General features: G+C 41.5%; 2 protein-coding genes and 1 pseudogene across 3 annotated transcripts; 1 reads left to right on the top strand and 2 right to left on the bottom strand.

Moving 5' to 3' along the window:
- Window positions 1-14,822: 14,822 nt before the first annotated feature.
- On the bottom strand, window positions 14,823-122,459 carry LATS2 (large tumor suppressor kinase 2). 2 transcript variants are annotated; one of them, XM_004435250.3, is made up of 8 exons: window positions 122,260-122,458; window positions 107,996-108,536; window positions 28,604-28,736; window positions 25,935-27,355; window positions 24,154-24,736; window positions 22,764-22,946; window positions 20,424-20,530; window positions 14,823-17,192 (listed from the first exon to the last, which is right to left on the bottom strand). In XM_004435250.3, the coding sequence occupies exons 2-8, from the start codon at window positions 108,335-108,337 to the stop codon at window positions 16,698-16,700; spliced, it is 3,264 nt and encodes a 1,087-aa protein (XP_004435307.1). In that variant the 5' UTR covers window positions 108,338-108,536; window positions 122,260-122,458; the 3' UTR covers window positions 14,823-16,697. The 2 variants fall into 2 exon arrangements, with proteins under 2 accessions (XP_004435307.1, XP_087292445.1); XM_087436319.1 differs by lacking the exon at window positions 20,424-20,530 and having other exon boundaries at window positions 17,049-17,192; window positions 122,260-122,459.
- An 88,813-nt stretch (window positions 122,460-211,272) lies between these two features.
- Window positions 211,273-211,701, bottom strand: LOC101405091 (protein cornichon homolog 1 pseudogene; annotated as a pseudogene).
- A 20,060-nt stretch (window positions 211,702-231,761) lies between these two features.
- On the top strand, window positions 231,762-238,569 carry SAP18 (Sin3A associated protein 18). Its single transcript, XM_004435251.3, has 4 exons — window positions 231,762-231,931; window positions 232,103-232,212; window positions 237,778-237,900; window positions 238,158-238,569. Exons 1-4 carry the CDS (start codon window positions 231,803-231,805, stop codon window positions 238,312-238,314), a joined length of 519 nt encoding a protein of 172 aa, XP_004435308.1. The 5' UTR covers window positions 231,762-231,802; the 3' UTR covers window positions 238,315-238,569.
- The last annotated feature ends 5,224 nt before the right edge of the window (window positions 238,570-243,793 follow it).

The following is a 243,793-nucleotide window of genomic DNA, read 5'->3' as shown; positions in this document are numbered from 1 at the left end:
TGCTGGTAGTTGTGCTGGTCGGGCCACTCTGTGTTCAAATGGGCTGGCCACAGCCACTCAGCAGGTTGTGCTTATGCAGGTGGGGCTGCTGTGCTTGGTGGGCAGGCTGTGGACGGGCCTGCTGCGTTAGGTGGGCGAGTTGTGCTCACGTGGGCAAGGCTGCTGTGCTCCGCAGGCAGGTCTGGCTGAGCTGCTGCACTTGGTGGCCAGGGCACCTTTGCACAGGCTGAGCTGCCACCACTTGGTGGGGAGTGTTCACATGGGTGGGGCCACTGTGGTAGATGGGTGCTCTTGCAGGCTGGGTTACTACACCAAAAGCATTCATGTGTGGGCTGGGCTGCCCCCGCCTCTAGTCACAGTTGCACTGGCCACTGTATGAGGACCCGTGACCTGGATCGCTGCCACCAGGAAAGGGGAGGGGTCTGTTCCCCTAGTTCCACTGCTTCCCAGGAATCCAGTCCACCCACCTTCAGATGTATTAAGTGTGTGTATCTCTCAGGCATCCTGTTGTGTTGTGTAGGGAATCCTCTGTTGGTTAATGGATGTCCAGTTAGTTGTAATTTAGATGGGAGACACAAAGGGAACAACTTACTCCACCACAATGCTGACATCCAAGTAAAACTTTATTATCATCTCCTTGCATTACTATCTTGATGTTCAGTCTTTTGGCAGCATTGACACACTTCATAAAAGATCACAATCTTGCACTTAAGTCCTCCACAGACAACATTGAAGTCTTGTCCAAGATTTAGAAATCTCAGGCAATGACATGCCAAAACAACATTGCTATTAGCAAACTTGTAATATATTCTGCTATTATCAGTGGAATGTCAAGAAAACCCTAGTGATAAGAATGTACTGTGAAGTATATAGAATTTTAGAGAAAAAAGTGGCCTTAGAGATCCTAGAGCCCAATACCCATTTTTACCTCCTTATAATCATCATATAAAGAATCATACTTTCATTGTAGAAAATTTAGAAATATATAGAAAATATAAAGAAGGAGGAAGAAAAGACTACCCATAATCATACCACCCAGAAGAGGCAACCATTATTTTTAACACTTTGTCATATTTCTTTTCAGACATTTAAAATTTTTATATATTTCTTTCTTTTTTTTCTTCTCTACATTCCATAATTGAGCTCACACTATACATACAGTTTGTATCCTGCATTTTTACTTAACATTATATAGCGATCATTTAGGTTGTCATTAAAAACTTTTGAGAATAGGATTTCTAAAGATTCGTGAAATTTCAATATGGCATAGAGTTATACCATAATATTTTTAATTGTCCTCTTATTATTGGACATGTAATTGCCTTTTAAAAATACTACTATAAATGTATTGGAATAAATACTGCTGTGCATAAATGTTTGTCCCATTTTTTATTGGTTCCTTACAAGTTATCATCAAATCATTTTCCAGAAAAGTTGTAACTATTTTTACTTTTATCAGTAGCACATGAGTGTCTATTTCAATGTAACCATTCTAGAATGAGAATGCTATCATTTTTAATCTTTGCCACCTTGGTAAGTGAAAAATGATATCTCAGTGTTTTGATTTGCATTTGTTCAATTACTAGCGAAGATTAGGTGAATATTTGTGATGTATGTATTAGTGCCTTGTATTTCCTCTGTGCATTTCTGGTTCATAGTCTTCACCCATTTTTTATATCAAGATGCTACTATTTTTCTTGTTGCTTTGTAGGTGTTGATTGTACACTAAATACATGAACTCTTTTGAAAAAAAATTGTCAGAGTCTTCTCACATCATACATGAAAACATGTTTTGGATGGATTAATGAGTTAAATGTACACATGAAAATATAAGAACACTAGAATAAACAGAGATCAATGTTTAATTTCTGAATAGACAAGAATACATATTTAAAAATTTCAAAGAAAATAACATCAAATTCGACGTCATAAAAATTTTTCAATTTCTATACCTTAAAACAATTATTCATTTATTCTTCCAATAAAAATAAAAGGCAGATCAAAAAATATTAAAAATGTTTTTCATTATTTCCATAATAGCCTGCTTATTTTAGATTTTATTTATTTATTTTTTTCCCCTTAAAACCCCAGTAGATAGTTGTACGTCATAGCTGCACATCCTTCTAGTTGCTGTATGTGGGACGTGGCCTCAGCATAGCCAGAGAAGTGGTGTGTCGGTGCGCGCCCAGGATCCAAACCTGGGCCGCCAGCAGCGGAGCGCGCGCACTTAACCGCTAAGCCATGGGGCCGGCCCAAGCCTGCTTATTTTAATCCCAGAATTTATCATATTAAAAAAACAAATCTGCCGGGGCTGGCCCAGTGGCACAGTGGTTAAGCTTGCATGCTCCTCTTCGGTAGCCTGGAGTTTGCAAGTTCAGACCCCGAGCATGGACCTAGGCACCGCTTATCAAGATATGTTGTGGCAGGCATCCCACATACAAAGCAGAGGAAGATGGACACAGATGTTAGCCCAGGGCCAATCTCCCTCAGCAAAAAGAGGAGGATTGGCAGCAGATGTTAGCTCAGGGCTAATCTTCCTCACCGAAAAACAAAACAAAACAAAACAAAAAAGTCTATGTGTTTGTCTTCCCAACGGTGTGAGCTCCCCGATGGCAGGACTGGGTCTCAGTTATTTTGTTTTCTTGTTTCCTTGCACAATGTCTGGCACTAGTAGGTGCTCAATGCAGGTTTGTTGAAGGAAGGAAAGAAGGGAGGAGGGAGGGGGAGGGGGAGTGGAGAGAGAAGGAGGAGGGAGAAGGGGGATAGGGATGGGAGAATGAATCTTTTTTTTTTTTTGGTGAGGAAGATTAGCCCTGAGCTAACACGTGTTGCCAATCCTCTTCTTTTTGCTGAGGAAGATTGGTCCTGGGCTAACATCCATGCCCATCTTCCTCTACTTTATATGGGATGCTGCCACAGCATGGCTTGACAAGTGGTGTGTAGGTCCACGCCTGGGATCCGAACCTGCAAACCCTGGGCCGCCAAAGCAGACCATGTGAACTTAACCACTACGGTACCAGGCCAGCCCCAAGAATGAATCTTTTTCCAAGGAAAAGGAGAAGATCAGCTGAGGGTTGAACAAGGGCTGTCAGCAAACAGTCTTCCTATGACCAAGCGTACCAGGACATCCTCTCTTTATTGAGAGAGGTGGCTGTGCAAAGAGCACTTTGACCAGGAGAGGTTGACCTAAGTCAAACAAGGAGCACGTACTCCTCTGGCGATCAGAAAGAGGACACAGGCTCTTCAACCAGAAAGGAGAGTGGGCTGAGTTGATCTTGAGGGGAGTGTCTGAGACGCAGACCTGGAAGTGACCTTGAGTGTCATATAGAGACTGCAGTGGCCACTGCCCTCAGCGATGCTTGATGTTCATGTGACTGACCCTTCACTGGACTGCAGTGGTCCTGGAGGGGAAAGGGCAACAGCTGGGGAAGAAAAAGTGAACAACGTGGACCCAAGGGTGCAGTTCTTCTGGATAAAGCTTCCCTACCCCCAGAGCCCCTCATGCAAGCATAACTGTGACTGCCCCATTGTCAGGCAAGCCAGGTACAACTATTTCAATTCACATCTATTTGCATGACAAGACTATAATTTACATTGAAAATTGGCCACTGTGGTTGTTAATGAATACAGTATTCTGATTTGTAAAGTTGGGGGTGCTGTGAAGATTGCAGTAAGACCACTAATGCAGTTAAAAATGAGAGAAACAGCCACTTTGGAAAACAGTTGGGCGGTTTCTTTGAAGGCTAAACATAAATTTGCCATATGACACAGCAATTTCACTCTTACGCATCTACCTAAGAGAGATGAAAACATAACTCTACACACTTGCACACAAATGTTCGTAGCAGCCTTATGCATAATAGCCAAAAAGCAGGAAAAAACCCAAATATCCATCAGCTTGTGAATGGACAAAATGTGTTACATCCATACAATGGGATACCATTCAGCAGAAAAACGAATGAAATACTGAGACGTGCTAAAACATGAATGAAGCCCAAAAACCTTAAGTCAAAGAAGACAGTCACAAAAGGCCACATAGTGTATAATTCTATTTAAATGTCTTGAAAGGGTGAATCTATAGAGACAGAAAGCAGATTAGTGGTTTCCTGGGGTTGGGGTTGGGGGATGGTATATGGGCATGAAGGATCTTATTAGGAGAATGAAAATATCCTAAAGTTGGATTATTGTGATGGTTGCTCAACTAGAAACACTTACTTAAAAGCATTGAATGGTATATTTTTTAATTAATTATTTAATTTTTTTGGCAGGAGAAGATTCACTTTAAGCTAACATCTGTTGCCAATCTTCCTCCTTTTTTTTCTTTCTTTTTCCCCACCCAAAGCCCCAGCACATAGCTGTGTACAGGTGTGAGTTCTGGTTCTTCACATGAGCCGCCACCACATGGCTACTGACAGACGACTGGCGCGCTTCCACGCACGGGGAACCGAACCTGGGTCACCTAAGCGGAGCGTGCAGAACTTGAACCACTAGGCCATCAGGGCTGGCTCGGAATGGTATATTTTTGTGTGAATTTTATGACATGAATTATATAAATTATACCTCAAAGTTTTTCAAGAGTGAATGGGATAAAGAAAAACTAACAAAAAGAGAATTCCTGATTTCACCTTTAATATATAAAATGTTCACTAGATAAGCTTGACCCATGCACAATTTTAAACAAATTTCGTTAAGGATAGACACTTCATGTTCTGAGAGCTTTGAGAGAGCCTGAATACACTGCTCAGTGAATAATAGCATTTTTGTTATTTTGGATAATAGAAAAGAAGGTCACTTTAGGAAACTCGAAAGCTTAGTTCTTAGAAGACTGTAGTTTTAGAAGCTGCTGCTTTAATACTTGTGACAGAGTCAAATTAAACGCCAGACAACTATAACAGACATGCTGCTCGCTCTGAAGGTCGCTCAGAGTCTGCGGATGCTGAGAACACGGTCGACGGTAAGCTCTGCCTAGCCCTAACTGACAGAATTACACTTTTGAGTGGGAGCTTGACAGCAGGGGCGCAGGAGCTGGTCACCACCCACACCTGGCACAGCCAAGTGCTCCAGCTCCTGAACCGTCTTCAGAGAGGCCTGTCTCTGAGCACGGTGCATGGCAGGCAGGAAGGAGAACAACGTACCTGCTTTCTCCTCAATCTCGGTGGTCAGAGGTCCGCCCCACAGGCTGCACTGTCCCTGCACTTGTGGCTTCTCAAATGTGGGGCCAGCGGTCCTGGGGTGCGAGCGCGAGGCAACTGCCATTGGTGGTGCCACACGGCGCTGGCGGAGTCCACGCACAGCCGGTGTCCGGCGGCGCCCAAGGGTGCGCCCAAGGGTGCCAGAGCCAGTGAGGAGCAAGGATGTGCTGCGGCAGATGAGGTGTCTCATACGGGCACCAATACGAGTGGGAGAAGTCGAGCCTTCCAAGCGGAGGTTGATGGAAAGACCAGTGCACGTCACCCGATTCTCCGTCGTTACGCGGGCCCGAGCCAGGGCCTCGAAAGGCGCAGGACCGCTCGCGCGGACCGTCCGTGATCTGCGGCGTTGCCCGCGCGCGTCAGGTTACGTTGCTCTAGTCCAGCGGTCTCAAACTTTTTGAGCTCGGGATTCCTTTACACTGTTAAAAATTATTGAAGACTCGGAAGAGCTTTGTGTGTGTGGAGTGAAGGTGTAGAAAAGGTTATATCTATCAAATTTTTCATACTAGAAATTAAAACTAAGAAATTTTAAATATATTTATTAATTGAAAAAAAAAACATTACATGTTAACATAACATGTTTTATGCAAAATAACTCTCTTTTCCAAAGCAAAACAAAAGTTATGGTGATAGCATGAATGGCATTGTTTTATATTTTGCAAATCTCTCGAATATCTGGTTTAATAGAAGACACCTGGATTCTTATTTCTGCCTCCACATTCAATCTGTTGTGATATATTGTTGAAGTTGATGGAGAAAGTCCAGCCTCCCCCAGATATGCAGTTGGAAAAGGGGACCTCGTGGAGCCTCTGAAGTCCACAGACCACAGTGCTGCTCTGGTCTAACGTCGCAATTTTCTGTAATCTTATGAACCATACCCTAGCAGAAACCGGTACTGTGTGCACTCAACAGAGACTAGAGATAAATTCTATTTGGAAAAAGGTTTCCTAGGAGGTGTAATAAAACACAGGACTCATTTAAACATTTTTATTACTTTGAAAAATACTTCAGCTATACAAGTCTGTTCCAAAGCGTTGGCCTCTTGAAACAGCCAGGTCTGCACAGCCTTGTCCACAAGGTGGCTCCTAGCCCGGCCTTTTTAGATGGATCCTTTCCAGGGCCCTTGCATTCTTGAACAGGGTCTGAGCTGCTGAAGTCACTAGGGATAACTTTCTTTGTTTTGTTCGACACAAGAAAAGAGTCAGTTGGGTAAGGGGAGGATTAATTCCAGGAAAAGGCAAGTTAAGGAAGATTAGAACTGTGTTTCAACATGGGGGATTGTTAAAAAAAATCCAAAAGGGTGGTTCTAAATCTTGGAAGCAGCACTATTTGGCACTTTCACTCTTTTACCAGCTAATGTGGCTTTCTCCTCTTATTGTTTTCAACTGACATGCTTAAATTCTGCATTACTATCTCTACAAAAATGATTCCCTCACAAAGCAAGGCATTATACTAGAAACCACGTGTGATAAAAACATGTGATGGCAGTGGGTGAACCACTCCATCCTGAGAGACAAGAGGCCTGAGTTCTTGTTTTCACTCACTGTGACACTGGATGGGTTATTTACGTTCCCTCAGTCTGACTTATCCACCTCATCTATAAAATAATTTAATAATACCTTATCTGCCCAAAGACTTGGTTCCAAACCAGATTATCTCTGGAGCTCCTTGCTAGCTTTGAGATGTATGAATCTATGATTCTATTTGAATCTGGTAGATTCTTTGGTTGCAAGCAACAAAAACCATCTTTGGCAAACCTTGCCCAGTTTCCTCAACAAGACTCATCAGGCCCTTTGTGGTCCAGCCCCTGCCTGTATCTCCAGCCTGAATCTCCTTCAGCACTATAAAGCTCCAGCCACACTGCAACTCCCCCCACTCACCACCATTGCACTCCCCTTATCTGGCCATCTCCTATTTGTCATAGGTCTCAGGGCAGGCATCATGTCCTCTGGGCCGCCTTCTGTGTCCTTTCCAGGCTGGCTCAGGTACTCTCACACGTACTGCCACAGCACTTGCACTTCCTGATCATACCTTTTAGGCTATTGCATTATAACTTTTAAATGTTTTACTCCACTGGGAGTCCTAGGAGGCAAAAAGCATGTCTGTCTTCTACACGGGTATCCTCAATATATAGTGCAGTTTCTGGTACATAGAAGGTAAACACAAAAAAAGGTCTTGAGTGAATGAAGGAAGACAGGAAGGAAGGAAGGAAGGAAGGAAGGAAGGAAGGAAGGAAGGGAGGATGTCTCCCCTTGGATAGTGCCAGTCACATAATAGGTGTTCATTAAATACTTGTTGAATTGAACTGAAAACACTGAGATCTTAACAGTATATTCAAAACCTAATAAAATAAAGACACTAACAGAATTTTGATTGTGGGGTGACTTGCCTAGTATCACAGTGCTAATAAGTGGCAGATTTGAGATTTGAACCAAAAATTCTTGGTGCCAACATCTTTTATAATTTTGTTTGGAAAGAGAAGTACTTTCTTCTTCACACAGGCACAGCCTTAATAACTTGTGTATCTCAGGATACACAGTTAAGCACAGACTGCTCACTTGAGATCAACCCCCAGGAGAAGAAAAGACACAAGGAGAGCCCGAGGAAGGATGGCCAAATAATTGGATTCTAACAAGATCGCAGTGAGGAGGGAGGGAGACTTTTGTGAGAGTACAGTCAGAATAGGGACTGCTGGATTTGACGACCTGAGAAGAGCAATAGACCAAAGTCCCCTCACATGGATGGAAAGCACCCTCCGGTGGAGCGTGTACTCCACCTTAGCTCACTCCCACCCTCCTCTGTCCCCTGAGACTAGAGAGTCACAGCAGTTGGGTCCCCACTCGCACGCCCTGGTGTGAGACCCTTCCCTCACATTGCTCCTGCACACACGTGGTGTGCAGCTTCTGAAGGGGCCTGGGAGTGGAACAGGGCAACTCGGAAAGACAAACCCCTTCAGTGTTAGACAGCAGAAACTAGCAATGCTGACACGGGATTCTGGGTGGCTGAGCCAACCCCACTGAAGGCTTCTGATGATAGTGGCCACGAGCAGGTGACCATGACTCCTCCTCCACAGACCGGAGTCCCCCAGAGGGTTATTCATGTATTTTATTTCTAATTGTGGTAAAACACACATAACATAAAATTCACCATCTTAGCCATTTTTAAGTGTACGGCTCAGTTGTGTTAAGTACAAACACATTGTTGTGCAACCATCATCACCATCCATCTCCAGAACTTTTTGTCTTCCCAAACTGAAACTGTGTACCCATTAAAAGACAACTCCCCATTTCCCCCCACCTCCCCCAGACTTGGCAACCACCATTCTACTTTCTGTCTCTATGATTTAGTCTACCTTATATCAGTGGAACCATATAGTATTTGTCTTTTTGTGACTGGCTTCTTTCGTTTAGAATAATGTCTTCAAGGTTTATCCTGTTGTAGCATGTATCAGAATTTCCTTCCTTTTTAAGGCTGAGCAATATTCCATTGTATGTGTATACCACAATTTGTTTATCTATTTATCATTGATGGACAATTGAGTTGCTTCCACTCTTTGGCTATTGCGAATAATGCTGCTATGAGCAGAGGATTTATATCAGTCAGGGTTCTCCAGAGAAATGGAACCAATAAGAGACCTATATCTATATCATCTATATTTATATCTATCTATATATATAGAGAGATTTGTTACAAGGATTGGCTTACATGATTATGGAGGCTTAGAAGTCCCATAAGTCTGCAAGCTGAAGACCTAGGAAAGCTGGTGGTATAAATCAGTCCGAGTCTGAAGGCCTGGAAATCAGAGGCGCCCATGGTGTAAATCCAAGGCCAGGAGAAGATGAGGAGAGATCCTACAGCTCAAGCAGTGGGGCAGGAAAAAAGGGGCACATTCCTCCTTCTTGCACTTTTTGTTCTATTCAGGCCCTCAATGGACTGGATGATGGCCAGCCACATTGGGGAGGGTGATCTACTTTACTGAGTCCACCGATTCACATGCTAATCTCGTCCCCAAACACCTTGACAGATATACCCAGAAATAATGTTTAATCTGAGCACCTTGTGGCCAGTCAAGTTGGCACATAAAATTAACCATCATAGGGTTATTTATTTTGAAGAAGAATGCATTTCCCTTTCCTGAACAAAATTTTTGACAAAGACATGGAAATCTCAAGATTTGGCTCAGAGCACAGAAGGGCCACATGCTAGTTTTGTGAGGCAAGTCTCCCAGTCCTCAGTTTTCTCAACTGTAAAATGAATTCCCAATATTTGCCATCTTTCAGGTTTGTGGCAAATATTGAATGACATCACGGGCATGAAAATATTTGTAAGCTGAGAAACATTATCCAGTGTAAATATTACTTCTTTTGTGACCAACTATTGTGACCAATGGAAAGTATGATCTTGCGATGGTTAATTCATGGTAAAGGCAGATTTGGAGAAGGTTCCTGCAATAAAAACCGAGCGATAGTTATATTGGGTTAATAGCTAAAAAGTAGTTTCTCTATTTTCTGTAGACATTTAAGTAACTTTAAAAAAAGATTTCATAAAAATCACTTCTCAGGTGTATACATTTCTACCAAAGCTGGTTTAGACCCTATCCCATGTTCCCATGACCCTGAGTTGTAGATTGCTTACTCTAAAAAACGGCTTATTACATATAAGCCCTTTCAGAATCATATGAGCATGTTAAAACACCGACTTTAAATAGGGGTTGTTGTAGCATCTCATTAAAACGACTCTTGAAAGCTATAACAGCTTTAGAAATAACTCAGTCCTACTCTGTCCTTTTACAGATGGGCACACTGACGTGGGAGCAGTTATGTGACTTACCCAAGGTAACAGGAATCACTAATACTTTAAAAGGATAGCAATGAGCTGGACACATGGCTGAGTACTTTACCTGCAGTGTATCAGTTAATCTTTACCAATAAAATCTCTGAAATAGGCACTAGTATTATCTCCCTTTTACAGATAACATAACAGACTCAGAGAGATCAAGATCACATTTAATAAGGGCCGACCCCTCCCTGACTCCAGGGTGGAAGAGTGATTAACAAGCAGTGATTTTCACTCCTTTATTCAGCAAACACTTATCGAGTGCCTGCGACACTTGTGCTACTGTCACTACACTGCACTTGGGCCCAGAGCTACAAGAGAAATGGAACTGGATCTCTGCCTCCAAGGAGCCTAGGAGCAGCCACAGGCTTGTAAACAAATCGTTACAGCACAGCGTGATGCGTGCTGGGCGAGAGGTTTGTACAAAGTGCTGCAGAGCCTGGAGGAGGGAACACACATCTAAGAGGTGGACGGGGGAGGCTGCATCTTGGAGAGAGCACTTGGGCTGGGTGTCCAAGTGCATGCAGTAGTTTCCAGGGTGAAAACTTGGAGGGAACTGCCCAGTGGTAGTGAGGCCACTCCCATGATGTCACTGGACACAACATGGAGAGCAGGTACTTCCACCCCTGCTCAGCACTAACAAGGAGACTTCCCTGACCCTGAGTGTCACAAGAGGCTGAGTGGGGACTTCTACCTTCACCAAACAGTAAGGAGGCAGCATGGCCCTCTTTCCTTGCCAGAGCAATGTCAATGAAAGCCAGCTAAAACAAAACACCCAGTCTCAGAACATTAAACAAAAAAGTCTAGGTTTCAACTAAGTATCATTTATCACACCAAGAACCAGGAAGATCTAAATATATATATATCAATAGATAACAACAGTGAGATGACAGAGATATTGGTCTTATCTAAGATTTTTAAATCAGCCATAATAAATGCTTCAAAGAGCAATTACAAACACTCAATGAAAAGATGGAGAGTCTCAGCAAGGAAATAGAGGATATAAAGAATCAAATGGAAATTTTTGAACTAAAAAATACAATAACTGAAATAAAAATCTCAGTGGATGGACTCAAGAGCAGAGTGGAGGGGACAGAGGAAAGAATTTGTGAACCAAAGATAGAATACTGGGGCGGAGGGGTTGGGAAGTGAGCAGAGCCTCAGGGATTGTAACAAAATATATAATATTTGTATCATTGGAATCCTGGAAGGAGAGGAGAAAGAGGGCAGGGATGAAAAAGTACTCAATGAAATAGTGGCTGGAAACTTCTGAAATTTGGCAAGAGTAATAAACCTACATATTAAAGAAGCTGAGTGAACCACAAACAGGGTAAACCCAAAGAAATCCAAGCCAAAACATCATAATTAAACTTCTGAAAAGCAAGCAAAGAAAAAACGTTGAAAGCAGCCAGAGCAAAACATCTTATCTATAGAGCGAAAATAATTAGAATAACAACAGATTCTCATCAGAGACCATGGAGGCTGGAAGAAAGTAGCGCAATATTTCTCAAGTGCTAAAATTAAAGAACTATCAACCCAGAATCCTATACCCAAACAGGATTATATCCCAAATAGATAGACCTAAAATATTCTTCAGGGAAAAGGAGGAAATGAAGACATTCTCAGATGAAGGAAACCTAAGAGAATTTGTCACCAGTTGACCTACCCTAAAAGAATGGCAAAAGGCTGTTTTCTGAAAAGAATGGAAAAGATAGAAGAAAAAACTAAGAACATCAGGAAGAAAGAACGTAGTAAGCAAAACGATCAGTAAATACAACAGGCTTTCCTTCTCCTCTTGAGTTTTCTAAAGTATGTTTGATGGTTGAAACAAAAATTATAACACTATCTGATGTGAGCTGCAAAAGAAAAACAATGTTGCCATTCAAGCTAGTTTTCTCTTTTTAACAGTAGGCCATATGTATTTCATCCCAGTGTCCAATAACAATAAAATTTTTCTTCGTTTCTACAGTGAATAAGCACATTTTGTCCACTAAGTTTAAGCTGCCACTTTTGGAAATAGAAAATTCTCTTGCTAAGAAATATGTTCTTTACTAATGGAAAAGGATGTAATGGTTAATAATGCCAGCATGGTACTACTTACAGATATGCACTTAATAGCAAAGATCTTTTTTATTATGTTGAATTTTGCCAGTGGAAATAAAATATTAGTTAAATACTGGGGCTTTAAGCTTGGTTTATAAGTCAAATCTGGAGAAAGTAGGATGAATTTGATAAACTCCATTTCAAAAATTTGCAACTGAAAAATGGTTCAGAGCACAGGAGGTTCAGGGAAAGCCCACCATGCTAGCTGTATTTTCTCTTCATGATGTGCCTTTAGAATCATCGAGGGACACATAACATGCAAGTGCAAAGAAGGAAATTTGGAAGGAACATAATATTTGTTTCCTCAACAGACTCCAATCACACCCGAAAATGCCCACAGATATGTCGAAGTCAGGTGTGGCTGCACCCTCACAACGCTCTGAGCAGAGTATTCGCCTTGGACGGAATCCATCAGAAACACTGGAAAATTCTCAGTAATCTGTTATCTGGCCACTAGCCCAGTTAAACAATTCACTTTAGCTGAGCAGGAAGAGAAGATGAAGAGTGAGAAGGGAATGGAAATGTTTAGGGATACTCTGAGGAAGGCCTTAGGCACCAACACTCAAATAATGCATATATATTAGGATCATTACTTTTTAAGGATATTCAAATGGATATTAAGTATACACAAAGATGCTCAACTTCTTTCAAAATAAGAGAAACGTTAAGTAAAAGCAAACCAAGATATCTTTTTTTTTTTCCTAGTCAATGGGCAAAGATCAAAAAGGTTGATAATACATTGTGTGGTTGGCAAAGCTCTCAGTAAACACTCCCATATATTTCTTTTGAGAGTATATATTGGCACAATACCTGTTGTCAGAGCTAAGATTTGATTTTACACTACTTACACGCTAATGAGGTAGCCTGTTATTCCTTCATGGATCCTGGAATAAGACAAGAGACTCCTGGATCAGAGACAAAGGACTTTATTACTCACAGCACATTCAGCAGCATGAGTGTCAGCATGTTTGCACAATTCTCCTCACCCCCAAGTCTCACAGGGGAAGCAGAGGAGACCCAGGTGGATTCTGCTCAGGTACAGTGAGCTTGAGGAGTCTACCCCTTTTATAGCAAGCAGTAAGCAAGCTTACGTTTTTGTCCTCAAGGGAGACATTACCTCATCCCTCAAGGTTGCTCACTGCAAACCCAATCCTGAGAAATGGTCCATGTAGAGTGGTCAGGGTCTTGCTTTCTTGGCATACTCAGCAAGATGTATAGAAGAGAGCCATGGAGGAGTTTCTCCCAAGATTTCTGCAGGGTAATTTGGCAACAAAAATTGCAAATACATTTAACTTTTGACCTAGTAATTCCACCTCTAGGAATCTACCCTACATATTTACTTGCACCCGCACAAAATGATGGCTATAAGAGATGATTTATTCCAACATTATTTGTAATATAAAAAGATCAGAAACAACTGATATGTCCATCAGTATGGTGCTGGTTTGATTATAATATACCCTAAAGATGGAATACCATGCAGTAATTATAAAGGATGAAAAATTTCTTATGCACTGGTATAGACTGCCAAGTGAAGAAAACAGACGCAGAAAAATATGCATAATTCTCCCGTTTGTGTAAAAGAGGCAGAGAAGCATACAAACATATTTTCTTGTGCTGTGTATGCATAAAGTTTCATTTCCCTAAGGATACACAAAAAACTAATATTATTTATTGTCTGTGGGGAGGTGAATTGAATGACAGAAGACATTTTGTTATTCATCCTTTTATACATTTTAATTTCTTTAATTTTATTTTTTGGTGAGGAAAATTGTTTCTGAGCTAATATCTGTGCCCATCTTCCCCTATTTTATATGTGGGATGCTGCCACAGCATGGCTTGATGAATGGTGTGTAGGTCTCCGCCTGGGATCTGAACCCACGAACCCCAGGCCGCCAAAGTGGAATGCGCAAACTTAATCACTATGCCCCTATACATTTGAATTTTAAACCACGTGATTGTACCCATTCAAAGACTAACCCAAAGTAAAACAAGCTATTATATTTTCTAAATTTCCTAATACCACCAACCATTTTATTTTTTTAAATTTTATTTATTTATTTATTCCCCCCAAAGCCCCAGTAGATAGTTGTATGCCATAGCTGCACATCCTTCTAGTTGCTGCATGTGGGAGGCCGCCTCAGCATGGCCGGAGAAGCAGTGCGTCGGTGCGTGCCCGGGATCCAAACCTGGGCCGCCAGCAGCCGAGCGCACCCACTCAACCGCTAAGCCACGGGGCCGGCCCCCACCAACTATTTTAAACCAAAGTTCAGGATGCTACACTTGTCCTTTCAGTTTAACTCTCTCACGTGGGGAAATTAGCTCCTATTCATGATTTATTCTATCACCCACTATACACATTTGATATCTCAGTTAATCCACTCAACAATCCTAATGAGGTATATTTTGTCACCGTCTTATAGAAGAGAAGCTGGGTCACAGAACCACACTCTGATATGGACTTTGTGTGTGTGACCTGAAAGCCTATTCTTTCCCCCACACCCCAGACCCTTCCTGAGACAGAACCCTGTCTGGGGAAGCTCTTCTCCTTCCCCTCTTGTAACAGTGGCTCCATCAGCTGTTGGCAACCCTGGCTGCATGTGAATCACTGGGAAGGTGCGGGAGGGTTACAATACGCTGATAAAAGCAAGAATCTACAAGTTCCCATAAAACATGACACCAACTAAGGGATCTGGATTAAAAATTTTAATAATAAATTGTGCCAGTAGAAGCTTTTCGAAGGCAATGATATATCAATAAATAATAGTTAAACGGTTCCTGAGAAAGAAACTACCACATGAAAGTATGTCAGAGCGCTGTAAATAACGACACGGCATCACTATAAAGTAGCGACAATACTGACAGTCACGAGACAAGCACAGCAGACTCCAGAAGTTGCCATTCATACAAATGTAAACCAGTACACAGGAATCGTGTGTTTTTAGTTTAGACACTGATAAACTTATAAGTGTTGCTGCCTAGATATATACTAAATAATGGATACATTATGCTAAAAACTTGAAGGAAAAATATGTGGAATAATACAATGAAAAATATGATGCATTGGATTTTTCAAAAAGCAAAAAAAAATTCAACTTTTTATTCAAATATAAATCACTTTAAATAGGAATCATACTAATTTGAAATAAGGAATATTTTGTGTGTTTATCTATGTAGTTATATATACATCTACACTTCTAAGAAAATATGTATGGCTTAATTATTTTTTATTCCAATGTCACTTTGAATAATCCTTGCTGTTTTACAAAGATTAGAAAAATGTATTTTTAAAACCAAGTTAAGATTGATACTTCAAAGCACAACAACAACAAAAATGTGAAGGAACCCTCAGATTACTAAATCTCCTCATGGTAACACCTCAGCTGTCTGTGACAGCAGGAGGAACAGCGTCACGCAGACCTTCCAGTGTGGGCAGTCTGCTGGCAGCAGGGTCACAGCCACTGATTCCACACATCAGGTACACCAAGAACGAAAAAGCATACTGACTATTGAAATGGACATAGTTCCATGATTAACTTAAAATTTTTGGAATAGCTAAATTAATCCCTTTTGATGTATACAAGTTTAGTATATGACAAATGTTTAAGCTCACCCCCAAAAGAATCCAATCACACCCAAGACACACACAAAAAAATCACTTCTCATTTACACATCTGCATTTGTTTAACAAAACAATAAGGGATACAATCATAGCGAAGAAGTCACCCACACGCTACGTTATCAGCACACTGTCTAGAACATCTCATTTAAAGATACTTGGTAAAAACATATTCACAGAACCCGCTGTGAATGGCAAGATATGGTAATTTTATAATAGAAAAACCCTGCTCATGCAGCACTTTCTACACACCAGACATCTGAAATCATACCCACATAATCACCTTGTTCACACTTTCTAATATACTATAATATGCAAAAAGCAGAAAAAAAAGCAGCTTTTAACATTATATCACAATTTTGAAATGTGGGAAAAAATATAAAACAAAAACCATTGTGTGAATAAAATGTATCAGTAACATCAGAACAGTGTTATCTTTTTTTTTTTTTTACATTATTGCACAGAGATTTCTTATCACATGTTCTTCAGTTTTTATGTCTTTTCCTCAATGTGGATAAGTGCTATGGATAAAATACAAATGTAGAAAATAACAGCAGCATGATTTCTCAAAGTTAATCCCTATAATTTAGTAAGAAAAATGGCTATAAACAAAATAAGTGCTCTTTCTAAACTGTATTAAATTTTTAAAAATATTGTTTTAATGCAGTGAAGGTCCTCAAAAGTCAATTCAAAGCAATGTTGACACCCCACCCCGCCTCCTGCCATCAACCAGAATCTAGAAATGAAGATCTGCTACACTTGAGTACTTTTTTAAAAAGATTTCTTGTTTGTTTTGGGATTTTTTGGTGAAGAACAGAATTTCAAGCGAAGTAATCAATGCACTAACTTAAGCAAAGCTGGCCTCAACGTCCATTGGCCTGTTAAGGAACCAGCTATGCGCCCCCCGGACTTCTGAAGAAGCAGAGTCGCGGATGCCGAGTCATTGTCTATACATACACCGGTTGGCAACCTTCAGCCTGATCCACTAGGTCAGAATTTTCCAAATCAGAGTTCTCAGTCTGTGAAGCTTCTGCTCCTGAAGGCTTTGGGCACCTAAAGGGGTAACCGTTGTCATCAAAGAACCTTCGAAAAGTGAATTCATAAAACGCGTGCTCAGGGTGTTTGTTATTTGGGGATGTGAGTGTGTCCCAGGCCTTGGTGCTGTCTTCACTAGCATCATTCCAAGGGCTTTCTTCATCGACGGGGTCAAAATTTGAGGTGTCCATGGGGTGGCTGATCTTGGGAACATAGGGGGCTGGCTGCTTCCGGATGTCACTAGAGAAGTCAATGGTGCCGAAGAATGGGTGAGCCTTCAGGTCGTCAGCCCCATTCCTCCCCAGCCGGTGGTCAGCGGCACAGCACAGCTTGGTGATAAGGTCCCGGGCCTCAGGGCTCAGCTTGACCTGGGTTGGAATGTGGAGCGTGTTCTCCCAGTTAATCACCTGAAGAGACAACAGAACCAAAGTTGTAGTTTCACCTCATATCTCAAAGCCAACTAGGGCAGTTCTGAGACAGTGCATGAGGACGTGACCTTGAAATAATTCTAGTGTCATGACAGAAGAACAATTAGAGCAGACACAGAAGCAGCAGTGTGGATCTGAGCAGCTTTAAAGGTCCGTGCGGTTTTAGTAGGGGTCTCACAGCCCAATGCACGGCATGAGAAGCCAAAAACAGACCAAAGGAGATTGATTTTCTTCTATGAGAAATACTGTTTAGCAAAAGAATTTTGTGCTTTCCACAAAAATGAAGAGGCTGATTCTCTACGAGTCATTTCTTTAGCTATGGCAACAGATTTCTGTTGAATCATTATGGTTCTCACTCAATACTTATTGTGGCTGAGAGATGGTCCACTGGGGTTCTGTTAAAAAAAAAACCAAACAACAAAAAAGGCAACCTCACAGAGAATAATAATAAAGCTGACTAACCCTATGGCCTTGGTCTCACGTTTGTGATGCTCAAACACACAGACCAGCCCTTTGGATGCTCAGTAAATACATTTGTCATAGAGATGTGTCTACCATGAAGAGAAAACCTAAGGGACTTCTTTATTATGTCTACTTAGAATCAGGATAAAACAAGGCCAATATAACTGGCTACTAGCTGGGATGACCAGGCATTGGGTAAGGCATGGAGGTAGGTGGCCGCATGGGTGGGAGGGTTGGTTTAAACCTGAGGAGTTATTTTCGTAGAGCTAAAACTATAAAACTCACATAGGGGAAAACCTTCATGACATTGGATTTGGTAATGATTTCTTAGATGATACCAAAAACACAGGCAACAAAAGAAAAAAATATATAAATTGGACTTCACCAAAATTTAAAACTTTTGTGCATCAATGGACACTATTAACAGAGTGCAAGCTATGGAATGGGAGACTATATTTGCGAAGCATATATCTGATAAGAGATTAATATCCAGAAAATATAAAGAACGCCTACAACTCAACAAGAAAAAACAACCTGATTAAAAAAGGGCAAAATACTTGAATAGACATTTTCCAAAGAAGACATACAAATGTCCAATAAGCACATGAAAAGATGCTCAACATCACTAATCATTAGGGAAATACAATCATTAGGGAAATACAAATCAAAACTACAATGAGATACCACCTCATACCCACTAGGATGGCTATTATGAAAAAAAAAGAAAAATAACTACTGGTGAGGATGCAGAGAAATGGGAACACTTGTGCACTGTTGGTGGGAATGTAAAATGGTGCAGCCACTGTGGCAAACAGTTTAGTGGTTCCTCGGAAAGTTCAACACAGAATGATCATATGATCCAGCAATTCCACTTCTGGGTATATATTCAAAAGAATTGAAAGCAGGGACTCAAATGGATACTTGTATACGTACTGATGTTCATAGCAGCATTATTCACAATAGCCAAAAGGTGAAACAACCTAAGTGTCCATCACTGGATGATGGATAAACAAAATGTGGTATATATATACATATACAATGGCATATTATTCGGCCTTAAAAACGAAGGAAATCTTGTCACATGCTACAACATGGATGAACCCTGAGGACATTATGCTAAGTGAAATAAGCCAGTCACAAAAGGACAAATATTATATGATTCCACTTACATGAGGTACCTAGAACAGGCAAATTCATAGAGACAGAATGTAGAAGAGAGGTCACAGGGGCTGGGGGAGGAAGAAATGGGGAATTGTTTAAGGGGACAGTTTCTGTTTGGGATGATGAAAATATCTGGAAACAGGTAATGGTGACAGTTGCATAATATTGTTAAGTGTACTTAATGCCACTGAATTGTACTTAATGCCACTGAATTGTACAATTAAAAATGGTAAATTTTGTCACAATAAAAAAAATTGGGTTATTTTCATGCAGGCAAATTAGTGAATGGTCCAACAGTTCAATTAAGGTACAGATAATGATAAATTGCAATTTTACTGTTCTTGGAGTAAAACTAAGCCTTAATTTAGGATTTTTCTAATTAATGGATTATTAATTTAGGGTCTACCATGGACTCTGGGGCATATGAATACTTCCTAGAATTGTTAGCAAATGTGTGTGTCTGTGGGTAAGCACACTGTTCTGAGAAGTTCCACAGAGTTCATCAGATTCTAATTCAATTCTACTTAAGTCATCAAATCATTTATTTCAGAGAGAGTAAATGGCCATCATTCTAAAACTAATTATTTAGTATTAAATGATTAATTGATAGAATAATTATCTAATTACTTCAAATGAATATTAGAAATATGCACAACTAGCCTGACCACATAGCTGATAATTTGCAAACAGTAATGATATAACATCCAAATAAACAAACTGATTTCTTTAGGAATAGTCATAGGTTTTCTGTTGGCTTTTTTTTTTTTTTTTGGTGAGAAAGATCAGCCCTGAGCTAACATCCATGTCAATCCTCCTCCCTCCCCCCCCAAAGCCCCAGTAGATAGTTGTATGTCATAGCTGCACATCCTTCTAGTTGCTGTATGTGGGACGCTGCCACAGCATGGCCAGACAAGTGGTGCGTCGGTGCGCGCCTGGGATCTGAACCCGGGCCGCCAGCAGCGGAGCGCGTGCACCCAACCGCTACACCACAGGGCTGGCCCCGAGGTTGGCTTTTTGCATGGTGGGCATGGGTGGTGGTAAAGAACAGATCTGAGCATGCCTTTACTGCTTCTCCCTGCTCATAGTTCTCACCTGGAAATACCAAGATGGCAGATGACCAATGGTTCAAATCAAATTTCAGATACACAAATATATCAAAACTCAAGTCTGGGCTGGCCCAGTGGCCTAGTGATTAAGTTTGGTGCACTCCACTTCGGCAGCCCAGGTTTGGTTCCTGGGTGCAGACCTACACCACTCGTCAGCGGCCATGCTGTGGCAGTGTCCCACATACAAAACGGAGGAAGACTGGCAACAGTTGTTAGCTCAGGGCGAATCTTCCTCAGCAAGCAAACAAACAAAAAAACCACACCAAAAAAACCTGAAGTCTAACTCCGTGGCTTTACTTATTAAAACAAAAATTTTTAAACAGGTAATAACAATAATACTGAAAAAAAAAATCCCATTATAAACAATTGACATTTCTACAGTATTCAGAACAAGAGGTCAAATGTTGACCCCAGATTCATGGGCCCATCAGAACACTGCATATCTCTGCAGCAGGCAGATGCGTGTTCTCCCCTCAGTTACCTTTAGCTGGGTTTCTGTGGGAGTAGGGGCCAAAAAGGGCGGCTGCCCCACCAGCATTTCGAAGAGAATCACTCCAACACTCCACCAGTCACAGAGCTGAGTGTATCCTGAAAGACAAAGTCTCACTCAGGCCCCAGCACAGGCACGCATTCTTCTCAGAGAGGAGTTTTATGAAATCCTGAACGACTGACTGTTAAGCAGGACAGCTTGCTCAAGTCACACGCTGGGTAAGAGAAAACAGACCCACACAAACTGTGACTCCCTGCACCTGCGGCTCAGAAGGCCGAGAAGGACCCGCTGGAGTGGCCGCCGTCTTCAGGGGGAGGATACAGTCACCTGTACTTTCTTATTTTCAGTCATTAGTCTGTGATAAACACAGGATGCTTTTCAAAATAAGAAAAGAGTTTTTAATTTAAAAAGATTACTGTTACTGTCAGCAACAATACTAACCAGAATTTTAAGTTCTTAAAGAGCATACAAACGGACACAAATTAAAACAGTATTAACTGAAAAACAGAGAGTGCTAAGACCTGTGAATAGTCAGGTGTGGTCAGTCAGGAGGGCTTCCTGGGGAGGCTTCCTTAGTCAGTTTTGGGAGAACTGAGGAATGTGGAGAAAAGGAGGGGGAAAGGGAGCACTCTGGCAAAGGAGACACCTGTCACCTGAGACGCTCTTGTGCGAGGCGCGAACGGAGCCAGGCCTCCTCACGGAGCTCCCAGCCCTGGCGGCTGAGGCAGGACGTCCTGCGGCTTGATCAGGGCCAGCCTCAAGCGGTCTGGAGAGCAGGTTCATTTCTCTTTGATTTTCTCCCACTTCTCCTCCAAAGCCCACAGCCCAAGCCAAGCCATGCTCCAGTCCTGACGTCACCTCATCCTTGCTAAGTGTGACTGGGCCGTAAGACCTGCCGGCCATATTTGCCAGGCTAGCTCCTTCAGACGCCCTCTGTTCTCCCCCCATCCCCTCTCCTCCTGCCCTAGCCTGGCACTGGAGGCTGCAGAGAAACTCCAACCACTGGTTCCTCTGGACTGCTGCACAGTCCAGAGGACTGGGCTGGAGACGGGCAGTGTGGGGAGACAGGGATGTCCTCCCCTACAGCCCAGCACCTCTCACCTCCCACTTGGAGAGGAGGGGGAGAATGAGACCTTTACTGGGTGGCAAGGTTGATTCAACAACCTCTCAAAGTAGTCACTGTTCTCTCTGTGCTCTGAGTGGTTAGGTAATTCACCTTGGATTACCACAACTAACAAAGAAAACTCAGATTGGAACCAAGTCTGGATGGCTCCAAAGACTGGAAACAACACATGTGAAAAGACAGGCTACTGATCTCTGGATTTATTACACAGGATCAGATCAACAACCACTGTTGCTACAGGCCATGCAACTGATCACTGAAAGATTCCTCCTGTACTCAGTCAGGTATCGTATTTGATGGAACAGAGCATCCACCCAGGAGACCGATTTTACTGAGCAATTGTAATTTTAGGCACATTAGTGTCCCCACATCTTACCTTCAAGATGCTTCTGGATTTGCAGGGAAGAATTGGAGGAAAACAATATTTGTATTCTGTCATACTTAATAACCAGTTGGAGATGGTACACCCAGCTAGGAGCCTGGGCAAGGAAGAGTTAAAGCTGGAGCCTGGAAATGTATGGCTTAGGCAGACTGAGTGGTATCCCTGTGACCCTCAGAGTTGTTTCTATCATATGACTCTGTCAAAACCAGTTCTGGAGTGATTCCCTTGGTTTTTTTTTTTTTTTTTCTTTTTGAGGAAGATCAGCCCTGAGCTAATATCCATGCCAATCCTCCTCTTTTTGCTGAGGAAGACTGGCCCTGAGCTAACATCTGTGCCGATCTTCCTCCACTTTATGTGGGACTCCGCCACAGCATGGCCTGACAAGCAGTGCGTCAGTGTGTGCCTGGGATCGGAACCCGGGCTGCCAGCAGCTGAGCACGCGCACTTAACTGCTACGCCATGGGGCCGGCCCCCTCCCTTGGGTGTAAGGTAGAAAGCCCACACCCTACACCCAATCTATCACTTCCCAGCCAAAGGAAGGGGCGAGCAGAGACCGGCCTAATGGTGCGTGTCTTTTCTCACCCTGGGAGCAAGGGCAGCTCAAAAACAGAAATGAGACATGCTGGAAGCCTGTTTGTTAAGGGAATAATTTCACTCTCAGGCTTCCATGAGTATAAAAATACACTAGAAACATCGAGAGTCTTGGAAAGCTGAAGCTGGAGAGACTCTCTGGAGGTCATCTGGCTCCACAGGTTTGACGTCAAGATGGCCTCCAGTTGGGCAGCTGGCTTGTGGAGCACTTGAGGCAAGGGGCCCAAGCACGTACCTTTTCGGAGGAGCACTTCTGGCGCGATGTAATTTGGAGTCCCAACCAGGGAGTGAGCCAGACACCTCTGATGCTGCTTCCTGGCTCTCTGCTCCAGGGTCTTCAGCCTGTCTCCACATCGACAATTAGACACATCGTCCCAGAGGTCGCTAGGCTCCATGCTGTCTTGTCTGATGTGGCTCCCTTTCACCCAGGATTCAGGGGTGGTAAAAGAAGAGAATAAAAAACAAAGTAACTTTTCACAATTCAACAATGCAACAAATCCATAGCTTCAAAGGGAAAAGTAATTCAATTTAGCTTCTGGTACATGAAGATAAAGAATCCACCCCAACAGCAACTGGCCTTTGGTTCCTGGGTCTGAGCTGTAAGCTGTGAGGTAAATGCACCAAGAAAGAAACAACAGAAGAAGTGATCACAGGAGCTGGACACTGTGCTGAGGGGACAGCATGACACTGAGTAAGAAAGGCTTAGATAACTGTGGTGACATTCTAAGCACTTCTCGGGCCAATCTCAAAAGGCCTACACCTGTTTGACAAAACGTGTTTTAAGATAAGCATGGAAAAGCATAAGAGGATTTAAAAGATATAAACAAAAATGACTTCAATGCCAGAAAATGGGAATGTATTAAATGATTTAAGATTAGTTCTGAGTTAAAAAAAAAGCCCGAGGGGTCGGCCCCATGGCCTAGGGTTAACTTTCAGTGGCCCGGGGTTCAGTTCCCAGGCGTGGACCTACACCACTCGTCAGCCATGCTGTGGCAGTGACCCACAGACAAAACAGAGGAAGACTGGCACAGATGTTAGCTTGGGGCAAATCTTCCTCAAGCAAAAAGAGGAAGACTGGCACCAGATGTTACCTCAGGGTGAATCTTCCTCACCGAAAAAAAAAAAAAAAAAAAAAAAGCCTGAGCTATGGCACTACAGTAACTCTTTCAAGAACCTGAGCCACAAGTGAGCTAAGGACCAGCAGAACCACAGGAGATGGAGTTAGACTATATCTATATCTATACCTATATCTACCTATACCTACACCCATAGATAGACTCAGGTTAGCATTAACACGGGACTTCTTGGGAAGCTGTGAGACTTATTTTTTGTGGCACATTTTAATAGGGCAGAGTGATGGTTCGTCACAAAGGCCCGATGACACCCCATAGCCCATTGTTCTAAAAATATTATAGTAAAACTTAAATCCACTAACTTAAAAAAAAAACCTCACACATATCACACTATTCCTTTAGGGAGAAAAGGACATCACACCAAATTATAATATAATGGAGTGACAGATAGTTTCCAAATGATTAGGTGCCACCAGGGTGGGACACAGTTACCTTAGGTGGTTTACTTATGTCTAGATGTAGAAAGTGGATGTGGCATGCCTAGGACAATACCTTTCTGGTAGTATTTGGAATTGTGAGTCCACCTGAATCCAGTGCAGAGGCCAAAATCTGTCAGTTTGATGTGGCCATCAAGATCTATCAAAATGTTGTCTGGCTTGATGTCTCGGTGGATAAAGCCCATCTTGTGGACACTCTCGATGGCCAGGGTCAACTCTGCGATGTAGAACCGGGCCAGGCGCTCAGGGAAGACCTCCATCCGGATCAGCAGGCTCATCATGTCCCCCCCAGGGATGTAGTCCATCACGAAGTAGAGGCTGTCCTTGTCTTGGAAGGAGTAGTAGAGTTTGACCACCCACTCATTGTCTGCCTCAGCCAGGATGTCCCTCTCAGCCTTGACGTGGGCCACCTGATTCCGGTTCAGGACATCCTTCTTCCTCAGGGTCTTCATGGCGTACAGGGCATGAGTGTCCACTTTACAAGCGAGGCACACTTCTCCAAAGGCACCAATCCCCAGGGTTTTGATTTTCACAAACATGGACTTGTCCATCTTGGCCCTCTTCAGCCTGTTGTAATTAGACTCCTTCTGGTAAAGAATCTTTCTCATCTGTTCCTGCTCAGCCTCACAGAGTCCAGCCTGTAGAAGGAAAATCAGGAAGAGTCATGTTAGAGGAACCCCATGACAGGAAATGGGTGGGGTGAGAGATGCCCTAGAAGTGAGTGGACCCTAACTTAATCTACAGAAATAAGAATATAGAACAGGTCCAATACACTGCAAGTAAGATAATAATCGGTATTGTTCTTTATATCCATATATAGACACAAATCTGGAATCCAAAGGGAAAACAAAATAGGTGAGTTTAGGCTCTAAAATCTAAAGGAAACCTCTATAAATAAAAATCTGTGGAAAAGGGAACCACAAAATTCCTGGAATTCTAGGAGCAATTTAATTTTTTTTTTTTTTTTTTTAGCAATTTAATATTTTAATAGTTGAAGGAAGGGCCGGCCCCGTGGCTTAGCAGTTGGGTGCACGCGCTCCGCTGCTGGCAGCCCGGGTTCAGATCCCGGGCACGTACCGATGCACCGCTTCTCTGGCCATGCTGAGGCCGTGTCCCACATACAGAGACTAGAAGGATGTGCAGCTATGACATACAACTATCTACTGGGGCTTTGGGGGAAAATAAATAAATAAAAATTATAAAAAAAAAAAAAATAGTTGAAGGAAAATAGAAAAGAAAAAAGCCAATGAAAATGGGACAGCAGAAAGTAAGAGCACAACTATGATTTTTAGAATTTGAAATTATTGGCTTTGTGTGATTTAAATTTACAGTAACACTTTAATTTAAACAATTTCATTAATTACCTTCTCTAGCAGTTTAGTGTCAACTAAGTACATTTAAAACATTATTTGCTAATTACAGACTTGAAAGATAAATGAATCACTACTAGATATATTTTTCTTTATAAATTCCACAATTTCAATTTATGAAACCTGAAACTTTGTTTACACTGTTTCAAAATGTTTTATTACTAGTTAGTAAAATTTGATGAACTTTGTTAATGAGTAAGGACACACCATAAAAATCGATTTGGTAATTTACCTGTTGGCTACATCAAGCATAGCTATCACCGACCCCCTGCAGAGTCGGGTGAAAAGGAAAGGGAGGTTGCAACATTTGTAATTTCTCCAGGTTGTTTGCCCCATAACCAGACTGTTGCCCCACGAGACAAACGGTTTGTAATAAGGCTGCATAAAGCAGAAACAACATAGGGATTTTGCTGAGATCCCCTAGGAAAGAGCCAGGGCCAAGGGTAAGAATGAAATGAGAAATTACTTTCGCCATTTCTTGTTCCAGCTGCAACCTCCGGTTGACCTTCTGTTGGTAGGTTTTTATGACATTTTCCACGTGCTGCTCCATGAAGAACTTAAACGCGTATGGCGAGTAACTCTTGATGCGAGATTCTCTCTTCTCTTCATCTCGGCTGTTTTTCCGAACAGGAACAGGAGAAGTCTGGATCTGCTTTTTATCCTTCCCCATTTTCTCCCCTTTGGCGTTTTTGTGGCTCTTGTTCCTCTCGGCGGGCTCCGCGGCCTGGCCCCCTCGGAGGCCCTGCTCCATCCCCACACACAGGCTGTCCATGTCGTACTGCTCGGACTTGCTCTGAAGCAACAGGTGCTTCGGGTACGGCGGGGGCGGGCACCTCATCTCCGGGCTGCCGTACTCAACATCCAGCGGGTACGCAGTGGCGCCCCCCAAGGGCAGAGGGTGCTCATCCTTGGAGTCCAGACTCTCCACCCCTGGGGGGGGTGCCGGCACCCAGGCTGGGTGGGAGGGCCCCACGGCCGTCTGGGGCTCAGGCCTCATCACCCTTACACTCTTCACTGGGTGCAGGATGTGGGCGGCCGTCACGGCCGTGATGGTGTTGGGGGAGGGCATGGTAGGCTCTGGTTTGCTGGGCACTCCTGCCCGGAGGGGCACGGCCCCTTGCTGCTGGTGGTTGTTGAAGGAGTTGGTTCTGCTGGGGACAGGGCCTTCGGGCAGGAACGCCACGTGCTGGCGGGGCGGCGCCTCCAGGCCCGGCTTCTGAAGAGAGTCGCGGCGGGACAAGGTAGACGACTGCCACTGCTGGGCGGGAGGGCTGCTCACGTCATACAGATCCACGTTGAGGCTGTTTCTAGAGGGAGCAAGCAGACTCGGGGGGGCGCTGTCGCTTGCAAACACCTGGCCCCGAGAGCCCATCATGTGCATCTGGTGGGCTTGCTTATGGTGTGGGTGTGGCACGTACAGACCAGTCGCTGCTCCCGCTGGCTGGAATGCATGGCCGGCCCCTGGCTGCGTCGCCGGGCCCTTGGCAGCCAGGTTTGAGAACACTCCTGCCTCCTGCGGCGTCTTGTTCTGGAAGGAGGGGCTGCGCTGGACGCCATAGCCCAGGGGCTCCCCCGGCACCAGCAGATGTGGCCTGTAGTGTGGCCCTTGCAGTGGCAGGGCCTGGACGCCGGGGCTGGTCCCAGGGAAATTCATGCCTGTGGCCTCCAGGTTCGCAGCATGGCCTTTGGGCTGGTGCTGATGGCCGCCAGGCACACCGTGAGGGCTCGCTCCAACAAAGAGAAAGTCCACGTACTGCCGAGGCACTTCCTCCAGTGCGCTGGTGCCCTCGTAGGCTGCCCCGCTCATCGCATGGTAGGGCGGGAAAGGGTCGCCTGTTCCCTCAAAGCTCGGCCTCCGTGGCACAGCACTTGGTGCGATTCCCTTTCCTGCAAAGGAGAGAAACGGAAGATGGTGTTAAAGGGGAAGACAGCAGAGAGGGCAGAGGGGTACACGGCAGGAGAGGGGATCTGCTCAGCTGGTCTGGCACTTCCAGTCTAATTCCTCACACCGGCAACGTCCTTCGGACTGACACTACTGCACAGGCTCTTCCATAACTAAAGGCCGTCTGACACAGGCCGAATTCTGCTGTGGGCAGATCCGGGGGACCTTCTGAGTCAAAAGGCCCTGCCCTGCCCATCGGACACCCCTCACGGGAACACCTGGCAGAGCCAAGGCCCTCTACAGCCATTGTATCAAGCAGAAGTCACAGCCAAACAGTGGCTTTGTTTTCCTGGGCCAAGAATAAGCATCAGTGAATCCACATCAAAGGCAAACGTAGAGGAAATTCATCACCTACGGCGGCCTGTGTCTCCCTTGCTGCTGTGCTCTGAGACAGCCCTGCAACGCTAAGAATCTTGACATGGAGGCTGGCCGGGCACCGTTTAAGGAAATTCCCTCTATCAAGAAGAAAACAGAAATTTTGTGTCCCCTTAACAAGGAAGATACAACCTACAAAGCCCGTGCAATTTTCTCACCCAACAGATGAAGTAGGTTTTATCCAAGGTCTTCCACAAAATAGGGAGAATGTCTTTTGCTAAATATCATGAATCCCTTACCACACCCGGGCCTCAGGTACTAAGAACATTTGCTGACAGCCAGCAAGGCAGAGCGTTTGATGCTGGTGACTCTGGCCCTTCCCAGGGGACACCGAGGTGGGCTTTCCCAGTACCACTGCCCAAGGCCTCCACTGGGCAGCCTGCTCTCAGAGGCTACAGTTAAACCTCCCTTTTCAAAGACCACTCCCCTGCCCCACAGGCCCCAGGGAAAGTAAAAACAATTTTACTCTCATTCTGCTGGGTTGCCTAATTTTAATATCCAGTGAATTTTTCAATCTTTCATAAAACAAAACACAACTAGTACACAAACATCCCCAGGTAGGAAGTATCCCAGGTTATTTCAGGTGGGGGAGGGACAGAGGCACTCGGGTAAGTCCCATGATCTACACCTGCTGCCTCTTGCGCCAGGGCCCGAATGTCAGAGCAGAGCAGGCTCAGTTCACCCATCACCAGAAGGAGGCAATGTGCCAAGAGACAATCTGCTGACCATGGCCACACTGGACCTCCCTTCCTGCAGACTGTTTTGTGTTTTTAAATCACAAATCACCTTCACTCACCATGCGGCGGGGCTGAGCTCACCTGGGGAAGTCTGCTTAATGACTCGCACAATCTGCTCATTCCTCGGGTCCAGGTAGCCCATCTTACTGATGTACTCCAGGGCGGCTTCAATACTTCTGCTGCCGGTCTGCTTGAGAGCTCTGCCCGCCATCTCCTGGAGGGAAGCACAAAGACACTTGGATGGGAGGAGTGTGTGCATGTCATCTTAAAACACATCACCAGAGACTTCCATTCTCACTCTGCACCTGACTGCTGTGACGTCCGCCTCTCTGTGACTGCCGGGGTCCTGCAACACGCTGCAGACAGTCTCAGAATGAGCACAGCTGGCTACATGTCCTCAGCTGCCTAATGACCAGAGGTTAACACACACTAAACCACACTCTTCAGTGTCACGACCATACAGGAATTCTGACAGTGGACCTGAAAGAATCTTAAGTCCTGCTTCTTCTTAGAAAACTGTTGTGACTGGACTGATAAACCCTGGTCCGCAGATACACCTAAAACTAGAAAAGTTGAACGTGAGGAAGGGTTGAAATCAGAGAACCTGACTTTAATGCCAGGCTAACACTGCTGCGGCTGGACCAGGGGACCGGCCCCAGGGGAGGGGAGGGGTGCCGGTCGTTTATGAAAAGCTTACCAAATGCCTGCTGTTTTTACAATGCCTGTGCTGCTTACATCTGTAGGGGACTTGCAGTTAGGGCCCTGATCTAGTGGGAGAAAGAGAAGACAGGCACTCCAGGAGCCCTTGGAGCAATGCCTGGCACAGGACAGACCCCTTAAAACCGTCTGTGGGATGAACACAGGACGGAAACTGGTGACCACCATGGGGAGATGCTGGTAAAGTGGACGAGGATCAGAGGAGACAGATCCCTTCTGCCGAGGGAGAGGGCACCAGCGACTGTTCATGGAAGAGATGGCAGCACAGCTGGCTCTTCAAGGACACACGGAATTCGGGCAGATGGAGAGCCCAGTAGGGAAAAGGCATTCTTGGCAGGTGGAACAGTCCAAGTAGCCCCTTGAGGGGGAGAATGGGCTGGATGGCAGGCAGCAGGCAGAAGCATGAGGAGACAGCGAAGATGGACCCAGACTGGGGTCTGGGGCCTGAGTATCCCGGGGTTTTGCCCCTATTTGAAGGCAGTCGTGGAAGCTTTCCAGCAGGGACATAGGTCAATAGAAGATCAATGTGGGGCAGAGAGACGATCAGCAGAGCTGGAGGCACTGTCAGGTGGGGAACACAAAGCAGGCAGGAGTGGACGGGGGACAAAAGAGGCAGACAGGGCTGTGAGGGCTGTGGCTCAGGCGCCTGAGCGCCAGCTCTGCAGAGCTGTGAGCAAACAGGCAGGATGAGGAGAGGGGAAGAAGACCACAGAGGCAGTCTCCTGCAGACGAGGATGGAACAGGTAGCAGCAGCAAAAGGGGATTCTACAGAAGGAGCACTGAGTGTTTGAAGGTCACAGGGCAGGCAAGCAGGGAGGAGGAAATTGAAGATGCAGAAGAAAGAGGGTGGAAACAAGAGATGAGAGGGGGTCTGAGGGCATAAGGGTGGGAGAACACTGAAAAGGAGACTCATATAACTCAAACAGGAGAGAAGCAAAGGGGTGAGGAGGCAGGAAGATCTCAGGATGATGAGAAGGCAGCTCAGGGCTGTTCTGCTGCAGGAAGACAGTGGCCGTGTCAGCAAAGAGCCACTCTGGAGAAACATGGCAGTTGTCCCAGTGCTGGGAATGGACCTACTCTCCCTGCCTTCCTACCTAGGAGTTTCTCAAGGCCAACCTGGAGCTGACCAGGCCACACTGGGTCCCCGTTGTCCCCAGGACAGGGCATCATGCACCTGTGCCCTTGATCAGACTCTGTGTCTGTCTCCTCCCTTAGGACTGGGAGAATCTGGCGGGGCCTGAAACTCCACGTCGCCCACAGCTACATCCATCCAACCAACACAGTAACTGGAACAACTTAAGTGCTTAATATTCACTGGATTATATAATATTAAAATCAAATTTTCCATTCTTGGCCATATTCCAGCTGAGTGGTAGGACAAGACGTGCTGGTTGTACTTGGCTGTAACCTGTGCCTACATTTGTAGTGCTGCAAGTGTGAGACACTGCAAGGCAGTGGAGGGGCAAGGAAAGGCAGCCTGAGATCCAACACTTGGGGAGGGGACACTGGAGCGCAGGCCAGGCAGGCAGAGGGTTCGCCCAGAGTGTGTGTGAGGAGACTGCATCCGGGGTGGAGGGACATGAAGTGACAGCTTCTCAGGCAGATTGGGAAATGGTAATAAGAACAGAGCTGTTTTTTTTTAAAGCAGCACTTGGATTGACAGAAAGGGCAAGTGTTTAAAATCTGGAAGAGCTGTTGAGAGAGACAGCAGAGGTTTAGAAGCGAACACTTCAATGCCTTACCTGTAGACGGGAGGTAATATTTCAACCTCCCTACTTCACAGCTATGTTATGCGATGAGATCATGTCTGCAAAGAACTCTCGACAGCTTGGAGAAAGACACGGTATAGGGCTGCATCTCATCGGGATCACTCTGGAGCTTTTGGCACCCATTAGAAAAATATGCCAGTAGGACTCGGCCCTAAACCACAAGCTCTTCCATCAGCACTAACTGTTCAGTTCAATCTGCATTGTCTGGAACGTGACCACCAGCTCCTGTCTCCCTCGGGGTGAAGTGCTAGACGTGTCCATTACTTCGGTACCTTCTAAATGTCAGGAAAGTGCCAACTCCAGGGTCGACCATGTCAAAACATGTACGGATTCAAACTCTCTCCCTGTTTACTGGGCACCTACAACGTCCAGATCTGTACGCTTACTGTGCTTCAAATCTAGGAACTCTACCCAGAAAATCAACATGCGGAGATCACAGATAATGACTCGTGTTCACAAGGATACTTCAGATCATAAACCTAACCACACTAACGAGCCAGCTTGTTTATCTAATAACACCTTCAAGTAATCCACAGCCCCCTCACTTAGCAAAGACGTTGTTTCTATACACTACCTCTCAGAAGATGCTGCTATACACAGACACAGAGCTATGTCTTCAAAGCTGAAGGAAATCCAGAATCATTTCCAAATCCATCAGGAATATACAACCCTGTCTCCTCCAGTCTCCCATCTGCCACGGGCTGTTAACAGGCCTGAACGGCCGGCGGCAGCACGTGACTCCTTGAGCAGCACAACCTGCCTCCTGCAGGGCTGCCATGCGACCCTGGGAGGCTCTGTGTGACTCCAGCCCCAGACGTCAGGCCAGTAGCTTGGAGTGTCACTGTGAGAAGTGACTCCAAACCTGCTCGGAGGAGAGGGGCAGAGAGAGGGGTGCAGCTGCCGCCTGGAGCATCCCCACACAGTGTCCAGGCGCTGGGCTTGGCCACCTGGACAATGGAGGCCTCTACCCAAAAGGTCAGCTGCCTTCCAGGCACAAGTCAGGGATTACGGTGGGACCGAGGGTGCTTTACACAGTACTTCTGGGGCACTCAAATTCTGCCCCACAGCTTAGGCACTCTTCCTGGGTGGTATGTGCTCGCATGTTGGCATAGTTACAACCCAGGTGTTTTAAACCTCTAAGCATTTTGCACGGGCTTCTGCATGTCAGCCCTCCTTGTCCCTTTCTCCTGCAGCAACCCGTGGGCTTCTAGACGGTCTCCTCTTCCTTCCCCCTCTCCCCTCCCTGCACTTACCTGTATCTTGTGCTCCCATTACCCCCTGTCCCAGGGCATTTAAAGTCTCCCTACTGGGCCAGGAGCCCAGTGAGCACAGGGGTAGGACCTTACTAATTTTGGTTTCCCTAGTACCTTGGGTAACAAATACCTTTTAAATCAAACTAGAAAGGTTAATAACATATCTGTAATAGAGAAAAGGAAACAAAGTAAAAACTGAGGGAGTAAGGGGGTAAACTAATGAGGCCAGCCTTAAAGTGATGTGGCATGCCTGGGACCCAGGCGGTGACAGAGCAAAAGCCCACACCCGCCCACACAAGGACCACCTCACTCACAGAAGCTGTGAAAACAAAGAACCTACCATCTTCCAACTAATCACAAGGACCTGACCGACTGTGTAGCTACTGCCCCACACCTTTCCTTCAGTGAATACCTTTCACTGAGCGCTCCGTGGGAAGCCTTGCCCTCCAAGGCAGATCTGAGAGGAAGCAGGCGCAGCGAGCCCCTTGGCCAGTGGGCCACCTGTCCCTCCCTGCCCTCCTTCACTGCGGAATGTGGCTTCCCCTGAGCTCAAGGGGAAACAGGTGAGATTTCCCCACCCAGAAGCCACTGCCATGGAAGCTGGAGCGAAGAGGGGCTCACGGTGCCCAGACAAGTCAGGGCTGCCACTCGGGCAGCCGGCAGCCATGAGGGGATTCCTGAGACATCCAGACCACAGCGTCTGCCTCTGGACCTCAAGGGTGTCTGGGCATCACGGCGCCCTCCCACTTCTGTCTGTCCGACTGCCCCTTCCCCTCCCCACTCCCTGTCTATTTGTTTCATCTCGACTGTCCATTTCACAAAATTGCTCATCAATTTCCAACGGACTAACTAAGAAACAAAAACCATTGATCAGTCTGTTATCAAATTCATAATGAAAATTACTGGAAGAAAAAAACAGAACACAAGATGTAACTAACAACAGCTGAAAGTGCATATCAGAGGGATTACTGGTGACTAAACTTGACAGAAGAGTGACTCTTCTACACAAAATTCAAACCTGGGGGCTCAGAGACTTGGACGTGGTAGAAATAGTGGCCACTCAAAATTCACAGCATGGAAGCTAAAATGGGTAGAAGCTGATATGGTCAAAAGCTGATCATGAATCCAATCTTCACTATAAAATCTAAATGGAAAAGAACTGATTTTGATGAAAATCAAAGTAAAAATGGAAACTACTGGAAATTATGTAATTTCTAACTAAACCTAGAGCTTGAGAACTGACAAATAATGAGATGACCTTAAGCAAGTCGTAGAAAGTCACTCTAGCTTCATTCCCCACGCTCTCCCCGACTGACAGAATAGTCCTGCCACCTCTACCCACGAGACTCCTCTGTCTGTGAGGCTCTGCCACAGAACCGCCCAGGATGGTCACATTTGTGAAGCTGGCTCAGCTGTGAGGTGCATTCTTTCCCCACTCTCCGCATATCAGGTGATAGAGACCAAATGGACTCTTACCCAAGGAAGAGACCCCAACAAAGGCCCTGGAAACACCTGGAGGTTCACCCACAGCCTCCCAGACAACCAGCAACGAGGAGCGAAAGCTCACAGGCACCTGGCAGCACCTCTCCTGGACAAGCTGCCAGGAGGATGAGACGGAGGTACCGGAAAGCAGCCACACCCCTGCACTTACTGTGACTGCCGTGGCCAGACACGTGTGCCAGGTGTGAGCAAGCCTGTGGCAGGGGTGCCCAAGGCCACACCAGGACCAGGAGGACTGGGAAGGCAGCTAGCGCCTTCTGGTTGAGTGAAAAGCGCGTGCATAGGCACAAAGACAAGTGCTCAGTCAGGGGCATGGACGAGGCTGGCATGGGGAGAGGTGAGGGGAGAGGAGGCTGGAGCCCAGCTTCGGGGCCTTGGAACTAAGCGGAGGAGCTCGGCCACTCACCTCCCTTTCTCAAGAATACATCGAGGTCGTCATTTGAAAGTGCTGATCTAAAATTGCACGCGGCCATTCCAAGCGTAGCACCTGATCCAGAAAAGGCAGCAGGACGGCAGAGTGGTACAGAGCCTGGACGTGGAGGCCAAACGCCTGGCACCACACCTCCCCTCTGCCACTCAGTAGCTGTGGAACCTTCAGCCATTATTCACCCACTTTGAGGGTTTGTTTCCTCACTGATAGGGCTGTTCCCTGGATTAAAGGAGATAATGGCGTGTTTCAAAACAGCACCATTTAAGGGTTAACTCTTAGAGTTCACAGACGTATCTTAAGTGTTTCTGGTAAAGAACATAAAGAATATATTTGTAGATTTTATACAGATTCAATATTTAATATTTCTTTTTTTAAACTATTTATTTATTTATTTATTTATTTATTTATTTTTTCCCCCAAAGCCCCAGTAGATAGTTGTATGTCATAGTTGCACATCTTTCCAGTAGCTGTATGTGGGACGCGGCCTCAGCATGGCCGGAGAAGCGGTGCGTCAGTGTGCGCCTGGGATCCGAACCCGGGTCGCCAGCAGTGGAGCGCGCGCACTTAACGGCTAAGCCACGGGGCCGGCCCTCGATATTTAATATTTCTAATGCTTTATATTTTATTCTTCTTACCATAATTATAAAAAGAAATGTAATGAGTTCTTTTCACCAAGCCTCAATGGACACCTCCAATCTCTTCCAGTTCACCTCAGGCTGCCACATAACTATTATTACCTTCTGTGGGTGCTAAGATGTGAAGAACAGGAGGCAGCCCTGCCCTACAGCAGGGGCGTAGCCACAGTTTAAGGGGAAGGACAGGCAGGTGTCTGTTCCAGTGTCTAACACTAGAGAGTGATGAACAGGTATCTATCTGTTCAACGAGGAAGTGACAGAATTGACTGGATGAAACTCTGACCTGGATCAATAACAGGAGGAAAGAGCTACAAGTAGAGAGTGAGACAGAAGATGCTGTGGGTTCTGCTGGGTGGGCTGCCTACCGGTGTGTGAGAGGATGGATATAGGCACAAATGAGGGATGCACCAAAACACAGCCTCAAGGGAATTTAAAACAAACAAACAGTCAAGACAAAAAATCAAACTATTTCCCCAAGTAAGTATTACTCTATTACCCAATTTGCACACCAGGGCCATTCTTCAGGTGAGCCTCTTCTACAGAGGTTTACAAAATCTGAAAGTTGTCCTGCTGTGTGTCTAATGTATTGATTAGCACTTACCCATTAATAACAGTCTAACACCGAGCAATACAGTGGGTTAATAAGACTGTGATAACTTTATGTCACCTATCAACATGCACCAAGAAAATCTTCCATACAATTGAATTCTCCTAAAGCTTTCTGTAGAATTGAATTTTCCTACAGTGCTCTAGAAAGCTTCATTTAGGATTGCTTAACGGCTCCTACAAAAGTTATGCTGATCCGTTAGGAACTTGGTCACCATGTCCATAAGCCAGCCTTCTCTTCTAGACAGTCACCTGTGCTGGAGTTGAAGCCATCATATGAGGTATACTACATTTGGAACAAGATACCTCCAGTGTTCAAACTAGCTTCATCAGTGACTACTTTATGCCACCTATTGCAATGGTAGTAAGACTCAACATGTGCAACCCAAACTCCTAACTTCACCCCACCCACTGCTTCCAGGCTTCCCATCTCAGTAAACGACAACTCCATTCTGCCAACCTTGGAAGCATCCTGACTTTGAGATTTCCTTCACATCCCACATCCAATCGAGAAGCATTTTTTGTCAGCTTTACCTAGACTAGAGTGGTGAAAGATTTTGGATGCTGTGAAGGCAAAAGCATTCACCTTAGTTAACTCTCCTGAGAGATTTCTCTTCTTACATTTTATCAACAAATTGTTGATAACTTAAAAGTGGTTCTAGCCACAATAAATTCTGGAAAATGGGGGATTTGCCCTTATCTTGTCTGATATGAAAAGGACTGCAATGAGGCAGTTTAACAAAATGGCCAAGTGGGTGAGGTGTGGGGCATGTAGCCGAACTGCCCTCCCACCGCCCTGGCAGAATCTCAGGTTGGTCTGCACCCCAGTTACAGAGCTTGCCGTGCGATCGGCCGAGACCTCTGTTGGAGCTGTATCACCGTCAAACATCCCCTTTGCCTGGTCCAGCTCCGGCCCCTCAGTGAGCCTCCTGCCCGGCAGCCTTGATGAGCGACCAGCTCTCCAGCTGTCGCAGGCCCCTGAAAGCCCTGCCGCCCGCACAGAGCAGGAAGCCCGCCAACCAGCACGAGGAAGGACCGGAGATCAGCTTTGCTGTTCCGTGGCTCCTAAAACATCCAGAAGCAGCGTCTGCCTTGGCCTGAGGTAAAGGCTGCAATCTAGCCAGGTGTGCACCCACCTCCCTTCATTCTCCTGACCTGGTCACCCTCGAATGGGTGCATTTTCTCCACCGCTCGAGGTCCTAGGGAGAAGAGCTGTGGCAAACCTAGTCACGCTCCTGCAATTAATGATTCATAACTCATAGGAAGGCAGAAGTTAGGTTCTCACATTCTATACAGCTAACTATTTTACAGACATCAACACAGGACTGAGAGTAATTTAAATTCAGCGAAAAGTTATTATGTACGAAGGAAGGAATTTCCTATGGAGATCCTCTCCCTATTCCCTTCCTTATGGTAAAGGAAGCATTTTTCAAACGTTAGCAAAGCCATATCTCAACATTTTAACATTCCAACAATGAGTTTTGGCAGAAAAACTAGAAATGTAGAAGTTTGGCCTCATTGGGTCTATGTGGGCCTGTTGTCTGTCTGCATCTGCCTGCCTCTCGGCCTTTCTCATAGACAGTATCAATTTAGGTTCAAAGTTAAAAAGGAGGAAAAGAGTCTCTGGCCATGGCTCGCTGAAGAGGCTGAGACCCCACGGCCCCTGGGCACTGCTGTCTGGGAGGAGCAACAGCTTCACAGCTTCTGAGGGCCTGCCACCCCCTCCTGAAATGAACGGGCACCTTCTCAGCTTGTCAAGGAAAAAGACGACAGCACAGCCAGCTTTAAATTGGGCGGTATTCCTCTTCTTCACCTTAAAAAGAAATCTAATCCAAAAGACTAGATTCCTTGAAGAGAACAGAGAAGGAAAACAAAGAACCAAGGAGCACAGTATTTCTGAAGGGTCTACACCGAGCTACAGTCCAGCGTGAGGGGGTGTCCAGGTGGAGAGGGAAGCTGAAAACCGCTCCCTGGGGCAGCAGGAGGTATCACTCAAGAGCCCACAGGCTTCCGCAGGGTTTGCTGCTGCACTGCGTGCCCTGAATGAAGCGCTTCCAGGAGTTCTTCTGGAGACACAGTGGAACACAGTGTTTCAGTGCATCCTGCCCCAGCTGTCGAGTCTTAATCAGAAACACAGGCCTTGGGCGGAATGTATGTGAATCATAAGCCAGCCCAGCCAACCCAGCCACCCACCATTCTTTGCATTCTATGTGTTTCCCAAAGAGAATGAAAACAGTTCTACATGGGCTCTTAAAAGCTTCTTTTTGTGTGTCTGCTCTAATGATGGCTGGAAAAATAAGGTGAAGAAAAAATGGAAGTAACCTTTGAATTTTAAATGTGTATGCATGAACAGGAAATGAATTATTACTTCACATTAGTGCAACTAATATTCTTCAACCCCTGGTGGAGGCCTCTTAAAGTCTTGCTGGATGAAGCCATGGCACCTATACCTTAAGCTATTTATACACTAAGTGACATTAGGTAGGGTAACTGCTTAGCATTTTTGAGGGCAAAAAAATATTTTTAAGTAACTTGTCGGTAGGGAATGAAGAAGAAATTTGGCCTGGGCCGGCCCCGTGGCTTAGCAGTTAAGTGTGCACGCTCCGCTGCTGGCAGCCCGGGTTCGGATCCCGGGTGCACACCGACGCACTGCTTCTCCGGCCATGCTGAGGCCACGTCCCACATACAGCAACTAGAAGGATGGGCAGCTATGACATACAACTATCTACTGGGGCTTTGGGGGGGAAATAAATAAATAAATAAAATTATTAAAAAAAGAAAAAAGAAATTTGGCCTAAAATTAAACATGAAAAATTTTCAACCTTGCCAATGATCAAGAAACATTAATAAATTTTGTAACTATTGTGCATTTTGTAAATACTGTTAGCACCAAAATAAAATAATTATAAGTCATATATTTTTGATCTTACATCATATTTCATATTTCATATTTCCAGTCATATATTTTTGGTGGCAATATAAACCATAAGACTCCTTTTAGGTGAATATTGGTTAATAAGTATCAAATATTTTCTATGGCCACAATTCCTTTATTTGACAAATATTTACTGAGCATCTACTACTGTTCTCGACACTGAGTATGCAGCAGTGAACAAAACATGCAACTTGCAATAGTGTAAACCATGTGAAAAAATGGTCATGTACAAAATGTCATGTCTCTTATTATCGTAACTATATACAAATGAATTACGTCTATGAACAAGGGCTTGATTAGAATATGAGAAAAAAACTTGTCAATTTTTTCTGTTGAAATTTACGATTTCCTTTTGTTAAAGAGGATAAGACAATAGGAACACTTATGCAATAATGGTGGTTCTCTGATGGGTTTGGAAGATGGTGGCGTAGGAGGATCCTGAACTCGCCTCCTCCCACAGACACAACAAACCTACACCTACCTTTGGAACAACTTCATCTGAGAAAGATCTGGAAACTGGATGAAAAGAACCTCCACCACAGGGGACAACACAGAGAGGAGTGCAAGAGGCAAAGACACAGCACCGCTGAGGAGAAAACCACGCCACAACTGTGGTGCCTCACAGTCAGGAACAGTCTCAAAGGTACAGAGCTTTTCCCGAAGGAGGAGGGGATTTAAGCTCCACATTAGGCATCCCAGCCCTTAGACACAGCACATGCGAGATGAGATCCCCAATACCTGGCTTTGAAAACCAATGGGGAATAGCCCAGGAAAACTACAGAACTTCAGGGAAAGGAAAACCTGCTCTTTAAGGGCCCAGTGACAGACTCACCTGACCCAGAAACCAGCACAAAAACACCAGATAGAGAAGGGCGTAGTCCATTGGTAAAAGAGACTCACTTACTAAGCTCAGAGCGCATCACAGAGAGGCAGGAGGTGGCTGGGTTCACCCCACAGGGACTGAGACAATGGCAGCCATTATTGTGACCTAGTTCAGTTGTGCTGACACAGATGCTGGAAGGCACCACTGGAATCCTTCCTCTAGCCTGTTGGTGCAGGGGCCTGCCCGCCCACTAGAGCACCCAAAGCAACTGAGCTCAGCCCAGGCAGGCAGCCTGCTCCGGGACTGGCCCTGCCACCAGCAAGCCTACAGCAGACTTGCACCACTCAGCCTCGCAAGCTGCCACACAGGGATCTGCCTGACCCACCAACACCTGTAACGGTTGTGCACTGTGGTGCCTGGGGCCTGCCCTGCCCATCACTGCTCCTCAGGCAGCTGCACACTGCAGGGCCGCACGTAGCCAATTCTCACCAGAGGCCTGCCCCACCCAAAAGCAAGCTGACAACAGCTGCATGCCACACAGCTGGTTTCATCTAAAGCCTGCCCTTCCCCCAACCAATGCATCTGAGGAAACCGAATGCTGCAGGGCTGTGCAGCCAGCCATACTGGAGGCCTGGCCTGCAGCAGTTGTGTGCCCCCAGGCCTAGCAACCAGCCACATTGGGGGCCTGACTTGCTTACCAGCAAAACTGCGGTAGCTGTGTGCTACCAGACCTTGCAGCCAGCCATGCTGGGGCTTGCCCCGCCCAGTAATATGCCCATTGCAGCTGCATGCAGCTGGGCCTAATAACCAGCTAGCCTGAGGGCCAGCCCAGCCTACCTGCACACTTGAAATAGCAACCCCACCACAACAGAAAGGCACACACAGCCCACACAGGGGACACCCCTGGAATATTTGGCACAGGTGATGAGAAGGGAGCATGCTCCTGAGCCCCATAAGACGTTTCCTAAGCAAAAGCCACATTTCCAAGATGGGGAGACATAGCTGATCTATCTAATACATAGAAATAAGCACAAGGAAGTAGGCAAAATGAGGAGACAAAGGAATATGTTCCAAATAAAAGAACAGGACAAATCCTCTGAAAAAGAACTAAATGAAACAGAGATAAACAATCTACCTGATAAAAAGTACAAACTAATAGTCATAAGGATGCTCACTGATCTGGGGAGAAAAATACAGAAAAAGTGAGAACTTCAACAAGAATTGGAATATATACAAAGAACCAGTCAGGGGCCAGCCCCGTGGCTTCGCAGTTGAGTGTGCATATTTCGCTACTGGCGGCCCAGGTTTGGATCCCAGGCATGCACAGATGCACTGCTTGTCAGGCCATGCTGAGGCAGCGTCCCAAATACAGCAACTAGCAGGACATGCAGCTATGACATACAGCTATCTACTGGGGCTTGGGGAGAAAAAGGGGAAAAAAAGAGGAGGACTGGCAATAGATGTTAGCTCAGGGCTGGTCTTCCTCAGCAAAAAGAGGAGGATCGGCATGGATGTTAGCTCAGGGCTGATCTTCCTCACACACACACAAAAAAACCAATCAGAGCTGAAGAATATCATAATGGAAATGAAAAATTCACTAGAGGGAATCAATGGCAGAGTAGATGACACAGAAGGACAGATCAATGTTCTGGAAGAGAGAGGTGAGGAAATCACCCAAGCTAAACAGAAAAAGGAAAAAAAGAATTAAAAAGAATGAGGACAGCCTAAGGGACCTCTGGGACAACGTCAAGCATACTAACATTTGCATTATAGGTGTCCCAGAAGGACAAGAGAAACACAAAGGGGCAGAAAACTTATTTGAGGAAATAATAGCTGAAAACTTCCATAACCTGGGGAAGGAAACAGACATCCAGGTACAGGAAGCACAAAGAGCACCAAACAAGATGAACCCAAAGAGGCCCACAGCAAGACACATTATAATTAAAATGTCAAAAATTAAAGATAGAGAATCCTAAAAGCTGTAAGAGAAAAGCAACAGGTTACATACAAAGGAAACCTCAGGTGGCTATCAGCTGACTTCTCAGCCAAAACTTCACATGGCAGAACAGAGTGGCACGATATATTCAAAGGTGCTGAAAGAAAAAACCTGCAACCGAGAATAATCTCCCCAGCCGGGTTATCATTCAGAATGGAAGGAGAGATAAAGAGTTTTCCAGACAATCAAAAACTAAAGGAGTTCATCACCACTAAACCGGCCTTACAAAAAATGTTAAAGAAACTTATTTAAGTGGAAAAGAAAAGGCCACAAATAGGAATAAGAAAATTATCAAAGAAAAAAAGATCACTGGTAAAGGCAAATACACAGTAAAGGTAGTGGATTGACCACCTATAAAGCTAGTATGAAGGTCAAAAGACAAAAGTACTAAAATAATCTATATCTATGATATGAGATTAAGGGATACACAAAAATAAAAGAGGTAAAATATGATGTCAAAAACATAAAATGTGTGTTGGGGTAGTAAAAGTGCAAGGCTTTTAGTAGGAGGTCATACTTAAGAGACCATCAACTTAATATAGATTGCTATTTACATAAGTTATTATTTATGAACCTCATGGTAATCACAAACCAAAAACCTATAACAAATACACAAAAAATAAAGAGAAAGGAACCCAAACATAACACTACAGAATGCCATCAAATCGCAATGCAAGAGAGCAAGCGAAGAAGGAAATAGAGAACTACAAAAACATCCAGAAAAAAAGTAACAAAATGGCAATAAGTACATACTTATCAATAGTTACTTTAAATGTCAATGGACTAAATGCTCCCATTGAAAGACACAGGGTGGCTAAATGGATTAAAAAACAAGACCCATATATATGCTGCATACAAGAGACACGCTTCAGACCTAAAGACACTCACAAACTGAAAGTGAAGGGATGGAAAAAGATATTCTATGCAAATGGAAGTGAAAAGAAAGCTGAGGTAGCAATACTTATATCAGACAAAATAGACTTTAAAACAAAAACTGTAACAACAGACAAAGAAAGGCACTACATAATGATAAAGAGAACAATCCAACAAGAGGATATAACACTTGTAAATATCTATGTGCACAACATACAAGCACCTAATTATATAAAGCAATTATTAACAGACATAAAAGGAGAAATTGACAGCAACACAATAATAGCAGGGGACTTTAACACTCCACTTACACCAATGGATAGATCATCCAAACAGAAAATCAATAAGGAAACATTGGCCTTAAATGACACATTAGACCAGACGGACTTACTAGATATAAACAGAACATACTATCCAAAACCAGCAGAATATACATTCTTTCCAAATGCACATGGGACATTCTCCAGGATAGATCACATATTAGGCTACAAAACAAGTATCAATAAATTTAAGAAGATTGAAATAATACCAAGCATCTGTTCTGACCACAACTATATGAAAATAGAAATCAACCACAAGAAGAAAACTGGAAAAGTCACAAATATGTGGATATTAAACAAAATGCTACTGAACAAATATTGGGTGAACAAAGAAATCCAAAAAATAAAAGAATACCTGGAGACAAATGAAAATGAAAGTATGACATACCAAAATCTATGGGATACAGCAAAAGCTGTAAGAGAAAATTAAGCTGTAAGCTTACTTAGCTGTAAGCCAAGAAGGAAGTTTATAGCAATACAGGCCTATCTCAAGAAACAAGAAAAATCTCAAATAAACAATCTAACTTTACAACTAAAGGAACTAGAAAAAGAACAAATGAAGCTCCAAATTAGTAGAAGGAAAGAAATAATAAAAATCAGAGAGAAAATAAATGAAATAGAGACTAAAAAGAAAATAGAAAAGATCAATGAAACTAAGAGCTGGTTCTTTGAAAAGATAAACAAAATTGACAAACCTTTAGCTAGACTTCCCAAGAAAAAAAGAGAGAAGGCTCATAAATAAAATCAGAAATAAAAGAGGAGAAATTACAACAAATAGCACATAAATACAAAGGATTATAAAAGAATACTATGAAAAGCTATATGCCAACAAATTAGATAATCTAGAAGAAATGGGTAAATTCTTAGAATCATACAATTTCCCAAACTGAGTTAAGAAAAAATAGAGAATCTGAATAGACCAATCACCAGTAAAGAGATTGAAATAGTAATCAAAAACCTCCCAAAAAACAAAAGTCCAGGACCAGGTGGCTTCCCCAGTGACTTCCACCAAGCACTCTAAGAAGATTTAATACTTATCCTTCTCAAACTCTTCTAAAAAACTGAAGAGGAGGGGACACCTCCTAACTCATTCCACAAGGCCAACATTACCCTGATACCAAAACCAGCCAAGCACCACACAAAGAAAGAACACTACAGGCCAATATCACTAATGAAAGTTAGCACTGATGCAAAAATTCTCAACAAAATATTAGCAAACAAAACAAAGCAATATATTAAAAGGATCATACACCATGACCAAGCAGGATTTATCCCAGGGATGCAAGGATGGTTCAACATTCACAAATCAATCAACATGATATACCACATTAACAAAATGAAGAATAAAAATCACATGATCATCTCAATAGATGCAGAGAAAGCATTTGACATGATACAGCATCCATTTATGATCAAAACTTAATAAATTGGGTATAGAAGGAAAGTATCTCAACATAATAAAGACTGTATATGACAAACCGACAGCTAACATCATACGCAATGGTGAAAAACTGAAAGCTATCCCTCTAAGAACAGAAACAAGACAAGGATGTCCATTTTGGCCACTCTTATTTAACATATTGAAAGTCCTAGCCAGAGCAATTAAGCAAGAAAAAGAAATAAAAGGGATCCAAATTGGAAAGGAAGAAGTAAAACTGTCACTATTTGCCAATATCATAATTTTATACATAGAAAACCCTAAAGAATCCACCAAAAACCTATTAGAAATAATAAATGAATACAGTATAGTTGCAGGGTACAAAATCAACATACAAAAATCAGTTGCATTTCTATACACTAACAATAAAACAGCAGAAAGAGAAACAAAGAATACAATCTCATCTACAATTGCAACAAAAAGAATAAAATATCTAGGAATAAATTTAACCAAGGAGGTGAAAGACCTATACACTGAAAACTATAAAACACTGTTGAAAGAAATCAAAGAAGACACAAAGAAATGGAAAGATACTCCATGCTCATGGATTGGACGAATTAACATAGTTAAAATGTCCATATTACCTAAAACAATCTACAGATTCAATGCAATCTCTATCAAAGTTCCAATGACATTCTTCAAGGAAATAGAACAAAGAACCTTAAAATTTATGTGGAACAACAAAAGACCCTGAATAGCTAAAGCAATCCTGAGAAAAAAGAACAATGCTGGAGGTATCACACTCCTTAATTTCAAAATATACTACAAAGCTATAGTAATCAAAACAGCATGGTACTGGTACAAAAACAGACACACAGATCAATGGAACAGAATCAAGAGCCCAGAAATAAACCCACACATCTATGGACAGCTAATTTTCGACAAAGGAGCCAAGAACATATAACGGACAAAGGGAAGTCTCTTCAATAAATGGTGTTAGGAAACCTGGACAGCCACATGCAAAAGAATAAAAATGGACCACTATCTTACACCACACACAAAAATTAATTCAAAAAGGATTAAGGACTTGAACGTAAGACCTGAAACCACGAAACTCCTAGAAGAAAACATAGGCAGAATGCTTTTGACATTGGTCATAAACATGGTATCTTTTTGAATATCATGTCTATTCAGGCAAGGGAAATAAAAGAAAAAATAGACCAATGGAACAACATCAAACTAAAAAGCTTCTGCACAGCAAAGGGAACCATCAACAAAACGAAAAGAGAACCTAACATTTGGGAGAAGACATTTGTAAATTACATATCTGATAAGCAGTTAATCTCCAAAACATATAAAGAACTCATACAACTCAACAACAAAAAAACAAACAACCTGATCAAAAAATGGGCCAAAGATCTGAACAGACATTTTTCCAAAGAAGACATACAGATAACCAACAGGCACATGAAAAGATGTTCAACATCATTAATTAATAGGGAAATGCAAATCAAAACCACAATGAGATATCACCTCACACCCGTCAGAATGGCTCTTATTAAAAAGACAAGAAATAACAAGTGTTGGAGAGGCTGTGGAGGATTCCCACTGCTGGTAGGAGTGTAAAATGGTGCAGCCACTATGAAAAACAGTATGGAGAGCTCTCAAAAAATTAAAAATAGAACCACCATATGTTCCAGCTGTTCTACTTTTGGGTATTTATCCAAAGAACACAAAAAAACACTATTTTGAGAAGATGTATGCACCCCTATGTTCATCGCAGCTTTAGTCACAACAGCCAAGATGTGGAATCAACCCAAGTGCCCACCAATAGATGAATGGATAAAGAAGATGTGGTATATAAGGACAATGGAATGCTACCCAGCCATAAAAAAGGATAAAATCTTGCCATTTGCGACAACATGGGTGGACTTTGAGGGTATTATGCTAAGTGAAATAAGTCAGATGGAGAAAGCCAAATACCGTACGATTTCACTCATAAGTGGAAATTAAAAACAACAACAGAGGCTGGCCCAGTGATGTAGCACTTGGGTTGGTGCACTCTGCTCCCCAGTTCAGATCTTGGGTGTGGACCTGCACACCGCTTGTCAAGCCATGCTGAGGCGGCATCCCACACAGAGCAACTAGAAGGATGTACAATTATGACAGACAACTATCTACTGGGGCTTTGGGGAGAAAAAGGAAAAAAGGAAGATTGGCAACAGATGTTAGCTCAGGGCCAATCTTCCTCAAACAACAACAACAACAAACACACACATAGAGACAGAGAACAGATTGGTGGTTACCAGAGCGGAAGGGGGGAGGGGCGAGTGGAAAAGGGGTAAAGGGGCACATTCGTACGGTGACAGATGGCAACTAGACTTTTGGTGGTGAACACGATGTAGTCTACACAGAAGTCAAAATATAATGATGGGGCCGGCCCTGTGGCTTGGTGGTTGAGTGCGCGCGCTGCGATGCTGGTGGCCCGGGTTCGGATCCCGGGTGCGCATCGAGGCACCGCTTCTCCGTTCATCCTGGGGCCGGGTCCCACGTACAGCAACTGGAAGGATGTGCAGCTACGACACACAACTATCCACTGGGGCTTTGGGGGGAAAAATAAAAATAAATAAAATCTTTAAAAAAAAAAAAAAAATATATAATGATGTACACCTGATATGTTATAAGCCAATGTGACCTCGACAAAAAATTAATTAAATAAAAAAAGGATACTTATGCATATGTCAAATTCTATTATAATAAAACTGCCTATATTATCTAGCTACATAATTGTGAGCAGATGACAAAAATTCTCCAGATCACAGTTGAGTCCAATGAGAGGGCAAGAATTCACAAGGTAATCCCAAAGTTCCTGTCAACTCTAAAATTCCATGATTCTGTGGGATGTTTGCTAAAATTTTAAAGATTTTACTTTTGCTACTATGGAGATAGGTGAACAAAGGTATAACAAATTCCATAGAAACTTAATATACCAAACTTCAGTTTACACACACCCACACAGTTTCAGGGGCCCTGAATCCTAGATTTCTATTCATGTGTCCAAAAACAAGCACACCAACTCCTCCATCCCTGTATCTGCAGCTCCACGGGGAGGTGGAGTCTGTCTCCTCTCCCCTCGCATCTTGGCGGCCTGAGATTTGCTCCCAAGGGACGAAGCGGAAGTGACGCCGTGCCGGTTCTGAGCCTAGCCCTCAAGAGGCCTGGCTGCTTCCATTTTCACTCCTTGGGTCCCTGGGCAGTGAGAGAGACCCGGCCAGCCTCAGCGGTCCCAGCCTGCCTGCTGCAGTTCTGCCATGTGAGTGATGCCATCCCGGATGTTCCCCCCAGCTGAGCTCGCAGCCAAACGAGCTAGCGGAACCCCAGCAGACCCCACATGGAGCAGAGCTGCCCAGCACAGTCCAGCCAACCCAGAGGATCATAATAAATAATAAATTATTGTTATTTTTCAGCCACTAAAAGCTCTGGGATGGTGTGTTACACAGTAGATAACCGATAATTGACTCTTCTTCTTCTGCAGTGTATAATCTGGAAAATATGTCCACCTATTTATTTTATCTTGAACTTTGAATGGCCTGATCTCCTAGACTTCTGCCCAAATAAACTCAATTTCTGTTAAGATGAGAAAGTTTTCTGAAAAGTTAAATTTACAGATGTGTAAGATTATTATTAATATTAACAGAGATTTAACAAAATGCCAAGAAACAATATTTCTTCAGAAAATGAGAACATTATCCCAGTATCGATTGCTCGTGTGATTGGTGAAGTTGAGAATCTAAATAAACATGTTTTCATTCCAGTATAATCCATTAGGTTATTCTAGTTTTCCTATTATGACCCCAACAATAAAATACTTACTTTGCATTTATTTATCATAATTTGGCTGCATATTCAAGAGCAAGTAGTGCCTTTTTACATAGTCTTGCAACTTTGCAGGCCCTCAAATAAATATTTGTTATGTTAATATTTGATTACAAAATTATTATTGTATCTTTAAGTGTTTCTGTTCTTAAAGGAGTACTAAACTCTTGGGTATGGCTATTATGATCACTTAGGTCCAATCTCTTTTCAGAAAATTATACTCCTATTTTTTCAATAATAAAAATCAATAGGAAAATAGAATATAACATACAAAACACGTTGAAGTGCTTCAGGAAAGGACGGGAGCATCAATCTTATAAGTACACATGCTGTTCAGTGTCAGCGTCTCATGAAGGACCGCTGGGCCCCGACCAGCATGTGTGCAGGCACCAAATGCACGTGCACACAGTCAGCCCGCTGTCTGGGCTCAGGACACCAGCACTGCAGTGGGCTGCCCAGCCCCAGCCTCCAACCTGCAGCCACCCCTGCGCTCTGGCTGGAAGCCCTTTGGCTCCAACGGCACCAGGGGACTATGCAGCAGCATCCTGATCCAAGGAGTGAGAGCCAGAGCCCAACACGAGATCGCACAAGAGCTTCACAAGGCAGAACTTGCTCCGGACCCTTCCACAGCACCCCCCACCAGACACTCTGGTTTTTAAGGACAACAGGTACTCTAAAATGTGGCTTGTACAATTCACCAAAAAAATAAGCAAACAAACAAAACGGGGGAGTTATCATGTGCCTCACTTTCACAAAGTCTCTAAAATAATCTCTATTGCCCGTGGAAACAATGAAGGAAATCTAGACCACTCCTTCTAGGGACAGAGACAAGCCCTAGTGTTCCGAGTGCCTGGGGAAGCGACAAGCCTTTGGCAGGCGGCACAGGAATGGTGCAATCCACAGGAAGCAACGATATTGGTCCCACAGAAGACAGAATTCTAGGGAAAATTCTGGTAACCATCAGCAAGAGGGTCAAGAGTAGGTAGAGGTCCGTGTTTTCCCAACACAAAAGAAAACATAACACTCGCACTTTCAAAGAATAAGCTGAAGGATGCCAGATGGAGGGTGGGGGTGGGGCCGGGCAGAATTCAGAAGACAGCTCAACAAACTTTCCAGTAGACAGGAAAAGACTGTGTACAGAGAAAACTTAGAAAGAACACAGCCTGACCCTGACAGAGTGTGGTCTAAACTGGATAGATGCTGAGACCCAATGCCAGCCTTCTTGGCTCCCTTTGCTAGGCCGAGCTCAGGCTGGCCAGGACTGCACGGACCCCAGGCTTAAGTGTGGCTTTCTCTCCCTTTCAAGGTAGGTTCAGAGGTCAGGACAAGGGTCCAGAAGGAACTTCCAATGCTGTGTCTGACAGGGTTGGAGACAGGACACTAAAGATAAGGTGAGACAAAAGGCCACCTGCCACTTGTCTTTTGGTGCCTACAGGGGTATTACTCAGTGGTAAGGAGCAGAATTAAGAAGGGAATTGATTTGGAATTTAGTTCACACTCTTGTAGGGAACTCAACCTTCAGAGAAAAAAGATGCTCATAAAGGAAAAGGATTCCGTTTCCGCCTCAGCCCAGATGCTTGAGGAAGAAAAATAAAGCAAGAAAAGTGAGAGGCCACGGTCTGCGAGCGAGGCAGGGAAATCTGTCATTAGAGAGCAGAAGAAAACCGTGCCCCAACTGTGCGTGTGCCGGCAGCGGCGCCCAGCCCTGTCTCCAGCGCCCACTGCGTACACGCTCGAAAAGGCGAGCGGACGGCAGGGTCACTCCGTGAAGAACTGTTGGCCACAGGAGTTACATACGACGTGAGACCGAATTTAGGAGGGCCTACCTGCGCCGTGACTGAGCATCAAGATGGCCACAAGATAAACCAGAGTCACGGAAGCCGAAGCACAAACAGCTTAAACGGGATTCTAGAAGAACAGACTTTTCTGGGCTACAAGCCAGTCCTGGCTCCTGAAATTAAGTTGGCTGAATATGTGCGAAGACTGGCTGCTCTCCCCTCCAGAAACGCGCCCGCAAAGTTCTGCGGTCCAGACCCACACACCCGGAAACAGCACGCGGGCCCCTCACCAGAACACGCCTCTGTCCCAGGCCTTGACGCCGCCTCTCGGCGCTTTTCCAGCGAGGGCCTGCTTTTGTTTTTCTGTGCGTCTTGCAGCCCTCCGCGTGCCTCTGCTGCACTTTGCTGGGGTCGGTCAGCCCACAGCATCAAGGGGGTGCAGATTACAGAGTTCTCTTCTCTGTGGGTATTTTTTTTTTAAATGTTATCAAGTAAATGGGAAGATCTAGAAAGTAACAGGCTCATCTAAGAAGGAAGACAATAATCTGCCGCTTTTACAAAGTACCCTTGAAAGATACTATATAATTTAATATTAAATACAGGGTAATTTATTAAAATGTATAAATATTTTAGTTATGAAATATGGTGGTGAAAACTGAAATTCCCTGGCTATGTAGTTAAGTTTTTACATATTTTTCACACAAAGTTACAGTATAATTTTGAAACCGATACATACTGGGGGTTTAACTTCTAATTCACATCTCAAAGGCTCAGAATCTAACAGTTTCCATTTTCCAACAATGCTTTAAAATCCAATCATTTTGGGGGCTGGCCCCGTGGCGCAAGCAGTTAAGTGCGGGCGCCCCAGGAGTTCCCTGGCCTGGATCCCGGGTGCACGCACTGACACACTGCTTGTCAGGCCATGCTGTGGCGGCGTCCCATATAAAGTGGAGCAAGATGGGCATGGATGTTAGCCCAGGGCCAGTCTTCCTCAGCAAAAAGAGGAGGATTGGCAGATGTTAGCTCAGGGCTGATCTTCCTCACAAAAAGAAAAAAAAATTCCAATCATTTTGTTTAAAACTTGGCTGTGGCTACCAATTAGAATTTTTTATTAATTCTATGTTACTGACAGTGAAATCTCAGGACACGCATTGCCGAATAGTGGTATAAATTTTTTTTTCTTTTTGTCAGGAAGACCAGCCCTGAGCTAACATCCGATGCCAATCTTCCTCTTTTTTTGCTGAGGAATACTGGCCCTGGGCTAATGTCCGTGCCCATCTTCCTCCACTTTATATGGGATGCCGCCACACCATGGCTTAACAAGTGGTGGGTCAGTCCCCAACTGGGATCCAAACCGGTGAACCCCAGGCCGCAGCAGCAGAGCCCGCCCACTTAACCGCTTGCACCACCAGGCCGGCCCCTAAACTTTCTTACGTTAAAAAAAAAAATCTGGGACTGGCCCTGTGGCATAGCAGTTAAGTGCACTCGCTCTGCTGCTGGCGGCCCTGGGTTCTGATCCCCACCGCACACCGATTCACCGCTAGTCAGGCCATGCTGTGGCAGTGTCCCATATAAAGTGGAGGAAGATGGGCACAGATGTTAGCCCAGGGCCAATCTTCCTCAGCAAAAAGAGGAGGATTGGCAGGGATGTTAGCTCAGGGCTGATCTTCCTCATCAAAAAAAAAAAAATCTGTTTGACGAGGATGTGGAGAAAAGGGAATCCTCATACACTGTTGGTAAGAATGTAAATTGGTGCCACTATGGAAAACAGTATGGAGTTTCCTCAAAAAATTAAAAACAGAGCTACCATATGATACAGCAATTCCACTTCTGGGTATTTATTAGAAGAAAATGAAAACATTAACTCACCCTCATGTTCACTGCAGCATGATTTGCAATAGCCAAGATATGGAAACAACTCCAGTGTCCATTGATGGATGAATGGATAAAGAAAATATGGTGTATATATATATACACACACAATGGAATATTATCAGCCATAAAAAAGAAAGAAATATTGCCATTTGCTACAACATGGATGGATCTTGAGGGCATTATGCTAAGTGAAATAAGTCAGAGAAAGGACAAATACCGTATGATCTCATTTACATGTGGAATCTAAAATAAACAAAAACAAACCCCCAAAAACAAGCTCATAGATACAGAAAATAGACTGTTAGTTGCCAGAGGCAGGGGGTAGGAGGTGGATAATTAGGTGAAGGGGGTCAAAAGGTACAAACTTACAGCTATGAAATAAATAAGTCCTGGGGATGTAATGTACAGCATGCTGACTATAGTTAATAATACTGTATTGTATATTTGAAAGTAGCTAAGAGAGTAGATCTTAAAAGTTCTCATAAAAAAAAAATTTCTATCTATGGTAACAGATGTTAACTAGACTTATTGTGGTGATCATTTCACAATATATACAATTATCGAATCATTATGTTGTATACCTAAAACTAATGTTATATGTCAATTATTCCTCAATTTGAAAAAAAAGAAAAAAAAATCTGTGTGCACGTTTTACTTTAATATAGTTAATATTAAATAGAATGCAGCATTTAAATTCTAGCTGTGCCCAACAGGGCAAGAATAGCTTTTACCAAGTTCAGATGGCAAACACATGTCTCTCTGCCCCCAATCTTTCCTAGGAAGGAGAACGTTATCAAAGACATTTCTTAGAGCACCGAGGAGTGGACCTGGGCATCTGAAGATCCTTCACAGCCCTCTACAGCGCCATGACGCTCTCTCTCGTGCAGGAGACAAGGCGCAGCCCAGCCCAGGAGCCCTGCCAGTGACGTCAGCCTGGACAGCTGTGGCCAGAGGAGACAGAAGCATGTGTGTGGGTGTGGGTGGGCGTGTAAGAGAGGCAGAGAGATGGAGAGAGACTGATTGGTTGGTTTAGAAATAAGGGGCCCAAAATCGATGTAATTCCATATTTAGGCGAAAGGCCAGAAAAGTGCCCTCCTCTGAAATTACAAAAAAGATCAAGAAAATGTAGCTCCATCTCCAGTATTCTCCATGCCAATAACTGTCACCAACAGCTCTCAGGGCTTTCAATCCTCCCAACCTAATCATCTCACAAAACTTTTCATAATTGGAAAAAATTACTGTTCTTTACGAGGATATACAATTAACATGCAGGGAAGAAACAATCTGAGATGTTAACACCACTGTCAGCTCTGTGTGGTAAGATTAGGTGTGAATTTTACATTCTTCACATTTTCCCAATCTTCTATAATGTGTCTGTATTACTTCTATATCTGGAAGATGAAGTCTGAATAAAAATGCATCAAGCCCACCCTCTCATCCATACACACAAAAACTCCACTTTGCTGAGGCCTGAGTTCAGGTGCTCCTCTCTTCCTGGCCTTTCTGATCTGGGCCGGAGTACCCTGCCCTGGGGCCCACTGACACATTGTTGCTGTCTATGGGCTCCGATCGCACCCCCAGCTTTAACCCAGCCCATGTGTGGGCCTCACTGAGTGGCTTACCACTCTGAAATGCATCATAGAAATCTGTCATATGGCTTAACACCCTAGGACCTTTGCTCACTGCTTCCTGTGCTGGAATGGCAGCCCACTCCTAGCTCCTGCTGGACAAATGCCTACACACTCTGTATTCAGCTCAAGTCTTACCTTCACCGTGAAGCCCTTCCTGGCGCCCCCTCCTGGCTCTCCAGCAACCAGCCCAGCAGAACTGATTCTCAGTCTTCTTGCACCAGAAGGCCTTGAACATACTATCATCAAACTGATGGCTCTGTGTTGTACTTACTGGTTGATATACTGTCTGTCCCTAGTGGACTGTGATAACATCTACCGAAAGCCTACGACTCAGTCATTCGCTCAAGAAACACATCTACTGAGGGGCCACCACGTGCCAGGCACCATTCCAGGCCCCAGGGAAACAAGGGTGAACAAAACTAAGGAACATACATTTTAATAGGACTAATAACAATCAAACAAGTAAGTAAATATACAGGATGTTAAGATGGTGACAAGTGCTATGGAGAAAAAAGTCAAATAGGCGTGACAGGAAACGTGTGTGTTGGGAGTAGTGGGTTACTATTTTATAAAGGATGTTTGGAGGCCTTTTTATTATGGGAACATGTGAGCAGAGACCTGAAGGAAGTGAAGGACTGAGCCCGAATGTTTCTGCAGGAAGTGGGAACAGCCATTGTAAAGGCCCTAAGGCAGGTATGAGTGTGTTTGAGAAAGAGCAAGGAGTTCAGTGGGGCTGGAACAGAGTAGGCCAGAGGGGGTAGGCACTGGATCATAGTGAGGCATGCAGGATTTGATGCTACTCTGACCACAGGAAACAAGATATTTTACCTGAAAACTCAGTACACATGCACATAAGTGATCCACCGGATTCAACACTAGCTGTGTGGTGCTCTCTTCCAGCCTATTCTCCTTCGTGGTTTTTAAATGCTGGTCGTAATCTTTTCAATTTATTTTGGGATTTTAAATGGGGAACAAACTATAGTGTGAAAACTCAGCACAGAGGCCATGCCAAGGACTGTGGCTTTTACCCCCAGTGAGACAGGAAGCCACTAGAGGGTTGTGAGCACAAGATCTGACTTACGTTTCCAAAGCCTCCCTCCACCTGCTCTGTGGAGAATAACAGGGAGGAGGGAGCCCAGTTAACGGTTCTCCACACTGCAAATGCACTGACTGCCCTGTGCCCCACAGCACAGCGACCCCGCGTGGGCACTCTCCCGGGGCTCTGCTGCGTGCTCAGGAGGGCCCACAGCTCCAGGGCGACCTCTGTTACTGGCTCCTCCTGCTCCAGACCACAGCCTTTGGGGGGGTCTCCTCAAGTGGGGGCAGCCAGCCTTCTGGGTATCGTTGGTACCGTGACTCGAGACTGAGAGAGAAATAGAGCCGGGAACTGTGCATGTGATCTCCAGTTCTCAGAAAAATTCTAAAATGTATGCATTCGTGTTTCATCAAAATCAGAAGACTGAGGCTCAGAATAAGTAATCATTTCCCGAGTTCATACAGTGAGTGGTAAAGTCAGAATTCAAAACCCAAATAGTCAAAAGAAGTCCAACGTCATTAGTAATCACAGAACTGCATTTTTTAAAACAAGGGACCATTTCACACTCATTAGACTGACAAATATTTAAAATATCTGACATCACCAAGTGTTGGCAGGGATAGAGACCGTCCTGATAAACTGAGGATAGCAGTGTACACTGGCATAACCGCATAGGAGAATACTTAGACAATATCTAGTAAAGTTAAAGATGCTCAATTCCTATAGCCCTGAAATCCCACTTCTAGGCACACACTAGAAATCCCCAAAAGAAGACGTAACGAAGAATGCTCTCTGCACTTCCATTTGTAATGAAAAACTGCAAACAATCTAAACGTCCACCAACAGGATGATGGATAGAGAAGTGGTGGTGTAATTACATAATGCAATACAGTTCAGTGACTAAGATGAATTAGAGCCTCATCTATCAACATGGATAAATCTCAAAAAAAAAAAAAGAATGAAAAAGCAAGTTGCAAAATCATATTGTATAGTTTTTTTAAAAAAAACTTGTAAAACAATACTGTAGAATGGTTACAGTATGCATCACAAAATATGAAGGGGAATGAGAAGATTACTTTGGGACAGTAGTGGCCTGTGGAGGGGAGGGAAGAGAGTGAGACTAGAAGAGCACAGAGAAGCTCAACTACATGTATGACAGTACTACTTCTAAAAGTCTCTGAAGCAAATGTGGAAAAATGTTCTGTATTCTCTCTACTTTTATAAATGCTTGAAATATTACATCATCATCAATCAGCACCCAACATATTTAACAGTAAAACTAAGGTCCAGGTTCTATCTGTCCCATTGCCTATGTTCTTTCTTCACAATCCTGCCTCCTTCTCCTTTGGGCCAGAAACTGAGTCCTATTCACGTTTGTATCCACTGTGCCTGGCACAGTGGTCTCCCCACCACCTGGTAAGCTCTGGGAAGGCAGGAACAAGCACCATTTCACATCTGACTCAGTGCCCTGGAGACCTTCGCAAAGTGCCGAATAACCCACTCTTCCTCTGCACCTGCTTCTGTCTCCCCACTCTCTCCTTCCATGAAACCATCCAGAAATCCCTCTCGCAAACTGGTTCAAATTCTCTGTTGGACAACTGGTCTCAATTTGGCGCAGCAATTCAAGTCTAGCAATGAAACAGTTAATTGAAAGTCTATCCCTTGGGCCCAGCCCCATGGCCGAGTGGTTTAAAGTTCCACATGCTCTGCTTCGTTGGCCCAGATTTGCAGGTTCAGATCCCGGGTGCAGACTTACTCCACTCACCAGCCATGCTGTGCCAGTGTCCCACATACAAAATAGAGGAAGACTGGCACAGATGTTAGCTCAGGGCTAATCTTTCTCAAGCCAAAAAAGAGAAGGATTGGCAATGGATGTTAGCTCAGGGCAAGTCTTCCTCAGCAAAGAAAAAAAAAAAAAGAAAAGTATATCCAACTGGGTGTTGCTTATGGGTGAAAAACTGCAAACAACCTGAGTGTCCCAAAATAAACTAAGGTCTATCATCCATTCAGTGGAATAAAACACTGTTTAAAAAAACATATGTTAGAGAATAAAATTTAATGACATGAGGAAATGTTTATAATACAGTCATGTGCTGCATAACAATGTTTTGGACCACGATGGACCGCATACATAACGGTGGTCCATAAGATTAGTACCATAGAGCCTAGATGTGGAGTAGGCTGTACCATCTAGGTTTATGTAAGTATACTTACACGAGTTCATACAACGTGGAAATTGCTGAACGATGCATTTCTCAGAACCTATCCCTGTCATTAAGTGACATATGATTGTATACTGTTAAGTAAAAACACAACAAAAAGTGGGTAACAAAACCATATATAGTACTCGTACTTATACACGGTGCACTGGTCACACCAAATCACTCTCTCATTACTCTGCCTAATTTTTCATCATAGCTCTTGTACAACAACCATAGTGGAGAAGAAGGGATTTCAGGACCTTTTAGAATATAGAAACCCGATGGAGGGGCAGCTACTGCCTCCACGTAACAGTATGATACACCCGTGTGTGTGCCGTGAGCCCACAGGGCTGGGGAGGATGAGGTGTGGGGTGGAAAAAAGGGCGTGTTGCTGGAGGTCTATATGCAGAGCTCCTGGGTCCTTAGGTCCCCACCCTGTCCAGCCCCCTCCCCTGGAGACACTGAAGCAGCAGCTCCAGAAGCAGACTGCAGCACAGCGAGGGGCAGACAGGAAGCACAGAATAAAGCAGAGGACGAAGTGGGCCAGGACACGCTGAACCAACTATGGTCCTTCGCCCTTCGGCTCTCCTCCCTGCCTTGCCAACAGAACTCTAAGAGCTGCCGCCCACTTCTCCACACCTCAGAGACTTGAGGATCTCCTCTGCAAAAACCAAAGGGCCCCTGAGACAAGCCTCCAGATATGGACATTTGTGGGTCTGGCTCTCTACCTGATCACCCTACAATGAAGCCCCAATGACTATGCCGCACCCACAGTCCTTCCAATCACCCCCAAAGATAAACAAACGGCCAAAATCACTGGATACTCAGGAAAGTTTTCCAACACAAAGCCTAAACAAATCAAACAGTGCATACAATGTGACCCCATTTTTGTAAACTTTAAAAATCACAGCATATACCAACATGTTAATGACGGCTACCTGAGAGTGGTGGTGGCACGATGTTTTTCCAGAAATACATGTCAATCAACCACTTACTTATCCTGTATCAGGACCCATGACTCTTCTTACTTCCTCTCAATTCTTCTTTGGCTGCTGTTTCACAATATGTGTTCTCCTTCATTCGGCCTTATCAAAGACTGAAACTGACTTCTTTTTTTTTTTTTTATAATTTTATTTATTTATTCATTTTTCCCCCAAAGCCCCAGTGGATAGTTGTATGTCATAGCTGCACATCCTTCTAGTTGCTGTATGTGGGACACGGCCTCAGCATGGCTGGAGAAGTGGTGCGTCAGTGCGCACCCGGGATCCGAACTCCGGGCCGCCAGTAGCGGCGTGCGCGCACTCAACCGCTAAGCCACGGGGCCGGCCCTGAAACTGACTTCTAAAGTCGATGAATATGTGTCAACTTCTGGTTGAATGTCAGAATCTATACATCCTCTCCACCCCTCCAAGGGTCTCAGACATTCGTGAAATATGTACTCTGACGCCTTGCTGCAAATGATCCAGCTGGAAGTAATGCTTCTGATTATATGGAGACTTGTGTTTTTAAACTGGTCACTGTACCCATAAGCAGCAGAGCGCCAGTAAACTAAAATTCAGAAAATATACTTTAAAACTCCTCAGGTCCATTAACATTTTCTCTGAGAAAACAGCTTTTTTGCATGGCTGAGCAACTCCATGGGATGGAGAACTAAAATAGCATTCTCGTTATGTGCTACTGCTAGGACACTTTGCCTTAGTCCAGAAATTTCAAAAATCTGTTTTGCTTCTTTCTCCACTCTGGAAAATTTGGGGGCAAAATACCAGCTGGCTATTGTAGAGTTAACAGGGTTTCAAAAATGACAGAATGTTTCATTTATTAATATTTGCCCAAAGCTTCAACTCTTCCACTAGGAAATTTTCTAGTCAAATTTTCTACCTAGTAGTGTTCCCATTTTAAGATCGTACTCTGAGGATACTTATGCTGCTGGTGGACAGACCACAAATACAAGCTGTTGGTAGACTTTTAAAGGAAATGGGCAGGATGAGAGGACAAGGGAACGAAGAGGGCGGAAGGGGCCAGGCGCTGGGCAAGGCCCTTTTCCTAAACCATCTCCTGGCAGCCCCACAATCACCCTGTGAAACACACATCACTAGCCATGTTTCAAAGACGAAAACTGAGACTAAACCAGATTAGCAATTTACTCAAAGTTACAAAGATAACATGGATGAGGGGTGGTAGTAAGGGGAGGAGAAGCTCAAAATACTTGTTTCTATTACAAAGCAACCAGTTAAGGAATAGAGACTTTTTTCAAGTCAGTGACTTCATGATCTCATATTTCACTCATTCAAAACAGTTACTGAATAACCAAACAGTGAGAGGCTCTGCTCTGGGCATGGGGGACGCAGCAGTGACAAGCAGACGAAAGTCCCTCTGCTCATGGGGTTACATTCCAGGGGTGGGGAATGTTCCTCTGTACTTACAAGTCCTCATTGCTTGCTCACTTGGGCCGGTTAAACCAACCAGCCAGAGTGACAGTGAAGCAGGGCTGCCTTCAGGGGCCACCAGTAACTGCTCACCAGAGCTATGGGATCATGATGTCAGTCCCAACTGGACCTGAACAGCTGTCCTGACTTGATTCTTAACAATATTCTCATTTCTTAGACTGCGAGCAACGTGCTTGAGGGAAAACTTATTATTACACCTTACAAAAGCAAAGATCAGTGTTTGCTATAATTCCAAAATCCGTGGAAAGAGTCCAATTTTCTGCAGACAAGATCTAAAACAGGCAGGAGAGGTAGCAGTAGGTTTGTCTGGAAGGCTGCACCAGGAAGGGGGTTGACACCAGTCCTCACTGTCTACAGGCCCCGACAGAGCTCAGCTTTACCAGTGCCTCTTCACGTTTATGTTGGACTCTTCTTGTTATTTACGCTCTGAAATGTCCTTTTCCTTGTCCTCCCATTAAATTTGTATAAATGACTTAAAAAATGAAGTAAGGAAGTGGGATTAAAATGCTACATAATTAAAAATAAAACAGACAAAAGAAAATTATTCTAAAAAACAAGAACGGGCAATACAAGGTCTGTGACCCTGGTCCCCACTCCCTAGACGGAAGGAGTGGTGCTCACGCACCCAGCAGCTTCCCTTCTTACTTGTTCCCTCACAGATGACAGAAAACCGCAGAGGACAATCAGCAATGCACCAACTATTCTCTCAAGTCAAATGATCCATCTGAAACAAATTCCAAACTGAAACACACCAGCCAAAGAAAGTAATAATGCAGTCAGGTTAAACAAACCCAAAAAGCCAGTCCTCACCTTTGTATGGTTTGGCTTAGCTAAATACTGAAGCATGAACAAAGCTTAACCTTTGCTAAAGAACTGCTAAGAAGGAAGTCTTTTTGAATGAAAAGTATATGCTTGATATTTTTTAGGAAATTACATGCCAGGAGGTTGACGAGAAGCCTTTCCAGGCGGTGTGGAAACGTCCAGGCAAGGCGCTGAAGCAGCTCTCCTCACTGGCTGCACGCCTGCCTGGGGTCAGAAGGTGTGACCGGACAACTCACACAGGTTTTGCTGATTTCACTGAACTGGAAAAGTCTTTCTGCAGCCAGCACTGCTGCTATCAGCCTTAAAGTCCAATTTGAGCAACAAAAATAAACATCACGGGGCCAAGGAAAGAAGGAATAGGATACTTAAAAAAAAAGTTTACTAAGTGGTTTAACTTTACAGATTCAACCAAATGAAAGCTCCTTTCTCAGATATTCACAACTAACACATAACAGTCTTTTTCCAGCTGGGCAATCTAAACTATTCTAAGACCTTGTCTGTTTTATGACAATTCAGTTTTGAAAATGTATTTGTTAGCTGGTTGTAAACTCAGGGTCCACCACGTCTATTATGTACATTACTGTGTCCCCGGGGACCTAACACAATGCCTGGCACCACAGTTGGCACTCCATAATATGTACGGAACCACTGACATTAAGAAATCTTTTTGGGGGGCGGGCCCAGTCACATAGTGGTTAAGTTCGTGGGCTGCGCTTCAGCGGCCTGGGGTTTGCAGGTTTGGATCCCGGGCGTGGACCTACGCACGGCTCATCAAGCCATGCTGTGGCAATGTGCCACATATAAAGTAGAGGAGGACGGGCACAGATGTTAGCTCAGCAACAATCTTCCTCAGCAAAAAGAGGAGGATTGGCAACAGATGTTAGTTCAGGGCTAATCTTCCTCATCAAAAATAAATAAACAAATAAAATTAAAAGAAATTCTTTTGAATAAAATTTCAAATTTCTGGTGTCCTAGGTACAACTGTCTAACTCTCTCCATGTAGTAACACTTAGATTACTACTGAAATGAGCTACACTGCCCTTTGGCAAGGATGGTTTAGTAACACACTTCTCTACTCTTCTTCCGTCATCAAATTCCTCACTTGGAGGCGCTCAGACATCAGCTGCTGGCAGTAAAAGTCCAGAATGGCCATAGAGATAAAAGGACAGCCAGCTCAGAACTGACCAAAGCAAGCAGAGCTGCTGCTTGTGTTGGATTAGGGTTTCGTTTTGTGCTATTTCCATGTTACTGTCAGGATCCTGCCCTGGGAGAAGCCCCATGTTTTAGACACAGCGAAGACCAGGACTCCAGCAGAGATTAAACATCTTATCCTCTTGTGTACAATTTCTGAGATGTGTTGAAAGAAACATCCACACATAATTAAGAACATCTAGGGACGGCCCCGTGGCGTAGCGGTTACGTGCTCGTGCTCCACTGCTGGTGGCCCGGGTTCGGATCCGGGGCGTGCACCGATGCACTGCTTGTCAGGCGATGTCGTGGCGGCCTCCCATATAAAGTGGAGGAAGATGGGCACAGATGTGAGCCCAGGGCCGGTCTTCCTCAGCAAAAAGAGGAGGATTGGCATGGATGTTAGCTCAGGGCCCATCTTCCTCACACACACACACAAAAAGAACATCTAACACAGCTAACAGTATAGTAATCCACACTACACACATTAACTCACCTAAAACCCAGATGAAACTTACTTATGAACTCCTGTAATAAGAAGACAAGCAAAATATCTTTGGCTTCACTAATGCCCAACTTTTAAAATTTTCCTAGGGTAGAATTCAGGGGACTGTCAAAAATTAATTTTTTTATAACCAGCAGTTTCCCTTTTTAAACCAGTTCGTTCCTTTAGAAATGCCCAGGGGAAAAAATATCCTTCTTCGAATTTCACCCTCGTCTTACACCCAGAAAATATCAGCACTCTGCCACAAATACTGACACTGAGTGCAGCCTCTTATATGACCTCAAGTTAAAACCAAGTGTTTCTCTACACCAACAGCAAGCAACTGGTTTGTTAATTTCACAGTGAGAAATTAGCCAGAAAACCTCTCATTTATAAAAGTCCACAGAACGCTTGAAGTAACTCTCTACCACAGGCAGAGTCTGTAACTGCCTACTTTGTTTCCTGTTGTGAAGTCCAGCTCCCTAAAATCAAGACAAAGGACAACTCCATGCACAACCCTCAGCCACGTGTTTGTGCTGAGAAATCAGACTAACCAGGGCACCCAATTACTTGTGAGAAAAAAACACATCCCCCAGCATATGGCAAAACCCGAAACAAATTCATCTTCATTCTAAGTGCTTCTCCCTCAGATTTCTAAGGAATTTAAAGCATCACAGTCGTTACAGGAGGCAACAAACCATCAGGAAAGCCCTTCGCGAAGTGCCTGCGCTGACAGGCAGCTGGCGCGATGAAGGGGATCCCAGAGCTGGTCTCCTGTCACTCTCCCGTGGAGGAAAAATCAGCGTCCTGTCTAGAGCTGTGTTTTTATTGTCGTTTTGTTGTTACTCTGACTCACAATTTCATAAAAATAACACTTACCTGTATTTACATGTGATGTGATTCTTTCTCTTGTTATTCAAACCCACAAAATTGATTACTGGATTCATTCAAAGATCTCACTCTGCAGTTACAAAAACACTTTACAGAAAAGGCTTGGGTGCTGTTAGCAACAAACACCTTTCCCTAAAAAGATACCTCATGTCTTCATACTGATAATGTGAGACTTTTGAAAATGCCATCCCTACAATTAGGTGCCACAATCCTCTTCATATTCTCTAAATTTAAGGCTACCATGTAGAAGTGGGAAATTTTAAGCTTATCCAGTTCCCTCTTCTGGATCGATTTCACTTACCGTGGGATGATCAGCTAGTTGGTTAATAGATATGTAGACTGAAAGGTCAAAAAGGTCTCTAAAATCTAAGACATTCCCTCAGGTACATGTAAAATATTTAGAATGCAACAAGAAAGTAAACATTTATTTTAAAAATACTCTTTATGGAAATAAATGAAGGCAAGTTTCCTCCTGATTTGGAATGGATCGTCCCATCCACAGCATTTGTTAAGTGTGGGGTGTTGGGCTGGGTCTGCAATGCTGCTAAAGGAATTTACTCCTATGAGGTGACAAGGCGTTGACACGGGAAAACAAAACCATGCCACAGGGCAGATGCAAGTATTGTACCAGGGAGCAAGGGTACAGAAGGGGGAGCGACGGTTCTAGCAGGATCATCTGGGCTTTGATGAAGGAAGGGCAGGAATCACCCAGGCAGACCACACCCTGCCTGGCCAGTGGGGGCGGGGGCGAGGGGGCAGGAAGACTGAGGTCACTTTTCTTTTTTTTTTTTTTTGTGAGGAAGATCAGCCCTGAGCTAACATCCACGCTAATCCTCCTCTTTTTGCTGAGGAAGACCAGCTCTGAGCTAACATCTATTGCCAATCCTCCTCCTTTTTTTCCCCAAAGCCCCAGTAGATAGTTGTATGTCATAGTTGCACATGCTTCTAGTTGCTGTATGTGGGACGCGGCCTCAGCATGGCCGGAGAAGCGTGCATCAGTGTGCGCCCGAGATCCGAACCCAGGCTGCCAGTAGCGGAGCGCGTGCACCTAACCGCTAAGCCACGGGGCGGGCCCTGAGGTCACTTTTCTAATATCTGTTACCCAGGTGCCCAAGAGTGATATGCTGTTTCACACCAATACTCTCAGAAAACTACTAAGTCGCTCTTTTTGACTAATTTTCCCTCCTAGTCTTCTTCAGCCACCCTCTTACGCACCCTGTCCTGTAAGTGGCCCAGGGTTAAGTACGCAGGAGCCAGACATCCTGAGTTTGAACCCAGGATCAGCCTTGGTCTACCTGTATGGTCTGAGGGACATTCCTTAACCACTGTGTCACTCTTCCTCCTCTGGCCAGTAGATTTAACAATCACACCCACCTGTATTTTTTTTCACACTTACCTCTTAATACATCTTAAGCACTTAGATGGTGTCAGTGAATGTGAATGTTACCTATTACAGTAACAACACACAGCTGAAAAGTTTAGATGACTTGTACACTTAGAAAAATGAAATGTATTTTTGCTTGAATTTTTTATGAAATATTTTTAATTTCTCAAAAAACACTAAGTTTATTTGGTTTTTCATTGGCACATTTTTCTAGAGAACAGGCAACATGGATTTTCTTGTTAATGGCTTCCCACTCAGCTGAAGCAGTGGAGGGAAGGTGTGTGTACATCCTTTCCCTTCCATATAGACCCTAAAGTCAATCAGTTTACAAATGATACACTTGAAGCACAACACAAATTACCACTGTGACACAGGTGAGCCTGGCAAAATTTTTCACCAAAGAAGCAAGGAATTTCTTGTATAAGCAAGTCCAGCTCCCCAACGCATCAGTGGAGTGAAGATCTGAAAGTGGCTGGCTCATTTCAGAGCTGTCACTGAAAATTCCATAAGCAAAATGAAAACCACAGTGCTCACTGCACTGCTTCTAGGCCCGGGGGAATTTACTGGAAGTACCTGGGAGAAGTTATGTGAGACAACCAATCTCCATAAACAAACAGTATTTTTAATTCACAAGACCTTGTTTCTACTTACTACAGAAATGTTAAGGGGATAAAAATCACCACTAATTTCTCTCAAACACAGCTGGACGGTCACACATATTGCGTGTAAAATGCAATACACCTGGACTTACACTGCACGGGGTAGTAAGAATTCTGCCAGTCAACACGGCCGGAAAGGCCGACCACCCGCCTCTCTCCATGAGAGGACCTGCCTCTACACGTGCTTTTTCTCCACTAGGAAAAGTATTTCCAAAGAAAAGTGTTTCCACTATGCCACTGGGACAGAAGCTAACCCCTGCCCCACATAGAGCAGGCAACCCTTTCCATACAAGCAAAGCTGAAGACACATCCACTCCCTGCTTTCATGTAACCAGAATGACACCACCAGCGACATCACACCACAGAAGCCACAATATATCGGACTGAGGAAGCGCTCTCTAGATGTGGTAGTCGACTTAAATCTTTCTTTCCTCTCTCAATTCATTTTATTATCTTTAAGACACACATCAGTGGTGGGGAAAGTGTCCTTGATTTTTCAAAACTTAAAAGGCATTTCTTGATATGATGTCTGGGATTTATTTTAAGCGAGTCTGGGAGGAGGGGAAGGGGGAGGGGCATGGATGAAACACGAGCACTGATCATGGCTGAAGCTGGGCAATGAGTACAGAAGAGTTCACTCTCATCCTGTCTACTTCTGTTCAAAGTTTTCCAAAATTAAAAGTGTTTTCAAAGGCATTTCTGATATGCACATTTAAGGTTCCAGGGAAAACAAAACTCTTCCAAGCTTTTACTCCAATGTGCTTCAATTTAACATTGTTCAGACGTTCACTTTTCTGCCAGCGGGGCCAGCAGGCAGGCTGCCCAGGGCCCGCTCCACGTGCACGCGCTGCGGCACCCCGCAGTCGGCCCTTGCCGCCGGCCCCACGGTGCCTTCCGCACCACACAAACCAGTAGTGTCCAAAGCAGCAAAATGGGAGAACTCCACAACCTTCTCAGTTCCACAAACTATTGTGACAGGAAATAAAAACATGTACTTGGACTCTCTTTTCCATACTTTCCTCCTCAAATCAGAAGGGCTGATTTCACTTGTGACACTAAAGTGACTGGGGTAAAGGTGAAATACAGAGATGACATAGCTGAGAGGCCTACTTCAGTGTGTTCTCAAAGTTGTTCAGGAGTTTTTAAAAATACCAACGCCCAGGGGGCCGGCCTGGTGGCGCAAGCGGTTAAGTGCCCCGCTCTGCTGTGGGGGCCCAGGTTCGGATGGGGGGGGGCACTGACGCACCGCTTGTCAGGCCATGCTGCCGCGGAGTCCCACATGAAGTAGAGGAGGATGGGCACGGATGTTAGCCCAGGGCCAGTCTTCCTCAGCAAAAAGAGGAGGATTGGCAGATAGCACAGGGCTGATCTTCCTCAAAAAAAACAAAAAGCAAAAAACAAAAAAACTGACGCCCAGAACCCATCCAAGACCAGCTAAATCAGAACCTCTGGGGCAGGCGCCCAGGCCTGTGTGCCAGCGGTGGGGCGAGCGTGTGTGTTGGCTTGCGCGTGTCCGGAGCTCCCCAGTCTCACCGTGCCAGGTGGAGGACGGCGGCTCCAGCTCCCGCCTTCACCGTGACGCTCTCGACTCCCCCAAGCGCCCCGGGCCCCTTCCTCCCACCGGCCGAGCCAGCTCCTCACATCTCAGCCCGCACTCCGAGAAAGCTGCTCCTCGGGGCCCCACAGCTGGGTCCACATGACCTACTCCTAGCTCTCACCACGCAGAGTCAATCTTGTCCCCTTCCCAGATGTCTGAAGAGACGAAGCGAGCTGCGCCACAGCCAGAAGAGAGCTTTTAGGAATCCTGTGTTTACTACCAGAGTCAGAGAAATCGAATACTCCAGCAAGCAGGGGAACGGAGATGACGGCTGTTACAAACACCAGGTCAATTTAGGTATGAAAGTGGGGGGTTTCGCTGATGTGTTTTTAAGAATTGAAGTTGATATAGAGAGTTATTCACCATGACTAAGAATAAAAGATCTTCGGTGTGCTCACAAAGGGGTTTTCCAGATACTCTTCGGTGGAGAAAAAAGCCACAATGCCCTGCTTTAAAGGAAACAATCACCTTTTCTGGGATCTATTATCTTGATCCTATAAAGAGTAAGTAATAAAAATTCCCCTTTTTATTCTTCAGCTGGATGCTTTGCCAATGGCTGGTGTTTTATATTCCCCTCACCTAGGCACTTTTTTTATTCTGTTTTTTTCCCCCTTGACATCTGTGGTGCATTGCCCTAGAAGTTCATATAATTCAAATGAAGCAAGATTTAACTTTTTTTTCTCCCTCTGGTCAACTTGCCCCAAAGTGGGAGTGATAATCTTTTGTCTGGGTGTGTTTTGTCATAGTATTAATAATAGTAACAATAGTAACTATTACTATTACTATTACTGTTACTATTTTTTAAATTTAAAAAAATTTTTCCCTTTTGACCCCCTTCACCCATTTCTCCCACTCCTCCACCCACCACCTCTGGCAACCACCAACCTGTTCTCTGTATCTATGAGCTTGGGATTTTTTCTGTTTCGTTTTCAGATTCCACATATAAGAGAGATAATATGCTATTTGTCTTTCTTTGACTTATTTTATTTAGCATAATGCCTCAGGGTCCATCCATGTTGCTGCAAATGGAAAGATTTCGTTCTTTATGGCTGAGTAATATTCCACTGTGTGTGTGTGTCTGTGTGTGTATATATACACAAATATATCATAATTTCTTTAACCATTTTGATCTTCTCTGCCTTTAGCAAACGTAGGAGGCAGTGGAGCACCAGGTTTTGTGCTCCCAACAACTTAGAGGAGAGAGTGGGGAGTTTCTGGAAGGAAGATGGTTCAGGTGCTCCTCCAGCCAGGGCTGCCATTCGTAGCACAGTGTCCAGAGGAGGACTGCATGAGGCAGGACAGCACACGGCCGCAGGGGCCACCCCATGACTGTGGAGCTCCCCTCCCTGCTGTCTCAGGTGAGCGGCTGCTCTGGGGCGTGCTGTTTAGACTCTATTAGACCATACTTTTCCCTGTGCCAACACTAAACCAGAGCTGTAATAGAGGGCTCAGAAGTCACCCAAAAGCCCTAGAACCAGCTTCCACATGAGAGGAACAAGTATTGGCTTCTACTTTTCAAGTGAAGCTAAAAACCCACATTTTAACGTGAAAGCTCCTGGTTTTTAAAAGTTAGAAACAAATGTTTTAAAAAAATTGTAAGACTCTGTGTGGGGTAGAATAAAACAAAACTGCAAAAGGAATAAACCCTTAGGCTTTTGGTCTGCTACCTCTGCTTTACACAGACTGGAGCCTGAGGTGCTAACTGCACGGCCTTTGACAGCCTGCAGCACGAACCTGGATTCATTCAAAAGCCATCTGCTCGGCATAACCAGGGCACGTGAGGTAGTAACCTGACATTCCTAATGAGAACACTTTGTTTCTAAGTCTTCTGAAACTGAGGACCGGAACAATTAAACAATTAAATCTTAGAATTCCAAAAGGATAGGAGGGAGGGCCAATTAATGACACATTTTGTGCTACTGGCTAAGAAAAAAATATCAGGGACTTTGGAAAAAACCAAAGCAGGCATCCTGGCATCCCCCAGCGAGTCTGTAGACCATCACAGAGTAGGGTAGACATTTAACTGAAAAATAAAACATCAATTTGAAAAATAACATGAATGGGCTTAAACACAAGAAGAAAAAGAAGTGGAATACGGAAAGAAGCAGAAACTCATGAAATGATAAACCTACAGCCTTTAGTAAAAATCAAAAAGATTTTACTGGCAAGATTACAAAACAATATGATTCTTGTTGTTTGTTTTTTTATAAAATGTATACATACAAAAAGACTGAAGGTATATATATATCAAAATATTACTGTTAAAGAATTTAATCCTACCAGCGGTTGTCCTTCGGTGGTAAGATGCTCAACTGCTTTGTTTTCTTCATTTACAGTGCCTCAAATTTTCTATAATGAACATATATTACCATTTTAAAAATAATAAAATGATAGTAAGTAATAACAAAATCATGAAAGTTACCCTTTCTAAATGGGTTGAAGTTTTCGTGAGGACAATTTCCGGACAAGTGGTCTGGGCAGAGACCATCTAAGGGACAGAGCTTCGGGAGTTCTGCCCTGAGCAGTGGGTGACTGACGGTGTTCTCACCGTTGCTGTGTCCACTGAGGAGCACAGCTCTGCCCAGGAGAAATCGAACACGAGCCACGTGGTCAGTGTCAATTATCTTGTAGCCATACTTACGAAGAAAAAAAATAAAGTGGAATGCATATTAATATATATTATTTAACCCAATATATCTTTTCAACATGTAATGAGTATTAAAAATACTGAGATATTTTACATTCTCTTTTTCACACGAAGTCTTCCAAATCAGGTGTGTATTATAGACTCAGTGCATATCTCAACTCAGACAAGCTTCATTTCCACAGCTCCACAGCCATGAATGGCCTGGGCCCCAGACCGGGCAGTGTGGGCCTGGAGAGCGTCAGCCACCTCCACTGAGCCACTCACATACACGCAGAACCCAGCAGACTACGGCTTCCCACATAACCTTCTGTCTTATTTTGTTTTTGATTCATGGATTTTTATTTAACACGTTATTATCAATTACATCTGTATTCCTTTATGTCTAACGTACTATTTACTACTCCCAGTGAGTTTCACACCTTTAATGAAGCATAATTTTTGTACAGTGATGGAGAAGAGTTTCTGATTGGTGTTTGGGGGGGATCAGGCATGGACACATTTGCAGGAACACCTGTGGAGGGTTTCTTGAAAGGAAAGGTTTACCAAGATTAGTGGAACCATCTTGTTAATAACTCAACCTTTCAGTGTCTTCCTCCATATAGGATTATTTAGGTGTTTATCTCTATTCATGACATGTGAGGTAGCATATCATGAAACTCTTCTGGTTTTCATTAGCTCTGGACTCAAATTTATTGACCCAGACAGGTTCAGGTATTGACATTGCTCATGTCATCATCTAGAATGGACTAAACTTGTTGCTGTAGCTGATTCATAGATGGTGGGGTCTCTCATCCTCAGTACAGAGGAAGGAGTGAATTATCACCATGACCCATCACATAATGCTCCAGGCTAAAGGGATGCAGAGCTCTGGAGCCATGCTACTGATGGCCACGCAGCCCTGTAGGTCTGGAGTGGTTTTCTCCATCAGTCCTGACTCTCTGGCAAGGACTGGATTAGGGCCCCTGTCATGAGGTTTTTAAAGTACAGCCTGCTTTTGGTCTTGATTTTGCCTGACATTTTTTTGTGTGTGTGAGGAAGATTAGCCCTGAGCTAACATCCGCTGCCAATCCTCCTCTTTTTTGCTGAGGAAGATTGGCCCTGGGCTAACATCCATGCCCAACTTCCTCTACTTTATATGGACACCACCACAGCATCGCTTGACAAGCAGTGCATTGGTCCGCACCCAGGATCTGAACCTGCGAACCCTGCGCCGCCAAAGCGGAGCGCACGAACTTAACCGCTACGCCACTGGGCCGGCCCCTTGCTTGACATTTTACAAGAGACCCTCTGTCTCTCCTCCTCTCTGTCTCCCAAGAATTGGCCTGATCATCCTTAAGTCACCTCTGAAAGTATGTACTGGACATAAAGAGCATTGCCCATGAGATCGGTAATAGTCTCTAGAACTTCAATATGATGCCCCTCTCTCCTCTAGGTTGTAGGAAGTGGGAGAAGGAAACAAACTGTTTGCGTCCATTTTTACTGGACAGCTCAATGAGTGTGACAGGTGTATACAACAGGAAAACCACCATCACAGCAAAGATACAGAATATTTTCATCAGTCCTGAAATTTTCTTAGTGCCCCTTTGTAACACTCCCTCCTTCCACCCTCACCCGAGTCACCCACTGATCAACTTTCTGTCACTATAGCTAGTTTACATGTTCTAAAATACTATATAAAGCAAATCCTATATAATCCTACTTTGTGTTTAGCATCTTTCATGCAGTATGATTTTGAAATTCATCCATGCTGTTGCGTGTATAAGTGGTCCCACAGATTTCTTTTAATTGGTGAGTAGTATTCCACCGTACGGATGTGCCTAGATTTATTTATCCATTCACTTGTTGATGGACATTTGAGTTCTGTATTGTTTTTGACTGTTACAAATATACCTGCTATGAACATCTATGCACGAGTCTTTTTGTAGACATATGGTTTCATTTCTCTTTGATAAATACATATGAGAGAAATGACTGAGATGTATGGTTGGTATATGTTTAAGAAAGTGTTTTACATTTCCACCAGAAGTGTAAGAAAATGCTAGTTGCTGCACATCCTCATTGACACTTGGTATTATCAGACTTTAAAATTTTAGCCTTTCTAATGAGTATGTAGTTGTATCTGACTGTGGTTTTAATTTGCATTTTCCTGATGACTTATAATGTTATTTTTTCATGTGATTATTAGCCATTCTTGTACATTGTTTCATAAAGTGTCTGCTGAAATCTTTTGCCCATTTTTAAAGGTTTGTCAATTTACTATTGAGTTGTAGGAATTCTTTATATATTCCATAAACAAGTCTGTTGTCCAATATATGTATTGGGAATATTTTGCTTATTCCATGGATTAACATTTTGTTGTTTTAGTGACGTCTTTTGAGGAACAAGGTTTTTTAATTTTGGAAATGTCATATTTATCAATTTTCCTTTTATGATTTATGCTTTTTATCTAAGAAATTTTTGCCTTTTTCAAGATTGCAAAGATTTTCTCCTATGCTTTCTTCTAAAAGTTTTCATAGTTTTGTAGTTAGGTTTATAATTCATTTTGACTTAATTATTGTGAATAATGTGAGAGTAAAATGTAATTTTTTGTCCATTAGGATAGCCAGATATCCTAACACCCTTTGCTGAAAAAACAAAAAACCCTTTCCTTCCCCATTGAATTTCCTTGGTACCCTCATTGAAAATCAATTGACTATTTAAGTGTGGGCCTATTTCTGGACTCTGTATTCTGTTCCACTGATCTGTATATCTATCCTATGCCAATACCACATTACCTTGATTACTGTAGCTTTAAAGTCTATTATAGTCTAATCTAAAGTTTTGGCTAGTATAAGTCTTGAAATTAGGTAGCTTAAGTATCATACCTATGTTCTTTCTAAATTTGTTTTTTCAGGGGCTGGCCCAGTGGCACAGCGGTTAAGTGTGCGTGCTCCGCTTCGGAGGCCCGGGGTTCGCAGGTTTGGATCCTGGGTACACACCGAGGCACCACTTCTCAAGCCATGCTGTGGCGGCGTCCCATATAAAGTAGAAGGAGATGGGCACGGATGTTAGCCCAGGGCCAGTCTTCCTCAGCAAAAAAGAGAAGGACTGGCAGTGGATGTTGACTTAGGGCTGATATTCCTCACACATGCACACACACAAAATTGCTTTTGCTCTTCTACCCCTTTGAAGTAACGTATAAATTTAGAATCAGCTTGTCAATTACCAAAAAAAAAACCCTGCTGTGGCTTTATTGGGATTGTGCTGAATCTTTAGATAAGTTTGGGTGGAACTGCCAGCTTAACAATATTAAGTCTTCTAATCCATGAACATGGTATAACTCTCCATTTATTTAGATCTTTAACTCATTCAGTAACATTTTGTAGTTTTAAGTATATGGGTCTTGTACATATTTTGTTAAACTTATCCCTAAGTATTTCATATTTATAAATGCTATTGTAAATGAAATCACATTTTAAATTTCAATTTCCTAGCGTTCATTGCTAGAATACAAAAGAAAAACTTTTGATTTTTGCATACTGACTTGGTATCCTGTGACCATGCTAAATTATTATATAGGATATTACTAGTTCTGGTAGCTTTTTAATAGATTCCTAGGGTTTTCTACAAAAGGATCACATCAAATGCAAATAAAAACAGTTTTACTTCTTTTCAAATCTGTGTACTTTTATTTCTTTTACTCTCCTTAATGCACTGGCCAGGACCTCCACAGAAGATGAAAGTCGACATCCACGCTTTATCACCAATGTTAGAGGCTAGGTGTTCAGTTTATCATCATTAAATGTGATGTTAACTGTAGATTCTACACAGATGCCCTTTAGCAAATAGAGGAAGTTCTCTTTTATGCCCAGTTTGGTGAGAGTTTTTGTTATGAATGGCTGTTGGATTTTGTGAAATGCTTTTTCTGCATCTATTGAGATAGCTTTACTCTCCTTTATGTAGAATTACTCTTCATTTTGTTGATATGGTGAATTACATTGATTTTCTAATGTTAAACCAACCCTGTATGTCTGGGATAGATCCCACTTGGTCCTGATATAGTATCTTTTTACTGAATACCATTTGCTAATATTTTGGTTAGGATGTTTGCATTTATACAGCATTTAGAAAAGATATTGGATTTTTTGTCTGTAGTTTTCTTACTGTGGCTTTGTCAAGTCTTTTTTTTCGTAAGGAAAATCAGCCCTGAGCTAACATCCGATGCCAATCTTCCTCTTTTTGCTGAGGAAGATTGGCCCTGGGCTAACATCCATGCCCATCTTCCTCTACTTTATATGGGATGCCGCAACAGCATGGCTTGACAAGTGGTGCATCGGTGCACGCCTGGGATCCAAACCTGCGAACACTGGGCCACCACAGCGGAACATGCACACTTAACCACTACGCCACCGGGGCTGCCCTGTCAAGTCTTGATATCAGAGTAATACTGGTTTCATAAAATTAGTTGGAAACTATTCCTTCCTTTAACTTTTGAAAGAGTTTGGCTAGGATTACTATTACTTCTTTCTTAATTGTTTAATGGAATTCACCAGTGAAGCATCTGAGCCTGTAGTTTTCTTTGTGGGAAAGATTTTAATTATTAATTTCTTTACTAGATATTGAGCTATTCAGATTTTTCTATTTCTTCTTGTGTCAACTTTGTTAGTTTTTTTCTTTCAAGAAATTTGTTTTTCTATTCCATCTAAGTCATATTTATTGGATAACAAATCTGTTGTTTATATGTTCCCTTATAATCTTTTTAATGTCTGTAGGATCCGTAGTGGTTTCCCTTCATTCACTCCTGAAATTGGTAATTTGTTTCCTCTGTGCTTTTTGTTGCTTTTTTTTCCTTATTGATTTATTTATGGGGGGGGGTGGATAAGTTTAGCTAGAGGTTTATCAATCTTATTGATCTTTTCAAAGAATCAGCTTTTGGCTTCACTGACTTTTCTCTATTGTTTGTTCTTATTTGTTCTTTATTGCTTCCTTTCTTTGATTTACTTTGGGTTTAAGTTAGTGGTCTTTTTGATTTTAGACTTTTCTTCTTTTCTAAGATAGACACTTAAAAAATTATATATTTCCCTCTAAGTACTGCTTTAGCAAAATCTCACAAAGTTTGATATATTGTATTTTTATTATTATTCAAATGAAATATTTTATAATTTCCTTTGTGATTTCTTGTGTCATGACTTGCTTAGTAGTGAGTTGTTTAATATCCAGATATTTGGGGCTTTTAAAGATTTTAATTTTTTTTATAATTTAATTTCATTGTGGTCAGAGAACATATTCTGTAAGATTTCAATCTTTGCAAAGCTATTGAGACTTTTAACAGATGGTTTGTCTTTGTGAATATTCTATGTGCACTAGAAAAGAATGTGTATTCTACAGTTATTGAGTGTGGTGTTTTATGGATGTCAATTAAGTTAAAGTGGTTGACAATGTCCTTCAAGTCTCCTCTATCCTTACTGATATTTTTGTCTACTTGTTCCATCATTTATTGAGAGAGGTGGGTTAAAATCTCCATGTATATTGTAGATTTGCCTATTTCTCCTTTTAGCTCTTGCTTCATATAATGCACTTCATATAGTTTGAAGCTTTGTTTTTAGGTCCTTACTCACTACTACATCATTCTGATGTATTGATCTTTTTATTATTAAGTGTCCCTCTTTGTCTCAAGTAATACTCATCCCGAAGGGTTCTGTCTGATATTAATATTGCTACTGCATCTATTTTGTGTTTACTGTTCACGTGGCATATTTTTTCCAGACTTTTACGTCCAGTCTATTTGTGTCCTTGTATTTAAGAAGTTTGTTTTGTAGACAGAATACAGTTGGATCTTGCTTTTTTAATTCAGTATGACAATCTCTGCCTTTTGATTGGAGTGCTTAATCCCTTTACAGCAAATATAATTATTAATATGGTTTTATTTAGGTCTGCCATTCCTATTTATCTCATCTGTTTTTTGTTCCTTTGTTCTTCCTTCCCTGCCTCCTTTCATGTTAATCAAATTTTTTTTTAGTATTCCATTTTAATTCCTCAACTGGCTCTCTAGCTCTAGCTCTCTGAATTATATTTTAGTGAATGCTCTAAAGTCTGCAATATACATTTTTAACATATCACAATCTACTTAAATGTTCATTTCTAATTATGTCAGAAAAAATATAGGAACCATGCAATAATATAATTCCACTTAACCCCCATCCATAGTGTTCTATGTTACATCTATATGCATGATAAACCCATCAATACAGTGGGTTTTTTGTTTTTTTGTTTTGCTGAGGAAGATTAGCCCTGAGCTAACTAACATCTGTTGCCAGTCATCCTCTTTCTTTTTTTGCTTGAGGAAGATTAGCCCTGAGCTAACATCTGTGCCAATATTCCTTTATTTCATATGTGGGTCTGCACTACAGCATGGCTGACGAGTGGTGTAGGCCCACACCCAGGATCTGAACCTGAGAACCTGGGCCACTGAAACTTAGCGCGCTGAACTTAACCACCACACTACAGGGCCAGCCCAATACTGCTCTTCATTCCTCCCTGTATATCCTTTAGCATTTCTTTTAGTACAGGTCACTCAGTGACAAATCTTCTCAAATTTCTAGTCTCTGGAAATGTCTTCACTTTCATTTCTAAAAGACAGTTTTGCTAGATATAGAATTCTCAGTGGATAGATTTTTTTCCTTCGGCACTTTGAAAATGTCATTCCGATATATTTAGTTTTTATACTTTCTGATGAGAAGTCAGCTGTTAATCTTGTGTGTGCTCCTCTGTATGTAACATATCGTTTTTCTCTGGCTGCTTTCAAGAGTTTGTCTTTATCTTTGGCTTTCATCAGTTTAAATGTGATAAGTCTAGGCATGATTTTTTTTGTGTTCATCCTGCTTTGGGTTTATTGAGCTTCTTGAGTCTGTACCTAAAAATTTTTCACCAAATTTGGGAAGTCTTCAGTCATTACTGCTTCAAATATTTTTCTACCCCTTTCTATTGCTCTTCTCCTTCAGGGATTTCCAATTTCACATATACTAGATCGCTTGATATTGTACCACAGGTCTTTGAGATTCTGTTTATTTCTCTTCAATCTTTTCTATGTGTTTTAGTTGGATAATTTCTGCTGATTTATATTTAAGTTCACTGATTCTTTCTATTGCCATAACTAATCTTATGTTGAGCCCATTCAGTCAATTTTTACATTTTAGTCATTGTATTCTGCAGCTTAGATTTTCATTTTTGTGGTTTCCATTTCTCTGCTGAAATTTTCTGTCTGTGCATTCATTAATACTATATTTTCTTTTAATTCTTCTGACATATTTTCCTTTCATTCTTTGAACATATTTTTAATAGCTGTTTAAAAAACTTTGGTTAAGAAAACATAAAACTTAACATCTTAATCATTTTAAAACAGCTCTTTTAATTTCTTCTGCTAAAGTCTGTATCTGGTTCCACCTGCAGACAGTTTCTATTGACAGCCTTATTTCCTGAGTAAGGTTCTCACTTTCCTTTTTTGCTGCATATGCAGTAATGACAGTTGAAAACTGAATACTGTGGATAATACATTGCAGTGACATTGCATTCTGCTGGGTTCTGAGGTTAGTGATTTTGCCGTAATAGGCAGTAACTTGGCTGGATTCAAACTGCAGCACGTTGAAACTGATATCTCTGTTCTGTTCTTGTGGCTTCCCACTTTTTAATATGGCAGGCTTGTGGTGGTCTCTGCTGTGCCTATGTAATCTGGTCATTACCCAAGGAGACAGGGAGTGCTGGGGCTCAAGCTTTCTGTGATTTCCTTGCTTCTAAGGATTCCTTCCCTTTTCACCACTAATTTCCAGCTGCTCTGTCCTCTGAAACTTAAAGCTCATACGGGCTCAACTTCATGCCATCTAAGCTGCACACGGTTAAGAAACACACTTGGCTTAAAAAGCAGCAAACTCACAAGTCTGGCCCCCCAGGGCTTTATCTTTCAAGGATATATTTATTTCTGGTCTTTGCCTGCTTTCTCACTGAGCTCCTGGAATATCTCCCACACGAGCGTAGTTTAACTGTTGCCAGGGATTTGGGAGAGTTTACACTCAGAATTTGAGCTTCATTACTTCTGTAATTTTCTCACTGCCCAGAATTTTCCTTTCAATTTCCAACTGCCTGAGCTCTGGTCTCTGGCATTTTTAGACAGTAAGGCTGAGGTTTTCTCCCTCCCCCCATCCAATTTTCGGCAGCTATGGGAGTTAGACAAGGCCCTTGGGCTAGAAAGCCAAGAGTTCCCAATTTTTACTATTTTCCATTAGTTTTTTGAAATTAAACTTCTCCTGTGGTGTGTCTGTTTTTGGATGCTTTCCAGAGCCTTTATTTAATTTTTTAAATCCAGCTTTTATAATTGTTATAGAATGAGGTTTCCTGCTACCACTTGGTAAATGAGAAAGAGTCCAGAATGAACCAGGCATTAAGAGGAGGAATCTCAAGTCTCAGACATCTCTGAATCCTCAATGCTTAGCATAGTGCATGACACCTAGTAGGTGTTCAATCAAGACATGCTGAGAGAATGACTGAAAGCATGACTTGGGTTTAGTTCTGGTTCTGCTGGTCATTTACTACTGTGTGATCTACTACTAAATGTTACTCAACCTCCAAGCAAAACTAACTTGCAGAAACAATTATAGAACAAGGTTCCTGGGTTAATTTCACTTTCAAAAATTTAACCTAAGGAAAGTTGGAGATGTCTTCCAAAATTTATGAATAAACATGTTCAGTGTAGCATTATTTATACTAGTAAAAAATCTGGAAACAATCTCTTTGTCCAAAAAGAGGGCAATTGTTAAATTCTGGCAGATGACAGAATACTATGATGGCATGTAAAACGTTTTAGAATACAGGCATATCTTGGAGATACTGTGAGTTTGGTTCCAGATCATTGCAATAAAACGAATATTGCAATAAAGTAAGTCACGTGAATTTTTTGGTTTCCCAGTGCATATACAAGTTTTAAGTGTGCAATAGCATTATGTCTAAAAAAATGTACATACCTTAACTAAAAAATGCTTTACTGCTAAAAAATGCTATCATCTGAGCCTTCAGCAATTTATAATCTTTCTGCTGGTGGGGCATCTTGCCTCAATGTTGATGGCTGCTGACTGATCAGGGTGGTGGTTGCTGAAGGTTGGGGTGGCTGTGGCAACTTCTTAAAATAAGACAACAATGAAGTTTGCCACATCGATTGACTCTTTCTTTCATGAACGACTTCTCTGTAGCATGTGATGCTGTTTGATAGCACCATATCCACAGTAGAACGTCTTTCAAAATTGGAGTCAATCCTCTCAAACCCTGCTGCTGCTTTATCAACTAAGTTTATGTAACATCCTTTATTGTCATTTCAACAACCTTCACAGCATCTTCAGCAGCAGTGGAGTCCATCTTAAGAAACTACTTTCTTTGCTCATCCATAAGAAGCAACTCCTCATCTGTTAAAGTTTTATCATGAGATTGCAGCAATTCAGTCACATCTTTAGGCTCCACTTCTAATTCTAATTCTAGTTCTTTTGCTATTTCTACCACATCTGCAGTTACTTCCTCCACTGAAGTCTTGGACTCCTCAAAGTCATCCATGAGGGTGGGAATCAACTTCTTCCAAACTCCTGTTAGTGTTGATATTTTAACCTCTTTCCATGAATCATGAATGTTCTTAAGGACATCTAGAATGATGAATCCTTTCCAGGTTTTCAATTTACTCTGCCCAGATCCATCAGAGGAATCACTATCAATGGCAGCTATAGCTTTACGAAATGTATTTCTTAAATAATAAGACTTGAAAGTCAAAATTACTCCTTGATCCATGGGTTGCAGAATAGATGTTGTGTTAGCAGGCATGAAAACAACATTAATCTCGTCGTACATCTCCATTAGATCTCTTGGGTGAACAGGTGCATTGTCAAGGGATCTTTTTTTCTGAGCAGTAGGTCCTAACAGTGGGCTTAAAATATTCAGTAAACCATGTTGTAAACAGATGTGCTGTCATCCAGGCTTTGTTGTTCCATTTATAGAGCACAGGCAGAGCTCTTGTTGTTTGTTCCATTGAGTCGATTCTGACTCCTAGTGACCCTGTGTACAGCAGAGCAGAACCCTGCCCAGTCTTTTTGCAGCACTATATCAGACCAAGCTCTGTTGCTATTCACAGGGTTTTCATGACCAATTTTTTCAGGTGGGTGGCCAAGTCCTTCTTCCTAGTCTGTCGAATCTGGAAGCTCTGCTGAAACCTGTCCACCATGGGTGACCCTGCTGGTATTTGAAATCCCGGTGGTATAGCTTTCCACATCACAGCAACACACAGCCACCACAGGATGACAATCGACAGATGGGTGGTGAGGTTCCCTGAACAGGAAATGAACCCAGGCCACAGTGGTTAAGAGTGCCCAGTCTTTCCCACTAGACCACCAGGGCTGGCTACAGGCAGAGTAGATTACCTAATTCTTAAAGGCCCTAGCAATTCTGGAATGGTAAATAAGCACTGGCTTCAACTTAAAAGTCACCAGCTCATTAGCCCCTAATAAGAGAGTAGCCTGTCCTTTGAAGCTTTGAAGGCAGGCTTTGACTTCTCTTCTCTAGCTATCAAAGTCCTAGATGGCATCTTCTTCCAATGTAATGCTGTTTCATCTACATTGAAAATCTGTTGTTTATGCACCCCCGTGTTCATTGCAGCGTTATTCACAATAGTCAAGACTTGGAAGCAACCTAAGCACCCATCAAGGGACGAATGGATAAAGAAGATGTGGTATATATACACGATGGAATACTACTCAGCCATAATAAATGATGAAATCCAGCCATCTGTGACAACATGGATGGACATTGAGGGTATTACACTAAGTGAAATAAGTCAGAGGGAGAAGGTCAAATACCATATGATCTCACTCATAAGTAGAAGATAAAAACAAAACAAACACATAGAAACAGAGACTGGATTGGTGGTTACCAGAGGAGAAGGGGGGAGGGAGGAGGGTGAAAGGGATGACTAGGCACATGTGTGTGATGATGGATTGTAATTAGTCTTTAGGTGGTGAACATGATGTAAGCTATGCAGAAAGAGAAGTATAAAGATGTACACCTGAAATTTATACAATGTTATAAACCAATGTTACTGCAAAAAAAAAAATCTTGTTTAGTGTAGCCACCTTCATCAATTATCTTAGCTAGATCTTCTGGATAACTTACTGTATCTTCTACCTCACTTGCTGCTTCACTTTGCACTTTTTTGTGTGTGTGTGAGGAGGACTAGCCCTGAGCTAATAATCTGATGCCAATACCTCCCCTTTTTGCTTGAGGAATACTGGCCCTGGGCTAACATCCGTGCCCATCTTCCTCTACTTTATGTGGGATGCCACCACAGAATGGCTTAACAAGCAGTGCATCAGTGTGTGCCCGGGATCCAAGCCTGCAAACCCCGGGCCACCGCAGCGGAGCGCATGCACTTAACCGCTGCGCCACCGGGTTCACTTTGCACTTTTATGTTATGGAGATGGCTTCTTTCCTTAAACCTCATGAACCAACCTCTGCTGGCTTCAAACTTGTCTTCTGCAGCTTCCTCACCTCTCCCAGACTTCACAGAATTGAAGAGAATTAGGGCCTTGCTCTGGATTAGGCTTTGGCTTAAAGGAAATGTTGTTGCCAGTTTGATCTTCTGCAAGATCTGCCCAGATCACTAAAACTTTTTCCGTATCAGCAATAAGGCTTTTTCACTTTCTTATCATTCATGAGTTCACTGGAGTAGCATTTTTAATTTCCTTCAAGAACTTTTGCTTTGCATTCACAATTTGGCTAACTGTTTGGTGCAAGAGTACTAGCTTTTGATCTAATTTGGCTTTCAACATGACTTCCTCACTAAGCTTAATCATTTCTAGCTTTTGATTTAAAGTGAGAAGCATGCGATTATTCCTTTCACTTGAACACACAGAGGCCATTGTAGGGTTATTAACTGACCTAATTTCAATACTGTCATGTCTCAGGGAATAGGGAGGTCCAAGGAGAGGGAGAGAGACAGGGAACAGCTGGTCGGTGGAAAAATCACAACATACAAAATATTTATTGATTAAGTTCACCATCTTATATGGGTGTGGTTCATGGTGCCCCAAAACAATTACAATAGTAACATCAAAGATCACTGATCACTGATCATCATAACAAATATATTAATAATGAAAAAGTTTGAAATATCGTGAGAATTACCAAAATGTGACACAGAGACATTAAGTGAGCAAATGCTGTTGGAAAAATGGTGCCAATAGACTTGCTCAATGCAGGGTTGCCACAAACCTTCAATTTGTGAGAAACACAGTATCTGCAAAGAGCAATAAAGCAAAGTGCAGTAAAACGAGATATGCCTGTAATGTGTTTTATTGATATGAAGAAATGCTCTGCATATAAATGTTGAGGGAAAAGAATTCAAGTTACAAACCAAGAAACAGCCAGATCTGGATTTGATTCTTAGTTCTACTACTTAGAAGCTAGATTATTTACCTTGTATAATTAAACCTTTGATCTGATTTTTTCATCTGTAAAATGCTGACAATGATAGAACCTTCTTCATGGGCTTGTTGGGAGGATTAAGAGATATTCACATAGTAATTGCTCAAAAAGTATTAATTTCACTTATACAGTAAGTAGCTGCAAAATGTTAACCAAGTAGTCACAGAAATTATGTTAAAATTAAATATATATGTTTATTTTGTTGAATGTGATAACAGTATTGTGATTATGTTTTTACTTTGTCTTTTGTGTTTATCTTTTTGTTTTGTCTTTTAGAGATATATTTAAGTATATATGGGTGATAAATGATATGATGCTTGGTATTTGTGTTTAAAATATCCTAGATATTACAATTTAATTAAATATTTATTTTTAAAAATGCTCTAGAGAGAGGTGAAACTAGAAAGGAAGAAGGCTGATCACTGTTGAAGCTAGCAGATGGGTACATGAGGTTTCACTATACTGTTCTAATTTAAAAATTTTTCCAAAATAAAAAAGCAAAACAAAAAAAATATACATATAGCAAATAACAGTGATTATCTGTAGATAGTGGGTCAATGGGTGAATTTTACTGTATGAAAATATCTTATTTTTATAAATGGGAAGGGCAGTTATTTCTCCTTCTTTCTCTCTCTTTCAAGTCTCATGGGCAAAACAAGAAGCTTCTAGCTTCAGTTCTGCCCCTACTTGCTGTACAGCCTTGAACTGACCACATCACCTCTCTGGGTCTCAGTTAATTCAACTGTGAAAAGAGCTGGGTGGGTTAGATAATTTCTAAGACCCTGTATAGACCTACCCCAGTTGCCTGGATGGGACTGATAAAAACAGGAATTCAGAAAAGGGAGAACTCAGCCTGTGCTGGAATGAACAGCCAGAGAAGGCCACAAAGATGAATCATGGAAGAAGTGGGACTTGAGTGGGTGGAATATGGTTGGGCTGGGGGGTGCACATTCCAGGTGGGGTAAACAGAAGGAGTAAAGTCAGTGTAGGATCAAGTTACATGGCTTGGTGGAAGTTGGTGTGTCAAGAGGCAGACACAGCTGGAGCAGGCGGGCTGGACTGGTAATGAGAGAAATAATGAAGTTTGATAAGTAAGTGGAGATCAGATGGGAGGAGGAGGAGGGCAGAGGTTACCAAGGGAGTGGCTGATTGTCGTGCTTTGGGAAAAGCTCACTGGGAGAAATACTGGGCCAGGGAGACTGCTTAGAAGAATCCAGGTATAAAGCAAGGTGTCAGCATTGAAAAGTCACAGATTTGAAAGCCACGCAGAAGAAAAAAACGGCAGGTACTGGGGAAAGTACTCATTAGTAGAATGACTGAAGTAGAGTACAGTCAGAGACAAGTCTAAGATAGACGTATCAACCACTTTTTAGGAATTTCTCCCAGTCTTTCCTGAGAGAGAGAGCGAGACAGAGAGGAAAAGGGAAAGACAGAGACAGAGAGAGAACACACCTTCCTGTTACAGGAGAAAGACTTCTGAAACTACCAATGAAATCTTGAAAGAAGGATAGGCTGAGTCTGCTGACTTGAGTCTCCTTTCTACTGGGGAGCTCAGAAACCTTGGCCTAAAAGAGGGAGATCTAAATGTGGCAGATGGGAAACAAGGCCATCAAAATTCACTGATAGATCCCCAGCTACAGCTTGGGGTCTCTTGCACTAACATTTCCAGTGGAAAACACCAGAAAAATAGTGAGAACACCAAAACAGCACAGTAAAATGAAGCCGTCTGGTGTGGAGGCAGAAAGGGGAGGTGACTGAGAGACAGGAGCCATCCGGAAGCCTCCTCCATCCCCTGAGGTGCTGGCCAGCACAGAGGCTGACGTGCTCTGGTGCACTCGGCCACACTCGTGGGCCTCCTAGATGCCCAATGCTGTTAGAGTGGCAATGGCTCTCTGCTGAATAAAAGCTTTTATAAATCAAATGAAGTTGCTTCAAACATACACTGAACATTTACTTGTTGGCTGGGGAAATTCTGTCACTGTTAATCATTTACTTTTGTACAAAACAACTTTTGTTTCTGCCACATGATTAATAATTCTTTTTATGTCATAACCAGTCAAATACATATCAAAACCACAAGGGCACACACAATTCCACAGGTTAGGGCACATCTCCATGTGACTGTTGGGAGAGCAAGGGAGTGCAGCATCGAGGCTGGAAAGAGGGCAACAATCTCATGAGGAAGCACCTGAAACTCAGCTCTCTAGCCACTTCACAAATTTTTGAGACTGATGACACAGAGCACTGTGGTTTAGCCACCATCCCTCATATGCCTACCATGTGCCAGGCACTTTACAAACATTTTTTCTGGTTTGCAGGACAGCCCATGAGGTAGGAGTAATTATTATCCCAAGCATACAGATAAAGAATCGTGAGGAGCCAGCCCTGACGGCCTAGTGGTTATTAAAGTTCAGCGTGCTCCACTTTGGTGGCCGGGTTCAGTTCCCAGGTGCGGAACCACAGCAATCATCTGTCAGTTGCCATGCTACAGTGGCGGCCCACACAGAAGAACCAGAAGGACTTACAACTAGGATATACAATCACACTCTGGGGCTTTGGGGGAAAAAGAGAGAGGAAGATTGGCAACAGACGTTAGCTCAGGGTGAATCTTTCCCAGCAAAACAAAAGAATTGTGAGGCTTGAAAGTAAGTTGTGAGTCCATGGTGACACAGCCGTACACCCGGTTGTACTGATTTTCCTAATCAAGATCCTCTTTCCCTTTCTACTTTACTAAGAGAAGCCCGACTGTGTTAGGGGCAGCCATATGCCCAGCTAATGTACACATTTCCAAGGCTGCTTTAACCTCTTGTGACCAAGTGACCAGGTTCTCACCAGTGAGGTGTGGGTGAAAGCTCCTTAAGAAAGAGCCAGAGTGAGAGCAGCCCATCTTTGCTGCCCCTCCCCTGCTTCTTACGTGGAATGTTGACTGGAGACGGGCCACCTGGTGCACGTGAAGATGGAAGCCTCTTATCAATGATAGCAGAGCAGAAAGAGAGGAGGAACCAGAGTCCTTGATGACTCTGTAGCTGGGGATCTGTTACCAGCAGCTTAATTAAATTCCCAAATCATACTCAGAGCGAGCTCACTCAGAATTTAAATAAAGGGGCCGGCCTTGTGGCCTAGTGGTAAAATTTGGCACACTCCAGTTTCATGGCCCGGGTTTGGTTCCTGGGCATGGACCTACACCACTCGGCTATGCTGTGGCAGCAACCCACACACAAAATAAAGGAAGACTGACACAGATGTTAGCTCAGGGCGAATCCTCCTCAAGCAAAAAGAGGAAGATTGGCAACAGATGTTAGCTCAGGGTGAATCTTCCTCAGCAAAAAAAAAAAAAGAGAGAGAAATTAAATACAGAGTCTGTATGACTCTAACACCTGGAGATACCTGTTGAGCATTCATTATTTATCCAGGGTTATGCTAGATGCTGGGGGGAATGGTGAGGACATGGGAGGATGGTACAAAGGGAAGGGAAATTTCCTATAGTTTCCCATAACTATAGGAAAGATATCAAGGGAAGTTAAAAAAATTTAAATTGTTGTGCTGAATAAATCAATTATATAAAATAACAAATTTGAAAAATATAATTATGAAAAATATTTCTCTTCCAAATATATTAACAAAGAAAATAAAGAAACCCCAGATGGATAAAACCTAGTATATAAAAATTGCATGGTAAATGCATTTTGCTTTAAACTTGAGAACTTTGAACTTCTGGTAACTGAATTTTAATAAAAAAATAAACAGAAGCTGGGTAGTGACTATGATAATGGATGTGGCTTTTTTTGTTGTTAAGTTTTAAATTCATAATAATTCTGTTAAAAATAGTTTTAGGGAGTGACATCAGCATCATGGCAGAGTGAGCTCTCCCTGTAGACTCTCCTCGCTAAGACAATGAAAAGGAGGGGCCGGCCCCGTGGCTTGGTGGTTAAGTGCGCGCGCTGCGATGCTGGTGGCCCGGGTTCGGATCCCAGGTGCGCATCGAGGCGCCGCTTCTCCGTTCATCCTGGGGCTGAGTCCCACATGCAGCAACTAGAAGGATGTGCAGCTACGACATACAACTATTCACTGGGGCTTTGGGGGGAAAAAATAAAATAAATAAAATCTTTAAAAAAAAAAGACAATGAAAAGGACATTCAGATACCAACAGAGGACATTCACACAACACAAAAGACGTCTGAGAGACCCATGCAGCCATACGTCTGAAGGTAGAGGAGCTGGACCCCCCAGAGGAAGTGGAATGAGATAAGGAGATGTCCTCTCTCTCCTGAACAGCAGTGACCCAGGGCGTGGGACTGTGAGTGGCTCTGAGAAAAGAGGGGGGAGGGGCAGCTCTCCACAGGAACACCTTCACTCTCCAAGTGCGCTCACAGCCCATGGGAAAGCACCACACAGAGGAGGCTAAGCTATTGCAGGGGTGTCTTCTTAAAGCCAGCACCCCAGGAGAGCAGATAGCGAGGGCAGAGCGAGAAGCCCCCAGGATTGCACAGGTGAAAGAAAGTGCCTCTCCCCCCGCCCAGAGCTCCAACTCAGCCAGTCGGCCAGAATGCCCACGCATAGGTTAAAAAAGCAGGAGCTGTGAGCAAGTGAACTGGAAATGGCAGGGCAGGACCTGTCAGCATAGATTCTAAGGACAGGCACAGATGCCAGGGGTTGCGGCAGGCTCAGAATACACAGACTTGAGCCCCACCCAGTGGCAGCAGGTGGAAGCTGTGACCAGATACTATCACTATGTGAAGGCAAAAATCCACGCCATCAAATAGTAAAAAGAAACATATTAATACTCCAAACCAGAAGGAAAAGGACAAGCACAGAAATCAATCTTGAAGGCACAAAAATTTATAATCTAAATGACAGAGAATTCAAAACAGCTATCATAAAATAATTCTATGAGTTACAAGAAAATATAGATGGACAGTTCAATGAAATCAGGAACAAAATTACTGAACAGAGTGAATTCACAAAAAAGACTGAAACTATAAAGAAAAACCAATCATCAGAAATGTTGGAGATGAAAAATACAATGGATGAGCTAAAGAAAAATCTGGACTCCCTGAGTAACAGAGCTGATATGGAGAAGAGAATTAGCATTCTGGAGGACAGAAACACAGAAATCCTTCAGATGGAGGAGGAGAGAGAACTAAGACTAAAAAGAAATGAAGAAATTCTCCGAGAAATATCTGACTCAATTAGGAAATGCAATATAAGGTTTATAAGTATTCCAGAGAGAAAAGAGAAGGAGAATGGAGCAGAGGGCTTTTTCAAAGAAATAATAGCTGAGAACGTCCCAAACCTGGGGAAGGAGCTGGAAATACAAGTAAAAGAAGCAAATAGGACTCCTAATTATATCAATGTAAAAAGACCTTCTCCAAGGCGTATAGTAGTAAAGCTGGCAAAAGTCAATGACAAAGAAAAAATATTAAGGGCAGCAAGGCAGAAGAAAATAACTTACAAAGGAACCCCTATCAGGCTTTCAGCAGATTTATCAGGAGAAACCTTACAGGCTAGGAGAGACAGGAATGATAAATTCAAAATTCTAAAAGACAAAAACTTTCAGCCAAGAATACTCTATCCAGTGGAAATATCCTTCAGATATGATAGAAGAATAAAAACTTTCCCAGATAAACAAAAGCTAAGGGAGTTCACTGCCACAAGACCCACTCCCCACTACAAGAAATGCTCAAGAAGGCCCTCATACCTGAAAAAAAAAAGGTTTACAAAGCCTTGAGCAAGGAAATAAATAGGTAGACAAAATCAGAAAATTGCAGCTCTCTATCGCAACAGGTTAGCAAACACTTCATTATAACATTAAAGATAAAGGGAAGGAAAACATCAAAAATAAATATAATGTCGTCATTTTAACTACACACTCACAACACAAGATGGAATAAGATGTGACAACAATAACTTAGAAGGGGAGGAGAAAAAGGATGGAATCAGCTTAGTCTAAGGAAATAAGAGGCTATCAGAAAACAGACTATCTCATCTATGAGATTTTTTATACAAACCTCATGGTAACCACTAAACAAATAATCAGAACAGAGACACAAATGGTAAATAAAGAGAAAACTGAGAAAACCATCATAGAGAACTACCAAACTGAATCAGTAGTCTGAAATACATGAGACGAGAAACAAAAGAAATGCAGAACAACTGAAAACAGGTAACAAAATGGCAGCATTAAGGCCCTCGTGTACCAATAATCACTCTAAATGAAAACAGATTGAATTCTCCAATAAAAAGACACAAAGTGGAAGGATGGATTAAAAAACAAGAACCAACAACATGCTGCCTCCAGGAAACACCTCAGCTCTAAAGACAAACACAGGCTCAGAGTGAAGGGATGGAAGATGATACTCCAAGCTAATGGCAAACAAAAGAAAGCAGGTGTTGCCATACTTATATCAGACAAAATAAACTTCAAGATAAAATGGGTAATGAGAGACAAAGAGGGGCCGTATATAATGATAAAAGGGACATTCCACTAAGAAGACATAACACTTATAAATACATATGCACCCAACATAGGAGCACCAAATTATATAAAGCAACTATTAACAAACGTAAAAGGAGATATTAACAACAACACAATAATAGTAGGGGACCTTAACACTCTACTTACATCAGTGGATAGATCATCCAGAAAGAAAGTCAACAAGGAAATAGTGAATTTAAATGAAAAACCAGACCAAATGGATTTAATAGATACATATAGAGCACTCCAGCCAAAAACAGCAGAATACACGTTCTTCTCAAGCGCACATGGAACATTCTCAAAGATAGACCATATATTGGGAAATAAGGCAAGCCTCAATAAATTTAGGAAGAGTGAAATCATCTCAAGCATCTTTTCTGACCATAATGCTATGAAACTAGAAATTAACTACAAGAAAAAAGCTGGGAAAGTGACAAATATGTGGAGACTAAACAGCATGCTACTGAACAACCAATGGATCACTGAAGAAATTAAAGGAGAAATCAAAACATATCTGGAGACAAATGAAAATGAAAATACACCATACCAATGGGATGCAGTAAAAGCGGTCCTGAGAGGGAAACTCATAGCAATACAGACCCACCTTAACAAACAAGAAAAATCCCAAATAAGCAACCTTAAACTATACCTAACAGAATTAGAAAAAGAAGAACAAATGAAGCCCAATGTCAGCAGAAGGAGGGAAATAATAAAAATTAGAGCAGAAATAAATGAAATCGAAACAAACAAACAAAAAAAAGCACAACAGTAGAAAGGGCCAATGAAACAAAGAGCTTGTTCTTTGAGAAGATAAACAAAATTGACAAACCCTTAGCCAGACTCACTAAGAAATGAAGAGAGAAGCCTCAAATAAATAAAATTAGAAGCGAAAGAGGAGAAATTACAATAGATACCACAGAAATACAAAGGATTATAAGAGAATACTATGAAAAACTATATGCCAACAAATTGGATAATCTAGAGGAAATGGATAAATTCTTAGAATCATACAACCTGCCAAAACAATCAAGAAGAAATAGAGAATCTGAATAGACCAATCACAAGCAAAGAGATTGAAACAGTAATCAAAAACCACCCAAAAAATAAAAGTCAGGATCAGATGGCTTCTCTGGAGAATTCTAGCAAACATTCCAAGATTTAATACCTATCCTTCTCAAACTATTCCAAAAAGTTGAAGAAGAGGGAACACTTCCTAACACATTTTACAATGCCAACATCACCCTGATACCAAAGCCAGACAAGGACAACACAAAAAAGGAAAATGACAGGCCAATATCGCTGATGAACTTAGATGCAAAAATCCTCAACAAAATATTGGCAAACCAGATACAGCAATATATTAAACAGATCATATACTATGATCAAGTGGGATTTATACCAGGGATGCACAGATGGTTCGACATCCGCAAAATCAATCAATGTGATATACCACATTAACAGAATGGGGAAATCACCCAGAAAATCATCTCAATACATGCACAAAAAGTATTTGACAAGATCCAACATCCATTTATGATAAAAAAATCTCAATAAAATGGGTATAGAAGGAAAGTATCTGAACATAATAAAGGCCATAAATGAAAAATCCATAGCCAACATCATACTCAATGGAGAAAAACAGAATGCCATCCCTCTAAGAACGGGAACAAGACAAGGGTGCCCACTCTCGCCACTCATGCAACACAGCAGTGGAGGTTTTGGACAGAGCAATTAGGCATTAAAGAAATAAAAGGAATATAAATAGGCAATGAAGAAGTGAAACTCTCACTATTTGCAGGCGACATGATTTTATATATAGAAAACCCTAAAGAATTCATTGGAAAACTATTAAAAATAACAACTAGAGCAAAGTTGCAGGGTACAAAATCAACTTACAAAAATAAGTTGCATTTCTATACTCTAATAACAAACCAACAGAAAGAGAACTCAAGAACACAATCCCATTTACAATCTCAACAAAAAGAATAAAATATCTAGGAATAAATTTAACGAAGGAGGTGAAAGACCTATACAATGAAAACTATAAGACTTTATTGAAATAAATCAATGATGACATAAAGGAATGGAAAGACATCCCATGCACATGGATTGGAAGAATAAATATAGTTAAAATGTCCACACTACCTAAAGCAATCTACAGATTCAATGCAATCCCCATCAGAATCCCAATGACATTCTTCACAGAAACAGAACAAAGAATCCTAAAATTCATATGGGGCAAAAAAAGACCCCAAATAGCTAAAGCAATCCTGAGAAAAAAGAACAAAGTTAGATGTATCACACTCCCTTATGTCAAAATACACCATAAAGCTACAGTAATCAAAACAGCTGGTACTGGTACAAAAACAGACACATAGGTCAATGGAACAGAACTGAAAGCCCAGAAATAAACCCACACATCTAAGGCCAGCTAATCTTCAACAAAGGAGCTAAGAACATACAATGGAGAAAGGAAAGTCTCTTTAATAAATGGTGTTGGGAAAACTGGACAGCCACACGCAAAAGAATGAAAGTAGACAATTATCTTTCGCCATACACAAAAATTAACTCAAAATGGATCAAAGACTTGAAGGTAAGACCTGAAACTATAAAACTCCTGGAAGAAAAGATTGGCAGTACACTCTTTGACACTGGTCTTAGACAGGATCTTTTTGAAGACCACATCTACTCAGAAAAGAGAAACAAACAAACAAAAAATAAACAAGTGGGACTTCATCAGACTAAAGAGCTTCTGCAAGGCAAAGGAAACCAGGAACAAAATGAAAAGACAACCCACCAACTGGTAGAAAATGTTTGCAAATCATATATCTGACAAGGGGTTAATCTCCAAAATATATAAAAAACTCACACAACTCAACAACAAAAAAACAAACAACCCAATCAAAAAATGGGCAGAGAATATGAACAGACATTTTTCCAAAGAAAATATACAGATGGCCTATAGGTACATTAACCATACATCTGATAAGGGCTTAATCTCCAAAATATATAAAGAACTCATGCATCTCAACAACAAAAAAACTACCAACCCAATTAAAAAATGGGCAAAAGACCTGAACAGACATTTCTCCAAAGAAGATATACAGATGGCCAACAGACACATGAAAAGATGTTCAAAATCACTAACTATCAGGGAAATGCAAATCAAAACTACAATGAGATATCACCTCACGCCCGTCAGAATGGCTATAATTAACAAGACAGGAAACAACATGTGTTGGAGAGGTTGTGGAGAGAAGGGAACTCTCATACACTGCTGGTGGGAGTGCAAACTGGTGCAGCCACTATGGAAAACAGTATGGAGATTCCTCAAAAATCAACGATAGAACTACCATATGATCCAGCTATTCCACTGTTGGGTATTTATCCAAAGAACTTGAAAACACCAATTTGCAAAGGTACATGCACCCCTGTGTTCATTGCAGCCTTATTCACGATAGCCAAGACTTGGAAGCAACCTAAGGGCCCATCAAGGGACGAAAGGATAAAAAGCTGTGGTATATATACACAATGGAATACTACTCAGCCATAAGAAACGATGAAATCCAGCCATTTGTGACATCATGGATGGACATTGAGGGCATGATGCAAAGTGAAATAAGTCAGAGGGAGAAGGTCAAATACCGTATGATTTCCTTCATTAAGTAGTAGATAATAACAACAATAAACAAACACATAGGGACAGAGATTGGATTGGTGGTTACCAGAGGGGAAGGCGGGAGGGAGGAGGGTGAAAGGGATAATTGGGTACATGTGTGTGGTGATGGGTTGTAATTAGTATTTTGGTGGTGAACATGATGTAATCTATGCAGAAATAGAAGTACAATGATGTACACCTGAAATTTTTACAATGTTATAAACCAATGTTACTGCAATAAACAAAAAATTAAAAAAAAAAAAAAAAAAAGAAAATATACAGATGGCCTATAGGTACATTAAAAGGATGTTCAACATCACTAATCATCAGGGAAATGCAAATCAAAACTACACTAAGATATCACCTTACACCCATTATAATGGCTATAATCACCAAGACAAAAAAAAACAAATGTTGGAGAGGATGTGGAGAAAAGGAAACCTTCCTATACTGCTGGTGGGATTGCAAACTGGTGCAGCCACTATGGAAAACAGTATGGAGATTTCTCAAAAAGTTAAAATAGAAATACCATATGACACAGCTATCCTACTACTATTTATCCAAAGAACTTGAAATCAACAATTCAAAGAGACTTATGCGCCCCTATGTTCATTGCAGCATTATTCACAATAGCCAAGAAGTGGAAGCAACCAAAGTTCCCATCGACTGATGAATGGATAAAGACGACGTGGTATATATATATACAATGGAATACTACTCAGCCATAAAAAAGACAAAATCGTCCCATTGCAACAACATGGATGGACCTTGAGGGTATTATGTTAAGCGAAATAACCCAGATGGAGAAAGACAAACACCATATGATTTCACTCATATGTGGAAGATTAACACACAGACAAAGAGAACAGTTTAGTGGTTACCAGAGGGGAAGTGGGGTGGGGAGTGGGCACAGGGGTAAAGGGGCGCATGTATATGGTGACTGACAAATAATAACACACAACTGAAATTTCACAAGGTTATAAACTCTTATGACCTCAATAAAATAATATTAAAAAAACAGTTCTAAAAGAAATTATTATTAAAAGACATTAGCAATTTCAATTTCCTTGTTGGGTTTTTTTCCCCTTCTCTTTACATCCATAAATGGGTTGGCAATGACAGAGACAGTTTAAGAAGGAGCCCTAAAACAGGCTGCGTGCAACCCCAAGACTCAGAACTCACAGCTGCTCTCCCATCAAATCAGACGCAGAGCTGACGTTCCAGGCAGTAATGACTCTAAACTCTGGCTGCCCATTAGTCACAACCTGGGGACCTTTAAGAAGGGCTCGTACTCAGGGCCCACTCTTCACCAAATGAATTCAATCTCTGGGGTTGGGGCTTGGGCGACAGCATTTTTTCAACACTCCCCAGGCTGGAAAACCACTGGGTGCAGGGAATAGGAGAACCAAATAATTACTCCAAGTCCTTCTATGCACCATTACAGTATCTGCCCGCAAGCTGCACTTGCTATAGAATATATTAAAATGATTTTTAATCACCTACTGGGATGGCATGAGCCATCAAATGGTCCACAACAGTGTCAAAGTAAACAATCTTCTAGTTAGGAAACCGCTCGGTGGGACCTAACTGGCGTTAAGTAAGCAATATTTGTGATCCCTAGCATTTTTCACATTATGGCACACATAGAAAATGCTAATATTTGTATTGCACACTGGAATAAAGGGAGAAGGTTGCTCAAAGTGGAGGCCAGGACCTAGCTCCCGAGGGCAGTGGGACCAACCCCTCAGCAAACCTGGAGCCCACTGTTCCTAAACACCAGCCAGGAAGCTCTGCTCTGCACACAAAACATTGTGCTACAGCAACCCAGCTGGATGTCCAGATGGCACTGCTCCTAGGGTTCTTATGACATGTCCTTCTCCTCAGAGAGCAGGTCTTGTCTACTTGTCTGCCAACTACCAGCTCTCTCTTGCAAGTCCACCAGGACTGCAGATTCCTGTGTCAAGCTAGGACTTACACCAGGCACAAATGTAAGTCACTCAGGGAGGAGGGAAAAGATGCATTCCTCAAAAGATGTACTTTGGTCTTAATGCACTAGACTCTGCATTCCATTTTAACAGGAAAATGTATCCAATCTCAGACACTTAGTAAGAGCCCTTCTCACAAGGTGATAGTTTTCTGCTACTTAAAACTGGAGAACTATTACTATTTTCTTTTTATTATCACATACCTATTACCACAATTAAGAATACAGAACAAACTTTAAATTGACAGTTTTTTATTGTTTGTTTTAGTAATAGTAGTATTGGTATTCATTGTTGGCAAGATTGGAAATATTAAGTGCAATTTAAGTATTTTTAAAAAGAAACCTGGTGATGCAAATAAAAACTGTAAAAATGCTCTTATCATTTGCCCTAGTAATTCCATTTCTAAAATTTATTCTAAGGAAATCAGTGATAGCCATACAGATTTATGTAAAAGGATGTTCATTACCAGTGTTAAATTAATTAGACAAGGAGGCCATTAGACTGAGGGGCTCCAATGCCTGAGCAGCCTCCATAAGTGATACTGGCTCAATACAGGGTTGACATAAGGGAAGCCATATTGTAGAGGGGAAACCATATTGTGACTTGGAATAACCTCTGACTAACTCTGGGCTTTATGGCCCCTCCCAGCTGCTATAAGTTGATAACTTTGTTCTTTTGAGTTCCTTAGGAATGTGATGACCCCCAGGGCAGAGAGTCTATGCTGACAGCCGTCATCAATGACAACTGAAAGATCAGGGTAGAGGGCGTTGCTCCAGTCTCTGATGCATATCAAGTAAAACAAAAGACTGCCAGGAACTAAGACCAGATGGATGCCCCCACCCAGTAATCAGATGGATACTCCCACCCTGGGACCAGACGACTCCACCCAGTAATCAGATAGATGCCCCCATCCTGAGACCAGATGCCTCCTCCACTCGGAGACCAGCGCTCTATATAACGGGCCTATAGTCTTTGTTCTGTAAGATGGTTTTTTGAGACATGAGTTGGCCGTCTTCCGTCTTGCTAGCAAGCTGTAATAAACTGCCCTTTCTCTGTCACCATCATGCCTCTTGACAATTGGCTTTTGTCTCACGGCAAGCAGATCGTGCCCTTTGTGCAGTAACAGAAATCTGGCGACTCTGGTGGGACTTTAAATGCTGCTCGTGGCCAGCTGACCTCAGATGGGCAACCTGTCGGGTAAGTCCCTAGTGGCTGCTGAGGCTTTGTCTCAGGGATCTGCCCTACCTGGTCTCCCGTGCCGACACTGGCTGCCCTCTAACGCTCCCTATGGTGGAAAGAGAAACAGCTACTTCTGGTGGGTCAACGGACTCACATCTGGAGTAGGGTAAGTCACCTGGGTGGTACACCACCAAGAACTTTCCTCCCCCTCCACCTGGGGGTCCCCTCTTTGAGAGGGGGGGACCATCTGGTAAATAGGGTGCCCTACCAGGAAGAGGTATAAGACTTCACCCAGAATCTAGGAACCGGTTTCAATGGTGTCTGTGTCTGTGTCTGCCAAGAGCTCCAGGATCAGACGTCTTTTGGGTTTGGGTGAGTAACCTCATGAAATGCCTGTGCCTAATTGTCTAATATCTCATCAGGATAGTGGGTTAGAGGCCCCACTGGTGAGATTTGGTTGCTGGGTTAAAGTCCCAAGGCCAGGATTGTGGGAGACAATATAAAGGTTACAGTCGCTGGGGCACTCAAAAGGATCAGGTTTGAGTCCCGAGCTCTGGGTTCGAGTCCCAGAATATTGGATTTTGGTGTCTGTTCATGTTTGTCTATGTCTGACTGTTATTTGTTAAAATTGGCTGCTTGGGGACTGAGTTTCTCAGTGACTGTAACAAACTGCCTTTTAGACTAACGTTATGAGAATCTTCTGACTCTGAAGAAAAGAGGCACTGTTCCCTCTGGTCCTTCGGGACGTTCCCAGGTGACTGGGGACTTTACAGAGGTGTCGGGGCGTCTGCCCATGACATGCAACGGCCTCATAGGGACCTCTCCGGAAGAACATATCTTATTGGGCCCTCACTGTTCGTGGTGAGGCAATCAGCAGCAGCAGCTCGTCCGGGGCTTAAATCACCTGAACTTTGTTGGGTGCCGGGACACATAAGGGAAAGAGATGACCCCTCGATTACTCTTGGGGGAGCTGCTCCCACTAGCTCACTATCAGACCTTGTTTGTTGCGGCCACCTTGGGAGAAGCCCCCTAAAATGGAGATAACTGTAAATAGCTGGCAAGATAACCTGGGATAATTTAAAGTTACAGTGGCCATTTGGGGCTCCTTTTGAGCTTTCAAACCAAAAAACGAAGAAATCTTTAAAGAGTCGAAGGCTCCACCCCTGGGAGCTCTCCTCTGGTTTCCAGGCCTGATCACCCCCACGACCCCGAGAGAGATGTCCTCTCTTGGTGGTTCTGGTTTCTGTTAATCTGTTTGGGCACCTGGAGTGATTTCAGGTTGGCTCATGGGTCAGTCCTTTGACTGACAAGGCTGCAGCTTCTGGTTTCGGAGAGTCCGTGCTCCACCCCTGGGAGCTCTCCACTGGCTTATTTCTGCGAGTCCAAGCTCTACCTCTGGGAGCTCTCTTCTGGTGTGGGGGCACCTGGAGTGATTCCAGGTTGGCCCTGGGTCATTTGAATGAAATCTGGAACCCTGTTTTGTGTCCTGTCAAAAACCTTTTGAGTATTTTAGGCGCCTACTGAGTCAGTTCTGGGGACAGAAAACCTGTAATTTATTCTGTACGCTGTCCTGCCAGGGTTGTGTGCCACAGCAGGGGCACTGCTGTTTGCGTGACCCTTATCTTGATATCCCTTGGGATGAGGCCATGAGGGCAAGGCCTGACCTCCTCTTTCCCTTCTTCGTCTGCTTCATTCGTCACCTCTTCTGTTGTCACCAAGTCAGGGTTAAGTTCCGGCTGGACCTGAGCAGAACCTGGACCTTCTGTAAACTTGAAAACCTTTTGCCAGGGACTTATCTCTCAAGCCCGGTGCTGGGAGCCCCGGCCCCCATCCCGCTCCAGGCTTTTGCCTCTGGCCTCCCTGGCTTGCCTTGTGCTGGCTCAGGGAGGAAGTGTCCAGGCTGAGCGGGACTTGACAATCTTCTAGCTATATTGACACCCGCAGTCGGGCTCTGCACCCTTCTCCTGCCGCTGTCAGTCACACACTGACAGTATTTTCCGGCCATGGGGAACAGCCCAAGCATCCCCGGAGACTCACTCCTCCAATGCATTTTAACTTAAAAACGGTTAATTGAAACCCTTTCTGTGGAATGGGTTATGCCACAGAAACTCCATCTTGGAGAAAACTTAAATGGCTTCTCTGTGCCTTTTTTGATGTAGTTGACAAGTAGATCAACCTATAATGTCATTTCAGTTACAACTCAATTTCTGGGAAATTAAGAGCAACTGTCCTTAAAAAAATCCTTGTAAGACTGGAAATGCAGCTGTAGAGGCAGTTCAAATTCCACCCAGTCTTTTATCTCAAAAAAGATTATCATCTCGCCCCTCTGGAAACTGTTATTTGGCCCATCACTAATTCCTAGGACTGAAGAAAAAAAAAAGTAAAAAGGCCAGAAAAACGGCCATAGGAGTGCGCCTGGCCAGAAATCGAGCATCTCGAGTGTCTTCTCCACAAATATTAGTAAAAAGGCTTAAAACAAAAATTTGGATTCATAATTGGGGAGCCTTGTACCTGATTCACAGCAGTAATAGCTGTGCAGTCTCTGTGTATGTGTGTCTGTTACAACCTCTGTGTGATATTTTACCTCTGGATGGTATGGTCAAAATTAAGAGCTCTGTTTAATCAGCTTAAAGTAAGTGCTTACATAAATTCTAAATGTAACAGAAATTAACCCAAATGTCTTTCAAGTTAACATGATATAAATTAATCTTTGGTAAATGAAAGCTGGTTTAAGTTTGTTGGTTTGATTGACAATTGCTGGAAACAAATGATTTAGATAGATGAAAATAAGTGAGAGTTTTTGGGTATAATAATTATGTTTTATGATCTGTATACTTGAATAAAACAGCTTCCAAATTCCTTTTGGTAACTTAAAACTTTAGAGTTTTGCTAAATTAAGTTAATGATAAAAGTTTGTTGAGTATCTGGGTCATTTTCAAATAGATAAAATACGGAAACATTATTGCTAAACATATCTAAGTTTATCTACTTTTGGTTTACTACAGAAAAACTAAAAGGTGTTTTGGGTCTATTAGTAAACACGTCTTTTTTTTTTTTTTTTTTAAAGATTTTATTTATTTTATTTTTTCCCCCCAAAGCCCCAGTGGATAGTTGTATGTCGTAGCTGCACATCCTTCTAGTTGCTGTATGCGGGACTCGGCCTCAGGATGAACGGAGAAGTGGTGCCTCGATGCGCACCCGGGATCCGAACCCGGGCCACCAGCATCGCAGCACGCGCACTTAACCACCAAGCCACAGGGCCGGCCCTAGTAAACACGTCTTATGTAAAAGATTGTACAATAAAATAACATGTTTCCAAAAATTCTGAAAACTGTTTATAAATTTGTCAAGCCACAGAATGCTAATGTAAAAAAAAGTTTATAACTGCTTAGTTTTTACTTAGAAGTCAAAGTCTATAAGGGTTAAAAATTCTAATTAATATATGTAACTAAAGTTACTAAAAATTAATAAGGAAAACAGCTCTGTATACAAGGAAAGTAAGATGTATATAGTTAAGAAGTTACAAAGAATGGAAATATTTTGTTTGGCTAATTAAGAAAGATAAATTTGTCCCAAAGTACTAGAAGGGAGAAAAGAAAGGCATAGGACAAATTCTGAATGTGAAAAGAAAGTTATAAAAGGTTTGTGGAAGAGGAATTCTGGAAAAAGAGTTTGATGCATGGGCAAGTTAGCTAAGATTAAAATGAATTTAATTAAGTAAATAAGTTTTAATATTGAAAGTAAGCTGGTGCAAAATTAAAATTTGGTCTTAACAGGATAATTTTTCTTGAACTTTTTGTCTGAGAGGTTATAAAAGGTTTTTCTTTACCTTTGAGTAAGTCTACCTAATAGACAGAAAATCTATGTTTCGTTAAATAATTTCCTATGTTCAAAAGACTGAGGTCTCTCTATTAAGGCTTTTTGGGACTGTGTGCTCTGTTTGTTCTTGACCGTTTCTGTTGTCACTTTGAATGGATAGGTAAGCACTGTTTCACAGCGACAAGATCAGCAACCCCTTGATCTTGTCTGAGCAAGTGTTTTAAAACCTTTTGATGAAATCCTCAAAATTCATATCTTAAATAAAGTCTTTCTTTTGACTTTTTGAGAATTTCCAAAGGGCCGTGGGACTTCTCAAAGAAATTTGCTCTCTTCCTGTAAGGAGGAAGATGCTAACTTATTAGGCTTATTTGGTGTGTTAAATTACATGGGAAGCATTGTCAAATAAGTGATATAACTCTTCTCAGGTGCTATTATGTGGGTGAATGTTATTGATATATGTGTTTTGAAATTGTATAACATTATTGAAATCCTGATCTGCCCTGGTTATCAGTCTGGTTCTGGTTATTATTTTAAAGTGTTGTATGTCACAAAATTAACCACATTTCTTTGTCAATTGCCATTTGGGGGTCTCGTTGTTTACAGACAGTTATTGTTTGATGCTTTTGAAAAATATGTTTCATCTTCAGAGAAGTTCATGGAAAAGACTCTGGTGCTTACTCTAGATTACAGGTTTCTGATAAACTTTCAGATCATAAAACAAAACTGGATAAGAAATTAGAGTTCTAACTGAGAAAACTGATGACTTTGTGAAACTGCTAATGAGATTAAGGTCAAGAATCGATTACACAGGACTGAATAAACTGGTGGCATGACTATAATTTTTATAACTTTTGTTTGAAATATTGCTGATTTTTTTCATGTTTTGTTTTTTTCAGATGTAAGGACAACTTTTTCTCTTTTCTCCCATAGCTATGACTTATGGCAATTTGGTAAATTATACCATTGTAAGCAAAACTGAAATATTTATTTTTCCTCCTTACCTGATCCCTCCAGAATTTGGAAACTCTTAGTGAGTACTGTTTTCAAGGCAATATAGTTATTTGCATAAGTTCAATAAGAATCTGTTCTTTTAACAGGACACAATTGGAAACATTGGTTATATTACAAAAGCTCTGATTGGAATGTTACAAGACAGCTTTTGAGAGACAAAAGATTGGACTTTATGGAATAAAGCCATGTGGAAATATTGGCCTGGTACCTTATGTACAGAGTTCCAAGCAACACTTACCAGGATGAGTAAGGAAACTCACTTATCTGGCAGGTACAAGGAACCTGGAAATATTTTGGGGAACCTTGAAAAGAGAGGAATTCACCCAAATCTGTAGGTATTGCAGGCGAAATCTGATGACAAAATCCTTGGCTTGGCTTTCCTGGCTTTGAGAGGCCTTTGAAGTTCAATCTGAGATTCCTTATAAAGAGTTCCAGCAAAGCAAATTTAAAAGAGCCTATATGATCAAAGGCTATTCTTACTGTACTTATGTAAATAATTGGGCCAAGTTTATTAAAACTAAACTTATTTTGCAAACCAGATAGTTCTAATTTGGCTATCTTTTATAAAGAATCAGGGTGATTTTAGAGAGAAAAATATATGTTTCAATAGAAACTATAGTACACATTCATGGATATTAAGTTTTAGTTCTGATAATTGTCTTTGAGGTTTCTGTTTTATACCTGTTAACTGGACTGAATCCTGAATTCTTCTAGTCTCCTGAAATATCTGGCTACAAATCTCCAAACTCATGTTTTCAACTTTTTTCCATCATTTTCATTTGAAATCATTGAGAACTGAACCTGCCCTTTTTTTTCCTGAAGCCTTGCAAACTGAAGCTGGTGGACTTGATATAAACTTAAGAGAGATTCATGTTTGTTGCTACGCAGCCACTCAGAAAGGTACCTGAATACCCAATGACATCATCAGAGACATTTCAAACTGCAAAAGATGCTTTGACTCTGAAATCTAGAAATCTTTTTGACTGGCTGCCCCCTGGACTCAGAAACTGGTTTATAATTTGCTCCCACCATTAACTTTGTTTTTCTTTTTGTCTTATTAATTACCCGGTTACTTGCTTCCACAATGTAAGCCTAACTTTGGGAGCCCACCAGCATCTCCATCTAACTAAGAGACTGGTTCAATAAGACGGAACAACAGGCTATCCCTCAAGATTGAGGGATTAAACACAAAAGGGGGGACCTGATACCCGCTCAATACAGGGTTGACATAAGGGAAGCCATATTGTACAGGGGAAACCATATTGTGACTTGGAATGAGACTAACTCTAGACTTTATGGCCCCTCCCAGCTGCTATAAGTTGACGCCTTTGCTCTTTTGAGTTCCTTAGGAATGTGATGACCCCTGGGCAAAGAGTCTATGATGATAGCCATCATCAATGACAACTGAAAGATCAGGGTAGAGGGCGTTGCTCTGGTCTCTGATGCATATCAAGCAGAACAAAAGACTGCCAGGAACTAAGACCAGAGGGATGCCCCACCCTGAGACCAGTAATCAGATGGACGCCCCCACCCTGGGACCAGATATCTCCCCCACTTGGAGACCAGTCCTCAATATAACTGGCCTGTAGTCTTCATTCTGTAAGATGGTTCTTTCAGACATTAGACGGCCATCTTCCCCCTCGCTAGCAAGCTGTAATAAACTGCTCTTTCTTTTCCACCATCTTGCCTCTTGACGACTGGCTTTTGTCTCAAGGCGAGCAGATCGTGCCCTTTGTGTGGTAACATAAGCAAACCAAAACCTAAGCCTGAGATGCCTCAAGGTAAAGAAATCAAAACCTAAGGAAAGCCCATCACAAACAGCCACCTGGGGTTTCCTAAATAAGGCAACTGCTTAAGCTACAGCCAGTCAAATAACTTCCTTGCTTTCCTCCTGCCTCTTCTCTATAAAAGTCTTTCCCTTGGCTCCTGTCGGTGGAGTGCTCCTAACCACTTCCAGTTTGATGCTGCCTGATTCACATAGATTTTTTTTCAAATAAACTCTTAAAATTTTTAATATGCCTCAGTTTTCCTGTTAACACATTATTTACAATAAATTATGGAACATCTATTTGAACAGTAGAATACAACACAGACATTAAAAATGAAATGTTTATAATGAAATGTTCATCCCTTCCCTTACTCATTTTTTGAGAGTTCTAGGTCCTAAAGAATGGTGACTAGAACAAAGCCACTGCCTCATGGGGCTTAAAATCTAAAGGAAGAGATGGATATTAAACAAAATACACAACTAAATATTAACAAATTCTGATAAATGCTCTGAAGGGAAATTACAGTATAAGGAGAAAGGACAAAACGGAGGGATCTGATTTAGACTGAGGGTCAGAAAAGGCTTTCTGAATCAACGACGTAAGACAAGCCTTCAACGAGGAGTGGGCATCATCCAGCCAAGGAGGGGCCAGCGTTGGAAAGTCTGACGATCAGCAGTAAAGCCGGCAGGGCCGGAGCACCTCCTGCAGGGCCTGCAGTGTGGGCCCTGAGGTGCAGGTGGGCCCTCACTGCTGCCAGGTCAAGAACTGCACCTGAGGTACAGTGGGAAAGGCTTCCAGAAGGGAAATACAGACTCCTTTCCTTTTTATTTATTTTTTTTATTTTTTGTGAGGAAGATCGGCCCTGAGCTAACATCTGCCAATCCTCCACTTTTTGCTGAGGAAGACTGGCCCTGGGCTAACATCCATGTCCATTTTCCTCCACTTTCTATGGGACGCCGCCACAGCATGGCTTGACAAGCGGTGAGTCGGTACGTGCCCGGGATCCAAACCGGCGAATCCCGGGCCACAGCAGCGGAGCGCGCGCACTTAACCACTTGTGCCACAGGGCCTGCCCCTCCTTTCCTTTTTAGAATGAACACTCGGAGGGTTCTGTGCAGGGGACAGATGGAGAGGAGGGGGAGGAGAGTCAGGAGACACTGCAATCCGGGTGAGCGAAGGTGGAGGCTTGGTGGTGGGGAAGTGAGAAGTGGATGGATGCAAGGTGCAGTCTGGAACAGGACTACTGGGCTTGGTGACAGACTAGATGAGGAAAGGGAGGAGGGATAGGTCATTTTTTTGTAACACATTTTTTGTAACAGAAGAATTGGGATCATACTGTACATACTGTTTTGTGATCAACCTTTTTCCATCTGTCACCCTTAGTACATGCCCCCTCACTTTCTTCAATTCCCTTTAATTAGAAAAAAATTTGGCCACTTTTATACCAAAATGATCAGAGTGGTCATATCTGGGCTGATAGAATTATAGACACTTTTTATTTTCTTTTTATACTTTTCTATTATTTTCTAAACGTATATAATGAACACATACTGCTTTATAACTAGGGGAGCCTGGATGTGGGTATGACACAAAGATATGATCTGCATGTATCTTGTCAAAGTAATTTTAAAGCCTACTTTTAAAAGGTATACCTTCGGACAGGGCCAAATTTAATTTGAAAGTCAAAAAAAAAGGAGGAGGAAGGCAAGGAAGTGCTACACCCAAAAGTCATTGTAATACAATTTCCTGTTACATTACTGACATTCCTAAACTTAAGTGTTTCTTTTTTCTTTCTCCTCTTATTAATTTTTCAGGGCGGTACTGGGTGTTCAGTAACACTAAAAGGTGGTTCCCTTTCAGAGGAAGGGAGAAGGAGGAAATGTACATGCTATCTAAATTCCTTTTATCCTTTTCATTATAAACTACCTACATTACAGTGAAATAATCTTGAGGCAGGATCCTGTCACCAAGACAAAGGAATAGCAGTTTAGTGTCTTTTCTCTAGGTCTTTCTCTAGAGCTTTCCTGGTAATGCATCCGGTTAGAGCTAAACAAAATGAACACCCTGAGGCAAAGCTGTGTTCCTGTCTTTGCCGATGCCTGGCAGCCTCCGTGAGGGCTCCTGCGTGGATTAGGACACAGGATCCTCTGCACAGCATTCATCTCGAATCCGTCACCACTTCAGCAAGTGCCAACTGAGCACACCCCTGGAGGAGCAGCCTTCTGCGCCCGCAGGGATGCGCGCACAGATCCGGGCCTCAAGAGGAGCTGCGCACAACAGAGGAAGTACGACTAGAGCACAGCAGTCTGCCAGCACGAGGCCTATGCATGCATCAAGTGCCCCACGGGTCAGAAATAAACGACTATGGAAGTTTGAATAGGAATAACTCAAATCCAGGTGGAAGAATCAGGAAGATCCTGCAGTAAAAAAGAATTTGAGTTGAACCATAACAGATGCCCGAATCCAGACAGGGGAAGATGGGAGACAATATCGCCAGCCCAAACAATGATATGTCAAAAGAGCTCCAAAATAAGCAAGTGGGAAGTAAGTGTGCCTGGCAGAGGGCCACACCATGGGTCTGAGGCGTAGGGTGCCATGAGAAGCAAGGGGGCTCCCCTGGAGAGGAGGATAGCCGGGCGAGCTGCAGAGGGCCTGGAGAGTCAGACTGGTGTGAGTGTGCGAGGGGGCAGGAGGCCTGGGAGGAGCTGAGCAAGTGCTGCTCATGGAAGGGAGAGGAGAGGGGATGGGTGCCTCGCCAGACAGGAGGGAAAGGATAGGAAGAAGTCACAGAGGAGAAACCCCCAGGAGGACAGCAGCAGCGGTCCACAATGAGGCGAGCGACCAATAAGCACTGGAAGACAGAACTCTGGACGGCCAGCCACACTAAGGGAGCACTCGAGTCTTTCCTCTCAAGTGTGTGTAACGAGCATGTCTACCTAACACTTGCTGGAGATACAAGGTCAATGGGTCGAGTCTCCTGCTTGACCCTCTGAAGCTGTAGTTTCCTCTAAAACACTGGGAGAACAACTGGAGGCCATCTCAAATGAGTGCCATATAGTTTCAATGAGATTATGTAAGGGCTAAGAACATACTGGGCACACAGGGCTGCAAACACCAGATGTCGCTCCCCTGTGAGGGCCACGTGCCCCAGCAGGCCTCACCCCTCGGCAAAAGGACCTGGGTCAAAGAATAACTTGTATGATGGGTTGAGAAACTTGAGTAGTCTGCACTTTTTGGCTTCAGAATGCAAAGAATTCACTCCCTTTGCCTATGAGCCAGATCACCCCTGATTTGTGTACTGCTGTGATCGTTATTCTCAGGAAGCCTGCCTCTGGCACATCCTGACCTAATGCACATCCTGACCATTGGCTTTTTTTCGTATGCCGAATTCGGCATAATAAATCAATTTGTTTGTTTACATTTCTTCCTACCCTCATTCTGTTAAAAATTTAAATCACTTAAACACATACAATAAAGTGAGAAAAAAGTTGGATTAAATCAGAATTAGGAAAATTATACTAAGACAGAAATTCAGGACCGGGGGATATAGCTTTGGCAGCCCAGGGCCCGAGAGAGCCTTCAAAGCCACCGAAGACTTGGCACCCCTCAAGCAGATCAATGAGGAGGCTCTACTGAGGTCAGGATATAGCTGTCCATAGAGAAAAAGCATATGCCAATTGCTCAAGGAAGCAAAAATTCCTAGTTTCACATCTGAAAGAAATTTCTCACATAAGTCATCCTTCAGGGCACACAAGTGACAAAGTGCTCTGCTATTCTAAGGGGTCCAGGAGGCAGAGGCACCCCCGGGAGCTACTGAAGCACATCCTCGCTCTCACAGGCCCCCAGGCCATCGTCTATCTGATGCCCTCTGAAGAGCCCTCATGTAGTGAGCCTGCACCAATAGCATCCTTACACCTGTGAACCCACCACAATTCAGTGAGAGAATGCAGTTCACACGCTTCTGAGAAGCGTTATACATATTAACACCAGTGCAAGATCAAATTAGTGTTTTTTAAAACTCTGTCAGGAAGAAAAAGAGGAAAACTTGGTAATATGGCCATTTGAAACTAGAAAGATTAAAAGTAAAAATGAAACAAAATTTTATAAGGAAGATAAATTATTTAAATAATTTTAGGCCAGCCCCATGGCTTAGCGGTTAAGTGTGTGTGTTCCACTGCTGGCGGCCCGGGTTCAGATCCCAGGCTCGCACCGACGCACCGCTTCTCCGGCTGTGCTGAGGCCACGTCCCACATACAGCAACTAAAAGGATGTGCAGCTGTGACATACAACTATCTACTGGGGCTTTGGGGGGAAAAAATAAATAAATAAAATTATTTAAAAAATAAATAAATAATTTTAAATAAATTTAAATTTATTTAATAAATAAATTTAAATTATTACTTATGCCAGTAATAAGAAGAGTATCCAATGATACAAAATATGACTCATAACTAAAAAACTTCTCTTTCCAATTCCTTAAACCTATATTTAAAGAACAGCTCCTTCCTTAAGGAATATTAATCTATTGGCCTAGTTTTTTTCCTATAGAAATTTCCATAAGTCTTTAGTAATTTATGTGCAAAAGATTTAAGAATACTGTATCATTTGACGTATACATGATATCATTACACAGAAAATACTTAAAGTCTTTTACTTTTTCTAAAAATTTCCATTTAAAAATAATTTTTAATTTAATTAAAAATATACCCATACATGCTAGTTACACGGGTGTAATTCACTGGATGAAATTCACTGAGTTGTACGCTTAGGAATCATGTATTTTTTTCATGCAAATTATATTTTTTTTTTTTTTTTAAAGATTTTATTTATTTTATTTTTTCCCCCCAAAGCCCCAGTGGATAGTTGTGTGTCGTAGCTGCACATCCTTCTAGTTGCTGCATGTGGGACTCGGCCCCAGGATGAACGGAGAAGTGGTGCCTCGATGCGCACCCGGGATCCGAACCCGGGCCGCCAGCATCGCAGTGCGCGCACTTAACCACCAAGCCACAGGGCCGGCCATGCAAATTATATTTTAATAAAAAGTTTAACTCATTTATAAACACTGAAATAAATATTTTCAATAAGTCTTAGTCCAAATAAAATGGAACAAAGTACATGTGTGTGTGCACGTGGAAGAGGTAAAACCTTGCATACGAAAGTACACATCACCACCACGCACCTGACAGATCTAGGGAACACATGGAGTTTACCGCCATTCTGACGAATATAGGGTTAAAAATGGCACTTAAACTCAAAACACAGGAGAACAAAGCTGAACCTAAATTAAAAGGTAATACAACAGGAAACAAAGAGAAAAAAGCTGCAACAATAGGAATTCTTTGTACCTATTATACTGGAAATCTAACAATTTGCTATATCCAAGACACACACGACTCTAGAGGTACTGTTGATCTTATTTCTCTCACATTATCCGGGTCCACATAATGCCTTTCCGACTAGAATTCTTTGAAAGCAAATGCACCCTCTAGCCAGACCAAAAAAAAAAAAGTCTGGGTTGGTGGGTAAGGGGGAAAGCAGAGCTGTTTTCAGTTACAAAGGAACACTATACACCAAACTGACTGAATCATCCCAGGAGCATTAAATATGGTAAATGGAATCCTCTCTGCTAGCAATTAACATAAATTAAATGTTGATGGGAATTTTACTGGTGTCATGATCCTTAATTTTACTGCATGTATATTTTACTGTATTGGAAACAGAACCAGCTTCATTATTTCTTGCATTGTCATTATCACTAATGGATTTTACCATAATGAGATCCCACCTGTATCTTGGATTATTTGCTTGACTTGTTTCTTTTTATCACAGCTGAAACACAACTGCAAAGAACACCATGGCTCTGATTTCCTCTTCTGTTCACAACTGATTTACAGGAGAAGACTTTAAGCTTTGCTGTTGGGCTGCAAGTCTCTGCAATCTTACTCCAATATTTCCCCAGCACTGCTCCTTTCTACTTTGAAAACCATCAAGTTCTGTCTGTCAGGGGACAGCACTCAGCAGCATATTAAGTTCATATGTTCACAATAAGAAAGGCCATGCCTTTGCTGTCAGCTTCCACTGCTAAAACACTCCGCACCACATTATTCATGATCCTGTGCTTTACAAAAGCAACTCACAACATAACAATGCTCGCTATATACAAGTTAAGCCCAGTATATCTCAAAGTGTCAAAGAAGTGCCCTACAAAATAGCACTATTTCACAAACATATCATCTGAGAAACGAAAATTCTCTAGTTAAGTTCTATGGTAATAAACTAAAACAAGAGGGTTGCGCTTGCTTTTGGAAATACAAGAGGGTATTGTTAACCTTTTCCTGTGACTGTGATGCCAGGAGTATGTAATTAGGTTATTTCTAAGAAACTAAAAGTGCTCAAGCCATCCTGATGTGCTCTGAGCATGAAATCTTACTAATTTTCCAAGACAGCAAAAATCTCTAGCTTATTTCCATTTTCATGCAACTGTGACTTTTAAGATGACAGACAGGAATAAAACACTGGCTTTCAGAAGTCATTTTATAAGGCAATTACATTTTTGCTAGTTACATTTTTACCTCGGTTAGACACTGGTTCCATTTCATATGGTCCTGCCCCTCAACTTGGATCTGATTCAGCTATGTGAATTGCTACTGGATCACAAATGTATAGCTCTAAGTTGTGTTTTTATATGTATAGTTATACATATAACTGATGCCATCTTCATTAATATGTCCTTTACTCTTAAGCAACTGCAATGTTAGACTGTGTTGCCAACATTTTGATGATTTCTCAAGCTTTATATTTTCTAGTGTTTCTCGTTTCCTGAAGATAGTTATGCTTCCTAAAACAGCATATATACTGTATTTTTAAATAGGAGAAAACAGAGTCAAAGAACAGCTAGTTGATGTTCATCAACTTTCCTTCCCCTTAACTAAGTAAAAAAAACCCACACAAACCGAAAACAAGCTAAGGGAAGCCCGTCTCCTGCCCATAACAGCTCAGAAGAAGCCCAAATGAATCCCGAAGAAAGGGATAAGTGTGCAAGTGCTTTTCATCTTCACAAGGACAACAGAAAATATACGTGGCACAATTTCAGGAGAGTTCAGAAACTTCTGGATCTTGCCTGAAAAGGAAAAGCAGCTAAAAAGACCCTTTTGGAAAGAAGGTGGAAAACCCTTCAATGATACATTTAAAGGGCCTTGGGTTTTTAACCTAGAAACACTCTCTGAGTGTTCAAAGCCTTCAAGCAGCAGCCAAAGGATCCTGGCTGCCTCAACTATACTCCAAGTGGACTACTCACTGTAGCTGCCACCGCAGGAAGCCTCAAGGGACGTCATACCCACCTGGTCACATCCTGCATTCACCAATTCCTGCAGCATTTGTCGGTTTACTTCTGCCGCTGTGGAAGTGCCCGATTCATTAGCAAAAGGCAACAAGGAATATCTGATTTCTCTCAAAGCTTTCTGGTAAGGTCCGAACTTTGGGGTGGTTCTCAGCTGCTGCTGCTGCCTGGTGGCATCCTTGCTCCCCAGGACCTTGGTGTCCAGAGAAGTGTCAGTATTTGGTCCCACAGGCAGCCCTTGAGAGGAAGACTTGGATGGCTGCTTTAACCCCTCGCGAATCTCCTGCAGTCGCTGCCGGCTATTTCCAGAATAAGTCGTGGCAGGAAAAGTCTTTGGCCTCATTGTTAGTCCAGTTTCCTTTTACCATACATACAATCTTCTTAAAGTGTTTTATTATTTAAAAAAAAGTCAACAGTATCAGTTAGTTGTAAACATACTTTCAAAACAATTTCCTTTCGAAAATTTTCTTTCCTTCAATTTTTGTAGTTCCTATAGAGAACCTGAAATTGTCCAGAGTCTTCATTTTGAAGATCTTCACTATCTGAAAAAGAAAACAGGAAGAAAATGTTCATTTGTGGTTTTCATATAATGTTAACAATACTTTTCAGAAACGGAAAATGATCTTGAAAATATTCCAGTTGGAAAGACGAAGAAAGATCTTTCTTAATCTTTCTTAATCTACCACCTCTCAAAAATGATAAAATACTGCTCAAGTCTGGCTGGAGCACAGACACCTAGGGCTGTCCCGAGAGGTTTCCTGGAGTATGTCACCTGCAATAAAGCAAATCTCCACAAGCTAATACTGACCTATAAATATTCAACTCAGGGCAAGTAGTAACAATTGATAGCTCATTTAAAATATTTTATTATATTGGGCCGGCCCCATGGCTTTGCGGTTAAGTGCATGCGCTCCACTGCTGGCGGCCCGGGTTCGGATCCCGGGCGCGCACCGTCGCACCGCTTCTCCGGCCATGCTGAGGCCGCGTCCCACATACGGCAACTAGAAGGCTGTGCAACTATGACATACAACTATCTACTGGGGCTTTGGGGGAAAAAATAAATTTAAAAAAAAAATTAAAATATTTTATTATAATATAATTTCATTTTGAAATCCACAGCTTGAGTATTTAGGGTTAAACTTTCTACATGGGGTTCTGGATTTCTGCCTTGTTCCTAATAACTAACCAACTCCGGGCCCACACCATTGTCCTTTATCTCCGTGGCTTTACTAACCTCTCCACCCACCTGAAGCTGTGGTCTTTCCACATCTTCAGAAATTTTGCCTTATAAAACCCTCCCAAATTTCCCGAAAGATACCACAAAACTTGTCACATTAAAGGTTGCAACTGTTGCAACTGAAAGTAGTTCCAACATAATGGATTATGAGATTTTGAAGGTAACTACTTCCCTGATTTTTTTACACAGCGGTCAATTTCTTATCAGCATTATGACCTAAATACCAAAATAAAAATGTCTTTCTTGTAGAAAATGATACTTATATGGAAGGGCACTGGTAAAAGCATGTGAGTGATTTCTTTCTCAAAGTACACTGTGACCACACTAACAACAAATGGCAATATCAAGAAGACTGGTTAGTACAGACCACCTACTACTACAGCATGGAAATGGGCTCTGTATACAGAACTAGATGTCACAAAGGCATTTTTCAATCATGAATTACACCTACCCCAGGCCTAATTCACTGAATACCCTGTTGTTCCTGCATTCAGAAAACGAAGTCAAGCCCAGCCCCTGACACTGCCTTTAGCAGCCAGCTCTACTGGAGGCAGCACCTAGCTCGTCACCTGTGGCTGGGTGACCTTGGACAAGTCATTTAACTTCCCTCCCCCTCACTCTGTGAAACAGATGACAACACTTGGCAAGAGGGTAGTGGTGAGCACTGAGTAAGATAATGCAGGTAACTGGCTGAGCAGTACTGGGACATCCTAAATGCTCGGGAAACGGTGCTTCCTGGCATGCGAATCACTATATTTATGGGATTAGCTGTCATAACCAGAGCACTGGTGCCCACATCGGCAAAGGCAAAGGCTGTGTGGTCCCTGGGCACGTCCCTGAAGCCCTTCTCCTCTGTAGCCCTTACCTCGTCCACTCACTCTAGCCCCACAGCACTCAATGAGCAGAGTTCAAAGGATAATCACTTTGAGTTTTAATGAACAAAGAAAAACTGATCCAAACAAGAGCATCCTTTAAAGGGAGAGGGGGGAAGGACTTTCAGTTTCAGCAAGAAGTTTTATTTATTTATTTTTTATTTTTTTTTATTTTATTTATTTTTTTTATTTTTAATTTTTTGTTTATTGCAGTAACATTGGTTTATAACATTGTAAAAATTTCAGGTGTACATCATTGTACTTCTATTTCTGCATGGACGACATCATGTTCACCACCAAAATACCAATTACAACCCATCACCACACACATGTACCGAATCATCCCCTTCACCCTCCTCCCTCCCCCCTTCCCCTCTGGTAACCACCAATCCAATCTCTGTCCCTATGTGTTTGTTTATTGTTGTTATTATCTACTACTTAATGAAGGAAATCATACGGTATTTGACCTTCTCCCTCTGACTTATTTCACTTTGCATTATACCCTCAATGTCCATCCATGTTGTCACAAATGGCTGGATTTCATCGTTTCTTATGGCTGAGTAGTATTCCATTGTGTATATATACCACAGCTTCTTTATCCATTCGTCCCTTGATGGGCACTTAGGTTGCTTCCAAGTCTTGGCTATTGTGAATAACGCTGCAATGAACACAGGGGTGCATGTACCTTTGCAAATTGGTGTTTTCAAGTTCTTTGGATAAATACCCAACAGTGGAATAGCTGGATCATATGGTAGTTCTATCCTTGCTTTTTTTGAGGAATCTCCATACTGTTTTCCATAGTGGCTACACCAGTTTGCACTCCCACCAGCAGTGTATGAGAGTTCCCTTCTCTCCACATCCTCTCCAACACATATTGTTTTCTGTCTTCAGCAAGAAGTTTTAGAACTGACTTTTTCATAAGGAAAAAAGATAAGGATAGCTAATATTTATCCAGAATTTACTATGTGCCAGGCTCTGTCCTAAGAGTTTTATGTGAATTAACTTATATAGATCTATTACATAACCATATACAACACTAAACCTGAAGAAATGACATTAAAATTACTATTCTTTTCTGAGAGGTGGGAAGATGCAAGGTCTTAAAAGGTTTTAACTATCTCCTTGCAGTGTAACTGAGAGAAGGTTCCATTTAGAAAGTAAGAACCAGACTAAATAAATTTTTCAACATGAATCCATATCTTAGTACACAACATCTAATACATTAAAGTCACTGAAATGGAGATAGTGAACTATTAGATCCAAGGACAGCTGAGATACCCCTGGGGCCTATGTTGGCCATGGACCAGATGCCTAGAGCTCTGATTAACTGGTGTAAAATGGGGCATATTGCAACCACACTCATTTTCAATGACTTCGTGGTCTAAGCATCTGTTTTGAAATATCTAACTTTCTAAAACCATAAGTTCACATTCTAACAAAGAAGGAGAGATTTTTAAGGAGCTGCCAAGCACATATGGAGAATCCTGAGTGACTTAATGTCTCTGGGAACAGGCAGAAGACTTCTACCTTTTCCTATGGGAATTCACACAAGTCACTTTGTTTCCAATCTTTAGTTTTCTTCCCTTTCTTTGAAAACTGTAATACAGAAGACATAAATCATACTATCTTCACAATAAATAATTAATGCAAGGGAGGGACCTGACAAAGTGCAGACAGAGTTTCTTCACTGTCAAAATGTATTCATCTATCCCCCCACCCACCCACCTACCTACCTTGCAAACATTTTTCAAATGCCTACTCAGTCTCAGGCACCGCTAGGAAACAGGAACAAATCCTGCCTTCAGCAATTTTACAGTCAGGTGGGAGGTGAGGTGAGGTAGGCAAATAAACAGCTTCAAGAGAAAGAGAGGCCCAAGAGAAGTAAAAAAATCTAACAGATGAAAGAATTAGGAGAAAGTCAGAAAAAGTTTTCAAGTAGAGATAACTAAACCTGAGTGTAGGGAGGAACGGAATTCCAGCTAGAGGGAACACACATGCAAAGGAGCAGAGGAACGTGAAGCCTGCAGGCTCCACTCACCACATTTAGATCTGCGTAGCAGAGGTTCTTCCTGGAGAGCTAGAGGGATGAGACTGTGGAGGTGTACAGGGGCTCGACTAAGAAGGCCATGTGAATTCTCTGGACTCAATGCACAAGATGGGAAGCCAAGGTCTGCGGTTAGGACAAGGAGTGACATGGCCAGAAGTGCCCTTTATTTTATTTATTTATGTTTTTTTGTGAGGGAGATCAGCCCTGAGCTAACATCTGCCAATCCTCCTCTTTTTGCTGAGGAAGACTGGCCCTGGGCTAACATCTGTGCCCATCTTCCTCCACTTTATATGGGACGCCGCCACAGCATGGCCTGACAAGCAGTGCGTTGGTGCGCGCCCGGGATCCGAACCGGCGAACCCCGGGCCGCCGCAGCGGAGCACATGCACTTAACTGCTTGCGCCACCGGGTCGGCCCCTAGAAGTGCCCTTTAGAGAGCTCAGCCTGGAAGCCAACTGGAAGGCGGACTGGAGGGACAAGTGCAACACTCCAGGTAGATGATGAAAGCCTGGGCGAGGAGCAGCAGCCCCCGGGGGGGTGGCGGGGAGCAGAGGGGGTTTCAGCAGCTAGTTACACCCTGGCCAGACGTCTGGGCTTAAAGACATAAACAGTGAGCCACCAGTATATGGGATATCCTCCCAGCTAGTGACTGTCTGCTCAGCCACAAAATGGAGCAGTTAGGCCAAGCAAGGGGAGAGCTCAGGTCCCTCCCCACTGGCACTCCTTAGAGGAGCAGCAGTCTGCGATAAGCCTCATTGTACCATCTAGCGACATTAGCAGACTAGAGAAGGAGCAAGCTGCTTTTCACTCAGCTAATAAAGGGCAAGGGCCACAAGAGATGGTCCATGCTGAAGAAAAAAGAGCTGTGAGAAAGTTACAGCCAGGACATGGGGACGTCCTCTCTGCTCAGCCACTCCAGCAGAGAAAAGGGGAGTCAGGGACAGCCAAAGGAGGCCCTCTTGATTCTGATGCTTGAAAACTGTCCCTGGAATTTACTCTAAAAAAACGGAAGCTGTGGAAAGCTGGGAGAGCAGTAAGGTTCTTTTTTTGGGGTGGGGTAATGTTTTTATTTAAGTTTAACATACTTTTTTTGTGTGTGAGGAAGATTAGCCCTGAGCTAACATCCGTGCCAATCCTCCTCTTTTTGCTGAGGAAGATTGGCCCTGGGCTAACATCCATGCCCATCTTCCTCTACTTTATATGGGACGCCGCCACAGCATGGCTTGACAAGTGGTGCGTCAGTCCATGACTGGGATCCGAATCTGCGAATCCTGGGCCACCGAAGTGGAGCGCACAAACTTAACCGCTGCGCCACCGGGCCAGCTCTAACATACATTTTTAAAGAGCACAAACCATAAGATTGAAGAATGTTCACAAAGAACACACTCTAGATGCTATTTAGCATCTACATCAAGGGGTGTATCATTGCAACCCCGCAAGCCTTTGCAACCCCGCAAGCCTCCAGCCCCTCATAGACCAATGCCTCAAGGGGAACCACCTTCGCAACTTCTAATCCCAAGGAATAGTTTGATCAGTTTCTGAACTTTATATCCATGCAATTACACAGCCTGTACTCTTTGTGTCTACCTTATTTTGTTCAACACTATGTTTGGTTATTCACACATGTGGTGTGCAGCAGCAGTTTGCCATTTTCATTGCTGTGTAATATTCCATTGTATGAATATACCATACTTGTTTATCCATTCTGCCACCAAACAACATCTGAGTTGTTCCTAGTCTGGGGCTATTGCAAACTGTGCCCCTGCCTTAAGGTAGCTGACGTCCACATGGCTCCAGACCCAGAAAGCTAGGAGGAGTTGGGGAGTGAGTGGTCTGCTCCATGACCTTGCTTCCACCACCATATCAAATACGTTCCATGTACTTATTGGCAGAGCCCCTGGTGGTTCATATGGTACCTTTGTGGGATTATACAAAGGCACCCCTTCCTCAAGTAAATGTTTTTGTTACCATATTATTGTACAACATGTACACCTCTTGCCCTAGAGAGCTTTCCAGAGCCCTGTAGGCAGTGGCCTGGCCCATTCTTTGACATATCACATGTCATAATCCATCACACACACACACACACACACACACACAGGCATACACACTCCAGGTGTGTGGGGGGGTAAAGTCTAAATAAAATGGAGGGTGGGAACTGGACCTCTGAGGCACAGGAGAAAAAGTAATGACCTTAGTGCAGGTCACAGAGGAGGAGCGTGATCACGTATGCTCTCCAGAATATGTACATGACACACGTGCTATGCGGCTTTATCAGAGGAGGTGACTCTCTACTGCTGCTCAGATATTCTGTGAATGGACTAGAGTCTCCAAGTAGGCTGAACACTCCCTCATATAAGTTAGTATCTGTGACGTTAGGCATGCCCTATGTGTAGGGCCCTTCTGCAGAGCACAATCTGAACACCCATACAAGGTGTCCCTGTTACCAGGTCTTAGGAATGCAGAAAATAATGACCAGCCTCTGACTTTAAGGAGCTCACAGTTCAAGATGGGGAGACAGACAAGAAAATCAATTATTTAAATATAGTATAATACATGTGACAATAAGTTTGCCCAAAGAATTATGGGGGTCTGAAACAGAGTAGCAGCTGGAGAATAGAGAGAAGTGGGTGGATTCAATAGCACTTAAGAGATAGAACCCACAGGAGTTGATGTTCAATAGAGAGGACTGGTTTGAAAGATGGAGCCCAAGTTTCTGGTTTAGAAACCAGAGGCAATGGTGGTACCACTCCCGAGCCAGGACAACCATCTGGACAAGGGGGACCATCAAGAGAGCAGCCTCAGTGTGGATCGAGGAGGGCAGTTATTGGGAGGTGAGGACATGGCTGTGGGAGGCTGATTCAGAAGATGGCCATTTTGGCGCCATTGGAAAAAGCAGCTGGAGGTGTGAAGCCTGGCTTCCACTCCCAGCTCTGGCACTTAGCTCCATGTGATTTGGGCAAGCACTTCACCTCTCTGAGCTTCAATTTCCTGCCTGGTAACAAGCCTTGCTCTGTCTATTCGACAGGGTTGCTCTGAGGATCACAGGTGACACTGCGTGAGATCACTCTCCTCTGTAATGCATAACGCATGGCCAGTTACTAGAATTACTAATAAGCTCAGGACTCAGAATCAGTTAGACAAAAAAGGCTTTAATCAAGTCAGGAGACAAGACCAGGGCAAAATTCAGATGGCCTTCATGAAAAAGGTACCAAACTGTATGTAGAAAAGTAGGTATTTCACGCTCACTCCAAGTGACTCCTCTTTAGATGAGTATTGATAACAATGCTTAAAAAGTTCAAGTATCTTTCTTTTCACTTTAAAGAGAGAAAAGCACATACAGGAAAAGCTTGTCACTGGACTTATGTTTGAAACATGTGCCTGCAGCCAGGCCCAGGATGCTCAGCTCTGAGAAGTCCCTGAGCTTCAAGAAGCTGACTGCATCCCAGTCAGCCAGAACCAGGTCCAATCTGTGTGACCCTGGGCAAGTTAAAGGCATCAAATTCTTCCATACCTCTGGAATTTGGCAAGACTGTTCTCTCTGCTAGGAACAAATACCCCTCGCAGCCTGGCTCACTTACACTCCTAGAGTTCTCAGCTTAAAAACCCCTTCCACAGAAGGGCCTTCCTGCCCACCCAATCTGAGCCCCAGTTGTTCACACACAGCCCCTCCCAGCGCACTACCACAGCGCGCAATGACTGACAAGCCCATTTTCCTCCTGAATCACCTGCACTGTGAGCACCCCTACTCACCTGCACTGTGAGCACCCCTACTCACTGCCTGTCGTACAGGCACACCGCCCCAGGCAGCACCTGTTGAATGAACACAGGAAGTCACCTATCACTCTGCATCTGTCCCCTCATCCCTAAACTGGTGACAAAACCTGCCACCACGGTGGCCATGCAGGAAAGCTGTGCACATGGAAGGCACTGAATCACAGCAGTGCTCCTTCTCTGAGGTTTAAGAAGCAGGCCCAAGTGAAATGTTCCAGAGTGAAGTTTACACAACTATCATAAAAAGCTGCATAACTATTGTATATTATTCAGCCAGAAAAAGGAACGAAACTCTGACACATGCTACAACATGGATGAACTTTGACGACATTATGCTAAATAAAATAAGCCAGATCCAAAAAGACAGCTAATGTATGAGTCCACTTACACGAGGCACCCAGAATAGGCAAATTCAGAGAGACAAAGTAGAACGGAGATTACCAGGGCTGGCGGAAGGGGGAGTGATTAGTTAATGGGTACAGAGTTTCTGTGTGGGATGATGAGAACGTTTTGAGTAGACAGTGGTGATGATTGCAGCAACAATGTGAATGCATTTAAGGCCATTGAATTGTACACTTATGAATGGTTAAAATGATAAATATTATGTATATTTTACCTCAATTAAAAAAATGGAGAAAAAAAAGTCATCTAACTACTCACATCTAGCTAACTAGTGTCCAAACAATGGTTCCCTTTGTAAACATAGATACACAATGAAAAGACTGGACCTCAGGACTGAGTGCGGATAGCTGAGCAAAGTCCCCTCGAAGAGTGAAGTCTAAACCGCTGGTCCCGCACACAGTCACCTCCACCACAGGACATCACCACAGGACGCTGAAACCGCGGTGAGGAGTGGCTTCCTTGAGCCCCACTCCTGGAGATAGTCGGAGGCGTAAGCACCACATGTCCCACAAACATTCCAATTATAAAGCCAACCAGGACAGAAGAGACCAGACATTTCTGTGCTGATGTCTGTATTTATGCATGAGACGAGAAATACCATGTAGATGCGCCCTTAAACAGAATCCGCATCACATGGCCTGGTTTCTTTTCTTTCTCTTTTTTCCCCTCAACATTTTATTATGAAAAACTTCAAACATACAGAAAAGTTGAAAGAATCATTCAGCAACACTCCATAACCCACCACCTGGGAAAGTTCCTCAGTGTGGACGGAGGAGGAGGTCACCATATACTGTTCTCATTTTCTTTCCATCTTCTACCACAGTCTTGTAGAAAGTGCTGGTCCTGCGAATGCCACAGGTATTGTCCCTGGTCTTTTTCAGTGGATATGTAAAAATAGCACCTGTGGGCAAACTGTGTTCTTGCCTGAATAATTTGGAAAGGAAGAAACTTTCCTTCAGTTTCATAAAGAATGAAAGGATTTTCTAAGCTTTAGTTTGAACACAGTTGATTTCACGGCCAAATTATGAATTTCTGAAAGAATTTTTCGTGAGAACACTCATCAGTCAAATTCGGATTGCAGGTGGAAATGAACTACTCTGACATACTACTATATCATTTTAACAAAAGTTAACATATGGGAAATTTTCTTTCATCAAGAATTTTATAAATACGACCCTAAGGCCTCATGGATGTGGACTTTAAAAAAATGGGGGTATCAAGCAAAGTAAATTTAATTTTGGAAATTTCTTTGGCCTTAGCAATTGACTTAAATATACTTTAAAAGAAATTACAAGACTGGAATTTTAAACTGCAACACAACTCAAAAAAAGAAAAACACCCCATTTTCAAATCTGGAGCTGAGACAACCACTAAATCCTATGTTTAGTATACATGGCTTGTGTAAAAACTTAACCTGAGAGCAATGTTCTAAGCATCCCCTAATTCGGCCCTACCAAACCCAGTTCCAATTCTCAATCCAATCCTGGAAAACGCTATCAGATGTTCAAGAATTTTTATTCTAATTTCTCCTAGTCCTTCATGAACCCACACTGGCTGCCAAATACACATCAAACACCAACCAAACCCGTGTCTCACAGGACCCACACTAATGACACACATTGGTATTTTATAAAATAGTATTTCTTGGACCTAAAATTCCAGTTTTTGTTTAAATCATACCCTTAGATGGGCCAGGTCTCCAACCATATGCTGAATGTCAGAGTCATAAACCACCATGCTGCTGTGCCCCTCCAGTACCGCCCAGGCCAGAAACCACAAGACAGGGAATACCCCTCCTAATGAGGGTCTTTGAGAAAATCAATGATTACATTCCCCTGGGGATCCAGGAAAACTTGCCAATAAACAGAGCCATCACAAGGTTTCAGCGGGTTTACAAGTGCCATGTGTGTGCCAGATATTGTGCTGGACATTATGAGGCTTCATCCAGGTAAAACAGGGTCTCACCTGTCAATAAACTTATAATCTAGGAGAAAAACAAACCACCTCATTCTCTATTAGCTTTGTACATGGTATTTGTATGATATATATGTAGGCATTATGAATAATGGCATAAAAAGTGGACCCAGAGAAGTCTGTACTCAAGATTACCCCATGGAAGGGGCCGGCCCCATGGTGTAGCAGTTAAGTGCTCGCTACCACTGCTGGCGGCCCAGGTTCGGATCCCGGGCACACACCGACGCACTGCTTGTCAGGCCATGCTGTGGCAGTGTCCCACAGAAAGTGGAGGAAGATGGGCATGGATGTTAGCTCAGGGCCAGTCTTCCTCAGCAAAAAGAGGAGGATTGGCATGGAAGTTAGCTCAGGGCTCATCTTCCTCAAAAAAAAAAAAAAAAAAAAGATTACCACATGGAGTTACCAGGTTGTAGATAAATTTATTATCCGTTCTTTGCAGCATTCCTAACAGCAGGCAGCTGAAGCGGATGGGTCTCCTATTCAATTTCACACCCCAGCAGAGGTTTTCAACTTTGAGAAAGCCCTGCTCCCTCCAAGTTTCGGATATACCCCAGCAAGGGAGCAGGCACACCCATCCCATTTGAGAGACCCTGCTACGGAAGAGGTAATATTGTGCCTGTCCAAAGAGTTCCAGTGCACGTGCCTGTTTGGAGAAAGCCTCGTAGAGAAAGGATCATTTCGCCAAAATTGGAAAGCCTTAAGGGCTATGATTTGATGGAGGAAGTATGAAGCTATTCTTGGAGTCTGGAACTTCCCATGAAAAGGCTCAAACATAGGAGAGAAAGACGAACAGGCAGATAATGTTAGGGAGGGGGCAGGTACTGTCTGGATACATTTAATGAAAATACAGGAGTAAGATTCATGAGGTAGGATGGAGTTAACTAGTAATGGAACATGCTAGTCCTTAGCATTCCTGCTCAAGACAACAGCCTGGAGACAGCAAGGTCAATACTCCAAACAGAGGCCCACTCCATTCAAAAGTCAACTTCCATTCTTAAGATCCTTACCATCCTAATTTAGAGGCTATAGGATCTGCGCTATGCCGCAATATCTTCACAATGAATTAACAATAAACACAAAGCACTGCTACAAAATATGAGATTTTCCATTTGTCCTCCAGAAAAATTCCTATGAACGTCAAATACTGGCACATGAACAAAAAGTATTTAACTTAAAAAAAAATCACTTGTTACAGGTAGGTTGACACAGTCTAGACGGTAAGCAACATAAAGTTTTCATATAGTGAATGAGAACATTAAGCAGTGTAAAATTTCCATTCTAATTTTAGCATCATAACCATTATCTCTATTTCCAACATTATTTTAATAATACTTTCAAAATGAAACTGTAAATCAAATAACATTAGCCTTAAAAGTACTGAAAGAACAGCTGACTAATACTTAGTGCACCTAGTGGCCCAAGCAGGCCACCGACAAACTTCGGGAGCAATTCACAGGTGCTCTGTGTGAGGAAGCTCCACCTCCCAGAGCTCATCCACTCAGCATACAATGGGAATGGTGACCCCCTGGACTCATGCAAGGCCCAGTTCTGTCCAGAGGAATTACTGAGCAACAGGCTTTTTAAAAAGGAAGATTATGAGAATTTTTTGAGCGGGAAGTCAGTCACTTCAGGGATTATCAAGACCAATCTCTTCATTCTGTTTATCAGGATATTTTGATCCTTTTTAGAGCAGAATTACATTTAAGACAAAATAAATGCACTAAATTTATCTTCTGTATGTCTTCAAGCCCACTATTTTTAAAAAGTCAGTAAGGAATATTATTTAGAAGTTTCACATTATTATAACCATGAAATAAAATATAAAAGCAGCTTTTCAAAAACTGTGTTGGTCTGGTTTTTCCAATACAAAGCAGAACAGCTCCAAAGCTTCCCTAAATCCTTCCTGCGTGTTCATGGTTAATTTATCAGCTTCAACACCTCCCCTACCGCTCCACCCCCCTACAATGGGATTTAGGAGCCTAGGACTGGCTATTCACAACACAGCATTTAAAATAACAAGGCTTCTTATTGTAAAAACATTCCCCTCCCACCAAAGGGAAGTCCCTCCCACCAACCCTGTGATTTGCTAAGGAAAGAAAGAAATATGTACAGCTCCAATTTACACTTCAGTCAAAACTTTCAAACCAGATGGAGAGGCTAAAAGAATCCCTTCAATTCTAAAATTCCGTGATTCTAGTAATTCATTCACCTCAATAATCTCGCGTGACATCTTCTGTTCGGATGCCACTTTAAATTGCTTGACATGGTGAGATCTATTAAATGTACAGCAATTTTAATTTCAAGGGAATGCTGTCGTATTCATTAAACAGTGCTCTATATACCTGGATAATGAGACCAAATTTTATGAGACGCTGAACAGCGTCTTGTTAATTATAATTCAAAACAGACCTTCTTAAATAGTCTCTGCATTCTTCTTTTGGAAGATTTTTCTGTTACCACCTTACTACAACAGTTGCTAAACAAAAAGCTTAGAAGATACCAAGCAACTTAGTATTTTGATTTAGCACTCAAAAATGGTAATCCATCACACAGGGATTTAAGCTGAGAATCAACGAAAAATATGGAGCAAGATCTATTTAGTACAAATTCCCTAATAATAAGCCACGAGTTACTTTCTCCATTACTAAGGGAAGGCCCCTCATCTACTAAGTCAAAATTTAAACGGAACACCTGTACGAAGATCACACACATTTTGTCTTTCCATTCAAATTTCAGTATATTCAAGTTTCTTAGTAAAATGTGGGCAATCTTTCCTTTAAAAATGTACATATTTGCTGAATACATTGGGAAGAGAGCTGATGGGCCACTGAATTTTTACTTGCCAAGTGTATACTCCCTGGTTTAATAGCCAAGGTTAAATAATTTTTAAAAGTCTAGATGACTATTACATTAAGAACACTCTCACTTATATTCTACATAGGTGTGAAAATGTAAAAGTTGTTGTTTAAAATTTTGTCAACATAAAATCTACAAATAAAGTGTACTTTCACGGTTATGCTTGCAAAGACTACTTCTCATTCGAGGGCCTCAGAACATGCTGCCGGCAGCCCAGGACACCCGTGACACCGCCGTCCGGTGCGTTTTACCTTCTTTGGGGGTATGCCTTCCCCTTCCCCCACCCCCAGGGCACCGGGGACTTGGAATCCACAAACGAAAGGTCTGCTCCGAGCTGGCACTCCTGCCCGACCCCAGGCCAGGCTTCACCCGGAGGCAGACGCTCGTCCTGAAGTTCCGAAGTAAGGCTGGAGCAGAAGTGATTGCCAAAATGCGAATTTTATCGGAATCTGCATCTCCCGAGTCCGGCCGCGGAACTAACTACAAGTAAAGTTGCATCAGAAAAGACAACCTCCAGAAAAGTCGGCTAGGCTGGGGCGCAGGACGGGCACGTTATGCAACGGCCGCCGCTCTCACGGCCACGAATGCGCCCCTGGAAGCCCGGGCTTCGACCCGCGAGGACCTGGAGGCCAACTCGGAGACGCCGGGGCGGGCCCGGCTTCCCCGCCGCCCGAGGGGACACAGCGGCGCGGCCTCCGTGGGGACACGACGCCGAGGCCAGTCGGGTACGACGGGGCGGCCTCCGTGGAAGGCGGGGCGGCCAGGCGCGGGACCCCGGCGCTGTCAGGGCCGCCCGCTGGCACCGCGGAGGCCGGGCACTCGGGTAGAAGCCCGGCTCCCGGGACGGTGGAGGCGCGGGCGCCCCCCGCTCGCCGCCCCCGGCCCCCAGCGCACAACAAAGCGGCGCACCCTGCCGCCCGGCGCTCGCCCCCAGCCTCCCGGCCCGCGCGAGCCGGCTCGGCGGACTCCGGACGGCCCGCGACGACGCGCCGCCGGCGGGGGCGGCTCTGGGCCCACGACGGGCGGGGGCCGTGGGGGCAGGGCGCAGAGCTCCGGTCCTGACAAACTTCCTTGGCCGCCCGCTCCCGCCCCTGCCCCTTCACCTCCTGGGGCGCGGTCTACACGCTCCGGGGCGTCCTCGGCTGTGGCTCCGGGGCCTCGCGCGCCGGGGGACCGGGCGCCGGTGGCTGGAGCTGCTGCTGGCCCCGCAGGGACAGGGGAGCCCCGGGCGGCGGCGGCGCGGGCGGCGGCTGCTCCATCTTCCCGGGGCGCTCACGCCGCTGTTCCAACGCGCAGACCCAAGTGGGACATTCGCTACATTGTTGGCATTCCACGGGCGTCACGTGACCCCGCCTCCCGCGTCACTCTCGGCCGCATACCAGCCCGGGCGGGGCGCCTGCGGCCCTTGCCGCTCGGCGGCCGGCTCGCTCCGCCCGGCCGCCGCTTCCTGCCTCCAGGTCGCGGCCGCCCGCGCCCGTCGCCACCTGCCCGCGGCCTCCCCGCCGCCTCCTACGGACCTTTTTGCCAGTTTGTCACCCAGCCCCAACTCCAGTATTGCCCCCTCGACTGGACTTGTATTAAAAGTTGGTAACTCTGTCTTACAGCCACTTTTTTCTTAAGCATCTCACACCAGCCTTGGTGAAGAAAGTAAGTTAACAGGCTTGAAGGAGCCACCAAGTTACCAAATAGGTGCCGAAAAGGGCAGACAGCTAGCCGTGAGTCATGGAAAGACATCAAATATACACCCAAATTCAATCGGTTTTAATTTAATCAACCCCCAGTGCTGTGTATATTTTGTTTATGAGAAGTGTTTTATGGTATACAGAACAGTATAATAATGTATACCAACAAGAGAGATTTTGGTTTTTGCATTTCAACCGCTGACTGTCTTTCCATTTGGGGGCTATGGATTTGGTACAAGGACGTATGCAGGGACTGTGCAGAGATGTGAGTAGAAATAACAGACTGGAAGCCAAATCTTTAATCTACTTCTGGCTGTCCGTCTAACGTCATACTTCCTACCGCCTACAGTCTGTGGTAGATGATGAGGAGGACTAACCGATTTAAAAGCCAACCTAATTTCCTTTTTAATTAATAAACTCCTGTGAAATTTTTAAATTTTAATCTGGAAAGAAACAGTAAATAAGGTCATTATCTCCGGACTGTTTTAACAACCTTACCGGTCCCTGGTCTGCCATCTTCTCCTCCTTCCTTTCTAAATCCCACCCAGGTTTTTAGCCCTGACTCTGCCTTAGCTCTTCCAGGGAATCTTCTCAGATCTCCCTCCTGTTTTCTCTCTTCTTTGAGCTCTGGTAATTAAACCATTATTGTGCAGTTTGGAATTCAATTTACTTTTTCAGTCGTATCCTGTGCTCAACCCAGACATGTTGCGCAGTATAAATCTCCAGCAGATATTCTGTAACTGAGTCCCCCTTGCACTCAGCTGTGTACCTTTTCCCTTATACACTGCCCATACTTTCTGCACCCAAGCCCCAAGCCGCAGGGCTGGCTACCAGTCTTCCTTTGTGTGTGTTTAAAGATCTTGCCCTTGCTCTGTCTTCAAAGATCTGAACATAATTAAATAAAACATTTTTGTCAAATGAAATATTGTAAATAAGAGGAATTTAATGGACTTTAAAATTTATGTGTAAACACCTAATAAAATTTTGTAATTACAACAACCATTACAGCATTGTTTGCAATAGTGAAAAATCAGGAAGAACTTAAATGTCCAGCAATAGGGAATAATAGGAAAATAGAAGGTAGATATTCAAATGATGAAATATATAAAATAGCTAAGTGAATGAACTAACTAGCTCTGTACTTTTCAAAGAAAAAATGAGTGTAGACAGAATTCGAAACCATTGTAGAGTAGAAAAAAGAAAGTTGCATAACTATATATACACTATGATGCCATATTTATATATAAACAAAACCCCGTAGAACCTATACTAATCATATACTTTATATAAGTAGAGACATGGACTACAAAAGTACACACCAAATTCATGACAGCTGTTGCCTGTGTAGAAGGAAGGAGAGAAATTAGACTGAGGAGAGAAAGAGTTCAGCTTTATCTCCAATGCTTTGTTTTTTTATTTAAAGAAGTGAAGCAAAACTGTCAAAATCTTAAAATTTGTTGATTCTGGGTGATTAGGTTCAATAATGTGTGTAGTGTTATTCTTTGTGCCTTTTTTTAAAACATCTTTTTAAATTTTTCAAATATATATGTATGAAACAAATTGGAAACAAGTAAATTTCCAATTAGAGGCTTGCCTGGGGAAAATGTGACACACATGTAGGAGAATATTATGATTAATGACTGTGTTTATTGTTATTGGGATATGTGTTTATTGACATGGAGTCATTCATTCCTTTGAGTTATGTTTTATTTTTTGAGTACCTGTTATGAGCCGTGGGCTAAACCAGGCACTAGGGACAAAACCACAAGACTTATCCCCTGGTGGAGCTTACAGACTTGTAGATGTGTTCAAGAAGAAAAGCAAATGACAAAATAGAGTATAGCATCTAATTTTGTGAAACAATGTCAGTATATATATATTTATATATTTTAAAAATATATTAATAATATATTATAAATTATATAATACTATATAATATAAAATATTATATATTTTAAAGTCCAGAAAAGTATGCAGCCAAATGTTAAAAGTGGTGGTCTCTAGGGGCTGGCCCGGTGGTGTAGTGGTTAAGTTTGCACCACTTCAGGCAGCCTGGGGTTCACAGGGTCAGATCCCAGGTGTGGAGCTACATACCACTCTCATTAAGCCATGCTGTGGCGGCATCTCACATATGAAGTAGAGGAAGATGGGCACGGATGTTAGCCCAGGACCCATCTTCCTCAGCTAAAAGAAGAGGATTGGCAACAGATGTTAGTTCAGGGCTAATCTTCCTCACCAAAACAAAAAATAGTGGTAGTCTCTGGATATAGTCATTCTGGGTGATTTTTGTCTTATAATTCCTGATATTCCTAAATAGGATAGTTAACAACAAAAACTATGTTTAAATTAAATAATCAGCTAAATGAGTACATTCACATAATGTATCCAGCTGAGAAGGGGAGAAAAGAGAGAAATAACACAAGGCCAGCTGAGCACAAAGCCTGTAGCAGTGGCAATGTTGCAGTGTATAAATTAATTGATTAACATAGTATGTTTATATATGCATATGTGTTTGTGTGTCCTTACAACCAAGTGTTGCCCTAAACTTGTGTATTATCTCATTTAATCCTCTAGACAACCATGTTATCAACCCCATTTTATAGAAAAGGACCCTATAACACAGAGAACCCAAGTAACTCACTCAAGATCAAAGAGCTGGGATTCGAACCTTGGTAGATCTGACTCCAGAGCTAGGCAACACTGAATTATAAGGCTCTCTTCAGGTAATCTCAAAGAGTCATGATTACAGTGTACTTATAAATAAGGAAACTGAAACAAAATTAACTCCCTTATAGTTTGAGGGAAGAGGAATGGTTTTTGTGGAGTGAGGAAGAGTGGAGCTCAAAGACATGTGTCTCCAGCACCAACCAGAGAAAAAAGAGGCTGTGGGCTGCAGGCACAGGGAGTCTACTCACCAATGAGGCCCCTGCAGTTGTGGGGCCCGGATGTTTTAGCAGTTCTCACTGAGGCCCCTAGGGAATATCACCCTAAGACTACCTACCACCCCCCACTTCCCCGCCAAGCTGTGAATGCAAGAACCCTGATTATGGCTCATACCTTAGTGCCTGGAAAGCAGGCTCTGGTCTCTAGACACAATTTTTGTCATTTTGGAAAGAAAAAGCCTCCTTTTTTATAATCTGTGGGGGAGACTTAGCAAATCTGCCTAACTACAGAAGAATGTTCTCTAAGGGGAGTAGTGAAAAAATAGACTAGAGGGGCCGGCCTGGTAGTGTAGTGGTTCAGCGTGCATGTTCCGCTGCTGGTGGCCCGGGTCCGATCCCGGGTGCGCACCGATGCCCCGCTTGTCAGGCCATGCTGTGGTGGCGTCCCATATAAAGTGGAGGAAGATGGGCACAGGTGTTAGCCCAGGGCCAGTCTTCCTCAGCAAAAAGAGGAGGATTGGCATAGATGTTAGCTCAGAGCTGATCTTCCTCACACACACAAAAAAGTAGAGTAGAGTCAGGTTATGAAAGGCCTAGAAAACCAGGAAGAAGATGTGCTGCACTGATTTTTTTGTTTTATACTCATATATTTTGTCTTTTTAATTAGATTATAAATTCCACAAGAATGGGGACTATATTCTCCCCCAAAACTATATATAAAGAGCTTTGTAGCGAGCTAGATGAAAGACTAGAAGAAATCACCCAAGCTGAACAGGTAAAAGAAAAAAGGATTAACAAGAGTGAGGACAGTCTAAGGGACCTCTGAGACAACATCAAGTGCACTAACATCCGTGTTATAGGTGTCCCAGAAGGAGAAGAGCGAGACAAAGGGGCAGAGAATCTATTTGAAGAAATAATAGATGAAAACTTCCCTAACCTAAGGAAGGACACAGACATCCAGGTACAGGAAGCACAGAGAGCACCAAACAAGATAAACCCAAAGAGGCCCCCAACAAGACACATCATAATTAAAATGTCCAGGATTAAAGATAAAGAGAGAATTCTAAAAGCCATAAGAGAAAGACAAGTTACATACAAAGGAAACCCCATAAAGTTATCAGCTGACTTCTCAGCAGAAACCTTACAGACTAGAAGATAGTGGCATGATATATTTAAAGTGCTGAAAGGAAAAAACTTACAGCCAAGAATACTTTACCTGGCAAGGTTATCATTCAAAATGGAAGGAGAAATAAAAAGTTTCCCAGACAAGCAAAAATTAAAGGAGTTTGTCACCAAGAAACCAGTGCTACAAGAAATGCTAAAGGGACTTATTTAAGGGGAAAAGAGAAGCCCACAAATAGGAAAAATTATCTATTTCCATGATAAGAATGTAATGGATACAAATGCACAAAAAAGAGGTTAGATATGATACCAAAAACATAAAATGTGGGAGGAAAGGAGTTAAAGAGTAGAGCTTTCAGACAGAGGTCAAACTAAAGAGACCATCAACTCTGTGTACGGACCCCATGGTAATCACAAACCAGAAACCTATAATAAATACACAAAAAACTAAGAGAAAGGAACCCAAACATAATACTAAAGAAAGCCATCAAACCACAAGGGAAGAGAGCAAGAGAAGAAGAAAGAAACAGAGGACTACTAAAACACTGAGAAAAAAAAAAGTTAAAAAATGGCAGTAAGTACATACTTATCAACAGCTACTTTAAATGTTAATGGACTAAATGCTCCAATTAAAAGGCATAGGGTGGCTGATTGGATAAAAAAACAAGACCCATATATATGCTGCATACAAGAGACACACTTCAGACCTAAAGACACTCACAAACTGACAGTGAAGGGATGGAAAAAGATACTCCATGCAAATGGCAATGAAAAGAAAGCTGGGGTAGCAGCACTCATATCAGACGAAATAGACTTTAAAACAAAAACTGTAAAAAGAGACAAAGAAGGGCATTACATAATGATCAAGGGAACAATCCAACAAGAGGATATAACACTTGTAAATATCTATGCACCCAACATGGGAGCACCTAAATATATAAAGCAATTATTAACAGACATAAAAAGAGAAATAGACAGTAACACAATAATAGTAGGGGACTTTAACTCTCCACTGACACCAACGGATAGATCATCCAAACAGAAGATCGATAAGGAAACATTGACCTTAAATGACACATAGAACAGATGGACCTAGTAGATATATACAGAACATTCCATCCAAAAACCGAAGAATACACGTTCTTTTCAAATGCACATGGAACATTCTCTTGGATTGATCACATATTAGGTCACAAAATAAGTCTCCATAAATTTAAGAAGATTGAAATAATACCAAGCATCTTTTCTGACTACAACAGTATGAAACTACAAATCAACTATAGGAAGAAATTCAGAAAAGCAACAAATATGTGAAGATTAAACAAAATGCCACTGAACAATGATTGGGTCAATTAAGAAATCAAAGGAGAAATAAAAAATACCTGCAGACAAATGAAAATGAAAATACGACATGCCAGAATTTATGGCATACAGCAAAAGCGGTTCTAAGAGGGAAGTTTATAGTAATACAGGCCTATCTCAACAAACAAGAAAAATCTCAAATAAACAATCTAACAATGCACCTACAGGAACTGGAAAAAGAAGAACAAACAGAGCCCAAAATCAGTAGAAGAAGGGAAATAATAAAAATCAGAGCAGAAATTAATGAAATAGAGACTAAAAAACCAATAGAAAAAATTAATAAAACCAAGAGCTGGTTCTTTGAAAAGATAAACAAAATTGACAAACCTTTAGCTAGACTCACCAAGCAAAAAAGAGAGAAGGCTCAAATAAGTAAAATCAGAAATGAAAGAGGAGAAATTACAACGGACACCTCAGAAATGCGAAAGATTATAAGAGAATACTATGAAAAGCTATATGCCAACAAATTCGACAATCTGGAAGACATGGATAAATTCTTAGAATCTTACAACCTTCCAAAACTGGATTAAGAAGAAATAGAAAATTTGAATAGACCAATCACCAGTGAGGAGATCAAAACAGTAATCAAAAACCTCCCCAAAAATAAAAGTCCAGGACCAGATGGCTTCGCTGGTGAAGTCTACCAAACATTCAAAGAAGACTTAATACCTATCCTTCTCAAACTCTTCCAAAAAATTGAGGACGGGGGGAAGCTCCCTGACTCATTCTATGAAGCTGACATTACCCTGATACAAAAACCAGACAAGGACAACACAAAAAAAGAAAATTACAGGCCAATATCACTGATGAACATTGATGCAAAAATCCTCAACAAAATATTAGCAAATCGCATACAACAATACACTAAAAAGATTATACACCATGATCAAGTGGGATTTATTCCAGGTACGCAGGGATGGTTCAACATTCGCAAATCAATCAACGTGATACACCACATTAATAAAATGAAGAATAAAAATCACACGATCATCTCAATAGATGCAGAGAAAGCATTTGACAAGATACAGCATCCATTTATGATAAAAACTCTGAATAAAACGGGTATAGAAGGAAAGTACCTCAACACAATAAAGGCCATATATGACAAACCCACAGCTAATATTATCCTCAATGGTGAAAAACTGAAAGCTATCCCCCTAAGAACAGGAACCAGACAAGGATGCCTACTCTCACCACTCCTATTTAGCATAATATTGGAAGTCCTAGCCAGAGCAATCAGACAAGAAAAAGCAATAAAAGGGATCCAAATTGGAAAGGAAGAAGTGAAACTGTCACTATTTGCAGATGACATGATTTTATATATAGAAAACCCTAAAGAATCCACCAAAAAACTTTTAGAAGTAATAAACAAATACGGTAAAGTTGCAGGATACAAAATCAACATACAAAAATCAGTTGCATTTCTATACACTAACAACGAAGTAGCAGAAAGAGAAATTAAGAATACAATTCCATTTACAATTGCAGGAAAAAGAATAAAATACCTAGGAATAAACTTAACCAAAGAGGTGAAAGATCTGTACACCGAAAACTATAAAACATTGCTGAAAGAAATTGAGAAAGACACAAAGAAATGGAAAGATATTCCGTGCTCTTGGATTGGAAGAATTAACACAGTTAAGATGTCCATACTTTCTAAAGCAATCTATAGATTCAATGCAAGCCCTATCAAAGTTCCAACAACATTTTTCACAGAAATAGAACAAAGAATCCTAAAATTTATATGGAACAACAAAAGACCACGAATAGCTAAAGGAATCCTGAGAAAAAAGAACAAAGTCAGAGGTATCACACTCCCTGATTTCAAAATATACTACAAAGCTGTAGTAACCAAAACAGCATGGTACTGGCACAAAAACAGACACACAGATCAATGGAATAGAATCAAAAGCCCAGAAATAATCCCACACATCTATGAACAGCTAGTCTTTCACAAAGGAGCCAAGAACATACAATGGAGAAAAGAAAGTCTTCAGCAAATAGTGTTGGGAAAACTGGACAGCCACATGCAAAAAAATGAAAGTAGACCATTACCTCATCCTATACACAAAAATTAACTCAAATTGGATTAAAGACTTGAATGTAAGACCTGAAACTGTGAAACTTCTAGAAGAAAACACAGGCAGTATGCTCTTTGACATTGGTCTTAGCAACATATTTTCAAGCACCATGTCTGACTGGGAGAGAGAAACAATAGAAAATATAAACAAATGGGACTACATCAGACTAAAAAGCTTCTGCACAGCAAAGGAAAACATCAACAAAACGAAAAGACAACCTAACAAATGGGAGAAGATATTTGCAAACCATACAACTGTTAAGGGGTTAATCTCCAAAATATATAAAGAACTCATGCACCTCAACAACAAAAAAACTAACAACCCAATTAAAAAATGGGCAAAAGACCTGAACAGACATTTCTCCAAAGAAGATATACAGATGGCCAACAGGCACATGAAAAGATGTTCAACATCATTAACTATCAGGGAAATGCAAATCAAAACTACAATGTGATATTACCTCACACCCATCAGAATGGCTATAATTAACAAGACAGGAAACAACATGTGTTGGAGAGGATGTGGAGAGAAGGGAACTCTCATACACTGCTGGTGGGAGTGCAAACTGGTGCAGCCACTATGGAAAACAGTATGGAGATTCCTCAAAAAATTAAGGGTAGAACTACCATACCATCCAACTATTCCACTGCTGGGTATTTCTCCAAAGAACTTGAAAACACCAATGTGTAAAGATACATGCACCCCTGTGTTCATTGCAGCGTTATTCACAATAGCCAAGACTTGGAAGCAACCTAAGTGCCCATTAAGGGACGAATGGATAAAGAAGATGTGGTATATATACACAATGGAATACTACTCAGCCATAAGAAACGATGAAATCCAGCCATTTGTGACAACATGGATGGACATTGAGGGTATTATGCAAAGTGAAGTAAGTCAGAGGGAGAAGGTCAAATACCATATGATCTCACTCATCAAGTAGTAGATAATAACAACAACAAACAAACACATAGAGACAGAGATTGGATTGGTGGTTACCAGAGGGGAAGGGGGTGGGGAAGAGGGCAAAAGGGATAATTCGGTACATGTGTGTGGTGATGGACTGTAATTAGTATTTGGGTGGTGAACATGAGAACATGATGTGATCCATGCAGAAATAGAAGTATAATGATGTACACCTGAAATTTATACAATGTTATAAGCCAATGTTACTGCAGTAAACAAAAAATTAAAAAAAGAAAGAAGATAATTCACACTTGGGCAAGTTAAAAAAAAAAAGAACTTTGTAACTGCTAATTTGCTTGTATTGAATGTACTTTTGAAGGCTGCTTTAACATCTCAAATATCAAAATTTAAAATACCACCTTTTTCTCTGAACCAACCAGTCTGGGTCAACCAGGGACATCTCCTGGTCCATTTTTCTTTGGAATTTTTGCTTCTGCAAACTTGTAGGAACTTCCAGAGAAAGAGTTAACAATATCAAGTCTATTAGTTGAGAGCTGTGTTTTAATGACAAACTCTCTTTTTTCTTTTTTACTGTGATAAAATACTATATGTAATATAAAATTTACAATTTTAGCTTATTTTAGCTGTTCGGTTCAGAGGCATTAAGTACTCTCACGATGTTGTGCAACCATCACCACCATCCATCTCCAGAACTTTTTCATCATCACAAACTGAAACTCTGTACCCATCAAACACTAACTCCCCATTTCTCTTCCCCTTGTTGTTTGTTTTTTTGAGGGATTTTTTGTTGTTAATTGTTTTGCCTCTGTTAGGTAATCAGCTACTTTTCTCTGCTATCAAGATTCCAGTCTTTAATAATATACTATACCTTACTAATTTTCTGTTCTTAATCTGCTGTTGGCTAAGAAAGATTACTTAGTTTATCAAAATTGTATGTAAAGTAAGAGCTGATAGAACTTCTTATTCCTAAAAGCCATTCCTATGCAGAGAAGACTTCATGATGGCTATTTCAACTATTAAAAGACCTTTTGCCTCCTCAGTTTCTGGACATTTTCCAAAGGGTTTCTATTATTGGAAGTCAGACTTATGGAAAAGTGGATTCTTATTGTTTTTAAAAGAGTGGTAGATTAATAGATAGTAGATGAATAACCAGAAATATTTTATATCTTGTATCTTTTAAAAAGCCTTTATTTAATAGGTTCCACCACTAGGTTTCTTTTTAAAAAATATTCTATTTTATTTTATTTTATTTTATTTATTTATTTTTTGTGAGGAAGATCAGCCCTGAGCTAACATCCATGCTAATCCTCCTCTTTTTGCTGAGGAAAACCAGCTCTGAGCTAACATCTATTGCCAATCCTCCTTTTTTTTTCCCCCAAAGCCCCAGTAGATAGTTGTATGTCATAGTTGCACATCCTTCTAGTTGCTGTATGTGGGACGCAGCCTCAGCGTGGCCGGAGAAGCGGTGCGTCGTTGCGCGCCTGGGATCCGAACCCGGGCTGCCAGTAGCGGAGGGTGTGCAGTTAACCGCTAAGCCATGGGCCGGCCCTATTTTATTTTTTAATTGTGGTAAAATACACCTAACATAAAATTTACCATCTTAACCATTTTTAAGTGTACAAGCTCTTATTTTTTTAAATTTTATTTATTTATTTATTTTTTTGTGAGGAAGATTAGCCCTGAGCTAACATCAAATGACAATCCTCCTCTTTTTGCTGAGGAAGATTGGCCCTCAGCTAACATCCAGGCAGTCTTCCTCTACTTTATATGGGACACTACCACAGCATGGCTTGACAAGTGGTGCAACGGTGCATGCCTGAGATTGGAACCTTCGAACCCCGGACCGCAGATGCGGAGCATGCACACTCAACTGCTAGCCGCTGGGCCGGCCCCCACAAATTCTTATTTTTTATAGTTATGAAAACAATTTTGATACCAGGGGGAAAAATCCCCAGTATTAAATTCCAATTTTTACATGTGTTTTCCAATATTAAAATCATGAGAAAGTAAACTTTTCTCTGATTTTAATTTATTTTGAATTGCTTCATTTTTAGCCATTTTGGTAAAAACAGAACCTCCTGGAAAATTTGGTAAAATCCTCTAGCGCATATTTAAGGGAAGGGTCAAGGTCTCAGCAAGTCTTACAGGGTGGCCACCTTGCCAGTCTCTGCTGACCTGCCTTTCCAGCCACCTCCAACAACATGGAGCGCAGTTTCATTCTCCGAATAGCTACTCTGCTTCTCAGATGAGTAATAAAGTATGTGATTGCATAAGTCAGAATTGCTCAAAAATTTAAGAAGATTTGTTCCCAGAAGACCTCAAAGAAACACTGTCAAAATAAAAATCACATTCTGCATTTAAAGAATTCTTATGTTGACACTTTACATTATTAAGAGACGAATTGCTAAAACAAATTTTCTTTTCTTACCACATCCTTTGTTAGCTTACTTTTTATGCTGAGGGAGCTATGACAGCAACCCAGCTATTTACTTGTATTTCTCATTACATTTATAGTTGGCTGCAACTTCTATTTCATTTGCAGACATAAGCAGAATATTGTTGGGTCTGTAATTGGAAGAAAAATCCCACTGAAATGTCTATATACTCTAAAACCTTCCATTCAAATTTTTAATCTAATCTTCTGCAGTAAATATTGGTAAAATTTGCTTTAGGAAGAACCAAAAATATAAGGCTCAAACTCTTGTCTCAACAAAATCAATCTCCATAACAAAATTAACATTTGCAAAGGGAAATATCTAAGCTAATCTAAATTGACAATAAATATTTAATTGTGTAATAGTAAAAGAAACATTTTCACAGTCTACTTTTAACTTTTAATTTAAAATTAAATACTAAATGTTGTTTTGATTGTTATTAAATAATTGCTTTTAAGACCGTGTATTTTGCTTTATCAACCAGATCTGAAAAGAAAAACTGAGTGTATCTTCAGATGCTTGATAAATGGGTTTTGATCGTGAAAACCAAGATGAGATTACAATAAGCTAATTTCACACGCAGAAGTGGAAGGAGGCCAGTGGCAGACAGGCTGCCAAATTTCAAAGAGCAAAGGGAAATCTATAAAAGTCAGGAAGCAGTCATGCAGATTGTGTTTGATAGCTGGTAACCCCAGGACAAGAAGTTTCTGAGTTTGAGATTTGAACTTGAAAAATGTCCCAGAGCTAATACCCTTCAGAAAGATACAGGTGAGAGGAAGAACTAAAGTTTGAGGTTAAGATACTGGGAAGGGGACAAGGGCAGAAATGAAGTCATGGGAAGGCCCAGCATTTAAGGCATGCAGAGAATGGACCGCTGAGAGAGGAGGGAGAATGTTAGAGAAACAGGGACGTGAAGCAAACGGAAGTTGGGAAGATCAGATGGCGTAGCTCTGTGATTATGTGCTGTCACACTCATACTCGGGAAGAGAGGAGCTGGAAACATATCTGGGAGAACAGGAGGTAAGAGAAAATTAAACTGAGGTCAAGTAGAGAGAGGAGATGAGAGGGCTACACTCTGGTGGAAAGCATCACAGTGCCCAGTATTCGCAGAACAAAAGGATGGAGCATGGTTTATGTTTACACTGAAAGGGGACCTCAAAGAAAAACAAGACTTGAGTTTGCCTACACTTTCTTTCTGGTATTTTGCATAAACAGGAATTTTTGGGGGTGTTCAGAGGTAATGAAACACACCACAATGTCCCATACTTTCATTTCCATACTTCCAACCACTTGCTACACATTTTCATGTTTGTGTCTTGACATTTCAAAGTCAAAATGGTCTAAAATGGGACACATATATTCACTCAACAAATGTTCATTGAGCACTTACAATGCGCCAGGCTTGTCAACCTCTCCAGCAGTACCTCATCTGTCCAAGACATTGGGCACTGGGATGTGCTAGGCACTGGGGACAAAATAATGAAAATGGACATTATCACGGAGCTTACAAGTCTAGTGGGAGGGGTTATTAATAATATTCAAATAATGCTACAAGCTAATGGAAATTTTGGATTGTGATTCATACTATAAAGGAAAGACACATCTTTCCATGATGTCTTTTTTTTTTTTTTTTTTTTTATTTTTCCCCCAAAGCCCCAGTAGATAGTTGTATGTCATAGTTGCACATCCTTCTAGTTGCTGTTATGTGGGACACAGCCTCAGCATGGCCAGAGAAGCGGTGTGTCAGTGCGCGCCCGGGATCCGAACCCGGGCCGCCAGCAGCAGAGCACGAGCACTTAACCGCTAAGCCACGGGGCTGGCCCAACATGATGTCTTATAATAGAGGAGATGTGACCTGGTCTAAGAAATCAGGAAGCACTTTAGCTGAGATCCAAAAGATGAGAAGAAATTAACAAGATGAACAGGGAAAGCATTCCAAGAGACAACTACATGTGCAGAGGCCCTGTGGGGGACGGAACGTGATGCAGCACTTCAAACACTAAAAGAGACCGTTTATATTGGAGGGCAGAAAGAGGAGGTGAGAGATAAGAGGTGAGGATGGAGAGGTAGGCAGGGGTCAGGCTACACAGCGCCTTGTGGGTCACTTTAAGGATTTTAGTCTTTATACTCAAAACAATGGGAAGTCATGAAAGGGTCATAAGTAGAGGAATGACATGATCTGATGTGTTTCTAAAAGCTCACTCTGGCTGCTGCGTGGAGAATGAGTGGGAGCTGAAAGTAAGGAGGGAAAATTGAAGAGATACTGCTAGATGAAGAGAGAGGTGATGCAGCTTGGGCTAGAATGGTAGCAATGGACGTGGAACAAAGTAAGTGAAATGGAGAAATAATGGTGGTAAAACTTTCAGATCCCAGTGATGGATTAGCTGAATGGACCAAGGCAGAAGCGAGTGGCTCCCGGGTTTCTAACTTCTATAACTGGTGGGTGATGGTGACATCCATTGGACTGAGATCCTAAATTTGTTTTTGGAGGTATCTTTTGAGACAGAGTGGAGTGAATGGAGATGTTATGAAGGCAGTTGTAGACACTGATTTGTAGCTCAGGAGAAATCTGATCAGGAGATATAAACTTGAGTTGCCAGCATATACTGAAGGTGTGGAGAAATTTGCCTGGGTGGACAGTATAGAGAGAGGTGGGAGGGGACTTAAACATTGAGGAAATGCAACATTTAACGATGAAGTAGAGGAGGGTGAGCCTGCACAGGAAACAGATAAGCTACCAGACAGCTGGAGGAAAATATAGTTTCATAGAAACAAAGGGAAGAGTGTTTCAAGGAGGGAGCAATCAACAAAGATGTATGGTACTAAAAGGTCAAGTAAAATGATAGTTGAAAAACTCCATTGGATTTAAACACATGGCAGTCTTTGGAACCTAAGCAAAGAGCTTTATTGGTAGACTGAGGAGAGTAGAAGCTAGATGGGAGATATTTGTGATGAGTAAGGAAGCCAAGAACAAATAAAACGCTGAAACATATGGTTGGAAAGGGGAGGAAAGTGATAAAGAAATAACTGGAGGAGAATGAGGGCTCAAGGGGAAGACACTTTTAATGGGAGAATTCTATTGCTGCTGTAACAAATTACCACAAAATTAGTGACTTAAAAAAGCATACATTTATAACCTTACCATCTTGCAGGGCAGAAGATACCATCTATGGCACTGGTGAAGAATTGGCCTTGGATAGGAGGCCACAGCATCACCATTCCTTTTAATTTTTAAGCTAATATAATGGCCTAAATGGGCTTCCTTAGTTTTGGTTTCTCCTTTTTCCCACTCATTCTACAAAACTCTAAGCCAGATTAGTTTTCCTAAAGTACAGCCTGCTCGAAAACCTTCAGGAGCTCCCCATTGCCCACTGAGCAAAGCGTAGACTCTTTGATAGTTGACGTCCTTCATGATAAAGTGAAAAAATGTTTTTCCAGCATTCTTCTGTATCCTTTCACTCTGTGTGTGCATTTGTGTAGGTGTGTGCATCCTAGACCTCCATTCAAATGAAATGGCTGCGTCTTGCATGGGATCTGTCTCCACATTTTGCTCATGCTTTTCTAGGCTTAAATGTCTTCTCCTCAGTTTCTCTCCTGGTTGAAATCCTACCTATATATAATAGGTAGAATAATGCCCCCCCCCCAGATGTCCACATCTTAATGCCTGGAACCTGTGTATGTTATCTTACATGGCAAAACGGACATTGCAGATGTGATTAAGGTTACAGATAGTTTGTTTGTTTGTTTTTTGTCGGTTTTCTTTGTGAGGAAGATCAGCCCTGAGCTAACATCTACCAATACTCCTCTTTTTTTGCTGAGGAAGACTGGCCGTGGGCTAACATCCGTGCCCATCTTCCTCCACTTTATATGGGATGCTGCCACAGCGTGGCTTGCCAAGTGGTGCGTCGGTGCACACCCGGGATCCAAACCAGCGAACCCCAGGCCGCCACAGTGGAGCATGCGCACTTAACAGCTTGTGCCACCAGGCTGGCCCCTAAGGTTACAGATATTAAAAAGGAGAGACTATTTTGTATTATTCAGGTGGAGCTCAATGTAATCAAAAGGGTCCTTAAAAGTGGAAGAAGAAGGCAGAAGGGGAAGTTAGAGAGATGTGACAACGTGAGAAAGACTTGACCTATTGCTGGCTTTGAAGATGGAGGAAGGGGCCACAATCCAAGGAATGCAGTGGCCTCTAGAAGCTTTGAAAAGCCCTCAATTTATAGCTAGCAAGAAGACAAGGACCTTGGACCTACAACCACAAAGAACTGAATTCTGCTAACAACCCAAATGGACAGGAAACAGACTCTCCTCTAAAGTCTCCAGAAAGGAACGCAGCCCTGCCAATGCCTTGGTTTTAGCCCAGTGAGATCTATGTTGGACTTGTGGCCTCTAGAACTGTAAGATGACAAATTTTTGTGGCTTTAAGCCAGTAAATTTGTGGAATTTGTTATGGCAGCAATAGGAAAAATTACTACATTCTCCTTCATGGCGTGGTTCTAATTCAACGTCTCCAAGAAGCTGTCCTTGATGATCTCAGTCAGAAACAACCATTTTCCTTTCCTTCAGACTGAGTGGGACTTCTCTCCTGATGAGAAATGATCGGGTATTGTGGTTATTTGCAGACTTGTCCTAATTCTCCTAGTAGACTTTCAGCTCCTTTAGGTTAGGGCTAGAATTTAGGTAGGTATAGTAGCTGTCACAGTATCTAGCCCCTTGTTTAGTACATAGAAGCTACTCAACAATTTTCTTTACATAATAAATAAACAAATGGAAGTCCCCATAAAGATGGCAGAAATAAAATAACCATAGTAAGTGTACCCTTTATCTTCCCTTTTCTCTCAGGTTAGGTATTATTATCTTAACTCTGAAATTAGAAGCCATTCCTTTATTATCATCAGTGGCCCCAAAAATATTTGAATATTTACTGTTAACAGAAAATATTAGTCTTGTCAAAATAATTAATTTCTTTCTTTTTTTTTTTTTGTGAGGAAGATCAGCCCTGAGCTAACATCCATGCCAATCCTCCTCTTTTTGCTGAGGAAGACCGGCTCTGAGCTAACATCCATGCCAATCTTCCTCCACTTTATGTGGGATGCCACCATAGCATGGCCTGACAAGAGGTGCGTTGGTGCGCGCCCAGGATCCGAACCCAGGCCTCCAGGAGTGGAGCATGCTCACTTAACCACTACACCGTGGGGCTGGCCCCCAAAATAATTAATTTTAATTAGTTCTATTTCATGCCTTTCTTCAGAAGAGGACCTTGGAACTCAGAGAATTAATAATAAATAAGCATGGATAGGGGCCAGCCCCAAGACCTAGTGGTTAAGTTCAGCACGCTCCGCTTTGGTGGCCTGGGTTCAGTTCCCGGGTGCAGACCTACACCATTTGTTGGCAGCCATGTTGTGGCAGCAACCCATGGACAAAATAGAGGAAGACTGGCACAGATGTTAGCTCAGGGCAAATCTTCCTCAAGCAAAAAAAGAAAAGAGATTTGGCAACAAATGTTAGTTCTGGGTGAATCTTCCTCAGCCAAAAAAAAAAAAAAAAAAAAGAATGGACAAAGAGATAGTTTTACCTGTAAATGTCTGCTGACAATCAAGGTATTATTTTTCTTAATACTGCTGATAATAATAAGTTACTTTCACACCAAACAGGCCTTGACTTACTTATGCAGGAGGAAGTCTGCATTTTAATGTTTCTCTTTCAGGGTGGAATTATGATAGAGGTGAATATAAGTTGTATTTAGACTTAGAAAGAGAAAAATAGGTCAAAAAAAATTTCTGCCAGATCAAGGGGCATGCTCATGTCCATCTATACTGAACAAATGCCGTGATAATGATAGCAGGATGGACAGCACAATTATACACCACTAAAAATCCAGAGACGAAGCTGCAGTGTTCAAATAATCATTGTGAAAGCATAAAGCAAGATTCACATATTAGACATGATTGCTTCATTGCCACTGGATGCATGAGTTTCACAGATCCCAGAAGGAGAAATTTAAGAAGTCAAGACAAAAAGAAAATGTTTTTTAAACAGTTGAAACTACACTAAAAATCGCACCCTAGAGCTGAACTAAGAGATTAATTCCATTCTGATCAAGATCAGAATGATACATTTTGTTTTTACCAGGATCTTGCTGGTTTCTAAGCTTCCAAGATACCCTCCCAGTGTGCCTTTCATCTAGCAAATAATGTACTATTTATTTTTCAAAATGAATATGAGCTGAAGATCTAATGAATGTGCAACTACTCAAATATTGACCGTAGTTAGCTAGAGAAATTTTAGATGAAATCTGGCTCAGAAGGGAAGAAGTGGCAGGAAAACAGGGAGAAGCCAAGAAGTGCAGCTGGGGCAGAAGCTCAGAGAAAGAACACATTAGGAGACAGAACAGGGTGCGAGGGGAGAGCCGCGCTACTGGTAGGAAAATCATCAAAGAGTGTTGGTGCTCCTGTGACAGGGCTGTTGGATGTGGTGCCCCCTGTTACTGCAGAATTGTTCTTGGCAGTTTTCTCAATTTTATTCTCCAGATTAATTTTTAATTGCTAAATGCAATAAAAAGAGTGTAGGATCACACAGGTTCCCAAGCCCAAGCCCTTTTTATTAGGTGGCCCTAAGAGGAGGTCAAAAGTAAGAGAGGAGAGTCTTTGAAAATACTCTTTGAAGTCCTGGCCTAATCTTTGTGGAAGGTGATGCTGTGTCACCACGTCCCGAGTACAGGGCTGGTCCCGGGTGTGGTTGCCTTAGGGAGCCATGCCTGAGCCCATTCTGGACTACATTTCTTCTGTAACTAATAACCACTGGGTATTTTATTTTAAAGGGAACTCAGAAGATGTAAAGCCTTTAAGATTTAAAGCACTAATTCTCTTTAGGTGGAATTTCAGGAATTATAAATGTTTTTTCATTCATTTATTTACCACATGTGTGTTGCATTCCAGGCACAGTGCTAGGCATTGAGATCATAATGGTGAGCAAATTCAGACAGGACCCTGTCCTCATAGAATTTACAGGTTAAAGGAGGAGGCAGACGGAAATCAAATCATCATAAAAACAAATGTGTAATTAGAAACAGTATTAAGTGCCACATGATCTAATTCCTCTAACCTAAGGGGCACTGGAGGCAGTCAGGGCCAGCCTTCCTGAGGGAATGACATCTGAGAGCTGAGGGGTAAGTGGAAGTTAATCAGGCGAAGGGCAGGGATAGGGTGGGCGTGGCATTCCAGGCCTGACAACTTGAGAATTTCCACGGAGGAGGGGAGGACGAGGTGAGGAGCCTGCGCTAACTTACAAGCGCTGGGTGAGGATTTTAGCCAGTCTACTGTTGCTGCGCTGCTCTCCATTTTTTTTTCACCAAACAAACCCCCTCTTGGTGGCACTGATAGGAGTGATTTAGGGGCCACAATCAGGTTGGATGAGAGGTGGAAACTTGTCCCCAAACTGTTTTTGCAGAGCCAGCAGCACTGTTTTATACAAATCTGGATTGTATATTTAGTTGCGGGGGCTGAAGGAGATGTTGGCGACCTAAATCCCTCTCTCTTCCCCCTTCAGCCTCACCACTAGGCAGGGGGATCTGCCAGGGCTGACCCCCTCTCAGGCCAGGGCCCACAAAAACGTTTTAATGTTAACTTCTTTTAAAATCAGAAGAAAAATGTGAATGTAATAACAATGAATATATAATAAATCTACCCTGGATTATACCTGCCTTCATATACAGTGGTAAATATCATTTTAATTTTTATGGGGGAAGGGGCCCATGAAGACAATAGTCATAATACTGCCCTGGGAAGTGTCTATGGCGGAAGGGCATGAGGGAGGAGTTGAGAGAAAAGGCTTGAAGGGCGGGCAGGGCCAGGCCCCTGGGAAGGGTAAGGATGTGGGACTTTATCTACCTAAGCGCAATGGTAAGTCACCGGAAAGGTGTAAGCTAAGGAGGGACATGACTGTAAAAAGATCGCTCTGGCCCCTGTGTGGAGGGTGGACGGTGGGGCTGGCTGGGAAGGGGCAGAGGCAGAAGCGGGAAGAGCGTGGAGGTGAGAGATGATGCAGCTTCGTCGGAGCAGGGCTACATTAGTTTGCTGGGGCTGCCTAACGAAGTACCACAAACTGGAGGGCTTAAACAATAGCAGTTTATTGTCTCACAGCTCTGGAGGGTAGCGATCTGAGATAGAGACGTCAATGAAGCTGGTTCCTACCGAGGGCTGTGAGCGAGAATCTGTTCCAGGCCTCTCTCCTAGCTTCTGGTGACCTAGGTGTTTTTAGCTTGTCAGTGGCCGTCTTCTCCCTGTCTTCACATCGCCTTCCTCTGTATGTCAGTATTCAAATTTCCCTTTTCTATAAGGACATATAATCTTATTGTATTAGGGCCCACCCTAATGACCTCACTTCAACTTGATTACATCTGCAAAGACCCTATTTCTAAGTAAGGTCACATTTGGGAGGTATTGGGAGTTAGGACTCCAACACATGAGTTTTGGAGGGACACAACTCAATCCATAACAAGGGGTCAGCAAATTATGGCCCACTGGCCAAATCTGCTCCACTCCCCCTGTTTTTATATGGCCCCTGAGCTAAGAAAAGCGTTTACATTTTTAAGTGGTTAGGGAAAAAATCAGAAAAAGAATAATATTTCATGATTCATGAATACTGTATGCAATCTATATTTCATTGCCCGTGAATAAAGCTTTACTAGAACACAGTCACACTCGTTCATTCACGTATTCTCTATGGCTGCTTTTGCTCTGCAACTGAGTTGAGTAGTTGTGACAGACACCATATGGCCTACAAAGCCTAAATATTTGCTATCTGGCTCTTTGTAGGAAAAGTTTGCCAACCATCGCCCTAGAGCCACAGCAGTGGGCGTGGAAAAATTGATGGATAAGAGAGCTGTTGAGGAGGTAAGATTGACAAAACTAGGCATTAGGTTAGATAGGGGATTAACAAAGAGGGAGATGTCAACGACTCCTGCTTTTCTGGTACCCTCCCCCTAAATACTACCATATAGCTCAGGATGTGCAAATGCCTACAAGGACCAAGCAGGTAAGTAAAATGAACCTGCGTTTGGACCCACGTAAGAAGTAAAGAGCGCCCGGGCCAGTGGAGGGAGGCATCTCTTGCCTAAAAGTTTGCAAAGTCAAAATTTGGTGAAAATACGATGCTGGTGAAACAAACCAAATTCAGGCCAACTTACTGGATCACAACTTCCGTTTGATTTATAGGGCTGATGCATGGAGAACCAGTCAGTCTTAAAGGCAGAAGGATGGAGCCACTTGTCAGTTAAACCCAAGAGTCGCCTGTCCACCTCTGGGTCTGACCAACACTGGGGGCACCCCATCTTTTTTCTCTTCTGAAGGGTGTCAGCATTTAGCCTTGGGGCTGTCTTTCACCATCCCCTCTGAGCTCCTTTGTTCCCAGGCTCCCTCTCCCTCCATCCCTCAAACCTGACTCAGCCCTCCTGCCCTGGCCTGTGTGAAGCCACAGGAGAGAGCAGTAAGCCAGCCTCTCCTTTGAAGAGCTGTCTTCTAGGAGGGAGACAGAAATGGAGGCTGGTTCGTCCCTGTGTGAGATGAGTGCAGCAGCACAGGCAGGTGCAGGTGGGTGAGGACTAAGGCAACAAGACTCTGCACAAAAGCTCAGACAAATAGACCAAGAAGCCGTTCAGGTGTAAGTGGGTTATTTCCCAGCAACCTCCCTGCACCTCTGCCTGCCTGCCAGTACCTCCCACCCATCTGAGATGGGGCCCAGGCCGAGAGAGACAGACTGTCTGTGGAAGCTGTTGCCCACACGCAGTTCTGCTGCCCCAGGGATACTCCACCATCCAGAACCTGCTCCCAGGCTCCTCTCTGAGTCTTGTCTCTGGGCCACTCCTCCAAGGTTCCTGGGAAAGGCAAGTGTGAATGAATTAATAAGTGAAGGTGGGAAGGAAGAAGAGGCCTTACCCTACTACTAACAACAGTCCTATGACAGGGATTATTTTAGTCTTGATTCTATCCTCAGCACCTAGAATAGGGCGTGGCACATGGGAGGTGATCGATAAATGTGATAGAATAATTGAACTTAACCACTTTCTAAAGGTATGATTTCAGGTACCCCAAAATGCTATATGTGTATTGTATTTCTATTTATTTTCCATAAGATTTTGATCCTTAATACTTTTTCCCACTCATTGCTCCAAAAGCCCTCATTGCTCTGATCTTCAAAGAGCTCCCCACCCTGCTGCCTTCTCCACGACGCCTTATCCTGATCCTGGATTACCAGTATATGACCTCTGGTCTAGGAGGCAGCCAAGTGCACTAGAAAGACTCAGCCTTTGGAGCCAACATATCTGGTTAGTCGCAAGATCTTGACTAAGTTTCTTAAAGCTTTTCAGAGTCTTGGTTTCTTCATTTATAAAGCAGGGATTCATATCTGTCTCATAGTGTCATAAGGATCAGATGAGACAATGTATTTGAAGTCCCTGGCATATGATAGGTGTTTGTTGAATAAATAAACCTTTTAGCCGAGGTAAGATTTTGAAGAGCTGGAGCTTACCAAATCTCAAAAGAGTGAAAAGAACATCCTAGAAGGGAGGATAAAGCCAATAATCTTTCCATGAGTTTTCAGTCTAATGAATCGAATTGTTAACATCAAATTTACAGAGGGAAATGGATTTCTACAGAAAATAATAGCACATATGCTACCAATTACAGCCATAGTTGTGTGTGCTTAGGACTCATAAACAGAAAGTCTAAAAAAAGCATTTATCGTGATTTTTAAGTAAGGCACAATTGTGACCAACATCCTGTAGATACTGAGTTGTTTTTTTATAAAACTATTTAGCTGTATTAAATTCTACATGCTGTACATGCTGAAAAAACTAAAAGAATTTGGGGACTTTGAATGGAATTTCCCTAACCTTAGGAAGGAACACCACAAGTCGAACATCATAACTGCCAGCTGTGGAATTAATTCTAAGCCATTTTAAGCCCTGACAAGTATTTTGTTTGGCTAGAGTAGAGCAATGTGTTATGGAGGATCTCTGAAATTCGGGGTTCTGATTCAGGGATAATGCTAGCTTTCCTTTAATGCTTTTATACGATGAGAAAAAACATAGGATTTACAGGTTAGGCTGGAAATATACAGAAGATGACTTTGAACTTGTTGACATTGCATAGTATTATGTCACTACTTCACCTTTTTTTGAAGGTTTGTTTTTACATTCATTGCATAATTAGTCAAATTGATCAAAGTCAAACCCCATCCTTTGCAAGAAAACACACACACACACACACACACACACACACACAAGATGGCCTCTCTCTCAGCTGGAAACGAGAGGTGAGAGTCATTCAGAAAGGCAACTCCTCACAGCACGTTCTGTGAGGCAACACCCTGTTCTGTCAGTTCATACACCCAACGGAATGTGTCACTGAAAAACTCTCAGAATGTCAGGAAATTGAGACTATGGGTGAGGAGAGCTGGTCAAATTATTTCAATTCCTTCCTTGAGAGAAGCAATTCCTCACACCATGAGGAATGCTCGGAGGAATTTGCTCTTTCACTTCCAGGAAACAGTTCTCCTATCTAATGGGCATTATCTCAAACGCCAAATGGGCTGACTGAGGACAAACGCCAGTACGAGGGGCTCAGCCCTGAAAATTCCCTGGCAGTGGTAGACGTTAATTCGCAGTGAAGTCATTACATGTAAGTTCTACAAAAAAACACACTGGCAAAACACTGATGTACAGGGTTTCATTTGTGTGAAAAACAAGTACTTGTCTGCTCAGCTGAAAACGAATTTCATATTTGAAGCTGTGTTCATTACTCCACTGCTAAATGTTAAGCATAAATCTGGGCACTGCATGTTGCCATATTCTTTAAAAAGCCCAGGATCGCATAATCATGTAATGCTTAGTTTCTGTAGGTGTGCTATTTAGTAAGGTTGGATAGGGCTGGATGTCAGCCAATAGCACCTACTGAGCACTTTTGTGCCAAGGAATGTGAAGAGAATGAACAGAAAATCTGATGGAGAGTCCCCGCACAGAAGAGAAATAATGACAGGATGCTTTTTATGGAGCAATGTAACAGCAAGAAGTTCACAGTAATATACTAACCAGGCAAGGGCTTGAGTGCTCAGAGGGTATCAAACAGAAATTCAGGTCTCAGCTGGAGTCTGAAGTTCAAATGAGGGCAGCAGTGGAAAGCACAAATGAGGTGTGGGGGGGCAACTCTGGGGAGCAGCCTGTGAGGTTTAAATAAAACATGATCTTAGAGTAGCACCCAAAAATTAGGCTCAGAGAGCCATAATTTCACCCCAAAAATCTAGAAGAAAGAATTAAATATTTTTTCTTATTGTATTCTAAAAAAACTATGTGCTTCTATTAAACTGCTAAGTTATTCTCTTGCAAAAAATAAAAAATTGGGGGCCAGCCCAGTGGTGTAGTTGTTGAGTTCGTGCACTCTGCTTCAGCAGCCTGGGGTTCATGGGGTCGGATCCCAGGAACAGACCTAAACATTGCTCATTAAGCCATGCTGTGGCAGCATCCCACATACAAAATGGAGGAGGATTAGCACAGATGTTAGCTCAAGGCCAATCTTCCTCACCAAAAATAAAAGAAAAGAAGAAAAAATTGGTTTGTATGACTCTCTGCACAGTTAACTGACATTTGGTTTGAAGACAATTTATTTGTACTTGATAGTGAGAAAACAGAAGGTATAAACAAGTGAAATATTAATTTAAAAACTTGGGTTTGGGGGCCAGCCTGGTGGCATAGCGGTTAAGTGCGCGCTCTGCTGAGGCGGCCCAGGGTTCGCAGGTTCGGATCCCAGGCACACACCGATGCACCGCTTGTCAAACCATGCTGTGGCGGTGTCCCATATAAAGTAGAGGAAGATGGGCACAGATATTAGCCCAGGGCCAATCTTCCTCAGCAAAAATAGAGGAGGATTGGCAACAGATGTTAGCTCAGAGCTAATCTTCCTCACACACACAAAAAACTAAAACCAAAAAAACTTGAGTTCAACCATTTATGCTTGGTTTCACAGCCTTTTTTCAGTGGAAGTGGTCTAATTGAATGGTAAATTGATGAAATTTAACATCCTCAAGCAACCGAAATACTCACTAAATCAATATATAGATGATACTGCTAATTCACAGGTTTTTGTGAAGGTGAAGAGTCATCCTTTATCCTTTATGGCTTCTTGAACACAGATCTGGGTTTGGCAAAGCACCAGGGTAGGGAAAACCTGTAGGGGATCCTGGGCCAAGATAAGAGATGCTCTGTTCTTTTGTAATTCACAGACTGGGGCAGAAACCCTCAAACAATATTGTCTGTAGAGATAGTCTGGGGAGCTTGTTAAAAAAGTAGATTCCTTACTCACTTATCCCAAAGATTCTGAGTCCAAAAGTCTGTGATGGCTCCAGACATGTTCATTTTGGTCTTTATTATGTAAATTTTCAAACATTTACAAAAGTAAAGAGATTAGTATAATGAACCCCCATGTACTCCTCACTCAGCTTCAACTCATGGCAAGTCTTATTTCATCTACACCCCTTGTGTCCTCCCTCCATACCATTCTGAAGAAAATCCCAGACACCATTTTTTTTCTGTAAATATTTCAGTATTCACGTCTGAAAGATAAGGTCACTTAAAAAATAAATAAATAAAAGGCATCCAGATTAGAAAAGAAGTAAAATTATCTCTATGTGTAGATGACATGTTCTTATACCTAGAAAACCTAAAAAATGCACACACACAAAACTATTAGATTTAATAAATTAGTTGAGCAACATAAAAAGATATAAGAGCAATATACAAAAATCAATTGTATTTGTATACACTAGCAATGAACAATCTGAAAATGAAATTAAGAAAACAAATCCATTTACAATAGCATCAAAAAGAAGAAAATACTTAGGAATAAATTTAATTAAGATGCACAAGACTTGTACACTGAAAACTACAAAACACTATTCAAAGAAATTAAAGGAGACCTAAATAAATGAAAAAATGTCTGTGTTCATGGATTGGACAATTTTATATCGTTAAGACACAAATAATCCCCAAATTGATCTACAGATTCAATGTAATACTGGTCAAAATTCTAAATGTCTTTTTTACAGAAATGGATAAGCTGACCCTAAATTTCACATGGACTTGAAAGGGACCAGAATAGCTAAAACAATTTGAAAAGAAAAAACAAAGTTGGAGGACTCATACTTCCCAATTTCAGAACCTGCTACAAAGCTACAGTAATCAAAGCAGTGTGATACCGGCATAAAAATAGACATAAAAAACAATAGAATTAATTTAAGATTCCAGAAACAAACCCATACATGTATGATAAATTGACTTTTGATAAGAGTGCCCAGACAATTCAATGGAGAAAAAATAGTCTTTTCAACAAATGGTGCTGGGACAACTGGATATCCGCATGCAAACCCCTACCTCACACCATAGGGACCCCTACCTCACACCATATACAAAAATTAACTCAAAATGGATCAAAGACTTAAATGTTAGAGCTAAAACTATAAAACTCTTAGAAGAAAACACAGGTGTAAATCTTCATGACCTTGGATTTGTTAACGTATCTTAGAAAAATGACAGCAAAATCACAAGCAACAAAAGAAAAAAATAGATAAATTGGACTTCATCAAAATTAAAAGATTTTATACATCAAAGGACGGTATCAAGAAAGTGAAAAGACAACTCACAGAATGGAAGAAAATATTCATAAATCATATATCTAATAAGGGATCATATATCTAATAATAATATATCTAGAATATATAAAGAACTCTTATAACTCAATGAAGAGGCAAATAACCCAATTAAAGCACAAGCAAAGGATCTGAATAGGCAAGTCTCCAAAAAATATATGCAAATAGCCAATAAGCACATGAAAATATGCTCAACATCATTAGTCGTTAGGGAAATGCAAATCAAAGTCAAAATGAGATACTACTTCCCACTCACTATAATGGCCATAATTAAAAAAACAGATAATAAATGCTGGCTAGAGTGTGGAGAAATTGGAGTCCTTATACATTGCTGGTGGGAATGTAAAGTGGTATAGCTACTGTGGAAAGAAGTTTGATAGTTAAACATTGAGTTACCATGACCCAGAAACTACATTCCTAGGTATATACCCAAGAGAAGTGGGAAAATGTTTATACAAAAACTTGTACATAAATGTTCATAGCAGCATTATTCATAGTAGTCAAAAAGCGGAAACAACCCAAATGTCCATCAACTGACGAATGGATAGATCAAGTGTGGTATATCCATTCAATGGAATATTATTTGGCCATAAAAAGGAATGAAGTACCAATACATGTTACAACATGGATAAACTTTGAAAACATGCTAAGTGAAAGAAGCCAGTCACAAAAGGCCATCTATTGTATGATCCCACTGCCATGAAATGTTCATAATAGGCAAATCCATAGAACCAGTAGATTAGTGGTTGTCAGAGGGCGAGGAGAGATAGGGAAGGGGGACTGACAATCAGTGGCTATGGGATTTCTTCTTGGGGTAATGAAAACATTCTGGAAGTAGATAGTGGTGATGGTTTTACAACCTTGTGAAACTACTAAAACCACTGACTATAAAATGGTGAATTTTATTGTGTGTGAATTATGTCTCAATTAAAAGAAAACATAACCATGGTATGATTTTCACACTTTAAGAAGTTAACAATAGGGCCGGCTCCGTGGCTTAGCGGTTAAGTGCGCGCGCTCTGATGCTGGCGGCCCGGGTTCGGATCCCGGGAGCGCCCCGAGGCACCACTTCTCCGTCCAACGCGAGGCCGAGTCCCACGTACAGCAACTAGAAGGATGTGAACCTATGACATACAACTATCTACTGGGGCTTTGGGGGGAAAAAACTGAATAAATAAAATCTTAAAAAAAAAAAAAAAAAAAAAAAGAAGTTAACAATAATCTATTAGTATCACCAAATAGCATCAGTGTTTAAATTTCTGATTTTCTCTTTAAAAATATTGTTTTTACCATCTGTTTGAATCAGGGTTACATTGAAGTCTATACATTGCAATTGGTTAATATGCCTCAGTCTCTTTTAAGCTATAGTTTTGCCCTCCGTTTTTCTTTTTTCCCTCTTGCAGTTTCTTTATTGAAGAAACCAGACTGGATGCCCTGTAGAGCTTCCCATAGTCTAGATTTTTCTGCTTGCATCCCTGAGGTGTTGTTTAACATTTTCCTGTATCCCCTTTATATCCTATAAAGTGATGGTTGAATCACCGATCATGTCAGATTCAGATTTGATTTTTTGGCAAGATGGAAGTAATGTACTTCCCTTGGTAGGCACCTAGTATCTGGTTGTTTCCTCTCGTGTTATATTAGAAAATGTTCATGCTCGATACCTAACCCATTACTTCATTAGGGGTGGCCCATGGTGATATTCTATCATCTCATCTTTGTTTGTCAGCTGGAATTCTTTTATCAAGATTGACCTCCTTGCAACAACTATTTGGTTCTCCTGAGGTTTAGTTCTAATAGGAGAAGGAGAATAAAGGTTTTTCTATTTCCCTTTATTTTGTCAGTTTCCAAAATAGTAAGCTGTTTTTCTAACATTCTGTGAAAGTGACCCAGGAATTTTTTGTTTGTTTTGGAATCACTTGAAATTATGGATATCCTGATCATATCTGGATATGTTTCAATCCATTGACATTTTTATCCTCATCTTGCCCTGTTTTGACCAGTGCGTGCTTCTTTGTGTTGGCTCCTGAGTCTTTTGGAATAGCTTCTTTCCCTTCCTGTATGACAAGATGTTCCAGGTGCACCTTGCACATTCAGAAAGTCCATTTTAAACAAGTCTCCTTGGTGGTTCTCTTACAGGAGGTCTAAGGACCTCGGTTTAAAATACACAGACCTCGGTAGTTGGTCCAGCTTCAGCCCAGGTTGCTTATCCTTAACAAGATCGTTTATGTTTTATCTAACGACATGCTTGCTTGGATTGGGGATCATATTAGGAGTAGATGTCACTTAGTGGTGTCAGAGAACACCATAGAATTATAGGGGTCAAAGTTCTTACTCTTAGCTCTCTTTCTCTAGCGAGAAATAAATCCAAACTCGTCATCAGCAACCCACCACACCTATGCCAAAGATGGTATGGCACAGGCCACAATGACAATGATGATGATGATGATGATGAGGACGATGACAACAGTAATGGCTACCTATTATTCTGTGCCTACTATGTGCCCATCACCATGCTAAGGGCTTTATAAACATTAGTTAACCTTCACATCGGTCCTCTCACAACACTCCATTTTGCAGACAGGAAACAGGCTGATGTGATCTTTTCTGGCTTCTTAGCAGGAGAGTGTCCCCAGGCAACCTTCAGGCTCTTCAGGATCAGGAGTGGCGAAGGGGTGCCATGGTGCTCCCAGTGCCACTCAAACTCAAGCCCCAGGTGAGGCTGACCTCGGTGTTAGAAAGAAACTGATACCACTGGAGTTTGAAGTGAGGATCCCATGAGGTCGTTACATCTTAAAACCAGAGTGTGTTGGCTCAGATAATGCTCCCACCAACAGGAAGTGTGGGAGGTGTGCTGAAGCTTAGGGGCAGCCCTGCTTCCATTTCCTCAGCCTACACATCCCAAGAAGGGAAGTTAGGACAGCTTCCCCCAACATCAGGCCACTCCTGAGGGAGGCCTCTGACAGTCTCTAAAACTCCTCCAGCGGCCGTGATCATTACCGATTCTCACTTTGTCCTTTGAAAGGAAGTACATTCAGTACAAAAAGCATCTTAGCAAATCACATTTTCCTCTGAAAACAGCTAAAACGATTCAAATCAACACTGCCTTTCACCATGCATGTACGTAGACACTACATTCATATTACTGAATTAAATTTGCTTCCTACTAAAAACAAATATGAAAGAGAGGAAAGCAAGGTGCAGAGTGCAAAATCAACGAGGCAGAAAAGAAATCCTCCAGCTCTATACAAATGGTTCCAAGAACTAGTGAACACAGGAGGAAAGTTACACGGGGCCCTGAACTAAAGTCAGGTCTAGACTCATGGCATGTGGACAAATGGCAGCCAGTTGGCAGATAGAACTCAGGGATTTAAGGAATTAGGAAATACAATAGGAATGTTTTTAAAATGAAACTGCATTTTTCTTTTTTGCTTACCTATATTTTCATCAGAGAGGAACAACAATAAACTCTTGTTTTGAAAAATTGGAAAACGGCATGTGAAGGGAACTGGGGGTTCTGGCTGCATGGGCCGGGGGGTCTGGGCAGCCTGCAGCCACCTGCAGGTCCCAGAGCCTGGCAACTCCAGGCTCGATCCTCTTCATCCTCTGCCTTCTCAGTATGTTCAGGGAGTTGAAGTGGCAGAAAAGAGTTAGAGAACTGGAAAGCCACCTGAATGGGACCTGTTGTGTTTAATGGTTAACAGTGAACAAGTTTGGTGGCTCGCACTGTGGCTGAGAGATTTTAAAAATGCCACTGCTGGGTCCTCCCAGAGGCCCTGCTTCAGTGGGTCTGGGGTGGGGCCTAGACATTATTTGGAAATTCCCCAGATGAGAAGTATAGTTTAAGGGGTACAGAGTTTCTGTTTGGGAAGACGAAAAAGTTCTGGAGATGGATAGGGCTGATGGTTGTACAACATTGTCAATGTATTTAATGCCACTGAGCTGTACACCTAAAAATGGTAAATGATAAATGCTATGTATATTTTACCCAATAAAACAAAAAACTCCCCCGGTGATCGCTCCTGCAGCCCACGTGGGGAGGAAGGTTGAGACCTGTGCTCACTACGTGTCAAGGCCTGGGTAAACTTCTTCCAGGCTTTTTCTCTTCAGCTCCTCAGAGCAACCTTGTGAGGCAGCTACTCTGATAATCTCCATTTCACAGTGAGGAAAACCAGGCTCAGAGACTTTAATTTGCCTAAAGTCTCATAGTAAGTGTCTAAATCGGGTTCCAAATCCAAATCTAACTCCATTTTTACAATTTACTAAGTGGATTGCAGTTCCATTGCCGTTAAACTAACCAAAAGGTGTCAATCAGCAAGCCCTCTTCATTTCAAGTGCCTTTAATAACGTTAACAGGGATCTCTCAGCCTCCTTCTCCCTCTCCTCTCCCTCCTCCTCCTCCTTAATCCTCCTCTTCTTCCTCCTCCTCTTCTTTATCCTGCTCCTCCTCCTCCTTCTCTTCTTCCTCCTCCTCTTCCTTCTCCTCCTCCTTCTTTTTATTCCTGAGCTTGGAACAACTTCCAGTTGGGTCTTAGAGCCGGCAAAGCAGGAGCCGTTTATCATGCGTTTCTGTACAATGGGCCAAGGTTGAACTCCACTGAAAACTATGCAATACATTTGCCATAAATCTACTTTTGTTTTGGTGCCACTGAAAATACTGAGGCTCATACCAAAAGTGAGGAATTTGAAGATTATTATTTTTAATAGCAAAGGCTGTCACAATGAAATACTAGTAAATCAGCAGGCCCAGATGGGAGGACTGAGGAACATGGAAGGAAGTCACAGAAGAGAACTCAGGCAGATGCCTCCTCTTCTGGTCCGGTTTCTTAAGCAAGTGATGTTTTCCATCGTCCCGTACTTTGCCATCCCCCCTCCCTCCAGCTCCTTTGAATTCAGAATAATTGTTGACTTCTGGCTGGCAGAGCCTCGAGGTGGGGTTCCAACCCTGCCATGTTTCAGAAATAAATTTCAGTGAAATATCTCCTAGTCTGGCTCAGCAGGGTTTTTGAATCTTTTTTGAGCCACGAACCTTTGTAACAGTCTGGGGAAGACTGTGGACGCTGTCTCAGAATGTTTTCTAATGCATAAAATAAAATACATATGATTACAAAGGAAACAAATTTTATTGAAATACAATAATCAAATATTTTAAAAAATCTGATGATATAGTAATATATGTGTTTCTTTATTCATGCATTAAGATCTGATGGCAGATCTAACCACTTCTGTAGTTTTGAAGAAGTGATGCCCATAAATGGTATTTCAAGAATAACTACAATTTTTGTGTGATATGCAAATATCTATGATTTCTCTTGGAAACAAAGTTGTAGGTTCTGCTAATGCTACTGGGATGTGCTGCCTATGTTCATGATGGCAGAAAATGCTAAATTTCATTTAGAAGTTAGAGAAAGTAAAGATGTAACTTTTCCCCATCAAAGTTCACAAACCCCTCGAGTTCTATCCACAGAGTTTTTGAAATCTCTAAACCTCATCTTAAGAACTCTGGACTAGCATCTCCTGCATGAAGGGGCAGCCTGGTAAAAGGCTTAATGTAGAGTTAAAGGTGAGGAGTGATCACAATCTATGTCACATCAGTAGATTTCCTTTCATGTCAAATGAACTTTCTGGAGTAGTCAGTAAATATTTTTCAAAATTTTGGGAAAAAGGAGAAGACTGGCTAACAATAAAAGGCTGTAATGAAGCCCAACCAGGAATCAAAGAAAGTCATTTGATTTCTGCCATACATTTCTGCAATGAAATACTTAAGAAGGAATTTTTAAAGTACTGGTGGTAAACAGCTGAACTTCTGGTAAGGCGACCACATGAATTTTCCAAAACCATCTGGATGTCAAGTAATCTGTTCCCTGCTGTTATAACTGACCTGAGTTAATTTGATCACACACAGCTCCTCCATTCATTTTGGTAGGTAATGGCAGCTGCCAAAGAGTTTGAAGTGGTTAGAGTTAGCTACCCTCCCACATCCCACCACCAGATGACAATGAAAGCAAGTCTCAGACCTAGTTCAGATACAAACAGGTATTTATTAGACATTTATTAGCAAAGCAAGCACAGAACTGTTCATACAACCTGTTAGGGAAGTTCAAAAAAGTTCCAGCTCTCCTTGAGTTGCTTTGCCCACACCCTCAACAGGACAGCTGCAACACTCCTGAGATGCAAAGGCTGGACCCCCTACCAAGAGGCCATCAAGCCTCAGGCCCAACCCTAAGGGTACAGGCCACAGGCCTCCAAATTCTTATTCATTGTTCTTGCAAGGGTGGAGAATGTCTAAATTGTTTTAACCAATCCCTACTTGAATACCTTTAATTTCACCAATGGAAGCCCATTTTTAGCATTTATCGTGCTAAGTAACAAGACACTGTTTTTACCAGTAAAAATTCATTTATGATAGCTTATTAGAAAAGTCTAGGTTGTTGATGGAGACACAAATAGCTGAAGGACTGGCAATAGCCACTTGTGGAGGGTGTTCCTTCCTGAAATAATGCTAGCTGACTACTCCTGGACTTACACATTCTTCTCTCTGCCCCAACATTTTATTATGAAAATTTTCAAGCATACAGAAAACTTGAAAGAATTGTACAACGAACACCAGTATACCACCATCTACATCAATTGTGCTCAAATTTTAGCCTGCATCAGAATCACCTCAAAGGCTTGTTAAAACACACATGGCTGGGCCTCGCTCCTACAGTTTCTAATTCAGTGGATCTGGCCTGAAAATGCGTATTTGTAGCAAGTTTCTAGGTGATGCTGATGCTGCTGGTTCCTGCACATCACTTTGAGAACCACAGACCCTGGTTCCACTGTTAATATTTTGCTATGTATTTACTTTATCACACATCTATGCACATATCTATCCGTCTATCCATCCATCCATCCATCCATCCATCTTATTTTTTGATACATTTCAAAGTAAGTTTCAGGAATCCATAGATGCTACCCCTAAATACTTGAACATGCATATCATTAACTAGACTTCAATATGTTTATGTGGATTTTTGTGAAGTAAAATTTATGTACAGTAAAATATGGACTGTGCAGTCTTTTTTTCTTGTTTATTAAAATATAATTTACATACAGTAAAATTCACTCTTTTTAGTATATCGTTCTATGAGCTTTGACAAATGTCTACAGTTAAGCACTGCAATCAACATATAGAACATTTCCCTTGATGTAAAATGTTCTGTCAAGCCCCTTTGTAGTAAACCCCTCTCCCAACTACCAACTCTTGGTAACCACTGATCTGTTCTCTACTCTGTTAGTTTTGCCATTTCCTGAAAGTCATAGAAATGGACTCACATAATATGTAGGCTTTTTTTTTTTTAAATTATTTTATTGAGGTCATATTGGCTTACAACACTGTATAAATTTCAGGTGTACATTATTATATTTCAATTTCTGTATAGACTGCATTGTGTTCACCACCAATAGTCCAGTTATTATCCATCACCATCCATACGTGCCCCTTTACTTGTTTCACTCTTCCCCCACCCCCTTCCTCCCTGGTAACCACCACTCTGTTCTCCTTATCTATGTGTTTGCTTGTTTATCTTCCACATATGACTGAAAGACAGTATTTGTCTTTCTCTGTCTGACTTATTTCACTTAGCATAATGTCCTCAAGGTCCATCCATGTCATTGCAAATGGCACAATTTTGTCTTTTTTTATGGCTGAGTAGTATTCCATTGTATATATATATACCACATCTTCTTTGTCCATTTGTCTGTTGATAGGCACTTGGGTTGATTCCACATCTTGGCTCTTGTGAATAAAGCGGCAATGAACATAGGAGTGCATATATCTTTTTGAATTATTGATTTCATGTTCTTTGGATAAATACCTAATAGTGAAATAGCTGGATCATATGGTATTTCTAGTGTTAATTTTTTAAGAAATCTCCACACTGTTTTCCATAGTGGCTGCACCAGTTTGCATTCCCACCAGCAGTGTAGAAGGATTCCCTTTACTTCACATCTTCTCTAACACTTGTTATTTCTTGTCTTGTTAATTATAGCCATTCTGATGAGTGTGAGGTGATTTCTCATTGTAGTTTTTCTTTTCTTTTTTTTTTTTTTGGTGAGGAAGATTAGCCCTGAGCTAACATCCGTTGCCAATCCTCCTCTTTTTGCTGAGGAAGATTGGCCCTGGGTAAACATCTGTGCCCATCTTCCTCTACTTTATATGTGGGATGCCTGCCACAGAGTGGCTTAATAAGCAGTGCATAGGTCCGCACCCAGGATCTGAACCTGCGAACCCCAGCCCGCTGAAGAGGAGCATGGGAACTTAACCACTATGCCACAAGGCCAGCCCCTCATTCTAGTTTTGACTTGCATTTCCGTAGTAATTAGTGATGTTGAACATCTTTTCATGTCTCTGTTGGTCATCTGTATATCTTCTTTAGAAAAGGTATCTGTTTAGATCCTCTGCCCATTTTTAATTGGGTTGTTTGTTGTTGTTGTTATTGAGTTGTATGACTTATATACATATTTTGGAAATTAATCCCTGTTGGATATATGATTTGCAAATATTTTCTCCCAGTTAGTGGGTTGTCTTTTCGTTTTGTTCATTGTTTCCTTTGCCTTGCAGAAGCTTTTTTAGTTTGATGTAGTTCCATTTTTTTTTTTTTTTCTGTTTTCCTTGCCTGAGTAGATGTGGTATTTGAAAAGATACTGCTAAGACCGATGTCAAAGAGTGTACTGCCTATGTGTTCTTCTAGGAATTTTATGGTTTCAGGTCTTACATTCAACTGTTCAATCCATTTTGAGTTATTTTTTGTGTATGGTGTAGGACAGTGGTCTACTTTCATTCTTTGCATGTGGTAGTCCAGTTTTCCCAACACCATTTATTGAAGAGACTTTCCTTTATCCATTGTATGTTCTTGTCTCCTTTGTCAAAGATTAGCTGTCCATAGATGTGTGGGTTTATTTCTGGGCTCTCAATTCTATTCCATTGATCTGTGTGTCTGTTTTTGTACCAGTATCATGTTATTTTTGCTTACTATAGCTTTTATTTTGAATTCAGGGAGTGTGATACCTCCAGCTTTGTTCTTTTTTCTCAGGATTGCTTTGGCTAGTTGGGGTCTTTTGTTGTTCCATGGAAATTTTAGGATTCTTTGTTCTATTTCCGTGAAGAATGTCATTGGGATTCTGATTGGGATTGTATTGAATCTGTAGATTGCTTTAGGTAATATGGACATTTTAACTATGTTTATTTTTCCATTCCACGAGCATAGAATATCTTTCCATTTCTTTACATCTGCTTAGATTTCTTTCAATAATATCTTATAGTTTTCAGTGTATAGGTCTTTCACCTCTTCAGTTACATTTATTCCCAGGTATTTTATTCTTTTTGTTGCCCTTGTCAATGGGATAGTATTCTTGATTTCTCTTTCTGCTAGTTCATTATTAGTGTATAGAAATGCAACTGATTTTTGTATGTTGATTTTGTACCCTGCAACTTTACTGTATTCATTAATTATTTCTAATAGTTTTTTGGCAGATCCTTCAGAGTTTTCTATGTATAGAATCATGTCACCCACAAATAGTGACAGTTTTACTTCTTCCTTTCCAATTTGGATCTCTTTTATTTCTTTTTCTTGCCTAATTGCTCTAAAACTTCCCGTACGATGTTGAATAAGAGTGGTGAAAGTGGGCACCCTTGTCTTGTTCCTGTTCTCAGAGGAATAGCTTTCAGGTTTTCACTGTTGTGTATGATGTTGGCTGTGGGTTTGTCATATATGGTCTTTATTATGTTGAGGTACTTTCCTTTTATTTCCTTCATTTTATTGAGAGTTTTTATCATAAATGGATGTTGGATCTTGTCATATGCTTTCTCTGCGTCTTTTGAGATGATCATGTGGTTTTTATTCTTCATTTTGCTAATGTGGTATATCACATTGATTGATTTGTGGATATTAAACCATCCCTGTATCCCAGAAATAAATTCCACTTGATTGCAATGTATGATCCTTTTAATATACTGGCATATTCAGTTTGCTAATATGTTGTTGAGGATTTTTGCTTCTATGTTCATCAGCAATATTGGCCTGTAATTTTCCTTTTTTGTGTTGTCCTTGTCTGGTTTTGGTATCAGGGTAATGTTGGCCTCATAAAATGAGTTAGAAAGCATCCTGCCCTCTTCAATTTTTCAAATGAGTTTGAGAAGAATAGGTATGAAATATTCTTTGAATGTTTGGTAGAATTCATCAGGTAAGCCATCTAGTCCTGGACTTTTGTTTTTTGGGAGGTTTTTGATTACTCTTTCAATCTCTTTACTTGTGATTGGTCTATTCAGATTCTCTGTTTCTTCTTCTTTTTTTTTTTTGTGAGGAAGATCAGCCCTGATCTAACATCCATGTTAATCCTCCTCTTTTGCTGAGAAAGACTGGCCCTGGGCCCATCTTCCTCCACTTTATATGGGACACTGCCACAGCATGGCTTGACAAGCAGTGCCTCGATGTGCACCTGGGATCTGAACCCGGGCTGCCAGCAGCGGAGGGCATGCACTTAACCACTATGCCACAGGGCCAGCCCCTCTCTGTTTCTTTTTGATTCAGTTTTTGGAGGTTGTACGATTCTAAGAATTTATCAATTTCTTCTAGGTTATCCAATTTGTGGGCGTATAGTTTTTCATAGTATTCTCTTATAATCCTTTGTATTTCTGTGGTGTCTGTTGTAATTGCTCCTCTTTCATTTTGGATTTTATTTATTTGACTCTTCTCTCTTTTTTCTTAGTGAGTTTCACTAATAGTTCGTTAGTTTTGTTTATCTTCTCAAAGAACCAGCTCTTAGTTTCATTGATCGTTTCTATTGTTTTTTTTAGTCTCTATTTCATTTACATCTGCTCTGATTTTTATTATTTCCTTCCTTCTACTGACTTTGGGCTTTGTTTATTTTTCTTTTTCTAGGTCTTTTAGGTATAGCGTAAGACGGTTTATTTGAGATATTTCTTGTTACTTGAAGTAGGCCTGTGTTGCTATAAACTTCCCTCTTAGTACCACTTTTGGTGCATCCCATAAGAGTTGGTATGTTGTGCTTTCATTTTCATTTGTCTCCAGATATTTTTTGATTTCTCCTTTAATTTCTTCATTGATCCAATGGTTGTTCAGTAGCATGTTGTTTAGTCTCCACATATTTGTGACTTTTCCAGCTTTTCTCTTGTAGTTGATTTCTAGTTTCATAGCATTGTGGTTGGAAAATATGCTTGACATGATTTCAATCTTCTCAGATTTATTGAGGCTTGCCTTGTTCCCAACATATGGTCTATCTTTGAGAATGTTTCATGTGCACATGAGAAGAATGTGTATTCTGCTGTTTTGGGGTGCAATGTTCTGTATATGTCTATTAAGTCCATATGGTCTAGTGTTTCATTTAAGGCCACTGTTTCCTTGTTGACTTTCTGTCTGGATGATCAACCCATTGATGTAAGTGGATGTTAAGTTCACTTACTATTATTGTATTGCTGTCAATTTCTTCCTTTAGGTCTGTTAATAGTTGTTTTATATACTTTGGTGCTCCTGTGTTAGCTGCATATGTATTAACAAGCGTTGTGTCCTCTTGGTGGAATGTCCCTTTTATCATTATATAATGCTTATCTTTGTTTCTTGTTATCTTTTTTGTCTTCAAGTTTGTTTTGTCTGATATAAATATGGCTACATCCGTTTTCTATGGCTTGCCATTTGCTTGGAGTATCATCTTCCATCCCTTCACTCTGAGCCTATGTTTGTCTTCAGAGCTGAGATGTGTTTCCTGGAGGCAACATATTGTTGGGTCTTGGTTTTATTTATTTATTTATTTATTTATTTATTTATTTGCTGAGGAAGATTCGCCTTGAGCTAACATCTGTTCCCAATCTTCCTCTTTTTTTGCTTGAGGAAGATTAGCCCTGTGCTAACGTCGATGCCAATCTTCCTCTATTTTTTATGTGTGTCACCATCACAGCATGGCTGACGAGTGGTGCAGGTCTGTGCCCAGGATCCGAACCCATGAACCTGGGCTGCTGAAGTGGAGCACGCCAAACTTAACCAATATGCCATGGGGCTGGACCCAGACAGTCCATTTTCTGATAGCTTCCTATCTCCATTAGCTTTTGCAGGTTCTGTCCTTTTCCTGTTCCCCTTCTATGTTTTTGTTGTCATAAATTATTCTGTTTTGCATTGTGAGTTTGTGACCAAATTGAAGTGGTTATAGTTATTTTTGGTGCTTTCTTTCCTTTTATCCTTTATGTTATAATGAAGTGTTTACTAACCTATGCTTATATAGAGCTGCAATTTTCTGATTTTGTCTATCTATTTATCTCCTTGCTCAAAGCTTTGTAAACCTTTGTCTTTTTGTTTCAGACAGAAGAGCTTCTTTAAACATTTCTTGGAAAGCAGATCTAATGGCAGTGAACTCCCTCAGCTTTTGTTTGTCTGGGAAAGCTTTCATTTCTCCATCATATCTGAAGGATAATTTCTCTGGATAGAGTATTCTTGGTTGATAGTTTTTGTCCTTCAGTACTTTGAATATATCATTCCACTTTATCCTAGCCTTTAGGGTTTTTGCTGAGAAATCCACTGAAAGCCTGATGGAGGTTCCCTTGTAGGTTATTTTCTTCTGTCTTGCTGTCCCTAATATTTTTTCTTTGTCATTGACTTTTGGCAGTTTTAACATTATATGCCTTGGAAAAGGTCTTTTTGCATTGATGTAATTAGGAGTTCTATTAGCTTCATGTATTTGCATGTCTATTTCCTTCCCCAGGTTTGGGAATTTCTCAGCTATCATTTCTTTCAACAAGCTCTCTGTTCTTTTCTCCCTCTCTTCTTCTTTTGGGATACGTATTATCCTTATGTTACTTTTCCTAATTGAGTTGGGTATTTCTTGAAGAATTTCTTTATTTTTTAAAAATCTTAATTCTCTCTCCTCCTCCACGTGAATCATTTCTAGATTTCTATCTTTGAGCTCACTAATTCTCTCCTCCATATGGTCTGCTCTATTGTTAATGCTGTCTACATTACTTTTCATCTCATTAATTGTGATCTTCAGCTCCAGAATTTCTGTTTGTTTGTTTGTTTGTTTGTTTTTTTAGTTTCAGTCTCTTTGGTAAAGTGTTTCCTCTGTTCATTAATTTTATTCCTGAGCTAATTGAACTGTTTCTCCGAGTTTTCTTGTGATTCATTGAGTTTCTTTATGACAGCTATTTTGAATTCTCTGTTGGTTAATTTGTAATCTGTTACTTCAAGTTTGGTTTCTGGAGAGCTGTCATTCTTTTTCTGTTCTGCTGTGTTACTGTAGTTGTTCATGGTATTTGATGAACTGATCCTTTGCCAGCACATTTGTGGTAGTAACCACCTTTCTTATTTGTGTGTGGCTTTGGTTACTTTGGTCCTGAGCTGCTTCTGGTTGTATTTGAGAGCCTGCACTTTCCACCTTCCATTGCATCGCTAGAGGCATTGAAAGTGCCCTCCTTGTGCTGCTTGTGCCTCTGAGGTTGCTGGTGACTTGCTGCTTATGATGGTGCTGCAGTCTCAGGTGTTGTCACTGGGTCACCAGGCTGCAAGCTGCTTCTGCGGTCACCTGGATCTCGTGTTCCTCCACTGGCTTTCCATAGGCTCTTCATGGGCTCGATGCTGCTGCCCCATTTACTACCTTTGCTGCTGCGCCTGGGTTATCTGGCGGTGCTGGCTACACTGCTGCCAGGGGTGCTGGGTTCATGGGTTTCATTGTCACTGCTGGGGGCCTGGGGACCTGAGGACTTATATGCAGTGCCTGCTGCTAATGGAGCTGGTGTTGGGGGTGCCACCACTGTGGGCTGAGTCATAGGTTCTCTTGTGGTTTCTGAAGTCTCTGGTTGCAGAGACTTCTCTGCAAGGTTCCACTTGCCATCAGTGGGGGGTTGGGCAGAGGCTAAGCAGTGAGAGGTTATTGTTGCTGCTCATTCTTGCAATCTCTGATCTCTGGCACTAGCCAGTGTGTTTTGAAAATTCAGGTCAGGGCACCCTGCCCTAGCTGGGAGAATTCGAGTTTTGTATACTGTCCCCACTGTTGGAAAGACCTGGCCACCGATGGGGGAGGGAGTGAGTACATGCGCTGGATTCACTGGGGGGCTGGCAGGGAGCAAACTGAGCTTGTTTTTTCTGCCCCTGCAGTGTCCGCTCACAGGTGCATGGGCTGGGTCCACTGGGGAATGGGCAGGGATGCCTATTATTTCTGCTCCCACAGCATCTGCACGCAGTCATGTGAGATGCAGCCCTTGCTGTTTCTGCTCCCATAGCAGCTGCTTGCAGGTGTGCACACCAGCGTGAGGATCCACACCCTGGATTGCTGCTGCTGGGAGAGTGGGAGGGGCTTGCTCTCCTAGTTCCTCTGCCTCCCAAGAGTCCAGTGCACCCGGCTTCAAATGTATAGATGCATGGATCTCTTAAGCATCCTGTTGTGCTGTAGAGAATCCTCTGTTGGTCAATGGATATTTGATTGATTTTAACTTAGGGGGAGAGACAAAAGGAATAATTCACTCTGCCATGATGCTGACATCACATAATAGGTAGCCTTTTGAGTCTGGCTTCTTTTGCTTAGTGTACTACGTTTGAGATTCAACCATGTTATTGGTGAGTGATTCATTCCTTTTATTGCTGAGTATTTTATTGCTAATAGCATGCTGTTGGCTGGACATTCTTAGAATTAACTTTGAAGCTGACTGGTACACACGTGATATCACACTGGTTGCACTGAAGTATTTTAAAGTAGATTACAGATATCTTAATCCCTGCCCTAGTGAGAATGCCCTGTGCTGGACTCTGGCCTTAGGAATGACTTGCACCTCACCTTCCCTGGGACTTAGTACTGTTTTCTATTCTGTAGCCCATGATTTCCCTAAAATAACTTAATGGAGTCTGATGCTCTGGACAGAGCATCGGCTTTCTGGACAGCTCCCTCAACTTTCTCCTAGTAATTTTTAGGACAAGTGTCCTCCATGAGTCCATGGGTGGCCAGCAGTGCTGGGTATGTGAAATTTGGATAAACTCCCCACATGATTATAACATAAGCCCACTCTTAGGCCAATTTCTCCTTCAGTCCAATACATTCTTCTTCTTTCTCTAAAGACTTTATTTTTTAAAAGCAGTTTTACATTCACAGTAAAATTGAATTTAAAAAAACAATGTTTAAGGTACAGAGATTTCCTATATACACCCTACCCCTATACAGGCACAACCTCCAACACTATCAACATCCCCCACCAGAGGGGTACATTTGTTACAGTTGATAAACCTACATTGACATAATTACCCAAAGTCTCTAACTTATATTAGGGTTCACACTTCTTGGTGGTGTATATTCTATGGGTTTGGATAAATCTGTAATGACACACATCCACCACTATAGTATCACACAGAATAGTTTCACTGCCCTAAAAATCCTCTGTGCTCTGCCTATTCATCCCTCCTTCCCTCATGACCCCTGGCAATTCCTGATCTTTTTACTGTCTCCATAGTTATGCCTTTTCCAGAACGTCATATAGTTGGAATCATACAGTATGTAGCCTTTTCAGATTGGCTTCTTTCATTTAGTAAAATGCATTTAAGTTTCCTCCATGGCTTTTCATGGCTTGATAGCTCATTCCTTTTTAGCACTAAATAATATTCTATTGTCTGAATGTACCACAGTTTATTTATCCACTCACCTACTGAAGAACGTCTTAGTTGCTTCTAGGTTTTTCAGTTATGAATAAAACTGCTATAAACATACATGTGCAGGTTTTTGTGTGGATATAAGTTTTCAACTCCTTTGGGTAAACACTAAGGAGCTGGATTGCTGGATTGTATGGTAAGAGTATATTTAGTTTTGTAAAAAACTGCCACACTATCTTCCAAAGGTGGCTGTACCATTTTGCATTCCCACCAGGATTGAATGTGGGTTCCTGTTGCTCCACATCCTCACCAGCATTTGGTGCCATCAGTGTTCCAGATTTTGGCCATTCAAATAGGTGTGTACTGGTGTCTCATTGTTGTTTTAATTTGCATTTCCCTGATTACATACTATGTGGAGCATCTTTTCATATGCTTATTTGCCATCTGTGTATCTTCTTTGGTGAGGTGTTTGTTAAGGTCTTTGGCCCATTTTTTAATTGGGTGTTTGTTTTCTTATTGTTGACATTCTTCTTTATAACTTGTGAATTTTAATTCAAGTATTTTATTGAAAAGGTCTCTAGAATAGCACTATCCAATAAAAATATAGTGCAAATCACATATGCAATTAAATATTTTCTAGTTAGCTACATTAAAAAAGGAAAAAAGTAAAATTAATTTTAATAATATATATTATTAACCCAAATTATTGTTTCAGCATGTAATCAATATTAAAAATTTATTTTTTAAAAAATTTTTGTTTATTGCAGTAACATTGGCTTATAACATTGTATAAATTTCAGGTGTCCATCATTATACTTCTATTTCTGCATAGATTATATCATGTTCACCACCCAAATACTAATTACAACCCATCACCACACACACATGCCGAATTATCCCTGTCGCCCTCCTCCCTCCCCCTTTCCCTCTGGTAACCACCAATCCAATCTCTGTCTCTATGTGTTTGTTTGTTGTTGTTATTTTCTACTACTTAATGAGTGAGATCATACGGTATTTGACCTTCTCCCTCTGACCTTATTTCACTTTGCATAATACCCTCAATGTCCATCAATGTTGTCACAAATTGCTGTATTTCATCATTTCTTATGGCTGATAGTATTCCATTGTGTATATATACCACATCTTCTTTATCCATTCATCCCTTAATGGGCACTTAGGTTGCTTCCAAGCCTTGGCTATTGTGAATAACGCTGCAATGAACATAGGGGTGCATGTATCTTTATGCATTGGTGTTTTCAAGTTCTTTGGATAAATATCCAGCAGTGGAATAGCTGGATCGTATGGTAGTTCTATCCTTGATTTTTTGAGGAATCTCCATACCGTTTTCCATAGTGGCTGCACCAGTTTGCACTCCCACCAGCAGTGTATGAGTGTTCCCTTCTCTCCACATCCTCTCCAACACATGTTGTTTCCTGTCTTGTTAATTATAGCCATTCTGACGGGCTTGAGGTGATATCTCATTGCAGTTTTGATATGCATTTCCCTGATAGTTAATGATGTTGAACATCTTTTCATGTGTCTGTTGGCCATCTGTATATCTTCTTTGGAGAAATGTCTGTTCAGGTCTTTTGCCCATTTTTTTAATTGGGTTGTTGGTTTTTTTGTTGTTGAGGTGCATGAGTTCTTTATATATTTTGGAGAGTAACCCCTTAACAGATGTATGGTTTGCAAATATCTTCTCCCATTTGTTAGGTTGTCTTTTCGTTTTGTTGATGGTTTCCTTTGCTGTGCAGAAGGTTTTTAGTTTGATGTAGTCCCATTTGTTTATTTTTTCTATTGTTTCTCTTGCCTGGTCAGACATGGTGGTTGAAAATATGTTGCAAAGATTGATGTCGAAGAGTGTACTGCCTATGTTTTCTTCTAGAAGTTTCATAGTTTCAGGTCTTACATTCAAGTCTTTAATCCAATTTGAGTTAATTTTTGTGTATGGTGTGAGGTAATGGTCTACTTTCATTTATTTGCATGTGGCTGTCCAGTTTTCCCTACACTATTTGTTGAAGACTTTCTTTTCTCCATTGTATGTTCTTGGCTCCTTTGTCAAAGATTAGCTGTCCATAGATGTGTGGGTTTATTTCTGGGCTTTTGATTCTATTCCATTGATCTGTGTGTCTGTTTTTGTGCCAGCACCATGCTGTTTTGGTTACTATAGCTTTGCAGTATATTTTGAAATCAGGGAGTGTGATACCTCCAGCTTTGTTCTTTTTTCTCAGGATTCCTTTAGCTATTCACAGTCTTTTCTTGTTCCATATAAATTTTAGGATTCTTTGTTCTATTTCTGTGAAAAATGTTGTTGGAACTTTGATAGGGATTGCATTGAATCTATAGATTGCTTTAGGAAGTATGGACATCTTAAATATGTTAATTCTTCCAATCCAAGAGCACGGAATATCTTTCCATTTCTTTGTGTCTTCTTCAATTTCTTTCAGAAATGTTTTATAGTTTTCGGTGTACAGATCTTTCACCTCTTTGGTTAAGTTTATTCCTAAGTATTTTATTCTTTTTGTTGCAATTGTAAATGGAATTGTATTCTTAATTTCTCTTTCTGCTACTTTGTTGTTAGTGTATAGAAATGCAATTGATTTTTGTATGTTGATTTTGTATCCTGCAACTTTACCATATTTGTTTATTACTTCTAAAAGTTTTTTGGTGGATTCTTTAGGGTTTTCTATATATAAAATCATGTCTTCTGCAAATAGTGAGAGTTTCACTTCTTCCTTTCCAGTTTGGATCCATTTTATTTCTTTTTCTTGCCTGATTGCTCTGGCTAGGACTTCCAGTACTATGTCAAATAGGTAAAAACTTCTTAATGAGAGATTTACTTTCTGGTTTTTATACTAAGTTTTCAGGATCTGGTGTGTATTTTAACATATAGTACATCTATAATAAAATTCAGACTAGCCACGTTTTAAATGTTCAAAAGCCACATGTGGCTAGTGGCTACTTTTTGGACCTTATAGGTGTAGAAGTAACCATTAACCAGGACACTCATGGCTGAGAGGGGAAAGGGTTGAGTTGTGGATGATAATAATAACAATATTTTAGAGCAAGTTTTGGTTTGCAGAGACTTCCACAGACCTTATTATCTCACACAGTCCTTGTAGCAACCCTGTGAGATAATTATTTTCCCCACCATCGTTTTGCAATGAGAAAATTAAGGCTCTGCAAGGTGACAGTGGCTTGCCCAACAGTACTCAGGGAGTAGGTGATACAGCCTGGCTTTTCTCCCCTAAGGCATCTCATCCCCACACAACGTCCCATTAAGCAGAGAGACCCTAAAATCTAGGTGCCATTGAGGAACGTGAAAGCCAGCAGGATTACTTCCTCAGTCATTCTGGATAATAACACCCCAAGGAGGAATGCTCACAGTAAAATGATAAAAGCCCAGTAGTTCTCAAACTTTAACGTTCATCAGAATTTCTCAGATGGATCTATTTAAAATGAAGATTCCTGGGCCCAAAACCCTGACATTCTTATTAAGACTAGGTGGGAACTCAAGAATCTGCATTCTTATCAAGAGGCCTAGGATACTGTTACAGGTAGTCCTATGGCCATGAGTTTCCATAGATAGTCTGGAAGAATGTGCAGGACCTACTGCACATTGAAATGAGAGTCCTACTTAAGAATTGAAATTCATATCAGAAAGTTGTTTGACCTCAGGCAATTCAAGAATCTCAGAGACGTGGTATGTTCACAAAGTAGAATACTATAGAGTTATCATATGCTAATCATTATGCTATATCTTTATAGAAGATTTAATATGTTATGATGTGTGTTATATATTGCCTAAAAAAGGTTATTAGCTTTGTGCATTTTTCTGTAGTATGTTATGTGTTGATAAAAAGTTCTATAAATGGAGATTATCAAATAAATGTTACAGTGTCATTCCACATTTACATATGTTTGTTTATATATATTTATATGTATATATGTATCCACATAAAATGAATGAAAAACACCAAAATATTCACAGTGGTTATCACTGCCTGATAGGTTTATGCACAGTTTTACAATTTTCTTCTTTCACCTTGATATATTTTTCTGAATTTTGTGCAATTAACACATGCTATTTTTTAAAAAAATAAGAGAAAATTTAAGGAAATAACTAATCATTAACAGAAGTCTTGAAAGATAAATCCAACTAGTAATCACTTCATTCTATAGATGAGGTCTTAGGAAAAGATTGTATTTGGTAGTTTTTAAAAAAAAATCCATGTTTTCTCAATTGGGGTATAAGTGAATATCATTCATGCTCAATATGCTTGCATAATCACTGTAAAATTGAAAAAGTTAGATCTGTCAGGTTTTCTTTTAGGCTGGGAGCTTCTTAAAGGAGGTCCTGCTCACTGGGCACTGAGTAGAAGCCAGGCACTGTGCCGCAGAACCTGTGAGCACCGTGCTGAGGCTCCAAGTCAAGCAGTGTGTGCATACCAGGTTGCAGGGACCGGAGGTGAGGGCGGGGGCTGCCTCGAGTTTATCAGACATCAAAGCCCAGGAGTGCCTAGTGCATCACAGGGCTCCCAGAAGATCTGAAACCTAAGATGTGATACAAAACAACAGTTGTTGATTTAAGAAACAAGTGGATCTGCACCCAGACCCAAGTTGTCGCCAAAACGGATAATGTTAATATGCAAGTATTGACAATTTCAAGGGAGACATCTGAATTTGTATATGTGTGCATTTATATATTTACATATTAAAAGTATATATAAAGCATTTTTTCTAGAAAGTGAAAGCATCTTTTAAAAGCGAAAAGAAAATAAAACAAAAAGAAAAGTGTTTTAGGGCAGTCTCTCTGGCTTCCGGCTAGCGCCAATGCAACCTTCAGTTGGCCCGACTTTCCTTCGCTGACGGTCTCGCCCGGCTGCCTCGCCGGTTCCTGGTGTACTGGGAAGAGGCTGCATTAGGGCTGGGTTTGAATCCGGTTTGTGTGGTCTTGGGCAAGCTCGCGAGCCTGTCTTCTGTCCTGTTGAGACACCTGGAAAAGCGTTTGTAAGGATTACAAGAGAATCCGCATGGAGACGCTCTAAGGTAGAGCACCCTGGAAAGACACAGCTGTCCGCATCCCTGCGCCCCCGCGTCCCGGTCCCTGTGCCCCCGCCTCCCCCTCTCTGCGCGCCCCCGTCCCCGTCCCCGCGCCCCCGCGTCTCCGTCCCCGCGCCCCCCCGTCCCCGTCCCTGCGCGACCCCCGCGTCCCCGTCCCTGCGCGCCCCGTCCCCGTCCCTACACGCCCCCATCCCCGCGTCCCCGCGTCTCCGTCCCCCCGCCCCCCCGTCCCCCTCCCCCCGCGCCCCCCTCCCCCCCCCCACACGCCCCCATCCCGCGTCCCCGCGTCTCCGTCCCCGCGCCCCCCGTCCCCGTCCCTGCGCGCCCCCGTCCCCGTCCCTACACGCCCCATCCCCGCGTCCCCGCGTCTCCGTCCCCGCGCCCCCGTCCCCGTCCCCGCGCGCCCCCGTCCCCGTCCCTACACGCCCCCATCCCCGCGTCCCCGCGTCTCCGTCCCCGCGCCCCCCGTCCCCGTCCCTGCGCGCCGCGTCCCAGTCCCTGCGCGCCCCCGTCCCAGTCCCTGCGCTCCACGGAGGGGCTGAGCCTCGGTGAGGCTCCTCACCTGAAGAAAAAGTGGGGCGGGAGAAATAGTGGTATTTACTTTGCAAGGTTTTTGTGAGTCTTAGATGAGGTAACTTATGTAAAGTGCTGAGTATAACACATGGCTCAGAGGAAGCTCAATTAACGTTGTAGTTAATGCCGAAAAACTATCAGTGAATAAATGAATAAAACGGAGAAAATATTTGAGCAAATGGAAAATTTAGGCCCCGTGGTTGCCTAACCGTTAGCTCCTAAGAGAGTACGGAGGGCAAGGCTTGCGAGCAGTGCCAGCCCACCCCATCTGGTCTTGTTCCATGCGATTTCCCGACCTACACCTCTTCTCAGTGGGCTCCCAGAAAAACCTAGTTTGCTTATTTTGCAAAGCTTACCAGCAGATTCTAACATCTACTCCAATTTTAGCTTTTCTCTCTTTTCTATTTTGTCCCCCTTCCCCACCCTGAGCAGGATTCACCTGTAGATCAGGATCAAAGATTATGGGAAAAGGGCTTCCGATGTTCCCAGGTGGCTTAGGTCCCATCTGGCAGCAGTGTGGAAAAGTGGCATGTGTGAATGGCAAACAGAGCTGAGAGAAGAGGAATAAGAACCCCACTATTCTCCCACAGCCAGGGAACAGGCAAAGCACAGGTGAATTTCACAGGGCCACAGAAACCTAAGTACTGCAGTTACCTCAGGACAAAACAAGCATAAAAAGAACAGGAAAGAATTGTGTAAAAGTGACTAAGTCATGTCAATCACTGCATAGTTGCCAGAAAAATTCTAGGTTTTCTGATGAAAAAACAAAGTAACAATTGCTTCATTCTGCGCAGAGGGAGGTTGCATTTCATTTAACAACAGGATGTAAAAATAAACTTTAAAGAAAAAAAGACTCCAAAAGCATTAAGGAGGTCAAGCCACATTTCCAAAGGAAGCCCATCCTTGCTGCAGTGCAGGGAGATGGTGGTGGCTGAGGCAGATTCCCAGCCTGTAGGACATCTAGATGCCACTATAGGAAAGGAGGGTCCCGCTGGGAGGTGACCCGGCTCCTCTTGGCTTAGTCAAGAGGCCTCTTGCTGGAAGAAAGCAGGGTCAGTCCCACAGTGAAGGAAAGTTTCAGTGGTAGAGAATTAAAGCAAATGAAAAAGCTTCTTATAGAAAGAGGTGCTCTATTGACATGCTGTCCTGTATTTGTGATCCGTATATTCTTAGGCAGCTTTAGAGCTAAGCAAAATCATTAACCTGATATTTAAGAGTTCGTGTTTCCAGGGAAGTATCCTCCTCTCATGCACACGTTTAAAATTCCAAACATTTCTGACATTTAAATTTCAGAAATTCATTTTTTCTTGTTTTAAGGAAATGCTTTTATTATAGATTGAACTGTGGCCCCCCAAAAAGATATGTTGGAGTGCTAACCCCTAGTACCACAGAATGTGACCTTATTTGGAATCAGGGTCTTTACAGAGGTAGTCAAGATACAATGAGGTCATTAGGGTGGGCCCTGAATCCAATATGACTGGTGTTCCTATGAGAAGGGGAAATTTGAACATGGATATGCACATGAGGAGAATGCCCTGTGAACATCAAGGTGGAGATAGAGTGATGCATCTAAAAGCCAACGAATGCAAAGATTGCCGGCCAACCACCAGAAGCTTGGGGAGAGGCTAGAGCAGACCCTCCCTCACAGCTCTCTGCAGGAGCCAGCCCTGCTGACATCCTGATCTCGGAGCTCCACCCTCCAAAGCTGTGAGACAGTACACTTCTAGGTCACCCCGTCTGTGATGGTGGTACTTTGTTATTGCAGCCCTAGAAAACTAATAAAACCTTTCTTTAATTTTTTTATTGTAATGAAAATATATGCTTATTGTAAGACATTTCAGAAAATGAAAAAACATACAAGGGAGAAAAATTAATGTCACCAGTGCTCCTGTCGCCAGGGATTTATTCCCATCTTCACTCATTTACTCATTCAGCAAATCTCCACTGAGACAGCCAGAGACTGTGCTAGGCACCAAGGGAAGGGCATGAAGCAAACAGACAAGGCCTCTGCTCCAGGAGCCAGAAACAAGCAGAAAAGTCAGTCGATAAACATACCGTAAAAAGCCAAGGAGTGGGAAATGCTGTGAGGAAAAATAAAACAGGTGAGGCAGTAGGTAACTGCACAAAGGCAGGAAGGTTTTAGCTTGGAAGGTCAGGAATGTCTCTGAGGAGAAAACATTTGCCTGAAGAGACTTGAAGGAGAGGGGAGGGTGAGCCATGTGAATATTGGAGAGAAAACCATCAAGTGTGAAGATCTGCCTGGCTGGTTCAGGGAACAGCAAGAAGCTCCTACCGTGGAAAGAACAGAGGGGAAGCCGGAAAGGTGGTGGGGTCACATTTCATTCTATGTGTGATGGAGTCACTGGAGGGTGAGAAAGGGCCTGAGGGGTCCTGGCCGCCAAAGTTCACCCTGGCTGTTGTGTGGAGGACCCAGTGGAGGGGTAGGGGAGACCCAGGCCGCCAGGAGGCTCCTGCAGCAATCCAGGTGAGAGAGGCCAGAGGGGTCCAAATAGCACACTGTGCGTTATAGTGAGTTTAATGGGGAGGGGCACCCTTATTCCTTAATATTTGGTAAACAAATAGTCTCCAGAAGTGTGTGTTTTTAAACGTCTTTTTTTAAAAACAAAAATGGGTTCCTACCATGTGTAGGATTATGTTATATGGTTTGTTTATTTTTGCTTTTTAGTTTGGGATGACTTTTTGGTGAGCTCATGCTTGCTTCTAATGATCTTGCCTTTCTTTTTGTCTCTCTTTTTCTTATTAAGGTAAAGTGTAAACACAGTAATGTATCTAAATCTTGGGTGCACAGCTCAGTGGAATCTTAGGTCCACGCAGTCACCACCAGATGAGGACATTAAACGTTTCCAGCACCCCAGCAGGCTCCCTTGTGCTCCTTCTCAGTTTGCGTGTTTTGGTTGTTTAAACGTATGAGTGGGGCATAAATATGTCTTCATGTCAGTCAGTATAGACTACAAAATTATTTTCATTTTTTGTACAGTATTCCATTCCATTTTATGGATGTTCCATAATTTACTTAACTAGTGGTATATTTAGATTCTTCCCAATTTTTAATGTTTTATAGATAACCCTGTAATGGCCATCCTCGTAGATATATCTTATCTCATTTGTCTATTTATTCCCTTTAGGAGGTAGGATTGCTGAACCAAGGGAATGTACATTTTTTTAAAAGTTTGTTACAGACTGCCTGACGACCTTTCAGAAAGGTCACACTGATTTACCCTCTCAACAGCATTGTGTGCCTGTGCCCATTTGCCCACACCCTCTCAAGAACTGCGGTCCAGAAAGCCATCTTCCCCAGTCCTATTTTCACTGGTACTAGTCAATGTACTTTAGAAAGGAGATTTGAGAGTCCTTTAGAGAGAACATTTGGAAAAGAGACTCCAGGGCAGATTAAGGCAGCGAAATGAACACCTGCACTGGTGGAGCGGCTTTTCGGGTGGGGATATGCTGTAGCCACTCTTAAGTTGAAGGGCTGACAGTGACAGTATATTGGTTTTTTTGCAGTTTACAAAGTGCCTTTACATAGACACTGTATTTTCTCAAAAACCCACTGAGGCTGGCATCATCATTATTGTTATACTACTGTTGTTCCTGCTATTATTATCCTCACAGTACAAGTGGGAAAAATTAAAGAGAGAGAGAGAATCAGAGTTTACCAATGGTTTAGAGTGAAAGCCTGGACGGCGTACAGAGTGAGGACTGAAACCTAGGGATTCTGACTGCTGCGCCAATGCTGTTTCCAATTACGCTGCTTTTTTGTTCATTTTCTATTTGTGTTTCTTCCCTCGTGCCTTCCTTTGTCTACGACATATTAAGGTCTAGGGTGAGTGAGTGGAAACGAGCCTGGCATATCTACTTACGCCCAGCAGCAGGGAAGCTATCAGAGACTTCCAGGGTCATGTTAAAAAGACCTGGGATGGCATTGAAAGCTCCCATTGGCCAACAGGACCATCTGAGCAACAATAAGGAAACTTACTGCCTTGGATAGGAACACTTTAAAAATCTCTAAATCTGAGAATTCATAAGGATACTAAAAGCAACAATGGCAACAACCTCATCAGTCACCTTTGGAGAATGCTAGGGACTAACTTTTTACTTTGAAAACTAATAAATAAAAGCAAAGAATTAGGTATATTTATTCTGTCTTTCCAATATGAACTGTAGTACTGGGTAAGCAGAGAGTTGAGGAGGGAAGCTTCTATTTACAAAGTATTCCAGCTAATAAATGAAGAAAAAAAGATAGAATATCACCCTTATGTGACCCTTTTAGGGGCTCTAGGCAGGAAGCAGCAATGGCTGATCAAAACACAAAAAGAAAGACAAGCAGACATTATGTGGGAAAGCACACACCACCACCTGTGAAGTATTCTTGCCCAAAATTTCAAACTTCAACCTGATCCAGCATCTAAATCTAACCACCAATTTCTGGGAAATATAGGGACAGAGGGAACTTGCAAAATGACACATTAAATGGGCTGCAGTCAGCAAAGTCCAGATGGTGAGAAACTCTACAGCACAAACAACCAATTTCTTCATCAAAAAATTTGCAAGGAAGAAAAGAGATGGAAGGGGAGCTTATGGATTAAAAGGGAATTGACCTTGTGAATTTTATGTTATACAAATTATACCTCAATCAGGCTTCTATATAAAACTAATTAAAAGGCATATCAACCAGGAGACATATAGACCTTATTTGGATCCTGATTAGAAAAAAATTGTACAAACAAATAAAAGTTTTATGAGACAATTGGAAATTTGAACACTGACTGCCTATTTGATAATATTAAGAAATTAATGGTTAAAAAAACTTAGGTGTAATAATGGTATTATGGTTATATTTTAAAACAAGAATCTTATCTTTTAGGGCCAGCCCCATGGCTTAGCGGTTAAGTGCGTGCGCTCCGCTGCTGGTGGCCTGGCTTCGGATCCCGAGCCACTTCTCTGGCCATGCTGAGGCCGAGTCCCATGTACAGCAACTAGAAGGATGTGCAGCTATGACATACAACTATCTACTGGGGCTTTGGGGGGAAAAATAAATAAGTAAATAAAATCTTAAAAAAAAAAAAAGAATCTTATCTTTTAGTAACACATACTGAAATACTTATGGATGAAATTATATTATTTCTGGGACTTGCTTCAATATAATCTGGAATGGGGAAATTAGGTGGGATATAAATGAAACAGACATGCTCCTAGTTGGTAATTGTTGAAGCTGGATCAGACACCTGGAGGGGCATAGCATTATTCTCCCTGCTTTTGCATACATTTGAAAATTTCCATGACAAAAACTTTAAAAAAATCAGAATTTAAGTATGCAAGTATGTAAAAGAACACTTATCCAACTTTGTTTAAAATGTTTAAAAAAAATTAGAGACAACCTAAATGCACCTAAGTTAATATTTTTGGTACATCCCTGGGATGGACTACTGCGCTCACATTACAAATGGAGATGTTCACAATATTTTGTACATGGTAAAAGCAGCTTATAAAGGTAATCTTTAACTTAATTAAAATATTATAAAGGTATTACATTTCCACTGCAGAAAGAAATTGAAATAATACAAAGAGGGGTTAAGTAAAGCTCCTCTCCTCTCCATCTCCACTGATGGTACTCAATTCCTCTTTCTTGTGTATTTTTTTTGTGTGTGTGCGGAACATCAGCCCTGATCATCCATGTAAATCCTCCTCTTTTTGCTGAGGAAGACTGGCCCTGAGCTAACTAACATCTGTGCCCATCTTCCTCCACTTCATATGGGACACCACCACAGCATGGCCCGAAAAGCAGTGCATCGGTGCGCGACCAGGATCCAAACCCGGGCTGCCAGCAGCAGAGCGTGCGCACCCAACCGCTACGCCACGGGGCCAGCCCCACTTGTGTATTTTTAATAGGCATTTTTCTAGTTACATACAAATGTTTAGACATTATTTTTGCGAATTTCCCTTTTGACTTAGCAATATATCATGGACACTTTTCCATGTCAATTAAAGTTACCTCATTCTTTTTAACCACTGTACAAAATCCCATTTTATGGATATAACATTTTTTTAACCAGTTCCTATTGATAGACATTTAGGTGGTTGCTGGTTTCTTACTTTATAAAAAAATGCTGTAAAACATCCTTATGCATTTATTTTTACCTTGTATTGTAAATATTTCCATAGAATAAATTCCTAGAAATAGAATTACTGAGCTTACAACCCCGTGTTATTGTAAAAAGTGTCTGTGTTTGTTGTGTCTATATAACGATAGTATTGTGACATATAAACTCATTCTCATTAGTTCCTTTTTATCTCACATTCCCTTCCACCATGAAATCTGGATCATGAGACATGCTTACTAGCTTTGAGAAGGCCACAACAGAGTAGGAAAGAGTCATCAAAATAGACTTTTGATGCTCATGACAGAGACAGAATCTTTGAGAAAAAATACTTTTTGAGTTACCAAAACCTATTTGAGTGCCAAACTCTGAAAGTTTATGCCATAAACAATTGATTCAGGAAAATTTTGTGATGGTATAAAAGCAAGTTATTCTACTCACGAGGAGATTTAAGGTCACTGGGGAGAGGATGAAGAACTTCAGAGAGTTGAAGACAAGAGCCATGATGTTATACTTTGATGGTGTCTCTGAAAAGCAACCCAACTCAGCCTGGGTAAAGGCTGATGGGAGCCCTGGAAAAGACTAAAGGGGTCCCACAGCTCAGGGAGACTACAAGGCCCTCTGAGGAGCCCCAGGCCCCACAGGGCACCAGAGTTGTATAGTAGCCTGGCTGGCTGAGGCTCCTGAGCAAGATGGCCTGACAGCTTCATGCAGCCCTGCACATCCCATCACGAATGGGAGATGGAAGTGGCTGAGAGAAGAGTCTTACAATAGGACAAGGAGGCCTCAGAAGACATGGACACTTGACCAAAGACTGTGTGGGACGGGGCTTACCTTGCCGGGAGTAGAACAGTGAACAGACTCAAGCAGGGCCTTCCCTTCACTGAACCGGCAGGCTTCCGTGGATGATGTTAAACAACTGGACAATTATTCTACGGTGAAAAGTGCTATGATAGGGCAAGGTTAAGGTATTGAATTGGGGGAGGAGGAGTGCCAGGGGTGGCTTCCTAGAGTAAATGATGTCTACATTGAGACTTGAAGGACAAATAGAAGTCTGCTGGGTGAAGGGTGTGTGGGCATGGTCTTCAGGCAGAGTGAACATCCGGGCAAAGGCTCAGAGACAGAGGATGGAATGTTGGGGGACTGGCTAGAAAGGGGAGTTGTGGCTGGAGAGGTAAGTAGGAGCCACTTACAAAGAACCTAGAAAGCCACGTTAATCAATTTGTACTTTATCCTGAGTACCTTGGGGAGCCACTGGGGGGTGGTGGGGGTGGTGTTTATCTGTCTATTTCTATCATCTATTTTTTTTTAAAGTTCCTTGGTTTATTAGTTAACTAAACCTATGGCTAAATTGCCAAAGAAAATTGTAAGACATAAAGTAACTATAAAAATATTGGGAACGAACAGCACCATCAGTTATTGTTATAGCAAGAAAAACTTCATGTCATTTAAACTAAAACACCAAAACTAATCAGCTATTTAAGACATAATGACAATAATGTCATTGAAAGTTTAAGATGATTAAGAGGCACCGGATGGTTTGAAGCAGGGAGTGCTATGATTAGTTTTATGTATTAAACAGAGCACTGGGGCTGTCACATGGAGAATGGCATGGAAGGGGCAAAACTGGAAGCAGGGAGACCAGGCCATAGGAGACAGAGACTCGAATTAGGATGGATGCGAGGGTCCCCGTAGATCCTGGTTACCCAGGCCCTGCTTTGCCTAGAACCTACCCAGTATATGCCTGTTGTCCTCTCTTGCCATCTGTTGGGGGCCCTCTCACTCTCAAATGCAATGCAGTTTGGAGTCTCCAATAGTGGCGGTGGAGATGAAAGGAAGCCAGGAGGGATTGAGAACTCTTTGGGACATAGAACCAATAGGGCTTGGTGATGGTTTAGATGTTGAGGTGAGGCAGGAGGGCTCCCAGGGCTGTGGTAGGAGCAGTGGGTGGAAGGAAGTAGTGCTGTTCAAAACACAAGGAGCACCTGGTATTTTGCTGGCTCCAAATCTCTTGGGTTTGCTACTTCAGGGGCCCTTTGACCTGGAGGGATGAGTAGGGGTTGACTTTGGAGGGGGAAGGGTTTTCCAGCAGAGAGAACAGCAGGTACAATGGAAGAGAGGCAGGAAGCAGATTGTCACCTTTAGGAACAAGTTCAAATATTTTGTCATCCACGGGAGAGAGGGTGTCCTGAAGTGAAGGGAAGGGGAAGGCATGATCAAGGCCTTGGGTGCGGATTTTAGGAGGGCCATGTTTGTGTGCCTGAGATTTGCCTATGGCTCACTGTGGCTCTGTGATTAAGTTTTCACATTGGGTTGTGATTAAAAGTGACATATACAATGTCCTTGAAACCGACTGGATGAGGACATCCCCCATCTCTCTTTTCTCCTTCTCTTAAGCAGGAAAACATCAATGACCAGAACCTTCACCCAGCGAGGGATGGCGGAGCTGTGCCACAAGCCTGGACCACTACATCTGGATTATTACATGAAAGAGAAAGGAACTTGTATATTATTTAGGCCTTTGTTTTAAAAATATTTTTGTTATAGCAATGTAACTTGTGTGCTAAAAAACACAATGGGTGTTTAAAAAAACAGAATATGTTTAATAAACTTGTGTAGACATTTTAGATGGAAGTCCCTGCTCTTCACTGACATGCTACCCTCAAATATGTTTAATCTCTTAGATTGCCCAATTCCTGGACCCTCTGCTAAAAGCCTGGACTTTTACCAAACAGTCCAGAGGATGAGTTACCCACTGAGGCCTCAGGGAAACCAGGAAGCAAAGGGAACCTAAATGCTGAGAACTGACCTGCAAGCAAGAACCAGTTGTGGGCTGGCAGGGGGAGGGAGGGAGACACAGGGCTGAGGTCAAGCCAGGTTTCCCTTCTAGGTGTCTGTACACTTGCTGAGCCACACTGGAGGAAGCCACAGTGGAGAGCTGCTCACGTTTGGGCCTCCACGTTAAGCTCAAGAGGCAAGTAAAATTAACTGATGAATGGTGAATGGGTGCCAGGGATCAGGGGATCAGGAGAAAAGCACAGACGCCCACCCACCCTTAAGACCTGCAGGGGAAAGCCCCTCTTGTGATGAAGACTTTGAGGCCTCAGGAGATTGAGAGGCTCCTTAAGGGCCCCCACTAGGTATACCAGTATTTACTGAGCAATGACTGTGCCATGCAATGGACCAGGTATTAAAAAGTACAAAGCTGAATAAGACAACACCCCTACCATCAAGTAGCTAACAGTGCAGCAGGGAAACAGAAAGACCAAGAACTATAATGCAATCCCAAGGAAACTCCACGTCTGTGGTCAGTCCTTTCAGTCCTCCTGACACTCTGATGGAAAGCATCCTGGGAATCCTACCCTTACCCTGAGCGCTACCTGTGGTAGCACACCTCTTGTGTGAGACTCAAGGATGAGATCGCTGCTCCCCTCTAAAGAAAAACCCACTTTTAGAGACAGTTCAGCCTGCCACTCAAATTCAGAGAAACACTGGACATAGTCAATATCATTGGATGTGTTGGCTCTGACTTCAAGTTCTTGGGTAAACAAACCCCTGCTCAAGTGGAAACTAATTCTGAGATCTTTCTCTGCCTTTCTAATTCATCAAAGCATCAATTCTCAGAGTCTGAGTGTCTCACAAATGTCTTCTAATGGATCTATTTCATTGTTGTGTTTACTTTGTTTATGACAAGAACCTACGATGGCATATTTTTATCCTTAATAGGCTTCCTTTAAGGCGGTTCGACCTTTCAATTCATTTTGGCTTAAGGAATTTTTTCCTTTTTCTGATGGTGGTCAGCTAGTTCAAAAAGCTAGGGTTCTGAATGTGGGGTGCAATTTGTATGGGTCACACCCAGGAGCAGCTTACATCACTAATGCTATGCTTTCATCTTCAGGCACCTTCAGGCATCAAGGTAAAAGATGTGAAATGCATTAAAGGAGCATTTTTTCCTTGGCTTGTAATGGATGACTAAGAAGAATAAAAAGAAGGAAGATGCCTATGAAATTTAATTCATATATATGTATAAAATGTATATGTAAAAATAAATATGCATATATGAAATGTATATACATCTGGTTGGCTTTGGTATCAGAGAAATACCAGCCTCATAATATGAGTTGGGAAATGTTCTATTTTCTGGAAAAGTTTGTGTAGAGTGGGTCTTATTTCTTCCTTAAGTGGATGGAAGAATACCCCAGTGAAACCATCTAGGACATGTAGGCCTGGAGTTTTCTATAGGTAATAAAACATTCCTTTTCTTTTAAAAGGTCTTTATACCCTTCTGAGTGAGTATTTGTCAGCTTACTTAAACATTGACTGAACTAGAAATGCTATGTGCTTTGGACACACAATGAATATCTCCAACCCAATAGCATTAGAATCCAACTGAAGTGACGTGGACTTAACTTCTGAAGCACTTTAAAATGCTCTTTGGTCTCCAGATTGTGTTTGTTTTGTGGGCTGTTTTTGTTATGTAGTCTTATAAATGACATGAAGATTGGCTGAAAACAGCTACAATTTGGCACTCTATAATAATTTAAAACCCAGATACCTGGCCAACAAGCATATGAAAATATGCTCAATATCACTAATCATTAGGGAAATGCAAATCAAAAACCACAATAAAATATCACTTCACACCCATTAGGATGGCCAGTATTTAAAACAAACAAACAAACAAACAAACAAAACAGAAAAAGAAAAGCCTGAGGGTCAGGCTTCAGGTTTGGCACACACCTAGTAGACTAGAGAGCTGCTCTCAAGGAGCGTAGGCTGTGGATGCCATCTTGGCACTTCACTTCTGCCTTGCTCCACCTCACTGGTGTCTCCCAGAAAAGAGCTTATACACCCATCCGACGCCCTGATTTTTGCGACTGCTGCCTAGGGTGGTGGCTATCAGGGCTTATGTTTGTGGTCTCACAGGACTGTATATATCTTGATACTTTTAAATACTGCTGCCTGAGGGTCTGGCTTCCATTCAGCCTGAATCTGAGTCCTAAGATCCTCCCCTTTGGGACACAGATAGGTCTTGGCACATACTTAATTATCAGGAGCTATGAAAAGTATAAAAAGCTGCCTGGACAAGCACAAAAGTTTGAGAGACAACCAAGAGCTGGGGCAAGGTTGAACAACAAGTTTCATCTCCTGCATGATGCCACTATTTCAAGGCTAGGAGAGGTGATTTTTTTCATCTACTGTATAGAAACCAACCCAGAAAATCAAGTAAAGTGAAGAAACAAAGGAATATGTTCCAAATGAAAGAACAAGATAAAATCTCACAAAAAAACCTTAATGAAATGAAGGTAGAGGGGGCCAACTCAAGATGGCGGCATAAGCAGACTCTGAACTCACCTCCTCCCGTGGACACAGCCAATTTACAACTACTTGTGGAAAAATTACCCCTGAGACAGAACTGAAAACTGGATAAGAGGAACTCCTGCAACAACGGACAATCCTAATTGAGGTGGAAGAGGCAGAGACTCCCTTCTGGAGAGGAAAAACGCCGCCTTCACAAGCCACCAGCCTGACGGCCGCCGGGAGCAGCTCACAGGTACGCACCCTCCTTGGAGGCGCGGGGCCCTGAGCCGGGGAGCACCCCCGCTGTGGGCATTTTGTGGACCCAGCACAATCGAGACCAGCGGCATAATATCTGACTGTGCCTGCTACTAAAACATTGGGGAGTACCCCCAGAAAACCCGGTTCACAAAGAAACTAAAACCGGCTCTTAAAGGGCCCGCGCGCAAACTCACCCCTTTCAGAAAGCATCCTAAAATCACCAGAAAGAAAGGTGCACAGTGCTGTGGTGAAAAGAGACTCAGCTAATAGGCCCTGAGTGCATCTCGGTGAGAGGTGAGACCTCTCCAGGGACTGGGACATTGGCGGCGGCCATTGTTGTGGCCTGGTGTGGGCGTGCTGACACAGACGCCATTGGAGTTCTCCCTGAGGCCTGCTAGCCCAGGGTCTACCCCACCCTATAGAGCACAGATTTAATCCAGCTCAGCCAGGGCAGGCAGCCCACCCTAGAGACTGGCCCCACCCAACAACAAGCCCTCAGGCAACTTATGGGCCTGCATAGATTGGTGACTGGATTCTCTGCAGCCTGGCAACTGAGCTGACTTCAGCTGGGCAGGGCATGCACAAGGAGTGGGTGGAGAGTGTGGGGCGGTGGCGGAGTGTGTGGGGCTCCCGCCGTGGAGAGACTGGGTCCCCTTCGGGAGGTCGGGGTGTGCACATGGGGCAGGACTGTGTTGACTGTGTGTGTGGACCTGTGGGTGGCAGGGCTTGTCAGCTGCAGAAGACTTGTGTTTCTCAAAGACCCACATAGGGGGTTTGCCCCACATTCCAAAGCCTGAAACAATTGGGTGCTCCTGTGCCTGAAGCCAGCCCCACCCAGCTGCAATCCTCAGAGAGCTGACAAGAGACCTAATAGGCTACAGGCTTATAGCAATTGTAAGGCCCTGAGCCTAACAACCTGCCACGCTGGGGGCCTACTCACTTAAAAGAAATACTGCAACACAAATGTGGTATTAGAACTTGCAGCCAACTGTGCTGGGGCTCCCCACACCTGATAAAGAGACTGAAGGGCCCACAACAACTACAAGCAGCTGAGCATTACAACAGCTGGCCAGGAGCATAACTCGGCCTCCCTGGGCACCTACAGGGAGAGCAAACAGGCCACAACAGAAAGACACACATAGCCCACATAGGGGTCACCCCTGGAACATTGAGAACTGAATGCCTCAATGTTCCTGGAACACTGAAAGCCTCCTAAGGCATCACTTACATAAGGTCACCTATCCAAGAGCAGGAGACGTAGCTGACCTACCTAATACGTAGACACAAGCACAGGGAAAGAGGCAAAATGAGGAGGCAAAAGAATACATTCCAAGTAAGGGAACAGGACAAAACCCCAGAAAAGGAACTAAGTGAAACAGAAATGAGCAACCTCCCCGACAGAGAGTTCAAACAAAGAGTGTTAAGGATGCTCACTGATCTGGGGAGAAGAATAGATGAACTCAGAGAGAATGTCAACAAAGAAATGGAAGATATAAAAAAGAACCAATCAGAAATGAAGAATACAATACTGGAAATGAAAAATTCATTAGAGGGACTCAAAAGCAGAGTAGAGGATACAGAAGAACAGATCTGTGAGCTGGACGAAAGACTAGAACAAATTACCCAAGGTGAACAGGTAAAAGAGAAAAGAATTAAAAAGAGTGAGGACAGTCTAAGGGACCTCTGGGACAACATCAAGCACACTAACATCCGTGTTATAGGTGTCCCGGAAGGGGTAGAGCGAGACAAGGGGGCAGAGAATCTATTTCAAGAAATAATAGATGAAAACTTCCCTAACCTAAGGAAGGAAACAGACATCCAGTTACAGGAAGCACAGATAGCCCAAACAAGATAAACCCAAAGAGGCCCACACCAAGACACATCATAATCAAAATATCCAGAATTAAAGATAAAGAGAGAATCCTAAAAGCCGCAAGAGAATGTCAAGTTACATACAAAGGAAACCCCATAAGGCTATCAGCTGACTTCTCAGCAGAAACCTTACAGGCTAGAAGAGAATGGCACGATATATTTAAAGTGCTAAAAGGAAAAAACTTACAGCCAAGAATACTCTACCCAGCAAGGTTATCATTCAAAATGGAAGGAGAGATCAAAAATTTCCCAGACAAGCAAAAATTAAAGGAGTTTGTCACCAAGAAACCAGTGCTACAAGAAATGTTAAAGGGAATCATTTAAGGGGAAAAGAGAATACCACAAATAGGAAAAATTATCTATTTCCATGATAAGAACGTAATGGATACAAATGCACAAAAAAGAGGTTAGATATGATATCAAAAACATAAAAGGAGGGAGGAGGGGAGTTAAAGAGTACAGCTTTCAGACAGAGGTCAAACTAAAGTGACCATCAATTCTTTATAGAAGAAGAAAGGAACAGAGAAGGACTACTAAAACACTGAGAAAAAAAAAAGTTAAAAAACGGCAGTAAGTACATACTTATCAATAGGTACTTTAAACGTCAATGGACTAAATGCTCCAATTAAAAGGCATAGGGTGGCTGACTGGATAAAAAAACAAGACCCATATATATGCTGCATACAAGAGACACACTTCAGACCTAAAGACACTCACAAACTGAAAGTGAAGGGATGGAAAAAGATACTCCACGCAAATGGCAATGAAAAGAAAGCTGGGGTAGCAGTACTCATATCAGACAAAATAGACTTTAAAACAAAAACTGTAAAAAGAGACAAAGAAGGGCATTACATAATGATCAAGGGAACAATCCAACAAGAGGATATAACACTTGTAAATATCTATGCACCCAATGTAGGTGCACCTAAATATATAAAGCAATTATTAACAGACATAAAAACAGAAATAGACAGTAACACAATAATAGTAGGGGACTTTAACACTCCACTTACACCAACGGGTAGAGCATCCAAACAGAAGATCAAGAAGGAACCAATGGCCTTAAACGACACACTAGAACAGATGGACCTAGTAGATATATACAGAGCATTCCATCCAAAAACCGAAAAATACACGTTCTTTTCAAATGCACATAGAATATTCTCCAGTATTGATCACATATTAGGCCGCAAAACAATTCTCCACAAATTTAAGAAGATTGAAATAATACCAAGCATCTTTTCTGACCACAACGGTATGAAACTAGAAATCAACTATAGGAAGAAAATCAGAAAAGCCACAAATACATGGAGATTAAACAAAATGCTACTGAACAACGACTGGGTTAATGAAGAAATCAAAGAAGAAATCAAAAAATGCCTGGAGACAAATGAAAATGAAAATATGACATGCCAGAACTTATGGGATACAGCAAAAGCGGTTCTAAAAGGGAAGTTTATAGCAATACAGGCCTATCTCAACAAACAAGAAAAATCTCAAATAAACAATCTAACAATGCACCTAAAGGAACTGGAAAAAGAAAAACAAACAAAGCCCAAAATCAGTAGAAGAAGGGAAATAATAAAAATCAGAGCAGAAATTAATGAAATAGAGACTAAAAAACAATAGAAAAAATTCATAAAACCAAGAGCTGGTTCTTTGCAAAGATCAACAAAATTGACAAACCTTTAGCTAGACTCACCAAGAAAAAAAGAGAGAAGGCACAAATAAGTAAAATCAGAAATGAAAGAGGAGAGGTTACAACAGACACCTCAGAAATACAAAAGATTATAAGAGAATACTATGAAAAGCTGTATGCCAACCAATTCGACAATCTGGAAGAAACGGATAAATTCTTAGACTCATACAACCTTCCAAAACTGGATCAAGAAGAAGTAGAGAATTTGAATAGACCAATCACCAGTAAGGAGATCGAAACAGTAATCACAAACCTCCCCAAAAATAAAAGTCCAGGACCAGATGGCTTCGCTGGTGAATTCTACCAAACATTCAAAGAAGACTTAATACCTATCCTTCTCAAACTCTTCCAAAAAATTGAGGAGGGAGGGAAGCTCCCTAACTCATGCTATGAAGCTGACATTACCCTGATACCAAAACCAGACAAGGACAACACAAAAAAAGAAAATTACAGGCCAATATCACTGATGAACATCGATGCAAAAATCCTCAAAAAAATACTAGCAAATCACATACAACAATACATTAAAAAGATTATACACCATGATCAAGCGAGATTTATTCCAGGTATGCAGGGATGGTTTAACATTCGCAAATCAATCAACGTAATACACCACATTAATAAAATGAATAAAAGTCACATGATCATCTCAATAGATGAAGAGAAATCATTTGACGAGATACAGCGTTCATTTATGATAAAAACTCTGAATAAAATGGGTATAGAAGGAAAGTACCTCAACACAATAAAGGCCATATATGAGAAACCCACAGCTAATATCATCCTCAATGGTGAAAAACTGAAAGCTGTCCCTCTAAGAACAGGAACCAGACAAGGATGCCCACTCTCACCACTCCTATTTAACATAGTACTGGAAGTCCTAGCCAGAGCAATCAGGCAAGAAAAAGAAATAAAAGGGATCCAGGGCCGGCTCCGTGGCTTGGCGGTTAAGTGCGCGCGCTCTGATGCTGGCGGCCCGGGTTCGGATCCCGGGGGCGCCCCGAGGCACCGCTTCTCCGTCCAACGTGAGGCCGAGTCCCACGTACAGCAACCAGAAGGATGTGAACCTATGACATGCAACTATCTACTGGGGCTTTGGGGGGAAAAAAACTGAATGAATAAAAAAAAAAAAAAAAAATCTTTAAAAAAAAAAAAAAAAAAAAGAAATAAAAGGGATCCAAATTGGAAAGGAAGAAGTGAAACTGTCACTATTTGCAGATGACATGATTTTATATACGGAAAACCCTAAAGAATCCACCAGAAAACTTTTAGAAGTAATAAACGAATATTGTAAAGTTGCAGGATACAAAATCAACATACAAAAATCAGTTGCATTTCTATACACTAACAACGAAGTAGCAGGAAGAGAAATTAAGAATACAATCCCATTTACAATTGCAACAAAAAGAATAAAATACTTAGGAATAAACTTAACCAAAGAGGTGAAAGATCTGTACACCGAAAACTATAAAACATTTCTGAAAGAAATTGAAGAAGACACAAAGAAATGGAAAGATATTCCGTGCTCTTGGATTGGAAGAATTAACACAGTTAAGATGTCCATACTTCCTAAAGCAATCTATATATTAAATGCAATCCCTATCAAAGTTCCAACAACATTTTTCATAGAAATAGAACAAAGAATCCTAAAATTTATATGGAACAACAAAAGACCACGAATAGCTAAAGGAATCCTGAGAAAAAAGAACAAAGTCAGAGGTATCACACTCCCTGATTTCAAAATATACTACAAAGCTGTAGTAACTAAAACAGCATGGTACTGGCACAAAAACAGACATACAGATCAATGGAATCAAATCAAAAGCCCAGAAATAAACCCACACATCTATGGACAGCTAATCTTTGACAAAGGAGCCAAGAATATACAATGGGGAAAAGAAAGTCTCTTCAACAAATGGTGTTGGAAAACTGGATAGTCACATGCAAAAAAATGAAAGTAGACCCTTACCTTACACCATACACAAAAATTAACTCCAAATGGATTAAAGACTTGAATGTAAGACCTGAAACTATGAAACTTCTAGAAGAAAACATAGGCAGTATGCTCTTTGACATCAGTCTTAGCAACATATTTTCAAGCACCATGTCTGACCAAGCAAGAGAAACAATAGAAAAAATAAACAAATGGGACTACATCAAACTAAAAAGCTTCTTACAGCAAAGGAAACCATCAACAAAACGAAAAGACACCCTAACAATTGGGAGAAGACATTTGCAAACCATACATCTGATAAGGGCTTAATCTCCAAAATATATAAAGAACTCATGCATCTCAACAACAAAAAAACTAACAACCCAATTGAAAAATGGGCAAAAGACCTGAACAGACATTTCTCCAAAGAAGATATACAGATGGCCAACAGACACATGAAAAGATGTTCAAAATCATTAACTATCAGGGAATTGCAAATCAAAACTACAATGAGATATCACCTCACACCCGTCAGAATGGCTATAATTAACAAGACAGGAAACAACATGTGTTGAAGAGGATGTGGAGAGAAGGGAACTCTCATACACTGCTGGTGGGAGTGCAAACTGGTGCAGCCACTATGGAAAACAGTATGGAGATTCCTCAAAAAATCAAGGATAGAACTACCATATGATCCAGCTATTCCACTGTTGGGTATTTATCCAAACAACTTGAAAACACCAATTTGTAAAGGTACATGCACCCCTGTGTTCATTGCAGCGTTATTCACAATAGCCAAGACTTGGAAGCAACCTAAGTGCCCATCAAGGGATGAATGGATAAAGAAGATGTGGTATATATACACAATGGAATACTACTCAGCCATAAGAAACGATGAAATCCAGCCATTTGTGACAACATGGATGGACATTGAGGGTATAATGCAAAGTGAAATAAGTCAGAGGGAGAAGGTCAAATACTGTATGATTTCCTTCATTAAGTAGTAGATAATAACAATGATAAACAAACACATAGAGACAGAGATTGGATTGGTGGTTACCAGAGGGGAAGAGGGGAGGGAAGAGGGTGAAAGGGATAATTCGGTACATGTGTGTGGTGATGGGTTGTAATTAGTATTTTGGTGGTGAACGTGATGTAATCTATGCAGAAATAGAAGTATAATGATGTACACCTGAAATTTTTACAATGTTATAAACCAATGTTTCTGCAATAAACAAAAAATTAAAAAAAAAAAAGATTTCTAAGCAAAAAAAAAAAAAAAGAAATGAAGATAAGTAATTTACCTGACAAAGAGTTCAAAGTAATGGTCATAAAGATGCTTACCAAACTGGAGAGAAGAATGGATAAACACAGTGAGAACTTCAACAAAGAGATGGAAAATATAAGAAAGTACCAAATAGAAGTCACAGAGCTGAAGGATATAATAATTGAACTGAAAAATACACTAGCAGGTTTCAACAGCAGACTAGATGAGCAGAAGAAAGGATCAGTGAACTTGAAGACAAGGCAGTGGAGCTCACTCAATCAGAGCAGCAAACAGAAAAAAGAATGAAAAAAGGTGAAGACAGTTTAAGGGACTTATGGGACAACATCAAATGGACTAACGTTAGTATTATAGGGCTCTCTGAAAGAGAATAGAGAGAGAAAGGGGCAGAAATATTATTTGAAGACATGATGGCTGAAAACTTTCCTATCCTGAAGAAGAAAAAGGAAACCAGATCCAGAAAGCCCAGAAAGTTCCAAACAAGATGAACCCAAAGAGACCCACACCAAGACACATTATAATTAAAATGTGAAAAGTTAAAGACAAAGAGAAAATTTTAAAAGCAGCAAAAGAAAAATAACTTGTTATGTACAAGGGAATGTCCAAGACCATAAGCATGTTTTTCAGCAGAAAACTTGCAGGCCAGAAGAGAGTGGCACAATATATTCAAAGTGCTGAAACAAAAAACTTCCAACCAAGAATACTCGACCTGGCAAAGTTATCATTCGGAATTGAAGGCAAAATAAAGAGTTTTCCAGACAAGCAAAAGCTAAAGGAGTTCATCACCACTAAACTGGCTGTACAAGAATGTTAAAAGGACTTCTTAAGCTGAAAAGGAAGGGTTCTAATAAGTAACAAGAAAACATATGAAAGAATAAATCTCACTGGAAAGGTAAATACATAGTAAAGGTAGTGGATTAATCACTTATAGAGCTAGTATGAAGGTCAAAAGACAAAAGTAGTAAAAATTACTATGATTACAATAATTAGTTAAGGGATGCACAAGATAAGATGTAAAAGGTGACATTAAAAACATAAAATGAGGGGGAGAATAAAAGTGTTGAGCTTTAGAATGCAATCAAACTTAAGTTGTTATCAACTTAAAATAGACTGTTATAAATATAAGTTGTTATATGTAAGCCTTATGGTGACCACAAAGCAAAAACCAATAGTAAATACACAAAAGATAAAGAGAAAGGAATATAAGCATACGACTAACGAAAGTCATCAAAGCACAAAGGAAGAGAGCAAGAGAAGAAGAAAGGAACAGAGAGGAACCACAAAAACAACTGGACAACAACTAACAAAATGGCAATAAGTACATACTTATCAATAATTACTTTCAATGTAAATGACCTAAATTCTCTAATCAAAAGACATAGAGTGGCTGAATGGATAAAAAAACAAACCTATTGATATGCTTCCTACAAGAGATTCACTTCAGATGTAAGGGCACACACAGACTGAAAGTGAAGGGATGGAAAAAGACATTCCATACAAATGGAAACCAAAAGAAAGCTAGGGTAGCTATACTTATATCACACAAAATCAACTTTAAAACAAAGGCTATTATAAAAGACAAAGACAGGCATTACATAATGATAAAGGAGTCAATCCAACAAGATGATACAACATTTGTAAATATTTATGCACCCAACATAGCAGCACCTAAATATATAAAGCAAATATTAACAGACCTAAAGGTAGAAATTGACAGCAATACAGGAAGAGTAGGCGACTTTAATGCCCCACTTATATCAATGAATAGATCACCCAGACAGAAAAGCAGTAAGGAAACATTGACCTTAAATGACATATTAGACTAGAAGAACTTACAGATATATACAGAACATTCCATTCAAAAGGAACAGAATACACACTATTTTCAAGTGCACATGGAACATTCTCCAGGATAGATCACATGTTAGGCCACTAGCAAGTCTTAATAAATTTAAGAGGATTGAAATCATATCAAGCATCTTTTCCAACTCAATGTTATGAAACTAGAAATCAATTACATGAAGAAAACTGGAAAATTCACAAATACGTGGAGATTAAACAATATGCTACTGAACAACCAATGAGTCAAAGAAGAAATCAAAAGAGAAATCAAAAACTACCTTGAGACAAATAAAATGGAAATATAACATACCAAAATACATGGGATGCAGCAAAAGCAGTCATAAGAGGAAAGATCGTAGTGGTCGTAGTCAAGAAACAAGAGAAGTTTCAAATAAACAACTAACTTTGCACGTCAAAGAACCAGAAAAAGAAGAAGAAATAAAACCCAAAATTAGTAGAAGAAAGGAAATAACAAAGATTAGAGCAGAAACAAATGAAATAGAGACTAAAAAGACAACAAAAAAGATTAATGAAAATAAGAGCTTGCTCTTTGAAAAGATAAACAAAATTGACAAACTTTTAGCTAGACTCACCAAGAGAAAAAGAGAGAAGACTCAAATAAAATCAGAAATGAAAGAGGAGATAATACAACTGATACCTCAGAAATACAAAGGATCATAAGAGACTACTATGAACAATTATACACCCACAAATTGGATGACCTAGAAGAAATAGATAAATTCCTAGAAACACACAACCTACCAAGACTGAATCATGAAGAAGTAGAAAATCTCAACAGATCAATTACTAGTAAGGAGATATTTCAGTAATCAAAAACTTACCAGGGCCGGCCCCATGGCTTAGCGGTTAGGTATGCGCTCTCCGCTGCTGGTGGCCCGGGTTCGGATCCCGGGCGAGCACCAACGTGCCATTTCTCTGGCCATGCTGAGGCCACGTCCCACATAAAGCAACTAGAAGGATGTGTAACTATGATGTACAAATATCTACTGGGGCTTTGGGGGAAAATAAATAAATAAATAAAATAAAATAAAAAACTTATAAAAAAAAAACTTCCAAAAAACAGATAGGACCAGATAGCTTCACTTCACTGGTGAATTCTACCAAACAGTCAAAGGAGATTTAATACCAATCCTTCTCAAACTTCTAAAAAATAGGAGAGTAGGAAACACTTCCAAATTCGTTTTATGAGGCCAGCATTACCCTGATACCAAAAGCAGACAAGGATGCCACAAGAAAAGAAAATTACAGGCCAATATTCCTGATGAACATAGATGCAAAAATCCTCAACAAAATATTAACAAACTAAATTCATAAACATATTAAAAGAATCATAGACCGTGATCAAGTGGGATTATTCCAGGGATGCAAGCCTGGTTCAACATCTGCAAATCAGTTAATGTGATACACCACATTAACAAAATGAAGGAAAAAATCATACGATCATCTCAATAGATGCAGAAAAAGCATTTGACAAAATTCAACATTCATATATGACAAAAAAAAACTCTCAATAAAGTGGATATAGAAGGAATGTACCTCAACATAATAAAGGCCATTTATGACAAGCCCACAGCCAACATCATAGTCACTGAAAAGCTGAAAGCTTTTCCTCTAAGATCAGCAACAAGAGAAGGATGCCCACTCCTACCACTTTTATTCAACGTAGTATTGGAAGTCCTAGTCAGAGTAATTAGGCAAAAAAAAGAAATAAAAGGCATGCAAATTGGAAAGGAAGAAGTAAAACTGTCATATTTGCAGATGACATGATATTACATATAAAAAAGCCTCAAGACTCCACCAAAAAACGGTTAGAGCTATTAAACAAATTCAGTAAAGTTACAGGATACAAAATCAATACACAAAAATATTTTGTGTTTCTATACACTAATAACAAACTATTAGAAAGAGAAATTAAGAAAACAATCCATTTACAATTGCATCAAAAAGAATAAAATATCTAGGAATAAATTTAACCAAGGAGGTGAAAGCAATCTGAAGAAAGAAGAACGAAGATGGAGGCATCATACTCCCTGATTTCCAACTCTATTACAAAGCTATAGTAATTAAAACAGTGTAGTATTGGCATAAAAACAGACACATAGGTCAATGGAACAGAACAGAGATCCCAGAAATAAACTCACACAATATTATGTCAATTAATTTACAACAAAGGAGCCAAGAACATACAATGCGGAAAGAACAGTCTTTTCAATAAATGGTGTTGGGATAACTGGACAGCCACTTGGAAAACAATGAAACTGGACCACTATCTTACACCATAGACAAAAATCAACTCCAAGTGGATTAAAGACCTGAAACCATAAAAGTCCTAGAAGAAGACATAGGCAGTAATCTCCTTGACATAGGTCTGACGATGATTTTTGAATCTGACACCAAAAGCAAAAGCAACAAAACCAAAATAAACAAGTGGGACTACATCAAACTAAAAAGCTTCTGCACAAGAGAGGAAACCATCACCAAAGTGAAACGGCAATCTACTGAATGGGAGAAAATATGTGCAAATCACGTATCTCCTAAGGGGTTAATAGTCAAAATATATAAAGAATTCACACAACTCAATAGCAAAAAAACAAAAATCTAACTAAAAAATGGGCAGTAGATCTGAATAGACACTTTTCCAAAGAAGACACACAGATGGCCAACAGGTACATGATAAGATGCTCAACATCATTAATCATCAGGGAAATACAAGTCAAAACTACGATGAGATATCACCTCACACCTGTTACAACGGCTATTATAAAAAAGACAAGAAATAACATGTGTTGGCAAGGATGTGGAGAAAAGGGAACCCTTGTGTATATACAAGGGTTGTATTGTGGTATATACATAAAATGGAATATTATTCAGCCATTAAAAAAAGGATGAAATATTGCCATTTGCAACAACATGGATGGACCTCAAGGGCATTATGCTGAGTGAAATAAGTCAGACAGAGAAAGACAAATACTGTATAATCTCTCTTACATGTGAAATGTTAAAAAAAAACAAACAAACAAGCTCAAAGATACAGAGAACAGATTGGTGGTTGCCAGATGCAGGGGTGGGGAGTGGGAGAAATGAGTGAAGGGGTCAAAGGTAAAAAATTATTATTAAATAATACCCATAAAGCATTTGGTAAAATAGTAATGTTCAATTAATATGTGTATATGGCATATGTAAATGCACACACACACACTTGAAGGCAGAGGATCCAACCATTTCCCCAACACACACAAAAAAAACGAAAATAAGTATTGGCAAGGATGTGGAGAAATTGGAACGCTTGTGCACTGTTGGTGGAAATGTAAAATGGTGCAACCATTATGGAAAACAGTATGGTGGTTTCTCAAAAAATTAAAAATAGAATTACTATATGATCCAGAAACCCCACTTCTGGATATATATCCAAAAGAATTGAAAGCAGGATCTCAAAGATATATTTGCATTCCTTTGTTCTAGAAGTATGTTTTACAATAGCCAAGAGCTTGAAGCAACCCAAGTGTCCACTGACAGACAAATAGGTAAAGAAAATGTGGTATATATATACAGTGGAATATTATTATTCAGCCTTAAAAAGGAAGGAAATTCTATCACATGCAATACCATGGATGAACCTTGAGGACATTATGCTAAGTGAAATAAGCCAGTCACAAAAAGATGAATACTGTACAATTTCACTTATATGAGGTACCTAAAGTAGTCAAATTCATAGAGACAGAAAGTAGAATGGTGGTGGCCAGGGGCTCAGGGGAAGGAGAAATGGGGAGTTATTGTTAAATGGGCGCAGAATTTTCAGTTTTGCAAGATGAAAAATTTTCGGAAATCTATTTCACAGCAATGTGAATATGCTTAATACTACTGTACTATACACTTAAAAATGGTTAAGATGGTAAATTCTTTTTTTTATTGAGGGAACATTGGTTTATAACATTATATAAATTTCAGGTTTACATCAGTATAGTTTGATTTCCGTGTAGATTACATCACGTTCACCACTCAAAGACTAATTACCATCCATCACCACACACATGTGCCTAATCACTCCTTTCACCCTCCTCCCTTCCCTCTTCCCTTCTGGTAACCACCAATCCAATCTCTGTCTCTATGTGTTTGTTTGCTGTTGTTTTTATCTTCTATTTGTGAGTGAGATCATATGGTATTTGACTTTGTCCCTTTTACTTTTTTCGCTTAGCATAATACCCTCGAGGTCCATCCATGTTCTTGAAAATGGCAAGATTTCATCCTTTTTTGTGGCCGAGTAGTATTCTCTTGTGTATGTATACCACATCTTCTTTATCCATTCGTCTGTTGATGGGCACCTGGGTTGCTTCCAAGTCTTGGCTATTGTGAATAATGCTGCAATGAAAACAGGGGTGCATATATCTTTACGCATTCATGTTTTCATGTTCTTTGGATAAATACCCAGCAGTGGAGTAGTTGGATCGTATGCTAGCTCTATTCTTAATTTTTTGATGAATCTCCATACTGTTTTCCACAGTGGCTGCACCAGTTTGCACTCCCACCAGCAGTGTATGAGAGTTCCCTTTAAGATGGTAAATTATATGTTGTATGTTTTTTACCACAACTTTTTTTGTGTGTGTGAGGAAGATCAGCCCTGAGCTAACATCCGATGCCAATCCTCCTCTTTTTGTCGAGGAAGATTGGCCCTGGGCTAACAGCTGTGCCCATCTTCCTCTACTTTATATGGGATGCTGTCACATCAAGGCTTGACAAGCAGTGCATTGGTGTGCACCTGGGATCCCAACCTGCAAACCCCAGGCCACCGAAGCGGAGCACGTGCACTTAACTGCTCCACCACTGGGTCTGCCCCTTTTACCACAATTTTTTTTAAAAAACCCATATACTTTATTAATTCTTGCTCCTTTGCGGAATAATTAATATCATACAAGAACTATTATTGGTTCCTCCACTGTTTCACATCCTTGATTTACATACACAGAGTTGTTTAAAGTTTCAAGAATAGACGACCAATACAATCCAGTCACCATCATAACGTACCCTTCAATTGTTCACTCAGTGAGAGAAGTGCAGACTCGTGTTGGATCCAATCCTGGTTTGTGATTGGTATCTCTCCCTCTGGTGTTTTTATGAAATCTCAAACTTGTACTGTTTTTAAACAATCAAATATAGCATAGCAATTCAAAGTAATGAATTTGAGTGTAATTTACTATTTTAGCAACTTTGATTGCAAAATATACTAATTTTCTTAGGTTTTCAAAACTTTCACTTTAAATTATAAAGTTGTTTTCAATTAGTGTCACTCAGATGTATGCACATGTAGTCCAGTGGAATGAGATGGAGGATGGTTTGCCAACAAATAAAAATATTCCAGTCATTCTTAACGTAGCTAGGAATAATAGTTTTTTGTTTTTTTTTTTATGAGGAAAATCAGCCCTGAGCTAACATCCATGCTAATCCTCCTCTTTTTGCCGAGGAAGACAGGCTCTGAGCTAACATCTATTGCCAATCCTCCTCCTTTTTTTTTTTTTTTTCCTTTCCCCAAAGCCCCAGTAGATAGTTGTATGTCATAGTTGCATATCCCTCTAGTTGCTGTATGTGGGATGCCGCCTCAGCATAGCCGGAGAAGCGGTGCGTTGGTGCGCACCAGGGATCCGAACCCGGGCCGCCAGTAGCGGAGCGCGTGCGCACTCAACTGCTAAGCCAAGGGGCCGGCCCAGGAATAACAGTTTTGATGTCCTAGACTTAAATAGGTAGAGCTTAGAGGTAAGGGGGGAAAAGTTCCTAAAGAGTAGGAAGAATAAGATAAGATGATGTTGTACAAATGAGTCTGTTCTTGAGTAGGTGACACATTGATTTCTCACACCTTCATAGACTGTATCATTTTATGTTATGGTTCAGTAGTAGGAAATTATTTCCTCTGGGGAGCCTGGCTATATTTGGTTTATTGTATTGCTTTGCATGCATTTCTTCCCAATTTCTTGTATTAGTTAGGTGGAATCTAGATGAGACATAAAGAATTTTACAGAAGCATATTCTCTTGACAATTTATTTAAAGAGGAGTTGAGGAGGTCAGCTTGCTGTCAGATCAGATTAGACACATGCGTGTTAAAACCAGTCGAGAAGCTAAGGATAAAAATGAACATAAATTGGCAGCCTGGCCTGATAGTAAAAATGACTCAACTCTTGTGGAGGAGACTAGAATTCCCATTTCAAGTCAATTATTAACCAGCAAGACTGAGGAAATCTCTTAAATTCCTTAGGCCGTATTTATTCATATATAAAATGGAGTGGCTGGACCATGTGATCTCCTAGGATCTTCTCCTGCTCTAAAATGGTATGATTTAATTAACTTAGGGCCAGCCCTGTGGCTTAGCGGTTAAGTGGGTGAGCTCCGCTACTGGCGGCCCGGGTTCGGATCCCAGGAGCGCACCAACATACCCCTTCTCCGGCCATGCTGAGGCTGCATCCCACATACAGCAACTAGAAGGATGCGCATTTGTGACATACAACTATCTACTGGGGCTTTGGGGGAAAAAATAAATAAATAAAGTTAATTAACTCAGAGACTTACTAGTAGGTCCCTTGCCTCCCTCCCTTCACCCTCAATACCATGAGTAGTTTTCATTGTCCTCTCTATGCAGTAACTGCTGCAGCTCTGGCCTTGATCTCTCATTCAGATCTACACAAGTTTGTGCTATTTAGCTGCCTGCTTCAGCTCAAACCATTTAAAAGAGTAGCCACCAACAACCTCCACAATAAACATGTCTCCTATTTCACCTTCCCTGACCCAGCTCACTGACATCCCTTATATAGTTTTCCTGCTTGTTGTGCTTTTAAGGGCACCAGAAAGTCAGGACTGTCCATCCTCACTGTTTACCCACCAGTCCTCTAAGGGAAGACTTGTTGCCTTTTTCAGCTATAAGTGTGGTTGAGAGCAGCAGTGCCGCTTGAAGTTGAGATTCAAAGAGCAAGAACAAGCAAATTCAGAACGTGGCTCTGTCTTTACTCAGCTATTGGGCATGTTAGAATATAGTGAGGTAATGAACACAAAAGACTGAGTCTGACACATAGTAGAAATACAACCAATCCCCTTTGAGTACAATTTTTAAAGCATTTCCTGTACTGTGAAGCCCTCCTTGGCTTCTCTTCCCCTCCTGCCACACTCAGTCAGGCCAACCAGAGTGCCTGCTCTACCTGGTAGACATTCTATTCCTTATGGGAACACTGGCCAAGCCTTGTTGGGGTCAGTAAACTGGAGCACAGGCTGGATTATGAGCAGATAAGAGCAAGGTATCCTATCTTTCTAGGTCAAACAGAGAAAAACTTGAAGTGTATAAATTTGCTAAGGGAGAGCTGAGTTGACTCAAAAAGAGCAAACACCAACATCTGGTCTGGAAGGCAATAGGGTGCTTGACACAAGCGATGAAGTCAAGACTCAGGGCAAGATGTAACTGAATAGAAAGCAGGGCAGAATCAAGAAGGGGGGGTCCATAAGTTAGGTGGCTCAATAAGGATCAATTTGGAGTACTCTTACAATTCGCTTAACATCCTTAAAGAGTTCTTCCTCTTTAATAAGAAGTAAAACAAAGTAAAAGAAAAACCAAAGGAAAAAGAAGGAAGGGACGTGAAAATCCAATATAAAAGGCTAAGACACTTTTTTTTTTTTTTTTTTTGCTGAGGAAGACTCACCCTGACCTAACATCTGTTGCCAATCTTCCTCTTTTTTTGCTTGAGGAAGATTCCCCCTGAGCTAACATCTGTGCTCATCTTCGTCTATTTTGCATGTGGGTCGCTGCCACTGCATGGCTGACGAGTGGTGTAGGTCCATGCCTGGGATCTGAACCCATGAACCCAGGCTGCCGAAGTGGAGCATGTGGAACTTTAACCACTCAACCACAGGGCCAGCCCCAAGACACTTTTTTTTTTTTTTTGGAGGAAGATTAGCCCTGAGCTAACATCCAATGCCAATCCTCCTCTTTTTGCTGAAGAAGATTGGCCCTGGGCTAACATCCATGCCCATCTTCCTCTACTTTATGTGGGACGCCGCCACAGCATGGCTTGACAAGCAGTACGTCCGTGCGCACCCGGGATCTGAAGCTGCTAACCCCAGGCCCGCAGAAGCAGAGCGTGTGCACTTACCCGCTATGCCACTGGGCCGGCCCACCCAAGACACCTTTTAAGATGTAATTTACATACAATAAAATGCACCCATTTAAGTGTACAGTTCAATTAAAATAAGGAACATTTCCATCACACCAAAAAGTTCCCTATTACCCCCTTTTCAGATAACCTCTCCATACTCCCAACCCCAGGCAACTACTGATCTGCTATCATTAGAGATTAGTAATGCCTTTTTAAAGAATTTCTTATAAATGAAATCAAATGATATGTACTCTTTTATTTCTGTTTTTTTCATTCTGCAAAATACTTTTGAGATTCATCCATGTTGTATGTATCTGACTATATCCCACTGTACAAATATACCACAATTTGTTTATCCATTCACTTGTTAATAAAAATTTGGGGTCTTTCTAATTTTGGGCTATGAACATCAGTGTACAAGTCTTTGTGTGAACAAATGTTTTCATTTCTCTTGAGTACATACCTAGCAGTGGAATTCTTATCAACAAACTTGTTAAGAGACTGCTGAACTGTCTTCCAAAGTGGTTGTACCATTCTACATTCCCATCAGCAGTGTATTAAAATTACAGTTGCTCCACATCATTGCCAGTACTTGGTATTGTCTGTCTTTTAAATTCTAGCCATCCTAATGTGTGTAGTTATTTTTATTTGCCTTTTCCTAATGACTAATGACGTTGAGCATCTTTTCATGTGCTTACATCTTCTTTGGTAAAGTGTTTATCAAAATCTGTTGTTCATTTTTCCGCTAAGTTGTTTATCTTTCCAAGCTCTCTAATGAATACTAGTATTTTATTAATGTTTTTGAATGTTCTACATAGACCATCATATCATTGGCCAATATTTACAGTTTTGGCTTTCCTGTTCCAATATATATACCTCATATATTTTTCTTATTGCACTAGCTAGAACTTCCAATAAAATGGACTCTTACTATAAAGAAATTATAATAAGCATATTCATCTTGTTTCTGACTTTAATGAGAATATTTGTACTGTTTTACCATTAAGTATGATCCTTTTGTATGTTTCTGAAAGCTACACTTTATTAAATTAACAAGAAATTTTCCTTCTATTGCCAGTTTGGTAAGTGTAGCAAAATGCTTCCTAACAAATCCAAGTAAGGCTCTAAATTTCTCTCTGAATGCAATTAAGGACATTTCTAAGAATATATTTTTACTTAGAAAATAAAGAAATATGATGCCTATAATACGATTTAGAAATTATAAATTGCTATGTTTCTAATTTGATTTAGAACATAAAGAAATGTGATGTTTGGACACAGTTTATTCTTGTTACATAGTATAAAAAGTAAACAAGCAAAAAACCCTAAACCTAGTGGCTACAGATCTATAAAGGTACAGAATGAGGAGAATATATTTTAAGTGGTTTCCCAAAGAAAGGGTCCTTTAAGAGAATGCTAACAAAAGTAATGAAGTGCAAGTATGAGACCAACCAGACCTCAAATTACACTTGGGTATAGTAACAGCTATAATGGGCTCTTCTGTGGGTAGTCGGAGTGACAAATCACCTGAGAGACTGAGTTACTTGAAAACTTCCTGATTTATTCAAAGCATACAGCAGGACATAGCCTTGTGGCAAGCAGGCTGCAGAGATGTTGAGTACCTGGGTAGGGCAGCCAGGGACATCTCATACAGGTGGTCAGGCACATGGTGCACTCACATCCAGCAGCCCCGGAAGCCCTCACACTGCTGCTGCGTCACCCTTCCTCCCTGAAGTCCCTCTGCACATCCTGAAGCTTCTGCCCCAAAGGCGCAAGTGCCTCACTAGCCAAGCATCACCTTTACTCAATCAGAAAAATGGAGCCTCTCTCTCGACACCTTACTACCCCTGCAGGAAAACTGTCATAGTCACCGTACCATTTCAGGACAACTAGGATGAGAATGGAGATCACAGGAGTGGTGCAAAGCTGAGTTTGTACAACTGTGAACAGTAGCTTTTTAGGTGGTGTATACAGAGTTTTTACTCTGCAGTTAATCTTTCTGAGACTGCCAAATCCTGCCACTTTGGTAGACTGACACTATACAAATTAACTTGTATAATTGTACAGCTTGGGGTCTTTTTATTCAACAACGCAATGTTAAAAAGCCAATAAATACGTAAAACCAATCTCCCAAAAACGTATCTCACAAAACTGCTCTCACATAAGTACAAAAAGTAGTACAGAAAGTAGTTCCCTCATGCCAAACACATATCACTTACAAGCACTCAGTAAGTGCCAGGCACTGTTGTAAGTGCTTTACAAACATCAAGTCATTTGATTTAGTCCTCTTAGCAATCTCATGAAGCTGGTATGACTGTCTCTGTTACAGACGAGGACTTTGAGGCTTAAGAGGCTAACTTCCCCAAGGTCACTCAGGTAGTAAGCAGCAGAACCATGAGCAAATCCAGGCACTAGGCCTCAGAGTTTCTGCTCTCAATCACTACATTATGCTTCCTTGTATCCAAAAGAAAAGAATAAAAATATCACTAGGTAGAGATGTACATAAAACCAAATGACACTGCACCACTGGGCTGCAAAGTCAATCCAGAGAACATTCTGAGCAACTCGCCTATGCAGCACTGGATGGGGGATAGGTCATCGTGCAGATACTATTAGAGAAGTGTTCGTAGCACAGCAGCCATTGGCCCACACTGTAGTCTGAAGTAACTGACTGAATTCTCCTTCAGAAAATGCCTGTTTCCTACCTGTGTAGGGGTTGGGATAGTAGCTAAGTGCAGTGTCACATGTGTTAAGCCAAAATCATTATTAGCAAGAGCTAAGGTTAAAACTGTGGGAAGGAGGTCAAGCACCACATTCAAAACCTGAGGCAAGATGAAAATGAGACAATGAACATCAAACTCTGGTCGCCAAGATGGGATTGTTCAGGGATAAAAGAGCAAGTGCATGTTGAAGATTCTCTTTAGGTGTGTTACAGGGCTGCGTGCTAGAGTTTAAAGACACCAAGTGGGGCTGGAAAGAAAAAATATACATTAAGTGATAGCCTAGATCAATGAAGCATCGCTACTCACAATGCACAGCAGCAGCATCACTGCCTAAGGGCTCAAAGAACCTCAGACCCCACTCTGGACCTAAGCATATCTGCATTTTAACATAACCCGCAGGAGATTCAAACACACGTTAACACTTCAAGTTGGAGACCACTGTTTGGAGAGTGGATAGAAGAGGGACAAGTTTAAGCCCCAGGACATGGCTAGGATGCTATGCAGTAGCCCCAGTGAGGAAGGGAAGCCTGGGAGGAGAGAGGAAGCAACCTTTATTGGTTGAATAACCTATGCCAGACATGGTCTGTGACAGCTATTGTCACAAATATCACTCCTTTCATCTTCCCAATGATCTTGTGAGTTTTTATCATCCCAATATATAGGTGGAGACACTAAGTTTCAAAGAGGGTAGGTAATTTGCCCAAAGTTACACACCCAGTAAGTGATGAAGCTGCAATTCAAATCCAGGACCACTGGATGCCACACCCAAACCTTTCTCTTGTGTCTCTCTGTCCAGGTGAGAAATGATGAAAGTATGACCAGACGTCTACAGCTAACTCAGAAATTACAGTGCTTATTAACCATCATTACTGTTTTTTTTTTTCTGTTTTCACTAATTATTTAATTTCTTTTCATTTTCACATAATAGGCATAACCAAGAGTCTAAAATAATCTTTATATGGGTAGCATAAGCAGATATATTTTTAAAAGTTTATTTAAATCAACACAAATGGTCTTGGAAGAATGAAGAATGGGAGCAAAATTAAAATGACTGAACATCTCATGTTTGTATTATCTGGATTTGGAAAGTGAAAGCGTAGGAATTCAGCATGATATTTATTCCTAGACTAAGGACCTGAAAAACGCCATGCTCAGCATTTCCTGTCACTGCCACGTCACCAAACTCAGCCCTAGCCTGTTGGGACCACCCACCCCAGGAATGGAGAATATTTGCTGAACTTCCTATTTGGGAGGCAGTGCCCCTCCCACCCAGCAGCTGCTCCTTGGTGGCTGAGCCCTTGCCATGTTTTCAGCCAGGGAATTCCTGCTTTGCCTTATCTCCATGGCAGGCCACTGAGAGCCAAGTTGGACTGAAGTCAAGACACAATGTAATGATATCAAATATCTATGTAATCATTGCTTGTCCCTTGTAACTCCTCTTTTAAGCACTGTCCAAGAAATGAGTGTAACTTTTGTTGTAAATTCAAACCTAAGGTGGAATCTCTTAGAGATTCCCCTTAGAGGTCATTCTATTTCTAAGGTGATGATGACGTCATGGCCTTAGTATAACAGGTTCTGTGTACATGAAATTTGTATTGTGGACTAAGTTTTAGAAATTTTCTACCTTGCTTCCAGTATAAGACTAATTCAAGATGTACCTAAAAAACTACCTTTGTTTTATATTTATTTTTACATATGTTCTTAAATGTATTAGGTAGGACCAATTTGTCAGTCACTCATTCATTCATTCATACACAGTTTCAACCAACATTTGTTGAATATTAGATCTCAGGCATAAGCTAGGACCTGGGACACAAGGCAAATAATACAGACTCTGCCATCCAGGAGAAAGAAAGGAAAGAAATGACATTCGATGAGTACCGGTCACCTCTGCCAGGCATTGGGTTACAAAGACAGATGTGTTAACAAATCATTAAAACAGAGTTTGAAAGGTTCAGAAAGTGGTCATTCAAGACTTTGTGGGCACACAAGGAAGGGGTGATGAAGTGTCCTTCAGATGAAGGGACTCAGCTGGCACTTGCAAACACAGGCAATGTTTCTGTTTTCTAGTTTTGTGTTGCTTCCATGCGCCTCTAGCGCTCCTCTTTCCTCCAATACACAGGAGCCTTTCAAGTGTAAGGTGACTTTTATTAGCACAGACTATAAAAAAGTGAGCTAAATCCCTAATAGAACCTCAGTTTACTCAGTGAGCATTGTTTTGCTTGTTTAGTGTATGTATGAAAAACAAGGTATACAGTTTCAATAGGTAACTAATTTTATTAGTCCCTCATGGATCTTTCCTATGTTCATGCATATACAAACAAATACAAATGTGCCTACTTACTCTCCCCTACTCCTGCTTTTATACATAAAATGTAGACACTATCTACAATACTCTGTACCTTGCATTTCTGCATTAATAATACACCCTGGACAATGATAGTGTTGTAATTCTTTTTTTTTTTTTTTTTTTACTGTTGTATAATATTCCATTTTGTGATTGGTTCATAGTTTACTTAACCAAATCCTTACTGATAATCATTTGGGTTTTTTGGTTTATAGTCTTTTGTTCTTACTAACTTGTAAATACAGCATTTTGTATGCATACATGTACACCCAAATGGTTAACACTCAGAAATGAGTTTGAAGGGTCATATGCATTTTTAATTGGATTAAATACTGTATTGGCAAAGTGTCCTCCATAAGGATTGTACCACTTTGCAATCTCACCAGCATCTATGAGAATGCCTATTTTGCCAACATTTGGATTTTTGCCAATCTAATAGGTAAAAAGTTGTATCTCAGCCAAGTTTTAACTTGGCTTTCTCTCTCTCTCTTTTTTTTTTGTGAGGAAGATCGGCCCTGAGCTAACATCTGCCAATCCTCCTCTTTTTGCTAAGGAAGACTGGCCGTGGGCTAACATCCGTGCCCATCTTCCTCCACTTTATATGGGACATCGCGACAGCATGGCTTGACAAGCGGTGCATTGGTGTGCGCCCGGGTTCCAAACCGGTGAACCCCGGGCCACAGCAGCGGAACACACGCACTTAACTGCCTGTGCCACCAGGCTGGCCCCATTGCCTTTCTCTTATATGAGAGGGGACGAGGATCTCTTCATTCGCTTAAGGGCCGTTTGCATTTCTTCTTCTGTAAATTGTTCATGTCCTTTGCTCAGTTTTCTTTGGGATTCCCATTTTCTTTGTTTTTTTTCCCAGTTATATTGAGAAATAATTGACATACATCGCTGTATAAGTTTAAGGCATACAGCATGATGGTTTGGTTTACATATATTGTGAAATGGTTACCACAATAGGTTCAGCTAACAGTCATCTTCTCATATAGATACAATAAAAAGGAAAAAAGTTTTCTTCTTGTGATGAGAACTCTGAGGACCTACTCTCTTAACAGCTTTCCTATGTATCCTTCAGCAGTGTTAACTATAGTCATCATGTTGTACATTACATACCTAGTACTTATTTATCTTATAAGTGGAAGTTTGTACCTTGTGACCACCTTCCTCCAATTCCTCCTGCCCCAACCCTCCACCTCTGGTAACCACAAGTCTGATCTCTTTTCATATGAATTTCATTTTTTTTTTCTTTAGATTCCACATATAAGTGAGATCACGTAGTATTTGTCTTTCTCTGTCTGACTTATTTCACTTAGCATAATGCCTTCAAGGCCCATCCATGTTGTCGCAAATGGTAGGATTTCCTCATATTTTTATGGCTGAATAATATTCCATTGTATATATATACAACAACTACTTTATTGTTTCATCCAGCGATGGACGCTTAGGTTGTTTCCATATCTTGGCTATTGTAAATAATGTTACTATGAACAGGGGATGCATATATATTTTTGAGTTAGTGTTTTTCTTTCCTTTGGATCTATTTCCAGAAGTGGAATTGCTGGATCATATGGTAGTTCTACTTTTAATTTTTTGAGGATCCTCCATATTGTTTTCCATAGTGGCTGTGCCAGTTTACAATCCCACGAACAATGCACAAGAGTTCCCTTTTCTCCACATCCATGCCAGCAGTTGTTATCTCTTGTCTTTTTTTTCGTGAGGAAGATCAGCCCTGAACTAACATCCACTCCAATCCTCCTCTTTTTGCTGAGGAAGACTGCCCCTGGGCTAACATCTGTGCCTATCTTTCTCCACTTTATATGGGACACCACCACAGCATGGCCTGACAAGCAGTACCACGGTTTGCACCAGGGTCCGAACATGGGCTGCCGGCAGCAGAGCGCGTGCACTTAACCACTACTCCACGGAGCCGGCCCCCTATCTCTTGTCTTTTTGATGATGGCCATTCTAACAGGTGTAAGGTAATACGTTATGGTGGTTTTAATTTTCATTTCCCTCACCACTAGCATGTTGAGCATCTTTTCATCTACCTGTTGGCCTTTCACATATCTTCTTTGGAGAAATGTCTATTCAGGTCCTTTGTCCATTTTTTAATTGGGTTATTTGGGGGCTTTTTGCTACTGAGTTGTATGAGTTCTTTATATATTTTGGATATTAACCCCTTATCATGGTTTGCAAATATTTTCTCTCCTTCTGTAGATTGTCTTTTCACTTTGTTGATGGTTTCTTTTGCTGTGCCAGATTCTCCTTTTCTTACATATTTCTAGGAACTCTTTATAAGTTAGAGAAAGTAGCCTGTGTCTGTAGCATAGTTTCCAATATTTTTTCCTGGTTTGTCATTTGTTTTTTGACTTTGCTTAATGACATCTGCAAAGTCTCTTTTGCCTGTAACATAATATATTCACAGGATCCAGGGATGAGGGTAGGGGGTTCTTTGGAGGACAATTATTGTGCCTTCTACTCCTTTCTGCCTGGAATGTCCTTCCCCAGATATCTGCATGGCTCACTCCCTCTCCTCCTTCACATCTACCCATTTAAAATTGCAACACCGACACCTACCCAAGCACTCCCATTACCCTTACCCGGCTTTACTTTTTTCTTCATAGCAATGATCACTTTTTTTAACATATTATTTACTTATTCACTGCCTGTCTTCCTTCAGAAGACTAGAAACTTCACTGGGACAGAGATTTTTTTTTTTTTTCCTGATTTACTGAACATCCCCAGAGCCTACACAGAGGCTGAAACACAATAAATGTTCAATGAATTTTTATTGAATAGATGAACTTAATAATTTTTGTTGTCTTCTTTTCCTATTGAAGTTTTCATCCTTTTTCTTATGAATTTTTTACACACTTAAGATATTAGCCCTTTGTCAATATGTTGTAAATATTTTTTCTTAGACTATTTGTCTCCAGTTTTCTCTATGCATCTTTTACACTGTTGATAATACATTTTACATACTATATTACAGACTTTTCTTGCTTAACATGACCATAGACAGTTTCCCATCTCTTTTAAAAAGCTTTGAAATCAAGGCTTCCCAGTTGATAGAAGCAGAAATCTGCTGTGTCTCGGCACGTGTTGTGAACTGGAGGAATGTCCAGATGATTTGTATAAGAAAGAGGGTATGTGCTGGGAAACAAGGAATTCTGAGGAGAGGAGTCAGGCCCTAGGAGCTTGATGTACCATTTTCCACCCATTCTAAGAAATGCTTTTTTTTCCCCTCTCATTTTAACACTTCTGAATCAGGATGTGTCTTATAATTGATGGCATCTTCCAATTACAGTTTGAAATGTTTTCCAAACTCTTTTAGTGGTACATAGAATACCAATGTGTCTCACAACTGATAGGTCCTAGATTTGCTAAAATACAAAAGAAAGTCTTGGTCACCTGAGGGGAGTGTGATTGACACCAGAGCATTTGGTTCACCCTTCCCAGCTGTCTCCTAGCTCAGTTCCCCTGGATTCATTTTTAATTTGATGGAGAGTAGGAGGGACTGAAAAGTAAAAACGAAGGAGCTGTTCCACCAAGTACCAGGGAACAATGGGGCACAAGAGGACCTGGATTCCCTTATACTATAGTGTGATACTCGGGGGCTGAGGCCCCTTGGCCTTGGACCTCCTACACCTTGGCCTGTGGGTATTCAGGCGCATGAGTGGTGCTTGGCCGGATTGGACCTGCTCACAAGAATGTTGGAGGCCTTCCCAGGAAAGACTTGGGAGGTTGTGAATGGTACCAGGTTCCCACAACAATTTGCCATCTTCTCAGCATAGTATAGATTTCTCTCTCTTTCTGGGTCAAATTTGAACCTGGTCCCTGGGTGCTGCTGACTTTGATTACAGTCTGAAGAAAATGAGGAGGTGGGGTTAGATCTTGAGGAGAATCAACATTTCCTTAAAATGTATTAGCCTGAGAAGAGATTTTTCAAGGCTTCAAGCAAGGCAGGGCAAGTCTTCTCAGACATATAGGAAAGGCTGCTTCTGCTGGCAAGAAATAATCAGTGGGGTTTAGAGGTTCAGAGTACTCACATACCTCCAAAGGCATCCAAATGCCCTCATTACAATTCATGGAGTCCCTCTGTTTTCCCATCAAGTTCCCTGAGTTTACAGGACACCTGGCAAGGCTGTGAATTCAACGTACATTGTAATTCTGCAATCCACAGGTTCAACCTTGAGGGTCCTGTGGGGGAGGTTTACTGGCTTTGCAGCCATAAGGAACAAGAAGTTTTTAAAAAGGCAGTTATTGAAAATCCCTGATTTTCTAAGTATGCCTTGAGTTGAAAATGATAAGCCCTGAGCATGAAGTTTTCTTTTTATAAGCTTTCCATGCTGCCACTCCCCAATTCTTGTAAACACCATTACCATCACTATGTCTCTTTCAGTAGTCACCAGTACTCACAAAGAATCGCCTTCACTCCTGGCACCCACAGACAATAACTCAAGTAACGGTGTGGTTGTTGGGTGCTATGCATCTCCAGGATCCCATTTCCACTGAAATGAGGCTGTCACTGCCTTCAAACCCATTCAGTTCAGACAATCAGTCCCAGATCTCCACCTTTGAGGATTGTTTCCTGGAGCCACTTCTGGCACCAAATACTTTTATAAATCAGTGTTCTATGGAAAAAACAGAAACCATTCTAGATATTTTAAGCATAAAGGGATTTAATTTATGGAATCAGATACTTAAAAAACTGTTGGTAGGTCTAAAGGAGCAAAAGTCGAGGGAAGCAGGTATTAGTTTCCAGATTCATCATGGCAGCCTTGGGGCAGAGACTGGGGAATGTGCTGCTGCTTGTTCCCTGGTCAGGAACCTCTACCCACGGTGGAACAGCAGGAGGGGGCCTCACACAGGAGCCTGGCGGCTGCTGCAGAGCCTCAGCTATCCTGGGGTCCACACATCAGCCCACTGCTACTGGCTTCTGTGTCCTTTTGCCTTTCAAATAATGCACGAGTTCCTATTAAGAGAAGAATGTAAATCCTAGGACCCTGGAGGCAAGAGTTTCCGGGAAATATAGTTCCCAGGCTTCTGTGGAAGGCAATGGAGATAAACAGATAAATGGGACTTCAAGATTTAAAAAAGGTGAAGAAAGCCTCACCATGTCTAGCACACCCCATAAAAAACAACAACAACAACAAAAATCTTTTTTTAATCAGCAATTCAGCTCTCTTAAGTATCCTCCCTCTTCCTGTGGAAAGCCCCTGCCCTGTCCATGGCTGGTGTTTCTCAATGACTGGCCCACAGGCCAACTGTCTCACTCCAAACCTACTAAAACATACACTCTGGAGGTGAACTTACTGGAACCCTTAAGGACATTTACTTCCAACACTAGGAGTAGCCCATGTTGCTGTCTGAGAGGCTTTTCCTTTTCTCCTAGCAATGAAGCTAAGAGTTTATAACTCTTGCAAAGCTCATAGAACTCGCTGAGCATGTGTCTGGTCTGGGTCCCAGCAGCACCCTGCCCCCCCAGAGTGGGCACTGGCTCTTCCCAGAGTGGCAGCTTGTGTAGTCAGGAGCAGGAAGGGACGTTCCACTCACTGGAGGCATCCTAGACTCGGCCAGCCTCCCCATAAGGCCTACTCCCTGTGTCTGAGTACAAAGCAGGAAGTTCCCTTTGTCCTGAAAAATGACAACTAGTCTGCTGCAGGGTTCCAGCTGCTGCCCCATCATACCCAATCCATACCCTCAGTAGAAATTACAAACTTATAGTTACATGTTTTTATACCTTAGCAGAGAAAAAATTAAGCTGAGTTACAAATCAGATGGTTTTTAAAGGTCTAAAGACGATGGATATGAAGAGAAATATGTCTGTTACAAATTCTCAAGGCTTAGTTATTTTTTTCTTTTTAAGTACAGCCAACTAAAATTTAAATTTGCGGGGCTGGCCCAGTGCCCTAGTGGTTAAGTTCCCGCACTCAGCTTCTGTGGCCTGGGGTTTGCAGGTTTGGATCCCGGGCATGGACCGACGTACTGCTTGTCAAGCTGTGCTGTGGCAGCGTCCCATATGAAGTAGAGGAAGATGGGCACAGATGTTAGCCCAGGGCCAGTCTGCCTCAGCAAAAAGAGGAGGATTGGCAACTGATGTTAGCTCAGAGCTAATCTTCCTCACACACACACAAAAATTTAAATTTGTAAAAAAAACAACAAAAAACAGAGGCATGCTATCTTACCCACCAAGATAGATCAAGCAAAAACTTGGATGTGGTACTATGTCTTAAAAATTCTTTGAACTTAGAACTATATAATGAAGATGAGATATTCAAGACCTTAGTAGCTTTGCACAGAAACTGCCCAGCTTCTTGAATTGCAAAGCTCATGCTTTTCTAAGTCAGCAAGCATGAAGCTTTAGTAGTGATTCCCAGTCTTGGCTGCATATCACATCACCTGGGGATCTCCTAGTGCTGCTGAGTCCTGGGACTGTCCCTAGAAATTTTGATTTGTTTCAGTTTTGTGGGTTTTTTTTTTCCCCCAAGTTCCCCAGGTCATTCTCATGTGCAACCAGGATCGACAACCAAAATGCCAGTGACCATTGTTTAAATGACATGGATGTCTCACTTGTTTTCACAGGACTACTCCACTACTTGTACTACTCGAAGAAATAATCTGATCACTATTTCCGGTCCCACAACGTTATTGTCTTGAACTGATGCCGGTTAAAGCTGTCTTCACCTGGCCTGTAACTGCCGCCCTGTTTGCCTCCTTTCAGAAGCCTAGGATTAAGGCTGATCTTTGTTACAGAAAGGCAGTGACTTTCCTTGGGCAAAACCATGTATGCACACTAATTACTGTCTACATTCTTGGCCAGCCATTTTGAAATGTCTTCTGCATACAATACAAGCCTACTCAAGATTGCTTTTTCTTTCTTTTGCTTGTTCAGAATTTAGGATTTTGAAAGAGACTGAAGAAATAGCTATTTGTAATCTTTAAAACAATGCAATGAAAATAAGCCTTAATTTCAGAGTTTTATTGTATTGCACTAAAGGAACAGCAAGACAGTTATACAATGTTCTCTCTCCTTCTGTTTTCAAAATGTAAAGTACTTGCAAATTCTTAAGAATACCTTTACCACCAGATTAACACAGTAAGTATGATAACCAATTTCTTAATGAATAATGTCTTACAATTAAAACGCATTTAAGGGGCCGGCCCGGTGGCGCAAGCGGTTAGGTGCGCTCGCTCCGCTGCGGCGGCCCAGGGTTCGCTGGTTCGGATCCCGGGCGCGCACCAACGCACTGCTTGGCAAGCCATGCTGTGGCGGCGTCCCATATAAAGTGGAGGAAGATGGGCACAGATGTTAGCCCAGGGCCGTCTTCCTCAGCAAAAAAAAAAAAGAGGAGGATTGGCGGATGTTAGCTCAGGGCTGATCTCCTCACAAAAAAAAAAAAAAAAAAAAAACGCATTTAAAATAGCTTTAAATGCATTCTTCACAAGTAATTCAGCATATATTTTTATATCATGTTCACTTATGCTTAAGAATTAAAGCAGGTATATTACTCTGGAGGAAATATGGGAAATCTCTCATTCATGCAATATATAGGGATAATATTCAAGTCAAAGGGAAAACATCCCACTCTTCTTATATTTTAATGTATCCATATATAATCATCTACATGATAGATGAGGAAACCCATGATGGTTCCCACAGGTATATATTTTCCATAGAAAATATATATCCACAGATATATATTTTCAGTTCATCTGAAGCACCTGGTATCTACAGCTAATTTATAATTAGATGGCATTTCAATAAAACCAAAATGAGCCCTACGAGTTCCTATAAACAAAAGCTTCCAATGGATTAAGGACAGTCAATAACTAATCATTCAAGTGATTATGGTTGTTCCTTAAGGAGTGCAAGTCCCTCCTGTCAACACCGGAGGTAATCATTTGATATTAATTTATATGCAATTCCTTTTAAATTCTTTATCCAAGTATAACATATGAAAAGTCTTTCCACATGCAAAAAATGTGGAAACATTTAAAAAATGAGGAGTCACTTTTTTAAGCAACTGATTAGATTCCATAGGCTACTCTTGGAAACAGGGTCTTGCTGGATAGAATCCCTCCATGTGGTGGCTTTGTGCATTCATTGAACTGGACCCATTCTTCTGAGCGCTGTTCTAAGAGCCCACCAAAACATAGATCATGCCATATAGGTAGTAAAAAAATGTTAGAAGATAAAAAGCAAGTTTGCACCGTCCTTCGTTCTGACAATACGCTAGAATATCTGCATTCATGATGGTTGTAGGGTCGTAGAGTCCTGGTCCACCTATCACTGGTCTACTCATATACCTCCGAATATGATATGCCAAGAGGGGCACATTGAGACCCAGTGTAAGCCACTCTGCTGCACAAAGAAACATGACACAGAAGAAAGCATGGATGAGGTCCTCTGGAAGTACAAGAGGATTCAGAGTATTACACTGGTCTATAGGATTCTTGTAACCAGTCTTCAGCTCATCAAATGCTATAATGTGCCAGATGGTGAAGAAGACAAGCAAGGCGGTGAGGAGCCGCACCAACATGTAGCAAAAGGCCGCAATTGTGAAAGCCACGGCTGGGAGCGAGCGGTGCTGGGCAGCGTGGAGAAGCCGCCGCTGTACCGTTTGCATTCCCACCAGCAATGAGTGCACGTTCTTGTTGCTCCACATCCTTCCAAGCATTTGGTGGTGTCAGTATTACGGATTTATCTACATATGCAATCATGCCATCCAGGAACTAAGAGTTTTATTTCTTCCTTCCCAATCTGTATTCCTAAAATTTCCTTTTCTTTTCTTATTACATTAGGAAGGAATTCCAATACAAAATTGAATAGGAGTGGTGAGAGGGGACATTCTTGCCTTGTCCTGATCTTAGTGAGAAAGCTTCAAGTTTCTCATCATTAAGTGTGATATTAGCTGTAGGTTTTTTGTAGATGGTATTTATCAAATTGAAGAAGTTTATCTCTATTCCTAGTTTGCTAAGGGTCTTTATCATAAATGGGTATTGGATTTTAGCAAATGCTTTTACTGCATCTATTGATATGATCATATGATCTTTCTTCTTTAGCCTGTTGATGTGATGGATTATATTAATTAATTTTCGAATGCTGAACCAGCCTTGCCTACGTGGGGTAAATCCCACTTGGTCATAGTGTATAACTCTTTTTATATATTGTTGGGTTTAATTTGCTAATATTTGTTAAGGATTTTTGCATCTATGTTCATGAGAAATATTGGTTTACAGTTTTACTTTCTTGTAATGTCTTTGTCTGGTTTGGGTATTAGGGTAATGCGGGCCTCACAGAATGAGTTAAGAAGTATTCTTTATGCTTCTATTTTCTGGAAGAGATTGTAGAGAATTGGTATGATTCCTTCCTTAAATGTTTGGTAGAATTCACCAGTGAACCCATGTGGGCCTGGTGCTTCCTGTTTGGGAAAGTTATTAATTATTGAATTCAATTCCTTTAATAGATATAGGTCTATTCAGATAATATATTTCTGAGAGTGACGTCAGCATCATGGCGGAGTGAGCTTTCCCGTGAACTCTTCCCCCGACAAGATACAACAAAAGCAACAGCCACAAACCAACAACGGAATCCCAGATAGTGAAAACCTAGAGCGGAGGGATCCACACTGCCGCACATCTGAGAGCGGAACGTGCTGGGCCCCCGGAGGAAGTGGGGAGAGGTAAGGAGAACTCCGCTCCCTCCCCATCAGATCAGCGATCCCGGTCTGCGCGGCTCCCAGAGAGGGGGGAGGGGCGGCCCTCGGCGGGGAAACTGTGGCTCTTCGGACTCTCTCAGCCAGTGGGAAACTCCCGCACAGAGGACTCAGAGGAGCCACAGGGCTACCATCAACATCTGAGCACCCCAGAGAGCGGATAAAGAGGGGCAAACGAGAAGCCTCCCACATCAGGGACCCAGAGGGCAAAAGAGAGAGCTCCCCCCTCCCCGCAACCCGGAGTCTGCAGCTGGACCAGACGAGACCTAGCGATCCGAGGCAGACCTGATCAAACGATTGGACCCGTGGATAGCAGCGGGAAAAAACAAAACAAAACTGCGGATCGCAGCAGAAAAACCGGGGCAGAGCGCAGGGGGCTTAGACTACACAGCCCTTTACCACCAGACAGTGGCGGCAGGTGGAAATTGCAACCAGAGACGTCCAGGATGAGGAAAAACAAAACCAACACAGGAACCACAATGCAAAAATATATGAAATCACCAGACCAGAAACAAAATGACAAGCACCCAGAAATCAACCCCGAAGACACAGAAATCCATAAACTAAATGACAGAGATTTCAAAATAGCTATCATAAAAACACTCAACGAAATACGAGACAACACAGACAAACAATTCAATGAGATTAGGAGTTTCTTCACAAAAGAGATTGAAATCATAAAGAAAAACCAATCAGTGCTGATGGAGATGAAGAACACAATGGAGGAGATAAAGGAGAATCTGGAATCTTTAAAGAACAGAGCTGACAATATGGAGGAAAGAATTAGTACTTTAGAGGATGGGAATACAGATATACTCCAGATGGAAGAAGAGAGAGAACTAAGACTAAAAAGAAATGAAGAAAGACTCCGAGAAATATCTGACTCTATTAGAAAATGTAACATAAGAATTATAGGTATTCCTGAGGGAGAGGAGAGGGAAAGAGGAACAGAGAGCCTATTCAAGGAAATAATAGCTGAAAATTTCCCAAATCTGGGGAAGGAGCAGGAAATACCAGTAAGCGAAGCCAACAGGACACCTATATATATTAACAGACAAAGGCCTTCACCACGACACCTAGTGGTAAGGCTAGCCAGGGTCAATGACAAAGAAACAATATTAAGGGCAGCTAGACAAAAACAAAAAATAACATACAAAGGAACTCCCATCAGGCTCTCAGCGGATTTCTCAACAGAAACTTTTCAGGCTAGAAGAGACTGGAATGATATATTCAAAATACTGAAAGACAAAAACTTTCAACCAAGAATACTCTATCCAGCAAAAATATCCTTCAAATATGATGGAGAAATAGTAACTCTCCCAGATAAACAAAAGCTAAGGGAGTTCATGGCCACGAGGCCCCCACTACAAGAAATACTCAAGAAGGCCCTCAGGCCTGAAAAAAAGAAGAGAAAGGGAACACAAAGCTTGGAGGAAGGAGAAAAGTAGGTAGACAAAATCAGAGAAATAGTATATCTTTACCGGAATAGGTTAGCAACCACTTAAATACTAAACTCAAAGATCAAAGGAAGAAATTCACCAAAAATAAATTTAACCTCATCACTGTAAACACACAGCCACAACACAAGATAGAATAAGGTATAACAAGAGCAACTTAGAAGGGGAAGAGGAAAGTGACTGAATTGACTTAGTATAAGGAAATAGGAGGCTATCAGATAATGGACTATCTCATACACAAGATTTTTTGCCCAAACCTCAAGGTAACCACTAAACAAATAATCAAAGCAAAACCACATATGATAAACAAAGAGAAAACTAGAAGAATCATAAGACAGAACAACCAAACTGAATTGGCAGTCTAAAACAAATGGGACAAGAAACAAAGGAAATGCAAAAGAACCAGAAAATAAGTGACAAAACAGCAACATTAAGCCCTCATATATCAATAATTACCCTAAATGTAAATGGATAGAACTCTCCAATCAAAAGATACAGAGTGGCAGGATGGATTAAAAAGCAAGACCCAACAATATGCTGCCTTCAGGAAACACATCTTAGCACTAAAGACAAGCACAGGCTCAGAGTGAAAGGATGGAAGACAATACTCCAAGCTAATGGCAAACAAAAGAAAGCAGGTGTTGCCATACTCATATCAGACAAAGTAGACTTCAAGATAAAACAGGTTAAGAAAGACAAAGAAGGGAAATATATAATGATAAAAGGGACACTACATCAAGAAGACATATCACTTATAAATATATATGCACCCAACACAGGAGCACCAATGTACATAAAGCAACTATTAACAAACCTAAAAGGAGAAATCAACAACAACACAATAATAGTAGGGGATCTTAACACCCCACTTACAGCAATGGACAGATCATCCAGACAAAAAGTTAATAAAGAAATATTAGACTTAAATGAAAAACTGGACGAGATGGACCTAGTAGACATATACAGAGCACTCCATCCAAAAACAGCTGACTACACATTCTTCTCAAGCGCACATGGAACATTCTCTAGGATAGACCATATGTTGGGAAACAAAGCAAGCCTCAATAAATTTAAGAAGATTGAAATCATAACAAGCATCTTTTCAGACCATAAGGCTATGAAATTGGAAATGAACCATGAAAAAAAAACTGGGAAAGTGACAAAAATGTGGAGATTAAACAACATGCTACTGAACAACCAATGGATCATTGATGAAATTAAAGGAGAAATCAAAAACTATCTGGAAACAAACGAAAATGATAACATGCCATATCAAACCATATGGGATGCAGCAAAAGCGGTCCTGAGAGGGAAACTCATAGCGATACAAGCCCACCTTAACAAACAAGAAAAAGCCCTAATAGGCAACCTTAAATTACACCTAACAGAACTAGAAAAAGAAGAACAAACAAAGCCCAAAGCCAGCAGAAGGAGAGAAATAATAAAAATCAGAGCAGAAATAAATGAAATTGAGACCAAAAAAACAGTAGAAAGGATTAATGAAACAAAGAGTTGGTTCTTCGAGAAGATAAACAAAATTGACAAACCCTTAGCCAGGCTTACTAAGAAAAAAAGAGAAAAGGCTCAAGTAAATAAAATTAGAAATGAAAGAGGAGAAATTACAACGGATACCAGGGAAATACAGAGGATTATAAGAGAATACTATGAGAAATTATATGCCAACAAATTGGACAATCTAGAAGAAATGGATAAATTCTTAGACTTATACAACATCCCAAAATTGAACCAAGAAGAAATGGAGAATCTGAATAGACCAATAACAAGTAAAGAGATTGAAATAGTAATCAAAAACTTCCCAAAAAATAAAAGTCCAGGACCAGATGGCTTCTCCAGTGAATTTTACCAAACATTCAAAGAAGATTTAATACCCATCCTCCTCAAACTATTCCAAAAAATAGAGGAAGATGGAACACTTCCTAAATCATTCTATGAGGCCAACATCACCCTGATACCAAAACCAGACAAAGACAATACAAAGAAAGAAAATTACAGGCCAATATCGCTGATGAACATTGATGCAAAAATCCTCAACAAAATATTGGCAAACCAAATACAACAATACATTAAAAAGATCATACACCATGATCAAGTGGGATTTATACCAGAGACGCAGGGATGGTTCAACATCCGCAAATCAATCAACGTGATACATCACATCAACAAAACAAAGAATAAAAACCACATGATCATCTTAATAGATGCAGAGAAGGCATTTGACAAGATACAACATCCACTTATGATAAAAACTCGCAATAAAATGGGAATAGAAGGAAAGTACCTCAACATAATAAAGGCCATATATGACAAACCCACAGCTAACATCATACTCAACAGGGAAAGACTGAAAGCCATTCCTCTGAGAACAGGAACGAGGCAGGGCTGCCCACTCTCACCACTCCTGTTCAACATAGTACTGGAGGTTTTGGCCAGAGCAATTAGGCAAGAAAAAGGAATAAAAGGAATCCAAATAGGTAACGAAGAAGTGAAACTCTCACTATTTGCAGATGACATGATTGTATATATAGAAAACCCTAAAGAATCTGTTGGAAAACTATTAGAAACAATCAACAACTACAGCAAAGTTGCAGGGTACAAAATCAATCTACAAAAATCAGTTGCATTTCTATATGCTAATAATGAACTAACAGAAAGAGAGCTCAAAAAGATAATACCATTTACAATTGCATCAAAAAGAATAAAATACCTAGGAATAAATCTTACCAAGGAGGTGAAGGACCTATACAATGAGAACTACAAGACATTATTGAGGGAAATCCATGATGACATAAAGAAATGGAAAGCTATCCCATGCACGTGGATTGGAAGAATAAACATAGTTAAAATGTCTATATTACCTAAAGCAATCTACAGATTCAATGCAATCCCAATCAGAATCCCAATGACATTCTTCACAGAAACAGATAATATATTTCTTCTTGTGTGAGTTTTGGTAGAGATTTACTTTTTAAAACATTACTTTTTAATTTCTAGAAGTAAATATATACTCATTATGAAAAATGTGGAAAATACAAAAAAGATAGAAATCACAAATATCCATTATCTTCCAACTCAGAGGCACTTGTTAATATTTTTGAATATTTCCTTCCAGGATGTTTGTGTGTGTGTGTGTATTTAAAAAACATAATTGAATTACTTTATTTATAATATTTTATTCTTCTTTTACACTTAACATTAGCATAGTTTTACTTCTTAAGAACTCTTAATAAACATTTGTCTCATTAGAAATGTTGTTACATAACATCTCTGTATTTCAGTTTTCTTATTTGTAAAACAGGTTTCATAATATACACATCTCATAGGATAGTTGTGAAAATTAAATGAGATAATGCATGCAAAATATGTAGCAAAGTGCCTAGCATGTATATAGTCAAAAAATGGCCAAAAATTCCTCCCATCCCTGTGTCCATACCCCTATGTAGTGTGTCTTAGCTGGAACTCTGACCAAGAAGTGAAGTCTATTTCTCCACAAGCCAGGTGAGACCAGAAGAACTAACTATTTGAGCCCGGCCCAAATAACATGGCTGTTATCTTAAGCTTCTATGTTTTCAGGTGGTTGTTACACAGCCATAAAAAGATAACCAATACAATGATCAATAAATATTAACTAATATTATTATTACCATATAAATATAAAAGGTGAGAACATGATACTGAGATAGTTACCTAAGCACTTTAAAATGTCTTTAATCGTTTAACACATATTTTAGTGTTATGTATATATAAAGCAGGGCCTTAAATTTTATTCATGCCACAGTTGACATCAATACCACAAAGACATCTATTCACATACATTTTCTAATCCCAAAGAACTAATAAATTGTTGAAGATCTTTCTTCATGTGCAACCTTGGAATCAGGGCCAGACGAGCTATCCCAAGTCTCCTAAAAAACTACTCAGATTTTATGGTTAAATACCTAAACCAAATCATTTCCATAACTGCTTTTTTCCCCCAATTGAATAAAAATACTCTCAGTATCTTGCAGTGGCTGAAGATTAGTATATCTTTATTTGAATGTGCATGATAATAAATTGGCAAAGATTTATAATTAAATAATTATACAGTAATGCTATTTGTTTCATGAAGTTTTCATGGAATCAGCCTATCTTGGGCAATAGTGGAAATTGACAGGGAATTAGCCTCTTAATTCGCACCCCTTGCTTCATTGCAAAAGATTTGATGATGGTGATGCTGATGATTACAATGGCTCACATTTGTTGAGTGTTTAGTATATAGCAGACACTATGCCGACTATTTTAGATGCATTTATTTCTCATAACAGGCTACTTGCTATTTTATTATCGTAATTTATGGATCAGGAATCTGTGACTCAGAGCAGTTAAGCGATTCAAGATTAACCAGCTAGCGAGAGCTCAAGTTTAAATTTAAAATCTACCTAACTTCAAAGCCTAAGCTTTTTAACCATCAATTATGTTGCCCTCTACAACTTGCTTCCAGTAAATATGTTGTTGATGCTCTGCAGACTCTTGAGGAAGAAGATGTCTGGTTTTTTTGTGTGTGTGTGAGGAGATCAGCCCTGAGCTAACATCCATGCCAATCCTCCTCTTTTTGCTGAGGAAGACTGGCCCTGGGCTAACATCGGTGCCCATCTTCCTCTACTTTATATGAGACGCCACCACAGCATGGCCTGACAAGCAGTGCCTCAGTGTGCACCCGGGATCCGAACCCAGGCCACCAGCAGCAGAGCGCTCGCACTTAACTGTTACACCACGGGGCCGGCCCCAAGGATGTCTGTGTAAAAATCATTTTCAATGTAATCATTCAAATGCTTAAAACAGGGGGTAAAGTGAGAGAGATTTCAAGTGTCTGAAAAAGCAATGTGATCTCTCATTCTGTTCCACTGGCTTAAAATGTGCTGTAAATGAGATGGTTCTCAGAACAACCCAAGAAGCTGCTTAGAAAATGGGTTCCCAGATCCCACACCTCACAGTGTATTTTAGTGGGAGCAGGCTTTGAAAACACCACCCCTCCAGCTGTAACGTGAAGAACGACTGTAGGGGTGACACAGCAAGACCAGTTAGGAGCATCAGGACTGGTTCATTAATGCTTGTAGTGCTAATGCCAAATAGACACGTATGCTCATTTGTAAAAATACAGAGTTTTCAGGGTAATAGAAAACAACTTATCTTCTAAGTAATAATTGTACTGCCTCTAGGCTTAATTCTTCTAGGAATGGCTATGCAAACATATTTTTTCTACTCTTGGTAACAACCGGATGATTTACTAAGAGTGTTTACACACATCTCTTTCTGAAATAGAACCACAAAATAAATATTGTGCTTATAAACGCCATAAACCTGGTCTCCCACAAATGCACCTAAAGGAAAGAGGGTCATTTTAGGAATTGGAAAAGCTTTAATAACCTCCCACTGAGGTTCAAATTTACAATCCACAGCTTTTATAAAAAGAGTCAGAAAATTCTATGTAAAATATATTCTATTAAACCTTTTCCGGAAACACTTCTTGTACATGTTCAGGAATATCTATTTTCCTGCCATCAGAAAGCTGTCCTTACTCTCAACAGCAGAAAAAGCCAGCTGCAGTGACTGACTGAGGCATATTCTGTAAAAATTCCCATTACATGTTTCTGATTTTAATTAGGATAATCTACCTTTCTCCCAATTCAAAATGCCAGAATATAAGAAAAAGAAAAGGGTGGAGAAAGTTTGATGATTTATTTTCACATACCTCAAATGTTCACTCTTTTAAAAAAATTTTATTGTGGTAAAATATACATAATGTGCAATTTAGGATTTTAACCATTTTTAGGTGCACAATTCAGTGTATTAAGTATATTCACAGTGTTGTGCAACCATCACCACCATCCATTTCCAGATTTTTTCATTGTCCCAAATAGAAGCTCCATACCGTTAAATAATAACTCTCCATTCCCATCCCCTCCTAAGCCCGGGTAACCTCTATTCTATTTTCTATCTCTATAAATTTGCATGTTATAGGTGCCTCATAAGTGGAATCATATAATATTTGCTCTTTTGTGTCTGGCTTATTTCACTTGGCATAATGTTTTCAAGGTTCCTCCTTGTGGTCATATGTTTCAGTACTTCATTCCTTTTTAAGGCTGAATAATATTCCATTGTATTTATATCCATTCACATGTTGATGGACACTTGAGTAGTTTCCACTTTTTGGCTATTGTGAATAACGATCCTGTGACATTGGTGTTCAAATATCTACTTGAGTTCTTGCTTTCAATTCTTTTGGGTATATACCTAGAAGTGTAATACTCAGTTGTGTAAATTCGAAAGAGAAAGGATGCATATACTTAAATATTATAATTTGTGTTCAGAGCTGCACCTAGGACGCCAAGTAGGTGGATTGATGGAGGCTGAAAAGCTACCTTAACTATTATTCTAAAACATAGCTGCAGTTCCACTGCCTCAAGGTATTGGAAAACTCAGTTTTGATGAGAGCTTGTTATTTGGAAAGGTCTAAAATGAGAGCTTATATATGAGAAACTAAACCTCCCCAATATACCCAAAAAAAAGGTTGTGAGGGGCCGGCCCCGTGGCTTAGCGGTTAAGTGCGTGCGCTCCGCTGCTGGCGGCCCGGGTTCGGATCCCGGGAGTGCACGTGCATTGATGCACCGCTTCTCCAGCCATGCTGAGGCCGTGTCCCACACACAGCAACTAGAAGGATGTGCAGCTATGACATACAACTATCTACTGGGGCTTTGGGGAGGGAAAAAAATAAATAAAATCTTTAAAAAAAAAAAAAAAGGTTGTGAGTTTCTTCATTTTCACAGTTTCAATATTTTCCCTTTAATTGATTGATTAGAGTGCCCTCAGGTGTCTGTATTTTTATATTATGGAGGTTTTGGAAAAGATTTATTAGAATCATAGAATGGTGGAAGAAATTTAAATATCATCTTTTAAAAAAATTGAATATTGACTGCATGCAAACTCCCAGCCCTAAGCAGCTAAAAATTTTTTTTAACAGTGATCTAAATCATACACACAAAATAGTATCTAAAGTGTATATACAGTGTACAGGCATACCTCATTTTATTGCACTTTGCAGATATTGTGTTTTTTACAAGACCCTCCTTCAGCAAAAATATTACAACTCACTGAAGGCTCAGATGATGGTTAGCATTTCTTAGCAATAACATATATATTTAAAAAATTTTTTTGTTGTGAAATTTTTGTTGTACATTATTGTTTATCAGTCAACATATAAGTTCATCCCTCTACCCCTTGTGCCCACCCCCACCCCCTAGACCCTGGTAACCACCAAATGGTTCTATTTGTGCATGTGTTGGTTTATCTTCCACATATGAGTGAAACCATGCCCTGTTTGTCTTTCTTTTTCTGGCTTATTTCACTTAACATAATACCCTCCAGCTCCATCCATGTTGTTGCAAATGGGACGATTTTGTCTTTCTTTATGGCTCAGTAGTATTCCATGGTATATATATACCACATCTTCTTTACCCATTCATCAGTTGAGGGACACTTGGTTTGCCTCCATGTCTTGGCTATGGTGAACAAAGCTGTGATGAACATAGGGGTGCATAAGCCTCTTTGGATTGTTGATTTCAGGTTCTTTGGGTAGATACTCAGTAGTGGGATAGCTGGATCATAAGGTATTTCTATTTTTAATTTTTTGAGGAATCTCCATACTGTTTTCCATAGAGGCTGCACCAGTTTGCATTCCCACCAGCAGTGGATTAGGGTTCCTGTTTCTCCACAGCCTCTCCAGCATTTGTTGCTTTTTGTCTTGGTGATTATAGCCATTCTAACGGGTGTAAGGTGATATCTTAGTGTGGTTTTGATTTGCATTTCCCTGATGATTAGTGGTGTTGACCATCTTTTCATGTGCCTATTGGCCATCTGCATATCTTCTTTGGAGAAGTGTCTGTTCATTTCCTCTGCCCATTTTTTGATTGGGTTGTTTGTTTTTTTGTTATTCAGTTGTGTGAGTTCTTTATATATTATGCAGATTAATCCCTTGTCAAATATATGGTTTGCAAATATTTTTTCCCAGCTGGTGGGTTCCCTATTCATTTTGATCCTGGTTTCATTTGCCTTGTAGAACTCTTTAATCTGATGAAGTCCCACTTGTTTATTTATTCTTTTGTTTCCCTTGTCTGAGTAGACATGCAATTCAAGAAGATCCCTTTATGGCTGATGGCGAGTAGTGTACTACCTATATTTTCCTCCAGGAGTTTTATAGTTTCAGGTCTCACCTTCAGGTCTTTGATCCATTTTGAGTTAATTTTTGTATATGGCAAAAGAAGGTGGTCTACTTTCATTCTGTTGCAAGTGGCTGTCCAGTTTTCCCAGCACTATTTATTGAAGAGACTTTCCTTTCTCCACTGTATGTCCTTAGCTCCTTTGTCAAAGATTAGCTGCCCATAGATGTGAGATTTTATTTCTGGACTTTCAATTCTGTTCCATTGATCTGTGTGTCTGTTTTTGTACCAGTACCACGCTATTTTAATTACTATTGCTTTGTAGTATGTTTTGAAGTCAGGTATTGTGATGCCTCCAGCCTTGTTCTTCTTTTTCAGGATTGCTTTAGCTATACGGGGTCTTTTGTTGCCCCATATGAATGTTAGTATTCTTTGTTCTATTTCTCTGAAGAATGTCCTTGGGATTCTGATTGGGATTGCATTGAATCTGTAGATTGCTTTAGGTAGTATGGACATTTTAACTATGTTTATTATTCCAATCCAAGTGCATGGAATATTTTTCCTTTTCTTTATGTCATCAATTTTGCTCAATAATGTCTTATAGTTTTCATTGTATAGCTCTTTCGCTTCCTTGGTTAAATTTACTCCTAGATATTTTATTCTTTTTGTTGCAATTGTAAATGGGATTGTCTTCTTGAGTTCTCTTTCTGTTAGCTTGTTGTTGGTATATAGAAATGCAACTGATTTCTGTAAGTTGATTTTGTACCTTGCCACTTGGTTGTAGTTGTTGATTATTTCTAATAGTTTTCCAATGGATTCTTTAGGGTTTTCTATATATAAGATCATGTCATCTGCAAACAGCGAGAGTTTCACTTCTTCCTTGCCTATTTGGATTCCTTTTATTCCTTTTTCTTGCCTAATTGCTTTAGCCAGAATCTCCAGTACTGTGTTGAATAAGAGTGGTGAGAGTGGGCACCCTTGTCTTGTCCCTGTTTTCAGAGGGATGGCTTTCAGTTTTTCCCCATTGAGTATGATGTTGGCTGTGGGTTTGTCACATATGGCCTTTATAATGTTAAGGTACTTTCCTTCTATACCCATTTTGTTGAGAGTTTTTATCATAAATGGATGTTGGATCTTGTCAACAGCCTTCTCTGCATCTATTGAGATGGTCATATGGTTTTTATTCCTCGTTTGGTTAATGTGGTGTATCACATTGATTGATTTCCAGGTGTTGAACCATCCCTGTGTCCCTGGTATAAGTCCCACTTGATCATGGTGTATGATCTTTTTAATGTATTGCTGTATCCGGTTTGCCAATATTTTGTTGAGGATTTTTGCATCTATGTTCATCAGGGATATTGGTCTGTAGTTTTCCTTTAGTATTGTCTTTGTCTGGTTTTGGTATCAGGGTGATGTTGGCCTCGTAGAATGTGTTGGGAAGTGTTCCATCTTCCCCTATTTTTTGGAATAGTTTGAGAAGTATAGGTATTAAGTCTTCTTTGAATGTTTGGTAAAATTCTCCAGAGGCGCCATCTGGTCCTGTACATTTATTTTTGGGGAGGTTTTTGATTACTGTTTCAATCTCTTTACTTGTGATTGGTCTATTCAGGTTCTCTATTTCTTCTTGATTCAGTTTTGGGAGGTTGTATGAGTCTAGGAATTTATCCATTTCTTCTAGATTGTCCAATTTGTTGGCATACAGTTTTTTATAGTATTCTCTTATAATCTTTTGTTTTTCTGTGGTGTCTGTTGTAATTTCTCCTTTTTCATTTCTAATTTTATTTATTTGAGCCTTCTCTTTTTTTTTTCTTGGTGAATCTGGCTAAGGGTTTGTCAATTTTGTTTATCTTCTCCAAGAACCAGCTCTTTGTTTCATTGATCCTTTCTACTGTCTTTTTAATTTCAATTTCATTTATTTCTGCTCTGATTTTTATTATTTCCCTCCTTCTGCCTACTTTAGGCTTTGTTTGTTCCTCTTTTTCTAATTCTGTTAGGTGAAGTTTGAGGTTGCTTATTTGGGCTTTTTCTTGTTTGTTAAGGTGGGCCTGTATTGCTATGAGCTTCTCTCTCAGGACCAATTTTTCTGCATCCCATATGAGTTGCTACAGTGTATTTTCATTTTCATTTGTCTCCAGAAATGCTTTGATTTCCCCTTTAACTTCATCAATGATCCATTGGTGGTTTAGTAGCATGTTGTTGAGTCTCCACAGCTTTGTCACTTTCCCGGTTTTTTCCTTGTAGTTGATTTCTAACTTCATGGCATTATGGTCTGAAAAGATGCTTATTATTATTTCAATCCTCTTACATTCATATAAGCATGCCTTGTTTCCCAACATATGGTCTATTCTTGAGAATGTTCCATGCACACTTGAGCAGAATGTATAATCTCCTGTGTTTGGATGGAGTGCTCTGTATATGTCTATTAAGTCCCTCTCATCTAATTTTTCATTTAGGTCCATTATTTCCTTATTTATTTTCTGTCTGGATGATCTGTCCATTGATGAAAGTAGGGTGTTAAGATCCCCTACTATTATTGTGTTGTTGTTAATATCTCCTTTTAGGTTTGTTAATATTTCTTCATGTACCTTGGTGCTCCTGTGTTGGGTGCATATATATTTAAAAGTGATATGTCTTCTTGGTGGAGTGTCCCTTTTATCATTATATAATGCCCCTCTTTGTCTCTCATTACCTGTTTTATCTTGAAGTCAACTTTGTCTGATATAAGTATGGCAACACCTGCTTTCTTTTGTTTGCCATTAGCTTGGAGTATTGTCTTCCATCCTTTCACTCTGAGCCTGTGTTTGTCTTTAGAGTGAGATGTGTTTCCTGGAGGCAGCATATTGTTGGGTCTTGTTTTTCAATCCATCCCACCACTCTGTGTCTTTTGATTGGAGGGTTTAGTCCATTTACATTTAGAGTAATTATTGATATATGGGGGCTTGTTGTTGTTATTTTATCACTCTTTTTCTGGTTCTTTTGCATTTCTTTTGTTTCTTGTCCCATGTGTTTCTGACTACCAATGCAGTTTGGTAGTTCTGTATGGGGGTTCTCTTAGTTTTCTCTTTCTTTATCGTGTGTGATTCTATTCTGATTATTTGTTTAATGGTTACCATGAGGTTTGTATAAAAAATCTTATGGATGTGATAGTCCATTTTTTGATGGCCTCTTATTCCCTTAGACTAAGTCAATTCGATTCCTTTCCTCTTCCCCTGCTATGTTATTGTTGTCACATCTTATTCCTTCTTGTGTTGTGAGTTCATGTTTAACATGATGAGGTTATATTTATGCTTAGTGCTTACCTTCCCTTGATCTTTGGTTTTATAATTAAGTGTTTGCTAATCTATTTTGATAGAGGACTGCAATTTTTCTGGTTTTTTCGACCTATTTTCCTCCTTGTTCAAAACTTTGAATCCCTTTTCTCTTTTTTTCCTCAGGGATGAGGGCCTTCTTGAGCACTTCTTGTAGTGGGGGTCTTGTGGCAATGAACTCCCTTAGCTTTTGTTTATCTGGGATACTTATTATTTCTCCATCATATCTGAAGGATATTTTTGCTGGATAGAGTATTCTTGGCTGAAAATTTTTGTCCTTTAGAATTTTGAATATATCGTTCCACTCTCTCCTAGCCTGTAAAGTTTCTGTTGAGAAATCGGCTGAGATCCTGATAGGAAATCCTTTGTATCTCATTTTTTTTTTTTTTGTCTAGCTGCCCTTAATATTTTTTCTTTGTTGTTGACTTTTGCTAGCTTTACTACTATATGCCTTGGAGAGGGTCTTTTTGTGTTGATATATTTAGGAGATCTATTGATTTCATTCACTGGTATTTCCGGCTCCTTCCCCAGGTTTGGGAAGTTCTCAGATATTGTTTCTTTGAACAAGTTCTCTCCTCCTTTTTCCCTCTCTTCTCTCTCTGGAATACCTATAATCCTTATGTTGGATTTCCTAATTGAGTTGGATATTTCTCAGAGAGTTTCTTCATTTCTTTTTAGTCTTAGTTCTCTTTCCTTCTCCATCTGGAGCATTTCTGCATTGCTGTCCTCAATATTGCTAATTCTTTCCTCCATATTGTCAGCTCTGGTGCTTAAGGCTTCCAGATTTGTCTTTCTCTCTTCTATTGCGTTTTTCATCTCTAAGATCTCTGATTGCATTTTTTTAATAGTTTCAATCTCTTTTGTGAAGAAACTCCTGATTTCACTGAATTGTCTGTCTGTGTTTTCTTGTATTTCATTAAGCTTTTTTATGATGGCTATTTTGAATTCTCTGTCATTAAGGTTATACATTTCTGTGCTTTCTGGGTTGACTTCTGGGTGCTTGTCATTTTCCTTTTGCTCTGGAGATTTAACATATTTTTGCATGGTGCCTGTCGGTGTTGGCTTACCTTTCCTCATAGTGAAAATATATGGTCGCAGTTTCCTCTTGCTGCCACTGGGTGAGGGTCAAGGGCTGTGTATATAGCCCACCTCAATCCATGAGCACTCTTGTCGGCCCCTGGCTGATCTGCAGTGTGGCTGAGTGGAGGCTGCTAGAGGGGAAGTGTGGAAACAGCTGGAGCTGGAGCACAGGTAGGCTGAAGTAGCTGGGGCTCAGGTGCAGGTGGGTTGAAGCAGCTGCAGCTGAAGTGCTGCTGGGCCAAAGAAGCTGGAACTGGAGTGCACTGGGCCAAAGAAGAAAGAGCTGGAGTACCAGTCGGCCAAAGAAGCTGGAACTAGAGTGCACTGGGCTGAAGAAGGAGGAGCTGGAGTGCTGCTGGGCTGAAGAAGCTGGAACTAGAGTGCACTGGGCCAAAGAAGCCGGAACTGGAGTGCACTGGGCCAAAGGATGAGTTGGGGCACTGCTGGGCCAAAGAAGCTGGAACTGGAGTGCTGTGGGCCAAAGAAGCTGGAACTGGAGTGTGCTGAACTGAAGAAGGAAGAGCTGGAGTGCCACTGGGCCAAAGAAGCTGGAACTGGAGTGCTGTGGGCCGCAGTTGCTGGCGCCAAGTCAGCTGGAGCCTGAGCACAGGCCAAGCCAAAGCAGCTAGAGCTGGGGGGAGGGGGGACAGTCAAGCCAAAGGAGCTGGGGGTGGGGCATAGTCCAGCTGAAAGAGCTTGGGCCGTGGCACAGTGGAGCCAGGGAAGCTGGGGCTGTGGCTTGGTCCAGCTGGAGCAGCTGGGGCTGTGGCATGGTGGGGACTAAGCTGCCGCTGCCTCTGGTGCGGAGGCACAGCCTTGCCCCGCCGCTGGTCGGGCCCAGGCACCTGGGGGCCACTGCCTGTAGGGGTGGGGAGCAGTCACACTGCCCCTGCTGGTCAGGCCTGGGCACCGCTGCCTCTGGGGACGGGGCTGAGCTGACGTGCCACTGTGCTGAAGCACCAGTTGGGTGAGCCAGGTGGGGGAGGGGCACTTACTTTTGCCTCCCTGATCTCAGAGGTTTCTCCCCTTGCTGCCTCTCTCTGCTCTCCTGAGGGGTTAGCTTGTTGAAATTACCCTTGCAACAGTTCTGCTCCCTCCATAGGGGGATCCACTAGGGCTGTGAGGTGTCTTAGAGAGCACCATTTTTCACATGGCGAGCTGCCCCTCCCTCTCCTCTGAGAGCCGCATGGTCTCAGTCTCTGGGTCGCAGTCCTTGGGGAAGGAAGGGAGCTCCTCTTACCTCCTTACACTTACTCTGGAGATTCCAGTACCTCAGTCCTTGGGTATATGGCTGCCTGGACACCTCAGATGTCCCCTGTGTTGTGTGAATAGCTTCTGTTGGAGTATGAATGTCCTTTTTGTTGTATCTTAGAGGGGGAGAGTTCAATGGGGGAAGCTCACTCCACCATGATGCAGACCTCACTCTCAGCAATAATATATTTTTAAATTTAAGACATGTTCATTGTTTTTTTTAGACATAATGCTATTGCACACTTAATAGACCACAGAATTTACAACACAACTTTTATATGCACTGGGAAACCAAAAAACTCGTGTTATTGCAATATTTGCTTTATTGTGGTGGTCTGGAACCAAACTTGTAACATCTCTGAGGTATGCCTGTAAAGAATGAAAACCCACACCCCTCCTAGTGAGAAAGAGTACATTACTAGTACCTTAGAAGCTCCCTGGATGCTCTTCATAAATTGCACCACCCCAGGTTACTCTCAGGGGTAACACTATCATGAATTTAGTGTTAATCATTCTCTTCTTCTCTTTATAGTTTTACTACTTGTGTTTGTTTCTCTAAACAGTATTTTTGGGGGGGGAGGTTCTTATTTTTGAACTTTGCATAAATTGAATCCTATCGTATGCATTCTTCTATGACTTGCTTTTTTAATTCCAGCTTTCAAAAAAAGCATATTTTGGTCTTTATGTCCAAGTCTTTATGGTATTTTATTTTATGAATATACTCTTGGTGGACATTCAGATTGTTTCTAGTTATTAAGAATAAAGATGCTAGAACATTATTCAACCTGTTGCCTGGTGCTCAGGTGTAACAGTTTCTCAGGGGAATACAAATAGGAGTGGAATAGCTGGGTCTTAAGGTGTGCACATATATCCAGTTTTTCTACATAATGCCAATTTTTCCAAAGTGGATGAGAGTAGTTGGTAAGAATTCCCTTTTCTCCATATCCTTGCCAGCACTTGGTTGTCAGATTTTTTTTGGGGGGGGGGGTGTGGAAGATTAGCCCCGAGCTAACATCTGTTGCCAATCTTCCTCTTTTTGCTGAGGAATTGGCCCTGAGCTAACATCTGTGCCCGTTTTCCTCTACTTTATACCTGGGACACCTGCCACAGCATGACTTGATAAGCAATGCACAGGTCCGTGCCCAGGATCCAAACCTTCGAACCCCAGACTGCCGAAGTGGAGCATGCAAACTTAACCACTATGCCACCAGGGTAGCCCCTGGTTGTCAGATTTTTGCATTTTGGCCAATCTAGTACTGTAGAGTGAAATGTTATCTAACATGGTTTAAATGTGCATTTCTAGGATTATTCATGAGGTTGGGTATCCTTTCTGTTTACATTTAATTTGTGTTTTCTCTTCTGTGAAATGCCTATCATGCCTTTTGTCCATTTTCTACTGGATTCTTTATCTTTTTCTTATTGATTCATTTATTGTTGTCAGTGCTGTCATGTCTATTTTGACTCCTAGTGACCCTGTGTCCAGCAGAGCAAGAACCCTTCCTGGTCTTTTTGCTCCATCCTCTCACCCCTCAGTGCTCTATCAGACAATGCTCTGCTGCTATTCACAGGGTTTTCATGTCCAATTTTTTCAGAAGTGGGTGGCCAGGTCCTTCTTCCGGGTCTGTCTTAGTCTGGAAGCTGACACCTGTCCACCATGGGTGACCTTGCTGATATTTGAAACACCGTTGGCATAGCTTTCAGCAACACACAGCTGCCACAGTCTGACAACCAACAGATGGGTGGTGTGGCTCCCTGACTGCAAAACAAACCCGGGCTGTGGTGGTGAGAGCGTGGAATCTTAACCACTAGACCACCAGGGCTGGTAGTGATTCATAGGCATTCTTTTTTTCTTTCAGTTACTATTTTTTAATATAGCAAGATATAGTATTCATACAGAAGGGTATGTAAAACATAAAATTTATTGTTAAAAGAATAATTTAAAATCAAACCACTGTGTAACCACCAACTAGGTCAAAAAATAGAATGTTGCCAACCCTCCTGAAGCACCTCCTTTGCCCTTCCCTAATCCCCTTCTTTTCTCATAGGTAATTACCATTCTGAATTTTGTGGTAATTACTTCATCGCTCTTCTTTTTATAGTTTTATCACCTGGGAATGTATCCTGAACAATATGGTTTAGTATTGCCTGCTTTTGAATGTTATAAAAATGGATGCACACAGTATATATTTTTTTGTCTTTGGTTTCTTACAGTCATCATTATGTTTGTGAAATTCATGTTTTCACGTGGTTGTAGTTTCATGTATCTGTAGTTTGTTCATTTTTGTTGCTGTATGGTATTCCACAGCTGTTTGATAGATTTGTTGCCATATAGTATACCACAATTCACTGAACTATGGTACCATTGATGGACACTTGGGTTGTTTCCAGATTTCTGTTCTTATAAACAATACTGCTAAGAACACTCTTGTAACGTCTCTGGATATACTTGAGCAAGATTTTCACTAGAGGAGTGGAATTGTTAAATCTAAAGTATACATATCTTCAACTTTACTAAATAATCCTAAACTACTTTCCAAAGTGGGAATACCAATTGACACTCTCACCACCAGTATTAGAGACTTCCCGTTAGTCTACTAACAATTGTTGATGTCAGAGTTTCTAATTTTCGCCAATCTAGTGGGTGTAGTTTAAAGCCAATCAGTTAAAGCCAATCACTGTGGTTTGAATGCATCCCCTGATTAGTAATGAGCCATATATGCTTATTGGCTATTTGGATTTCTTCATTGTAAAAGCACCTGTTCAACTCTTTCACCCATTTTTCCATTGGGATGTCTGCCTTTTTCTTTAGGAGTTCTGATATACCCTGGACCCTAGCTTTTGTCAATCATATGCATCACAGATATCTTCTCCCATTCTGTGGATTATATTTTTCTCTCTTTATGATGTATTTTGAAGGTCAGTTTTTTTTTCAACTTTAACATAGTCAAATGTATCAATCCTTTCTGGTTAGCGCTTTTTGTATTATGTACCCCTATCCACTAATCATGAAGATAGTTTACTGTGTTATTCCCGGAAAGTTCTAGTTTTGCTGCTCCACTCAGGTTCTGACCCACCTGAAATTGCGTGTGGTGTGGAGAGTCCAACTCTTCTTTCCCCCCAATCAGATGCCTAATCGCTCTACAACCATTTACTGAAAGGTATCCTCCCCTCCCCTCAACTTTGCAGCGCCTCTTCTGTCTTAACTCAGGCGTCCACACAGGTCTGTCACAACTTCTTACTCCCTTATCAAAAAGAAGGGGCGGATATTTTGTTAATAAAGGAACGTTTTTGCTTATTCACTCACCTCCCGTACTGTTTTGCGTTCACTAAGGTTTTCATCATTTCGTGTGAAAACGCCACGGTAAGTGTTATTTGCCCTGCAAACATTTCAGGGAACACACACCGTAGCAACCAAGGACCAGCGACGGACAGCAAGCGCCTCCCTCACAGGCTCCGCCCTGCGGACGCCAGCGCCCGCCTTCCCCCTGAGGACGCAACACGCAGGCGCGGCCGGACCCGGGCTCACGCGCCACACAATGAAGTGCGCCTGCGCCAGGAAACGCCCCGCCCCCCACCCCCCACCCCCACCCGTGGTCCTCTATAAAGCCTCGAGTTTCTCCTCGCGAGAGGCTTCGTTCTCATGCTCGCTACGGGGGTCGGAGGTCAGAGCGAGCGTCTCGCGGGTCGTAGGAGGAAGATGGCGGTGGAGTCGCGCGTTACCCAGGAGGAAATTAAAAAGGAACCGGAGAAGCCGATCGATCGGGAGAAGGTGTGGGGTCCGGAAAGAGATGGTTGTGGGTCCGACGGGGCGGAGAGCGCGGCAAGCGGCGGTGTTTTTGCTCCCAGGGCGGCTCGGAGGCCGCGACGCCTCCGGAAGGGAACGAGCTCCGGACTGGCTTTCTTTAACTTCTGTCCTTGGCTTTTCTTCTCTCTGTCCCAGACATGCCCGCTGCTCCTGCGTGTCTTCACCACCAATAACGGGCGCCACCACCGCATGGACGAGTTCTCCCGCGGAAATGTCCCGTCCAGCGAGCTGCAGATCTACACTTGGTGAGGCCGCGGCGGCGGGGCCGGCCGTTAGCACTAACAGATGCCCTTTGCTACGGAAGAAATATCCTTGTTTTCCATTTCTCTACTCCACTTGGGGCCTTTGGGGCAGCTCCCAGAAAATTAAAGGTTTTAGCTGTTAGATAGAAGGGGGTTTGCCCATTTTGTAACTGTTTTACGTTTAGTGTTTAAACTTGTGAGTTCTAAAGCATTGACAGATCCACGATTGCTATCACTATTATGGCTGCTTGGTACAAAAGTGATATGTAGGTTATTAAAATGCGGTAGCCGCCCTTAAGGGGCTCATAGTCGAATAAATGGTACTAGAATAACATGATAAGGGGGAGGTGATGCTGTTGTGATATTTGTTATCCGTTAAGAGCATTTCCGCGTAATATTAAGCTTTAGGTGCTATAGCATCAAAAACAAAAACCGAGTGATTTCTGATCTGGTGCTTTACTGGATAAGCTTTTGATGTGTGTTTAGTGAAGACCTGCCTGCGAATGTTTGTCTTAGGTGTACCTTCTTTACCCTCAAGTCTGACTAGAACCATTAGGTAGAGCAAGCTGAATGTGATTCCTTGGTTTGATATCATAATGCCTTTCTAGTAGCAGGAAAAGATGTATAAATTTTTTTAAATATGTTTGTCGTGGTAAAATATGTATAACATTGCATTTGCCGTTTTAACTTTTTAAGTGTACAATTCCGTGGTATTAAATATATTCACGTTGTGCAACTATTTGTGACAACATGGATGGACCTTGAGGGTACTGTGCTAAGCGAAATAAGTCAGAGGGAGAAAATCGAATACTGTATGATCTCACTCATAAATAGAAGATAAAAACAACAACAAACACACACATAGAGACAGAGATTGGATTGTTGGTTACCAGAGGGGAAGAGGGGAGAGAGGAGGGCGAAAGTGGGGATGAGGCTCATGTGTATGATGACAGATTGTAATTAGTCTTTGGGTGGTGAATATGGTGTAGTCTACACAGAAATCAAAATATAATGATGTACACCTGAAATTTATAAACCAATGTTACTGCAATTAAAAAAATAATAATAATGAAAAAAATAATACTGCTATGAACATGGGTATACAAATACCTATTTGAGTCCCTGCTTTCAATTCTTTTGGGTATAGACCCAGAAGTGGGATTGCTGGATTATATGGTCATTCTTTTTAACTTTTTGAGGAGCCGGACTATTTGCACACAGCATTTTACATTCCAAAAAGGTGTGTAATTTTAAACTGTAAGCCCAGTACACTAGAACTCAGTTCTTTGAAGATTGGACCCGTATTTGTCTTTTTGGAGGTGCTTGTTAAATTTATGTAATAGTAAGATTCTAGTTCAGTATCACTCCAGGGTAAAAGTTCCAGGAAGGTTGATTTGACTTATAGGGAAGAGCTGGGGTTAATGGATGGATGAACACCTCTGTTCAGAGATTAAAGTGTATATTTCCTCCAACAAATGAGAGTTGCTGTTTGCCAGGTGGTGTGCTTAAGACCCTGAGGGTATAAAGTAAGGAAGGTACTGCCTCTCCCTATACTCTACTAAGCTCAATTGAGTGGAGGAAGCAGATGGATAAATACTAAGTAAGACTTTAGGGTGAAGATGGCAGGGTGAGATTGTTCCAGACCCTCTACTCCCAATCAAGAAGAAAATTACAAACAAATCCTGTCCTAAACTGTCCTGTCTATAAATTGCAACCAAACAAGGAAAGACAACCTTATGTTATACCTCAGAATAGTGACCAAAGAAGACAGAGATTCTGAAAGACTGGATGGGTGGTGTGGGGGTAGCCCAGAGCCCTGCTCCCACTCCCAGAAGCAGTAATGAGGGAAGATTAGTTAACAAATCTTGTGAATTCTCAATTTGTAGAAATAGGCTGAGGGGCTAAAGTAGGCAGCCCCAAGACAAGTCAGGGAAAAAGGAGTGGAAGTCCAGAGGAGCCCAGCAGAAGTAAGTTGAGTTTGCCAAAGTCCAAGGCACTGTGGAGTTGGGGGAAGGAGCCAAATACCACAGGAGTGGTATGTCTCCTGTGCTTGGGTGGTCATTAAACAGGTTATTGGAAGATAATTACCTACGTTACTGTATCAGGGTTCAACCAGAAAAACAGAACAGTAGGAGATACATATTAAGAGATTTATTGCAAAGAATTGACTTACACAATTGTGGGGGCTGCCTAAGCACCTAAGTCCCTAATCTGTAGGGCAGGCTATCCAAAGGGCAGCCTGGAACTCAAGCATGAGCTAAAGCTGCCCTCTGCAGCCAGAATTTCTTCTGGGAAGGCTCAGCTGTGCTCTTAAGGACTTTTCAACTGATTGAATCAGGCCCACTCAGATTGATTGGATGAGGTTTACTTATTACCTAGGATAATCTTAATTTCCAGTCAACTGATTATAGGCTTTAATCCCATCCACGAAATACCTTACACAACACTTGCATTAGTGTTTGATTGAATAATTGGGGGCTGTAACTTCGCTGAATTGACGCACAAAACTGACCCTCACAGTCATCCAGCAAAGACTTCAGCCCCAAGGGAGCTCTTGCGTTCTTGACCTGCGTACTCAAGCTTGAGACTAGTGATCAGAAAGCAACACTTGGCAATTTGTTTAGAAAGGAAGAAAAAATCCTTTCTGGTACACATCATGAGTATATACTCTGTACCAGGGAATAATTGATATAGAATAAACATCATCAGAATATCAGGTAAAAAAAAAAAAAAAACAAAAAAAACACCTCCAAGACAGATAAAAAAATCAGTCTGGCCCCAGACTTCATGCCAACATTGGAGATCAGTGGGGACAAAGTTAAAATAACCAGGGTAATTGCTGCAGAATAGAATATGAACTCTGACGAAGTAAAAATAAAGTATAAGAAGGTGAGAGGACGAGTAACAATGTGACTACTTGAAATTTTAACAGTTCCTTCAATTGGACTTCAGTTTTTTCTTCTGTTAAATTTCAAGTAAAAGTAAATTTATTAAAAATATGTATAATATTTGAAGCATGAGTTATATTTTTGTATTATAGTCTCAGCATGTATAGTATGCTTGATAATATTAAGAATTTTTTATTCTCTAGAACTGTATAAGCATTAAAAGATGCCTAGAGGGATGTTAGCATCACTGGTTATTTCTGGTTGGTGAAATTTGGGATATAATTTATTGCATTCTTGCATATGGCTTTTCCCCTTCTTTAAATAATGAACATGTATCAAGTTGAGAAAGATAGTCATGTGCAGTTTCTTGCCCTTTGCATGCCCACAGGAGTGGCCTTGGGCCTAGAACATTTCTTTGCAAAGAGATAAAGAGCCCTCACAGCCTTTGCTGGGCATTTCTCTTTGAGAGTATCTTTCCCTTTTCTGGGCTTGATATGTTCTTTGTTTTGCTTAAGCATGTGTGTCATATGGCACCTGACTAACCCCACTGCTATCCATTCCCAGTGGGGAGGGAACTGGGGGTCTTTTGCCTGCAGCACAAGAGGAATGAGTGCAGACATCTCTCTGCATTGGCTGCAGGGTGAGACCTGCTGGCAGTGGGGGACCCACACTCACTATTGAAGCTGATCTTGCTGTGTCTCTTCTCTGTGTGCGTTAAGCGTTGTTCCATCCAGTGCCTGGGTGAGTCGTGTCTGTCTTGGCAACCTCAACACCTACCAACCATGCAGTAGGCTGACATCCTGGGACTGCTGCTCCTGGTAGTAGGTGTCCTTATGCTCTGCTATCCTCCACACAGTTGGACTCCTCTCTTGGAGCTCTCTTGGAGGTAGTAACAGGTGTTGCTGGCTCGACAGATTTGTTTTATGCAAAAGCAGAAACTAACAAACTGAGGCAGAAATGAATTGAAGGCAGCATATAGAGTTAAGTAATAAGAGGTTGAAGTAAAGCAGTGATGGTCGGGATGGAGAAAAAAATAGATTTGATCTGTATTTTGGAGGTAGAACAACAGGATGGAGATGGGAAGAATTGAACAATACTTAGGTTTATGACCTGGGCAACTAAGTGGGTGATGGTGGTTTTTTTTTTTTTTTTTTTTTAAAGATTTTATTTATTTATTTTTTCCCCCGAAGCCCCAGCGGATAGTTGTATGTCATAGCTGCACATCCTTCTAGTTGCTGTATGTGGGACACGGCCTCAGCATGGCCGGAGAAGCGGTGCGTCGGTGCGCGCCCGGGATCCGAACCCAGGCCGCCAGCAGCGGAGCGCGTGCACTTAACCGCTAAGCCACCGGGCCGGCCCTGTGATGGTGGTTTTGATGGTAATATGAGAGGAAGGGCATATTTGAGGGTGAACACTGTTGGATTCTGTTACCAGAATATTTAGCAAGATTCAGCAGCAGTAGGGAATGGAAGACGATGTGGTCACGCTGGGTACTTTACTCTCAGTGTAGTTGAAGCCACAGCTTTAATTGAGTATGATGTGGAGATTTGTAAATAGGGTGTAGAGTTAAAACTAAATGACCTCGTGGGCATTTGATTCCCTGCTCAATGCTGTACATTGGAGTTCTCATTCTTCATGAGTGCCTGGTATCCTTGTGTCATTTTATACCACCCTATATGCAATGGTCTTTCAAGTTCCAAGTCATCTATTTCATTTTTCTAGTTGTTATGAAAGAAAACAATGTAAAATTTTATGCTGGTTTGTTACTATTTCCAAGATGCTGATATTTTAGAAGATTTTTCCAGATTGTGCCACATTAGCACAAAGGACTATATTAAGTTCTGAGTTCAAATAAATGTTTGCAGGGCGGGGATGTGTATTGTGAAAGGAGCCTATGGTTGGTCTTGAGAAAATTTCATATGTTTCATTGGTTTTAGGACTCCTATCTATTGTATAATTTTATTTATTTATTTATTTTTTTCCCCCAAAGCCCCAGTAGATAGTTGTATGTCATAGTTGCACATCCTTCTAGTTGCTGTATGTGGGACGCGGCCTCAGCATGGCCAGAGAGGCGGTGCGTCGGTGTGTGCCCGGGATCCGAACCCAGGCCGCCAGCAGCGGAGCGTGTGCACTTAACTGCTAAGCCAGGGGGCCGGCCCAGGACTCCTATCTATTGTAAAACTCATCATAAGATTCCATCTTAGAAAGGAAAGACACTGCACATCTTTATGAAAAGGCTTTCCTATCACATTGATTCTAAGATGCATTCTAATTTCAGAGAAGCTAAAATATGGAAAAGTATATGTCTTAGAAATAATGAAATAGTTATTTTAAGTATTTGGATTAATTTGGACTAGTTAACCTTGAAGGGGTAAATAACTAGGCCAATAAGATGTTACATAGCAAAAAAGGATAGCATATGTAATTCTGAAATCCCGTTTAGCATACTGTTAGTATTCATAACTTTAAATTCATCACAATTTCAGACGTTGATGCTGGTAAGGGGAGTATTTGAGGGTAAATAGTAGTATTAGGTGGTTTATAATTAACTCAAGTATAAGACCTAGACAGTTATTAACGTAAGTTGCAATTCAGACACATGTAATTAACTCGTATGTCAATATCCTTCTTATATTATTGCTGATTAATCAAATGTAATATCTTCTTTAAAAAAATTCAGGATGGATGCAACCTTGAAAGAACTGACTAGTTTAGTAAAAGAAGTCTACCCAGAAGCTAGAAAGAAGGGCACACACTTCAATTTTGCAATTGTTTTTACGGATCTTAAAAGACCTGGCTATCGGTAGGTAACTTTTCATTTGTAACTCCTGTAATCTCTTTTTGGTTTTGATATGTTTTAACTGATGGGGATAACCCCTTTAATGATTCTCTTTAGTGGGGGGAATATAGATTTATGTTAATATCTGGTTTAGCTTAATATAGTAAATTTTTAACTGTGCTATAAGATAATGGAGCAAATCCAGTCCCATATTCACTTTGTAGTACATATTAAGTTTCATTGATTTGTGATCCATTAACAGTTGATCTCCTTTCCTGCAGAGTAAAGGAGATTGGCAGCACCATGTCTGGGAGAAAGGGGACTGACGATTCCATGACCCTGCAGTCGCAGAAGTTCCAAATAGGAGATTATTTGGACATAGCAATTACCCCTCCAAATCGGGCACCACCACCTCCAGGGCGCATGAGACCATATTAAATTTTATTTACTATTTCTTGAATTTATTTTTCATTCAGTTATGTAAAATAAACTTATGCTTTTTCCTCCCCTCGTTATTGACATTAAGCCTTTAAACAAATTGTAATGCATCTATTCAGGAGTTAGATTTGGCTATGCTATGGTATAAATATTAATAGAAAGTCCATATGTTTCAAGTCCTTCTGTAAAATATGAAGAAAAGTGCTCTTAGCATTCTATATAAAAGTGTATTGTTAAATATATGTGTGCAATCAACCTGAGTGTGAAAGTTAATGGAGGCATGGGAACAGGGTTTAATTTAGTATTTGGGGTTTATGCTGAATGGCGGAAGATGGTATGTTTAAGCCCAAATGGGGCAGAATAAGAAAGCCATGGGATTGTATTAAATAGAGTTGTGGCCCAGATGATTGTATGCAGTTAGAAAAAGGACCTGTGTGAATGAGGTAGCATGGCAGCAGAGGCATTTTAGACTAGTATGAGCTGAGGCAAATTGAAGAAGCTGTCTGTTGGAAGCGATTTAGCCTGCCTGAATCAAGATACAATGACATAGGGCCGGCCCCGTGGCTTAGCGGTTAAGTGTACGCGCTCCGCTGCTGGCGGCCTGGGTTCGGATCCCGGGCGCGCACTGACGCACCGCTTCTCCTGCCATGCTGAGGCTGCGTCCCACATACAGCAACTAGAAGGATGTGCAGCTATGACGTACAACTATCTACTGGGGCTTTGGGGGAAAAAATAAATAAATAAAATTATATAAAAAAAAGATACAATGACATAAAAAGTTAGGGAAAAGGAGAATGGTTGCCACAGTGAGGGCTTTTTATGTTTCAAAAATGGAGAGAATAGGGCATTTGAGGGACAGGAAGCAGTATAGGGGAAACAAGGTTAGAACTTAGGGTAAGGGTGGAAAGTTTACCTTGAAGAAAATCTGAAAATGGAGGGAGGGATGAAAGAGGAATCATCAGACCAAGAGATAAGAGCCAGGGATGAGGTCAAGATGAGTAAGTACGGGATACGCACACATCTTGTGAAGTGCAGGGTCTGGTTTGTATCTGAGGATCTGATTTGAGAGGCAGTATGCATAGTGGTTAAAACCAGCTGGGCTAAATGTTGAAATCCTGGTTGCACCTGTAGCTCTGCAACCCTGGACAAGTTACTTGAATCTGGGAGTTTCGTTTGTTTTTTTTTTAATTTGTAAGATGGAGATAGTCCATAGGATTGTGAGGATTAAATGTTTGCAAAGGGCTTAGAATAGTGCCTGACATGTAAGAAACAAATATTAACGATTAGCCATAAAGTAGAGTTTAGTCAAAACTGGGACCATATCTTCCATGGCACTATTACATTCTCATTTTGAACGTTGTCAAGAGTTTGGCAGTATGTGATAAGCCTAATTACCTTTAGTCTATTACAGTAAAAAATGAAAATGTGTATTCCAAAATGTAAAAATAATGTACTAGCAGTGATTTTCAAAGTAAAATTGCAGTTTTATTTTGTACATAGAAAAGCAGCCTTTTAAAATCTAATGATTCTGTGGAATTGGGTCCGTGTTGCAGTCAGTCAACAGATGGTGGAGACAAGCCTGGAACCTGGATCTAGTGCCTCTTCTACACTGTAGTTTACCCCAAACCCTTAGATTCTTTATTCATTCAGACTAGAGAGACTTAAGTTCTGTAAGTCAAAAAATTAATTTAAACCTAATCTTTTGGAGAAGAGCCATGATTACCTTCCTATCTGTGGGGAAGAAACTGATTTAGTATGCAGATCAAGAAGGCAGGAACTAAATAGAGGACCTTCGTAAGCCAATTTTCATAATGGTATGAAATCCTACAGTGAGGGCTCGCCTGTAATTCCAGGTTATTCTCCCACTAGTTTGAAGTAATGTGGTTTATTTGCTTGGTTCCAACATGGAATTTTTCCTTTTAAAGATTTCAGTCTTCCACCAAAAGTACAGTTAAAGAATACCTAGTGAATGTATTACTGAATATAATGCTAAGAATCAAAAGACTTGTACTTAGTCCTTATTTACCTCTGGCTTTGGTAAGTATGGCTTTGAGTAACTAATTGAGCTGTTTCCTCAAATATGAAATAGAAATGAATGGTTACTATGCTCCGTGCTTTAGTATGCTGACTGCCTCACTTGCTCATAAGGTATTTTGGAGTTGAAATTTTCCCTTTGGAGTATGTGAGTTAATAGCATATGCATTGCCTAGAATATTTTTTCAGTTTTCTCACAGAATACATAATATTTTCAGTTATTTACCAGATCCTTAATAGAGAGTCTCAACATTGAGTTTATACTTAAATTTTACAAAATGTAACTGGGACTGTTATACCCATAGTAATTGGCCCAGGTGATGTTTCAGAAACTGGTTTTGTGTATGTGTGTGTGCATGTGAGGGGCAGGTGTGAAGGGAAGAGAAAGCTATTAAACTGTTAGGCTAGGTTTAAAATTCTCTAAAATTTAAACTGTTACTCTTAAAAAGCTGAACTCAGCCTACCTCTATTTGAATACAAATTCCAAACTTGGTTTTTGTGAAACTGAGAAGGCAACACCCTAAAACTAAGCTTATCATAATAATTATAATTTGAGTGCTTAGTTGTGCCAAATACTATGCCAAGGAACTTAACCAGGCATTCACTCATTTAACCTTCACAACTGAGATACTATGATTGTAGTTTCCACTTATAGATGAAGTTGAGACCTGTTTTAAATAACAGCTCACAAGTGAGGCATACAAACCTAGGTAGCCAACAATAGATTAGTGGAAACATAAGTTTCCAAAAACAGTCTTCTTTCATAGTTTCTTTTATCCTCAACTCACTGCAATCTCGCCTCCACCCATACTACACTGATACTGCTCTTATAGTGAAGTTATCCTCTGCATTGTAAATTTCTGCCAAGGTACAGTCAATCAGAGTATGTGGACCTGTTTCAGTTATTTTACAAACCAAAACACCTTTTTACAGAAATGGTATGGTCATGGTTTCCAGTTTGAGTGTTAGAGCAGCCAAATGAGGTCTTCGTGTTCTGATTTGTACTTTATTGCTTAAATACAGATTGTTTTGCCAATAACTGTAATCCCTTGGAGTCTGAAATGGAACAAACTTGAAGGAAGTGTGTTTATTCTGTTAGAAAGGATTAATCATGACTAGGCAACTAGTCTATGAAGACAAAGTCATGGATTTTTTTCCACCCATAATCCCTAGGCGGAGTAAGCTAAAACCTAAAAAGTAATTTTAATACTAAACACTAATACTAGTTAATACTAACTAAATACTAGTAATTTTAATACTAAAAATTGCCTTCAGCCTGGGAACGTTATGCAGAATTTATTGTATAATGGTGTTACTACATGCCTACCTCATCAAGACTGTTGGGAGAAGCCAATGAAAGAGTGCTTAGAGGAGTGCCTGGTGGACAGTGAATGTTCAATAAACAGCTATTTAAAAAGAAAGAAGAAAAAAGGCTTTTGTAGCCCTCTCACTTTGTGCCTTCTGTTGTTCAGAATTTCCTAACCTACCCAGGCTGGCAGGCCAGCCCAGTTATAACCAACTCCTAAGAAAATTTCACAGATAGGTTTGATGAAATGAAAGCAATTTAAATTATGAATAAGGTGAATCTCCTGAGGCATTTTGAAAATCTGTAAATTCCAGAGTAATTATTGGAAACTTTGAGAATTTGTAGTGTTCCTGATTACTTGAACTCCTCTCACACTTTCCACTACTTTGCCAGAGAATAGAAAGTATTCATCCATTTGAGGAAGATCAGCCCTGAGCTAACATCCGATGCCAATCCTCCTCTTTTTTGCTGAGGAAGACTGGCCCTGGGCTAACATCTGTGCCCATCTTCCTCCACTTTATATGGGACGCCACCACAGCATGGCTTGACAAGCGGTGCATCGGTGTGTGCCCAGGATCTGAACCTGTGAACACTGGGCTGCAGAGCAGAGCGTGTGCACTTAACCGCTGCGCCACGGGGCTGGCCCTCAAATACATTTAATGAGTGCCTATCAGTGGGTACTGTGGGCCTGGTGATACACAGATAAATCTGACACGAATACATATCCCTCCTCAGTCTTACAAAGTCTAATAATGAAAGGTGTAAATACAGACGATAAAAGGTGGTTAGGAAAGTGTCATGAGAAGGACAGTTGCTGCTGAAGATGGCATTTGAGCTTGTTCAACCCCTAAAAGGGGGGTCGGATTTATACTCCCAATAAAGGGCACACGGCATGAACAAAGGCATGGAAGTGAAAATGAGAACTCATACAAACGAGAGCACTTATGTACTGATTTTGGCTGGAGTTCAGGAAAAAAGAATGTCAGATGCTATTGCAGTGATCTAGGTGAGAACTGGCAGGGGGCAGAGGGCAGAGGGTAGAGGGGAGGGAACACATCCTAGAGATGTTAGAGGCCATCAGTAAGATTTGGGATGGGAAATGGGACTGGAAAAGGAAAGTCAGTCATTAAACCTGCAATCTCATCTGAAAAATTGGGATGATAGTATCTACATAAGAATTAATCTAAGAATTAAATAGATTAATAAATGTATTTATACATTTATTAGTATAGTAAGACCTCAATAAATGTTTGATGTTATCACTAATTCATTCAGTAAATATTCTGGTTTTTTTTCCTGAGGAAGACTAGCCCTGAGCTAACATCTGTTGACAATCTTCCTGGATTTTTTTTTTTTTTTTTTTGCTTGAGGAAGATTAGTCCTAAGCTAACATCCATGCCAATCTTCCTCTATTTTATTTGTGGGTCGCCACCACAGCATGGCTGACAAGTGGCATAGGTCTGCACCTGGGATATGAACCTGCAAACCCCAGGCCGCCAAAGCAGAGCACGCTGAACTTAACCACTGCGCCACCATGCTGGCCCCAATGAATCATTTTTTGAATGATTTCAAAAATCGTGGATCATTTAACTGAAAAGTTCCAGGTTAGAGCTAGCTGGCCTCAGGCCCAGCTGGATCATTGGGCTCAAAGATCTCACACTTCAACTCACTCACTCTCTTCCTAGGGCTTCTGAGTGTTGGCTCAGGCAGGTTCTCCCCTGGTGATGGGAGATGGCGGCCAGCAGCTCCAGGTGTCCATCTCTGCATATCTAGAAAAGTGTGCTGCTCCCAAAGTCCCAGAATTGGCTCTCACTGACTTGACTTGGGTCATATGCCCATCACTGACTAGTGTGGTCAGGAACTGTGATGCTGCTTGCTTGAGCCTGCAGCTGGACTATGAGTTCTTCATGGAAAATCAGAATATTGTTTTCCTGTAAAGGGGCAGTAGTGGTAGGCAGACAAAAATGTCAGGTATCTACAGCAGAAGGATGAGATGGAGAGTTAGCTAAGCAGAGTGGGTGGGAAAAAGTATTCTAGGCAGACAGAGCAGTATGTATAAAGCCCTGAGGCAGGAAAGAAGGGAAAAAAAGGATGACTACTATGCTAGAACACATATTACAAGAGAAGAGGGAAAAGTAA

This window comes from Ceratotherium simum, chromosome 10, assembly GCF_057802395.1.
Source record: "Ceratotherium simum simum isolate JZ-2026a chromosome 10, ASM5780239v1, whole genome shotgun sequence".
Taxonomy (NCBI): Eukaryota; Metazoa; Chordata; class Mammalia; order Perissodactyla; family Rhinocerotidae; genus Ceratotherium; species Ceratotherium simum.
This window is presented reverse-complemented; position numbering and strand designations above follow the sequence as displayed.

Excerpts from the sequence above, each read along its gene's own strand:
- LATS2 (XM_004435250.3), bottom strand. The coding sequence starts at position 108,337 with ATGAGGCCAAAGACTTTTCCTGCCACGACTTATTCTGGAAATAGCCGG. Across the intron at positions 28,737-107,995 it reads TGAATGCAGGATGTGACCAG|GAGATGGCGGGCAGAGCTCT; the intron begins GTGGGTATGACG and ends GCTTCCCTCCAG. Across the intron at positions 17,193-20,423 it reads CCACAGAAACCCAGCTAAAG|GTGATTAACTGGGAGAACAC; the intron begins GTAACTGAGGGG and ends TTGTCTCTTCAG.
- SAP18 (XM_004435251.3), top strand. The coding sequence starts at position 231,803 with ATGCTCGCTACGGGGGTCGGAGGTCAGAGCGAGCGTCTCGCGGGTCGT. Across the intron at positions 232,213-237,777 it reads GAGCTGCAGATCTACACTTG|GATGGATGCAACCTTGAAAG; the intron begins GTGAGGCCGCGG and ends AAAAAAATTCAG. Across the intron at positions 237,901-238,157 it reads CTTAAAAGACCTGGCTATCG|AGTAAAGGAGATTGGCAGCA; the intron begins GTAGGTAACTTT and ends CCTTTCCTGCAG.